Source organism: Epinephelus lanceolatus, chromosome 9 (assembly GCF_041903045.1).
Source record: "Epinephelus lanceolatus isolate andai-2023 chromosome 9, ASM4190304v1, whole genome shotgun sequence".
Taxonomy (NCBI): Eukaryota; Metazoa; Chordata; class Actinopteri; order Perciformes; family Serranidae; genus Epinephelus; species Epinephelus lanceolatus.
Genome location: NC_135742.1, coordinates 5,830,555 through 6,065,513, shown reverse-complemented (window position 1 = coordinate 6,065,513; position 234,959 = coordinate 5,830,555). Strand labels below are relative to the sequence as shown.

The 234,959-nt window shown below is 41.1% G+C and overlaps 3 protein-coding genes across 3 annotated transcripts; 1 reads left to right on the top strand and 2 right to left on the bottom strand.

Annotated features, from left to right (window-relative positions):
- Positions 1-22,307: 22,307 nt before the first annotated feature.
- On the top strand, positions 22,308-73,403 carry prkg2 (protein kinase cGMP-dependent 2). The gene is made up of 19 exons (XM_033620170.2): positions 22,308-22,440; positions 23,321-23,840; positions 35,130-35,296; positions 40,819-40,932; positions 43,641-43,746; positions 45,627-45,690; positions 52,002-52,079; positions 55,929-56,023; positions 58,157-58,225; positions 58,744-58,842; positions 59,017-59,167; positions 60,885-61,021; positions 65,059-65,148; positions 65,446-65,587; positions 65,868-66,031; positions 66,222-66,344; positions 66,561-66,623; positions 68,531-68,597; positions 69,159-73,403. The coding sequence occupies exons 2-19, from the start codon at positions 23,329-23,331 to the stop codon at positions 69,252-69,254; spliced, it is 2,337 nt and encodes a 778-aa protein (XP_033476061.1). The 5' UTR covers positions 22,308-22,440; positions 23,321-23,328; the 3' UTR covers positions 69,255-73,403.
- A 3,575-nt stretch (positions 73,404-76,978) lies between these two features.
- On the bottom strand, positions 76,979-89,613 carry bmp3 (bone morphogenetic protein 3). The gene is made up of 3 exons (XM_033620611.2): positions 88,889-89,613; positions 86,634-87,559; positions 76,979-80,875 (listed from the first exon to the last, which is right to left on the bottom strand). Exons 1-3 carry the CDS (start codon positions 89,163-89,165, stop codon positions 80,684-80,686), a joined length of 1,395 nt encoding a protein of 464 aa, XP_033476502.2. The 5' UTR covers positions 89,166-89,613; the 3' UTR covers positions 76,979-80,683.
- A 3,690-nt stretch (positions 89,614-93,303) lies between these two features.
- cfap299 (cilia and flagella associated protein 299) lies at positions 93,304-224,032 on the bottom strand. Its single transcript, XM_033620613.2, has 6 exons — positions 223,888-224,032; positions 216,516-216,658; positions 194,738-194,828; positions 128,796-128,938; positions 102,292-102,421; positions 93,304-97,773 (listed from the first exon to the last, which is right to left on the bottom strand). Exons 1-6 carry the CDS (start codon positions 223,993-223,995, stop codon positions 97,681-97,683), a joined length of 708 nt encoding a protein of 235 aa, XP_033476504.1. The 5' UTR covers positions 223,996-224,032; the 3' UTR covers positions 93,304-97,680.
- Positions 224,033-234,959: the final 10,927 nt, after the last annotated feature.

The window sequence follows — 234,959 nt, the reverse complement described above, 5'->3', positions numbered from 1 at the left end:
CTATGACTTTTTTTCATGGTTTTGGACGACATGCTATACTATGACTTCTTTTCATGGTTTTGGACGACATGCTATACTATGACTTTTTTTCATGGTTTTGGAAGACATACTATACTATGACTTTTTTTCATCATATTGGACGACATACTATACTATGACTTTTTTTTCATCATATTGGACGACATGCTATACTATGACTTTTTTTCATGGTTTTTGACGACATGCTATACTATGACTTTTTTTCATGGTTTTTGACGACATACTATACTATGACTTTTTTTCATGGTTTTTGACAACATACTATACTATGACTTTTTTTCATGGTTTTGGACGGCATGCTATACTATGACTTCTTTTCATGGTTTTGGACGACATGCTATATACTATGACTTTTTTTTCATGGTTTTGGACGACACACTATACTATGACTTTTCTTTCATCGTTTTGGATGACATGCTATACTATGACTTTTTTTTCATCATATTGGACGACATGCTATACTATGACTTTTTTTCATGGTTTTGGACGACATGCTATACTATGACTTTTTTTCATGGTTTTGGACGACATGCTATACTATGACCTTTTTTTCATGGTTTTGGACGACATGCTATACTGTGACTTTTTTTTCATTGTTTTGGACGACATACTATACTATCACTTTTATTCATGATATTGGACAGCATACTGTACTATGACTTTTTTTCCATTATATTGGACGACATGCTATACTATGACTTTTTTTCATTGTTTTGGACGACATACTATACTATCACTTTTATTCATGATATTGGACAGCATACTATACTGTGACTTTTTTTCATTGGTTTGGGCGACATGCTATACTATGACTTTTTATCAAAATTGTGGACGACATGCTATACTATGACTTTTTTCAAGATTTTGGACGACATACTATACTATGACTTTTTTTCAAGATTTTGGACGACATGCTATACTATGACTTTTTTTCCATTACTTTGGATGACATGCTATACTATGACTTTTTTCCATTATTTTGTGATTTTGTTAGTATGTCATCCAAAATCATGAAAAAAGTCATAGTATAGTAGGTCGTCCAAAATAATGGAAAAATGTCATAGTATAGCATGTCGTCCAAAATAATGGAAAAATGACATAGTATAGTATGTCGTCCATTACAATGGAAAAATGTCAAAGTATAGTATGTCGTCCAAAACCATGAAAAAAGTCATAGTATAGTATGTCGTCCATTATAATGGAAAAATGTCAAAGTATAGTATGTAATCCAAAACCATGAAAAAAAAGTCATAGTATAGTATGTCGTCCAAAACCATGAAAAAAAGTCATAGTATAGTATGTCGTCCAAAACCATGAAAAAAGTCATAATATAGCATGTTGTTCAAAAACATGAAAAAAAGTCATAGTATAGTATGTTGTCCAAAACCATGAAAAAAAGTCATAGTATAGTATGTCGTCCAAAACCATGAAAAAAGTCATAGTATAGTATGTCGTCCAAAACCATGAAAAAAAGTCATAGTATAGTATGTCGTCCAAAATCTTGAAAAAACAGTCATAGTATAGCATGTCGTCCAAAACCATGAAAAAATGTCATAGTATAGCATGTCATCCAAAACCATGAAAAAATGACATAGTATAGTATGTCGTCCATTACAATGGAAAAATGTCAAAGTATAGTATGTCGTCCAAAACCATGAAAAAAGTCATAGTATAGTATGTCGTCCATTATAATGGAAAAATGTCAAAGTATACTATGTAATCCAAAACCATGAAAAAAAAGTCATAGTATAGTATGTCGTCCAAAATAATGGAAAAATGTCAAATTATAGTATGTCATCCAAAGCCATGAAAAAATGTCACAGGAAAGTATGTCGTCCAAAACCATGGAAAAAGTCATAGTATAGTATGTCGTCCAAAATAATGGAAAAATGTCACAGTATAGTATGTCGTCCAAAATCATGAAAAAACAGTCATAGTATAGTATGTCGTCCAAAATCTTGAAAAAAAAGTCATAGTATAGCATGTCGTCAAAAATCTTGAAAAAAAGTCATGGTATAGTATGTCGTCAAAAATCATGGAAAAAGCCATAGTATAGTATGTTGTCCAAAATCTTGACAAAAAGTCATAGTATAGCATGTCGTCCAAAATCATGAAAAAACAGTCATAGTATAGTATGTCGTCCAAAACCATGAAAAAAGTCATAGTATAGCATGTCGTCCAAAACCATGAAAAAAAGTGATAGTATAGCATGTCGTCTAAAATCATGAAAAAAAGTCATAGTATAGCATGTCGTCTAAAATCATGAAAAAAAGTCATAGTATAGCATGTCGTCTAAAATCATGAAAAAACAGTCATAGTATAGTATGTCGTCCAAAACCATGAAAAAAGTCATAGTATAGTATGTCGTCCAAAACCATGAAAAAAAGTCATAGTATAGCATGTCGTCTAAAATCATGAAAAAAAGTCATAGTATAGTATGTCGTCCAAAACCATGAAAAAAAGTCATAGTATAACATGTCGTCTAAAATCATGAAAAAAAGTCATAGTATAGCATGTCGTCCAAAACCATGAAAAAAAAGTCATAGTATAGTATGTCGTCCAAAACCATGAAAAAATGTCATAGTATAGTATGTCTTCCAAAATCATGAAAAAAAGTCATAGTATAGTATGTCGTCCAAAACCATGAAAAAAGTCATAATATAGCATGTCGTTCAAAAACATGAAAAAAAGTCATAGTATAGTATGTCATCCAAAACCATGAAAAAATGTCATAGTATAGCATGTCGTCCAAAACCATGAAAAAAAGTCATAGTATAGTATGTCGTCCAAAACCATGAAAAAAGTCATAATATAGCATGTCGTCCAAAACCATGAAAAAAAGTCATAGTATAGTATGTCGTCCAAAACCATGAAAAAAGTCATAATATAGCATGTCGTCCAAAACCATGAAAAAAAGTCATAGTATAGTATGTCGTCCAAAACCATGAAAAAAAGTCATAGTATAGTATGTCGTCCAAAACCATGAAAAAAGTCATAATATAGCATGTTGTTCAAAAACATGAAAAAAAGTCATAGTATAGTATGTCGTCCAAAACCATGAAAAAATGTCATAGTATAGCATGTCGTCCAAAACCATGAAAAAAAGTCATAGTATAGTATGTCGTCCAAAACCATGAAAAAAGTCATAATATAGCATGTCGTCCAAAACCATGAAAAAAAGTCATAGTATAGTATGTCGTCCAAAACCATGAAAAAAGTCATAATATAGCATGTCGTCCAAAACCATGAAAAAAAGTCATAGTATAGTATGTCGTCCAAAACCATGAAAAAAAGTCATAGTATAGTATGTCGTCCAAAATCTTGAAAAAACAGTCATAGTATAGCATGTCGTCCAAAACCATGAAAAAATGTCATAGTATAGCATGTCATCCAAAACCATGAAAAAAAGTCATAGTATAGTATGTCGTCCAAAATAATGGAAAAATGTCAAAGTATAGTATGTCATCCAAAACCATGAAAAAAAGTCATAGTATAGCGTGTCGTCCAAAATAATGGAAAAATGTCATAGTATAGTATGTCGTCCAAAACCATGGAAAAACGTCATAGTATAGTATGTCGTCCATTATAATGGAAAACTGTCAAAGTATAGTATGTCATCCAAAACCATGAAAAAAAGTCATAGTATAGCATGTCGTCTAAAATCATGAAAAAAAGTCATAGTATAGTATGTCGTCCAAAACCATGAAAAAAAGTCATAGTATAGCATGTCGTCCAAAACCATGAAAAAAAGTCATAGTATAGTATGTCGTCCAAAACCATGAAAAAATGTCATAGTATAGCATGTCTTCCAAAATCATGAAAAAACAGTCATAGTATAGTATGTCGTCTAAAATCATGAAAAAAAGTCATAGTATAGCATGTCGTCCAAAACCATGAAAAAAAGTCATAGTATAGTATGTCGTCCAAAACCATGAAAAAATGTCATAGTATAGCATGTCTTCCAAAATCATGAAAAAACAGTCATAGTATAGTATGTCGTCCAAAACCATGAAAAAAGTCATAATATAGCATGTCGTCCAAAACCATGAAAAAAAGTCATAGTATAGCATGTCGTCCAAAACCATGAAAAAAAGTCATAGTATAACATGTCGTCTAAAATCATGAAAAAAAGTCATAGTATAGCATGTCGTCCAAAACCATGAAAAAAAAGTCATAGTATAGTATGTCGTCCAAAACCATGAAAAAATGTCATAGTATAGTATGTCTTCCAAAATCATGAAAAAAAGTCATAGTATAGTATGTCGTCCAAAACCATGAAAAAAGTCATAATATAGCATGTCGTTCAAAAACATGAAAAAAAGTCATAGTATAGTATGTCATCCAAAACCATGAAAAAATGTCATAGTATAGCATGTCGTCCAAAACCATGAAAAAAAGTCATAGTATAGTATGTCGTCCAAAACCATGAAAAAAGTCATATTATAGCATGTCGTCCAAAACCATGAAAAAAAGTCATAGTATAGTATGTCGTCCAAAACCATGAAAAAAGTCATAATATAGCATGTCGTCCAAAACCATGAAAAAAAGTCATAGTATAGTATGTCGTCCAAAACCATGAAAAAAAGTCATAGTATAGTATGTCGTCCAAAACCATGAAAAAAAGTCATAGTATAGTATGTCGTCCAAAACCATGAAAAAAGTCATAATATAGCATGTTGTTCAAAAACATGAAAAAAAGTCATAGTATAGTATGTCGTCCAAAACCATGAAAAAATGTCATAGTATAGCATGTCGTCCAAAACCATGAAAAAAAGTCATAGTATAGTATGTCGTCCAAAACCATGAAAAAAGTCATAATATAGCATGTCGTCCAAAACCATGAAAAAAAGTCATAGTATAGTATGTCGTCCAAAACCATGAAAAAAGTCATAATATAGCATGTCGTCCAAAACCATGAAAAAAAGTCATAGTATAGTATGTCGTCCAAAATCTTGAAAAAACAGTCATAGTATAGCATGTCGTCCAAAACCATGAAAAAATGTCATAGTATAGCATGTCATCCAAAACCATGAAAAAAAGTCATAGTATAGTATGTCGTCCAAAATAATGGAAAAATGTCAAAGTATAGTATGTCATCCAAAACCATGAAAAAAAGTCATAGTATAGCGTGTCGTCCAAAATAATGGAAAAATGTCATAGTATAGTATGTCGTCCAAAACCATGGAAAAACGTCATAGTATAGTATGTCGTCCATTATAATGGAAAACTGTCAAAGTATAGTATGTCATCCAAAACCATGAAAAAAAGTCATAGTATAGCATGTCGTCTAAAATCATGAAAAAAAGTCATAGTATAGTATGTCGTCCAAAACCATGAAAAAAAGTCATAGTATAGCATGTCGTCCAAAACCATGAAAAAAAGTCATAGTATAGTATGTCGTCCAAAACCATGAAAAAATGTCATAGTATAGCATGTCTTCCAAAATCATGAAAAAATAGTCATAGTATAGTATGTCGTCTAAAATCATGAAAAAAAGTCATAGTATAGCATGTCGTCCAAAACCATGAAAAAAAGTCATAGTATAGTATGTCGTCCAAAACCATGAAAAAATGTCATAGTATAGCATGTCTTCCAAAATCATGAAAAAACAGTCATAGTATAGTATGTCGTCCAAAACCATGAAAAAAGTCATAATATAGCATGTCGTCCAAAACCATGAAAAAAAGTCATAGTATAGCATGTCGTCCAAAACCATGAAAAAAGTCATAATATAGCATGTCGTCCAAAACCATGAAAAAAAGTCATAGTATAGTATGTCGTCCAAAACCATGAAAAAAAGTCATAGTATAGTATGTCGTCCAAAATCTTGAAAAAACAGTCATAGTATAGCATGTCGTCCAAAACCATGAAAAAATGTCATAGTATAGCATGTCATCCAAAACCATGAAAAAAAGTCATAGTATAGTATGTCGTCCAAAATAATGGAAAAATGTCAAAGTATAGTATGTCATCCAAAACCATGAAAAAAAGTCATAGTATAGCGTGTCGTCCAAAATAATGGAAAAATGTCATAGTATAGTATGTCGTCCAAAACCATGGAAAAACGTCATAGTATAGTATGTCGTCCATTATAATGGAAAACTGTCAAAGTATAGTATGTCATCCAAAACCATGAAAAAAAGTCATAGTATAGCATGTCGTCTAAAATCATGAAAAAAAGTCATAGTATAGTATGTCGTCCAAAACCATGAAAAAAAGTCATAGTATAGCATGTCGTCCAAAACCATGAAAAAAAGTCATAGTATAGTATGTCGTCCAAAACCATGAAAAAATGTCATAGTATAGCATGTCTTCCAAAATCATGAAAAAACAGTCATAGTATAGTATGTCGTCTAAAATCATGAAAAAAAGTCATAGTATAGCATGTCGTCCAAAACCATGAAAAAAAGTCATAGTATAGTATGTCGTCCAAAACCATGAAAAAATGTCATAGTATAGCATGTCTTCCAAAATCATGAAAAAACAGTCATAGTATAGTATGTCGTCCAAAACCATGAAAAAAGTCATAATATAGCATGTCGTCCAAAACCATGAAAAAAAGTCATAGTATAGCATGTCGTCCAAAACCATGAAAAAAAGTCATAGTATAACATGTCGTCTAAAATCATGAAAAAAAGTCATAGTATAGCATGTCGTCCAAAACCATGAAAAAAAAGTCATAGTATAGTATGTCGTCCAAAACCATGAAAAAATGTCATAGTATAGTATGTCTTCCAAAATCATGAAAAAAAGTCATAGTATAGTATGTCGTCCAAAACCATGAAAAAAGTCATAATATAGCATGTCGTTCAAAAACATGAAAAAAAGTCATAGTATAGTATGTCATCCAAAACCATGAAAAAATGTCATAGTATAGCATGTCGTCCAAAACCATGAAAAAAAGTCATAGTATAGTATGTCGTCCAAAACCATGAAAAAAGTCATATTATAGCATGTCGTCCAAAACCATGAAAAAAAGTCATAGTATAGTATGTCGTCCAAAACCATGAAAAAAGTCATAATATAGCATGTCGTCCAAAACCATGAAAAAAAGTCATAGTATAGTATGTCGTCCAAAACCATGAAAAAAAGTCATAGTATAGTATGTCGTCCAAAACCATGAAAAAAAGTCATAGTATAGTATGTCGTCCAAAACCATGAAAAAAGTCATAATATAGCATGTTGTTCAAAAACATGAAAAAAAGTCATAGTATAGTATGTCGTCCAAAACCATGAAAAAATGTCATAGTATAGCATGTCGTCCAAAACCATGAAAAAAAGTCATAGTATAGTATGTCGTCCAAAACCATGAAAAAAGTCATAATATAGCATGTCGTCCAAAACCATGAAAAAAAGTCATAGTATAGTATGTCGTCCAAAACCATGAAAAAAGTCATAATATAGCATGTCGTCCAAAACCATGAAAAAAAGTCATAGTATAGTATGTCGTCCAAAATCTTGAAAAAACAGTCATAGTATAGCATGTCGTCCAAAACCATGAAAAAATGTCATAGTATAGCATGTCATCCAAAACCATGAAAAAAAGTCATAGTATAGTATGTCGTCCAAAATAATGGAAAAATGTCAAAGTATAGTATGTCATCCAAAACCATGAAAAAAAGTCATAGTATAGCGTGTCGTCCAAAATAATGGAAAAATGTCATAGTATAGTATGTCGTCCAAAACCATGGAAAAACGTCATAGTATAGTATGTCGTCCATTATAATGGAAAACTGTCAAAGTATAGTATGTCATCCAAAACCATGAAAAAAAGTCATAGTATAGCATGTCGTCTAAAATCATGAAAAAAAGTCATAGTATAGTATGTCGTCCAAAACCATGAAAAAAAGTCATAGTATAGCATGTCGTCCAAAACCATGAAAAAAAGTCATAGTATAGTATGTCGTCCAAAACCATGAAAAAATGTCATAGTATAGCATGTCTTCCAAAATCATGAAAAAATAGTCATAGTATAGTATGTCGTCTAAAATCATGAAAAAAAGTCATAGTATAGCATGTCGTCCAAAACCATGAAAAAAAGTCATAGTATAGTATGTCGTCCAAAACCATGAAAAAATGTCATAGTATAGCATGTCTTCCAAAATCATGAAAAAACAGTCATAGTATAGTATGTCGTCCAAAACCATGAAAAAAGTCATAATATAGCATGTCGTCCAAAACCATGAAAAAAAGTCATAGTATAGCATGTCGTCCAAAACCATGAAAAAAAGTCATAGTATAGTATGTCGTCCAAAATCTTGAAAAAACAGTCATAGTATAGTATGTCGTCCAAAACCATGAAAAAAGTCATAATATAGCATGTCGTCCAAAACCATGAAAAAAAGTCATAGTATAGCATGTCGTCCAAAACCATGAAAAAAAGTCATAGTATAGTATGTCGTCCAAAATCTTGAAAAAAAGTCATAGTATAGTATGTCGTCCAAAATAATGGAAAAATGTCAAAGTATAGTATGTCTTCCAAAACCATGAAAAAAAGTCATAGTATAGCGTGTCGTCCAAAATAATGGAAAAATGTCATAGTATAGTATGTCGTCCAAAACCATGGAAAAACGTCATAGTATAGTATGTCGTCCATTGTAATGGAAAACTGTCAAAGTATAGTATGTCATCCAAAACCATGAAAAAAAGTCATAGTATAGTATGTCGTTCAAAATCATGAAAAAAAGTCATGGTATTGTATGTCGTCAAATATCATGAAAAAACGTCATAGTATAGTATGTCGTCCAAAATCTTGAAAAAAAGTCACAGTATAGTATGTCGTCCAAAATCATGAAAAAAGTCAAAGTACAGTATGTCGTCCAAAACCATGAAAAAACATCATAGTATAGTATGTCGTCCAAAACCATGAAAAAAAGTCATAGTATAGTATGTCTTCCAAAACCATGAAAAAAAGTCATAGTATAGCATGTCATCCAAAATCATGAAAAAAAGTCATAGTACAGTATGTCGTCCAAAACCATGAAAAAAAGTCATAGTATAGCATGTCGTCCAAAACCATGAAAAAAAGTCATAGTATAGTATGTCGTCTAAAATAATGGAAAAAAAGTCATAGTATAGTATGTCGTCTAAAATCATGAAAAAAAGTCATAGTATAGTATGTCGTCAAAAACCATGAAAAAAAGTCATAGTATAGCATGTCATCCAAAATCATGAAAAAAAGTCATAGTACAGTATGTCGTCCAAAACCATGAAAAAAAGTCATAGTATAGTATGTCGTCTAAAATAATGGAAAAAAAGTCATAGTATAGTATGTCGTCTAAAATCATGAAAAAAAGTCATAGTATAGTATGTCGTCAAAAACCATGAATAAAAGTCATAGTATAGTATGTCGTCCAAAATAATGGAAAAAAAGTCAATAGTATAGCATGTCGTCCAAAACCATGAAAAAAAGTCATAGTATAGCATGTCGTCCAAAATAATGGAAAAATGTCATAGTATAGTATGTCATCAAAAATCATGAAAAAACATCATAGTATAGTATGTCGTCCATTATAATGGAAAAATATCAAAGTATAGTATGTCATCCAAAACCATGGAAAAACGTCATAGTATAGTATGTCGTCCATTATAATGGAAAACTGTCAAAGTATAGTATGTCATCCAAAACCATGAAAAAAAGTCATAGTATAGTATGTCGTTCAAAATCATGAAAAAAAGTCATGGTATTGTATGTCGTCAAATATCATGAAAAAACGTCATAGTATAGTATGTCGTCCAAAATCTTGAAAAAAAGTCATAGTATAGTATGTCGTCCAAAATCATGAAAAAAAGTCAAAGTACAGTATGTCGTCCAAAACCATGAAAAAACGTCATAGTATAGTATGTCGTCCAAAACAATGAAAAAAAGTCATAGTACAGCATGTCGTCCAAAACAATGAAAAAAAGTCATAGTATAGCATGTCGTCCAAAACCATGAAAAAAAGTCATAGTATAGTATGTCATCCAAAATCTTGAAAAAAAGTCAAAGTATAGTATGTCATCCAAAATCATGAAAAAAAGTCAAAGTACAGTATGTCGTCCAAAACCATGAAAAAACGTCATAGTATAGTATGTCGTCCAAAACAATGAAAAAAAGTCATAGTATAGCATGTCGTCCAAAATCATGAAAAAAAGTCATAGTATAGTATGTCGTCCAAAATCTTGAAAAAAAAGTCATAGTATAGCATGTCATCCAAAATCATGAAAAAAAGTCAAAGTACAGTATGTTGTCCAAAACCATGAAAAAAAGTCATAGTATAGTATGTCGTCCAAAACAATGAAAAAAAGTCATAGTATAGCATGTCGTCCAAAACCATGAAAAAAAGTCATAGTATAGTATGTCGTCCAAAATCTTGAAAAAAAAGTCATAGTATAGCATGTCATCCAAAACCATGAAAAAAAGTCATAGTATAGTATGTCATCCAAAATCATGAAAAAAAGTCATAGTACAGTATGTCATCCAAAACCATGAAAAAAAGTCATAGTATAGCATGTCGTCCAAAATCATGAAAAAAAGTCATAGTACAGTATGTCATCCAAAACCGTGAAAAAAAGTCATAGTATAGTATGTCGTCCAAAACCATGAAAAAAAGTCATAGTATAGTATGTCGTCCAAAACCATGAAAAAAAGTCATAGTATAGTATGTCGTCTAAAATCATGAAAAAAAGTCATAGTATAGCATGTCGTCCAAAATAATGGAAAAAAAGTCATAGTATAGCATGTCGTCCAAAACCATGAAAAAAAGTCATAGTATAGCATGTCGTCCAAAACCATGAAAAAAAGTCATAGTATAGCATGTCGTCCAAAATAATGGAAAAATGTCATAGTATAGTATGTCATCAAAAATCTTAAAAAAACATCATAGTATAGTATGTCGTCCATTATAATGGAAAAATATCAAAGTATAGTATGTCATCCAAAACCATGAAAAAAAGTCATAGTATAGTATGTCGTCCTAAACCATGAAAAAAAGTCATAGTATAGTATGTCGTCCTAAACCATGAAAAAAAGTCACAGTATAGTATGTCTTCCAAAACCATGAAAAAAAGTTATAGTATAATATGTCGTCCTAAACCATGAAAAAAAGTCATAGTATAGCATGTCATCCAAAACCATGAAAAAAAGTTTAATGAATTCTTTGCATACTACTCTGACTTCTTTATGGCATACCATATAATGATTTTATTTTATTTTTATTTTTTTGATTATTTTTTTTAATGGCATACTATACTGAAAGCAGTGGATTTACCAGTGATGAAATCCTTTGCTTCCCTGGGTCCCTTTGAATCAAGCATCCTCATCACAGTTAACAGTAAAGTGGATTGCGGGTCTCGTTCTGGTGTTGAGATTACCTCAGGCAGACATGAAGCCTCAACTTTCTTCATGTCAGAACACCAAATCTTAAATAACATCAGGATCTGATTTATTGGCTAATTATATGTACACATAAGGAATCTGACTCTGGTAAATTAACCTTAATAAACCACCTTGTAAGTAAAAAAGACTTATTGAAGGTACACAGGTTCTGTCCTCCTTTAACAATAATGGGAAGAATTGGAAGGCACTTTAAGTTTCTCTTAAAATCCTCTACAGAAATCTCTTTCAGGTATGTGAGAAATGTACCGAGGTACAATATTATAAAATGCTGCATAAGACAAAACAAAAATGTTATGGTCCATATTTAATGTCAGTGAAAACAGAATGAAGTAATGTGAACATCTCTTCTGCTGACGCTGACGCTGGGGCTGAGTTTTGGAAAATAAAAATGTGGATTTGGCTCCACCAAGTGGCCAAATTAAATTAATGCAACTGACAGCGTTTGCTGCTGAGTTACACCTCTCCCAACATTACACAAAGATTTGAGGTAATAATAAAATGAGACAAATAGCGTTTAAAAATTATTTTTCATATGATTTTTTTTTCTAGCAGAGCTATGACTCGTGTGCAGTTACAATCACATCAGGTCTACCATCCTGTTAACGACATGCTGGGGTTTGTTACCACGTGTGCTCTAAGTGACGCCTGTGTGAGAAAGACAGCAGTTAACTGTCTTTCATCTGATGAGGTGTGAATCTGGAGACAAGAATGAGAAATCAGTGTCCTACTCTTTGGCATTCAACATTAATATTGACCTGAATTTGGCATCTACTGTTATGCTGAACATAAATCACATAAGATTAAAAATATAGAACATCATGTATGATAGTGTGGAAACACAATAAAATGTAGAACTGATCGTTCTGTTTCATTGTATTCAAAATAAAGTATGCTATCATACTCTATCATACTCACATATTACAGTCATCATCCTAAACTCTATTGGACAAGAACATCATGTGACATGTGAAGGAAGTAGTGCCAACAAACATCTCACTTAATTATGACACATTAAACACTAAACTCTGTGATCTTATTAGTATGAATTAGTATCAAACTGTGATGTCTGGAAATGTGCTGCACTATTGTGTTTCTCAAACGGGGTTATGGGTACACCTAGGGGTGCTTTGGAGTACTGCAGGTGGTACATGACTTTTTTTTTCTTACTATATGGGTCTGTGTGTGTATGTGTTCCACGTTTTTCTCCTCACTGACTTGGTCAATCCATGTGAAATTTGGCACAGTGGTAGAGGGTCATGGGAGGATGCCAATGAAGCAATATTACATCAATTGGCCAAAGGGGGGCGCTATAGCAACCGATTGAAATTGCAAACTTTGAATGGGCATATCTCATGCCCCGTATGTCGTAGAGACATGAAACTTTGCACAGAGATGCCTCTCCTCATGAGGAACACATTTGCCTCAAGAACCCGTAACTTCCGCTTATATAGATTTTCCACCATTTTGAATTTTTTGAAAAACACTTCAAATGGATCTCTTCCTAGGAAGTTTGAGCGATCTGCATGAAACTGGGTGAACATAATCTAGGGACCAATATCTAAAGTTCCCTCTTGGCAAAAGTTGGAAAATGCCTCCAACTAGTCCAGAACGCTGCTGCCAGGCTTCTGTCCAGATCTCATAAGTTCACTCACATCACTCCAGTGCTGGCATCCTTGCACTGGCTCCCTGTTAATTTCAGGATCCAGTACTTCCATCACTTACAGAGCCCTTCATGGTCAAGCACTTGCATACTTGACGGAGGTGTCCTTTCACTGGTGTCCTTTCACTGTCCTGTCAGGTCACTGCGGTCCGCTGAAGGCCATCTACTTACTGTCCCTCACACAAATTTAAAGACCAAAGGTGATAGCCTTTAAGGCTGTTGCACCTAAATGGTGGAATGCACTATGTCATGAGCTGAGAGCAGCCTCTTCCATGGACATTTTTAAAAGGCAGTTAAAAACACATTGGTTTAGGCATGCATTCCAGTAATAGTCCATTGTATCATCTCTGTATTTTGCTGCACTTTACTTTTTTATTTGTTTTTGTGTATTTGCATTGTTTCTGTTATTGTATTTTTTGTATTTTAACTTGTGAAGCACTTTGTGAGTTCTCTCTGTGAGAAGTGCTATATAAATAAATTTACTTACTTACTTACTTACTTACTATAATATCTCAAGTGTTTCACCCATCACCACGCAACTTTGTAGGCATATGACCACACATAATCTGAGGGGACCCCTCCATTATTGACCCCATCAAACAAAATGGGGGCGCTAGAGAGCTCATTTCTTATCTAGGCCTAACCGCCATATGGATTTTTACTAAACTTGGTAGATATGTAGAACAGGACGCCTCAAGGTGACTGGAGAAATTTAACTCTAATTGGCAACTGGGTGGCGCTATAACAACAGAAAAATGCTTCAAAATGGCTAAAATGCGACCGATCGCTGTGGCTCCCCCTGTGGACCAATGTTTTGTTTTTCTTTCTAATTTTTGGTATGACTAAGTCATGGTATGGTATGCTGTACATAATCACGGAAACTGTCAGTGTGTCATTCTGTCAGTCAGTCATTCTGTCTGTCCCACGTTTTTCTACTCACTGACGTGGTCAATCTATGTGAAACTGCACATAGGCATTGAGGATTGGCATAGGTAGAAGGTGACAAAGCTACCAATGGCTATGGACTAGTCTAATGTTAATTTTAAAAATATCGGTCATGCATAATTCCTAAAATAATTTTACTATAAGCTTATATATGATTAAAAAATGTAAATTTAATTTCGATAGAGATTTGTTGACTTTGTGTTTCAATCAAAAATGTTTTGCACTGTTCAAGAGGTTGTTGGTTGAAAAAATATTTCAAAGGGTGAATGGAAAAAACGTTGGAGAACTACTGCGACAATATGACAGAGTTAATGTTTAGAAATACATTACATCAAATTATTTCAAAGAGACCAATAAAGCTATAACTGTTCTGTGGCAAGAAAATATGACACTAAACTTACAGCATGCAGCATGGAATAATAAAAACAAATACACCAGGATTACTTACAGCATAACATATTTAATGATTTAATAAAAACAACCTATATTTAATCAGAATATGACATGGAACATTACAACAAATGATGAAAGCAAAGGGGCATTATAAAAAATGAATATGAGGAAATTGTGTCATTTGAGCGGATGTTCCCATTAAATTTCTCAAAAACAGTACAGGAATATCACATGACCTCTGACATGGACAGAGTCACAGTCATCCTGAACAAGAATCCTCATAAAATGTTATATAACCCATTATGAATTGTTTTTTGACATATTTTATATGAGAAAATTATAAATGTCTTGTAATGACTTCTTTTTCTTCATCTTTATATTTCTCAAAGACTGTATAATAAACTGTTGTATGGTTACAGTTTGGGTTGTCCTGTCAGCTGACCCATGAAGGAAAGGTTTTTACGACAGGGCTATTTGATTATATCTTTAATTTGGATTAAACTTTAAAAAAAAAATCAGAAAATATCTTCAATCTTTTTTAAAAATTGAATTCAATATAATGCAATATAATGCAGTTTTACTTGGTTTATCAAATGTACGGAATTATTGCTGAAATCAGATCTTTCTTTTTGCTTTTTGGACACTCCAAGCACCCATACCCAAAAGACAAGCATCAGAATCCAGGCTGGCTTCACTAAGTGCTCTGAAACTACGGCTTAGTTGACGGCAGTAAGAACCAACAGTCACGACCACTATTAAACTTACGTTGCATAACTGATGCACGACTTGAAGATGATGCTGTGAAATGCTAATGCCTTGACAAAGGGCACTTCAGACATCAAGAGGCAAAGGAGCAGGTGCTCCAGCACCCTCATTCTCCCCCTCTGCACAGGCCTGCTAAAGAACTAAGACACTGTTAAAGCTGCCCTTCAGTTTGTTCGTTTTTTTTAATCATTTTTATGATCAGTGCACTGACAATGTTGATTAGGCACACTGTTCACCAAATAGTTTTTGACAAAGCACTTAATTCAGTCAGGATCTTTTTAGTCAAAGAAAACTTTATTTCCATTTGCAGTATTATATTTGGCTGTATGGCTCTGTTCTGGGGCCTCTCGCCTTTCCACACACCTATGTGGAAAGCCTTTAGGCAGAGAGATCAAACCTCCCTGCCCTTCCATGTGCATACAAGGAAAGCCTAAGGCAGGGAGATCAGCAGCAAAGACCCCTGGGAACAGAACAGAGCAGCATCAATGACAAACAGAAATGACATTGATAAGTCAGATACAACATGAAAAGGAGGAGCTGGGGTGGAGGCAGGTTGCAAAGCAGCTTGCAGAGGAAGTAGCAACAGTAAGCAGGCCTATCAGCTGACTCCCCTCCATCAGTCAGCTGCTCCATCAGTTGACTGGCTGTTTGAGATCAGCTGAGGTAGCTGGGATGTGAACTAATGCTATGCTCAATTTACGTCTGACTATCACAAACACCCCCATTCTCTGTTTAAGAAGGAACGTTAACCGTTAAACAGGAAGTAAAACTGACCGGAGGAGTCTTTAAACACCAACAAATGACCTTAAACCAGCGCTCCCATCCAAGGGGGTGTTACATTGGTCGACCTGGTCATATTCCACAGAGATGATAATGGTTTACAGGACATTGATTTATTTCCAGGGGTCAGAACAGGTCATGAACCACTGCACTATACTATGACCTTTAACTGACGTCATGCTTTTTGGAGACTTTTCAAATATCAACACTGCAGCTACAGCATATTGCTCTACGCTATCCTGTGGAAACTGGAGGTAGAAAGCTATTGAGCAACAGACTGAACAATGTAATACATTTCTTAATGCATAACCTGGCCCTCTCATCACAATCTCACCATAAATCAACACTGACTTTTAGATAAAGTCATGCAGCTAAACTTTCCGTATACTGGAATATCCAGTAAACACATGTGTTGACATGAGGAGAACATGCAAACTGCAAACACAAACCAGTTGCCTGGCGGGTTTAAACCCAGACTTTGTTGTGGCGGGTTAAAAACTGAGCCACCGCGGAGCCAAAACAGTCAATTATTCCAATATGGGCTCTGTCAGAGTGCCCTTGAGCAAGTTACTGCAGCCCTGCTCAGCCACTGGGAGAATGTGTGTTACAGAGTTGGATGCCGTCAGTGTGAACACATTTGCTCATTCAGAATCTGTCCTCAGATCATTTGCCAGCCTCTCAGATTGCTCTCAGGTTCAGGTTGGGAGTCAGTGACCTGGATTATCATTACTTTGTTGTGCTCTGAGAGCTGCAGATGAATCAGCTCTGGACACCTGCCATTATTCTGTGTCTGTCGATAAAACCCGCTGCAGGCCAGGCTGCTCAGACTGGCGTCACAGACAAACGCACTGGGAAAACCAATTAATCATTTGTGGATGTCAAAGACTGCAGCTTTGGGTCTAGACTGCAGCTTGTCTGAAAAAGTTGAATGCGTAATATGAAAACATGGAGACCAAGAGAAGAACATTATCAGATTACAAGACATGAACATTACTGAACATTTACAGCTGCTCTGATGATATTTTGTATATGATTAATGACCCAACAGTAAGTTATGAGTAAACTCTGCACTTCCCCCCAGCTTTATGAAGAGCTTTAAAGCCTTTCAGCTCATTGTTTTGGCTCTCTGGCCTGCAGCTTTACAGTTTGACTCACTCTCACTGCTTTCTTCAACAGTTGTTTCCATCAGCAGCAGTGGGGAGCTGTGTTGAGCAAACAAGCTCAGATAAACGCACTGTACGCTACAAGCTCAGCACCAAACAGCAGACGGACAAAATTAGCAGCTAGCTAGTGAGGAAAGTGGAACATCTAGCAGCTAAGAGCCAAATATGTTGCTTAAGAGTTGATGTGTTACTGTATCATTTATATCAGATGCTGCTTTTTAATTTTGCTCTACTGCCCCTAAGTGGCCAAAAAAAAATCTGGATGCAGTTTTAAGTCAGCCTACGTTAAGACCAATTCATAGTTTCCTTGTCCATGTGTCCACAAGGGTTCCCTTGACATAACAAAATCCACCCATGTCCGTGAGCGACTGCACATGTCCACGTGCAGCTATTTTTTGTGACCACGTACACTGTATGCATAGCAAGCATGCCAACTATGCATACTCCACTCTGTTGTCCCCAACCACAGTCAAGTCCAAAACACTTCACTCTAGCCAGCGTTGGCGTTAGTTTTCAAGTTGGTAATTCAAAAAACATTCGCTCCAGACCCAGCAGTGTCTCCTTAGTTTCCGTTTCACCTGATGTTTGCAGCAGGAGGATGGTAAGCTCACCTCCCAGCCCTCTGGTTTTCTGCTGGGGGCTGACATGGACCCACACTTGCACTATGAATGGAACCATGTGCGTGTCCACGTGACCACAGCTGTCAAAGGACATACGATGTGGAAAGTATGTCTGAGCCTTAAATTTTGCAAGTCAGCAACAATTCCACAAGCTTAAAATAAAGGATAATCCATCCATCCATTTTTATGTGCTTTTCTTAAGCTGGGTAGCAGGGGCAGAAGGCTGAGCAAAGTATCCCAGACGTCCCTCATCCCAGCAACACTTTCCAGCTCCTCCTGGGGGACCCCAAGGCGTTCCTAGGCCATATGAGTTGACCAGTTGGACTGCCCGAAACACCTCTGACAGGAGGCGCCCAGGAGGATCCTGATCAGATGCCAGAACCACCTCAACTGATCCCTTTAAATGCAAAGGAGCAGCGGCTCTACTCCGAGCTCCCTCCGGATGTCTGAGCTCCTCACCCTATCTCTAAGGCTGAGCCCAGACACCCATCTGAAGAAACTCATATCGGCCGCTTGTATCCGCGATCTCATTCTTTCGGTCACTACCCAGAGTTCATGACTATAGGTGAGGGTTGGGACGTAGATGGACCGGTAAATCAAAAGCTTTGCCTTCCGGCTCAGCTCCCTCTTCACCATGACAGTCTGGCACAACGCCCACATCACTGCAGACCACATGCCAAACCGCCGACCCATCTCACGCTCCGTACATAGACACATACATACAGGATCATTGTAGATGTTAAAAAAGAGCCGACATAGTACCACAAGTAAAGAACAGTCATTAAGTTAGTGAACTGACTCAGTGATGTCAGTTACTGAGCAATATCCATCCAAAGTTTAACATTAGCTAACATTAGCCACCATAAGCTAATGGTCAGGCCAGATCAAGTTAAGACGGAGCAGCCAAACTACTGAGTGTGTTGACTTGAACTTATGAATCAAAGAGTCAAGCTTCGTACTGAGGCTGCTCTTTTGGCTGGTTGTTGTTGATGACCACGGTTGTTTCAGATCACTGTATTTGGCTTCCCTCAACTCCCCCCAGTTACTGAGTATTTATATTCCTATGTATTCCCTCCTGTCTTTTTTATGTGTATTTTTACATGCTGTGCAACGTATTGCCCTCTAGGGACAAAATAAAGTTGAAGTTGAATTTAACTTTATTTGTAAGAGGAAGAACGTGTTGTTTCATCTTTTAGAAAGTTACATACCCTCACTTCAAAAGAAAGTTCCCTGATGCAAGACATGCATATTTATTTATCTGTTTATTAAATGCTTCTGCGGATAAAGTTATAGCTGTGAATCCTGCCTCAAGCCTCAAGCCTTTTAAGTATGCTTCCCCCTCTGCCGTCTGCAGGTAAATCTGAGATAGTAAAAGTACTTTGTGAATTCACATCAGTGCTGCTGAAGTTTGATGCTCTTTCTTCTGGCTGGCTCTCTGGGAAAGAAAATTTGCATCAGCCTCACACACACAGACAAAATGCCCATCTTCTCTAAGAAACCAAACACGCATCACATCCAAACATAAATTTCTGCACCTTATTATCCCCGTCTTGCACTTAAGCCTTTCCTGCCTGCTTGTCTTATTGTACGTACATAATGTGTTCAATCACTTCTGGATTGGTTCTTGTTATTTCTATTGTCACTGACAGACATTTGAGTGTTTAAAAAGGTGCCATTTACTGTGGTTCAGTTTTAGGATGAAATGATTTCAATGGGCAGCACGGTGGCACAGTGGTTAGTTTCCTCACAGCAAGAGGGTTCCTGGTTCAAACCCAGGGTGGGGGAGCCCTTCTGTGCAGAGTTTGCATGTGTCAGCTTGGGTTTTCTTCGGGTACTCCGGCTTCCTCCCACAGTCCAAAGATGTGTGAAAGATATGTGTCAGCCCTGTGATAGTCTGGTGACCTGTCCAGGGTGTACCCTACCGCCTCCCACCCAATGTCAGCTGGGATAGGCTCCAGCCCCTCCCCTTTGGCTTAGGGGAGGGGTAGTCTGAGTGGGCGGAAGTTCGCTGCATAGATCAGCCTCTCATTGGGCGGAACGAGCCACCCGCTGAAGTCCTGCCCTACCACCTCCGGTTGTGTAGCAGTTTTCAACCGTTTTCAACACGTCCTTTACTAACTTTTGCAGTGTTGCAGGGATGTAGCCATTTTTCTGCCATGGTTTGCGTCCTGTAGGTGATATTTTTGTGGGCGTTTTACACCAAAACCTGTTTCCCCCCGGCAATATTTTTGCAAGTGCACCGTTGCTGTGGCACCGCCCAGAACGATTGTTGAAAGAAATAAAAAAAAGTCGGGGCGTTTTTTTCTCCATTCTTAAAGCGAGAGTCGGCCCAGCCAGACCTTTCTTTTCTTGAGAAAGGTCTAGTGAGCGAGACTAGGGGAGGGGTTGTATTTTGCATTTATTTTACAGCAGATTTTTAAAGAAAAAAATTCCAAAAATTACACCATCTATCAAAGCAAGAAACTGTAAAAACAGAAATTTGGATTTTCAGTTTTCTGATGCTCCTTGGACACATTGTGTGCCACAAGTGCTCCTATCAGAAAAAAACCCCATAACCAAATCTGAACTTAAAATAGTGATGTTTCCTCAAAATGACTTTTTTCTTTGTCTCGTTTAAAATTTGGCCACCAAAAAAATGGATCGATGCTTGGTCAGTGACTTACGGCATTAGACACCAACATGAAATGCTATCCTTTCACGTCGGCATGATACGCAGTCAGTTGCTATGATTGTTTAAAGCAGCTGTGGGGAACTTTACGTTTTCGTTGATTATAGTGCCCCCTTTGGTCGAAGCGGTATAACACAGCCTGGTGTCGTAAAATTCCGACTGCAGCTGGCATTCGGCTTCATTACCACATGCATTTGTGTTGGAGAGCGAGAGGTAAATCATAAATGTTCTGGTGTAGCTCTGAATTTCTTATAAACTGAGGACAACTGCCTGCTGTGTATTTGTGTTCATGGTCACAGTCACAGATAATTTTGTGGCGTTTGTTGTAACGTTACTAGACAAAAGCGGTTCACATCAGCTAACGTTACATTTAGCTTGCTTATAACTTCCATGTCGTCATATATTGAAGTGAAACAATGTCTAACAAGTTGCCGTATATTCTCTAAATATAAACAAAAATTACCTGTCGATTAGGAAAAGGGCCAACTAGGGATCAGTTTTAAAACCTTTCAAATCTCTCAGCTCTCTCCACTTGGTGAATGCCCGACCGAGGTTTACACGCGTTTGGGCTCGAGCCCTATCACTGTCCCGTTTAGCCTTCTTCTGTTCTTTTTCTTTTAGATGGTGCTCCTTCTTTATCCGCCATGACATTGAAAGTACAACCAAGTCCTTATAGATACATCTGGTAAAACTGTTATGTGTTCAGCAATGCCCGTTGTGTACCGCTTACTTGAAGAACACTCTGTAAACACGGCTCTTCTTCTTCTTCTCTCAATTTATTGGCAGATCACAAACAACTTCCAGGTGCATACCACCACCTACTGTACAAGAGACTACTCCCTACTACATGTCATTTAGCCTGTTTCTTAAATCCTACTCGTAAACACGGCTCCTTCTTCCTCTGTGGTTTAATGGCTGCGGGCAGCTGCGGGCGAGCAGAATCACTTCTGCCTCCGGGTGCCGTATTCTGGTTTGCTGACTTCCACTGTGTCTGACCCGACCGCGGCTACGCTAAATAGCCATATAGAGAAAGGCTTTTTTGTTGCTGTTGGGTTCAAATAAATATGCGGATCTTCAAGGGGGAGTGATATGAACTAGGGACAGTTTTATAAATGGTAATATATATATTATAATTATTATATATAATAAATTCCGCACAGGGGAAATGCGACAGGACAACAACGAAAGTTAAGGCGGCCAAAGTCCAAGCAGGGTGGGCTTGACAGGTGGTGGATGGGTCCAACAACCACTGACGTTCACGCAGGAGGCTGGTGTTCACATTCCATAAGATTATAAAGCCAAACCCTGCTCTTTTTTTTCCTAAACCCAACCGTGTGTGTGTGTTGGCTAAACGTAATCATTTTCCAAACGTCAATTCCCAGTGTTGTACAGGCATCGTGCATTTATTTTGAAAGAGACTTCATGCAAATTGTACATTTCCTGTGAAAACGGAAGTGTAATTTGAAAGAAGACAATACATGTGACAGGCTGAAGAACAACCAACACACCCAGGGTCCAAACACCCATGACCAAAACCCTCAATAACCAAACGTCAGTATGTGACGAGGTCAGAGTGAGAATGTGTCGGCCTACCTTCTCCTCTGATAAATAAAGAACACTCCCTAATGAGGTTTTCCCGGTTAGATAAAATATTATTAAAATAAATTTAAAAATAAATTGAAGTTTATTTACAAGTGATTTCCCAAACATTAAGAGTTGATCTTGCGCTTATTTTAGCCCTACTGTTACAGCGAATATAAAGTATTCGTCACCGTCATAGATAAATACATTATTTCTATGTCTCTCACCTGACTCACCGATCAAAACGGTCGGCGCGCACACGAGAACGCGCACAGCCGGATGAGGACAGAGAGCGCGAGAGAAGCAGAGACAGAGACAGAGGGAGGAGAGGATGCGACCAGTGCTGTTGATGGACCGTCTCTCTGCAGATGCTCGAATGTGCGGACACATTATTTCTTCTGTTAAATCCTCCTCCAGGCTCGATTAAAGGCTGTGAAAACTCAGATCAGGTGAGTGCAGACTGATCCTCTGAACCAAACACCGACTCATCCATCACTGTGTCTGTGGAGAAGAATGACGAGGCATCGGGAAGTTGCAGGTGCACGATCCTGTCTGTGTTAAACTTGACTGGATCAGTTTTTAATCGCTTTTACGGGATTATTCTTATGATACAAATTAATAAAAATTAATTAAATTTGTTGCTGTAATTTTTTGTGTGTGGCACTTATTGAGTTTAAGCTTTATAACAAAATGAAAAAATAAGGTGAAATTAAGTTGTAATCTCTCTGAATAAGTTTTTAAATGATGATAAATGATGATTTCGTCAGGCTGGTGTTTGGGAACAGCCTGATCTGACATGCACTCTCTGTATCCGAGCAGGAATGCGTTGAATGAAGTCGACTGTATGTGTGAGTGGGCGACAGTCCCACACAACAAAACCAGGATTGTTCTGGGACATTTTTCCCAGATACTCTCTCACCATGTGGACAGAAACTTAAAGATCACTCTGAAATCCAGTTATTCTCTTAAAGTTGTATGTTTTGATTGGTTTTCATATTTTATAAGCCTCCTAAAGAGCATCTGGCTCTCTGCTTGTGTCTGAGCAGGGAGTGACTGTTGATGTAATGTAATACTTCCTGCCTTCTGAATAATAAATGGACAAGACACTCACTGACCATTATATACTGATTTGCTGTCTCTCCTCTCTCTTTCTCCGGTTTTCTCTCCGCACAGCGTCAGCTCTTTTGTTTGAAACCTCACTCCCAGCTTCCTCAAACAGACCTTTTCCTGCTAAATGTCACTGCACTGCTGGAAAAACTCACCTCTCCTCCATCTGAACTTTTTAAATCACTCGCAAATATTGATTTTGACTCTCTGGTGTGTCTTCAGGTGACAAGATGGGGAACGGTTCGATGAAATCAAAGCGTTACAAACACGCGGACGGCTCTGCTGGTTCCTCCAACAGCCGAATCTATAAAGATCAGGGGTTCAAAAACTCATCCCTGGACTCTCTGAGGGCCCGAGTGGACGAGCTGGAGCGAGAGGGCAAGAGGAGGGACGAGGAGCTTTGTGCCAAAGAGCAGCAGATCAAGGCTCTTCAGGAGCAGCTGGCCAAACAGACTCGAGCTCTGGCCGAGCTGAGCGAGGAGCTGCAGAACAAGTGCATCCAGCTCAACAAGGTGCAGGATGTGATGAAGAACCAGACCTCGGCAGGTTTGGTGTCAAGGCCTCCTTCAATCAAAGCCAGCGGCAAGAGCAGCCCCAACCTCAGCGTTCGCATCAAGGACACCATTAACAGGAGGAAAGGGGCCAAAGCTGGGGTGTCGGCAGAACCCACGTCCAGGACCTACGATTCCAGCGTCCTGCCCAAATTCTCTTTCGAGAAGGCCCGGGTATCAAAGGATGCAAGGTGAGACGTTTGAGGAAGGTTGAAAACACAAAAGAGAGGAAAATGAAGCCAGACAGACGGCAGCTGAAGGTCCATGATACCCTCAGGCTCAGTCAGTCTCAGCCTGGTGGAGGAGTGTTAAAAATGGAAGCAGCAGCAGTGGGTGGTAGGTGGAGGGTTGGTAAGAGGCAAAGATTTTAGTGTGATGACGTGGAAAACAATATTCAGTTTTAGGTCCAGGATTTTTTTTCAGCTAGGGGTCAGTTACTTAAAGGTCCAGCTTTGTAGGATTTAGGAGGAATCAATGGCAAAAATGGAATATTCATAACTATTTTCATTAGTTTGTAATCAACTGAAAATAAAGGCTCGAACACAACAAACCGACTCCAGAGAAGTAGTGGCGACGGAAGCTGCGACGCCCCACGTTACCTGTGTCTTTGCCAAAAAGTCTCATATGAAGACACCACAAAGACTACAAGTGGTGGCCAAGTAGCACGTATGTTCTGCACCTGCATGAAAGGAAATACTCCTCCATACCAGCAGATGGCAGTAGTCTGTATTTGTCATTCAGGGTGCTTTCACACCTGCCCTGTTTAGTTCAGTTCAACTGAACTCAAGTGCGTTTGCCCACTAAATTCAGTTTGTTTGGGCAGGTGTGAACACAGCAATCACACTCAGGTGTGCACCAAAACAACCAGACTGAGACCTTCTTGAAGAGGTGGTCTTGGTCTGGTTACAAAGGAACTCTGGTGCGGTTTGTTTGTGGTGAGAAGGTGTTCCGACCTGGATGTGAAGCAACTGCAGTCACATGACACATTGTTTGGGTTAAACATGAGCATGTTACAGTCCTGGAGGATTATTAATGTGCACCTCCTCCTGTACTGCCTTAATATGCACATTCAGCACATCCAATGCATCAAAACGTTGTTTTCTAGTTGGAGCCGCGCCTCGTTTTCAAACTGTATGGTTTGACTAAAATGAACAATGACAGCAATGTAGTCCACGATGAGCAGCGCTAAAATCAACCTGCGTAGTTGTCCCTCCATTGTGACATTAGAAAGTGTCACATTTATCTTGCAAGTGTACTCTTCTTCAACGTTTGCTTCACTTCCTGGATTTTTCCCACATGGAAATTCTGACCAATCAAGAGCAGCTTTCTCACACAAGGCATTGATTAGATTTAGAAAAAAACATCATGGTTTTCCTCAAAATAACTTCTTACTAAGTAATGTTACATCATGTGACATATGTTGCATAGTATGCTAAATATATTAGCACACTCCGTTGTTAGTAAAACAACTCAAATGACTTTTGGTTTTGGAAGTCAGTAGTTTGTTTAACCCATTCACTTCACCCCAATGCACCCCTTGCTTTTTATACTACGGTAGTTGCCCTGAGTGTCGACAACTGCCTCTGCCCAGTTCGTTTTATTGTACTGCCAAAGCATGCCTCTGTGTGTTGGTGTCTGAGGCCGACGAGCCGCTGATCAAGCATCAGTATTTGATGAGTTGGGAGTGAAACAAAGTTGTTTCAGTTGGTTGCAATCTGCAACTTCACCACTAGATGCCACTAAACACAACATACTGGATCTTTAAGGCTTGGAGTGATAAAAAACAAACTATTTTTGATATATATTCAACTTTATGTCCACGGTAAATTTATTTCTTTATGATGTTTGACATGCACCACATGGCCAAAAGTGTGTGGACACCCCTGTCTTTATGGTTTGGGTTTTTAAGTTCCAATAAAGGGAAATCTTCAAACACATACAATAATATTTTAAACCTCACTGCGCTTCCAACTTCTTTGCATGAGTTTGTGTCCGTTTTCTGTTTCAACATGACAATACCACTGTGCACAAAGCTCCATAAAGAAATGGTTTTCCCAGATTAGTGTGGAAGAACTCATCTGCACTACCCTCACCTCAGCCCTATCCAACACCTTTAGGATGAACTGGAACACAGTCTGTGAGCCAGACCTCATCACCCAACATCTGTGCTGCACCTCACTGATGCTCTTGTGACTGAATGGGAGCAAATTCCTGCAGCCAGCTTCCAAAATATTGGAAAAGCTTAAATCAGAGGAGTGGAGGCTGTTACAGCAGCACATTACTGCCCATGATTCTATATCATATATTTGGGTGTCCACATACTTTTGGCCATGTAGTAGGTTTGTTACTCTGATGATAAAAAAAGGCCTTTACAATTTAAAAATAAATGTTTCATTAAGTTTTACAACACTATTTTCGGTTAAAGGCAAAAATACACACCCTGCTCTTCCTGTCATTTATTATCTGATAAAACGTATCTAATAAAAGATTATCTCTGTACCAGCAGGTATAAACACGTGTAAATCAACACTTCTTTCCAATAAAACAGGAGCTCCACCTGTCCCATAAAAAACAATCACCTCTCTCCCAGCTGTTATTTCATTGATTTAACAACGTCTGTATTACAGTATGTCCTCCCTGACACAAGTGTATCAAATTAAGGAAGTAAGTTGATCTCAAAATGCTGCCTCCAGGGGACAGTACGGCTTCAGACCTCAAAAAGGGGCATTAAGGATCATTTAGACAAATAATCCCTCCACCTACCAGGTTACAGTTTACATCCATGTCTGTCCACACTCATATGTAGCTATGACAGGAGACAATGCCTCAAATATAGATGTTGCTGCAAAGAAGTTACAAATTCTAGAACATGAATGCATCGCAGACATCTTTAAACTGGTGACAGAGAAGATACAGAAGGTGGTTAACCAAGATTAATGTCACAAACTCAGTATCCGACCAAATGTCTCTCCTTCTGTTCCTGAGTTATCGTGCTGAGTAATGGCCAGAGAAGTGTTTTTGTAGAACTTAATGATGCCATAGTGAAGCTGACCTTTTGGATATAAAATGTCATCACTTCATCATTAAACCCTCTCAGACATTTGTCTGAATAATTAGTGTCTTGAGTTATGGCCAAAAACATGTTTTGTGAAGTCATTGTGACCTTTGACCACCAAATTCGAATGAATTTGTCCTTGAGTCCAATTGGACGTTTGTGCCAAATTTGGGGAAAAATCCTCAAGGCCATCTTGAGATCTTGGGCCCTGTTTAGACGGTCTAAAGCAGACGACGGAGGGCGCATAATCCATGTCGCAAGTGTCATTGCTATTTAGATGCAGGAGCAGTTGTCATTTTCACGCCCTGCGCCCTCGTCGTCTAACTAGCAAATGAACTTGCGCTTCTCTGGGTGTGTTGGTCTAAAAATGAGGAGTGGTCAGGCGCAGTCATGGCGCGTTGCTAGTTAGATGACGTAAAAAGCAAATGCGCCAGTGACCAACAAAAACCCGGTTTAAAGTCAACGGCGCAGTATTTCGCTGTTAAACATGTTAGTAATATGCGTCTCTAGGCGGGTGCACAACGCGCATGCACACTCTGCTCAGACACACATGAAGCAGCCACACATATGCAAAAGATAACAAATAAAAATATGATTACAATGTGAAAGGTTATTATTGTGCACATTAAAATATTTATCAGAAACATGTCTTAATGGTCAGTCATTAATCAGAATGATCTAATCGCAGTAATAATGATCATCATAATTTGTAATAATGACAATTGAAATTGTGAAATTATCTGACCAATCAATCATTTTTTTGATTGAAAACCAAAGCCCACACATTGCATTTATTTTAACATGTTATACTAGGCTACATTATATTATATTATTATATTGTTATCTGAGTGTAGAGAGGACACACATGCAAATAAGAGGCAGAACACAGCTCTAGGAAACATGTGAAAACAATTAACAAACATGGTTGGGGGCGAAAACGCTGAACAGGTCCTAGCTGCAGGATCAGCACCTTGAGGAGCTCTGTGGCAGTCCTGACAGCTGTGCTCTGTTATAGGATGAAAACAGGTTTGAATAATATTCCACAGATATTTAGTAAGATCTTTCTTGTATTAGTAATCCCACGCCCGCACAGTCTAAAAACGCGCTGTCTAACTAGCAAGTGACTGGGACACGCCCATGCGCCGCACGCCTGGTGCTTCACATTTTAGACCATATAAATAGGGCCCATTGCGTTCACCAGAATGAGATGGACAAGGTTACAGTGACTTTGACCTTTGACCACCAAATTCTAAACAGTTCATTGGTGAGTCCAAGTGGACGTTTGTGCCAAATTTAAAGGAATTAGCTTGAGGCATTTTTCAGATATCGCATTCACAAGAATGGGATGGACAGACAGCCGGATGGACGGGTGGACAACCAGGACAACCAACCAGGAAACATAGTGCCTCCAGCCACGGCTATCACTGATGAATATAAGATTGTTTTATATGTCTTCACTGTATGAGGATTTATAAGTCACATGACTAATGGATCTGCTAAATGCAAAGGACTCAGACAAAGCTGCAGAAATCATTTAAGATAGCTGGAAACATTTAGGGGATTAATTACTGTATGGTGGGAAAGAGTTGAGTGACGGGAGTAACACTGAAACTTGCAAAGTTAGAGAACTCTAAAACCAAAATTAGGTGATTGGAATTTGAGACACTCTACACTTGATACCACTCATATCTGTTGATTCAGTAGCATTTCTTCAGCCCATGAATTTAATAATCCAGTCATACTCTAAAACATATTCATTCTTTAATTCATTTTTCTGTGGCTGCTTATCCTGTTAGGGGTGAGAGGCAGGGTTCACCCTGGACAGGTCTCCAGACTATCACAGGGCTGACACATAGAGACAGACAACCATTCACACTCACATTCACACCTACGGACAATTTAGAGTCACCAATTAACCTGCATGTCTTTGGACTGTGGGAGGAAGCTGGAGCACCTGGAGGAAACCCACGCTGACACGGGGAGAACATGCAAACTCCACACAGAAGTATATGTGAGTTTACAGTTTATAACAGTAAGTGTGAGCAGTTGTTGCTCCACTTTTACAAATGTGTTTTTCCTTATTTAATGTATTTTAATGTCACACAAAATTACAGCACATGAAATACAGGTATACTGTAGCATGTGTTTTATCTGTTCAGTATAGATAAACCTCTATTTTTACATTCTCAACCTGACAACAGGCCTAAAGATAGAAATATGCTCCTTCAAGACGAGCTGCACCTCTCCTGTAGAGCAAACGAGAGCAGGCAGCAGCAGCAGGGGGCGGTGAAAGAAAGCTGCAGTCAAGTCGGACAGTTTCCAGGAGCCTTCACAGGATGAACAGGAAGTCACAGATATATTTACATCCTGTTAGATCCATCTGTGGGCTACCTGTAGTCTGCAGACCACATATTACTATCAGCCACACAAGATGAGTGTGTTAACTGATTTAACAGTCATTGCACTACATCAAACTTGTAAATACAATCTAGCACTGAATATTACAACTACACAGAAAATTAAGACTTTGAAACGTTGAAACTAAGAGCCAATCAGCTCTTTGATCAGGTGACAGCCAGGCATTTCCCATCATGCCCTGGGTCTTGTAGATGGTTGAGAGCAGCTGCAGCAAACTGCGACTGCCTCAATCTTGTGAGGTTATTGTTGCTCACGCCCACGTGACGTCAGAGCAAGTTGCAATTGAGTTGGACACAAATCTAACCAGCATGCTTTGTGCGGCAATCGCAGATAATCGATTCTGCACGTTCTCATCCTAACTCGTCAAATACCGGCGCTTTGTCAGTGACGCCACGTGTCAAAATATGATGCTCATATCATATCAAGCTCAGGGACAGAGTGTCAATTAACGCTTGTTACATACATTATATCTTTTCAAAATACACCTCTGTTTTCACAGGAAATGTACAGTTTCTGCTTGTCACATGCACACAGTCTCTTTCAGTATAAACTTACAACACAGGTAAAATACTTTCGTAGGTTTATTGTACTTAAGTTTATACATACTAGCGCACACTGTTAATATTGAATTAACTCCACTGACTTGATTTCACACGGGAAACGAACAGCAGCCTCCCAGGTAAAAGTCCAGAGTTTGTTTGAAACCATTTACCACCCTTGCCACCCACCCCATATGGACTTTTTCGCTCTTATGGTAGTTACTGGTGGTGCATTTTATACTGCAGCAAAGGGTGCTTCTGTATCTGACGACGATGTCACTGGCAAAGTGGTGGTACTTGACAAGTTGGGAGTGAGAACAGGTTGGCTCATCACGAACGAGCCTAATGTGATTCCATGCATCTTTAGGTCAGGCCTGGGTGTCCGAGGCTTTAGCCCTGAATGTTTTACAAATAGCCCCGGATCTAAAAAGGGTAGGTGTATAAAAAAAGAAGTGCCTGATCCAATAATGTGTCATTTTGTTTGTGCATTATAGCTAGGGTTGGGACTCGTTAGGATTTTAAAGATTCCGACTCCTTACCGATTCCTCTTATCGATTCCTACATTATATTCATTATAGGCTACTTGCTATACTTAAACAAGTTTATAATAAACACAGATGCAATCATACAAATACAAAAACTTTATTCTAACTGTTGCACAGTACAATTAGATGAAATTACACATTTGTGTGTGGTGTGTATTTTAGATTTAGAGCTTGTATCATCTCCCTGAGAATATATAACAACAAAAAGTGATTCTCTGATTTCTACAGTAACACTATTACCTCAAATTAACCACGACAATGTAATAAAAAATACTTACATGCATTCATGCTTGGGCACTGTTATTTACGTGACAACACCTGAACAGAACACACACACACATTGGCTGTTTGTTTATACCGCTCCCCTCGCTGGAAGCCTCGGACATTCCGCCGCCAGCCTCCACCTTGATTAAACGCTGAAAATTAAATAAAAGAGGGAGACAGGTTTTTCCTATTTTATCTTATTTTGTTATATTTCTCCCTCTCCCCTCGCTGGAAGCATCGGACCTCCCACCGCCCGCTCCCGTCTCAAACACGGAGGTCTCCCTCTCCGCTGAGCGCCCACGGCGCACATCCGGCCTGTTAAATAGCCTGTAACCATGACAACTGTGTGACACAAACTCAGTGCTTTAGTCATTAAATAATGTCGGGCTCGGTCTGGTTCGGACAGAAATATGCGGCCCGTGCCGCACTCTAATGGAAATGCACGTGACGTTTTTTTTTACAATCTAGGAACCGTTTGCAGGAACCATTACTCTAAATGTGATGGAACCAGTTCCAAAAAAGAACCGGATCCGGATCCCAACCCTAATTATAGCCCTTGAAAATAACACGATATTGTTGATCAATAAAGCAAATTTTGGGTCCTCTGTGTCATTCAAGTGACACATTTTGTGTGATTGCGTGCACACATAGTCACTTCAGTGTTGCAGCTGGTAGATCTAATTTTAAAAGCTTTATACTGCTGGGTAGTTTAATCTATAATTCTATAATTCATTGATTATATTTTGTATTTATACTCTAAGTTGTCAAAGTAACTAGAGCAGACAAATAAATGTAGTGGAGTAAAAAGTACAATATTTCCCTTTGAGATGTAGAGGAGTAGAAGTAAAGTAACATAAAATAGAAATACATCAAATCAAGTACAAGCAACAAGCGAGCAAGAGGGTTCCTGGTTCAAACCTCAAGTTGGGGGAGCCCTTCTGTGTGGAGTTTGCATGTTCTCCCTGTGTCAGCGTGGGTTTCCTCCAGGTGCTCCAGCTTCCTCCCACAGTCCAAAGACATGCAGGTTAATTGGTGACTCTAAATTGCCTGTAGGTGTGAATGTGAGTGTGAATGGTTGTCTGTCTCTATGTGTCAGCCCTGTGATAGTCTGGTGACCTGTCCAGGGCGAACCCTGCCTCTCACCCAGTGTCAGCTGGGATAGGCTCCACCCCACCGATGCGGCCCTGGAAAATGAATGAATGAAGGACGCCAGAGTGAATAAAAAGCATCAAACTAGAGCCTCTTCATGAAAAAAATTCCCAGGGGAGGATCCACCCCAGACTTCCTCTACAGAGATCTGGGCTAATGGTGTGTTCGTTTTGTACTCGGAAGTCGGAAGTCGGATGAAGGAATGACGTCACCTCCGAGTTGACAACAGCTTTCTGTTCTAGTTGACGACAGTGGACAAGTCGGAAAGAAACATGGACGCCCACAAGAAAGCCTTTGTTGCCCATCATGCACTCCAACTGATGAGCGCTGCAGATGAGGCTGACCGAATGTAAAACAAATAAGACAAAATTGCTATAAACAGTACTTTAGCAGAGTGTTTACTCACTATGTATGTGACCGGCAGCCATCTTGAATTCGTAAATTGGGGTTGATGCAGTTACTCCAAGTTTCGGAGTTGGAAATCTGATCTCAGGGTGTGTTTGAGTTTAAACTTCCGACCTCTGAGTACAAAACGAACGCACCATTAGCTCCTGATGTCCTCAAATCCTCTGACAAGGTTTGGAAATTCTGAACACAATCTTCTAATTGGATCAGCAAAAGCCAATAAAATTTTGTGAAGACTCCAGGCAGGAGGACACGAACACATCGTCATCACGGCTTTTTAATTTACCTGTAACCCATTTTAACCTGGTACAGAAAGTTTTAGATTCATTTTATTAGGATCAAATCCAATTGCAGGATCTTTAATGTGTCACATCTGATCATTTCCTGCGCACACAGCTCGCTCACTGAGACAAGAAACAACACAAAGTTTATTTAATAAGAGCAGGAAGTCTTGTTAAGTTTTCCAACATGAAAGTCAAAAGGCCTTTTGTCACAGTGTGCTTCACGTTGTGCGACATGAACACGGCGCTCTGCAGTGAATAAATGTGAGCATGCAGAGCCTCCTTCTCTCAACCTGATCCTCATGTTTAAAACATGTGTCACTAATAAGCCCAGCATGTATTGTATAACCAAACCTGATGGAAATGAGGCAGTCTGGTCCCCTCATGCACACTGGCCCTTTGAAACTGATTTCTCATCCTCTGTGAATGACAATGTAACACGCTGCAGACTCAGAGTAATGACACAGCGAGGTGGGAGGAGACGATGTGGGTTGAAAAAATAAAGGAGTGCATGTCATCTGCTCGGGTTTTATGAAGCCCAAAGTGATAATTTATTACGCACGATAAGGTGGATAAACAGACCACCCACCTCCTGCGCCGCTCACCTCTCTGAGCAGCGACCGGGTCTCATGATCTATAGTTTGCATCCAACCGTGACTCTTAACCTTTTTGGTTTACAACTCCCCAAAGGAAGTGATGTCTTCTTCTCGCGGCCTCTGGCTGCAGCTGTTAAAATGCACAACGGTGAACTTTGACAGCTCATGATGATTTTATGTTTTTGCTGTTTTACTTGATTCATTGTCGGAAGGAGCCCAGAGGCTGCAAATAGTCATCTTTTCACAGGAGACAAAATATTTATCACTCAGACTAAAAACGTGGTGAGTAATGTGAATGTGGGCGTCCTGGTGGCTCAGGAACGCACAGAAACGCTCAGAAACATAGCTGCAGTCAGCGGTGGAAGAAGCCCTTTAAAGTATCATTTACTTAAAGGGACAGTTCACCCCAAAATCAAAAATACATATGTGTCCTCTCACCTGTGGTGCTATTTATTAGTCTACAGAGTTTCAGTGTGAGCTGCAGGGTGTTGGAGATCTCAAACTTGATGGTACTCAGCTTGTGGTTGTCAGAGCGCCAAAAAAAACCTTCAACATCAATGTCTCTTTCCAGATATCACAACCTGCTTGCTCAAGATAATCCACAGACCTTGTTGTGAGCAGTTTCATGAAGGAACTATTTTCCTGCTACCAAACTAGACCCGCAACCAATCAATGCACAAACAACAACGAGTAGATGCACACTTCCTTCTGCACGGTGATACGTTTGGAGGGTGTAGTTTGGTAGATAGAAAATAGTTCCTACGTGAAACTGCTCACAACAAGGTCTGTGGATTATCTTTAATAAGCAGGTCATACTCAAATATCACAAGTACCAAGCGAAAATACTCATAGTGAAAAAGACTGTTGTGTTGGACACAAATGATAGAGGGAAGGGGAAATAGAAAATTAGGAAGGACAGAGGGTATGAAAGAAAAAAGAAGGAAAGAATTACATAAAGAGGGGAGAAGGAAGGAAAGTTTTTAATAATGAAGGAAGTCCAAAGGAAGAAAATGGAAACAAGGAATAAAAAATGACTGAAAAAGAGAAAGAAAAGTAGGAAGAACTGATTGAAAAGATGAAAGAAAAATGTAAAGACTGACAAAAGACAGAAGAAGGAAAAATGGAGAGGTCAATTTTTGGCATTTTTGCTTTGAAAAGAATTAAATTATTGATTTAGAAATTGTTGCCGTCGATTGATGTTGATTGTGTGTTTTGACTGTAGAGAGAAGTAGGACAAAGAAAGAAGGAAAGACATTTTGACTATTTAGTTTCTGTCATACTGTATGCAAAATCTTAATTTACAAACTAACTGAGGACCGTCTTGCAAACAGATCTTCAGCCATGATACAGCATTCTGCCACCTAAAGGCCCAGACACACCAAACTGACTTCAGAAAACTTGCAGCAATGAAAGCCGACTGCTGCATCACCTCACGTCACCTGTTTCTCGGTACATTCTGTGCCTGTGTGAGAGGAAATAACTCTCTTCATTCAACAAAGGAAACTAGAAGATCGCCCTGATGCAAGTGAGCCAGGTAGCACATTAGCAATCCAATGTTGAAAAACAACAGAGCACATTTAGTGTGTGCCAGTAAACAATAACACAAACCATCACAAGGCATTTCTGCTGAAGAGCTCAGTGACTTAAGAAAAATAATCTTACCTTATGAAACAAGTCTGTTTTGGTCTCACTCCCTTTTGAGTTTAGCTCTTTGTTTACTTTCCTCACCTCCGTTTCTTTCATCATGCCCTGAGCTGAACTGCCCATCAGAGTGATTTCATTCACCATCAGGCTCTGCCCCGACCTCAGGCTTTACTCTCATACTGTCGTTCCATCGCTGACGCCGACAACATGCTGAATTGGCCAACAAGAAAAAAGCAGGTGGGGGCTGACGAGGGGCAAAGGTGTGGGACACCGATTAGGGGGATAGATGGTCATCGACGGCCAAACATGGATTGAAAGCTGACCATCAGCTTTGTGCGTCAGGGCCTTTAAAGCCCCTACTTCCGGCCCCCTTGCTTTGACTATACCTGTCTTCGAACTTAGATTCCAACTGCCTAAAGATAACATATACCAAAAGCACAAAAACTAATCTAAAGTAAAGATTTATGACAGAAAAAATGGCACCACTGTCCGTTATATTCTTAAATACCACCACCAACATTCAAAAAGTCCAGTTATTTCCTCCGCAGAGGTCATATGTCTAACATTTCCTGTGTTGGTGACAGTGTGAAGAAGCTGCTGACAGACTCCCTGAACAAGAACCAGTACCTGAAGAGGCTGGAGCTGCAGCAGATCAAAGACATGGTGGAGTGTATGTATGAGCGCACCTACCAGCAGGGAGAGTACGTCATCAAGCAGGGAGAACCTGGGAACCATCTGTTCGTCCTGGCAGGTACGTCCACTCTTGTTTCATCATCTTTTTCTTCTCAGGCTGGAAATAAATCCAAGAAATCCAACTTTTTTCTGTCCACTGCCTCAAGTGACTGATTCTTTTTAAACTACAAACATCACATGACATGTAACACCTAGCAAGAAGCAGTAGCAACATGTGACGTGATCAGTGAGGAAGTCAGCAGTCTGCAACCTCAGCAGGTGATTTTTCTGAGTGTTAATCAGTGGGTGGAGTCTTTGGCTCTTCATCAGCCAGCCCTGTCATAAAGAGACAAAACAAGTGCATCATGAAGGGAATCCTGGGAAAGGATGAGTGCCTTTAGCCTCTGAGGACATTTTACAGTTTTACAGTCACTTAACTTTTACTGACATCACATAAATACAAGGTTTGCAAACACATCTAACACACGTGCAGAGCGTCCTCACAATATTTTCAACGTTGTTTCCAGTAAGGAGACATCTGCTATTGTCATGTTGGCTCCTTCACTGTCTGAAGACATGCAGATAAGTTTAGGGGGAGACAGCAGGTCAACATTATATGCCACATTGAGGTGGTATACATCATCTGAAAGCTGGCAACCTGCAGATTAATTTCAGCTCAGTACTGTGTGTCACATTTTTGCTGTCATAAATCTATAGTTAACATTGTGTTTTGGTTAGGTGCCCATTCCAATTTGTAAGGCTGTAAACATTGAATTTCCCCTCAGGGGGATTAATAAAGGAAATAAACTTAAACTAAAAAACTTAAGGTTTGGGCTCAGAACATGATGGCCAGCCCCATGTTCAATTATGTCTCATAAGTTGTTACATATTTTTTGGTTGATACCATTTGTTACACAGATTTGGTGCTACATTAAAGCATTTTTTTACCACTCGAAATTTCATAACAATCCCTCCAACACACCACATTAAGACACCAAGACCTTTTGAAACACTGTAGAAAAATCCATGCTGTGATTTATATCAAAAACTCTACCCATTTGGAAATTCCTGTAACAACTGCATTTTTGGCAACTGGATGGCGAGCACCTATGTTCCTCAAAATGGCTGAGAAACCCCCTGATTGTCAATATACCTATGAAAGCCATACACCCTCTGAATGCCTGAGGTCTCTAGTTTGGGGTTATAAAGTTTTACGAGGGTGGGATTATCCTAGAGGTCACAAGAGGTCAATTTATACAGTGAGGTCAAGTTTAAAAAAAAGGTCTCACTACAGTGAAATGGCTGCTTTGGGGACAAACATCATCACACATGAATAAAAGTGGAATCCGCAAGAGTTTCAGCTTTCCATTCAGACCCAATCTAAGACTGTTTAGGGACATGAACTGCTGGTAACATCACATATTCTTAAAACCAGGTCCTTTGTTCCTAACTTAAAAAAACTGTAAATCAGCCGGAGGATTTATATCCCTCCCAAACTGTGTGTTAAATTACATTTGTCTCCATTTTAAGTGACCAGTCATTGAGTTAAAAACTGCTGACTCAGATGGTCAGAGACTTAAATTGACAGAGAAAAATCTGAGTCTGGCAGCAGAGAGCGAGCCACCTGCAGCACTGCTATGTAGCTTTTTAAGATGACTGTTTTGTTCTTTGCATGTTCTCAAACTTTGCCCTCACTGGCTACTGTACAGCCTCTCTGACCACGAGCCAATAAAATCAAAGCGAAACAGCAGCTGTGCATCAGGGAGGCTTTGATTGGTCCCACCGCTCCGCACAGATTAATGCCGGCTAAACTTCTGCGAACTTTTGTGCCAGTTTAAAGGTTAAGTAGACTAATGTTATTGTTTGAGAAATACAGATTGTAATGATTTTGGCCAGAGAAAGGTTTTGTTGGCAGGTGTTAATCCCTCTGGTTTATCAGCTCTTGGCAGGAGAGCAAAAAACTTTTTAATTTTGGACTTTAATGTGTTCATCCAGTCACCCAGGCGCAGTGTATATGAAGTACATTGAACTGAAATGTTCTCCTACTTTTCAAATTCCTCATTTGTCCACTTACTATAACTATAATTTAATTTAATGTTCAGTTTGGGTGTTTTTTTAGTTGATATAGTGAACTCACAGCTGACCTCTTATATCTACAGTAGCCGGTACGTCTGACACTTCACTGGCAGCTCTCTTGAAGTAACCAAGCAACCAAGTGTTTTAGATGACCACATGGTCTCTAAACAACCATTGGTCGTCTGCCAGTGAGCTTGTTGGTGAAATTAGCCATTCACAGACAAAATGTCTGCATATTTGTCCTGCTGTCTGGTGTTACAGCGATTTCTCACCCTGGTCAGAAAAACACAGCAGGTCGGTCGCTGCAGTAATGTCGTCTCTCCAGCATCAGATGTCCAAACATATTCACAGAGAGTCAGAAATGAAATATTACTTGTTTTAAAATGAAGACAAATCTTAACGGTAATGTTTCTCCGAAGACGAATGATGTGACATGTTTCACCACCTACACTGGATCCAGCGCAGCTTCTGTGATGTTACTAAGGTATCAAAACAAATTAGTCACTAATGAAGCTCCTGAAATAATCACACAGACGTCAGGGGCCAGTGATTGTAATCTCATTAATGAAGTCTTTAATTTGAGTCATAATTCATGCAGCAAATGATTTCATTTCAGGGTCACTGATTGACAAGAAGCCTAAAAATACATGTCATGTCTTAAAGGTCCAGTGTGTGAAGGTCCAGACAAAGCAAACTGACTCAAAAGAACCAGTGGCGACAAAGCAGCCTGCTACGAAATAATTCTCCATACCAGCAGATGGTGGTAGTTTGTAATCGTCATTCAAAACGGGAAACCAGAGGACCGTCTTGATGCTAGTTAGCCAGTTAGCACATTAACAATACAATTCAATTCTGAAAGACCAAAGCATATTTATGTGTGCATTACAACATGATGAACTGGGGGCCGATCCTTGGCTTGGTGTGTCAGGGCTTTAACATTTAGGGGATTTAGTGGCATCTAGTGGTGAGGATTGCAGACTGCAACAAGCTGAAACTTCTCCTGGTTATTATTCCTTAAGTGGGGGTTTTTACTGGGAGCTGAATCACCCACAGAAATCTCTTCCTCTCTAAAACAAACAGACCAGGTGATTTAAACTGGTAAAAACACTGAATAAAGCAGTTTCATGCTAAATAAAATCAGTGTTTTCCGGTGGCGCTCATCGTGGACGGGCAGCTAACTACAGTGGCCAGCACCAAAATGTGAATGGCCCTATCTAGAGCCAGTGTTCAGTTTGTAAATGGACTTGCACTTGTGTAGTGCCTTTGTAGTCTTCTGACCACTCAAAGTGCTTTTACACTACGAGTCACATTCACCCATTCATACAGTGGTGGCCGAGGCTACCATACAAAGTGCCACCTGCTACACAACTCCCTATGTAAATGTAAACATAATATGAAATACTAGACCATACCCATTGAGTGCACAGTTGCCCACATACAGTTTCACATGGTGTGTGTTTGGGATACAGGTCATTAAGGCCATTAAGAAGACCAATGTATTCAGACAGAGATTTTATGAATTTATTAGTACGAAAATAAAAGTGGCCGAAAACAACATTGGTCCACAGGGAGAGCCACAGCGATCAGTCGCATTTTAGCCATTTTTCTGTTGTTATAGTGCCACCCAGTTGCCAATTAGAGTTAAATTTCTCCAGTCACCTTGAGGCGTCCTGTTCTACATATCTACCAAGTTTAGTAAAAATCCATATGGCGGTTAGGCCTAGATAAGAAATGAGCTCTCTAGCGCCCCCATTTTGTTTGATGGGGTCAATAATGGAGGGGTCCCCTCAGATTATGTGTGGTCATATGCCTACAAAGTTGCGTGGTGATGGGTGAAACCCTTGAGATGTTATACACCTTTATGTGATGAGCCACGCCCTCCGCAATATTCATTGCCTTATAGAAGCTCAGTTTTAGTAAGTTTTCCAACTTTTGCCAAGAGGGAACTTTAGATATTGGTCCCTAGATTATGTTCACCCAGTTTCATGCAGATCGCTCAAACTTCCTAGGAAGAGATCCATTTGAAGTGTTTTTCAAAAAATTCAAAATGGTGGAAAATCTATATAAGCAGAAGTTATGGGTTCTTGAGGCAAATGTGTTCCTCATGAGGAGAGGCATCTCTGTGCAAAGTTTCATGTCTCTATGACATATGGGGCATGAGATATGCCCATTCAAAGTTTGCAATTTCAATCAGTTGCTATAGCGCCCCCCTTTGGCCACTTGATGTAATATTGCTTCATTCACATCCTCCCATGACCCTCTACCACTGTGCCAAATTTCACATGGATTGACCAAGTCAGTGAGGAGAAAAACGTGGAACAGACACACAGACAGAGTTTTCATCATTATATAGTAAGATGATATACCCTGGAAATCCAGAGTTCTCAGTAGAGCACAATTTGAGTTTGCTCAGCGAGTCACTCTGGCAATCAGTAATGATGCTCATTACCCATGCTGTTGGAGCCGAGCTGCACCAATCACATCGGTGTATCTGATATAGGCGGACCAGAGGGGAGCTAAACAGATGACGACAGCGCTGTGACGACGACGTCGGAATCAGTCAGTAAACATTGCAAGATGGCTACGGATGAACACCAGCTGTTTGAAACGGCTTTGGCTGCTACAATGAACGAGTTAGACTTGGCTTTTTCTCTAAAAGAGGAACAGAAGACGGCGCTCGAATCTTTCCTTTGCAAGAAGGACATTTTTGCTGTTTTGCTGACCCGATATGGCAAGAGTCTAATCTACCAGTTAGCTCCGCTGGTAGCTAAGTGTATACGTCACCCCGTGTATTGTTCTGATTGGTCGCAGTGTTATCCAATTGCGTGCAGTGATATTTACAAATGCATGCTTGGTGCCGCCCCTCGAGTTGGGCCATTTTCATTACTCATAGCCAGACCCTAAATCTTTCTAGATTTGGGTCTGGATTTCCAGGCTAAAGATGATATACAATATTGAAAAAAAACAAAAAACGCAACGTCTCTTATTTTCAGGTGGTTACACGCTAAAGAAGAGAAAAAGAAAAAGAAAACATAATATTCGCCATTTCTACCTGTGTATTCCCCTAAATCCTACACAGTGGACCTTTAAGTTGTGCCAACACTTGGTTGGTAAGGAAGGAGGAGAGGAAGAAGGGACAGGGGTATTTTTGGTTTTCTTGTCTTACATGAAGTATTTAGCAATTTAATGGATTGTGACACGTCTCAGGCTTAAGGCATTAAAGAGGCCCTTAAAACTGTAAAATCACAGGAAATGAAACCTGCATACAGAACGTATGTGCTCATATCTCCTGAGTCTCTGAACAGACTCCATACACCTGCCTGTTTGCAGGTATTCTCTCAGTCCTTTCAGGCTCTATCATCATCTAGCAGCTGGTGAAATGATGAAAAGCACAAACAGAATTTTGGGATGTGAAGTGAATGAAATGTAAATGTCTTTAGATTCTGTCTGCAGCACGTGTCTGTCTCCCGTGTCCTAAATGTGGGTTTAAAAACACTATTGATTGTCCTTGTTTCATATTTACAGATGGGAAGCTGGATGTGTTTCAACACAACAAACTGCTCACATCGATAACAGTGTGGACCACGTTTGGAGAACTAGCCATCCTGTACAACTGCACACGGACCGCATCAGTGCGAGGTAAAGATTTTCTATACAGTAAAAACTAAACTTCTCCGGATCAGTATTTACTTGTGCAGCTCCTGCATCAGGTGGCAGCCATTTTTCAGATGAGCAGTCAGTCAGTGTGTCTGTCATGGTGGATGACGGACAGACTGACAGCTGCAGGAAGTGAATCTGTGACCTTGGGGCAGACACAAGTAAATGTCACGTAACAAAAGTTCAATGCTGTGTCCCATTACTTCCCTTTGCTGCACTCCTTCCCTCTCACACTGTGTGTTCACATGAAGTAAAGCAGCGTCCCAATTCCAAACTTTTCTACATGAAGTTCTGTTTTTAACACATAATCAGCACCAGTATAAGCTGCACACACTGCAGAGTGAGGCACAGAGCAGTTTAGAGGCAAAGTGTAGTGAAGGGTTGTGTCAGGTAGCTGGAACGTGCTGGGGAATATAATACAATACAAATACACACACAAAGACAGACTCATAAGGTGAGGAGAATATTAGCTGTCACGATGTTGCAGTGGTTGGTAACAAATTCAATTTAAAAATTGATCATAGCATTAGTTGAGGCAGGATACAATATCATTGATTGTCATTGATGCCTTCTGTTTTGTTCCCGGGGAGTTTTTGCTGCTGCTCTCCCTGCCTTAGGTTTTCCATGTAGGCGCATGGAAGGGCAGAGAGGTTTGCTCTTTCTGCCTTTGGCTGTCCTCATAGGGACATGGAAGAGGCTTTCTGCATGGAAGAGGCCCCAGAACAGAGCCATACCGCCAAATATAAATATGATACTGCAAATGGTGATAAAGTTTTCTTTGACTAAAGTGCCCCTGGCTGAATTATGATAATTTCATGACAGAGAGGAACAACATGCATCTTCATGGATGGGTTGTTCCTAGTCTCCGATCCTGTTTGTGATATTCATGGACAGGATCTTGAGGCGCAGCCGGGGGGAGCAAGGGGTCCAGTTTGGGGACCTCAGAATTACATCTCAGCTTTTGGCAGATGATGTGGTTCTGTTGGCTTCAACCCACCATGACCTCCAGCAGGCACTGGGGCAGTTTACATCCAAGTGTGAAGCATTCAGGATCTGCCGGAAAAAGGTGGATTGCCCCCTTTGGGTTGGGGGAGAGTTACTGCCTCAAGCGAGGGAGTTCAAGTATCTTGGGGTCTTATTCACGAGTGAGGGTAGACTGGATTGTGAGATGGATTGGTAGTTTGTTGCGGCTTCTGCAGTGATGAGGGCGCTGTGCCAGTCCATCGTGGTGAAGATTTACCGGCCCATCTACGTCCCAACCCTCACCTATGGCCATAAGCTCTGGGTAGTGACCGAAAGAATGACATCGCGGATACAAGCAGTGGAAATGAGTTTCCTCTGAAGGGTGCCTGGACTCAGCCTTAGAGATGGGGTGAGGAGCTCAGACATCTGGAGGGAGCTCGGAGTAGAGCCGCTGCTCCTTTGCGTCGAAAGGGGTCAGTTGAAGTGGTTCGGGCATCTGATCAGGATCCTCCTGGGCGCCTCCTGCTTGAGGTGTTTCGGGCACGTCCCACTGGTAGGAGGCCCGGGGCAGACCCAGAACACCTCAGGGTCCTCCAGGAGGAGCTGGAAAGTGTTGCTGGGGAGAGGGACGTTTGGGGTGCTTTGCTTGGCCTGCTGCCCCCGCGACCTGGCCCTGGATAAGCACATAAAAATGGATGGGTTGATGTGTAGATGTTATGGATTAGTCAGATTTCACATGAGGTTAACAACAAAGCCGCTACCACCTGCAGAACTTTGACTTTCGCATGAGGGTAACAGTACCTCTTTCATGATATCACAGTGATCAATGAAAATGTCTCCTGCTCTGTCCATTACTTTTAACATTATACCCTCTTATATCCCACCAACGCACTCCTGACTCCTGAATGTAACCTAAAACTTCATCTGACCTTCATCTGAGCTGCAGTGACTTCTTGAAGGAATCACCTGACGGCGAGAGCAGGAGAATCAGATAGGTCATTAGACCAAAGTAAACAAGCTTTTGCATCGGATGTGTTGACAAAGGCTTTACATGATACCCACAGCTTTGCATTCTGATTGGTTTTCACCTTCTTGGCATCTGGAAAGCACATACCATGTACTATGTGAGTGCTCTTTGTCAGGGTTTGTATATTTAACCAAGTAATTGACATGTGGCCCTCGGGGGATGGGCACCGAGTTGACCTCAATAATCAGGGTGAACTAGAAAAACCGTGACAGTTTGACAAGCCTCTCTGTGTGGCTTTTACATGATAACAGATGAAGTGGATGAAGGGGGACTCTTTCTTTGCTACCGGTTCACGTCAAACTTTCACTCTGACTTCCTCCTTGTACCAACAGAAGCCTGTCTCAGAGTTTCTGTAGATTGGATGTGATTCACCATCGAGATAGACGACAGATTACTGTGTTTTTCTCGCCTCCTTTGTCCATCTGACAAAATAAAACAATACAGAATTACTATGTGGTGATAGAGGGCTGTGTTTAAACTAGAAAATTGTATGAAAGATAAGGAAGGGGAAAAGAAAATGTTAATTTTTGTCGTTGTCACTCACAGTTTTGTCATGGTTATCAGTGTACAAGTTCCCCTGAACACTCTGCTATTGAAAACAGCTGTGGCTCCTTTAGTATTTACTAATCAAGGGCACAGGTTAACTAGTTTTTCATTTAGAGGTCAGAGCTTTGTGACAGATGTGATGTTGCTTTTACAGCGGTGAACAGAGTGAGGACATGGGCTTTGGACCGGGAGGTGTTTCAGAACATCATGAGGAGGACGGCTGAGACGCGACATGAACAGTACCGCAACTTCCTCCGAAGGTTAGCCTCAAGCTGTAGCCAAAGAGCTATCGACCTACTGTTATAATTCTTGTAAGCAATAACATGCAACAAATTTCCCGCTATAAGAAAGTAACAAGCATAATGGAGTCAAAGAATGATATGTGATGTATGATACATGATTTTAACGGACTCCCGCGGGCTAATTACGAGTGTCAGTCTAGTTCAGACCAAAGATTCGCAACAAGATGAAACTGTTTTAGAACGTTGCAGAGAAAAGTTGCAGCGGTGTGAACTGGCCGGTCTGAGCTTGACTCAACCCGGCTGATGGTGTCACCTGCAACTCAGCTGGTCAAATGTCTGGTTTTAAAGCTTGTCACCTGTTTCTACAGTCGATGGGACTGTGGTGAAGTCTGCTGGTCAAGTCGAAAGCCCTTTTTAAACAGGAATTGTGCAAATTTGCAGGAAAGCCCAGTCAGTCTTTTTTCAGCATTGGCAGTATAAAAACAAAATCGGGGAGTGCAGCAAAATGCCGCCTGCCTACTTTTGTTCATACAGAATGTGCCTTTTTCGGGGCAATGGGGGGCGTGAGCAAGTAACAAAACATGTAGCTCAGCATGTGACGTAAACAGTGACGTGGGAGGGAAGCCGCGGCTGGTCAGTCCTTCGGTGATTCTCTCTTAAGTCGGCCCGTCCTTCACCGTCCCCGTCATTTGACGGCTAATGGCCTCTGTGTTTGCGAGGACAAGGAGGGCGCGCAATTCCTTGTCTCCCCAGTTGCTCATCTTTACAGTGTCTGTCAAATTTGTGTTTCCCTCTTGCTACTAGCTGCTCGCTAATTCCTGCTATCAGCTGTTTCCTGTTTATCCACCGCCAGTGGATCGCACGTGCGGCGTCATCAACAGCTCCTCCCACAAGTCTTCAACAGCCCGTCCCGTTGCGGAAGGCTTCCTCATTCTTTTTAAGGGTTCCGCCAATATGTCTACCCTATGAGGTGGAAAATTGGGCACCTCAGATCAACTCGCCAATCCGGCTCTGTGTGTCTGAACGCTCGCAACTTGCCGGCAAAACGGCCCAACATTTGTGGAAAATCTGGCAGTGTGAAAGGGGGTAAAATGACCGCAGATGGCGTGTTTGCTTGCTGCAGCAGGTGCTCCATCCCCGCTTAGCCCTCTGTTTCCGTCCTCAGAGTGTGCCAGTTTTGGACGGTGGGTTGCTGCTGCTGCTCGCTGTATGAGCTTATGCCCCCCACAAACACACATTCTCATTGACTGATTACTTTGCGCTGCTTACTTATATAATTATGGCGTATTTATAATAATACAGTCCATCTCAGGCTTGTTTTATTTTTTTTCACCGTTTCATCTCTACAACAAATGCAGCTGTAGCCAGTATCTCACTATCACTATCCTCATTCATGTTTTAAGAAGCTACAAATTATATTCAGCCACAAAATAAACCTGAAAAGCTGCAAATCAGAACGGAAGTACAGAGAGTTGTTGCATAGAGATGATACACCATCTCATCTAGTTGCATTGATGTGAACCAGCAGGTTTTTAGAACGTTGCAGAACGACGCATTACAAGTAGTTGCATGTTTCAACTTGTCTCGTCGCGAATCTTTGGTCTGAACTGGGCATTAGGGCCATAAGGGAGGAGAGAGTGACAGCTAACGAACTAGTATGGCATGCCTCTTCTGACCCATCTATGAGGCTTATAAGCACAGATAACGGCCAGTTAATGGGCTGATAACTTCCCGATAGGGTGGTTAATATGAGTACTATCATAGAAAACCTTATGCTCATGCTATATTATTGTATAATTCTACATCAAATGTTCCTAGCATCATGTGCATAGTAATTTGTATAAAAAGGTACATGCAGAAATTAATCTTCATCATGTGTGTTTTGTCTTTTCTGCCAGTGTCTCACTCTTGGCTAATCTACCAGAGGACAAGCTGAGCAAAATAGTGGACTGCCTGGAGGTGGTAAGTTATTCTGTCAAACTATCTATATTCCTACCGAAGGGACAATTTGATTTTTCATTGTGTTGCCTCAGTATTGCACAACCCTCTGGCAGCTCATGGGAGCCCCAGCGTTGCAGATAGCTGCTGTCAAAATATCATTACCATTTGGCCATATACCATTACTGCGTGTCAGCATATTCTCTCTACCTCCAGTCGGCAAGACCTCACAAATTACCTTGTTGATGAACAGAGCCGATATTATTCCTGTCATCGCCGGGCGCTGTATATTGTTACCATAATTATTTGACCAAGGCCCCAGAAAGTGTTTATTCAAATGGGGGACGAGTGATTTCTTAAAGATGTGCGAGTGACAGGCTTTTGGTGTGAGAACATACAAGTGTGCAAAAGTGAATGTGTGTCTAAGTGTGTGTGTTGAAACATGCAGGAGAAGGGCTCGCCCGTGTTCTCCTCCATGAGCATTGTGTTTCAGTGGTGAAGGAGAAAACGGAGCGCAGCTTGTCAGCTTCGGGTCAAAAACAGCTTTTCTCAGCATCTTTTCACAATGAAAACTTCAAGGACGTTCCTTACAATCGGTAGTCGCCGTACTACTTTCCACTACGGGAGAATTTCCTTATTCAGTCATTTCTGATGGAGCTGATTGTGTTGCCTCTCGGGGGGGCGGCTGTAACCTAATAGTGGTGCAGATGTTCGTCGAGAATCCGCCAGATAATATTGAAGCTTCTTGTCAAACAGTGGGGGAATGGAATTTAGTGCGTTATGGGGTGTGTGTGTTTCTGCCTGTATAGAATATCTGTGTGTGTGTGTGTGTGTGTGTGTGTGTGTGTGTGTGAGGGGGGGGTACCTTGCTTTCAGGATTCTCTGTCAGGTTTTCAGTCTGATCTGCTGATTGGATTTTGAACTGGAAAGCCTCAATGGGAAAGATGGAGCTCTGCTGAAAGCAAATTCATAAAATAAAAATGGAAATAGTTTATTGTTTCATTCAGTTATGATGTTGGCGTGAAACATATTGTACCCAGGATGCTGCAGGAATAAGAGGCTCTGCTTCCCATTCATTGTCTATGTAGGCAGCTGTGCAGTATGTTCTGGTAGCACTGTGCATTTTGGGAGACGGGGCATCATGTTGGCCCACTCCTCATTTACATGCCTTTAAGGTCTGAGCTACTTTATGCAAGGCGTCCAGTGTGACTCGCTGCTTCTGGAAGCTTGTGAAAATTTTGTAAACTAACAGTTGTCAATCTAAAATGAAGACGGACTCAGCAACTGCATTAGCCACTGCTGCTGTGTTAGCTTGTGCCAACTGGGCACATGTGGAACTGACCACCGCAAGGAGACTGTCGTTTAGCGCTACGTCTAAACTGTGTCACAAAAACGCTGAATCTTATAAATAACGTTATAAATCTCAACTCTTAAATTTGTTGAAACTAGAAGGCTTATGCTGTTTCTGTGCCTCTGTTTCACAGCTCTTCGTCAGGTGCTGTCTTAGATTCAGAGTGTATTATTATGAGCTATATGTATATCTATAGTTTATCCAGAATAAGAAAAAAATGTCACAGGCTGTTATTATGTCACAAAAACGAAGCTCTGGAGACCAACATATAGTGATTCTGGACAGCCCTACCAGCTCGTTCTCACTCCCAACTTGTCAGTCACAGTGGCCTTTGGAGAGCACCCTCAGCGGTGGTATGATACACATGGGACAACGACTGTTTCTAATGCAGTGGACAACTACCATAGAGAGCAAGAAAGGCCGCATTGGGTGGGTGGGAGTGGGGGGAGATGGGTCAAACCATGGATGTATGAAGAGACCTGGATACAGCCTTAAAGGTGGGACCCCGTTCATTCCTATAAAAGTTGCAGAGTGGTGCACAAAGCCACAGAAAGCTCTGACGCTGTGGTATGAAATTACCCAGATGACTCCCGGCTGTTGAGTTGGCTACTTCATGTTTGTGCTCCACCATCTTTAATGGGGATAAAATGATTTAATCTTGTGGACCAAATAAATTGAATCCTGACGGTGAAATGAGTTTCGTGGGGGTTGTGACGCACATAAAACTGTATTTACTGCTTCACAGAGAGTTTTTTTTAGACAACGTAGTGTGCTAGTGTGTGTAACAAGAGTACTTATTTTAAATCAAACCATGATGGGTTTTTTTAAAAGATTATTTTTTGGGCTTTTTTGCCTTTAATGAACAGGACAGAGTGAAATGGGGTGAGAGAGAGAGAGTAGGGGTTGACACGCGAATGGTTGCAAGCCAGAGTCGAACCTGTGACCGCTGCAGCAAGGCATTGTCTCTATACATGGGGCACCGGCACTATCCACTACGCTACCGACACCCCATGATGGGTTTTTTTTAAACCTAACCGCGGACTTTATTTGCGTAAACTTAAGGAAGGAAACCTGAGACAAAGTGTTTTACCTACGTTGTCAATTTATTTTGAAAGAGATCATACGCATTTAACGAGCAGAAACTGTCCATTTCCTGTTACAGCATGAGTGTATTTTGAAAAGACACAATGCATGTAATGAGCGTAAATTGACATGATGTCTCTGAACTTCCGAAACTGACGCAAGAGGATACCTAGCATGTCACAGATTGACATGAAAGTCCACTGACAAAGAGCTGGTATTTGATGAGTTGGGATGAGCCGCCTAAAATGTTTCCAGAAACACATTTCAGGGAACTATATTCATAATATAACAGAAAGTTTCCAAACAAGTCACAATGTTGGTCCTGTTTAAAATCCCTGAGCAGACAGCCAACGAAACAACGTGGTGCGCCCATTAAGTGTCCAGTACTGGGCAGCAGCACAGCCCCTTGCATCCAGAAACACCTCTGTGGAAATGTACTGTTAGGATGCTTAAAATAACTTGCTGGTTTGTAACAGCTTTAAAATTAATAAAAGAAAATATGTGTAGATAAATGTGGATCATGTTGAGACACAACATAGGCCACACATATATGGGCAATGTGAGGTATACATTATGTATAAAAACCTATTACATTGTGATACACCTCTCTGCAAATTAGGGATGAGTGAAAGTCAGTGTCCCCTTTTTAAATCATTCATGTGTGCACATGTCATGACTGATATTTCAACCGCTCCTTGAAGGCAGCAGGATGCTTTCAAGGAGCTGTACGGGACAACCAGCCCACATGGGGGCTGCTAAAGACTGGACCGGTCCTAAAATAGGTTTAATCCTTCCTCTGGTGTTAGAGTTTCTGTCCCTGAAAACCAGAGAGACACACAGTTGAATATGTGCAGTGACTGGTCGATTGACAGTTGCCAAAAATAGGGCGGCCGCAGCCAAACCCATCGCACACACACAGCTGAGCATAAGTGGCTTCCTCAAACACTGACATGAGCAAACCAAATCAGAGCAGGCTGATGGTGAAGATGAGCATTTTATGGAGGGACGTGCTTTCAAGCTTTCAGGTGAAAATGTCCTGAAAAGGTAAATGTTTGGCTCAGGTTCAGGATTCAGGCCCGGCAGCCTGGTGTAACAAACCCATCGACACAATTCAATTGGTGTCTCTCCCCTGCACAGTCGCTGTATCATCCAGACAGTCTTTATAAACAAAACCTTGGCATGTTGTCTCCGCTGTCACGGACGGGTGTTAAACTAGGCTCTCCTGAAGCGTAAACGTGACGTAAACAAGCTCGGACGCTCAAGGAAAATGCCACTTGTGTCAAGAGTTTTGACAGTAAACACCAGGGAATGTTTACGCGTGGTTGCTCTGATTTGTTTGTTCACTTTTCGCCAAAGTCCTCTGTAGTCAAATGGATTACAGCCGTGCACAGTTGTCTCAGCTGCGGGAATTTGGCGTCGGTCCCAGAGAACATTTCATCCTGGTCACCTTCATTCTCTGCACTTCCCCGTCTTCACCTAAAAGCTTTAACGTGGAAGGTGATCTGGCAGCTCGCTGATTCAGCAGCCTGGTCTTAGTGCTGTGGTTGGGACGGTGTGTTAGGTTTGGTGTGACTGACAGCATGAAATGGAGGAATCTGTGTTTGAATGAGAGCTCAGTGGGCTGAGAGAACGTGCTGTACCTCATTGTTTAATTCAAGAATATTTCACAGTGTCACTCAGCTTTATGATGCTCGTAAGACTGAGCTAAACAAACTTTCTAAGTCAAGTGTGATCTTATTTTTGCACCAACTGGAGTGTGTCAGAGCGAGCAGATGACCGGCCTTTTCACAAGCTCTGAGTCTGTCAGTTTATTCCACGACCACAGGAATGACTTGTTTCTGATTGGCTGACAGGACTCAGTTATAATCAAATCAAGACTCTTGAAGGCTAAAACACGATTCTGGATCAGTGTGAAAGGCATATGTAATCTGCAAGTAACCATAGCAACAATACTGATGCTCCAGGCTCCAGGGAAATGACTACAACCTCCTCGAGGCACGTTTACAGTTCTGCCTGTTACATGCATTGTCTTCTTTCAAAATACACTTCTGTTTTCACAGGAAATTTACCATTTACAGTCTCTTTCAAAATAAATGCACTTTGTCAGTACAACACAAATTGATGTTTTTTTTTTCCTCCAACAACAAACGCACATGGCTAGGTTTAGGAAAAAAGAACAGGGTTTGGCTTTAGAATCTTACAGGACGCGAACACCGCTCTCCCAGGTGAAAGTCAGTGTTTGTTGGACCCATCCACTGACCCTCCTGCCAATTCTACTTGGACTTTCACTGCCCATTAAACTGACATTAAAGGACTGCTTTTTTTTGTCAGCGTGTGACGCCGCAAGTCACTGCCCAAGCACCGGATTACGATGACTTCAGAGTGAGACCAGGTTGGCCCAATGCTAAAATACGTATACACACACAGACAGAGCCTTCTATCTGTACTCTTTTTACTTAAAAATTTGCACTACGGACTGTAAAGGTGCAGACACACCAAACTGACATCAAAGAACTAGCGGCGACGAAAGCCAACTGTTACGTCGTCTACGTCGTCCTGTGTCAGTTACATTTGAACACACTACACGGACAACATCCGACGGCCAAGTGGCACGTACGTTCTGCGCCTGCGTGAGAGAGAGCGGAGTGAGAGAGTGGTACATCCTGTCAGCCGAGGGGTTTCCTATCTGTGCAGCCGAGCACCGCAGCACCTCCACGGACTATTACATCCAGATGGTCCCGGTGTTTCCTCCGCAGGCTCCACTTCACTCAGCTGCCCGATAAACCCGCTGCTTCTTCCCACTTTAACCTGAATAACAAACCAGAGCTCGGTGCGGAGATCCAAATGGAGAGCCGAGGCTAGCTCAGAGACTAGCGGAGGCTAACTGGCTGTGCTTCCCTCTGGTCATGCTGCGGCTAACGCTTCGCTAGCCGCTCCCAGCTAGCTCCAAAAGTGGGAAGAAGCAGCGGGTTTATCGGGCAGCTGAGTGAAGTGGAGCATGAGGAGGAAGCACTGGTTAGCCCTGGTTTCACTACAGGCAGATTCACTCGCTACAGGGGCGAGGAAATAAAACCCTGAACCTCTCTCTCACCGACAAGGTCTGCTGCCAATTCAACATGCTCAATCGGCCAAAAAGCCGCTGTGCCGAAGTGCCAACGGTGCAGGACACACCGCAAAAACTAGGGCAACAGACGCTCACCGACGGCCCGACTTTGGTCAACGGCCGACCGCATAGCGTCAAAGTTCAAGGTGTAATGTTATGATGAAGTAGTATGTCCCAACTGTGTGCGTACTCCATGCAACAGTAAGTACTTTGTAAGGGCAGCTGCAGTATGGACCGAAAGTAAAATGAATTGACTTTTGGTTTCACACAGGACACCAACAATGGTCTTCCATGACCCATCCTCTACCCTATGCAGACATTCTTGCTTTCTATACTACCTATTGCCTGACATCCTCCAGTGGAATTCTGCATCCACCACACAAAGGATCCTGTTGTCATGTTGCCTGACGATGCAAGCAGTACGAAGAGTACTGTACAAACAGCACATTGTATTGTAGGTAATAAATACATTTAAATTAATATTAACATAGGCCATGGTGTCGAATAAATTCCTCCTGTGACCGTGATGATGAAAGGCCTTCACGACAGACATTTAAACATCATAATCAACACAAACTATTGACCTGCACTTCATGTTTCATTAATCCCATGACCCCCAGAATCCCTCTAGGTCATTGGGTTGAGAAGCTCTGAATGACAGAGCATCATTGATGGCTGAACTCCAGCGCTCATCCCGCAGGGGACCGGCTACCAGGAATCAGACCGGCCGGGTCAATGGTTAAATCAATGTAATGCTTCAGCTCTGACCGCTGTCCTCACCTCCCTCTCTCCCATTAGGAATACTATGACAAGGGAGACTACGTTATCCGGGAGGGAGAGGAGGGCAGCACCTTCTACATCATCGCACAGGGGAAGGTAACGTGTGTTTTACACTGTAACAGACAACATGAACAAGCAGGACACACACACACACACACACACACACACACACAGGAGCACATCATGGAACTTGTCATTTATGTCATGACCCTCAAACTGCAGCTCTGTTTGGTTATCTCAGAGGGTCTCCACCATTCAGGGTCTCCACTAAAGCCTCCTCTCAGGTTAGAAGCTCTTTAATCACCTGTTTCATAGCTATGATATATCAGATTATAATTATGCCTAAAAACCCAATTGCAAAAAAAACAAAACCATTTAATCATTGTACATTTATGCAAACCAAAGATACCTTACATTTGTATGTTATGATTCAGCAAACAGCGCTGTGGTAGATATTAGGTCAGGTTTAGGCACAAAAACCACTTGGTTATGGTATGGTATGGTCTTAAAAATTCCCAGATTATAGAGTCAAAATTCGGCCTTAGAACGCATCGATATCTCTGTAAAAAACAACCACTTTTTGTGCCCTAAAAAGCTGCCAAAAAAACTATGATGGGTTGTTAAAACACATCTGTTTTTGTTGGTTTTGAACAGTGGTCTACATCTTGGTAGACGTCTCACCTACATGACATCCACCATGGGCTGGGCAACTGGGCTGTAGCATATAAGACATGGGCCAAACTAAAAAAATCCAAGTACATGTCAATTTTCCCCATACATGGATTCTTTCATTTTTGGTAGTTCGCCTTGGCAACCAAATGGCCAGGAAAAATGTTGGCATCGTACATTTCTGCAAACCACAGATACATTACATTTGCATATTATTGTGTAGCAGATATGTTGAAAGTAGACGTTTCACCAGCACTGTGGTTAACACATGGTTAGGTTAAGGCACAAAAACCACTTGGTTACTGTTAGGAAAAGATCATGCTTTGGCTTGATATACCCAGTTTTGGGGGCACAGTCTCCACTGGAAACACAGCGATGTCTTGGTAAAAAACAATTGCTTTTCGTGGTACTATCCTGACTGGAATCAGAAATGTGTCACTACAAATCACCCACATTGGGTGGCTAAAAAGCCGCTGGACACACTGAAATGACTCGCTCAATCACAGCCGCCAGTGTGGCAGGCATCTCGCATAGGTGATATGCTATCTCCCCACCCCTTCACCTCAAGATGACACAGTCAGCTCATATACTACATCACTTTAGACACATTAATAGGATACGTATGAAACATGCAAATGTAACATATTCATCATTTGCAGAAATGTACAAAGCCAAGATTTTTTTCTGGTGACCGGGCTGGTACCTGGGATATTTTGGCATAATTTTTGTACAGTGGGAGGAATTGGAGACAAGTTGTCCATCTTTTTAAATACAGTCTATGGCAAATGTGAACTTTATGGTGGCGTGAGATGAAAAGTTGGGTTATCACCAGAATCATTGGGATTCATTCTGTGGGAGCCATGAATGTCTATGCAAAACTTCATGTCCATCCATCCATCCAGTAACTGCTGACGTATTTCAGTCTTAAAGTGATGGACAGACTGATATTTCTATCCCTAAAGCCACTCTTCTATCTCTAGTTTTTTTTCCATGGCTAAAAAACATTAAAGGGATAGTGCACCCAAAAATGAAAATTCAGCCATTATCTATTCACCCATATGCCGAGGGAGGCTCAGGTGAAGTTTTAGAGTCCTCACAACACTTGCAGAGATCCAAGGGGAGAGGAGGTAGCAACACAACTCCACCTAATGGAGGCTGACGGCACCCCAGATTCAAACGTCCAAAAACACATAATTGAAACCACAAAGTATCTCCATACTGCTCGTCTGTAGTGATCCAAGTGTCCTGAAGCCCCGACATAAAAAGTTGTTTGGAAAAACGTCATTTGAACTCTGTTTTTAGCCTCATTGTAGCCTGTAGCTCTGACTGCTCACGTGTGCACGCTTGCGCAAGACCGTGAGACATGGGTTCATGTGTGTTCACGTGCTTTCGCTGGTCTCACGTGAGTGCAGTCTACAGAGAGGCAGTTAGAGCTACAGGCTACAATGAGGCTAAAAACAAAGTTCAAGTGATGTTTTTCCAAACAACTTTTTATGTCGGGGCTTCAGGACACTTGGATCACTACGGACGAGCAGTATGGAGATATTTTGTAGTTTCAATTATGTGTTTTTGGATGTTTGAATCTGGGGTGCCGTCAGCCTCCATTAGGTGGAGTTGTGTGGGTACCCACTCCCCCTTGGATCTCTGCAAGGGATGTGAGGACTCTAAAACTTAACCTGAGCCTCCCTCGGCATATGGGTGAGTAGATAATGGCTGAATTTAAATTTTTGGGTGCACTATCCCTTTAATTGCACAACATTATGTGCAAATACAGATACTGGAAAATTCAGCTTTTTTGCCCTTACTCTCACTGGTTATGCTGACATGTTACAGATGGGCTGCACTGCAGAGATTTCTGACACGGTTTCACTCCTCAACAATGACACTCATTAATGGAGACACGAGCCCTAATCCTGTTCTTACAACAATAAAATAAATCCTCCAGTGCTTCGGTCAGACAATACAGTGTGACGTCTCTATACTGCACCGATATGATTGCTGCAAAGGATTTTCTCATCAGTGAGCATGAGCGTTGAATGGCTACAGAAATCCCTCCAGTGTTCCAAAATCTTGCAGGACACTGCTCCTGCTTTCATTTGTCTTCTTCCCCATCAATTTGGTTTCCACGAATGTGAACAAAACTGAATACGACAGTGAATATAGCAGGTGTGTCATCTGCAGTTCAGTGGCAGAGAATCCCTGTGGCAATTTGGAACTCACTGATTAATTGACTCGTGATTTGGAGTTAATTAATCAACTTGTATCAGACCCTAATGGTCACCTAGAATCATCTCTTGAAGGATATCATGACAAATATAAATAAAGGCCACAAGACAAGATAAAAAACACACAAAATGAGGAGATTATCTTTCAGTAACAGACCAGTTTTGCCAGTAGTCCAACAAAACAAAATGCTGGTCAAACTGAATGTAAGACTGGGAGGTGTGGGACCATGACTCACCCGCCCGTCTGTCTGATAAGTCAGCAACCTGACACCAGGGAGCAAGGGGAGATGGAGAGGGGCCAGAGCCGTCCACAGGGGACTTTCAAAATGCCATTATGAGCTGATGTGAGACAGCAGCTCCTCTGCGCTAAGCTAACCAAACCAGAGAGGAACACATGTTGTTTGGGAGAAAGGGGGCTAATACAGGAAATGGCTCTACTAGCCCCCTCCCCTCCATACCCCCTGACCAGGGAGGGAATAAACTCTGAGAGTGCTGCCACCAGGAAAAACAGGGGAAGCGAAGGTCACTGAGGTCAAACAGGACACTTAGCTAAAACACACCACGGCCGTTACTGCTCTGATGTCATTGCGGCATTTCTTTGGCAGAATGGTGCCACGAGTGGGATGTTTGACCTCGACCGGGGTGGGCCACTGGTTTTTAGAGCCTCACAAATTAAGAAGAACTTTCAAAACATCCAGACTGCTGGAGTAACGCTTGTTGAAAGCTGCTGCTCTACAGGAAGCAGAACAACCAGCAGAGCAAACACAGGCAGCTGATTAAAACCCTCTTACAGTGAATGTGTCTATTTTGACAGCACGTCAGGAAAACAGAGTACATTAACGCCACTTAATCCCTCGTAGCCATCGTGTTCCAATTATCATAACTAAATATGTCAATTATTCTAATTTCTTAGGGTTCTCATTTTTTACAATGCATGTAGAAACATTTGGAGAAAACTGAAAGCACCTGTAAAAGCTGCAGCAGTGATCTGGAGATGGCGATGTGAAAAAGTGAAATGTGCTTTAAGGATTCAGCTGTTTGTGTTGTGCAGGTGAAGGTGACCCAAAGCACCGAGGCCCACAAGGTACCACAGATCATCAACACGCTGCAGAGGGGAGACTACTTTGGAGAGAAAGCACTTATCAGGTAAAAACAAACCACCACAGAACAGCTTTTCATTCTGCTCCTGCCGTCAGTTTTTTGGGTGGAAGGAAACAAGTCATGTTTATTTATTTATACTAAACAAAAATCACACATTTATGACCTAAAGAAACCACAGGACACCCTCTGTCCTTAGGCCAGTGCTTCAGATAAGGAAAAACTTAACAATATCAGGCTTGTGCTGTATTTATATACATGTAATCTCATTACATGTAATCTGCTGTAATCCTGACCTGTGATTTATCACTGTTTAATTCTATTTAATGTAGTTTTTTAATACAAAATGTTCTATATATTGATTCTTTTAGAGGAAGCACAGCTGTGACTGTTCTGCACAGTTCGTCCTTGATGCACTTTAAAGCTGGGATAGGCAGAAATCTAGAAAAGATAAATAAAAAAAGAACCTGGCAGAATGTGAAAACACACCCTCCTCCTGCAGCTCTCGCCTCTCTGTCCTAAGCCCCTCCCACCAGACGACCACAGGCATATGCACACGCTTCATACAGTAACTCAGTGTCTCCCATACATTGAGTTACAGAATGTATTCTTACTTAATTAAAGAGTTGGGTGCATCTCATTCAGTGGCTCTGGGAGCTTGAATTCGGCCAGCACAAACTGCCCAGGGATGGGTCAAACTTGTGTAACAGCAGCAACAGAAAGTTTGCTGATCCAGCGAGAATTCAGGGCTATCCCTGCCCCTGGAGGTGGGGTTTGCACTGGCCGAATTCTGGTTGCTGCAGCTGCTGATTGGGGGTCAGTCTCTGGATCTGCTGCCCACTCTCCTCCTGATGAGTTGGTCTGTAGCAGCGCGGAGTGATACAGACGACACACTATAGCCCTTTTTACACAGAGATGGCGCTATATGGACGCTACAAACTCCCTTCTTTATGCTGCCTTTGCATTTTACACAGCCACTCAATAGCCGCAATATTCTGCTCCAGTGTGTAACTTTAAATAGCATGCCAGCATTGCAGAAGAGAAGAGGTGTGACGGGCGTGACGTGTAACACAACAGCGTCAGCTTCAAGTGTGACATATAACGTATGCCTCGGCAGCACTTTATGAATAATAACAATGGCATAACGTGGCAACAAAAATCATTTAACGTCTCTGTTATATGGCCGCTGATCTCGTCCTCTGCTCGGAGGGTAAGGAGCTCCAGGACCTCATTGTTTTCCCAGTTTGTGGACATTTTCAGCAGCTGTTCTTTGTCTTTGAGTTAGCTGCTAACTGCTACAAGCTACTTTTTAAATCTCCAGAGGTGGGTCACACGCAAAACACGTCGTCAAAACATTACACCTGTTTCGCTCATGATCCCGTCCTGCTGGCTTTCTCGTTTATACAGACATCGATTCAGCGCCGTTATTACTTCTGTTCCCCGTTCAGAGGTGAGACATTCTGTCCCCCATTTTGCACCTTTTATACAGAACTGCAAGGCAGAATAACTGCAGGATATTCCCGCCTTGAACAGGCAGTGTAACAAGTTAGCGATATGAGGCTCTCGCTAACGTTAGCTACATAAACTTGAAATTTTGACTACCAGCAGTTGTGAGCCTTTTTCTCTGGTTAGCAGACAGCTAAACTATTAGCATTTTCTCTCCATCTCTGAAACATTTTGCCGGTATTGACACAGGTTTTATTTCATTTATAGTCAGACATTCTTATAGACTTTCTTTTTGATAAGTCCCTCTTCCATTTTTTTGGGCTGCCTTGCAGTTGTTGTCAATGCCTGAATGGCAACTTTCTTTGTAGAATTCACTGTCATTAAATCAGGGTTTTCACCAAAGGGACGTGCACACGCATCTGCATTTGTAGAACAGCCAATGGGAACGCCCTCTCTTTGACTAAACCTGTGATCAGCCAAAGCCTTCTGTTGCAGGCTAGATTCTCTAAAGTCTAAAAACAGAGCCAAGAGGAGGTGCAGAAGTTTAGTTTTCTCTCAGACCACTTGAATTACAATAAAGTTTTTTATGGGATCTCTGCTCAGTGACGCCAAAATAAAACTGCCTATCGCAGCTTTAAAAACAAAATGCCCACCTTATCCTAAAATCATCCAAACAGTGAGAGGAGTCAGAAAAATGTGTGTTTATGTGTGTGATGATTTATCTGTCTCTTTCAGTGATGATGTCAGGTCAGCTAATATCATCGCTGATGAGAACGGGGTGGAGTGCCTCGTCATCGACAGAGAGTGAGTATGCTGACATTTGAAGTGAAGTTTTGTGGACACACACAGAATATTGTTCCCTTAGTAACAGGAGGTTGTTGGAAATATTTGAATTTATGACGAAAAGTCTGAGAAAATTAAAGCTACAAATGTTTTGAGTGGTGACCTGTGACGCCGGGCTGCTTTTCTGAGCTTAGTTATTACTAAACAAAGTTTTGTTGCCTGAATTATCATCATGAAACTCTGAGTTTTCTTCCATAATCAGTTTTGACAAATCTGTGAACGCCATCTGAAAATGCCAGTCCTGATATGTCCACTGATTACCCTGCAGTCTAATGTGATCTACACAACATAATTAGATCTTCCGTAGGAAACATACAAGGGGGTATTTCAGTATCTATCAGCTGCTGTCAGCAGTGTGGGAGAAATCTTTTTCCTCGCTCTGATTTCTTCCACGTCAGTAAAATCAAAGTCGGGGTTATGAAGCCTATCAGCCAACATTCCAGTGGTTGCACGGTTGATGTAGGTTGTTGTTTTTCTAGGACATTTGATCAGACAGTGGGCACCTTCAATGAGCTGCAGAAGTACCTCCAAGGCTACGTGGCAACACTTGATCGTGACGACAAGAAGAGACATGCCAGGTAGGTGCAGCGCCGTGTGCTCAGGATGGAAGAGTGAATGAGAAGCTGATGGAAAAAAAAAAAAGTTTGGTCAGAATGAAACGTGGGTCCAAACAAAACTCATTTTTGAACCATAAACATTTCACTTAGAGTGGAAATATAAACATAACTTGTTCTCCCTCTGTCTCCGTCCAGGAGGTCGGTGTCACGTCACCAGAGCCAGCCGCTGTCCCCAGACGTCATCCAGCTGAAGGAAATGGTGTCAGCGTTTCCTTCATCCAGACCCTTTGACCACCTGGAGGTCATCGCTACTCTCGGGGTCGGCGGGTTTGGACGAGTAGAACTGGTGAGACCCGAAGAAACAAATTATCATTGATTATTCATGTCGTCTACAACTAACAAACTGACAAACTGCCAATCATACAACCATATTAAAGGATTAGTTCAGATCTTTTGAAGTCAGGTTGTATGAGGTACTTATTTATAGTCACATAGTTACCTACAGAGGATGTCAGTTGGTACCACTACAGGAGCTAAGCAATATACTGCTGTGGACAGGGTTAGCAACAAAAAGTATTGTAGCTACATAAAAAAGACCCACCTTAAAAAAAGTCTGTGACAGTATAAGTGTACGCTTTATTTTAGGGCTGGGCGATACGGACAAAAATGAATATGTCAGTATTTTCTAGGAACTGGGCTACATGTTTTCAGTTGCAAAATAAAATGCAGAGACAGGGATTTTATTCCCCTGTTTGAAAATAACAGTTACACCTCCAAAACAGTAGTCATCAGTGGAGTTTCTGTGAAGTGCCGTAAATTTTAGTTGATTAAAAACACACATTAAACATGGCTTAATAGCAGCTTTTTAAACATTAAGTACAGAAATCAGCTACACTATAACTCGCAGCATTCACAGACAAAGCCCTTGTCTTTTGCTGGACACATTTTCCACACAAATACAACATGCTAATGTTATTAGCACAAGTCTATGGCATTTTACATTGTATAAATTAGCCTAGCAACTAGTGGAAATTTCCTCTGCTCATATGAAGCCAGGATAAATCACACACAAGACCTAAAATGCTATTTTTGTGGAAGCTTTACTGTCTTCACAATTTATTGTTTCTTATCTGTGGAAAGTGGAAATAAAAGTTTCCACTGAGGGAAATGGTTTCAGCTGACAGAAACAGACAGGAGGTCTGCGTCACTGTGACATGTAGTTACATTTCTGCGGAGGTGCACATCATGTTACAGCTCTAAAAAGTGCTGCTGGAGAACTTGAGTCAGTGAGAGGGGCGGAGCTGTGTGGAGTGTGACAGAGGAGAGATAAACACTGGTATGTGTCATGTAACGCAACTTGACCCTATATCGATATTAACAGTGTTGTGTAAATTTATATCCTGCTTGAAAATATATCGATATATCGTACATAGTCGTGATAGCACCCAGCCCTAATACATGTAGAATATTTTCACCCCTTTATCGTACTGTCAGACAGTGATTTCTAATAGGGAAATGAAGCCATTATATCGTCTTTAATGCCAGACTCCATTGAGAAAAAGAGTGATTTAACGTTGCTGAAAACAGGAGCTGCCTTACAAAAAATAAATAAATAATTTTTTAAAAAAAATTATATATATATATATATATATATATATATATATATATATATATATATATATATATATATATATATGCCAATATATTATTTTTTTATTTGCCAATATATTATTTTTTTGCTGTAAAATGTTTTGCAATATGCTAAAGTATTGCCATAACTTATATTGCGATATATTGTGATTTATTTCTTTTTTCAACTGCAAATAAAGGAAGAACTTTGTCACTGTCTGTTTCAGCTAATAAGATAAAGTTTTCAGTCTTTTTATCTCACTTAAATAATTTTATTGCAGAAAATTTTATTATTCTAGTAGGCCACCAAAAGTTTAATTTAATTTTGCAATATTAATAATTTATATAATTAAAAAAACAATACTTGCCATGCAGAATATTGCCAAGTCTGTTGTCCATCTTGTGACATCCCACCCTGTTATTTCCACCTGCAGGTGAAGGTGCAGGGCCAGGACATCACCTTTGCCCTTAAAGTCATCAAGAAGAAGCACGTGGTGGACAACAGGCAGGAGGAGCACATCCACTCGGAGAGGAAGATCCTCGCTGAGGCTCGCTCGCCGTTCGTTGTCAAGTCAGTCCTCCTGCTCAGCGTCTGAACCCATTTCCATTTTTTATCCTATGATGAAGCTCTGCTCCATTAGTCTGAGAAAACAGTGCGGTGCTTATTAGTTTTTGATGAGATCACAGTCGAGGCCTCGAGCAGATTACATCTTCTCAATGGGGTAGAATGGCAGGGGATATTAAGATGTCTGTGACCAAAATGTAGTTATTTGTTATGAAACATTGCAGCGGCAGCTTTTCTTTTCGTGAGATTACGATGATCCAATTTCACCGTACGCAGCGGAAGAGACGCAGATATTAAAGCCATTCTTCACCTCCTGAAACACTCCTCCTGTTGACCTCCTCTTCATACACCCCATGTGTTTATTTTACCTTTTTCATATGTTTTTATTATCATCTCTTCATATTTCTAATCTGTTTCCAAGACTGATGTAATGTGATCTAAGATTCAGGAGTATGTTGGGTGACAGTGTGGTGGAGCAGTTAACGTCCGCTCTGCTGTCTCAAGTGTCTCTGAGCGTGATATTGACTCTCTGTATGTCCTCCTGGGCTGCTATTAGCAATTTACTCTGACAGTATTACCACAAGGGTCAATTAAAGTCACATTAGTTCACAAATGAAGCAATAATTTGAGCAGTAATGTCTTTAAATATATTATAGCGCAGTGCAATAATAACCACTGAGGCTGTATTGATTCATTTAAGCGCCCTGGTTACTGGTTATGATCTCTCGCTGCTGCTTTATATATGCAGTTTATCAGTTTACTGTTTAAGAGCAAGAAATCAAGCCAGAGTTAAGCTGTTTTTTTTTAACTAAATAAAACTAATGTGGACTCTTTAGGCAAGTGATTATTAAATGTGACTACTTTCTTAATTTCTACTAATTTTCACTGATAATTAAATTACATAGAAAGAGATTAGTGAAAAAAACTGCACCCTAAATATTTAATAACCAGTGAGACCACTAATTATATAATTGTAACAGGAACATGCTGATCGTAAATGATTAACAGGATCTCCGTGGATCCTTAAAGGTTCAGTGTGTGGGGTTTATTGGCAGAAATGGAATATAACAAGTATGTTTTCTTTAGTTATAATCACCTGAAAGCAAGAATCATTGCGGTTTTGTTACCTTAGAATGAGCCGTTTATATCTACAGTACAGGCCAAAAGTTTGGGCACACCTTCTCATTCAATGCGTTTTCTTTATTTTCATGACTATTTACATTGTAGATTCTCACTGAAGGCATCAAAACTATGAATGAACACATGGGGAGTTATGTACTTAACAAAAAAAGGTGAAATAACTGAAAACATGTTTTATATTCTAGTTTCTTCAAAATAGCCACCCTTTGCTCTGATTACTGCTTTGCACACTCTTGGCATTCTCTCCATGAGCTTCAAGAGGTAGTCACCTGAAATGGTTTCCCAACAGTCTTGAAGGAGTTCCCAGAGGTGTTTAGCACTTGTTGGCCCCTTTGCCTTCACTCTGCGGTCCAGCTCACCCCAAACCATCTCGATTGGGTTCAGGTCCGGTGACTGTGGAGGCCAGGTCATCTGCCACAGCACTCCATCACTCTCCTTCTTGGTCAAATAGCCCTTACACAGCCTGGAGGTGTGTTTGGGGTCATTGTCCTGTTGAAAAATAAATGATCGTCCAACTAAACGCAAACCGGATGGGATGGCATGTCGCTGCAGGATGCTGTGGTAGCCATGCTGGTTCAGTGTGCCTTCAATTTTGAATAAATCCCCAACAGTGTCACCAGCAAAACACACCCACACCATCACACCTCCTCCTCCATGCTTCACAGTGGGAACCAGGCATGTGGAATCCATCCGTTCACCTTTTCTGCGTCTCACAAAGACACGGCGGTTGGAACCAAAGATCTCAAATTTGGACTCATCAGACCAAAGCACAGATTTCCACTGGTCTAATGTCCATTCCTTGTGTTTCTTGGCCCAAACAAATCTCTTCTGCTTGTTGCCTCTCCTTAGCAGTGGTTTCCTAGCAGCTATTTGACCATGAAGGCCTGATTGGCGCAGTCTCCTCTTAACAGTTGTTCTAGAGATGGGTCTGCTGCTAGAACTCTGTGTGGCATTCATCTGGTCTCTGATCTGAGCTGCTGTTAACTTGCGATTTCTGAGGCTGGTGACTCGGATGAACTTATCCTCAGAAGCAGAGGTGACTCTTGGTCTTCCTTTCCTGGGTCGGTCCTCATGTGTGCCAGTTTCGTTGTAGCGCTTGATGGTTTTTGCGACTCCACTTGGGGACACATTTAAAGTTTTTGCAATTTTCCGGGCTGACTGACCTTCATTTCTTAAAGTAATGATGGCCACTCGTTTTTCTTTAGTTAGCTGATTGGTTCTTGCCATAATATGAATTTTAACAGTTGTACAATAGGGCTGTCGGCTGTGTATTAACCTGACTTCTGCACAACACAACTGATGGTCCCAACCCCATTGATAAAGCAAGAAATTCCACTAATTAACCCTGATAAGGCACACCTGTGAAGTGGAAACCATTTCAGGTGACTACCTCTTGAAGCTCATGGAGAGAATGCCAAGAGTGTGCAAAGCAGTAATCAGAGCAAAGGGTGGCTATTTTGAAGAAACTAGAATATAAAACATGTTTTCAGTTATTTCACCTTTTTTTGTTAAGTACATAACTCCACATGTGTTCATTCATAGTTTTGATGCCTTCAGTGAGAATCTACAATGTAAATAGTCATGAAAATAAAGAAAACACATTGAATGAAAAGGTGTGTCCAAACTTTTGGCCTGTACTGTACATAAGGAGCGGGTCCTTGTCCATGGAGTCCACCATGTTACACCACCATGTTTCTACAGTAGCCCAGAATGGACAAACCAAACACTGGCTCTAGACAAGGCCATTCACGTTTTCACGTCAGCCACAGTAGTTAGCAGCCGCTTTGCGACAAGCAGCATTCGTACACACCGTTTTTTTTGTTCATGAAAGTTCATGAAACTGCTTTTTTTGTGTGATTTTTTTTTGTTTGTTTTGTTTTGGAGAGGAAGAGACCTCTGTAGATAATTCAGCTCCCAGTAAAAAGCTCCTTAACATCTGAAGTTATCAGACAAAAAGATAAGCGCACATTAGCAGGTGCTGGGCTAGCGGACGGTCTGCGACATGCAAAACAGCTTGGAGAAGCGCTAACGCTAACATGAAACTGCTTTATTCAGTGTTTCTACCAATTCTAATCACTTGGAGTCTCATTTATAAAACAATGCGTATGATCTATACTAAAAAAGTTTGTACGGACAAAAGCCAAAGATAGCGTGCGCCAAAAAATATACAACAATTTCTATAATCAGGCTTCCACCTCACCATCTGCCTCACCAGTTCCCCATCTCCAAAATGAGCATGAGCCAAACTTTCTCCCATCAAGCCTGTTTTTACAGATCACAACTTTTGTGTAGGAAGTGGCGTACGCCTCTCTCAGGCCTCATTTTGTGCCTGCGCAATGTTTTGGTCTGTTTGTTTTGGAGAGCATGAGACCTCTGTGGATAATTCTACTACCGGTAAGAACCTCCTGAGCACTGAAGGAATTCTAACCAGGAGAAGTTTCAGCTGGTTGCAATCTCCAATCCTCACCTCTATATGACATTAAATGTATGTTTTAGTCCCCCTAAATCGTACACACTGGACTTTTAAAAGCCTTAAAACATCTTCGATTAAGTATTTGATATTCAAGGGCTAAAAAATGTCTCGAAATTTCTGAATTGTTGAAGGGGAGGCATACCACTTGATCTGGGGCAGAGTGAATATAAGCATCTATTGTTTTGGAATTAAAACTTCCATGTCTGTCCAACACATTCTCACTCCGACCTTGTCACATATTGACCTTTGATCATCGACTTTCCACGTCCAGGTAGGATGTGCAAGGTGAGCAACCGACGCACCCAGAGTACCTACCTTGCACGTCGTATCTGGACGTGGAAAGTCCATGATCAATGTTAATGTTTATGTTTACATGAAGGTCAGACCTGTTATTCTGAAGTGCAACCTGCCTGTGCTCCTCTTCCTCCAGACTGTATCGCACGTTTAGGGACAACAAGTACGTGTACATGCTGCTGGAGGCCTGTCTGGGTGGAGAGATCTGGAGTCTGCTCAGAGACAGGTAGGAGTGAATTTTGAAAACCTCACAAAAACATTTAGCTCGCTGTCTCTAAAACACCATCCATTCCCCAGCATTGTCATTTTCTTACTGGCTTGCAGCGTACAGTGACAGTATTACTGTTAGGTTACCATTTAATGAGGGACTCGCAGGTCCAGTTGTCATAAATCACTGCCTGTAACTGTGTTCAGGTGCATCTGTGTAATGAGACCACTTTTTCTGCTTCACCGCCTCCTGAACAGCGTAGGGTTCGACCCCACTTGTCAGCAAAAAGTTTAAATGAAGCTTTCTCATCTTTAGGGGGAGTTTTGATGAGCCCACTGCCAAGTTCTGCGTTGGCTGCGTTACAGAGGCTTTCGATTACCTCCACCGCAAGGGTGTCCTCTACAGAGACCTGAAGCCTGAGAATCTCATGCTGGATGCTGAGGGATACATCAAACTGGTGAGCGACTGAACATACTCTGGTCTGGGAAACAGCTGGCAGATGTTTCTCTTCAAATTCTTCTTAGATCTTTGTTGGTTTTGTCTGTTGTGACTCGGTGGTCTAGTCACAAATTTGCAGTGTACAACTGGTTGATAATCAAGGAAGTAATACAAAAAATAATTGTGAGTGGTCTGTTAGAATATATTAGTTAAAAGTTTTAGCCTATTCACTTGTAGTGTCCACCCTTAGGGTATTTTTTTGGGAAATAAAAGTTAATTGATTGACTCTGCCTTCTCAGGTTGACTTTGGTTTTGCCAAGAAGATCAGATGCGGCCAAAAGACGTGGACCTTCTGCGGGACACCGGAGTACGTGGCCCCTGAGATCATCCTCAACAAAGGCCACAACTTCAGTGTGGACTTCTGGTCTCTGGGCATCCTCGTGTTTGAGCTCCTTACTGGCAGGTCAGTGCGTGTGGTCATGTCTGCTTCCAGTAATGCACCTAATAATCATCCTCCCTCTGGCTATCACTTCAGTCTCCTTCCTGATTGGCAGTAATCATTGATAGCTAACTTGAACGGAGTGCTGCTGAAGAAGCTTCACTCCAACTGACCTCAGCCATAAATATGTGTCTTTTTTTCCTCCACTCCACAGTCCTCCGTTCTCAGGGAGTGACCAGATGATGACGTACACTTTCATCTTGAAAGGCATCGAGAAGATGGACTTCCCCAAGAAGATAACCAAGAGACCCGAGGACCTCATACGCAAGCTGTGCAGGTACACCAGTAGAACGTTAAAAAAAATAGCTTGAAAATCCTCCAATTCACCACTTTTAGCCACATTTCTCAGAACAGAATCTGAACAATCCATCAGAACAACAAAATGGCATTGTACATACTGATTTTCAGTATTCAAACAAAGCAAGCAAAGTTACAGAAGAAGACACTGTCTTTGGGACAAAACAGTAACTTCAAACCTTGATCTGCTTTACAGGAGAAATCCCTCAGAGCGACTGGGCAACCTGAAAAATGGAATAATTGATATCAAGAAGCACAGGTAAGAAGGTCTGATTTATTCTGTAGCTGATCTCAGTGGGGAGATTAACCAAGCTATTAGAGCTGATTGAACATTATGAACGTGGGCCAGCGGTTTATGACCTCAGCAATTAGATAATGACTGAACACACTGTACAAGAGCGGTGGGTGAGCGCACAGCATAGTCAAATGAGAAGGAATGACATGCAGCAAAGGGCCAGTGGTCAGACTTGAACTGTGGTCGCCCCCACTGTGGACTCAGTCTATATGGGGCGTGCACTCTACCAGGTGAGGTAGAGGTCGTCTCCTAAAACAGCCTTTTCAATGCATTTTGGCTTTTCTTCCACTTGAAAACTAGCCTGGAAATCCAGACTCAAATCTAGAAAGATTTTGAGTCCGGCCCTCACCGATACACCCTTCCTACCCAAGGGGTGGCACTAACTGAGGTATTTCAAATGCCGCCGCATGCAATTGGATAGCAAGATAGCCAATCAGAGCAAAAAACAAGGTGACGTATTCATTGCACTAAGCCCCATTTGTTTGCGGACCAGTGGGGCTAACTGATATATTATGCTTTTGCCATATCCCGTCGGCAAAACGGCAAAAATGTAAGATAAGTGTAGTTGGCTTAGCGTTTTTTCCAAAGCTAAATTAAATGGACGCAGTCCTTCGGCAGCTGCCATCTTGGCTGTTTACTTTGCGACTCCTACGGAGCAGCACTGTCCTCTTCATGTTACGCCCGCCAAGATTCAGCCCATGCAGAACAAATTCAAATTTGCTAGGGGCGGGGCATCTGGATTTCCAGGTTACATGAAAACTGCATTTTAGGTCACTGAAAATGGACCCTTTGTAAATCCCCTTTCATAATGAAAAGGATGACAGCATGTTAACTGGAGAGCCAAACACCAGTATGGAAGTTTTACACAGTTTTAGAGGCAAACAACACAATTGTACGAGGGGGTCTGATGCAGCGCTGAGGTACCATCCCCAGAACCACTGCCTTAGTTGCCAATTGTCAGTTGGCCATCTGCCAGTGTAGTTGCCTTCTAGCTCTAGCTAACATCCAACACCAAGCCCATAAAGGTCCCATCAAACCACATCAAAAGCGAAACTGCTCGACTCAGTAAACCCGTCAATGAGCGGTCACCACCGTGTGATGTCAGTAAACTCATTAATACATGAATCCATAGGCTGCGTGCAGCTCTACAATAAAATCTGACTTTACCCATTTTAAATACTAAAAAAAACAAGAATTGGAAAATCTAAATCTTAGAAAGTGCCCAGGAGGCGAACTGGCGCTTCTCCAGCTACCAGTCCGCTTTCCATGCTTGAACCAGGGACCGTCGGGTTCTCAAGCCAAGTCCTTATGGACTAAACTACTGCTACTACTGCTGGGCAAAGGGCCGCGAGCTAGAATCCAACAATTGAAAGGACATTGCCTTCGCAAATGGGACACCCGCTCTACCCATTGAGCTATTGGACGCCCCTTTGGCGGGTCAGTGTTGATATTGTGGCAGGTATTTATAAAAGAAATTAACGTATGGGAAACACAACACCCTTATTATTACAGTTACATAAGTTAAGAACTTCTTTTTAAAATACAAGAATGTGGAATTATCGGTTATCGGTATTGTGCATCTCTACCGATCTCAAAATAGTCTTTAGTTAAATGTGTTGTTGACCTCAGGCCTTTAAACTGATAACGGCTCTTACTCATCATACTGGGCCTCCTTTCAGCCCCAGGAACCAGAGGTCAAGGCAAATGTTCACAAAGGTTCCTCAAACACAGTAACGTTTGAGCGGGACGTTGGTCAGGGACAGTCCTGCTGTCAGGCTTCAATTTTAAATATTTCTCCTATGTGTGTTTGTGCTGGCTGAGTCAGATTTACTTACAGACATGTTTTTATCTGCTCCATAATGTGTCTGAAGGTGGTTTAACGGCTTCAACTGGGAGGGACTGAAGGCGAGGACTTTACCATCTCCACTGAAAAGAGAAGTAAGTGCAGATATTTATTCAAACGTGTAAAACTAGGAGTCTTTACAAGTTCTAATTCAAAGCAAATATAATGACGGAAGAGCACAGAAAGAGATTTGCCCTCATGTCTTGCAAGACATGTTGCAGCTAAAAACACCACGACACAAAGTGTATGTGAATATGAACAATTAAAATACCAGGATTAGATTATTCTATTGAGCTTTGAAGTCTTGCATGAGCGTGTCTTGGTGCAGTCAGCTTTACCCCTTTATCTTTTGTCTCGTTCACATTTTATTGGGTTTACAATAAACACATGTGGAAATGAAGTGGAACAAACATTCATGTTTCTGCTGACTTCTGCTGTGCACATGTCAAAGAGGGCAGCAGATGTATCAGTGAACCCTGGGTGGTTGATTTCTAGTGTTCCTCAAGGTTTCTCAGAGGAGGGTATCAGTTGAACATTAACTACGAGAATGAGCTCCAAAATAAGAACTGACTGACTGACAGCACTGTTAGTAATCGAGGAGGTATCTTAAGAAATCAGTCTCTCACCGTTGCGTTCTTCGTTGTCTTCTCTTCCAGCTCACTGGTCCAACAGATCACAGCTATTTTGACAGCTACCCTCCAGATGAGGACAGTCCTCCTGATGAGCTGTCTGGCTGGGACATGGACTTCTGAGACCTTCTGCTCCATCTTTCCATTGTTGTCCTTCCTTTGTACACCCTAACAACCGAAACTAATGGGAAAAGTGGGTTTCCAGGTGACCTCCCATCACCTCTGGCAGCCGTGGTGGAGGTCGTCACGTTCTGGGCGACTGTAGCTGAAATTCGCTGGTTACTTTATAAGGTTATGATTTGGGCATCTTGACAAAAATGAAGAGTTAAAGGAGAATTCTCCGTTGAGTTTGTTTTGTTAACATCACTGTCATTTTGGATAATAAATCTGATTGGCACTCCAGTGAATGAGGTACAGCTTAGAAGTAAAGCAGCAGTAGCACGTTAGCTTAAAAGCTAAAATCCATAGTACGAAAAGCTACTGAGGTTCTCCACAATCTCCTTCTGAGAAATGCTGCACTTCTGTGTTGCACTTAAATCCACAACAGCCGGCAGGGTGTGTGGGTGGGAAGCCAGTGAGGGATCAAGTCTTTGGATGGCAGGGAAACTTGTGCAAAGCGAGTAAGGCATGTGTTAAAAAAACAAAAACAAAAACAAAAAAGCACATGTATGCGTGACTTTGGAGATCAGTAAAAAGAATCAGCTCAGCTCATAATCGATTCCAAAATAATAACAACTTACAAGTCCTGGAAAAAAACATGTTTTTAAATTCTGCAGTTGGGATTTGGACTTCATGCGCTTCAGGCTAGAGTTCCAGTTAACGACCATGCAAAGTGTTTACAACATGGCGGACCACAACTGGTGCTCCGAACAAATCAAAAGGGGCCAATGTTGTCCAATTTACAACTCAATTTGGAGAAAAAAATGTTGGCATTGTACATTTCTGCAAACCATGGATATGTTACTTTTGTACTTTAGTATGTAGCAGATACACTGAAAGTTGAAACTACTTGTCTTTACGTTTCTACATTGCTGTGGTTAAAATGTACTTAGGTTAAGGCACAAAAACCATTTGGTTACAGTTTGGAAAAGATTGTGTTTGGCTTAAAGTACCCTGTTTTGGTTGCGCTATCCCCGCTGGAAACACAGCAACATCTCTGTGAATAAACAGCCGTTTTATCGTGGCGCTATCCCCAGTAGAGAAACAGTGACGAGATGCTAAATAACACACATTAAGTGGTTAAAAATCCATTGAAACTGCAACGATGATTTGCTAAAAACAACCAGTTTTGTTGTTTGTCAGTTGCAGAAAGTGGTCTGCATCTTGGCAGGCATCTTGCCTAAGTGACATGCCATCCACCCTCCCCTCCACCTCCCAATGACAAAGTCAGCTCATATACTACGTCACTTTAGAAACACTGATATGATAGGGATGAAACATACAAATGAAGCATACCTGTGGTTTGCAGAATAGACCCTTTTACAGTTAGTAAACAGTATGACGCTTTTGGTGGGCGGGGCTTAGCTGGAGACAAAACAGTTCTCCGTAGAAATTAGCTAGTGAATTCTGTTGGCTTGTTTCAGACAATGGAGGAAGATGATGTGAGTGGTGCATTTAGAAATACTCATGCAGAGTAGCAGAGTGCACTCTGGACATTCTGTCTGTGGAGACGGAGCAGCAGAGCGCCAAGTGGAGTGAATGTGTGATTAACTTAACCGTTGGTTCATTCATGTAGAAATATAACGCTCTGTGTCTGTGACCAACAGGGCTCTCATTTTAGTGTAGAGCGTCAGACTGAATTTACCAACGCACCATGTCAGGTCACTCACTCTCTGGGACCGCCAGTGTTACTTGAATAAGTAAACACTGACCAACAGGACCAGACTAGCCCGACCCGTATGCTCTCACCAGCGTTGCCAGGTGTACGATAATTATTGTATTTGTACGATAATTTGGCCCTCTGTACGATGTACGATCAATAATCCCCAAAAAGGCCAAATGTATGATAATTTGACCATTTCATGAATGTGTGGTTGTAATCAGTATGCCGGAGTTTTTTTGTGAGCCCTGAAGGCATCTGTTCCCATGTGACATGTTTCCAGCCAATCACACTTTGCTTAGTTAGCATGCGATACGGGTGACGTTTGTCTTTCAACAATGAGCACAATTGGCTGAATGGTCAGCTGTACAGGCCCCACGAGGCGCTAGACCCGTCAGGAAGTCGAGTGAGAATGAGATTCAAAACAGAAGAAGAAGAAGAGGAAAAACAGAAGCAAGGAAAATGGAAAAAAAGTAAACCAAAAAAGTAAACACTAGAGTGACTATATTTGCCTATAGTGCATCAGTAGGATTGTTATTTTGGTTATGACGGATGTACGATAATTTCCCTCAAAATACGGTCATTTTGAGTCTCTGGTACGATAATCCTACATTTCCCATCTGGCAACGCTGGCTCTCACTCAGTGGATGGATGATGTCACAGGAAGCCAATCTTACAAAGGAGGACCACACTTGTTTGTTTTGCTATGGAAGCTAACGTTAGCTAATGTGCTAAAAAGTTAGCGTTCCAGAGAAATCCAGTCTTCCTCTTAATCCCTCCTCAGTTTCTGATGAGGTGGACATGATAACCCTTAATACACATAACGTTATTCATCCCTACAACAGGAAATACTTTTTCCCTAACCTGATATGAAGTGTGCGCTGCACATGTGAGCGTTTTTGATGATGGCCTCCATCCAGTCCTTTGGTCTTATCACATTTAACCAACTTTGTTTTTGTTGACGGGCAGTGGCGGCTGGTTTTGAGCCATGACTCCTTCTATTCTGGCTCCCAATAACACAACAAGACAAACACATTTTAACACTCCTGTGTGGCTACAGCCCTGTGGTGGAGAGGCAGGTTTTGCCTCCAGCTAATAAAATTACATCATTGTGACATCAGGGTTAAAAGGGTCTATTGTACAATGTCGACATTTTCTTCTGGCCACTGGGCCGCCAATTTAATCATTCAAGTGACAGTGTGGTACACGATGACATTTTCACCACACACTGTGCCACTGACAGAGTGAAGCAACTTAACAAATGCAACATTAGATGCTTTTATCTTTGCTGTAGTTTCAAAATCCATACCGTTATTAATTACAGCTTTAGCTTTGCAAAGCTAGCCTGCAGGCGAATTACTCAGGCTTTTTCTCATACTGCTTTGGAAGGAGTCCTGTGTCACAGTATCATGTTCGCAAATTCCTTAATCAGTCTACGCCCAAGTAATAATCTTTCACAGATACCTCTGAATGATTGTTTTCAGACACTTTTCTATGGGCCCTCATGACGGCTCCAGATGTGGTTGGTGGGGAATATTTGTGATGCAGCTGCAGAGTCTTTATATCTTACAGCTGAGGGGATTTTGTGATGACATGTGCAATTTGTTTACCGCTGTAGAGGAATGGAGGTGTGTGGGGAGGAGATATGTGTGGAGATGACACTGCAAAAATACAGGCAACTCGAGAACAAACAGACTCGGGAGAAGAGACTCTACTTATCTGCTTAGACGGCGTCTAACCACAGCGCACTCCTGTCCCACACATGAAACATTCGTGCTAAGAAGCATCAAGAGTTCCTACATGAAGAGTTCCTTCCCCACTTCAGTTATAGAGTGTGAGCATCCCGCGGCATGGTGCCTGACCTGAAGAAATATTTACCTTTTTGAAGCTGAGTCAACTCTGTGGTTCCCAGCTTCTTAAGTAGAAGGGGTTCTGCTTGGTCTGAGGCGTTGATGATGTGAGGAGGAGCAGCAAAGAGGCCAAACGAGGCTTCGGGTTAAAAAAAACACGTACTTTCCATTTTTAAACACTTGAGGTTTACAGTAAATCGACTGTGTACCATGTGTTTATGTATATACTGTATACTGTAAAGCACAAGCATCAAAAATACACAATTTATACAACCCAAGCTACTTGTTCCTTAATGTAAACCTTAAAAACTGGGTGAGTGAATTTTGTAAATATCGCATATACATTATGTTTGTGTATACATTGACTGGTGAATGTGTGTGTACAGTATGTACAGTGTGTGATAATGTCTGTGTATGGAAGCACCTGATATTCCTGGAGAAGCTGTGGCCTTAAGATAATGACTACTGATTCCAGGATGCAGCTGTGTTTGTTAAATATTTCAGATAGAGTTTGTGTTTTCTCTTAAAATTTGACTTTTTGTAATTGAATCAAATAGTTTTCTTAGATTGGTTGATTAAAATGTTATTTTATGCCACGATAGATATTATTATTTCTTTTATTTTCATACCGACATGTGCAGACCTTTGCCACTGTGGACATTTTGACTTGTCAGACACATCTATAATAGCTGCATTGTGTTCATTATCAGACCTGATAGCTGATCTGAATTGCCACTTCATTCAACTCTATAGTATATTCATCCTGACATCATGTTCATGTTTGCCAATTTCTGTTGGCAGGATGTCATGTTTCGTTTTGCCATTACCAAACAGTAGCAAGTGATTTAACAATTTTCACAAAAAAATAGAGGACAATACTTTTTAAAGTACCCACAACTTTTATAACTGCATCAGTGTCATCCATGCTTTACTTTCGCTGCAAATTTTCATCCATGAAGCTAGCTATATGGCTGGCTGTAAAAAAGAGAACTCATACACTCTGATCAAACTCAGAGGGTATGAGTTCTCTGCACATGGTTCTCAACATTGAGGTGGCTGAACTGGCGGCTAGTAGCTAACGCTGCTAACTCCATAAACAGCACTAAAAACAACACATTCTCACTTCGACCTCGTCACAAGCCATGTTTCCATCAGCCTGTTTAGATGCGCATCTAGAAGTATCGCATCGGAAAATTATGATGGAAACGCCAAAATTTGAATTAAAATCCCCTGAAAAAATCCCTAAAATACGCTCGCTTTAGCTGGGTTTTGGTTGATTCGAAAAAATGTTGATGCGCAAAACAGGGGATGGAAACAGTTATGTTGGAATGAAGTCTGACATAGCGCACCTCTCTCCATGGTGATATCCACACTCCGGTTCGGGAAGGCGGTAATGCATTTACAAGCTGGTTGCCAACCGCCAGAAAACGTAGAAGAAGAAGAATGCGAGACTTGTTTTGTTTCCGGTTCTGCGGAAAACTCACGCATGTTCGTAGTTTTCACCAAAGTCCGATCATTTAATGGAAACACACAGGATTCGTATTTCTTTTAATGCACATTTCCCAATGATTCAAATCACTTTTGGATGGAAACATAGCTACATATTGACATTTGGTCATCGACCTTCCACCTCCAGATACGTTGTGAAGGGAACTGCCCATTAGTTCGACAGCCCATTGTTCCAACCATATTAAACTCATTGTTCCGAAGTCCGTTCCGAAATCATCATGATGCCCTGTGGTTAAGGTCTGGTTAGGTTTAGGCACAAAAACCACTTGGTTAGGGTCAGGAAAAGATCATGGTGTGGGTTAAAATGAAAAAGAAAGTGACAAACACATAAGCCGTGAGCCTGCTTCGCCTCAAGCCGGTCGTGGCGCACCATATGCCCGCCGCGAGCCGTTCAGCACCACGGACAGTCGGACTAATGGGATGTCGAACCAATGACATGGACCCGTTGTGAAAGGTACCCTGGGCTCGTTGTTTTTTGACTAGTAGCGTCAAGTGGGGCTGGAAAGTGTCGCATTTCGATGACTTCAGAGTGAGACCGGTACAGACACACACACACAGGTAGTCTGTCTTTATTCTCTGCTTAGGATGCCATTTCTCCACTATATCTTAGTAGTGATTTGCTGCTATATTAATGCTCTGAATTTTGCATACTGTACAGAACCTATAACCCTGCCTAGAAAGCTTTGCTTGGCTGATAGTTTTTCCAAGGAAAAAACAGCCACCAATGAGCAAACACACCTATTTGAATCACTGAAGAAATCTGTGATTCGGATTACAGAGGACTGCATCAAGGCTAGCCACAATCCAGATATTGAGCATGCTGGCTCACATTATTAATGTCATCATGCTTGTTTTACTGCAGTGACGAGTCAAAATGTCCGCCTCGAGAACTGCTTAATTTGTATGGATTCATGACTGAACTGTACCTCAAAATAAAGTTTTACAAAAACAGAAATGGAGTCACACTGTTCTTACCCTCAAAATGGATTTATACCTTATTGAACATTGTTAGCTCTGCAAGATATCAAATGTCGCTAGGTCTATGTTTTAGCATTGGGAATCAAATCTGAAAAACAGGCATTTACATGACTTAAAAAAGCCTTTGAATTTATGCACACTTTAGGCAGTAACAAAAACATACAGTGCTATGTACAACTGCATATATCAAGTGCAGTCCTGCAAAATGTGTAAATAAAATGCAAATGTTTTAAGCAGTAAGTGGAAGTTGTATATTAGCAATTATACTGTACATAGAAATATGCCTGTATGTTTTGTGGCACTAAGCCCAGTCCCTAGAAAAAAATGTTGGCATTGTACATTTCTGCAAACCACAGATACATTTGTATGTTTCATAGGTATTATATCAACATTTCTAAAGTGATGTAGCTGTGATTACATGTATATGAGCTGACTTTGTCATCCGGAGGGGATGGTGGACGGTGTGACACCTATGCAAGACAACCGCCAAGCAACGCTGCATTTCCAGCGGCATTTGTGGGTGTTTTTCAGCGAGATGTTGCTGCGTTTTGAGCTGTTTGTGCGACTGAACGTGTGTTTTTTTCATCCATCATAGATTTGATTGTTTCCAGCAGCGTTAGTGCCATCAAATGTGGATGTTATTAGTGAGTGGTCACTGCATTTCCGGCAGCGATTGTGCCACCAAACATGGGTGTTATTCAGTCGGTCATCGTTTTGATTGTGTCCAGCAGCATTTGAGCCACAAAATGTGGGCATTTTTAGTGAGTCAATAATTTGACTGTTTCCAACTGTGTTTGTGCCATAGAACCTGGCTGTTTTTTAGTGAGTTGTTGCTGCATTTCCAGCAGCATCTGTACCACCAAACATGTTTTGTCATCATCTTGATTGTGTCAAGCTGCATTTTGTGCCACAAAATGTGAGTCAATAATTTGATTGTTTCTAGCAGCGTTTGTGCCATCAAACGTGTGTTTTTTAGTGAGTTGTCGCTGCATTTCTAGCATTGATTGTGCCACCAAACATGGGTGTTTTTCAGTTGGTCATTGTTTTGATTGTGTCCAGCAGCATTTGAGCCACAAAACGTGGGCATTTTTAGTGAGTCAATAATTTGATTGTTTCCAGCTGTGTTTGTGCCATAGAACCTGGCTGGGTTTTAGTGAGTTGTCACTGCATTTCCAGTGGTGTTTGTGCCACAAAACATGGGTAGTTTTCAGCCAGTTGTCGCTGCATTTCCAGCAGCAACTGTACTACCAAACATGTTTTTTGTTTTAGTTGGTCATCACCTTGATTGTGTCGAGCCGCAAAATGTGGGCATTTTGGTGAGTCAATAATTTGATTGTTTCCAGCAGCGTTTGTGCCATCAAACGTGTGTTTTTTAGTGAGTTGTCGCTGCATTTCTAGCATTGATTGTGCCACCAAATGAGGGTGTTTTTTAGTGAGTCACTGATTTAACTGTTTCCAGCTGCGTTTGCGCCACCAAATATGAGTGTTTTAGGGGGTCATCACCACATTTCCAGTGATGTTTGTGCCACCAAATGTGAGTGTTTTTTTTAGCAAGCTGTCGCTGCATTTCCAGCAGCAATTGTGCCACGGAGTGTTCTGTTGTTGGGTAGGGAGAGATAAAGGTAAAGTATTTTGTGCCACTACCCCTCAAAAGTGTCAGTCTTAGAAACAACAACAAAAAAAATCCTTGATAGATCGAAGTCTTGCATACTTTTATTCATCTCTTTGAATGCTTTGTAAGGATGGTCAGAGCTCAGAGGGGGGAGTCCTTTAAACAGTTCACCACACTTTCACATCAGTAGTGACAAATGTCCATCACAGATATAAAGACCATCAACATATCGAGCTTTGGTCCCCCTTTCCCAGACCACACCTGTACAAGATATGCAACATACAGAAAATAAATAGATGCATGTTAAAGGTCATTTCCATATACAAATATATTTTATGAAGCTTATTGTACAAGCAATTCTTTTTTACCTACAGCATAACATTTACAAGATAGGATTGAAGTAGAGTAAGCTCTTATAAACCAATGATATACTGTACTGTATATAAATGCCTTTGATTGTTGCACTCCAAAAGACATTAGTGAAGTTTAGAAACAGTCGACTCTCAAATGCAGCAAAAGAAAGGCCCCAAAACGACTTGTCCACAGTCGTCATGTCTGCAATGTTGTACTGTCACAACCAGAGGAAGCCACTCTATTCTAAAATCTGTATTGCCACGAGATGAAGAAGCACAAACTGGAAAAAATGTCAGTACAAAATATATAAAGTTAAAAAAATCTGCCCTTAGCTATTGACACAAAATAAATGTCTCTGAAATATCAAAATAGTGAATTATTTGAAATACATTTTAGAGTTAATTCCACTGGCGATCATACTTACTGAAAGAATATGAACTATGTTCACTATTTGTACCATTAAAAAAAACTGTTCTCAGCTGCTTGCTTCGACTTCAGCTTCACTGCAAAGTGAGCTCAGTTTTCTGAACGACTGAGCCCCTCTGAACAGGCGATGAATCAAATCAAACTTTTTGAAAAGCAGAAATCCACCCATTCAAAAGGCACTTCTATCTCAAAGAGACATTAGAATGTCATCGACATATAGTGAGCTATATACAAAAACAATGTACAAGTCTATAGAAAAAAAGGTTTGCTGCTATATTTCAGTCTATTTGCTCTGAATAAATATTTGGTTTTATGAACTCTGACAATAATGCACAACCTAAGGCAACATTACGACATGTTAACTGCTCTTCCTGGTGTGACTGTCCAATGTTGACTCGACGTTAACTACATGTGATCAAATAACACACCCTCGAATGATTTATGGAAAATCTACTCGAAACAGTAATATTAAAGGCATATGCGATCCAGGAAAGCAGTTCAGCTCTTCAATTTATTTTATGTAGTGCTCATCATTTTTTTTTGTTTTTTTTTTTGTTTTTTTTTTTAAATGGCAATTTTAAAAATCTGATGAGAAAATCTGGGTACTCTCATGGACCAGCAGAAACATTTTCTTAGCTGTCCTCGTCAGCGGAGGACCCTGTTCACTGTAATCTAGTAGTTCACAAGTTGTTTTTTTCTCTTGGAGCTAAATAGTAGTTATATTTTAATCCATCTCAACCTTTTAAATCCTAAAAAAACAGATACTTTTCAATGAAAATTGTAAAAAATAAAGTTAAGTTAAAGTTAAGTTTGGTATTTTTCAACCTGGATCCTGTTTTCCCATATTTTTGTGACTATTTTTTTTTTTTTTTTTTTTTTTTTTTGCCAATGGTCCAGTATTGAGCAACAAGGTTGTACTGGCAAAACAAGCTCCAATGTAACCACTCAGGGCATGTACATATTGTCAATTTAAGTCCACTAAAAGTGCTCATTTTTGCCACCGCCAGGCTCAAATTATTATTATTAGTGTCTGACAAGGATCCCTACAGAGACTGATTCTTTGTTAAAAAGTACCATTCTTTTTGTCAAACCAAAAACAGTCCTGAATTTGACATTGCCAAACCCACCAAAGTCTACATAGATAAACAGTAATTTTAGCATGTATGAATTAAGGGTTTATTTCAACCAAACAAAAGTTGGTGATTGTTGGAACAGGATAAAGACAAACCCAAAACATGTTTTGTGAGCTTTATTTTGTGTCTGTCAACTTCAAATAGAGTGTTTTAAGATGATAAAAATTACTTATTTAAATGGAGTCTGGTGGCTTTGGCAATGGCAATTTCGGAGCTGTTTCTGATTAAACACAAAGCATTTTACTCTTTAACAAAAAGGTCCATCTCTTTCTACAAGTTGTCAGACACTTAGAATAACAATCTAAGCCTGTCAGTGACAAAAACAAGCACTTTCAGTGGACGTGAATTGACGGTGTGAACATGCCCCGAATATTTAGACTGCAGCCTGCTTTGCTGCTCGATACTGGACCAATTTTTTTTTTTTAAAAACTATGACTATGGCTCCCTGTAATCACATAAACACAAAAACATGAAAATAGGGTCCAGGTTGAAAAATACCAAACGTATCCTTTCAGGATCTGTAGAGTAAAAGTGATTCCAGACCAGCAGTGTATCTTGACTTGATAGTGACTTTTTTGATGTCTTGGTTGTTAAAAAAATATTTCTAGAAGCATTTTGGCAGTTTATAATATTTTTTCTACATAAATGTCATTCTATGCTGAAAATACAAAACATAATTTTAAACAGAATGAACAGAATGTAATGGCAACATGTCCTGAACTTTAATGCCAAAAGCAAATAGGTTCAGTCTGATATCAGGCTCATTGAAACCACCAGTATTTATCTTTTATGCCTGCCAAGTTCCACGACTTATTTGATTTCTTTCCGAGCTTATCAGGTCCAACAGGGGTTTCAGAATTCCACCCAAGCATCAAGTGGCTTTTAGAGTCCTGTGGTTTTACACTTGTAATAAACACATGATGACAGTTCACTGTATTACTTTCTCCTTTTGATATGTCCCTTTATCTTTCAAAATCAAATCTGAAGTTTACTTGTTAAACATTTTCTTGGCGAAGCAAAGGTATAATGAGGTCTCCTCCAAAACTCCATCTGTCAATGAAGACCACAAATGAAAAGTAGCTTACACTTCCGCATATAATAAACTCTTAAGATGTGGGTTCTGTACAACAATGGAGCAGTGATCTAAACACAAATATGTACGGCTATCTACTGTACCGTCTACGTCACAAGTCTGGCTTTGGAATTTAATATATCTCTCTATAGCAGCCAAGCCAATAATTATACAATAACTTTTCATATAGTGAATAACACAGTGATAGTACAGACATAAATACATACAAATAGTAACAAAAACCATGCAAGTGCGAGCATAGGTGACTTGGTGGTAATGACCAAAGACAACCTCAAGCTGTGGAGGAGAGAAAGATGAGCATGACCCCCCCTCAGAGGCATCAGTTCAAACTGAGATCATTTTTCCTGAAAAGTGATTTTTCCTTCAGTTTCTGTCTCTTAGGCCTCGATCGGTATTTATGTATCTTGCTGGTGAGTTTATGATTCCATCACCGTGCTATCGCCCAACGGATAACTGAGCAGCGATGATAAAGACATGAAGATAAACAGTGGTGCCGGTGGTGAAATTGGAGCATGGAGATTTCCATTCCAGTCATCTTCCACGAGGATAACTCACACGATCCGTTCCTTCCAACGAACAGACCAGTCTCCTCTTCACCTGGAACAACAGGCAGTACTCTCCTCCAGTGCAAAAGGGAAGCTGTGTTCAATGGGTGTTTGAGAGTGAGTGTAAGACTAGACAGGAGGAGAGAGTGTCGTTTGGCTGCATGTGTTGATTTTTTTTTTTCTTTTCTATGTGACATGAGTTTTATGTGAACAGGCGTTGAAGGACAAAAAAACTATCTACAGGCGCAAGAATCTACAGTCATGTTGGGGTAGACTTTCAGCACCACGTTCTTGTCCTCGTCAAAGAAGAGGATGCTGAGGGAGGACATCTTCTCTGGGACGCAGCACGGTTCTGGGATGCCTGGGACGACGCCCACTGCCCGCACTATGCTCTGGATGGTGGCGTGGTTCGAGGGCTTCAGAGCCTAAAGCAAAGGGACAAAGAGGATTAACAGCGATCTCCTTTTAAAAAATATATCCAGAAAAGGATGTGCCACAAAATTTTGTATTGCAAAGTTCCATTATTAAAACCAGTCACTGTGAAAGTTTTCCTTTGATTCAGTGATGCCTTCAATTCCTGATAACTTTGTAGGGTTTTTTGTTTTGCATATTGTTGCTTAACTCACTTTTTAGATCCACTTAAAAAGAATGTTTCTAATGGCTTTGGTTTATTTCTATAGTTTTGTTCCTTTCCGTAATACTCAAGTTAATTGCCAAGCACGGGCATATATATAATTAGACAGTGCAGGCAGTGCAGTTGAACTGGGGCCCAAGGGAACCAACAGTAACCCAGACATGGTACCTAGACCCTCGCATTTCCACCACAAACAGTACTCTTAAATGTGGGCGGGGTTGTTGTCACTCTCTGCTCCGTCCAGCTCTCACTAGGCCCGTTTCCACTGAAGAAGTTCCTGGTACTATTTGGGGGGCAGGAACTACTACAGGAACGTCCTCTCGCTCGGCCCTCTCAACCGCCGTGTCTCCGCTGAGAGAGCGGAGTAGGAGGAAGGTTCCTGTAAAGTTACCGGGCTCTGTATGTGACGTAATCGTTGCGCGACCATTTTGACCAGGGTGACGTAGGGACGTAGTTAGCTGTTAGCCATTAGCCATTAGCAGTGTCTGTAATAACTCGATAACTCAATAAATGGTCCGTGAAAAAAAATATTTTTTCCAGCGGATGTCTTAGTTACAACATGATTGAGCTAACTGGAGTAGTTTCATGTCATATCCGACAATGGGAGGCTTTTAACAGATGACGTCCTGATGTTAGCTTTGCTGCTGCTGTTAGCTGTCCCTGTCAGCTGCAGCCACTGATGCTTGATGATCGTGACTTCCCAAAACTGAATACATACCACACATAGCAACACAAAACTGCTTTGCTAGCTCAATCATGTTGTAACTAAGATATCCGCTGGAAAAAATATTTTTTTCACAGACCGTACATTGAGTTACTGAGTTATTACAGACACTGCTAACGGCTAACAGCTAACAGTTAGCCTAGCTAATCTACGATAACCATAGTAATTATAAAACATCACATCCCGCCTTGAGTATATCCAATCAGCACCAAGTAAACCCCCAAGCCCCAGCCAGGAGTTTTTCGGGGCCGTTCTGAGTACCTACCCCGAGGCAGGGACTTGTTTAGCCCCTGTAAAAGTTGCGGAACTCTGTCCTTCGGGGGTGGTTCCTGCGGTGGAGACATGCACCAACGGCCCTGGCCGAGTAAAATTACCCCGAAGTTCCTGCGGTGGAAACGGGCCTACTGTTTTTCCTCATCAGCGGTGACACAGAGGGAAGTCTGCACCTGGTTTATCGTCCACAGAACGAGGCTGCATGCCGACATTTTCAGAACAAAATAGAACAGGCTGCAGTGAGAATCTCTCTCCATGGGATATTTAAAAATAGCAGCTTTGTGCATTTAGTCCTTCTCAGGCAAGCTCAGGGGTTTAGTGTTGCTGTAGCCCACAGGAACGCCGCTCGTTACTAAAAGTGTGTGTCATATAAAAACTAAAGTGATGGTCAAAGTTGATGGATTCACGTCATCAACTCATGCATTGAGTAACATTACAAGTAAACGTTCCACCTTAAAAGTTACCGGCAGTCGGCCCAGTGAATTATTTTTCTCAGACTCCAGCTGCTGTGAGAGGCAGCAAAACATCCTTTCATTTCATAGTTACAGTTTACTAATAAAACTCTCCACAGTATGAACAGTGGTTACATGAGCCTCAAAACCAGCCACAACTCAGCCCTGAGCAGAGTGACCGTCCTCTACTGACCAATCAGACTGCAGTGTTCACAGCTCCACCTTTTAGTACCAGATCTGTGTGCTAGGTACCCCAACAGAGGGGGGACCAAACATGGGGATGGTACGGAACGGTTCATTGGTACCATCCTCAACTTTTCCACTGTGGGAACGGAAAAAAAGCATACTGAACTGAACTGAACTACATACTATATATGCTCGGTTTAAATGCAACTTTAGATTGCCACCTAAGACATACATCAGTGTTCAAAGATAAAAAAAAGTGGCATTTGTTATATGAAAAAAACGACTGGAAAAATATGTACAAAATAATCACAGGAAAGAAATGGCCACAATATGTAAAGGCCTTCATGGTGCATGTGGGTGCTTTATAAGCAGTAACTAGCGTGCTTTCTGCATCACAGAAAGACGCTGCTAAGAAAAAGTCAGACAGAGATAAATAAAATCTTTTTTACCACGTAAACCAAACTAATTTGGAAGAGAAAAATAAAATATGTAATAAGATTATCAGCAAAAAATGTCCATTATTCACATTTGTCACAGTTTAAAGACCAAGTTCCTGGTCTGATTACGATCTACCGTACTTGCCACAGTTGTGAAATGAGGGATCATTACAGACATTTCAGGTCCAAGTAAAGTGGTTTAGATAATCTTGATAAACTGTTGGCTTGTTTCCAACCTGTCTGATCATCAGACTGCTCACTTTGTGCCCCATCTGACTGCGCTGTAGCGATGCTATCTGAGCAATTAGTTCTGTGAGTACTTTGTTACCTAAACCAACAGAAAGCTGACCAAATCTATGAAAATAAGATCAAGTTATAATATCCCAGAAATTAACGTTAAGAGTCCCAGAGAGCATCTTTCACAGAGCTCTATGCATTTCACTGAAGCATCTATCTTCTGGATCGCACAGCAACCACCAGTCATGGCTCATTTTCCAAGTTAGCATCTCATCTCTATCATATGACGCATCATTAACAAACTATTATTCAGTGCATCCAACAAGCCGCTGCAGGCAGATGCTGAGTGCTGGCTCTATCCGTCACAGTTCACACACACACACACACACACACACACACACACACACACACACACACACACACACACACACACACACACACACCTGCTCAGCTGCTTCATGTCTTTGCAGGCTCCAATAAGTGACAGGGCACCTTTTAATAGTAGCTATTAAGCAGCTTCTAAAGCTTCAGCCTGACAAAGGAGAAACAACATCACAGGATCACAGGCAGCAAACCTACAGGAGAGGGAGGGGGTTGCGTTGGGCCCCAGGCTCTACTTCTGGGACTAATTACGTCCGACTACAAAGGCGGGCGACTCCGAGGTAATGAATTAAGTGGAAGGATCTCGTGCATTCCGGCCATGTTTAAAATACCTGTGATGTTATCTTGTCACCGGGGCCACGAGCTGCGAGGGGAGCTGATGTTTAACATCAGTGTCTCTGTTCATCTCACTTCTTTTTATGTTCTTTCAAATGTGTAAAACCACATATCATGTTTCCTGCAACTGAAATGATACTTTCAAGAATTACGTCCTTCAAGGTTTGTTTGTTTTCCTTGAGCATGCTTATAAAGTTTTATTGATTGTAAGTGTTGAGGTCAGCACCTGCTCCTATTTCTCACTTTTTCTTACATTTAGATGACATCATCTGTAGTTGGACCGCTTTCTCTGCATGTTTAGAGCAGCAAGACTTCACTGTGGACTTACCTTTCTTACTTACATTACATTAATTTAACTCTGATGCATATCTTCAAAGCCCTAATGATCTTAAGATACACTGCAGAAGATAAAAGCATGAGCAGAACTTCCAGCGGTGCTCCCACTGTAACCAGTTTATCCTGCCACTTGAAGATTAAAGCAGATGGCATACGTTTCTGTCAGTTTCTTTGGCATTATCATCTATAATAAAAGACAGAAAGGCTTCAGGGACTTCTGATGTTAACGTTATCCAAGTGAACATAATACAGAGCAGTAACAGCAACAGTAAACGAGGCACTGAAAGCTTAATGGCTAGATGTACCGATAGGTCAACGTAGAATGTTCTATTTCCATAATATATACCATACTGCCTGAAAGAAAAGCTGTGTGAATGTTTAACATGCTGCAGATTCATGTCTCTTGAACTGTATGTGGAGGTCTGGTGTCATATGATGTGTGTTAGTGCGCCAGTTGGTGATAAGCTTCTGAACCAGAGCGTCTCAAACACATTTATATAAATATACGTGGTGATAAAACAGTTTAAGAAGCTGACGTAGACTTTGAAACTGGGCTTTAAATTTAAAGACAGACAAACATGGACTACAATTTGTAATCTATCAGCAGAGAAAGTATGGGGAAGTATGACCTAAAAGAACAGTGGTTGCCAACTCTTTTGGCTTGTGACCCCAAAAAACCAAAGCAATGTCCACTTGAACCCACTGTCACAAGTTGCATATGTCTATTTTTTCTGTTCAAACTCAAATTTAGGTCTGAATTTACGCTCTACTAACATTTTAATGCCTCATGTCCACATAGCTCTGTGGATGAATACGACTCAATCAGAAGTCTATTCAGTCCTCTAAGAACCTCTGTGATCTCCAGTGAAACTCCTTCCATTTTTTCCAGTCCACTTTTTCTTCGAGTACATTGACAAAACTGAACAAACTTGGAAGCCCGTACGGATTGAGGACTAGCAAACTGTGATAACTCAGTAGTTGTTAATTAGAAAGTTATCGAACTCTATGTATTTGCTTGCCAGTGTGGCAGAGATGATATTCAAATGTAATTTTCTACTTACCTACAGTACATGTGTTATTTTTACATGCATGCACTTTATTTTGCATCCTTACAGAGGACAACATTCAATTTCAAGCACAAGGTCACTTGTGGGTATGATGTATCGTGGACACACCATGCCGATGTAAAACAGCCGGTATAATTTGCTCCTCTTCCTCCTCCAAAGTTATCCCACCATTTAAAACGATACACTAGGACAATCACTATTCTACAGGGGACTTTACACCTGCTAACGGCTAGGTTTAGGATTTAAGTTGTAACTTATACCTTTGTTTGAAATATTTTAGCCGGTGCGACCCTTACACCTTGTTTCCACTGTTTTATTTCATGTCTGTATTTCTGTGTATTATATGAAGTCTGCCCCTAGTGTCAACGTAAAGAAATGCATCTCTTTATAGGTGGATAAAAACGCCACAACAGAAATGGCAGACAAGTCAATTCTGAGAGTTCTTCGCCATTGAATTGTGGGGAATATGCACATGGAGCAGTGCAGAGAGAAACACGTGACCAATAATGCACGGTGACAAATAAGTAAGGCTGTCAGCTGTGTCGCCACTTTTGTGAGATAACTGGTCAAAAGAATCCATGTTGCACGCACTCAATATGTTGCACAGCTACAGTAGCATGCTGCCAACATTAGCTAAACATGCCGTTGAACTTTTCACTTAGTATAGAGATTTATCAATCTGTGTTATAGTTGACGGTTTCATAACTCGATGTTACTGTTGTTATTCTGCGCTAGCTGTAGGTTAAGGTCGTATAGTTATCACCTAATCATAATGTCGTCCCAGTTTAAGTATTTTGTTGTTGATGGATTAGCGTTAGCTATTTTTAGCCGTTAAACATACGACTGATTTTCGCTGATTGGCTACAGGAAGTCAAAATGTCATTTTCTGCAACAATATATTGGTTAGTTTGGGCTTTACGTCTGAATAGCTAAGATGAACCTTACGTCTCCGTGATGCAACCAAACTTTGACACAGTTCAACAATGAAACTAGTTCTCAGCGCATCATTTCGTGTGGATGTTACACCCTTAACTTAAGAGAAAGCTTAGCTGGTGCAACAGGCTGCTGAAACTGTAACATATTTGATAGTCCCTGTATTCGTGCACTACAGGAGTCTCACCTTTGGCATGGGGAACTGGCAGGACCCTGAGCAGTAGTAGGCATCAAACGACTTGGGTGATATAATCCATTCACTCCATCCGATGTCAGCAAAGTCCACTTTCAGGTATCTCCGAGCGCAGTTCCTGGGCTCGTTCCACTGCTTCTTTCTTGCCTTTTTAATTGTCTGCTCGTCGAACTGCAGTAGGGGCATCTTGTGCCGCTGGTTCTTGCGTGTCTTTTTACGCGGCCGACGGGCCTGCTTGTTTTCAAAAGGTTCATATGGACTCGTCTCGTCCCACCCGGTTGTCTCGTACGGATACTCTGGCCCGGGAAGTTCATTGTTTTGCAACGGGAGCAGAACGTTCACCGAGCGCTTGTGTCTGGGCTGCGGCTGCTCTTGTTCAGTGTTGTTTCGCTCACGCAGTCCCAGTTTTTGGAAGCTGTGTGAAATGGAGCCCTCCCCTCCCACCGGGTGATGTCTCTGGAGGGTGGCTACCACACTTTCAGGTTCTGAAATGGCAGAGTCGTTGGCGTAGACCAGGATGTAGGGTGAGCGGTCAGACAGGAGCTTCTTCCATGGCTGAGGTCCTTGTGAGGCCACATCGATTCCAATGAGCAGCTCGTCGTGGTGTCTGGCCTGGTTGACCACACGAGTTATGTCCTTCCACTGCCAAGATATGAAGTCCCTGTAGAGGGTGGACACATTGATCCGAAAGTGTCCTAGAGTCCTTATCTTGTTATCCACAGAGGCGAAGCTCCAGATGACCATGTGGATGTGGTTGTGCCTCCTCGGGCCGTGGCGTCCGCAGCTTTTGGACCTGGAGCAGCCCTGGGTGCTGTTCTGAAGGTCTCCAATGTAATAATGAAGAGTGGCTGACAGAACGTCCTCTGACTTGGTGAGGGAGGTGAGGTTGAAAATCTGCAGCTGCTTCTTGTTTATCGTACCTGTGTATATAACGAGTGATATTATTTATACAATGCAACACAGTTGTGCAGGATCTAAAGAACTAAACACATAATAGTGCACAAAAATACATTTTCTCAGCCATGCAGATTCGGTTAGTTTTATTTGCTCAGGTTATGAAATATATCTGTCTCTAAGCTGTCTGCCTTGCACACAATGGAAATTGGTTTGTGGTTCTAAAAGTTCAACAGCGGTATCTCTTTTTCAATATGTCCCAGTTACTCTGGATAATTCACAATAAAATAAAATGAATTAAAATGTACTATTTCTTCGAAGGATTGTAATTTCACTAAAAACTTTCCACAGTGAGGTCTGTGGATCATCTAAAGGAAACAGGACTGTGTTTCTAGAAAGATTTGTTGCCTTGTAATATAATATTTAATAAGCTTTAAGCTACAAATCTGAAATCCCACTCATCTCTGTTGTTGTGTGATGGAAACAGAAACCTCAAGATCTCAAAACCTGGACAAATAAAACCAACATTTTCTGCATGGCTTGACACCACTTGGGGTGACCAAGTAGGTTTGTAATTTGTGTGAACTGACCCTTTATATTTCATGACATACAACTACCAGGCGATAGGAGGCAGTATAATCTAACAAACTTTGACCCGATGTGCAAACTGCTCGTCTTAACTACACACGTCCAAGTGATAATAACACAGCGTGGCCTGTGAGCAATTTAGAGCTTATAAGATTAAAGTCACTATTTCCTGGAGAAAACACTCTTAAAAAAACACCTTTAAAACTCAGAAGCTCGCTGCGGTGAAAACTCTCCAGTTGTGCCGCAGCACAGAGGAGCTGGCCAGCAGCCAGATGCTGGCCCGAGGGAAAATCTATCCAGACTATCTGACAGTAAAATCTGAAGGTGAGAAAACAAATGTGTCGGCAAACGATTTTGCATGCAGAGATCTGATGTGGAATCTCTGATCCTGGCGCAGGGGAAGGAGTAACAGGTTGATCACATTTCCATGACTGGATCAACAGGTGTATCTCAGATTCAGCTCAGTAAACCAGCACGTGAACGGCAACGGGTTTCATGTGGTTTTGTTGTTCTGTCAGTTTTAAAAACTAAATTATTACAGTAAATAGTTTATACTAAAATGCGCATTTAATGTGCCAAAATTGCGCACACATTGTGTGGCCACGGTGCACTTGTAATGTGCGGATAATTCCAACTGAGCAAGGCACAAGACTTAACCAGATAAAGTTTATAGTAACAAGAAAATATACAACAAGACATGTATGTGTGCTCTCTTTAGACAGGCTGAATTCAGTGTAGTTAACATGCGTAAAAGTTTGGATACCTACCCCAGTGCGCTTTGAAACTGCGGACAGTGTTGCCGTCCTTGAAGGGAAACCCAGCCCGGTTGTACTTCGCGTAAAGCATCTGCATGTGTTCCGTCATTGTATCCTGTAAAAGCAGATCCTGCTCGTGTTTCTCTGGGTGCTTTTTATCCTCCGAATGCGTAAAATCCACCTTTCGTCTCTCGGGGAAATTGTCTGTTTTCAGCATCGCGCAGTATCCAACGCACAGATAACTCCATCCGTAAAGCAGCACGACCACAAGCCGAGAGTAGAGAGCCATGCTTGAGCCAAAGCGAAGGTTGCAGCAGAAAAAATAACAGTTGTGGAAAACCTAGCGCGTTTCCAAAAGTGGCCCCTATCTCCAAAAAGACATACCATCACCTGGGGAGTTACAGAATGATACCATCACCTTTGACACCAGTCACAGCAAGAGAGGAAGGTTTGCAGGAAAAAATGAGAGCGTTATCCAAGCTGTGCCTCTGCTTTTGATAAGTTGCAGGTCTAAACGCGCTGCAGTCAGTGAAAGATAAAAGTTCCGGCGCACAGCAGAAGGTGTAGTGGGACAGATGCGGGAGAACTAAGCTGCTAAAAGAGCGACGCTCTTGGTTTTGTATCCGAGCTCTGAGCTGATTTCAGGAGCAGCAGTCAACCGTCCCCCCGTCTCAGCTTTCATTGAAGGTAAAGCATGTTGTGCTTGGTATTATAGGACTTGTGGGACCAGCTGGGTATTCCTCACACACACACACACACACACACACACACACACACACACACACAGATGGAGAGAGAGAGAGAGAGAGGAGAGAGAGAGTTTCCTGTTGAAGAAACTTTTACGCACACTAAGCCCGGGGACAAATTATCTAATGTCACCAGGAGCTGAAGGAGGTTTGTTTTCTCAGTTGATTCGACATTGAAAAATATTTTATTAAAGAACATTCCGCCGATTTATTGAACTGATTTGAATATCTAAACCACTGCCACAGAGCAGCCCCTCCGTGCGTAATTTCTACTCCGCAGAGCTGTGCGTCTGGGCCGCGCTGCTGAATGAAGCGGCTTATTGTCGGCATTAAAGGCTCTCTCTCCTATTTAGTTTAGTTCAATGGAGTTAAGCACACACATCCTGTACCATCACGGTCCGATCCGGATGCTGTACTGTGCTCCCCCCCTCCTCCTCACTCCCCACCGTCCCCCCCAAAACAGCCCATCCAGGCGGGGTTTAAACACCCAGCCGCCCTCCACCCCCCGCCACTGGGTTTCTCTTTCAGGGGCACTCGGGAGGAAATGATTAGGGCATTTCCCCGCCTTTGGACATCTGATGGCAATAATATTAGCATGCCATGTCCTTCATAGCAGTCGACACACTGTACGGGTTTAAGCCTTTCAACTGGGAGGAGATGGGCAGGAGAGAATCGATTTAAACGTGACGTCAGCGAGAACCTGGATCAACTCAGTAAAATCAATCCATCAATGGTGCTGTAAGACTGACATAAAGGAGACAGTAGAAAACATAAATGAGCCATGACCATAACATTGGAAGACACCAACTTGGATTGTTAAGGGACTGTTCTGTAATTATCAGAGGAGGGGGTGGCTGAGGTGTGTCTTCTTTTTTTTGACCCTCCCCAGAGCTACAGATATTTTTCTCTGAGCGACTAGCGGGAAATGCATGACCCTCCCTCCACCATAGTTAGTTATTAGATTTTTAAAACCTACCCTTTGAAGGAGATGAAAGCATTTGTCACATGATGTGTCCAAAGACCGTAGGAAAATTGAAAATCCAATGATAATTTAGGTTTTTGGAGATCCTGGCTATGAAAAATTGTGTAATTTTGGTGATTTTTAAAGGAAACATGCCTTCCAAATTCTGGTAAAACAAATACAAAATTTAACCATTTACATTTTTAAGAACTTCCCCTGAGCCAAAATAAAAAACAGTCCCTCTCCAGTCTTTGAAACAAACAAACTGTCCCTAAGTTGGACTGCTGAAGCCTCTTATTTGCGTCAAATAAAGTTTCACGGTTTTTTTTTTTACACAGAACACATATTGTGGTTTTTGCCCCTCATCACTTACATTCAAATAAATCTCTTAATGAGCAGAATAATCAGGAGGAATGATCACAGCAAGCAACAACTGTTTCCATGTCCATACGCACACCTGAGTATTGTTATGAGACAGACTTGAAAAATGTGAACCTGCCCTTTAACATGGGGCCTGCTGTACATTTTGAGGTGCACACCATTAATTCAAGAGCTCATCTGAAAGACTGGACTGAAAGAGCTCATCAAAACAGCTTCGTCTAAACAGCTATGTTGATATGAAATCTTAAAGGTATAGGCTATACTATGCAAGTACACTCATGCAGATGTATTCCCTCTTAATGATCACTTTTGACCTGCTAGACCTGTGTTGGCTGTGCTTATCTTCTTATTTTGTTGTGGACGTTCCTCGGTACAGGTGAAGTCTGGACTTTACAAAAAGGTAGCGACCAGGTATCAGACCATAAGCAGCATGCACCAAAGATGAAGCTATGAAAATCGCAGATGCAGGGCAAAACAACTCACAAATTTAGCGGTGCCAATCACCAAATGGACAAAGCTGGGGTTGGCTCTCACTTGCGCTGGTGATATTGTTTACAAATAGCCAAAAAGCCAAAAACTTTAAGCAAAACCTTAGAGTACTAAGCACATTGTGAATGGAGCAACTCACAAAAGGAAACTGTGACTAGAAGTAATTAGACCATTTATTGGGTTTAAACTGTAGTGCTACTGTATCCTTTAAAAAGATACACAATTGTGAAAACAAGTGATTCACATCAGACTTGTTTTGCTGCTGCCAGACAATGAAGATTGATGAAACAGTTAGAATGAGGGTGAATTCATTCAGTCAAGTGTACTGATGAATTCCTCAAGTTTTACACACCAGGCCAAAGTCTGTCATTTGATTCAGACTTTATCCTCAAATTGACTGAACAGCATAACTGTTACCAGCCCTCAGATACATGTAGGTGCCTGTTACACCTGTTAGCATGTTCCTAGTGACACTGTCATCATTAGGCTAATAGAATGATCATGACAAATTGATGACGGTGTCATGGTTTGCTTTGAATTTTGGTGGATGCAGAACCTGGCTAGTTTGTTTCAAACCATTTGAGCCTCAACTGTTGCTGCATATGAAATGTCAAACACAGAAAGATGCAACTGTGTTAACAAAAAGGCCGAATTAATTAATGCCGACTATACACCAGAAGACTGGAAAGACATTAAAAACACTGAAATCTGACCCTAGCAAACCTAAAACCTAACCCTGGAAAGTTTTTAGTCACACACTAAAAGATTTTGCAGGCTCACTATTTGCAAGACTACAACTAGATTCCTTTAGAGATTATTTCCCATCCTGCTCCTGGTGGAAAATACTACACCAAACTCCCTTTAAGAAATGCGACATATTAAAGATTCTTTACCTGTCAGCGAATACACATAACTCCAGAAACACAAGATAAAAGGCCTCATGTGTCGACAGTATTCTTGTCAATCCGGCATCAAAATAATCCATAAAGAGGAAAGTGTATTTGCTTACAAACTTTACACTTTGGATTTTGTTGTCTTAACTCGCTATCAGCCTCTGTTGATTAGGAGACTGTGGGAATGAGAGGCGAACTGTTACAAAAATAAAGCTTTCTCGCTAAAACGGTTGCTGGTTGGTGGATCAGATACACTCCAAATTTAAATACCAACTCTTGTTCACTCCAAAACACAAGTTTCTTAACCTTCTCCACAGTCCAAGAGAACAGAAACTTGCTCACGTTCTTGCACCTCTCCGGACTCCCCTCTGTCTAATTTGCAATCTCCTGTTTGGTGTTGGAGAAAGTGAAGCTATGGGTTGACAATGTTCGTGTCATTGAACTTCACTATTTGCATGAGCCAAGACTACAAACATATGATAATATCAAACATGTTTGATTTTCTAGGAATGTCACAACGAGAAAAATACTGACTTATTGAGACAGCTCTGACTGAGTTTTATGAGCACCTTACACCAAACGAACAAGTTCCCAGGAGAGCACCACAACTCCAGGAAAGTGCTTCGGTTTTATTCCAACAATAGAAATTTGTCTGACAGTGAAATTGCTTGAAAAGTTGTTTGGTGTAAGGCCAGCAGAAAGTGAAAGTGAGCTTGTTACATAAAAAAGGCTAAGTAGTCCCTTTACTATCGAAGGCCAAGTTTAGTCTGAATCCACCTCGTTACCTCATGTTGTGTATATTAGGGGCAAGTCAGGCCTCAAACTAATAAAACCATGCTTCAGTGAAAACCCCAACAGCTTAAAAGCCCAATAAAAGAAATGAAGAGGGATATAACCATTTAAATTAGACTTTATTGTGAAATCTTTACTATTTACAGACACATCATCTGTCTGGGTGAGTTCCAGCAACTTGTTTTTTTGAGGTTTGGTCTTCCACAGAGGTGAGGCACATAAAAAGTTGCATTTCATGAGCGGCACTTGCTTGTTTGTCGATCCACCGGCAGCGTAATTGGCTATTTTTTCATGTGCACATCTGCTGTTTTGATTGGTAGGTGTTCAGAGCGACTGATGCCACTTTCAGGGAGGGAGAGCAGAGCAGGATGTTTCATCACCATCACTGAGCCACATGAATGAGCTGCGGTCTGTAAATCTAAACAGCTGCAGATGAGGGTGAGATGTTCATTTGCCACCCAGCCGGTTTGAGTTCTTCCTCCCGACAGATAAAAAACAAAGCAGGGCGGATAGTGAGATAGTGAGACAGTCAGGTGGACAGCCCTCCCCCTGAGGTTAAATCTGGCATTTTAGACAGAGGTCAAAGAGGAAATGACATTCCCAACACAACCCTTGAATTTGCTTCCTTTCCTTGTTAGTCCTGTTGGTGTTGTTGAGACGACAGCAAACACAAACCTGTTTTTTCCAGAGCTGCTTTGACAAAAACAGCCCAAAATAGACATTTAAAAATGTATTTATAGACATACAACAACAAAAACACATTTGGAAGTTGGAGAAGGAGGAAATAAATTAAAAGCCACCTCCTGTCCAGCCTGTTAATCACATTGATTTTTATAGCTTTTGAAGACTTTCACAAACTGTTCATCATCATCCGAAAACAGGCCAGAACTCAGATCTACTTTAAAAAAAACCACTGACTAAGAAAACCCCAAACCAGACCCCCATTCCCCAAACCCCTGCTTTTACAGAACCAGAACCCACATCCCCATGTCACCACACATATTGTTCCAATGAGGCCAAAAAGAGTCCGATTCAGTCAAAACAGACAAACAGATGCAGCCGGTGAAACACTGCTCTGGTGAGCGGGCGGCTGAGGGATATAAGAGCTTTGTGTAAGGATGAACTCATTTGTTTAAACCCTGTAACTCTTATAGATAAATTTTAACTGAATGGATGCAGGGGACATTGGTACAGTGGGAAGCATGGCCGCCACTATGTTGGTTTAAAGGAACAGTTCAACATGTTGGGAAATAAACTGTCTGGCAGAGACTTGGATGACACAATTAAAAAATTCATGTCTAAGCATTAGATATTAAGCTACAGCCAGAAGACAGTTAGCTTAGCTTGATGGTCTGGTACAACCCCCTGAAAAAACACAATTTTGTCTTTTTCATGGTTTAACAACACATTCTCACTCCGACCTCGTCACATATCCACGTTTGGTCATGGACTTAATAAGTCCAGATACGACGTGCAAGGTACCCTGGGTGTGTTGGTTGTTGACGTTCTGGGACACGGTGTCAAGTTCTGCTTGTTACATGCATTGTCTTCTGTCAAAATACACTTCTGTTTTCACAGGAAATTTAACGTTTACATACAGTGTCTTTCAAAATAAATGCACGTGGTTCGGTTCAGGAAGAAGGAACAGGTTTTGGCTTTATAATCTTATGGGACACGAACAGCGCTCTCTCGGGTGAAAGTCGAGGTTTGTTGAACCCATCCACCATCCCTTCCTCCTGCACCACTCGGACTTCTGCTGCCTTAACTTTCGTTCTTGTCCCACTGTGTTTCCCTCTGATGCCAATGGGCGCCATTAAACTATAACAGCAACTGGCAGCTTATCATTTCAACAACTTCACGCAGTGAAACCTGGTTGGGATTAAACAAATATGATATGCCGATCGTTGAGCTTGAGAGGTGCTCATGGGTGGATTTCCCTATTTCCAGTCTTGAAGCTAAGCTAAGCTAACATGGCTTCTGGCTGTAGTGTAATATGTACCATACAGACATCTAAAGGCCTTTACACACCGAGGGCTAGGCTTGGGCAGTATCTATTTTTTCATACCTTCCTTTCTTCCTGAAATTTCACCGGGGTATATGGTATATGACGATATGAGCATGCAGCACTAACCTCCACCTCCCACCTGTGACTTTCCAACATTCTGCAAGTGCTCTTATCTTCTTCGGTCTAATAAACAATAAACTCGAGAAAATGTCAAGGAAGTAATTTTCTTACACACAATTTCCTTCTTAAACAGAAAAATACAATCATACACCCACCGACTAGCTTCATTCAAACATGACAGAAACAAAATTAATCTCACCAAAATCATCTTGGTTAGTCGTTTAGTTATTCAGTGCGCCTGTTCCATAAATAACAAACTCTGGTTTTATCAAAGTAAACCCTTAAATCACAGTTAGATGTGAAAATATGCATTTTTTGCCAGCCTGCTGTTTACAGTCCTGTAGTCTCGCTCACCTGACCTTTCTCAAGAAAAGAAAGGTCTGGCTGGGCCGACTCTCACTTTAAGATTGGAGAAAAAAATGCCCCAGCTGCTTGTATTTCTTTCAACCAATCACAATCATTCTGGGCGGTGCCACAGCAACGGTGCGCTTGCAAAAATATTGCCGGGGGGAAACAGGTTTTGGTGTAACACACCCACAAAAATATCGCCTACAGGACGCAAACCATGGCAGAAAAATGGCTACATCCCCGCAAGATCAAACACCGCAAAAGTTAGTAAAGGACGTGTTGAAAACGGTTGAAAACTGCTACACAACCGGAAGTGGTAGGGCGGAACTTCAGCGGGTGGCTCGTTCCACCCAATGAGAGGCTGATCTATGCAGCGAACTTCCGCCCACTCAGACTAACAGTCCTGTAACGTTATCCCCTGTTACACCACACTGACCTCTGGTGGCGCGTGGTGTGCACTACATACAATACATCCTCAATACAGCCTCTCTAACAACAGATTAATAGAAAGATGAGCGTCTTTATTTTTTACTGTGGTGTACTGTAATATGGTGATACTCCCCAAGCTGACTGCTGGTTATATTTTATCCTTGTGCATTTGATTTGAGATTGATATCATGAACACTTTGACACAGAACACAAGTACGCAGCGAAACACAGCAAAAAAATCAACATAATGTTTTTGGGGGAACAAGGTCGGTTTTCCTGACCTCGAGTTAAGGCATCAACCAATCATGTTGTGCAGAACCTACATCACGTCCTAACGTCACAATAATGACAGACTTGTTGCAACTGTCACAGGAATATACAGTTATTATGCGGGTGAGTATTTTGCATTTTTGTGTTGTGTATCCGTCCAGCCCGCCATGTGTAAGGGCCTTAACTCTCAGAAAGTAAATAAATATATTTCCCTCCAAACATGTCAAACTATTCTTTTTTAAAAAAAACAGTATTTTGGTTGCTCTTTATGCCATTTTTGTGAGTGACAGCTTTATAAGAAACCTGATTTTTTTGTACTTTGTTCCTTTAGTTTACATTTTCATTTGACAGCATTTTAGGAGCAATTAAAGAAATGGAGGAAAATGTTCACTGCTGAGTTAAAAGTTCATGTATGCATAAAGTGGACACAGTATTCTATGGTTGGGGACTGCACATGAATGCCTCCACAGAGCTTGTACATGTGCAGGATGTTTCTTTGTGACCAAATGGAAAAAGTGTCCCCCCCCATATGTGTCTGCAGAGTCTACAAACTAATTTCTAAACAAATAACAAAGACCCTGTAATTTGTTAGCTTATAGACATAGATAATGTTACTTGTGGTGGGGCTGATTCCTACCATGTGTTCAAACAACAAATGCAAAAAAAAGAAAATGTAGTTGAAAGGGACAAACGTTTCTAAAAGTCTTCTGTGCTTCCTAAATAATTCCTAAAGCAGGTTATTTGTAGTGTTGCCTTCCATTAAAAAATGCCATAGTGAATGACTAATATGTAAATGACAGAGCACTTTGATGTCCTGTAAAGTGTGCCTTGCATCTGGGAACATGCGGAATGCTTTAAGCCCATTACCCATTCTTCCAGTCCAATTGGAGCTACCGCAGCCTGGGGGAGGACATAAAAGCAACCCCCATCATCTTTCAAAGCTCTTACGCCTTTAATTTGTTTAGACAAACAGCCCAAAACATGCCAGGCCAAACGACGGGACGAGCCCGGGGTCCCCGAGCAGGTTCCATTCCTCCGGGAAATGCCAAATAAACTGAGCCAAACTGGGTCTTCACTGAGTGGGAGAAAAGAATTCAAAGCCAAGAAACTTCACAGTAAAATTATTCAACAGCTTTATCGGAGGGTAACGTCACAAAATCTGAAGTTGTCACACTAGTCCGTCCGCTTCTTCCTCTGGGAATCCTCCGTTTAAAGCCATTTTGTTCACTGCGGCACCTCCACCCAGATGGCATGCATGATATGAGGGCAAAAGTTTGTAAATGACTGCAGCAACTCAGTCAAATTAGAGGCTTCCAGTGCTCTCCAATATGTGCCATATGTATGAATGTGTCGGCAGCAGCCTCTGAAGCTCAGACTGTCCTGATGTTGTGGTCGTAGATGACGACATGGATGTAGAAGTCCGACGGTAGGAATGTCCTGATGGAGTCCTCACCAGGACCAGACTGGAACCCAACACAGAGTTAGAGCAGTTATTGGACAGTGTATCTACAGTCTCTAAAGGTTCATTCAGTCTACATGCACAGTGAATTTCCACCTTGCTGTGTTCTCATAAACCAGTGTTTTTGCTGTCTGTGTTTATTCACTAAGTATGTCTGAATGTGTGTTTGTGACAGTTCGGACTTATCTCAGAACTTAACAAAATGTCCTCTCTGTTCTGTCTCTTTCCTTTTCTCTTTTAAATGATTTTTTTTTTTTGTTTGAGCTAATGTCTTCAGCTCATGTGGACACATAAATGGTACCTTTCCATTAACTTTATATACATTTGCACTTCCTCTAGAATTTGCTTTACTTGCAGTCTGAACACACCTTGACACGTGAGGTTTTTAAAGCTGCATTAAGCAATCTCTAGAGCAATTACACCCAATATAGTGCAGGCTTTCCAAGCTGTTGGCGATGACCCTACTTAAAGGTTTTGTACACAACATTCAGATCATTAATATAGCAACAAACCACTATTTGCTATGTAAAGATACAGTGGAGGCCTAAGCAGAGAATGAAGTCACACTACCTCTGTGTGTTGTAATCTGAGCTTCCCTGTGTCCCTGTGTGTGAATACCACTGCCTAGCTAATTGACACTGTTCTACACTGAACTTATATGGCATCATGGTTAGTAACAACTTATAATGGCGACCCAATCGGCTGCATATCACACCAACGTTAATGGCCAGCTTTTATCGTCAGTGTCTGATGCTGCAAGTCACTGCCCAAGCGCCAGATTTCGACGACTTTGGAGTGAGATGGGTTTGATAATGCCCACTCTCTGGTTCCCCCACAGGTTAACACAATTAGCACTTTTAACTAGGGGTGACCCCGAATAGTCGATGATTCAATTAGGAGAAGTCTGATTCGACTGCCAGTCTCGCCGTCGAATCGTCGCAAAATGTGGTTATGAAACGAGACCGTACCATTCTGACTATATGGGGGTGCTCACTGCTGCTGAACATCTTGATTTGACATAGAATGTATTTGTTTTCTAGTAATTCATGATATATAGCCTATTTTGATATAAACATCAGCCTAATTTCTGTTAATAAAAAATTGAAAATGACACGTGTTTAATCAGTAGGCATAATCATTACTACGCATGAATAAATCACCCAGTTGCTCGATCCAAATAAGCTGAGGTGAGTGAGTGTGCTGCAGGACCATCAGAGCAGCATCGAGGCCTACGGTGATTTACGGTGGCGGAGCGCATAAACAAACACTTTGGAGGAGGTATGTGCTCTCAAATCAAACTTTTTTGAAGGATTATTCGTTTACCTGAAGTGTCTTGAAATGAATTTCACCGCTGATTGTTTTCTTGATAGACTCTGATTTTTTTATTTGGTTACTTTTTTCCCGACGTGGCCAAACAATTGAGAGCGGTGACGCACGGTCCGTGTGGATGAACTTGTATGAACCTGAGTTGATTAATGAAGTAACTTGAAGTCAGAAAGAAGGAAAACTGTTTCTAAACCTTTTGATGATGTTTTTGGATGTTTATTTGTGAATGAAATGGCAAGTTCTGACGAGTCAGAAAGGACTCCTGTTAAAGACATGGATGAGGCTGCAGCGCGTCTGCGCTCATCTAGAGCATCATACCTTGATGAAGTGAAAGGAATAAAGATAAAGATAAAATGATAAACCTTTTACTTTTATTATCACTATCTTATTATGCCAACTGAAGAATTAAATTTGTTTATTTGGGTGTTATAGCTCTTTTCTCTGGAGCAGAAACTGACGCAAATGAGCTCATTAATCAATGAGGGGGGAAACAACATGATTCGATGATTAGTAATGATTAGTAAGGATAAATCTGTCAAATCAGATTCAACTATGAAAATTCTTAGTTGGGGAAACCCCTACTTTTAACACTGTTGTCGTTTTACAGTTAGCTGCTAGCCACAGGCTCAGACATCTCCATGTTGAGAACCATGTGCAGGCAATCTTGGCTTAGCTTCTGCATCAATGCCGCCCCACTGTGTGATTTTAGATTGTGTGCCGGCATTCTGGGAGCAAAATAGGCATAATGGGTGTGGCGTAACACGTCAGTGTCTGCCTCTAGTGTGGTATACAACAGATGTGTCGAGCAGTCCTTTGTTAACAATAACAATGGCAAAACATGACAATAACAATCATTTACCATCCCTGTTATATGGCGGTTGATCTCGTCCTCTGCTCAAAGGGTAAGGAGCTCCCATACCTCATTGTCTACACAGTTTGTGGACATTTTCAGGAGCTGTTCTTCTTTGAGTTTGCTGCTAACTGCTACTGGCTGCTTTTTAAATCTCTGGCAGTGGGTCGCACGCATAACACTTCGTCAAAATGTCACACCTGTCCCATGTTTGGTCCTGTCCTACCAGCTGTCCCTTTTACACAGACATCAATTCAGCATTGTTGCTACATCGGCTACCAGCTTAAAGGACAACTTCGGCTAACAACTCCGTCCTGTGAACGCACCTTTTCTACAGGTTGAAAAGGCAGAGGAATGGCGCGACATTCCCACCTTGAACAGGCTGTGTAAAAGGGACTCTAGGTACACTCTGAATGCTGTATACAGCTCTTTTAAAAATGAAATATACACGTCACTAAGGGTGGTCCAGAGACATGGCTGCATCATGGCTATTTCTTTTATACTCATATGTGCAAACTGTTTAATGTTTGTAGTGTACAGTGTGTTTACTGAGCTTGTTTACTGTAAACAGCTGCCTATGGTTTTATATGGTTGGTCAATGAGAGACATGACACTCAACTACACCGTGCATGTTTAACTGGAGAACCAGAACTATGAGCTAAAAGAAGCTAAAAGCTACAGAGCTGCAGAGTTGGTGTTGGTTCTCAGTGGGTTTGGAGCTACAAACGACACCTTTGTCATTACAAACAATCATTAGATTCAATGTTAACGTTTAAATTTTAAAAGCTGCCATAGATAAAGTCTGTAAGTTCTTAAACAAAACCTCAGGTGTCCAGAATGCATGTCTTTAAAAGAGGAGGTGTCAGTGACCGTGACAGTGACTGTAATTGTTAATTTTCCAAGATGTTTTGCGTTACTGTGAATATCAAACCTGACACGGCCCCACCGCTAAGATGTGAAGCCGCTACCAGCTGGGAACATTTATTCAAGGCTAAGTGTGTCAAAGGCTTCTAGTGGGAGTGGATCCATAGCCAACCATTACACTCAATTTACACTTTTACCTCAAACACACTTGTGGGTGTCCTAATAAGTGAAGCAGTCTTCCTTTGCAAGTTCAAAAGAGCGTCAATAAAAATAGACCAATAAAAAAATGACGCATTCAAAGAAAATAGGAAACGCTGGGTAAACTCAATGATAAGCAGCTATTTTTACGGTAACCAAAATGTGTCATTAACACTCACGTCATCTGACTTTTACTTTGAATCAAGCTGGTGTCACAGCTAAAATATGACAATCCTCCACCCCCCAACCCACTTTCTGGCTGGGACAGAACAAGCGGTCACAGTATGACAAAGGCAGAAAAACAAATAAGCCACCCAAAATGAGTTGATGTGAGCATTGATTTTGGAAGGTTCCGCTGCGGAGCTGCGGCCACATGAGCAGCTAGTGAGCTCATGGTGGGTTAAAAGCCGGATGGTTCTGCGCTGCTCCGTGTCGAGCCAATCTGGGCTGAGCTGAGCTGAGCTGGGTTCTGGGCACACGGGTGGTTTGCTGTGTCTGGCTTCCTATGCCTTCTCTTGTGTTTTTAATAGACAGCCTGGTCGGGGCGGTGCTCGACCGCAGCTAGAACACTGTGCTGCCATTTTGGCGCTTGGCCTCAAAAACGCAGTCCCCACAGCTCTGTCTGCAATTTCAAAATAGTTCAGCCCCACACCAACTACTTCCCTACCCCCCAGCAAAGAGGGGAACTGGAGAGAAAAAAAACACAGTCTGTCAGTCGTTATTCCTCCAGGACCCCTGTCGGACTGTGAGTGTGGAGGAAGCACCTGTCTCGACCCCTTGATCCTCCATTCTTTGTGCAGGTGGAAAGCAAATATCTTTCCCTCCCACTGATTTCTTTTTCTCTCTTTCTGTCTTTCCAACTGATTCTCTTGTAGTGTGGAGTCTGTAGTGTCGGAAAATCACTGATATCTGACGTTTATTAAGACTTGCTAACAATTAAAGTTGGCAGAGAGGTGAAAAATTACTTTTAATCTCTTCAATTGATGGTTAAAACCGTCAATGAGTATTGAATGCAACAAAAGGCTCATGGCCGTTCTAGACAAACAGGATGTTGTGGGTGCATGGCAAGTTAGTCACCTGAGCCACGAGGCAAACAAGATTAGTTTCTAAAGAAGTCCCTGCATGGTGCAGCGAAAAGGCTTTGAAAAGAGGTTTCAGCCCCATAGCCTTTTAGCTTTCCTGGGACATTTTTACAGCCATGGAACAGGTGAACTGATCTAATTAGCAGCAACATTTGTCTCCCCAGGGCTTAAAAACAAAGGACAACAACAACAACAAACCTACCAAGGGGTCCACATTAAGGATCTTCTTGTCCCTTTTGTTCTTGAAGAGAAGGCCGTTAGGGTCGTCATAAATCACCTCGAAGTTAGGGCTGGAGTTGGACGTGGACACCTGTGTCTTCCAGTTGTAGTAGCTGTGGAGAAAAGGCAACAGTAATTGTTGGAAGACTGAGGTGAGGACATTTTTGAAGCTTAAAAGTGCTTTCAAACAGTGAGGGGTTACTCAATACAAAAGTACAGTGGAGGCCATGCTCCCTCCTTCTTTAAGGAGCACATATTTTTGGGAAGAATCATTTGCAAAGATTGTGTTTTGCTGTTTTTAAAAATGACTGAAAGTTGCCAAGTATAGTAAGGTAAGTACATGGCACACTAGTTTTGTGTTGCACTGGCTGTGCTGCCCGGCCATTTGGTTTGTATTTGTGGGCCCACACACACATATTGCTTAAGAGAACACATTTGAAACCCATGTATTTCAGTGAAACAATGCAGCCCATATTTTTTTGATGTAAGATGAAAATAGTTGAAAACAGGTCAGACTTGGAAGACCTATATGATCCAGGAAAGCCAAATCTGTACTGCTGCTTATGTTGCATTCTGTCTTGCTCTCTGTTGCGATGCATGTAGTGTCTCTTTTTTAAGGTTTCATGGTCTAAACAGAGCTTCACATATATGCATTATGGATGGATGATGAATGACATACACAACAACCCTACTTGCAGAAATTTGTATCTGAAATGCTCCAAACACACAGCAAGTCAAATCCTTAACAGCCACTTAATTTCTTGGAAACAAGCATCAAGACTTTAATTTTAGGTTGGGCTGTGACTGGCTAATAACATGACTGCACCTTAACACAGATCCCCCACCCAAAAAGTTGTTTGTCGATGGTTGAGACTTGGGTCCAATCAGGCTCCCAGGAAGTGAGCCGGGCTTTGAATCCAATTTTCATCCTGGCCAAACAGTGGTACTGGAATTTCCAGGGTCAATCGTGTGATGCCATTAGGCCTAAACAGACTTTTTCCCATAGAATTTCACTGGAAATGAGACGTCTTTAAATCGGTGGATACACTTTTTTGAGCGTCACAACACCCGCAAAATGACTTGTCTCAGTATCAAGATTTACTCCATTTGGTCCAATAACATTTAGAAAAAATGAGGCTGTCTATAATGCATAAATCAGCAATGTTGGTGTAACGTTAGCTAGCTAGTTTAGCTACCGAGACATGAGCATATTACTGGTGATTTTTTTTTGTGCTTGTTATAAAGAAAAGGACCATATTCAATCAATACAGCATTAAACCAAGGTAATATGATAGTAATTGTATTTTTTAATTTTCATAAAGTGCTGCAGGGATGGCTTTTTTTGTATGCCGACATGGAAGTTAGTGTTGCCCTGAATACCTTATCAAAAGGCCTATGGGATTTTTCCACTGGATTAATTATTGCAGACAATAAGCTCCGTGGCAAAGAAATGTTTTTGGTACTTACATTGTTGTTCAGCAAGATAATCTTCACAAATGAACATTTTTGAAGCATAAATGCATTCACCAGAAGTAAAAAGCTAACGTTAGGTTTCAAATGACCTACGCTATGGTCACATCAGTTAACATCACCGCCATGACGAGGCTGCAAAGACACATAAAGTATTCAAAATTCAAACGTAGGGTATGGACTGATGTGTTTTATGTCTTAAAACAAACTTGAAAGTCTCTTAAGCTTGTGTTAACCACAGACCTTATTTCAGGTATCTAACCAAAAAACACTTCAAAAAACCCACTGACTTTGAGATGAGAGAATTTGCAGCGCTAAAATGCTAACTCATTTTCGTGTGTTAGGACTCATTCCAGGGGTTAAAGCAAGAAAAAATTTTGTGCCTGAAATGTGGAGCACGGAAGATTTGTGTGCCTGAAATCTGAAATCTTTTCCAGAGCGGGGGGCTTGGTGTTGCGGTCACAAAATGAAGAAATAGAAATGTATGTGTTGCAAAGGAATGTGTTTATTATCAAAACTAATAAAAAGATTATAGCTTTAGTAGTTACTTTTCAGATTAAACTTTTATAGCATAATGAGTTTATAAATAAAGATTAAACTTTCAGTGGTTACCAGACTTTTTGACTTATAGCTCCTACAGTACATCTCTTTTTTGCCTTGGTGCTATTTATTTTTTAGAAAATTGTATCACACTTGATGCGAATTAAACAGGCAGTTACGTCGAAATTTCGCCTCTGGGCAAGCATGTCATCATTGAAATGGATCATATAATGTTGTGGTGGTGACTTTAAAACTTCAGCATAGACGACTTTTATTGCAACTTACTGGAGCCTCTCCCGCTCTGTCTGTGCTCTGTGTCTCAGTGTGACATGATGTGAAAGCATGCACAGGCATCAGTGCTGATTGGCTATCACGTGCCGTGTAACCAATCAGAGGGGGCTGTAGGCGGGACATTGTCACAGTGTGTTCACACCGGGCGCGAGGCGAATTTTTCACGCGATAAGATCACATACAAAGTCAATGTAAACACGCGAATAGACGCAAATTTGTGCCGGTGATGCGAATGATGCGAATGGCGCGACGCGAATGATGCGAATGATGTGACGCCAATGGAGCAAACACGCGAAATTCGCGTCATTCGCCTCTTCGCGCAAGTTCAAAATATTGAACTCGAGCGAAATATTCGCTTGATGCTGTGTCGGAGCAGCCTATCAGCGTTGAGATTTTCCTGTCGTCACTGACGTGCTGCTGCCGTTGTAGTAAACAACATTCATTCAGGCGACATGTGACTCGCCAGATACAGTGAATATTTATTGATTTTCACACGCAAAAAACTCACCGGAGACAGATGGATATTTATTTTGGTGCTAATATTCAATGCAGGCTCCACTTCACCGACGGCGACTGGGATGCTCGCCCTCACTGCAGGTGTCTGGGTTATGGAGAACACAGGTAGCCTTCACACACTTCTCTGCCATATCTGGATGGACCTCAATGGTCAACAACTGCCCCGTGTTGTTCCGAAAATGGAGGACAAGCTAATAATAGCTGTTTGTGGCCACCCTGAGCTTTATGACGTTACGTCCTCAAATTATAAGCTTCGGACCAAGAAAGACCTGGTGTGGAGGAAAGTGAGTGAGGAGGTCGGTCTGCCTGGTAAGTTTTGAAAATTGATTCCAACTATCGGCTGTACGTTTCTATCAACAAAGTTAGCACTAGCATTAGCCCCAGTTAGCACAACCGATGCAGCTTGCTTTCCGGCCGGCATACTTGTCTGACTTAACTGTTACACTGTTACTCGCGCGAATGACTTGCGTGAATGTCGCGAGTAAAAACAAATATTCCAGCGGTCAAACTCGCGCGAGTAGAGCGAGGCGAATATTTTACTCGTGCCCGGTGTGAACACACCGTTACAAGCCCAGCCCAGGCAGGGAGGGAGATGGCTGTATTAGAGCCAAAGGAGCGAGTTTAAAAATACATTTATTTGATCAGTTATCGATAAAAAAACCATCCGATGCCGATTATGGTAAACAGTAGGTTGTGTTTACTTGCACACTGTGTGCCTAAATCATTTTCCCGGTTCGCACATATATATATATATATTTTTAGGGGCAAATGCGAGTGAAATGCTCGTACTGTAGAGCACTTCTGCTCGTGCCGGACAGAAAATTCGCCACGCCGGAAATCCGGCGCTGTGCCAGAGAACTTTAACTCTATTAACGCGGAAAATACATTTGTGGGTTTGTTTTGTTGCCTGCACAGTCATCTTGCTACTGATTCCTCTCAAGTCGGTTAGCAGCGTGTCTCCAAAAAACCTCCGTTAAGAGAGTCATGTAGCCCTAACACATCTCTCTACCTCTCTATCCCAACAAGAATCGGGGCACCCTACCTTTAGAGGTGAATATGCAAAAGAGTAACGGCTAAGTGGCAGGAGCAAGGGGTGTACAGGCATTGAAACTACTTCATTGCATTTCAATTCCAAATGTTTGCGCATAAGAACAGTGGACAGAATTATTTTGTTCTTCATAAGTTAAAAAGATTTTAAAAAAATAATGTGGTAAGAATACAAATATGTTTCGCATGCACTCTCAAGATGCTCAGTGGTAGTAGCGTGTTCTACCTGACCGTTTGGCGTTCTGCTTTTCCGTAACATTTATAGGCTCACGCAGCACGAAGCTTTAAAACGACACATGAACACCATATTAAGGTCATGACTTTGCATGTTTCATGGAGGACAGGAAAACTTCACGGATTACAGAGCATCAAATGATCATTGTTATCATATCAATATTTAACAGCAGGTTATAAAAGAACAGGAGGAAAAGGAAGGAAAAGAAAGCAACCTGCAGTGCAAAGTATCTTTTGTAAGAAAGGCATAAGGTTAAAATCTGTTTCCAATTTGATCGCGAGGGCGCTGTGTTGGAGTTCGCCAAGCCAGGCATTAAAGTAAAGCTGTGGCTAATAAGCAATTGAAACCAAAGAAAGGGTTGAATTCCAAAATAAATGACCGATTAATTTACAGCATCCGATTGGATCATGCTCTGCTTTTAGGTTTTCTGTTATTTTTGATACAGCAGAGCGATGGTGTGTAACTTTGTGACAGAGTCAAAGGGACAAAAATGGTTTGACCTTCAGGTTACATTAATATATCTAGCATGTGCATCTATTTCAGGATGTGATTGATTAACACTTGATATTACGCAATCAGAAAGTGTTTATCCCTGTCAGTTCAATCTTTAACCCACGACTCCTCAGGCAGTTTGCTGAAGGCAACATGTTTGTTGAGGAAAAGAAAAACATCCACAGCAGCTTGACATTTACTGCGTAAAATTGGCAGATGGTTTCCGTGTTGATGTGAAATATGAGGCTGGTTGGAAGTTGAAGCATCTCATTAAGGTGGTGTTGAATACTGCATTGTTCCCAAGTTAAGTTTGGATTTAGCACAACTTCTCAGCTGAGAGAAGCCAGGCATGGAACCCAAAGATACTAATCATTGGTTTAACTTTGTTAAAGGGACAGTTCACCCCAAAATCAAAAATATATGTTTTTCCTCTTACCTGTAGTGTTCAGTCAGATCAGTCTAGATTTTTATGGTGTAAAGTGTTGAGTGTTGGAGGTATTAGATGTAGACATGTCTGCTTTCTCTAAAATATATGGAACTAGATGGTACTCAGGTTGTGGGGCTCAAAACGTCAAAAAAACAAAAGAAAAAACAAAAACAAAACAAACCTTTCTTTCTTTCGACTGAGCTACACCTGCCAATCGTATAACCACACAGAAGGAAGCGTGCATCTACTCACGGAGAGGCTCATGTTTGTGTCAGCACGAGATGTAAACATTAATGGCGTGCTCCTCGGCTAAGCTGTAACGTTAGCTAGCTCAGTGGTGCTAGGTGTGCTAGTAGTAGATGTATGCTTCCTTCTGTGTGGTGATACAGTTGGCAGGAGTAGTTCAGTTGAAAGAAATATGTTCCTGCATCTACTGGTAGCTCACCTAGCACCACTGAGCTAGCTAACGTTACAGCTCAGCCGAGGAGGATGCCTTAATGTTCACATCTCGTGCTGTCATGAACACAAGCCTCTTGCCATGAGTAGATGCACACTTCCTTCTGCGCAGTGATACAGTTGATGGGTGTAGTGTGGTAGTAAGTCAATAGTTCCGACATGAAACTGCTCACAACAAGGTCTGTGGATTATCTTGAGTAACAGGGTCAGGATTTTTTGAAAGAGACATTGCTGTTGAGTTGTTCAAATGAATTTTTTTGGCGCTTTGAAGACCATTAGCTGAGTGCCATCTACTTCCCCTACATAGGGAAGAAGGCAGACTGATATCTAGATAGATAAACAGCACTACATGAAAGAGAAAATAAAAATGATTGAATGAATAGGTGTACTGTTCCTTTAAAAATGCTAAATTAATATTTAATGTGGCCAAATTGATTAAGTGCTGGTTAGCGTTCCTTAGTGTTCACTTTGTTTCAGGTTGGTTCAGATTTATTTGGAGCATCATCAAACAAATTTGTATTGTACAAATTGTTATTGTTATGCTATGGTTCTTGAATGTGTTCAATTCAATTCAATTTAATAGAAATTTATTTATCTCAAAGGAATTTCTTGTGCCAGAGAATGCTTCAACAGCTACTTAGTAACACTAAGTACAGTAACCACAATTCAACGTTCACAACCAGTCACAACCAGAGCAACCAGTGGGTTCCTCGGGTTAGGGTCACTCAGTGGGCCCAGTTTTAGAAACAACTGACCTATGGCTAAGCCACACCCCCTCCACTCACTCGGACAAACTATCAACATTCAGTGACCGGCGCTATGGCAGGTGTCACAGTACACGGCATTTCACAGGAGGCAATTTATGATTTTTGGGAACATAACGATCAGATGTCATTGAGAAGTAACCAAAAGGGCCTAAACTACGCACTGGAGGGATATATTCATCATTTTATTGTTGAGAAGGTCGATGAAAAGCTTAAATTACAAGCCAAAATTTACAGGTCACAGTGTACGCTTGTGAACCGCATCTCGTTGCCGTCACCATCAAAGACGACAAGTTAAAGTGCCACTGAAGTTAAGGTTTTTGGCTCAGAATAGGAGAAAAGGATAACGGCCTTTTTACCATCTTTACCAAGAGTGTCTCTCCGTTAGTTTGGTGCTACAGTATTTACACTGAATCATTCAGCATAACGTTTGCCAACCTTTGTTATCTCTGCCATTACAGATAAGTTAATGAAGCTAAGCTCCAGAAGTTAACGTTAGCTTAACTAGAGCCCTTTGGACAACAGCTAACAATGATGTACGATCACCAAAGTACAAAACTAGAACAAAATAGGCTAATGAACTCCCAGCAAACAAGGTGACATGATGAACAACGCAGCTGGGAGCTAACGTTAGGCTAACTTTAGCTAACGTTAGCTAGAGATGTTAAAGATAACTTTATATTTCTTTCCAGCAAAGTGACAATATGTTGCCTCAAACACAATGTTGACTTACCTTAGAACAGATGTAGACATCATTGTTAATCTTATTCACGTTGAGTTGATGTTGTGGTCTAACGTTACCACACAACTTTATCCAAAGGAGACACTTTTCTCGGTTGAGATGTGGTTTAAATTGTAAAAAATACACCTGGTCGCCCAGCCTCTCAGGATACCTTGTATCAGAGTTTGACCATTTTTAAACTTCAAATCTCCAAAAAAGCTCATAAAACCGAACAAAACTGACTTTCTGTAATGCATTTCAATGGACGTCCAGGCAGAGAATGTCCGAGTGTATGGGAATGGCTATACGCACTGTGATTGGCTCATCGCATTTGAGGGCGGGACTTAGCCATAGGTCAAATGAATATCAAATATCTGGTGAAATACACAAATATACAAGATAGAAGTGTTTTCAAGTAGCAAAAGCTACTAGTGCCTAATATAGTAATGATAGGAGTAAGAGAGGTAAGAATTGTTTTTGTGTGAAGCACTATGATACTTCTTGTGAAAATTGTTATACAAAAACATATTATTATATTAACCTTTACCCCTATTGATATTTTCAATTTAAATTAAAAGTGCCATATGTAATTCTGGATAAAGATAGTTGATCGTTGAGTTTCATTCTCAGGTCGTCAAATACAGATGCCTTGGGTTGGTGGTTCGTTCTGACAACAAAGCCAAGGTCGTCTGTATTTGACAACCTAAGAATTAAATTCAACACTCTGCTATCTTTCTCCAAAATTGCACACTGGACCTTTAAGGTCTTAGAAAGAGAGGCATGCTAAGTTTTTTTATACATGCAAACTGATAAAAACCAACAAAAGCCTCAATTACCAAACTGTGGTAATGTCTTTATACCAAGTAATAAGTGAAATATAAGCCTTGCTTCTTATAGAGTTGCGCTCTTCAGGCAGCAGTGACCATTTCCAGTGGTTCTCATCATTAACTGTTTACATCATAGTAACACAACTCCACATGTCACACTCTGAGGCACTGAAGGTTGCTCCAGCGAGCCTCGGCTGTTTCCCAGCAGCAGTTTGTGGTCCAAGAACAAAGTTGGACCTCAGGGAGGAGGCTCAGTGTAAATCTAGGAAGAGCTATGTTATGCTGGGGGCCGAGTGGGCCAAAGCTGCAGCAGCAAGTTATAAATATGGGACCGTAACAAAATGGAGAGGTGCCAGCATGCTGCAGGTTATATTTCCCTTGCTGTGATGCTTAACTGGAGCCAATAGATGATGAACAGCAGGTTTAAAGTATTAATGACCCACACTGTGTAAAATACATCTCAAAATGTTTACATTTACATTGTGAGACCTCTGCGATCTTTGAAATATTTTGGCTGTTTGGCTGGTGTCAAGATGTGTTCTGCAGGATCTGTTTCAGAGCTAATCTCTAGTGGCACATAAAACCTGTTTGCAAATACCCGTTTGCATTTGAGCCATAAAAATATTTTCTGACTGCAACATATTAAGCCTGCTTGCTACAGATTACAAGCAAACATATAGTACAAGCAATATAAAACTTACCCATGTGGCCTTTCCAAAACCCACAGACCCCCATGCAATTTTGGGAAATGTAAATACATATTTTTGCAGAATGGTCTGTTTTTGATAGCTATGAAAAGGGAAAGGTATTCTAGCCAATCACAAGAGGGACTGACTTTACTGCTGGTGATGTGGCAATATGGTTATCCTGGATTGGCCACTTGTCATATTGCTAAAGACAGTTATTCAGAACAAGAGGAAAGGAACAATCTCAATGTGAGCCTCTGGAGACTTGCACCAAGACTCTTGACACAGAGACCCAGATCCAACTCCTGACAGAAAAGTGCATTTAGGTTGTGTCCAACTCCTCTTTTGCTAGTTTAACTGCACATAATCTGGGTAAACAATAAGGCACATAGGGCAAAGGGTTGTATTTGGTCCTTTAATTAATCATAGGTGTGTTTTTTCATCTCCAAGCCCAGTGTGTCTGTACCAGGTGCACTGATTACACGGCAGATTCGGCAAAAGAGAAGTGAGCTGTTCTCTGTGGCAGCAAATATAATGGGACATTTAAGCAGCAAAACTAAAAACTATACTTATAAACATGACAGAGGAAACTGAACTTAACTTTTAGCTTCAGAAATAATCAAAGAAGTCACTGCCATTCATGTGTTAATGCGCACAGCATGTCTCTCTTTATGGGGAGATGGACAGCAGCTCTACAGCTCTTCTCTGATCTCTGCTATATTTACATTTTACAGAATGTCGTTAAAATTTTCCTCATTAATGATGTATTATTTCATCCACCCACAACCCATCTGCATGTCCCTGTGTGTGTAACAAGCAGACTGTACGTGCGTTGTGAACCAGCATATGTAGACTCAACTTACTATCATAATAATGCAGCCTTTAAATAGCACAAAAATACTGCGCCATTCTGACTTTAGACCAGGTTTTTGGTGGCGAATGGCGCAATCGCTTTCTGCTGCCTCAAAATAACAACACACCAACAATGTGTCTGACCACACGTCATTCTGAGACCTACATGTCCATGAGCACACACAGAGGCACTCATACATTTGCTTTTTACACAACGTGGCCACTGGCCATGAAATTGACAATTGTCGGTCCAAAACTAGCAATGACAGTTGTGATGCACACTGCTTTGTGCCAAATGTAAGCTTGAGCAGTGGTTCCCAACTGGTGGGTCCCAGTCCAAAAGTGGGTCACAGGTACATTCTGAATGGACTGCAAGTGACTTGCAATCGTGTCAAATTTGTGGAAAAAAAACCAACAACACATACTTTATTTTCAAGTAGAGTAAATTTCCAACAAAGAGCTTTTATTTTGAAGTGCTGTTTCCTGCTGTAGAGTGAGTGACTAATGGACAGCTACTTGACAGAGACAGCAAACTAGCTCAACAACATGCCCAAACGCAAAGCTGACACTGAGGGCCGAATTCACAAAGAATGAACTGCGGCCGCTGATAGCACCTTGAATTGTACTTCACTTGCACCCGCAGTTTGCTCCATCTTAACATCCTATTCACAAAGGATATTGCGCTAATGATATACCAGCGCAAACACGCCCACAAAGTTTGGCAGCTGAGTGCAGTTTGCCCCTGATTGCAATTAGCCACATGGCAAAGTATAAATGCTGGCTTTGTGCCAAGAACATCATGGCAGAACAATGGCAGACTTTGTTTGGCAAAGTACTGAATACTGTATACCCTCATGTAGTCATGTCTGCTGGTGAGTCAGTCTAACAGTGTCAGATGGGTTGAGGCTGTGGATTTGACCAAGTTTGACCACTTTATCACTATTCCCTCTCACGTGTAGCTGTTTTTTCGTTGTCTTTTGAATTTAATATGAATTATGGAACCGTTTTTGTTCACGTTTGTTTCCCCCGTTTCATAAAATAAATTATTGAAAGTTGCTTTTGAAGTGCGTGACAGAAGTGCGTTTTGAGAACGACTGCAGACTGTCACCTGTTCAACGCATCAGTATCTTCGGATGCCATTAAAGTAATAATGATTATAATAATAATGTCAAAATATTATTTACAGACTGATTTAACAGACGGTCACTGCTGCCACGATCACTGGAAAGTCTGGGCGAGAGGCTTCCACAGAGGAGCGCCCAGTTTGCACCAGCTTTCTAAAGACATTATTTACTTCACTCAAACTGCGTGTGGCTATTAGCACTGGTGTTAGTGAATTAGACGTTGTTTATCAATGAGGCGCCAAATATATGCATATTACCTCATTTAAATACGTGCAAATAACACCGGAGCACCGAGACGCAATCTGCCTGGCAGCGCAGTTAGTGGAGCATTTCACCCTTTGCACGTGCTTTGTGAATTAGACGGTATCTGTTTGCTCCATTTTTACCAGTTTAGCGGTAGCAAAAGCCACGCAATCCTTTTGTGAATTCAGCCCTGAATATATTAAACTGTGGGACCTTGAACTAATGACCCAGGAGAAATCTGGACCCTATGGCTGGACCAGTTGGGAACCACTGAGCTATCAAGCACCTAAGACTTGATTCAGTATTATCTAGATTGATTTTGACTTGGGAGATGACTTGTCTTGATGAACTTCAACTTGGGAACTGACTCAGATTTGTCTCCAATGATTAGAGACTTGACTTGGACCAACTCAAACACTAAAATAAATTCTTTGGCTCCAAATTTACTGTATGACAATATGAAATGATAGTATTATAGAGGAACACATGAACTGCATGAGAAGATGATGTCCATATCGTCCACTACTAGTTTGCTCTACTATATCTTGATAGAAGAGGCAATGAGTTTCTGAATATCACACCCTCTGATATCTGTCTCCCATCTCCTGCCAGCTTTCTCAGTAATCTTCCTCTCCAGTAAAGCACATGCACTGGATGCCTCTGTACTGTCCCAACCGTGTGGGGAAATACACTGATGCATAAAATTATAAGGTATGATAGGACCAGAGGTCTGGCATTTTTTTTGGAGTTGCCAGCAGAGCTGAGTAAAGCAGGTTCAGAATAGACTGCTGCAATGCCCCAATTATGAAATACAAATTGAGGTTTTTCCCTTAAAACTGAGAGGAAAATTATATTGTTTGAGACTTGCTCTCAGACACATGCATACTTCTTCTCTTTGTAAATTAGATCTGACAGCGTTTCAGTGACTATTTATACCGAAATGCCATACAACAATTAACATTTTTTTGGTTGACCACTTTTATGCCATGGTGAACCGCTTACTTTTGCAAGAGAAATGGGACAGATGTGAGATATTTTAACACTGAACATGAAAAAGACTGACGAAAGTGTGAAAAAAAAAAAGTTTTGAAGCAATGCCGAGAATTTCGTTCATACGTTACTTGGATGTGTTTATTGGACCCACCTCCCTTAGTGTCCCATATGAACTGTCACCAGGGCAACTAGCTGCACGGTCGGTGCACATTTGGTCACAAAGAAAGCTCCAGCAGCTGGATGGCACCACACCCAGACACATGGACCAGTAAAAGTGTGAGAACCTGGATTTGGTGGAAACAATGACGATGCTCTCAGCACCGGTTCCTGGTTCCCTATGCATTTAGCATGGCTGTTTGACACGTGCACTGTGTCCTTTCACTTTCCATAGTTACCGTGCTTAGCTCTATTGTTATCTCCAGGCGGTCATTTTCCAGGGTAATGTCAACAGTCTCATTATAGGGCTCAGAGGAGCTGGACTCTCTGCGTTGGATGATATATATCATAAAAGAGCAAATATCTAGCATGTGTATTCACTCAGCTGCTTTTCCTGTAGAGGCTGAAGAATACAAGTCCAGTAACTGTTTCTGACATTCATGTTTCAAGAGGAAATCACAAAAGGCCTCTTCAGTGTTGAGAGGAAGAGTGAAACCAGTTGAATTTATTGTTGAGCCTTCTGGGGGTGTCACGGTCTGATTCAACAACCAATCACAGGCGAGCCATGTCCAGTTGACAACCCTATTAGCAAACCCATATTTAACCACCCACCTACACACAGCTTTATTTTACTTTTTGGTGTCATCTGGGAATATTTTAATGTTAATTTTAAATAGTAAAATACAAGCAAAGTGCACCAGTGTTTATGGGTCATGAAAATTGGTTTCTTCTGTGCTTTTGAGCTCATGTTTTTTTATGTTTATGCTGGTGTGCCTTTTGTTGTTTAAGAAAAGTAATGAGATTATAAAATGGGGGTAAAGGGTGAGGGATCAAGTAGAAAATAATATAATAATGTACTCAGTATCATATTAGAATTAATAAATAATTCAAAAATCAGACGGTAAAAGCAACATCTGAACATTTGCAGTGGAAACATTTACAAACATTTACTTTTTTCCTTACAAGACTTGGTGCATAATCAAGAGCTTTAATTTGCCCCTGCAGGATGTTACGATGCCACAATTACACCGATTAATGCAAATTCAACCAGCTCCTGTGAGTTCTGCGCAGCCTTGCAATTTAGTCGAAAAGCGCAACTTTTCCACTAATTTAACCAATCATAGCAGTCCCCTGCAAAACGTCACCAAACTCACTTCTTTGTTTGTGGATATGAAGATGCAGACATACACGATACACAATTGTCTCACATGCACTGCAATTTTTTTGAGAAAAGCTGTTAATGTGTCTTCCCCCTATTTTTTTTTTTAACTTCTGATTCCCAGAAGAATTTTCTAAGCTGTCAAAAGTCACAATAAGATAAAGATCAAACTATCAATTGATCATTGGAAAATTAATCTGCTACACTTCGTATAATCCATTGTTCATTTGTCCTATTTAATCCAACTACAGTTCCATTTTCTTAAATGTAAGGAATTGCTGCTCCTTTATTTAAAATCACTGTAAACTGAATACCTTTGGATTATCAACTGTTGGTCAGACAAGAGGAGACATCTGAGGTTGTCACTTTGGCCTTGTTTTTTTTTTTTTTTTTTTTGATGAAAATGAGTACAAACCAGAAATTACTCTGGGACGCCGTGTCAATTTCTGCCTCTTACATGCATTGTCTTCTTTCAAAATACACTTCGTTTTCACAGGATTTTTACCATTTACATACAGACATCTCTTTCAAAATAAAAGCACTACATCAGTACAAAAATGCGAATTGATGTTTTTTTTTTTTTTCTCCAACAAATAACACACATTAAGGCTGGTTTAAGGCAACAAAAACACATTGTAAGATTTAGGCAACAAAAGCAAGTGGTTAGGTTTAGAAAAAAAACAACAAGGTTTGAATTTATAATCTTATGGGAAGTAGGGCTGCAACGATTAGTCGACTAATCGATAACTAATCGACTATTAAATAATCGGTGACTATTTTAGTAGTCGACTAATCGGTTTGAGTCTTTTTTCATAGAAAAGTACTATAAAAGTACCCCAAAATACTCTTATTGCAGCTTCTTACGTTCAGATATTGGCAGCTTTACACACTCTCCCGTGACGGTGAACTAAAACCCTTTGGCGTGAGTACGAAACAAGACATCAGATGACATCATTTTGGGGTTTGGGAGAGACAGACCGACATTTTTCAACATTTTAACACATTTTTCGATAAAATGATTAGTCAACTAATCGAAGAAATAATCGACAGATTAGTCGACAATGAAATGAATCGTTAGAAGCCAACACCACTCTCCTGGGTGAAGGTCAGTGTTTGTTCGACGAATCCACCACCTCTCCCATCCACCCTATTCAGACTTTTGCTGTGCCGTTAAACTATAACGGTGATTGGCCACGTATTACACCACCGTTAAATGACAGCTTTTCTCGTCAGTGTCTGACGCTGGAAGTCACTGCCCAAGCGCTGTTTTTCGAACACTTCTTAACAATCCTACAATTGACACAAGCTGCTTATTTTGAGTGCATTACACGCTCATATGATATTTTAAGATGTTTCAGTTTGCCATCAGGTCTTCCATCACCTCTACACACACACACACACACACACACACAGGCCAGAGCCATTACATAATGCGGTGACACAACTGGGTGTTATCCCATATTCCATTTGACTGGAGCTCACGAGGCTAATAGCACCTTGACTGCGGGAGGTCAGGGGTCAACCTTTGTTTGTAAAAAGGGCCTAAAATAATACAGGCGACCGGCCCAGTACTTTCACTCATATTCAAAGAATGTTCACTAATGACAACTTATCAGTCTGGTATGATAACACCTTAATGGAAAAGATTAATGCTCACTGATAAGAGTTTGTGTAATTTCACATTCCTATTTAAAATGTGTGACATCCAGTCATCATTTCACACGTTTACTCTTAATCACACAGCCAGCATGGACAGAACAGTGCATCACACTTGGCAGGAGGACTCTGATGATCATAGTGCTGGTGGAACACCGAGTTAATCTATCAAATGCAGTCCAAACAGTATCAGCGCTGAGAACAAGCAGCTCGACTGGATTTAACCCCGAGGATCCAGCCAATGAAGTATGTGTGTGCCATGTGTGAGGATCAACACACATGACACGGAATGTACCAGAAAATATTTATCAAGCTGGCAGACTTTACTACGGTAGAATATCCCCTCCGCCCCCCCATTAAAGCTTGGACACAATGCTTCAGGCAGAGCCGGCGAATCACCTTCGGAGCTGGAACAGTTTCTCTTTTGTATTAAAAGTTAATAAAATAGGACAGCAGTGCAAATATTTTCACAGCGGAAAATGAAGCCAGACACACAGGTGCATTGCAGAGGCTGAGCGTGGAGGCAATATGGTTTTGGCTTCAGAGGAGGCATGCGCTGTATTTCAACCGAGGAGATCCTTCAAGTTCAATCTTTCAGTCTGTCGCCAAATGCACGCAGGGTAGAGCGGGTGTGCAGGAAGGCTTCATATGATCCAGCATCTCAAAAAAAGAATGATTCAGTGAATAATAAATGTACGGTGCTGCTTAATTCAGATGAAAATCAATGTATCTGTATTATGTAGTTGAGAGAATGCAAAAAAATATACGTACTGAACTTGTTTTTTCAGACTTCTACCCAAAACCCACTTTACAAACTTGAAGAGGAAAAGAATTAATTAGGACGACCATATATGTCTGACGCTGCCCAGCCTCTTAAAAGCCCACTACACACGGACCGAGGAGGGAGACAGATACAGAGAGGAAGGAGGGGAGCAGCCAGAGTGCATAAACAGATGGTCACTTTGCTGGGGAACATTAAATAGACATCAGAGATGCTGTAGGCACATCTGGAGTGGCAGGAAGCTGGGTGTACGGAGCTGCAGATCTGTGGGATAATTAGATGAGGGTCAGTGTGTGTATATTATGTGTGTGTGTGTGTGTGTGTGCACGTTGGAAGCTTACAGTAAAAAATAATGGAGACATAATGAAGATTTAGCCTTTAAATTGAGATTGTATATGTTAAACAGCTTTATTTAACCCCGTATGTGCAGGATCAGTGTCAAATGTTGGTTGAATGTACTTACAGGCTTTACGCACAGTTTGCCCTGAAGTTACAGGAAGTTAAACAGACCTGATTCACATGTCTCCGAAAGTCTGTGTCTTACAGAGGCAGTTATAGTCTAATAAAGCTACGTATCTTTGTAGTTTTTGCATTTTTTAAATACATTTGCATCTCATAATATCAGCAATTACAAATAGTTTGCCAAGTAAAGTGATGTTTTATTAATATTTAACCAACACTGCTTCTATTATTTTGTAGTTTTGTGTTAATAACTGCGTCTTAGATGTAAACCGCTGCGCTTGATTTACTTTGCCCAGGTTTCCCAGGAGGTCAGAGGCTTACAACATATGCCTTTACAAATGATGTTTATATGTCCCACCCACCCAGTGTGCCTGCTAAAATAAATCAAGCCCGGCGTTCGACTGATTTTTGCTCCTCGCTGCTCCTATAGAGTCGACGTAAAGATCCTGGAGGTGACTGAGAACACACTGAAAAATATGTATTTCAAAACTGAAAGAGTGAGTGCTGCAGCAGATTAAAATCTCTGAGTCTTTTTTTTTTTAGTTTGAGTACACAGCAGATGAGAAAACACAGAGGGTCCATTAATGACAAAAGTGAAAATTAAAGCGAGCTGTGGTTCCTATTTTTGCAGCTGACTTGAAACAAACTGCATTTTGATGGTTTTGTTTCCATAATTACACCAAATCTAAGTTGGGACTGAAGGTTGAGGGAGGAAATAACGGAGGGAAGATGTTTAAGAAGTTGAAAAATCTTCTGCACATAAGGGACTGTTCATTATTTATGAGTGGGGAGGGGGTGGTGCAAAAAGAGGGAGGCATGTCAAAAAGTTTTAATCGCTGGGGAGGGGCTTCTGTTTTTTACTTTGGGTTAGGGGAGGGGCATGCAAATCTAAATGGTTGAATACTGAATTCATTTTACAGCAGAATTTTTAGGAAAACTTCCACGTTTTCTTTCGAAATTTGCCAAAATTACAGCATTTATCACAGCCAGAAATCATAAAAACAGAAATTATCGTTACATTTTCAAATTTCCGACAGTCCTTGGACACAACATGTGCAACAGACGCTTCCATCAGCATGAAAACATGACCAAATCTGAGCTTAAAATGGTGATGTTTCATCAAAATAACTTTATTCTATGTCTCAATTTAAAGTTTGCCTAAATTAAATTGTTTGCAGGGGCTGACCAGCAGAGAAACTGGGTTCTCACACATTTCATGGACAAAATTTCCAAACTTTTCCATGACTTTTTTTGCTCCATTGCCCGGCATTTTTCAAATATATTAGATTTAAACATAATTTCAGCTGGCCGGTATAGAGGAAGAACGAGACAAATTCATGAAGAAAATGATGAAAAGTATGTGATGGCAAATTAAACGCTGTTACACATCAAGGCATATCAAGGCTACATTACATCGACAGCTAAAGAGAATGTATTTGCCATTATGTGTAAGATTATCCACAGAAGATTATTGCAACAGTTTCATTGTACACAACAAAATTCCATGACTTTTCCAATACTTTCAATGATTTTAACTAATTCCATGACTTCTCCAGGCTCGGAAAATGTGACTGTGAAGTTCCATGACTTTCCCAGGTTTTCCATGACCATGGGAACCCTGGTGAAAAACACAAGCTTATTTTTAACTCCACTCCAAAAGAGATTCTCAGTAATTTACAGCTTGAGAAAATCTGATATACATCGAAAGGCTCTCCCAGGAAATTGAAAAAGATGTGCGGGCCGTTCTTTGCCTATGTGAAGAAAATGACCTTTCCAGTTATCCCTGAAGAATATTCCACTTAATCTTCCATATCTTTACTCTTACCCTGACTTAAAGGGCACATTTTTTATTTACTGTAATAAGTGGAATATGACTGAGCTGAATGTATTTGGGTTTTTTTTGTTATTGTTTGTTGGTTTTCTTTCATACTGCACTACTGTTACATCACACTATCTTACAGTGCAATATAGTGTAAAAAATCAATAAACAAAGTTAATAAAAATTAAAAAGAAAAAATTTAACTTTCAAACATATAAGGGTAAGTCATAAAAATCTAAAAAATATATGTAGCTATGGGAACGGTCAAAATAAAATAAAGTAAAATAAACAAAAAAAATATAATTAAATTATACAAAACAAAATAAAACAAAAAACAAAACAAAATAAAATAAAGTAAAATTAAACAAAACACAAAATTAAATTAAATAAAACAAAACAAAATAAAACAAAATAAATAAACAATAAATAAAAAATAAAATTAAAAAAGAAAGTCACACCCCAGCCTCCCCCCTCCTCTGATAAATAAAGAACAGTCCCTAATCCTATGTTGTAATGAAAGGTGGAACTTAAAGAAATGAATGAAGAGCTTAACACCAAAGAAAAAAGACATTTAAGATTTGTCTTTACACATTAAGCTGCTGGAGCAAAGACATGCTTTACTTTTCACATAATTGATATTGTCCTCTAATCAATTCATTTCTGTTCTTCTGGTCATTTAATTTCACATACTTTGCTGCCGCTCTCTCTCTTTTTTTTTCCTCCTGGAGACACTGCAGACTGCGTACGTGAACCTATCCACCCTTCCTTGCTGGAGGTGGGAGTTGGAGGCCAGAGCTGGCATTGGTGTCGCTGCTCTGTGTTCTTTGTGGCTGTGGAGGAGGAGGAGGGACAGGATTCAGAGTCCTGCGGTGGGAGGTTTAGTGCACTGAGTGGGCAGCAGCTCCAGCATCTGCTCCCTCTTAGCGGCAACCACACTGGGTGTTATTGTTCCCGACAGAGATGAAAAAAAAGAGAGGAGGTGGGGGGTGGGGGGGTGACATAGGAAGGAAGCCGGAGAAGGAGAGAGGTAGCAAAGCACGGGACGCGAGGTTAGAGAAGTGTAAAATAAAGACAGAGAGATGTGTAAATCTGATGGAGTTCTAGCGAGTGAAAAAAGAGACGGAGGGAGGGAGTGTGAAGTCAGATGTAAGATGGAGGGAGGGCAGGGAGACCCGTGTAGGGGGGAAGCCTCATAAAAGCATCATTAGGGAGTAGGCTGTACCTCCAGGCATGCTCGCCCAATGACTCACACCTACAGCCTGTTAGGGCTTCCACTCAGCGGAGAGGAGGCCGAGTTCAAGGCCACGAGCGGGGTTGTGTGTCAGAACACATGGTGAGAAATGGATAAATAAAACAACAAAGCTTCGCATGTCTGACACTTTGGTTTCGAAGAAAGGGAAAACCACTTCCAAAAATAAAACACAGACTGTCATACTTGTCGTCCTTTAACTGCTGCGGCAAAGACAGTTTTCTACAAACCAGATACATCATACTTTTAATATCAATATGATATATGATATTCTCTAACCATTTGATATTATTAGTAAAATATAGATATATGTTTTATTATTTAAGGATATCATATGTAAATGTTCTGCATTAAAACTCAGCTCATGTTATTTATTGTATATTAAATATCATATAAATACAGTTGTGTACTCACATGAACCCAAATGCTTCCAACAATATTCAAACCCACAGAAATCTAATTTTAATCAAGTGTCATTTGGTGGCCATCGCCTGTCAGTGGCCTCATATCCCCTCTGAGCATGTGTCAGGGTTGTGGTTGTCTGCCAGAACCTGTCATAACTTATCCAGCTTTGAGCCACATTTTTATGATATGCTTTTAGATCTTAATCAATTTTAACTATATGTTGTAACCAGATGAAGGATTTTAATTTAAGCTTCTGGATCTTAAATTATCAGATAAACAAGCTGAGCAAACGTTAGCAGCAGCTCATCTCCAGCCCCTGCTGCGCCGACCAACATTGGAGAAACCCTGATTTTTGATGTGAAACTGCTTTATTTGGTGTTTTCAACAGTTTTAATAACCTGATCCATTTGTTGTGGAGAGGTAGAGACCTCTGTGAGTAATTCGGCTCCTGCTAAAAACCTCCTGACCACCTAGATCTTAAGAGAAAATAGGTGAGCGCACATTAGCAGGAGCTAATGTGCCATAGATGGATAATTCAATGCTTGTTGCCGCAGTATTAATTGATTTTAGTGCTGTCGTTGATCTGGTGGATCATGATCTGTTAATTAAGAAGCTTGATCACTATGGTTTTAAAGCATCCGCTCTCATGTGGTGAGTGGTTACTTGTTAAACAAAACACAAAAAGTATTTTTTAATGGCACTTTTTCGGACAGTAGACAACTTGAATGTGGACTTCCACAAGGTAGTTGCCTTGGGCCACTCCTCTTCTCGATATTCACCAATGATCTCCCACTTGTTTTAAATAAGTGTGATTTGACTATGTATGCAGATGATTGCACCATGTACTATGCTTCACCTTCTTGTGATGAACTGAATCATACCCTATCATCAGAACTTAATGTCGTCTTTAATTGGATAGAAACGAACAAACTCAAACTTAACATATCAAAGACAGTCTCTATAACATTTGGATCTAATTATAATATGGCAAAGAATCCAATTCTGAATTTACAAATAGATGGTCAACCCATTCAATGTGTAAGAAAGGCAAAGCTACTGGGTCTCTGGTTTGATAACACTTTGTCTTGGTCTGAACATATAAATAAGATTGTTCTGAAGATGGGTAGAGCAGTTGCAATTGTCAGGAAATGTGCACCTCTTATTCCTTCATCACTGCTCTGTCAAACAGTTCGTTCTCTGGTTTTGTGTCACCTGGATTATTGCTCAGTTATCTGGTCATCCACGTCTAAACAGTTGATAAGAAAATTACAAGTAGCACAAAACAAGGCTGCCAGACTTATTCTCAACTGTCCCCCTTTGACGAGCACAATTGATATGCATTACAATTTGGGTTGGCTCTATGTCAAGAAAAGAATTTTAATGAATTTATTGGTTAATTTTTATAGTGTTGTGAAAAAACGATCTCCACAATTTCTTGCTCAAAAGATAATCTACACCAATGAAATTCATTCACGCTCCACAAGAGCTGGCAGCAATGAGCATATAATTCTGCCACGTCCTAAATCCACTTTCTTGAAGAAATCAGTTTTGTATGCAATCTAATTATTTGAGTTAATTCATTTGTTGTAAGTCTGTCATTTATTTTCTCTGCAATTGTCTTTTCTCTTTTTTAATATACTCCATTTTATTATTTTTCAATTATGTATTCTTGTTTGTATACTTTTTGTATTATGTTATGAGTTTTATGACTATGGACCCCAGGAAGACTAGCTGTTTGTCCAGGCGTAAGCTAATGGGGATCCATAAACAAATAAACAAATAAAGCTGGGATAGCTGGCCTTCTGCAGCGAGCTGAACAGGGCAGGAGAAACACTCACTTGCTACATGAAACTCCTTTATTCAGTGTTTATACTATTTAATCGACTGATCTGTTTGTTTTGGAGAGGAAGAGAACTTTGCGGCGAGTTCAGCACCCAGTCAAAACCGCTGAACAATGAACACCAAGGGAATCTCTAACAATAGAAAGTTACATTTTGTACATGTACATAAAGTGTCGAGTTCCTCTGTCACATCTTAAATTCTGTTTAACAACCTCATGGCAGTAATACACAGGGCACATATGCAACATGTCAGGTAGGTGGAGATGAGCTGGATCTTTTTACCTGCTACACCAACCCAGTCTCGCTCTGAAGTCGTCGAAATCCAGCACTGGGGCACAGACTGCTGGCGTCAGACACTGACTAAAGCTGTCCTTTGATGTCGGCATGGGATGCAGCTAGTCGCTGTGTAAGATTACAACGGCAGCTGGTGGCCGCTGGGGGAAATGCGGCAGGACACGAACAAAAATTAAGGTGGCTAAAGTCGGAGTAGGGGTGGTGGATGGGTCCAACAAACACAGACTTTCAGAGTGTGTTTGTGTCCCTTAAGATTATAAAGCCAAACCCTGTTGTTTTTTTCCTAAACCCAACATGTGCGTTTGTGTATTTTGAAAGAAGACAATGCACGTAACAGGCAGAACTTGACATGCCGTCCCAGACTGTCGACAACCAACGTGAACAGGGTACCTTTTACTCTGTATCTGGACGTGGAAAGTCCATGACCAAACGTTGATATGTGACAAGGTCGAGGGGAGAATGTGTCAGCTACACAGACTGTCTTTGTAGCATGTGGTTGCTGCAGGCTTCACTTTGTGGGTACTGAGTTTTGCCATGTGATAATGCAGTTGGTTATGGAGGGTTTATGGAGGGGAGTGTAGGCTTTATTAACTGGTACTGAATTAATAAACTGGATCGTTTTAACAAGATGATGAATTGTTTTGATTGATTTATTTTAAGGCAAAATGTAAAAACACAAGGTTGTTCTGCTTCTTCACATTTCCTCTGGTACAAGGTATTAATTTTTAGCATCTTTAAACAGATTGTACCCGTTTTTTACACAGTTCTATGTAGTCTTTACCTGTTGGAGGGCTAGGAGTCACACACAGAGAATAAAACTAGACCAGCAGCATAAAAATGATGCTCAACAGTGTGGTGCCCATGTGGGCAACCACAGCTTCTATGGTCAGTCAGTACGTTTACATGGACAGGTTAATTCCACTTTCATTCGGAATGAAAGGCCATTCCTATTAAAAGTGGTCATGTAAACGGTCATTCTGATTGAAAATTAAATCCGATTAAAGGGGGTGGTTTATTCCATTTGTCATTCCGAATGAAAGAATTTTGTGTGCGTGTAAACCCTCATTCCTCTTTATGTTAATGTCTTTCTGTGCATGCTCGTTTCCTTGCCCTTCTGGCGCGATGACGTACAGTATATAGCGCACATAGCAACGGGCACGCTATATACGTCAATGCACCAGAAGTATATAGCGCGCATAGTAATGGGTTGAGATAGAGCAGTCGGACTCATTGCACTCACCGGTTTCCATGCGCCAAAGCACGGTCTTCTATCTCTCTTCTTCGACCTTCTACCTCTCTTCTCCTCCTCAACAGATGAAGCATTAGCAGAACAAGGTTGTTGTCGTACTGCTGCTTCAAGAATATAAGCAAAACACGCCCGAAAAAGGCACTAAGAACGGCGTCATCAAGCATCTTGTTATCCGGAGCGAGGACTACAATGTTTTCTTCTGGTAAATGTAAACACGTAACATCCGCCCCGCCCCCTATCCAATCAGAAACCTTGCCTGCCCCAAACCTTGCGCAGACCCCAATGAAGGCGATTAAACTGATCTCCCGTGTAAACCCTCATTCGAAAATGTCCCATGTAAACTACCTGGAAAAACTTTAATTCCGATTGATTTAATTCAGATTTATTTCATTCTGAATGAGAAGACATAATGTAACCGTAGCCAGTGTAGCAGCTTCAGTTGACTATAATGGACGCACTTTGCTGCGGGTATGCGGCGGCAGATGTGCCGCTCAGCAACTGTGTCCCATATATTTCATTTTGGCTATTGTTCCAACAACACTGAGCCATTCAGTCTGTACATATATCACCAGTTTAACCATGTTACCTAAACCACTAATTTGGACGTGAAAACAAAGCTGACAGAAATGATTGTCAAAACTCTTCATTTGTAAATCCATATGATTGCCAGAGCTTCCTGTGAGCTACTGTACCTCGTGGTCCAGCTGTGACCTATACCTGCACTTACTGTAGTTTCACTGGTGAGCAGTTTTACAACAGCATGAAAAATGATAATGGTCATTTCAGGTATGCTCTGTATCATTTTAGATTCCAAATACTTAGATGTTATGATCAAGCTGGGGATTTGTTTACAGCCTCTGTGATTGTAATGTTTGCCTCTGCTGTAAAATGTAACTCCTGGCCCTGATTTAAGTTTGAGAGGAAAGTCTGACCCAACAGGAGTGATGGTCAAAACTAAGAGTATTAGATCCACGTAGATTAAAATCACAGTTTAGCTTTAGAATGCGTCCACATTAGCACATCAGAGACCATGATCTGCCCAGTGTCAGTGAGGTCACACAGGGTGCATGTCATCTGGCTGAACTCTGAAAATAACCATGTATTACACACTCTCATTACCCCCTTGTCTCCTCGCGTTTGTCCTCATGGGATTCTTCGCACGTACCTGAAATGTTGATAATATGTTACTATGCACGAGCATGAGGAATGTGGGGATGGTTTTGGCTCCGGTAATTTGCTGACAGCTCTCTAAGTACACAGCTCTCCTGATAGGCAACGAATTACAAAGATGTTACCTGCCCAGCTGAGGGACACAGAGGAGGTTTTAGCTCACACCTGTAAGGTCAGCAGTTCACTTGTGGCTTGGCCTGGAATTGTGCGACTGGCACTGATGCATGTAGTTGTTCAGCGTACAGCACATGATGTACAGTATCTTGGCTAAATATGTCAGGTGTACAGCACCTGAAATCTTGGTTTTCAAATTTAAAGCAGCTGTGTGTTGGATTTTTCATGGGATAACAGCATGTTTTAAAATGATTCCAGTAGCACAAGGCTCGTTTTAGACAATGCAACATTCAAGAACTGGCTTTAAGATTCTTTAATCAACATTTTTACATTGTCAGTGGACTTGTAATAAGGTATAAATTGCTTCATCAGAACTGCTAAATACAAGGATCTTTCAGGTAAACCAACCGGCCACTGTCATTCTAAAGGCCTCTGCACACCAAGTCCGTAATTTTGGACCAAAGCTGTTGCAGGTTTAAAGAAAAATACGACCTTGCATTATGTCAATCTTTTACACAACTCTGAAACTCTCATTCCTCATCCGTCTGTGTGTGTTTGTCCCTACTTAAGACATACAGCCCTTCTGCTCTTCAGGATCAACTGACCCTTCGCTAAGTCCCGCTCCCAGATGCAGACTGGCCAATCATAACGTAGCATCAGGCCGGATCAGACCAGGGTCCGACAACAACACAGTTGTGCTCCATCTTTTCAGATTTCCTTGATTTTCAGGCTGGTTTTGTGGATTTGGAGCTAAATGTTGTGCCTGGGGCACGTCGTGTATTAATGATACTCGTTACCTGGAGAGGTTGGAAAAAGATAAACATTTCTTCCCTGTTCCAAAACCAAAATCAAACCCTGAAAAGTGTAGGGTTAGCTAGCTAGCTACTGAAGATATAGCCTACTGAATGTATACACATGCTGCTTTTGCTTTTTAATGATTATAACAGTGAAACAAAGAGCGACCCTGCTGTACAGGAACCAGTGAAGGGAAGCAGGGAAACTTTGCACATATTGAACCAGCTGTGTGTCATCACATTGTGCACATGAACGAGATCCCTGCTCATCCGGCGGCGGAGGTCCCGGTTCATCAGCACACACTGTGATGCCACACAGCTGGTTCAATATCAGCAAAGTTTCCCTTTATATTCATTGTCTTGTGTGGCGATCAGCAGTGATGTGGTGGTTCACTTTTACACTGTGATCTGTAGCCTATAGTTCAGCTTTAGCTTCTAACTATCTTTGTCTTTTTAACCTGTTGTTGCTGCTGAGTCAGTTTGACATCCTGGATATATCCTTCAAACACAGACTGTAGACCGCTCTGTCTGCTTCTCTCTGGAATCACTGTTTCCAAAAATATGATAATATTTCTTCAGGCAGTGCAGTTAGTTACAGTGTGGGCTCCATGATTACTCCGATAGCTTGTCGGACTATCACAAAGGGGCGGGGCTTAGTGAAAAGGAAATTGGTGGTCTCCTTTTCAACGTGTGATTCCAGTATTGCTAGCAGTGTATCAAATTGGGCCACTGACACGACAAACCTGGAAACGATTGGGATAATTCTGCAGCTCCTGTATCAGCTGGTGAAAATCCCCTTGCTCTTGACACCTTCTCAGGATTGGATGGACCCGATACATTTTTTTGTGAGAGGACTACAAAATTATCCTCACGGCTTGACGACTTGATTTTGTCTCTTGATGTGAATTTTTACAACAAATAGAACAATAAAACATACCAGATTCGGTGTGCAAACTTTCTGTGCTCAACAATTCTTTATCGGAAATCAGATAAAAAAACAAAAGCATACAGACTCTGAATGGAAACACATGGAGGCACTTGACTAATGCCGCAATCAACAACAACAACAACAACTGAACTTATAATGACTTAGAAATATCTAATGTAAAATCACAAGTAAGGCACATAATAGTGTGTTCATAAAATACCCCACTTTAGAAGCTGATGAAGTAAATACATCTTTAGGGTCTCTACTCAGTAAATCTATCACTTAGCTGATCTATTTATCCATCAGTGTATTTAATCTTGAGGATTCCCCATGGCCATAAAATCCATTACATTTATCTGTAATGACAAATTTGCTGCACATTAAAAGACGATCATAGTCTCATGGATTAAGCCCGCTTTAATCTTGACTATAATTTATGTCTGTCTTGTCCAGACATGTTCAGCACTTTGGCAGCTCTACTCAGCTTCACTTAAGAAGTGTATATTTATTCCACATCTACGCTGAGGCAACAAGGGCTGGTGCTGTACATACTCACTATACCGGCCCTTTGCACAGCTCCTTCCAAGCCTATATTGGTCTCTCACGTCAACCTGAGTCTTTAATCCTGGTTAATAAGATTTCCTTACCCTTCAAATCTTGTCAAATCACACTGGAGTCAAGGCCTCCCCAACCAACGTGGACATGTTACAATGGAAGGAGACTTACCATAAATCCGAGCGTCCTGGCATGAGTCTCTTCTTTCCGCTGAAATATGGTTCAAAATCTTGGGTCTTGAGTCTGTGGGCGTAGTCTATATAGCCAGATACTTCCTGTCCAAGAGTATTATGATCCCTTATGAAAATGACCGACTGTAAAAAGAGAAAAAAAAAGAAGGAAACCCTCTGTGTAAATAATCATGGCCATCAAGCCTCTCCTGTGTAAAAGCCAGGAAGGCCAGTGTCACTTGTTAAAAGTGGACAGATAGAGAGGATCCGTTACAAATCCTCCCACTTTGAAATACAAAGGTTCATGTTATACGATTCAAATCAGAAAAGACTCAAACTAATGTCGTCCTGTGATGGCCCGAGCTAACTGAGGTGGGCTGTCTACAGAATATCCTGCTCAGATAAGTGCGTGGGACTCGAACTGAATCCTTCGACTTACAGTAACTAGAGTCTCAGTTCCGTTCCAACACTCCTACAGCCCGGGGCAAGAATGTAGCTTGAAATGACATGAAGTGTGGAGTACGTGGTTAAAAGTTATTACTGTAAGGTGTGAATACTTAACAACATTTTGGCTAAGTATAAGGGGGGAAAGACAAGTTAAGGCAAACAGGGGGCCTAAAAAGATGATTCAAGATTTGATATCTGTAAAGTAATTGACTTGTCTTTACTAGTGAATGAACATCAATTCCCACAAGGCTACTACCTAATTAATCATCACTAGTTTGATGGACCAATCAGTCCGCCTGATTCAGAAGTGGCTCGTTTTTCTTCTTTAATAGTAAAACCACACCACAATGTCTGGTGCCTTTTTGTTTGTCTTCGGATCAGTGTTCATTTTGATCATGACAACTAGGACGAAAAATGTTTGTCAAAGACCTTTTTCCATAACTAAAGCCCTATTCGGACGGGATTAGTTTTACATAGGTACGTGGGGTAAAGTAATAATTACCAGAGATTTTAGTCCCGTCCGAATGTGCCAAGTCGGTTATCATTACCGCACGATGTCAGTAAAGATTACCGCGACTTTTACCTTCTGTAAAAGGGTCCCGGACAATTACCTCAGGTAATACTAATCCCGTGCGAATAGACCAGCAGTAAATATGTGTGTAGATATTTCGTCATATCCTGTTTACAAGTGGTTTTTCGCGGATTTTCAAGCATGGAGGCTCTTGAAGAAGCACTCAGTTTTGCACTTCACTGTCGGACAAGTCCGTGTGAAACCTCAGGTACTGTGGGCCTACGACGAACACGATCCAAGTGTGTTCGAGTGTGGTACGCACAGGAAGCAACGTCATACGCACATGACGACAGGAGGGGACGGCGGTGCGTGAATGGATTTACCCCTCCCACTAGTTTTACTGATATTTCTTATCCCGTGCGAATTGGCCATTAATATTACTGACGTCCTGTGGTAAAGTGACATTACCCCACGTGTCCATGTAAAACTAGTCCCGTCCGAATAGTGCTCAAGACAAGACGTTAATGAACTAAAAATAGATATTTGATTATAAAAACTATGACAAGATGTATACTTTGTTTGCGTTGGCGAAATGAGACAGGACTAGAACAAAAGTGGTGTGCTATTGGATTTTGAAAATACATGATATTTTCCCTCAATTGTGCATCTAAGCTTTTGAAATATAAGCAATGCCACTGGTTGAATTGGCTGATAGATGTGTACAGACTCTCAGAATTCCAGCTATAGAGATGATATATGAATCCACACTCTCCAAGCTAACAACTTGATTAACAAAAATGGCAAGTTTTGATGATTTGGATAATGCGATAAGGCATGCCTGCTTTGTTGTTCTGGTGAATTGTTGCCTCAGTGGATTCTAGACACCGACAGTAGCGTCCATGTTGCCCTTGCCTAACAGCGATGCTCTCATGACTCGTATGGTGTACACAGCTTTCCATTTTGTTACTGCAAGATCTCGAGCTCCATTTGAGGCAGCAAATAATATGATAGCTTCAACACAAAAGGGTTTGGTTGGAAAAAAAGTACAGATCAATGGATACACTTCATCTATAATTCAGCAGATGGGAAAAGACACTGTAGTGACGAGAGATGGAGAGACATCCTGCTGCTACAAATTGGGTCCCACCCTGCTTTTTATGCTACGGTATGTTAGCTAACTGTAACGTTAAAAGATGTCCTAATGTCCCAGTGTTAACTTAGCATATACATTAAGCAAAACAACCTGTCACCTTGATTCCAATATCTGATATCCGTATTAGCCTGATTCAATTTGTCTGAGTTAAAAAACTGGACTAAAATGTTTTCAGTTCTCAGCAACTTAACTAGACTCAAACGATGAACGATAAAAATGACAAAAATGTGACTGAAGTCAATAAGAATTCTTGTTTCAAGACTAAGATGAAATATAAAATAGCTGTCAAAATGCACACTGCTTCAGACCACACCTTAAATAGACTTATATCCAAACCCTTCATGCCTAGATTGACTTTTTTAAAGACATCTGTTTTATAAGGAACCAGCAGTCAGCCTGGTAGCCTCGAGGACAGTTAGATCCAATCCAAAATGTTGCTAATATTTAACAGACCCAAACAAAGAGACCACCATCAATGACAGAAGCATGATGCTCAATTAATTACAATAGACAGTTCACAGTAAAAAAAAGTAATTTTTCTGGTGAAATGAAAGGGACTCTGCTTGGGTTTTAGTAATCACTAGTAGTAAGTAGTTAGTAATCAATATCCTGTTTGAATAAAATCAGAATTATGGAATTTATTGTCAAAAATTTAACAAAAAAGCTGTTTCAGAAAGTTGCTACTGAGGAGCCTCGGTTGCTTAGTGTTTAAGACCTAAAAGAAAAGGAACTACTGGATATGAGGGCGACAGGTTGTCTTTCTATAATCCAAACACTGATATCTGATTAGAACTCTATGAGTAAGACGAAAAAAGGTTTGGATTCTCCAACACAAACAAAAGACATAAATCTAAAGACAGTTCTCCGCCTGCTCATCAGAGACCAGGTCTTTGAAGTGAGCCCAAACCAGACACAACCTGGAAAAAAAAAGGATGACAAATGGTTTTGTCACCGTATTCAGACAAAGCAAATGAAAGGCAAGTTGTCCAAATCCCCTCAGGTGACAGCAGAACATGAAATGATCTTTTCATGTCGATTTGATGGTTTAGATAACACATGATGACAATGGGTGGGAAGAACTCCAAACAGAGGACATGCTCAGGTGTGAAGAGGTTGTTTTGTCTGCCGTCACAAAGATAAAAAGAAGCTGTTCTTTCTTTGCTGCTTTGTCTTGAGTAAAGGACTCTTTTTGTCTCCGACTTGTCTTGTTTACTCGGAGCATGAATGAGTCCCACTTGAGGGCCTACAGTAACACAGTAAGAGGATCCAAGCGGAATGCCTCAGCTAGTGATATCACATTTGTATGACTGTCAGGACACGGGCCATCTGTGGATCCCTTTACTAAAAAGGCGTGAGATAACTAGCGCTCCAGAGCTCAGAAGAAAAGAGGGCTCCTTTCTCTCTGTCTCTCAAACGTTTAAAACAGATGCTATCAGGTTCACAGCTGGCTGGAGGCCTGGGCCAGATACCCTATCTACTGGCTTCTGTCCTCCTGCAGCCAGCCTTGAAAAGACATCAGCAGGTAGACCTGGCAAGGGAGGCAAGAAACATTTGGGTAGTGGCGATAAAAATATCAGTTAAAGTGAAAAATGAGTTCTTTGCTTTAACTTATCATTATGGAGAAAATGTTAACGGCACAATCTAATGGCTTTAGAATAACACCATCACCACCAATTTTGTCTGCCACCAGGTACGATCTCCCAGGAAAATGAAGGCTCGATTTACGGCACAAAGCAATCATCGGACAACCAAAAAAGGAAGAAGATAGCGCTACTGTTTTCCAAGGTATTGATGGGTAGCTATCCCCAGTTACCAAACAGTATCAATGTAAGTTTTTTTTAAGTTATTGCCCCCAGTACTGAAAAAGGGGCATGGTGGAACAACCAAAGTAACAGTGGAAACTGATCCTGACATAAGAAAAAGAGCTCCATCGTTCAAAGGAAAATGGAAAGTGATTCAGCTGTTTTTGTGACAGCAGCGCCAACAATAATCCCAAACGCTAACAATGGAATAAAGTTGACAAATTGTCTGTTTCCACGTTAAATTCATCTATGGAACATACTCAAATCAATACGGTCAGCTTGCTGAATGAGCCAGTACAAGGACAACGTCACACTTTGATTTTATAACTGCATCCTCTCCAACTGTGAGCCAATTATATAAAGATAAAACAATGATTTTAATGTCTTCAAACAGAAAAGGCTTCTGATTGGCTGATTATCCCTGCCCACATTTGCTTAAAAAAGTAAGATTATAATTGCAGCAATATGTAGCTGATAAGAACTGTAAAAATACAAGTGAGACCAGTTAAACATTTAAAATCCGCTCACATTTTGTGAGTCCATTACAACTCACAAGGTTCACTGACCGAACAACTGTCTTATACTAAACACATTTCCCAAACAAATATTACATGCTAACATTATTAGCACAAGCCTATGGCATTTTACATTGTATAAATTAGCCTAGCAGCTAGCGGACTTTTCCTCTACTCATGAAACCAGGGACAACAGCAACATTTAACAAAGGTAACGTTACATAATTCAGCTCCATTACAGATCGCAAGGTTCACTGACAAAACAACTGTCTTATACTAAACACGTTTTCCAAACAAATACAACATGCTAACGTTATTAGCACAAGCCTATGGCATTTTACACTGTATAAAGTAGCCTAGCGACGAGCGGAGATCTCCTCTGTTCATATGAAGCCAGGATAAATCACACACAAGACTAAAATGCAATTGTAGTGGAGGCTTTATTGTTTTCACATTTTATTGTTTCTTATCTGTGAAATTAAAGTAAACACAAGCTTTGTTTCCACTGAGGGAAATGGTTTCAGCTGACAGAAACAGACAGGAGGTCTGCACACCACGACACATAGTTACATTTCTGGGGAGGTGCACGTCAGGCTATGGCGTAAGGTATGGTGTAGGTTCTACATTAGTCTCTATATACAAACTCTATATTCAGTCTGTAGGCAAACCCCGGAGATCTTGCCTCCGGAAGAGGAGCGGAAAAGTCCTGGTTTCTGGTTGTAGGCTGTTTGTAGTCTGCATGATATTGACCAATCACGTCTGAGCCGGCTGCAGTTGTTGCCAGGTTAAACGGTCCATGCGGTGAACTAACGAGGCGGAACATAATTGGCGTCACTGCAAACCAATCCATCGCAATGGTTCAGCATATTTACTTATATATATCAACGGAAGTCGGAAACGGAAATTCACCTCCTCCACCCAAATCAAACCAGAAAGCCAAAAAAATCAGGGGTCTGCCCCCAGAGGCTGTATCACCGTCTGCCGAAGGTCAGACACCGAATACAGCCGATGGGTTCCGAGAATGGTTCTATGTCAACACCGAGCCTACGCCGTTGATTCGACATTGAAGTATAAATCCCGCTTTGGACAGTAGCCTAGCTAAAGAAGCGGCAGTGATGTCGCCAGTGCCTTTCTGAAAGTTACATAGATCTTCAGCTAAAAGCACTAAGAACAGCTACACAATAAAAGGCATAATGCTCCGAAAAAACACACTGGGCGCAGCGCTTTGTCTCTAGTCGCCTGCATGTGCCTGCATACACTTGCTTCTCATTGAGAACAACTGAAAAAAAGGACGCCAGTGCTGAGAAACAAACATCATGTGGACACAGGCCCTAAAGCTGTCCAAATTTATATAGTGTCGCTCTCTCTATGGTCATATAACCCTAGTACAGTGTTCTCATAAATGATAACCAAATCACCACCAAACATAAAAGTCAGACTGAAGTTGCATTAAAGCAAAATTATACATTAACCATGATGTTATGTTTTTGCTTAATTTTTCTGTTGAGTTTCTGAAAGGAGTTGAATTGGTCAGGAAACAACGCCAAAGCATAAAATCACGGGGAAAAAGCATCTACCTTAACTTAAAGAAAAAAAGGCATGAATACATTTTGTTTTACTAACTTGCCTTTGACAGGTAAGCCAAAGTTCATTTCATCCTCAGGGAACTGGGGGAAAGAGTCAGACTCGCTTATTTGCTGCAAACAACCAACACGACATTCCAGCCCCGATGCTGGAGGGAGCCTGGGGACCACCACCTTACACCATGGAAAACAAGTGGAGGCCTTACGTCACCTGCCAGCAATTACCAAGAACAGGTGCTGTGACCTCACAGGGCAGTGAGCGAGAGGCCCTGCTTTATGGCAAACATCAGTGTGGTGAGTGCCTGAGAAGCTGAGCGCTGCACAGGTCCCAGGTACAGACTCTGCCTCTTTGTGATACTCAATATTCAGCTTGCTCCTCTTTGAAACTCTTTTTTTTTATATGCGTCCAGAGTTGAAATTTCAGCTGGCTGGAAGGAAAACACCAGTGACCTTAAGATGAAGGTTACATAAACCGGTTAAGAACAGTAGACCAGGAGTTTCCTTTAAATCCATGATCCGTGCAGTTAATAAACACAACAAAGCATCTCAAATCCTTGAGGGTACCCCGCCCTCTAAGAATCCACCATGAACATGTTTATGCGCTCAGGAGCAAACAGTGAAACTCGAACAGTGTTGACAATTGTAATTATTGTGGCCTGTGAAAACTGTGGAGGGATACCCTGCCCCTTGACAATAAGTAAAACCCACACAGATGTGAACTACTCCACAAACCTTTGGCTAATCTTTCAAAGCCCCACGGCTGAAAGAGAGGGATTTACAAATTCAAGTCAAACAGAAGCTGACAGCAGGCTGACACGTACTGTGCCCCTCCTTTGTGCTTTGACAATGTCCTACAGGTGGGGACACAATGGCCGGACCACCTGACATCCTGTGGCATGAGGAGGGGACGTCTGAATGTGTGTGTGACTGTAGGTGTTTGTTTGTGTGGTGAGTATGACACAGTGAGAGCGTGCTTTGATTCTTTGATCCAATAGTTCCTAATTCAACTTTCCGAACATCTCCTTGTCCAGCTGCTCGCCGTTATACAATACTTAACCTTTGAGAACTCCATCTTTTGTTTAAAAAAGGCTATGTAGAAACCCCCAACACACACAAACACACACCACCAACCTGTGTGCCGGCCCCCATAACCCCCTCCTCCCCCTCCATTCTCCAGCCCACCTCTGCCCACACCGACCCCCCCAGTCCCTGGGAACAATCCTGCAGTGTCAGGGAGCTGTGCAGGTGTCTTGCGGTGTCAGCTGCCATACTGTTTATTATTGGTGGGCTGCGCTTTAGGAGGAATCCCGGGCCATCACTAACAACTGTGTAAATTTGTTGGGGTAAGGAAAACATGGCCTGTACTACAGGAATGTTTTTAGGTGGGAGCCCTTTTTCTGTCAGGCTTTACTCCTGTCCCTTTTCTGGGTATACCTAGAGGAGTGTGTGGGTCTGTGTGTGTGTGTGTGTGGTTATTTAGATTCCCATTAGCTCCTGTAAAAACATCAGGGGGTACTCTTTCTGGGATCCACATAATGTATCTACAATACTTCAATTAAATAAAAAAAACTGTCTTGTAAAGCCTGTTTTACTACTTTCCATGGTCAAAAATCCTGGTGACAAATACCAAGTCATCAGTCCTTGGTTATTTTCTCCTCTCTGTATTAAACCAGTCCGATTTGAGGGTATTTAAAAGAAGCCATCAGATGACTGCCTCGTAAAAAAAAAAAAAAAGATGTCTGTCTGAAAAAACGAGCCTGGTCTCACTCTGAAGTCGGCGAAATCCGGCACATGGGCAGTGACTTGAGGCATCAGTATGATACGTGGCCGGTTGCCGTTATAGTTTAACGTCACCTGGCAGCATTGGGGAAATGCGGCAGGACAAGGACTAAAGTTAAGGTGGCGAAAGCCCACCTGGGGCAGTCAGGAGTAAGGACAGACCGATACATCGGCCGGCCGATATATCGGGCCGATATTTGAGTTTTTTACTTGTATCGACATCGGCCGATACGCGTGTGGGTTCGCGGATTTATTTTTCCCTGGCATGATTTACAGACAGGCATCGACGGGCAGCTCTGTGTTGCCGGAAGACCCTGCAGCGCACATGCAGCGAATCCTACTGTGTACAGTAGTTGTTGTTTTATTTATGCTTCAGCTTAAATATTTGTTTATTTTATAAAGACATTACTGGAAGATTTAAGAGCACTGAACTCTTTTTTTTATTTGAATGTATAATAATAATAATAATAATAATATTCTACCTGTTCTACCTCAACTTTCCATCTTGTTTTAGTATTTTTTACGGTTCAATAAATGTTTCTTATTTTAAACTTGAGACCTGTAATATTTGTTATCAATGTGTCATTTTTTTGATGTAAATTGAGGGAGCAAAAGCAGTATCGGCCCCAAATATCGGCTCAAGAAAATCAGCAGTCCATAATCGGTCATCAGCTAAGGGTGATGGAAAAAAATCGATATCGGCATCGGCCCTAAAAAATCCATATTGGTCTATCCCTAGTCAGGAGGGATGGTGGATGGGTCAAAACAAACACAGACTTTCACCTGAGAGAGCGGTGTTTATGTCCTGTATGATAATAAATATACCTGTTCTTATTTCCTAACCCTAACCAAGTGCCTAAACAGAACCATGTGTGTTGTGAGTTTATCTATCTCCGCACTGTTTTGCTCTCCTCTCTCGTGAGGTGACAACACAAACTATACGTCTACATATCGTGTCCAGCAAGAGTGAGGCTCCTATCATCCTCGTTCTTACAACATAACCCGATCATTAAAATATCAGCTTCCTTAACTTGATCGTTATTTTAGCCACATTTCAAACAGGCTTTGCTGGAGTATGGCAGTCCTTATGCTGTGTGCGTGTGTGCGTGTGTGTGTGTGTGTGTGTGTGTGAGAGTGGTGTTTGTCAGAGTTTTGGGAGGGGATCAGGAGTAGGCTGAGGATGATTACTTATTTGACTTGGAGGTGACTTCACACAGCCGGCTTGTGTAATAGGTGCGACGGTAGAAATCATATGTGCTGAGGTGTGTTGCGTCCGTGGGGATCTACCCGAATTACACATCCTGCAGGAAATGTGATCCAGAGCCAGAGCTTACTTACTGAAGAGTGTGTAGGCAACAGACCAGGTCAGCGCAGTCACTAACCTACATTAGCCAGGGCTTACTGCTCTGACTTTATGTTGGTATGATTTTAATGTGAGAACTATGCTATGTTTCAGAAATCATGTCAGAAAGCATAAAATTAAGGGTGTAATCCTGTTAATAATTCCTTAGTCTCTGTTGACATTAAGTCCACTGTAACACACCAATAAAACTGTGAGTAATAAGAGAGGTAATGCATGTCTGGACTCCAGGTTTCATGAAAACGTTGTGAAGTACAAACACACACACACACCAGGGTGTCTACTGCACTGAGGAAACACACAGCAGTATAAAAATGAGGGCTGTTCTATGTAGAAAAAAAGATATCAATCAATATGGCTAACACCAATTAAATATCACTTCTTTCGGTTTTTGAATCAACACTGAAATATTTTACTGATCATAGCTTCCGCACATCTGTAAAACTAGAACGGCACCTTTGTAGCAACAACAGCATAGCAGCGACAGCCTGACTGATACTGGATGTTGCAGGCCAATTACAATATTCATCATTTCAGACATTTGCGTGAAATGCTGTGATAATCAGTGTATGAATTGCAGAGTTACTGCAAAACATAGTTTTTGTGAGGTCACTGTGACCTTGACTCTTAACCTCTGACAACCAAATTCTACTCATTTCAGTTCATTTGTGAGTCCAAGTGGACATCTGTGCCAAATTTGGAAATATTCCAGATGCTACTGCGCCAAATCTAAAGAAATTCCCTCAAGGTGTTCATAAAATATCGTGTTCACAAGAATGAGACGGATGCCAGTCACAGCGACCTTGACGTTTGACCTTTGACCACTAAAATCTACTCAGTTCATCAGTGAGTCCAAGTGGATCAAATTTGAAGCGATTCCTTAAGGTGTTCTTGAGATATCGCGTTCACAAGTGTGAGACAGGTGCAAGGTCACATTAACTTTGACCTTTGACCACTAAAATCCAATCAGGTCATCGTGAAGTCAAAGTGGATGTTAGTGCCAAATTTGGAAAAAATTCTCTCAAGGCGTTCTTGAGATATTGTGGTCAGGAGAATGAGGCGGATGCAAGGTCACATTACCTTTGACCTTTGACAACTGAATGTGAATGTGAAGAAATTGAGACACCTTTTCTAAAAAGATGTGTTTGGTGATTCTGTATGGCATGGTTGATATATTGGTCTATCTTTAGTAGCAACAGCTCCACTTACAGTAGGCGTGTTTAGCACAACATGTTTCATTCCTGTTAAAAAACAGCCCACAATGCAGTGAGTCCATAGAGAGACATTAAGTAGGCTAATGGACTACAAAGATACCACACACAAACACACCTATTGTATGTACTCACTCCATAAATGTGTTGGAGTGTGCCTTTTAGATACAAGCGCAGGATTGTGAGCTGTTTGCAAAGCGCTGTGAGTCACCATAATCTGTTTGAGCACCCTTTAACATACCCTCTCATCACAACCCTCCACATGGGCCGCTGATAGACTGCAGCCACCCTTCCCAGACTTCCCTACACTCACTCCTGGCAAATGCTGCCACTTTTCCATCCACTAAAAAGTCTAAGTCCAAGTTTAATTTTAAAACAAGCCTATATCTACGAAAATAAATAGAGACTGGGGCTTTGATTGTTTCCATCCTGGAACGAGATGAACACATTTCAGCTTTGCCCCACAGATTCAGTGGTCACTACGACTTCAAATATGTTTACAATGCAAACACGGTGTTTTAAACCTCATCATTTCTTTCACCGTCTATGATCCCGCTGCGCCATCATGTTACTGACATACCTCGCCATAGTGTCCAAGAAAAGAGAATTTCTAAAGCCCTTGGTTGTAAGTGCCATAACAGACCTTATTGTGTGTGCACGCAATAAGGATGGAAATAATCAAAAGACATTTCTTTTCCTTTCGTTTATAATTACAGGGTGTGTCACTAGACAGATGTCTTGGCACTGGATACAAAAATGCACAAGTTAACTGTTCAAAAGGACTTCTTGCCCTACATGGTGGTTTAATGTTATATCTGTATTCTCTTAAAGCCCTGCACAAAGGCCGGCTGGGCCACACAAAACGCTGCAAGGGAACCTTTTGCTTTATTCCGTGCAATGCATTATTGCATTAGAGGATTTTCTCTGTGAGTTAAATTATTTTTTCTTGTCAAGCTCACATCTGTTCATTCCTGCTTAAATATTTGAATGTATTCGTTTTAAGTTTGTTAATGATCTATTAACATAAATGTATTTACTGTCAACTTTCTATTTGATTCATGCTGTTTCCCTTCTCTCTTGAGAACTGGGTTGTAACTGTGTGTATGAGTGTGTGGGTTTTGCTCATATAAAATGAAGGGCGTGTTAGTGCATGTACTGTAAGAGGTTTTTTTTTTGTTCATTTGTTTGTCATTCTATGACCACAAGAATTTCCACAATTTGGGAAATTCTGGGAATTGAAGTATGGAAAGGACACAATGGGAAACAGTCTTTGGAGGATGTGTGACCTAAAGCCCAGATTAGGTAATAATAAAACATACAGTATGTTTGACTAAGTTGCTATATTTGGGTTGATGCATCGCAAATACGGATGCTAGAATATGGGGATGTTTGGTTGTTGTTTAGACGTCAGTGTAGCAAAAACGCAGATTTGTGCATTTGTTGACACCAAGTGCTCTCCATCTGCATCCATAAACAGACTGCATGGGTGTTTGTGCAAGAGACGGAGTAAATAAATCCAGAAGCAGGTGTCCTCCTATTGGGCTTTCTAAACACCCAATGGTGGACAGCTACGCCCAGTGAGGTTAGCCATGAAGGCAGAACAACTGTGGCCAGATACCAAAGGGGAAGCGGCTCGGTCAATCAGTAAGGAAGGCAAGGCAGCTAGCTCAACCCTCGGCTGCGTTGGCCTCTGTCTTTTTGGAGAACTCGCCAGTAAAGCCATCACCACAAAATAAGTGGCTTGAACCCACACACTTCAAATTACAGGGCACGCGGAATCAGAAAATGCTATCCTGCTTTTCGCAATTGGTGTTTTAGAAATTCTATTAAAACCTCCTTAGTTTGGCCCACAGTGCAGCTTTGCTGTTTTTCTCCGACTGCATCGCTTCACGTCGGCTGGAGGAATTGTGCTTTGTTTGGAGAATTGTCACTGTCCTCACAAACGATGCATTGCAACAATAGGCGGACTCACTGTACAGCGGACACGGCTGCACGGAAACATTGTAGTTTGACACAAAAAGCAGCAGCATGGATCTGGAAGTTATGGTTGTCTTTGGAAGACATGTTGGATGTGCCTATTAAACTCTAGAGCTCACTGGGAAAGAGCAACATAGTCACACCATGCTCTTACTGTAGTGGTGCCAAATCAACTTCCTGCTGCAGCATAAAGAAGTGATGGGAACATGAAAACAGGACCCGGACCAGTTTCCTAAAAGCAACACTTCAAGTCGCTTAACAGCAACTTAATCTTTGCACATCCAGTTTTAATGTTGATTTTTATCCCAAGGAGTAGAAAAAAGTCGAATTGTGCTTCACATAATTTGTAATTCAACTTTTTTTAGTCAACTTTAGTTAAGTATTACTCAGAAATCAAACATAGAAGACAGAAAAGGAAAAGTGTGCACTAAATACAGACCTGTGACGAGAGAAGCAGCTCAGTGCTTTTGCAAGATCTGCATCGGTGGACCATCTGCTGTGCAGTTCAACACACCGGGACAGGGTTCACTTTTAACATGCACTTTTTCTAGACATGACTGCTTTCACTGCTTTCACACAATACATAAACTCACAATGTCCAAAATGTCACTGCTTAATTAGCAGACAAAAAGACAAAGCGAGCAGCAAACTAATGGGATCACTCTAAAGTATGCAACCTGTTAAAGAAATCCTTGGCAGGTGGCAGACATTTTCCTGCTCCCTACAACTGCAGCTGATAAAGGCCTTCCCCATATGGAGAATAAGCTGTCAGGCTGACAGGTGGCATCACTTACAGAGCTTGGTACAGAGCCCTGTAACACAAAAGGGGTAAAGTTTCTGCTCCCTGGAAGAGAGAGAAAAAAAATCCTGCCCCTACAGTAAATTAGTCGCATGCCTGAATTCAGGGAGGAATTACGGGTTGAGAATAGCAGGCGGGTCCGGCACATGTGGTCAAAACACAAATCAGTCAAACGCCATCTCAGCTACGGATTTCAGACACCAAAGTGACCAAGCAAGGCATATCTTTTCCCTCCCCTTCACTCCTACAATCATTTTCCACATTCCACTGGCTTTTAAATTACCAGTGGGAAGAAGAATACAAGTTTAGCCTAAAATACATGTGAAAGCAGTTCAACAGAGTCACTTGTCCACTGGTGAGTTTGCGAAAGCTTGTCTTCAAGAAAATGAAAAACCGGGATTATGGTGTCATTAACGTTGTGGTCACTTTAATCCTTGCTGTTGCATTTCCTGTCCTGTTCAAGGACTAAAGTCCTTCATTTTAATGTGCAAGTCTGAGGCTGAACTTTGCAGCAGCTGTCCACATGTACGGGCTCTTTGGAAATATCACTAAGATTTACGTCTGTGTCAAATATGATATTGCAGGATAAAGAAATAAAGGAACCTCCTGATGTTTTCTTTTGTCAAATAGCGTGTGTCATAACTTTGTCCTGCATCTTTCTCCAAACTAGCAGATGACACCTCAAGATAAATCTGGATGTCTACAGTCCAGACACAAAGCCCAAACCTACATGAAGAATAACGTTAATGTAGACTGACTTTAAACCCATCATCTTGAACTGCAGCAGTGTGGCTTACAGGAGGTTACAGCCTATGTGTCTGTCAATATCAGCCCGTTTTCATTCCCAGGTTGTCAAATACGGCAGCTTGGTCAGTGGCCATCAACCTTTAGCGTCTGTTGGAGACATACCAGGCTTTCAACTAACTCCGATGAAAATCCATCTGTTGCAGTTATGTAGGTGGTGGCAAATATGGCGGTGGATAGGTGAAACAAACACAGGACTTTAACCCAGGAGACCACTGTTTGTGAAACATTGTAGGTAACATTTGTCACATAACAAAGTTAACTTACTTAAGTTACGTAACAAACACGGATGCACGATAATATCGGCACATCGTTGGTATCGGCCAATATTGACTTTAAAATGAACCATCAGAATCACCCAACAAGCTTTTTCTTAATTTACACAATGAATGAATATCACATAATCATCACATTGAAAAGTATTGTATCTAATGTCTCCATCTGCTGGTGGGCCATCACGATAAGAGTATGCACGTATGATATGATACTAATTCCACTAGAGAAGAGACTTGGTGATCACTAAAACTAGGTGGGGGAAAAAGTGGATATATCGATATCGGTTATCAGTCAAATAAGTTGTTACGTATCGGCATATCGGATATCAGCACAAGAAACAATATCACGCATCCCTAGTAACAAACATATATATATGGTTTTAACCCAAACCATCATCTTTTTTCCTAAACCTAACCAAGTAGTTTTGTTGCCTAAATTTTGAAAAGACACTATGCATGTAACAAGCTTAAATTGCCATGTCATCCCTGAGCACCCAAAACTGATGCTAATGGGGTATCTAGAGTGTCATAGCTTGAAGCGTGGGAACACTGACCAAGCTGCTGTATTTGATGAGTTGGGAGTGAGAACATGTTGTCAGCACTGCATGTAGAGGAGTTCCTTCAGTTTGGCATGTTGGTTCTCTAAGGGAGCGATCACACCGAGATGAAACGCCAGAAACGCGACGCCTGTAAAACCATTGTTTTCCTATGATACGGCGCGTCTGACCGGCGTTCAAGCGTCTTTTCAGATGGCCGTTTTTCTGGCGTCTTTTTAGACGTGCGTTTTTGTAGATGTGCGTTTTTAGATGCGCATAGACACTGAAAAATTAAAATATTTTCAACTTTTTGAGCGTCAGACGCCAGTAGCACCATTCGTCATTGTCGTCATTGGCCCAGACAGCCAATCAAATCCACCTTCCTGTTTTGTTGTGGCAGTTACGGCAGTTTACGGCAGTTACGAGCGACAGACAATACAATGCAATCCGAAGACGAGAAATTTATCCTGACAATATTTGATTTTTAAGAATTATACAACACACACCTCAGCACACCTCAGTACTCGAACAAACACAGGAGGGGACACGCATGGAGCTGTGCGAGCAGCGCAACGAATTTGTCTGGTGAGTACAATGTAACTGACAACGACGATATCGTCGTAGCAGCTAGTTAACTTTCAGACAGTGGGATATGTGAGAGGGCTGCTGACCTTATTTCGTAGTTCACAGTTTTTGTGCTGCATTTCTATGTATGAAAAGTGCTATATAAACAAAGTTGGATTTGATTTGATAGCTCGTGATAGTTTCATGTAAGCTAGTACTGTCTCTACTGTCTTTGAGGGAAACATTATATTCAAGGGGAGACATAGGGAGATGACAGGAGGTGTGTGTGTGTGTGTGTGTGTGTGTGTTGCGCACGCACCCCCACTCCACAGGCGCTCCTTGCTGGGTTTTTTTGTCTAGCGCACATTGAATAAGCGCTTCCAGCTTTGTAGATCGTAAAACAGTGCAGAACAATGCACTTTCAACTAGGGTTGAGTGTCATTTGGAGATTTTTTTTGATACAGGCGCTAAAAATAAAGCACAAATGATGGTCAATGACATAAAGGAATGGCTTTATTTCATTGCAAAGGCAAATTTGAACATAAAATTAACCAATACATTAACTCTTAACAACCTAACCCTATCTATAATCATTTAACACTAAATAACACCTAGAATAATTATAATAAAAGCAAAATAAATTTTGAGTTGGGATCAATTATTGTCTCTGTAAATCAGGAGACACTCAGCAGCCAGACATTTCTTCATTATCTGTTTAGAGGCAGCTGAGATTGTCATTACCATGACAGTAGCTGGTCACCCTTAACAGTCCACCTTAAGTGAGCCTGGTCAGGTTCCAATGGGAGGCTGGTTTAGCTGGCAGATTTTTCTGGCTAACATCAGAGCAACCCCTGGTCCCAAGAAATGCAGCTCAGCCTTACCTCCAAGTTTTTTTCATAGGCCACTTGCAGTATTGCAGGAAAATCTTTTTTTTGAGATTTTGGTACCCAACCCTACTTCTAATGTCATTACAAGAGGAAGCTGCCAATATATTCACAGTGAAAAGAGATATTTGGATTCTATGTATCATCTTGGACTCGTGTCCTCAGCTCAGTTCAGGCCTCGACTTTGACACCACATTCCCTTCATATCAACAGACTTCAGTAACCAAAAGCCATTTTGGGAACTGCAGTTGTTTCTCTTCTCTGGGCTTCTCTGGGACACCAGTATTATTTTTAAGGCCCTTCCCTTATGTCGGACAATTCCACATGACTGTTATCACTCAAAACACAAGTAAGTAAAACATGACAACCAGTCTGTCACCCTTGGCAACCAAAGACACTGACTAATGGCCTCATTAAGACGACAAGGATGTCCAAATTATTGCCTGGTGCTGGCTGTGGTCACTGGCAGAAAAAATCTTCAAGGAAAGTGGAACTGGGATATGAAGCATTAAGTTCAAAATCTTCTCAAACATCCAGGGAAAGGTGAACTCAACACAACAGTGGCGACAAAGTCCTACACCAACATCGACACCTCCACCGTAACATGAACTCTAAATCCATGTTCTCCATGTTTAATTATTTACTCTAAACTGTCTCTTCTGCTGTTTCCTTGCTGAAGAGTTTGATGTGGCAAGTGGAGCTGTGAGCATATGACACGTATTTTCTCGGCTAAAATGACCACTAATCGTCTTTCAAGGTACAAAAGATGAACACATAACTAAACACAGATCTGCTTGTGCAGGTGCGTGAAGCTGGTAACAGTTTGTGTGATTTGTAAAGCAAGCATTTATCAAGCTCTGAATCCCTGAGAATTTCTCGGCGAAAGCCTGACACAAAGGTCTTGAGGTTTTTCTCGTCTTTGTTTTTCAGTGGGGAGCTGCTCAGAATCTAAGCTACTGTGTTTTCTTGGGGGAACAAAGGCGGGACCTTGAGGTAATTGTAGCTGTGTTGAGGATTTTATTTCTCATACATCTGTGTGAAAAGGGGGCATGCAAACAACGTTACCATCTGTGGTGGACGCCGAATCATCTGTGACAACTGATTCAACACCGTGGACGAACACAGTTGTTTTTACTGAAACTGATACGCTACCAAATGAACACAATACAGTTAACACTGTCAATCATCACTTTATTGGGCTGTCTGGAAAAATAATCTACAACACAGGGCTAAGTTTTACGTCTATACGCAAAGGAATATACAAAAGAGCCGTTAAAGTCACCTGTCTCTGTTATGTGCTTAACAATATGATTTTATCTACTGTATTAGTCCTTCATGCATTTGTTCTGCATCTACTCTATCTTTCATTCGTAGTAGTTTTAAACATTCTTCCGAAAACCCCAATCCTTCCCTAACCTTAATCAAGTAACCTTAAGCTAACAACATGTAGGACATGAGATGGGAACCCCAGTTTTTAGTGTCAAAGTCCAGTTCCTCAGTATGTCAGGTCCTTAAACCTCTTTATGCTATGCTGTGCAAGGATGCCAAACATTCTAGACCCCGTCTGCACATATATAAATATCTGACTTCTCGTCAACATGCAAACAGATATTTAAAACACTTTTCAAGGTGCAGATTTTTCAAAAGTCTGGCTACTTTGTATCTGTGTGGACGTGTAAAATGGAGAGTTTGGGAAACAGTCAGTACGTTTACACGGACAGTTTAATTCCACTTTCATTCGGAATGAAAGGCCATTTCAATTTAAAATTAAATCCGATTAAAGGCGGTGGTTTATTCTGCTTGTCATTCCGAATGACAGAATTTTGTGTGCATGTAAACGTTCATTCCTCTTTAAGTTCATTCCAGTCTTTCTGCGCATGCTCGTTTCCTTGCCCTTCTGGCGCGATGACGTATATAGCGCACATAGCAACTGGCTGAGATAAAGCAGTCGGACTCGTTGCACTCACCAGTTTCCATACGCCAAAGCACGGTCTTCTGTCTCTTTTCTTCGACTTTCTACCTCCCTTCTCCTCCTCAACAGATGAAGCATTAGCAGAACAAGGTTGTTGTCGTACTGCTGCTTCAAGAATATAAGCAAAACAAGCCCGAAAAAGGCACTAAGAATGGCGTCATCAAGCATCTTGTTATCCGGAGCGAGGACTACAGTGTTTTCTTCCGGTAAACGTAAACACATAACATCCGCCCCGCCCCCTATCCAATCAGAAACCTTCCCTGCCCCAAACCTTGCGCAGACCCGAATAAAGGTGATTAAACTGATCTCCTGTGTAAACCCTCATTCGGAATGAATATTTCCCATGTAAACTACCTGGAAAGACTTTAATTCTGAATGATTTGATTCAGATTTATTTCATTCTGAATGAGAAGCTATCATGTAACTGTAGCCAGTGTAGCAGCAATGACGTCTTCTACTCAAGTTGTGCATCTCCATTATTGCTTTGCGTAACGAGCATGTGCCAGGAGTAACAAAAACAATGGCAGACAACTGGTTAATTGTTGCTAGCACCACTTGAACTAATTACTAACTTATGCCTAAACTCGGCAGGGTTTACCACACATTCATTTATTTGTGGCAGCAATCCAGGATAACAAGATCCGCCACCACATTTTGATTTTTTATTTTTGGACCTGGACCATATGTGTACACTGTTGGAATATAGATACCATACGGTTATTCATTGCACCACAGTCTCGGAGCACAGAGTGTACTCTGGGCACAGACAGAGCAGCAGAACATCAGGCACAGTAAAAGTGAAACTTAAACTGTCATTGTGCTGGATCTAAAAGTTTGCCTCTGCAGCAGCTGCTCCTCTCATCCATCAATCTGATCTGATCAGCTCTCATAGGATCAACTGATCAATTAGACACCCTGCCAACCAGGTCTCAATCTGAAGTCATTGAAAACCAGCACTTGGTCAGCTGCTTCTAGTGTGTAGACACCAACAAAAAAAGCCATCCTTTCACAACTGTATGATACGCCGTCTGTCGTCATTGTTGTTTAATGGCACCCAGCGGTGTCAGGGGGAAATGCGGCAGGACAGCAATGAAAGTTAAGGCAGTGGAAGTCCGAGTAGGGTGGGTGGGAGGGGTAGTGGATGGGTCCAACAACCGTCAACTTTCACCCAGGAGGCCGTTGTCCGCTTCCCATTTGATTGTAAAGCCAGCCCTGTTCTTTTTTCCTAAACCCAAGGATGTGTGTTTGTTGTTGAAGGAAAAAAACGTCAGCTCATGGTGTTGCCCCAATGTAGTGCTTTTATTTTGAAAGAGACTTATGCAAATGGTAAATTTCCTGTGAAAACAGAAGTGTATTTTGAAGGAAGACAATGCATGTAACAGGCAGAACTTGACATGGCGTCCCAGAACGTCAACAACCAACGCTCACCTCGAATGTCATATCGACGTGGAAAGTCCATGACCAAGCGTCGATATGTGATGAGGTCGGAGTGAGAATGTGTTGACCCTGCTACTCAAAACTCACTACACAAACTGCTGCTGAGGAAAAAAAGAACTCATAAAGAGTTTTGCCTGTGCTGCGTTCACAGACCCAAAAAACCTCCAAATGGACATGTTATTTTTGTGTTCTGGTATGGACGAAGATATTTTGTAAAAAAAAAAAAAGGTTTAAAGATTTTTTTAAACTGAGGTGGAAAATATATATATTTTTTAAAGATCTGTATATGTGTAGACAGAGACCTTGATGGGAGAGAAAAGTTTCTTCAGAATGTGGATATTTTTTCTAAAACATATGTGCAGAAGCAAATTCAAACATGTTTTAGGTGACAGGTTTGCTTTTACAACTAAAAAGAGAAAATTAACTACAAGTTTGGAATGCCGCTGTCATTAAAACATAACAGGAAATACTTTTTAAAATATTATTTGGGGAGTTCCTGGAGCTGTGTCACCATCATCCACAATATACAGTAATGCACTGAGGGACAGTAGTGTCAGTCAATAGCAAATTAAAAAATCAAGTGAATTAAGTGTGCGTGTTGACCTGAAGATACTTAATTTAGTCACTTTTTCAGTGTAAATACCACATACTCAAAGTCAGGTTAGAATCAGTGTGAGTGTGAGTGTGTCACAGCTACAGTGTGTGTTTAGTACGGCTGCGTCTCTACAACTGATTTAACACAGAGATAAACTGAACATCTGATGCTGAACTGCAAATTACAAACATCCTGCAAGTCATTCGACTGGAAATAGAAACAAATTCATCTTGGTGGGTCCGAATACTCGTCATTGTCACCTTGGAGACAAATCATTATAAAGTGGCTCAAATCATTGTAGAGAATTACCCTCAGTGCAGCTATGCAAAAATTACACAGTACCCTTAGTTCTAAAGTGGGCACGAACAAGGCTGCCACAAACAACTTTATTTTTGAGTGCACTCCCTTCCTGTTATTTGAGGCGGATGTTTTAACAGATTTTTGAGTGGAGGCATACATGTTACATTGGTCAGCACCATCTGCAGCTCAACAGATACAGCAGCGCCCTGGGCTCACAAAGTTACTACTTTAGGCCCAGATGCTGGCTGCAGTGACCACATGACGATGATCCTGCAGTAGTAAACACATACCAATCTTTCACTCCGACACATACTTGAATTTAAAGAGCGGCCAGCACCTTCTAAGGATACAGAGTTCAGGCCAAGACACACCGCCGCCGAACGGCGTGGGTCAAAACAGCCGTCCCTATTATTTTCTATGTACGACCTCACACCAGTGGCTGGTAGACGTGCGCCGGCACTGTGGACCCCATGAGACTTCACGCAGCTGTCCTATTTCGTGCCTCGCCACCCCTGAAAAAAATGCATTTTTTTTCTCCACTATCCACTAGCTCTTCTTCTCTACTCCCGTGGCAGCTCAGCTCCTCTCCGCACCTCTTGCTGTCGCTGTCTCTCATGTTGGTCAAAGAATGATTGAGATCAGGAAATATCTCATTCTTCACGACCCACAAAGTCATCATTATAAAGACAATGGCAAAAAGGATATTGCCTGGTGGGCCATAGCTGGAGCTTTTCAGATGAGAGGTCAAGTTTAATTATTAGGTGCCCACACTGATTTTAAGCTCATGCAGAGCTGGAGAGAAATACAGATCATTTAGTAAAATTGGTAACAACTGTGTGTGGTGTCCTGTTCACATGCTGCAGTGCGAGGTGCAACAAGGTGCAAACAAGGTGCCTACATAAGCTCACTAGATTGAAAATCTTGTTGGGAAATCTTGGTACAGTTTCTGCTTTGTGATACACCTTCTCACAAACACTCAAAACACCAGACGGTTGGTGCTGCGTTTAAGCAACGAGGCCTCCCAATATTGGCGGTTACCACCGTATTAGCACAGTAAATCCAGCAAACCTTCAACAACAACAAAGAGCAGATAAACTTGGATTACAACACACACAAAGGCAGCTCATGATGCCATTACTCCACTGTAGGGCTGCACCTAATGATTCATTTTTCATCGATTAATCTAGCAATTATTTTTTTGATTAGTCAATTAATATAACCAACAAAATATTGATTATTCTAAAGATATTTTTTTATTACTCAATTAATAACAATAACAATTCATTTACCCAAAACTAAATGTCATAAACTCGTCTCCTTAATATTTAAAAATGATATTCAATCATTTTCACTTAATAATGGTGACATATTTTAAGATTAGTCTAATTTCCACATCGCTGCAGTGTTTGATATAATAATAATAATAATAATAATAATAATAATCCTAATCATAAAATCCTAGACTTAAAATCCAAAAGGCTTGCTGTGACACATAGTTTAATAACTTTATATCAGAGCAACTTTTTCCCTGAACTAGAAAATCGGTATTTTACTGGATTTTATATTTAAAATGATTATGACAAGGATTTATTTAATCACTGCAGTAATACACAGTTGAGATCATCACTGGCAAATGTGTTTTTGCATCAGTGTGGGGCAAGAAAAATAACTGAGACAATTTGCAGACTGTAACAACAAACGTCAGTTTAAGTCATTTTCTGACACGTGTGGTCGTTAAGGTAAACAGAAAACAGGAAACGGCCAAATAACAATGTTAGGTGATGTATGGAGCATTAGCAGCGGTGCCAAACTTGACTACAATTAACAGAAACACATCGCACAAGTTGATAATCCTATTATATCACACCTGGATGGGGAAAACAGTCAATTGGACGGTGTTATCTGCGGCTGTCTTAGAGTGCTCCGAGATGCTTTTGCTTGAAGTGTTGGTGCATAGCAGTTTTACTCCTTTGAGAAGTCGAGATTTTTTAGCTGCAGCCGGTGCTTTGACCGCCCAGGCCAAACTGCCTCCGTATTGTTGACGATGCAGCTGCTTGCACGCCTCCATAAATAAGTAAAGTTTTGAGAAAATACAGTAGTTATATCAGCATGCAGCTCTGAGGCAGCGCCGCAGCAGCAACACTGTCTGTATGAACACTGCAAGCGTGTGAGCTGCATCAGTTCAGCAAGGTAGCAGTCACGCCCTTTTTACAAGTCAAAGTATCTCTGTAACCGACGGCGTTGATTACGCAGAGGAATCGCCCCAGCTCTACTTCACTATATCTTTAGATAGCAAATAGTTTTTGGCTGTTACATTAATGCTCTAATATTGTATAGAGCTCCTTTGAAAGACAAGTTTTGCAAAATCACAGACATAAACTCTGACTTAAAGTTAGAGAGCTGCTAAAGTAACCTGCTCTGACAACATCTGAGAAAGTGAAAACTTAATTAACCCCGTCACAGAGCATGTAAACACATGCAGGGTGCAGTGGTTTATTTGCATTAGTGATCCATTGATTGACATTTTCAAATACACCCTAACAACATTTCCAAGAAGTGTACAGGTGTCAGACCTGTCCAACATCCCGTTCCTGGTCCTGTACTCTGTACCTCAAATCTTCTCAAGCTTCACAAATTAAAAGCAAAGACTCGCTAATGTAAAACAAACATGAATGTGTCTTTGATCTGTTGCTCTGAAACCACAGAGATGCTCTGCCAGGTTTGCCAGTTTGCCTGATCCTGTCAGTGCGGGAGGTAATGTCCACTCACAGTTTGTAACTGCTGACGTCATTACGAAGGGATGTGGAGAGTAAAAAGCTTGTCAAAGGGGGGGTTTATATAAGAAGCATCCAAATGTTTCGATAGGAAATCCAAGTGAGTTTGGTGTGCTCGGGAGCCAATGCAGGTGTAATCCTTCACTTCAGCTCAGGTGTGGAAACCAGAAGGCAGCGAGGAGAAAAAAAAAAACTAGTATGTTGAGAGGGAGTTGTCCTCTGAATTACCTCTGTGAAAACACACTCACCAGAAAGCCCCTGAGACGTTATTATTTTCCTTCCTTCTTTGTCTTGGACAAAGTTTGGTTGAGTTTGTGTCAGATGAAGTGAGACTAAGGGATTTAGTGTCTATATTTCCCACGTTTTTTACTGACTACATGTCTGTGGTGGGATCCAACTGTGGCGTCGATAGTTGTTCACTAAAAAGAACTGCCTCTCTGTGCTCGAAGTTGGGAGTGCAAGTGCAGAGTTTGGTTGCGGTATAAGACATTTGTGGAGACGTATAACACTTATCTGTTTAATATTCTGAAAGTATGTAGCCACCTGGCTGCTCCTGGTGCTGCCTGAGGCACCCTGGCTCACTGTGTCACAGTGAAAAGATTCTCAGTATTGTGAGCTATATTAACAAGATAAATCAAATTAACAGCCATAATGTGCGTAAAAAAAAGAAGAAATACCAAAGAATTGGAGTGTGTTCAATTCTGCCAGACTTCGTGCCCTTTTGTCTGAGCGCTGCTGTTGCAGGATGTCCAAAGGCCACATTACTAAAGTCCATGACCAACCACATAAAGCTGTAAAAATGACTGAATCTCAGAGTCATTTCCTCAACATCTTGCATCCACTGATACAGGAAGCCACATAGTAAATGCTTAGAAAGGTTCACTGTGATACTGTTTACCACAATCCAAACACCATGCTTTAATTCTGAATGATGTGTGATTTCTTGGAGAAAATCTGATATCTGAAGGAAAAAGAGAACATGGGTTCATGGGAGGACTGTGGTACAGAAAACTGGACTTTCCAAACTGGGAGAAAAAGGGAAAAATGTAGAAGATCTATATACTAATATGTTAAAGAACACAGGACCAGGTTTTGTGCTAACTAGGGTTGTGTATCGTTTGGGTTTTTTCCGATACCAGTGCCGGTACCTTTTAAAATGGTACCGGAGCGGTGCCTAACCCGATACCTCAAAATATGAGTTTTTATGGAGGTTTAAAAGTGGCACAAATGGGCCACCTTTCAGAAGTGTGTGAGTATTTTGTATAACAGTTTTAAATTATAATAAAAACAATGCTTTTATTTATTTATTGCTGAGGCAAATTAGAAATACCTAGAAATAAATAGGTATATGAACTCTATTAACAGTTTTAAAATATAATAAAAGACACTTAACAAATTAACATTACAATAATACTAACTCTATTAAAGTCCGGTCTCTGTAGGAGGCAAGGCTCCGCAAATGGCGACAAAAACATTTGGGTCCAGGCTGTACCAACCAGCCAGCGCAAGACCCACAGGCAGAGCTACAGGCTACAATGAGGCTAAAAACAGAGTTCAAATGACGTTTTTCCAAACAACTTTTTGGTGCTTAGTGTGCCTTTAAATAATAATATACACTCAACAAATGAACGATGAATGAATGATTCTGTTACATGTAACGTCCAATAGAGGGAGACATAGCATTTAAAAAAAAGCACCGAAAGGAGGCACCATAATGTGCGGGTTTTTTTTTGGTTTTTTGTTTTTTTCGGTCCGGTAGGTACCGGTTCCATATAAGCACTGACTTTTGGTACCCAACCCTAGTGCTAACATGTTGCAGTGCTTTACTATAATTAGAACACAACAGTTCTCATGTGTGAGCTTTACCTTTATTTGCTTCTAATGTTATCACGTGTAAACATTTAAATTCCTACTGTGTGGGATTTAGTGGCATCTAGTGGTGATGTTGCAGAATGCAACCAACTGAAATGTCTCCTGTGTGCCAAGCAGGTCCACAGGAAGAGCACCAGACTTTGAAGCCTATTTGACATAGTGGCCAAACCATGTAACTTCAACCTCTGGGTCTGTCTCGATGCCATTAGGACTAAGAATACTGCTTTCCATAGACTTACACTGGAAAAGAGTTATCTGTTAACCAGTTGGACCATTTTTTTATAAGCTTTACAGTCCTCGCAGAAAGACTCATTTCACTTTGACTTTGATGCAGTTGGTGCATTAATACAGTGGTTTTCAAGGTTTTTGTTCCCAAGGCACACCTGTGTCTATATCTGTGCACAACAGCCTCTATATCATATATGTTATCACTCTTATCACAACATACTGTAGATGTTTTCATTCATTCAAATGACAAATGACAACTACTACTATATTTATCAACAAAATGATTCAAGAATTTATTTTAAACTTTTTGAAATTATATCAAAGCACAAATAACACATAGATTTAAACGGGAAATAATGTGATGTGTCACACACTTACTGTATAATAATTCCCTCATGTGAAGGACGATAAACAGGTTCCCTATGAAGGTTTTTTTTAATTAAACTAAAAAATTAAATTACATTTTTTAGCATTTTTTGCCTCTTTATTAGGAAATGGGTGCACACAACATACCGATACAGTCAATTAAAAATTCAATCATAACTTGTTTGTATAGGCCCAGTTAAATATTGCAGTAATAATGTGTGGTTATCACAGAATCCCACGGCACACCTGGATTTGCATCATGGCACACCATTTGAGAACCACTGCATTAACATATATCGAAGGTCTCGAGAAGTCACACAATGAAATCATTTTATCCCCATTCAAGTCCGCGGAAGGTTAAAGTGAAAGTTAGTCGCTGTATGTCTCAAGTGAAGTCTGTGCTGTGTTTGCTCTATGGACCAATGATGCAGAAGATCTGGGTGATTCTAAGTGATTATAAACTAATGAAAACATAGTTATGAATACTGTATTTAATTTCTGTCAATATGGGATATATTGACAGAAATGGAATACACACTGGACCTTAACATGAAGTGTCTGCACACCATCAAGTTCTACATGTGTTGGATCAAAAATTATTGAGAGAGAAGAATCCCATAAACATGTTCATGTACTCTGATTTTTAGAATATCATAAATATTAAGGAAGTATATATCTTCTATGCCAGCTCATTTTTAATTTTTAATACTAGACTCCTCAGTAAGGAGTGTCACCTAAAAGCCTGAAATGTGAAACACACACGCGTACAAAAAAAATCTTATTTTTGGATGCAGAATAAAAGGCAGAAGAAACAAAGTTTGCAAAATAAATAACAACTTCATGTGGAAATAAATAATTCAGATTTAGATGTGCATTTGAGTTCCTTGTGTGTCACCATGTGTTGCAAGCTCCACATTTCCTTAACGCCCTCATCTAAAAGCAAAGGTAGCAAATACAGCATACTTTACAACATGCACTCTTTGTTTTATAACCTACACTATGCACAAATATATATGCCAAAAAAAAATCCCTGTAACTGGCATTTTAGGTCTCATCCATTTGTAAGACCTGGCTCAGATGTAGATTACCAAAACTATAAGCAATCATTTAGTGCATGTGCAAAGGTTACAGCCTCTGTGCACCAAAATCTTGGATCTACCAAAATATTACATGACTTTAAAAAGATCATGATTCCACTTCAGAGGGCGAAGACAACTTTACTCCAGCACTCACATTCTCCCTCCGTGAACTCTTTGCTCCTTGTTCCCACTTTTCATGTTTGAACCTAAACTGTCAATCCTCTGACAGAAAACAGACTTCAAAGTCACTGGGTGGGGCACAATTTCCTCCTAAAATGTTTGGAGATTAGTCTGATCTTAGCAAATCTACCAAAACGCAATTTGCCGACATAATGCAATTACCTTCCTGTTCAAAGCAAGTATGCCATGCATTATTACAGATCGTCTTCTGAGACATTTCAACGTTTTACGTCTCCGGGATTCCAATTTGAAATGTTAACATTTGTGGTGTGTATCTGTCACAGCGGGCTTCTCTTTGAGGGTTTGAAGTGAACAAGCACTTTTCTAATTGTCAGCTCTTGCTCCCACTGCACATTAATCTGGGCAGCGCAGCCAGGGATTAGCTCCAAACAGAGGGGAAGTCCCTGCCCGTTGATCTCACATCAACCACAAATACACACAAATGCACGACTGAATGTGCCTGTGCATGTGCATGCAAACGACAAGGCATATATGCATGTGCGCGCGCACACACACACACACACACACACAATATTGATTCCAGTCCATGAGCTAATGAGAACCAGCCTCTCTAACCACTCACTGCATGTGACATGATGGAGTTCCACTGTATTAAGTCTGTTAACATTTAAGAATATAACTGAGTCAAGCCAGGAACCACCAGTGTGCTGAAGGCGGCAGGGTGGCCTCATGGTTACAGCAACCACCTTGTAACTAAAAGGTCACAGGCGTGATCCCTGCAATGGCCCATATGTCCATCAAATTAAATTGAAGCCAAACCCTTTCATTCACTGTAACAGGCTCTAAATGTCAGCTGAACGCCAAATGTGCAAATGATATGCTTCAGGACGGAGCTGCAGCCTTTAGAATACACATGAAGCTTTAGAATTCAGCGATCAGCACTTCTGTTCTTCACTCAACTTCATATGAAACTGATTGTGAGCGAAGCTACTTTTACTTTACAACTATCCCTGTTAGACGTCTGTAAGATATTACTGCATGGTCAGGTCAGGTTTGGGGTCTAATTTTACAACTTTACATTGAAGCTGCTATATTCAATATTTCCATATTTATGATGGAACACGTGGGTACTCATATGTGAAACCCATTGCTCATAATTGAGCCCACAGAGAAGTATCACCTGACTGCATCTCCATCAGGTCCATGGAACTTCACAGCATCTATCAACTCACTGTTTTGGTATTCAGGCCTGCAGCTTCACTGTCTGGTTTAGTTCAACTGATTAACTAATTGCATCAAAGCCAAGCAGCAACCTCCTTGGCTTAAAAAAAAAGAAGCCAACGCCAAGTGCCAAACACTGCAGTTCCTTGAATGGCCACTTGAGGCTGGCTCCAAAAGCAAGTCAATCCTCATAGACCATCCATCCATTTCCATTCGCTTATCCGGGGCCAGGTCGCGGGGGCAGCAGGCCAAGCAAAGCACCCCAGACATCCCTCTCCCCAGCAACACTTTCCAGCTCCTCCTGGGGGACCCCAAGGTGTTCCCAGGCCAGATGAGATATGTAATCCCTCCAGTGTGTTCTGGGTCTGCCCCGGGGCCTCCTAGTGCCTGGAACACCTCTGACGGTAGGCGCCCAGGAGGATCGTGATCAGATGCACAAACCACCTCATCTGACCCCTTGACGAAGGAGCAGCGGTTCTACTCCGAGCTCCCTCTGGATGTCACCCTATCTCGAAGGCTGAGCCCAGACACCCCACGGAGGAAACTCATTTTGGCTGCTTCTATCCATCATCTTTTCAGTCACTACCCAGAGCTCATGACCACAGGTGAGGGTTGGGACGTAGATGGACCAGTAAATCAAAAGCTTCCCCATAGACGTCCATGTTAAGATGCCTGACTTTACAGCAGGAAAAAACATGTTTACAGTCTGGCACAAAAAATGGTTTTGGTTTCTTTCGCTAATTTCCTTGTTCGTGACACCTGTACGGGGGGTGAATTTCTCTCTAATTTACCAATTTAAATTGAATTATGACTTAAAGTTTTGTATAATTAAGGGTAGAGCTGCTTTCAATGACAGGCTGTCTGTAAGGGGTCACCTCAGTTTAGGAGACAGATCTACACAGCTCCACCCTCTTGTCCAAATATGGTCATATCCTGTTCCGATAAACAAAGATGGTGACAGCCAAAATGCTAATCTCAAGGCTTCAAAAAGTCCACAAACCAACTGCTGACGTCACAGTGGCTGCATCCGTTATATTTAAGTCTTTGGGAGAAGCTTGAAAACCCCACTGTCGAGCCCCAAACAACAGGCATTTAAAGTAAGTGAGTAGTTGGTAAACATAATGAGACACTGAGAAGCTAAAGAGCTGCAAGTGTGAGAGTTTTGATGTTAAAATTTTGGCTTCAGACCTGCTTTGAATAACTTGTTTTCACACTCTGGTCAGAACGAAGCAGGCTGGCTTAGGCTCAGCTTGAGCTGGTTTTGGTTTGAATGAATACGGGTCGCTAACTGCGTCAAGCTGGAATCAACTGAGCTAGGTCTGGCACGAACAAGAATAAATATGGCTAAGGCAAAAACATTGTACTGCTCATGGATCATGGATAAGACGTGGATTATGGCTGATGCATAGTTAGAGCAAGTACCTCTGAAGCTGAAACCATTTCCCTCAGTGGAAACAAAGCTTTAATTTACTTTAATTTCACTGATAACAAACAATAAATTGTGAAGACAGTAAAGCCTCCACAAAAATAGGATTTTATGTCTTATGTGTGTGATTTCCTGGCTTCATATGAGCAGAGGAAATTGTCGCTAGGCTAATTTATACAATGTAAAATGCCATAGGCTTGTGCTAATAACGTTAGCATGTTGACAGTTGAGACAGTTGTTTTGTTGGTGAACCTTGTGAGTTGTAATGGAGCTGAATTTTGTAACGGTAACAAAACCGCTGGTTTCATATGAGAAGAGAAAAAGTCCACTAGCCACTAGGCTAATTATACAATGTTAAATGCCATAGGCTTGTGCTAATAACATTAGCATGTTGTATTTGTGGAGAAAATGTGTCCAGATAAAGACAAATATTTTGTCTGTGAATGATTTGAGTTATAGTGAAGCTGATTTGTGTACTTGTGTTCGAAATTGTCGCTATTAAGCCATGTTTAATGTGTGTTTAATGTGTGTTGTGAATCAACTTTGCAGTAGGCTACTTCACAGAAACCCCGCTTCCGACTTGTGTTTTGGAGGTGTAACTGCAGAGTGACACAGACACACCACCGCACCAGTATAAATGCTCACAACAGCGTAGGGCACTTGCGTATGCTACTGTGTAGACTCTGTATAGAGCTGACGTACAAGTGACCAGAAAAAAAAAATTCAAAACACGCAGCGCTCAACGCATAATAGACGCTTAGTGTCTCATCACGCTGCTGGCACTCGTAGCATAGCGTAAATACATGATGCTCCCTTTGCAAAGAATTAATAAAATATGCTAGCCTCAGAAAATAACACTTTTCTTTTTGATGAGTCGAGGTGGCGCTATCGCCGCAGCTGCACTTGTCGCCATCTTCCACTTGTTGTTATTGTTCGTCCCTGCTGGTAGGTGTTCATGTTCTTCTCTTGGCATTTAATGGCAGACTACGACACTTATAGGTGTTTATGCTGTCCTGTCAGGTCCACAAGAGTTGTACCCCAGTACATACAGTACTGGAAAAAAATGAGTACCATCGCCTTTTTTTTAGAACTTTGGCATGGACTTGGTCTTTAAGTATCAGTTCTCGTGACAACCCTAAAACTACTACCTAGATTTCCCCGAAAGGAGCACCCCCTGATGTTTGAGACATGTTTTTTTATTTTTCCCTCATAAATTTTAATTTATCACTTTTCCAGGTGGGGAAGTGTAGATATCAACACCAGACGTACATTTGGGAAACAGGCTGAATCTATTGCACCTCAGTTAGTGGGAATGGGACTGTTGGAGCCCTGAGCTATGATTTAGCATGATTACACAGGTGTATTTTAACATAAAAATGCACCGAGGAAGGTTGATTGAGACCAAACTGTCTGAACTTTGCACTCTGCCCCCTTGTAAGAGATCACTATAATTTTTGTCTGTTTTGAAAAGCCATTCGAAGGCTTTTCACTGCTACATTCATTAATATGAAAAAACTTCAAATAGCAACTTTGTTTTTCGAGCTTTTGCAGCTGTATAAAGAATTATGTGCCTTTGAACCGAAACTAACGCACACATAAGCGCTCTAATAGCCCCGCTCATGGCATAATGATGAGTTGTTCCGTGATTATTGTTTACCCTGCTTAAAATAACTTATTAAACAGGTGCAGCGTTATCAGAGCCGTATATTTGTGGACGCATTCCCAGGCAGACAAAGCCACAGGTGTAAGGCTTTGAAAGGGAAAGTGTACACAGCACAATCAGTTCTTAAGACAGACAAATGACTGCTGGGGCAACGGCTGGGGCACGGGCTGGGCACAGCCTAGGGGAAATGTTTGCACTGAATTCAATTACTTTTGTTCATGCAGTCAGTATTGGACGTGTTTGTTAAAGGCAGATTCCTATAGAGCATTATGAGAGCAATGCACAAGGTGATTCAGTGCATAGCAACACATGAAGGATGGGGCCACTTTTCTTACGGCTCAGCAACATTTGCAAACTTCAAATAGGAAGATTTGCAGACATGCCTTATAATTAACTCTTAGTTCTTTTTAGACAAACTATTTGAAGAAGCAAATGAGGTGACAGTACGACCAGACTCGCTGCAGACATTAATATGCTCCTATATTACCACTTTCTGTCAGAGGGACAGTGGAGACAGCTCAGTCTCCCAATTATATCTACATCCATGTTCCCTCTGAAAAATGTGGTGAGATTTTATTGGTGGCTAGCTGCAGATAATAATTTAGGTGGTCAAACACTAACAAATGAAAGACCTGCGAGAGATTGATTTCCAGTTTGGTAATTAAAGGTTGAGCGGACAGAAATAAACACAGCAGAGGAAGGTTATGATTAGCTCTTTGAAGATGCAGATAGGCTTCAGGATAAAGAAAACTATGTTTGCAAAACTGCATGTGGTAATAGAGGAGATATGCCTATAGAGCACTGGAAAACTGTACATCAAAGTTCAGACCTCTGTACAGTTTGAGTGGCTGAGCTGCACACTAAGTGCTCTCAAGTGCTGTAATTGTTTAAGGATGTTGGGATTATATGTCAGAATGGTATGGCAGATGCAAAGCAAAGACCAAATGGTTACACTATAGGCCACAAGTCCTCCAAATTGTTTTTGATTGCCTTCCAAAATAACCCGAATTAGCATTTTCTGATCAAGACCTTCGCAAATGAGTTCGCAAAAAGATTTATGTGACCACTTCCTGATTTGTGCGTAGGGTAAGGTTAGGTCAAGGTCATGGAAGGATCATGGTTAGGGTTACAGAAAGTGCTTGGTAATGGTTAGGGAACCATCTTGATCTTAAAAGAAGAGTGTGTTGATCAAGGACAGGGAGATAACCCTGTCATGGTCAAAAGAAACCAACACTGGTAGGAGATGGAACGCGAACAACCCATCAATCCACCTCAAGCTCCTCCCCAAGAGGTTTTGTGGTTCTATAGCAATGTCATGCTACTTCCGTCTTTGCTTCTGACAGATGACAGTCATAATTCACAAGGTCAATAAAGGTCCTTGTTGGGTAGCATAAACCTAAGTATTTAATGTTGTTTTTTCACTGTGCTGTATTTACTTTTGATGTAAGAGACTGTCCTCACTTTAGCCACTGACATTCCAATCGGTTCTATCAATATATCAAATATACTCTTTGTATTGTGGTGTGTTCCTTGTAGGATATATAAAACGACTATATTGCAAACATCAAGTAAAAAATGTTTTGTTCAAGCCACTGGCATGGGACTCACTTTGTCGCTTTGGCTCTCTTCCTCATAGACACACATGTTAAGAAAGACTCACAAACAATGATACGTCACACACATTCCTCCACCCATCCAGATCACTTTCTCTCGAGCAATTGTGTATGAACAGGATTTGTATCTGTATGGCTCCAGATCGCCACTATATTTATTAGTCACATTTTGCAACCATGGAGCACCACTGCGACTTGCAAATATTATCAGTGTGCATACGAACTAGAAAGCTGTTAGGACGTTTCCAGCATACACTGAATAAATCATCATGTTTAATGGCACCGCAGTAACAGTGTAACTTAACGAGATTGATGATAGTGTTAGCAGACAAATTGTGTATCATTGTACCTGTATGGCTCCAGACCGCAAATATTTCGTCACGTTTTGCGACCATGGAGCACCAGTGCAACTTGCAAATACTATTAATAAATGAACTGGAGAGGTGTGAGTGTGTTGTCAGCTCACAGTGAATACATTTTCATGTTTACAGGTGCAGAGGCAACAGTTTAACTTCATGCTAACTGCTAACACCCCACTGTTAACCAGAGGCTTCAAGTTCACAGCAATAATATGAACACAAGGCCCAAGACAAGCCAGGTACTTCAAAATAAAAGCACCAGTGTCTCTGCTTTGATTTATTCAATTGTAACAATAGTTAATTCAGCTTTACTTTACTACTTTATTGAACTTTATTAATAATTAATAAATAATATTAATATTTATATTAATAATTAATAAATAATATTTTAATTAACTTAATTATGACAGTAGCTACTTTTTTTAACTTCAGTGTACCTGTAGTTCATTTAATAATTCTGTTCTTTGGTTGTCTACTTCAGAGGAGATTTCAAGATATTGCAATGTTCATTATATTGTGATACACGACAGCCTTGTCTCTGTAACTGGCGTACAGTAAGTAGTGTGACATTGTTTCACTGGCACAAAGCGTCTGACAATGTGTGCAGATATTTACAACTGAAACAGAGGCCAGCCATTTGGGCCATTTGGAATTAGGGATAGAATAAAAAAACTTTCAAAACTGGGTCCTTCATCAACATCCACTTCAGCATCGCCGCCATCCACCGACCTTTAGCTTTAATAGCAACACAGGCAATTTGAAAACTCTTGGCCATTAGCCTTGCAGTGACAGAGTTGGAGTCTCTAACAACTATTTCCAAGTCCAGTGTTACAGACACATCCAGGCCATGTTCTGCTGGAAAAAGGTCAAGTCAGTTTTTTCAAAACTTTTAAGAATGTTCTTTTAAACAGACTTTGACAGTTATACTCCTTCTTTTTACTTTAAAACAAAGCAAGGAGAGAAACAGCGGCATGTAATTAACTAGATTTTATTTTCTAATCACTGGACAGCCCTTATACCAATACATTTATTTATCATGTACACACATATAACTTGTACTGTCTCTGATTTAAGTCAGTAAGTAAATTCTTGTACTTGATCCCATTTAAGGGCCAACTTTAGACCACTGCATGAGCCCCCATCGACATCAACCATCACAGACTGTCCTTTCATATAATTAAATAAAGGGTCATGTTTGCAGCTCAGCTTTGCCACAAATGTCTGCATGTAGGATTAGGAAGAAAGTTGGGGTGGATGGTACAAACCGTGCAACTGTCCTTTTCTTTTTTCTTCGTTTTTTTTTTACCATGACCACAATCTTTTCCTAAGCTTGAAAAAGTGGTTTTAGTTGCCTAAACTTAATCAAACCTAAACCACAGAGGTGGCAGATCAGACACATGAGTCATTTTTAAATGGGTCATTTTGGAAGGCACTGACAAACAACTTGTTTCTAGGTCTGAGGACCCACGACTTCTCACCCTCTCTTGAGGTAAAACATTTCCAATTTATTTTATCACAGGATGAACTTCTTTGAGCACTTGTGTTGCACTGTTTCCCCAATCAAAAATAAAACTGATAACACAATCAAAACCAAACATGTATTAGGAATACACTATACATGTCCCAAGACATGAGTTCATGCCTCTGAAACATCCCAAAGGCATTTCAGTGGTCTGTCCTTTTAAAATAGCAATGTTAAGCCACCGAGTAACATCACTAAGCTTAGAAGGCAAACGTGTCCTGGTAGTAAAGCCACAATACCCCAAACCCTCGGTTTCAGCTAATCTGAAAGTATGCTGAGTGTCCTTATGTGGGGAACAATGAGGGTGTGTGGTGGGAAGAGGAGGAAATCTTACACATACCAAGCAGGCCGCGCAAAATTAACTGAAGTGTGTTTTTAAGAGTGGGAGTGACCTAAAATAAATCTTGAAAGACCTGACTATCATGCTCCTTGTCTGACTCTTATCCAAGTTTAGCCACGCACACAACTAGAGGTTAATTCTTTTGACCTGAAACAAACTCTTTCCACATTATTAGGCATTTCTGCCGCTGACAGAAGCTTTCAAAGCCTGTTCGTTACGGACCAAACATGTCAGAGAAAGTACCAAGAATGCCAACCATCTCAATGAGGCAGCAGCCTCCTGTTTGGTGGTCGAGATGAGTGAAATGTTCACAGGACTGTGAGGAACAATCAGAGGCAATAGCTCAGTTTCTTGGGCTCTATAGAGTTACAATCATCCAACCATGGTACCACAATTCTAACACAAAACATATATATTAAAATTTGTTATTGACATTTTTACATCAATATTTAATAGCCGACTATTTCCAAAACACACTGATATTTTATTTTCTTCCAGTAAACTCTTTGCTTCACGCTGGAAAGTCAAAACTTAGGATTTTTTTTTTTTTTTACTATAATTTGACCATATATTTCAATATACATGAACAGTATGTCCAGTGTTTCTAATGCATAGCAATAGTTTGGACAGCCAACAAAATTTGGCCCACACCTCAAATGTTTGTTTGTGTTTCTGTCATTCTTTCTGGCATGTTTGTGTTGTTTGTTACTCTAAAAAAGTCAAAGACAAAATCAGTGAAATGCCTAACCAAAGGGACATACTGGCTAACCGGCCTTTGATCTGTTTATCTGAAGTCCCCATACTATGGAAGTAAATATGGAGGTAAATTTCTAGTTGCAAAATAAAAAAAAGAAAAAACACGTCTTTCTATTGGAATCTGTGAACCCTACAAAGTATGTATACTGGAAATAACTGCTTTGAAATTGCACAACTTGACAGGGAGTATTGAAATTTTCAAAGAGGGGAATTTAAACTAGATAAATTCAGAGAGATGGTTATCAGAGTAGAATATCTCACTGCTGTAAATTCAGCTGTATTAACCTTTCAAACATTAAGTATTCTGTTGTGATTCAATTTCAACAGTGGGTATTCAGTAGCTTACAAAGCCTTGTTTCCACTAAGCAGTCGGTTCAGTTCAGATCAGTTCATCACACATTAAGACAATTGTTTCCAGGGTGGCCACTGGCTCACCTGGTAGAGCAGGTACAAAGGCTATGTCCTTGCTGCAGCGGCCTTAGGTTCAATTACGGCCTGCAGCCCTTTGCTGCATGTCATCCCCTCTCTCTCTGACCTCTTAACTCAGGATCTGTCCTGTCTGACAAAAGCTAAAAGCCAAAAAAATAACCTTAAAGAAAAAAAACGATTTTTTTCCATTGTCAAAAGTTGCGGATGCTACCAAAACAACTGTTCAATGACTCCTGTTCTACCCTCTGTTGAAGTACCTAGAACACTGATCTGATACTAAAAGATAGAACTTGACTGATCAAGAGAGAATCGTCACTCTTGCTCTGAAAGGACTCGGTGCACAAACTAGCCATTTTAAAATATACCATCAATTGCAACAAAGGCTGTTAACACTCAGCCTTTTCTTTTTGTTCCAAAAATGTTGACGTGCAACTCTATTCCATGGTCGAGCAACAAAAATCCAACATTCTTCTGCATTACCCATGAAGACAAAGTACAGCAAGAGCTAGATGGAGCAATGAGTAACAACAACCCCACATTCAAGAGTATCGTCTGCAGTGGAAACACTTAAAAGATCTACAGCTTATGCGTCAATAGGGGTTATGTGCTGGTTCTAAAGGTACCATATCAAAAGTGTTTGGTGACAACGCTGCTCAAGATGCACATTTAAGGCCATTATTTGCTTCCATACCTTCCATAGATCTACCTTTTTGACCAAGAATGACCTTTTCCATTTTTCACTCGAGGAAAACACTGATATAATGTAACAATGTTTTGGGAGTGACTGAGACCAAAAAATAAAGGCAAACAGTTCCATGACACTAACCTAACCCTAAGAACATTACACAGGATGACAAAACATCAAACATCTTTCAGCATGACTTCTTCTCCATTGAGTTACATTCCTTCTTAAAATCATCCGGTGTCAACCACTGAAAGCTGCCCAGTCCTCCACTGCTGGACACTGGGATCCACTGGAGCAGCTGGGGTTAAGCACCTTGCTCAAGGGCACCTCAGTATTAATTAAAAGGTGCCCTTGAGCACCGGCCTTTCACTTCCCCTCACAGATCTTTTTCAGCCTTTTGCAGGATTTCAAACCACTGACCTCACACAGCTAACCTTTAGGCTGCAGTTATTCCTCAGCACCTTTTTATGCAAGGCTCTGTGTTTATTTAGAGAAGCGGTTATTAGTTGTGTTTACTCTGGGCGAAGGTTAAAACGTTACATGCCTGGATGAACTCACTCTTAACACAGGCTTAAGTTCCAGCGAAAACATTTCCGCAACATTGTCAGGATCTCAGAACTTAAACCAATCAGTGTTTAGAAATTCAGATGACTTGTTTATCTTATGGATGGTAAACACCGAGGTGAAAGCTGTACATATAAACAGTCAATGCACATGATACCTAACAGCTGAGGCTTTAACACGGGGTCAAACACGTCCACAAATATGTTTCGATTTAAAGAGAATAGAGGAGGAAGAAAATCTAAGTGTCTGCTGAATGGAACAAAAACATCACACAAACATCTGCTGGAAAACAAACATCACAAAGAGATTAAGAAGCAATTACAGGTGAAATTCGTCCAGATTTGAGTGACAAATTGCAACGAGCAGCAGTCGTAAATAAATAAAGTGCGGTGGAGTGTGTTGAGCTAGCACAGCTAATGTTTGGTGATAATGGGGTCAAGTGCCACAGAGCTCTTTACCAAACAGCTCCCACCTGTGTATCTTAAAGAATGGCTGTACTGCAGTGACCACAACACCGTGACACAAAACAGAACACCTCCAGTCCTTGTAATTTGAAAGTTATTTCACAAACCATTATCGTAAATTTCTCTTTGCGAGGTCTTTCTTTAGTATCAGTTTATGGTCCGTCAGTTGGCCCTGAGGGGGGAAGGAAAAAGGTGGGCTGAACTTGCTCCATGTGGGCTAAGTGGCAGCTCAATGTGTCATGGGAAAGAAAACATGCCCCCTGTGGCTGGCCTGTTTAGGGTATCCTTTCAAAGGTTATCGTCTCTCTTTAATGCCAACATCACAGGCTGGTCTGGGCCCCGAGCTAGTCGCAAACAGGAAGTCTCTGCTAATCCTGGTCTTCCCTAATGACGCAGAGGAATTCTCAATATTCCCATTGTCTTCCTGGCTGCACTTCCTCCAAGTCTTCAACTGCATTGTTTGGCCCTGATTCTTTTCAAGAACTAATGACCTGAGACAGTTGGGATTTCTTTAATTCATATTCAAGTGTGAATGAATATGAAGCCATAGTAATGATAAAGTCATCCAATTTCGTTAGTTTGCTCCAATTGTTGACTGAAGGTGTTCATTGTTGTGGTGTTTTTGCACGTCAGCAAAGATTACCGAGCAATTAAATAGTGTGGGCAGCACTTTGTTGCATTTTTCTTTGGATTTTCCACTAATAAAGTTGTATTTTCTGTGAACATAGGGCTCTTTATTCAGCTGTTCAACCACTGTGGCTTTAGTTTCTCATGCTAAGTCACCAGTTCTTCTGTTTATGTCAAACAAACCGCTTCTGCTGTCACTATAATATAGGTTTCAGTACATTAGAGGTTTTTTTTTTAATCTTACACTGAAAGTTCAGAGCAGCATCTGAAGCAGCCCAGTCACGAATACATTACATTTGCAGGTTTCGTATCTTTCATATTAATGTTTCTAAAGTGACGTATTTATGATTACATATATGAGCCAGCTTTGTCACTGGGAGGCGGAGGGGATGGTGGATAGTGTGACACCTAAGTAACACGCCTGCCAAGCCGCAGACCATAAGGCCACTATTTGAGACCAACAAAACAACAAAACTGGCTGTGACTTAGTGAGTCGTTGCTTTGTTTCCAGTGGCTATTCAGGCCCCAAAGGTGGGTGTTTTGTAGCAACCTGTTGCTCTGTTTCCAGCTGACCTTATAACCTGTTGCTCTTTTCAGGCACCAAATCACTCTATTCTCAGTGGCTTTTTAGGCACTACATTTGGATGTTATGTAGCCACCTGTCATTCTTTTTCCAGTGTCTTCTTAGGCACAGAACCTGGGTGTTTTGTAGCAACCTGTGACGAATCATGCAGCATCTTTTAGCCACCAAAGGTAAATGTTTTAGAGTGACCCCTCTAGCTGTTTAAGCACAGAACATGGGTTTAGTGACTCATCATAATTTTTCCAGTTATGGTTTTAAGGCACTGAGCAAGGGTGTTTTGTAGCGACCTGTCACTCTTTTTCCAGCATCTACTCGGGAGCCAAACGTGGGTGGTTTGTGGTGACCTATCGGTCTTTTTTCAGTGGCTTTTTAGACACCAATCATGGATGTTTTGTAGCCATCTGACACGCTTTTTCCAGTGGCTTTTTAGGCAGAACCTGGGTGTTTTGTAGCCACCTGTCACTCATTTTCCAGCATCTTTTAGCCACCAAACATAAATGTTTTATAGTGACCCCTCCAGTTTTTTAAGCACAGAACATGGGTTTAGCGACTCATCACAATTTTTCCAGTTATTGTTTTGAGGCACTGAGCAAGGGTGTTTTGTAGCGATCTGTCACTCTTGTTCCAGCATCTTTTCGGGAGCCAAACGTGGGTGGTTTGTGGTGACCTATCGGTCTTTTTTCAGTGGCTTTTTAGACACCAATCATGGATGTTTTGTAGCCACCTGACCCTCTTTTTCCAGCAGCTTTTTAGGCACTATATATGGATGTTTTGTAGCCACCTGTCGCTCTTTTTCCAGTCTTTTTAGGCGCCGAACCTGGGTGTTTTGCAGCAACCCATCACTCATCATCATGCATCTTTTAGCCACCAAACATAAATGTTTTATAGTGACCCCTCTAGCTCTTTAAGCACAGAACATGGGTTTGGCAACTCATCACAATTTTCGCAGTTATGGTTTTAAGGCACTGAGCAAGGGTGTTTTGTAGCAACCTGTCACTCTTTTTCCAGCATCTTTTCAGGAGCCAAACGTGGGTGGTTTGTGGTGACCTATTGCTCTTTTTCAGTGGCTTTTTAGACACCAATCATGGATCTTGTGTAGCCACCTGACACTCTTTTTCCAGTGGCTTTTTAGGCACTACATTTGGATGTTATGTAGCCACCTGTCATTCTTTTTCCAGCGTCTTTTTAGGCGCTGAACCTGGGTGTTTTGTAGCAACCCGTCACTCATCATCCAGCATCTTTTAGCCGCCAAACGCAGATGTTTTATAGTGACCCCTCTAGCTCTTTAAGCACAGAACATGGGTTTAGCAACTCAAACAATTTTCCCAGTTATGGTTTTAAGGCACTGAGCAAGGGTGTTTTGTAGCAACCTGTCACTCTTTTTCCAGCATCTTTTTGGGAACCAAACGTCAGTGGTTTGTAGTGACCTTTCGCTCTTTTTCAGTGGCTTTGAAGACACCAATCATGGGTGTTGTGTAGCTGCCTATCGCTCTCTTTTCAGCAGCTTTTTAGTCATTGAATGTGGGTGTTTTGTGGTGTCACTCTTTTTTCTAGCGTCTTTTAGGTGCCAAACATGAGTGTTTTGTAGTGACCCATTACTCTTTTTTTCAGTGGCTTTTAAGACACTACAGGGGACAGTTTGTTTTTACTGAGATATCTCTGCTTTTCCAGTGGGGATTGTGCCCTCAAAATCCTAAATTTTCCTCTTTAACTGACCATAACCACATGGATAGTGTGTCTACGACACATTATGTCCATATTTCTGAGATGATTGGGTTGACTGATGCTTTCAGCAGATAAGGGTAGCCTGTATTGCTTTCATTTCAAATCAGTCAGTCTGATTATTAATGTAAATGTAACTGTATGCAGAAGTGTTGTGCCACTGTCTAGTGTGCTCTGAATGCTGATGCACAGATTCAAGCCAAGCTTGTCATGGGTATAGTCCAGTCTAGCTTAGCTCCTATCAGCATTATTCCAAAGCACTCAGGCATGACATCTGCCAAGAGGCCTGCTGCAGGGTTTGGCCTCATCACCAGGAACACGTCCAAGTCAAATATTGTTGCCCTCGCACATTGTGGGGCAGCACCCTGTCACAGCTCCTCTTTAACCAGGAGGTGATGTTTATGACAGCGCTTGGAAAATTAATGGCACCATTTCCATACAGGATGAAAAAAAAGAAAAGAAAAAAAAAAAACGTGGGAGGTACAACATACCACACACACTCATGCACTTCGGATGTGGTGGTGAGGGGGGGAGGTGGGGTCAGAGCTTTGGGTTTTTTCTACATCACAACTTGACCAGTGTGTTATCGGCAGCAGAGATATGTCCGACACCATGCTCCAAAAAAGTAGGATCAAAGTGGATGACATAAGCCAGCGCAGCCTTCAGAGGAACAAGATAAATGTACAGAGCGCAGTCTTTATCAAAGGCTCGCCTGTTTTAAGATCCTGATTAAAGCTTGCGGAGCTCCCCCTCCCCCCTTCCCAGTGGAAATAGGTGTTCAAACATGATTCTGTTTTAGTTGGCCTGCAGCTCTGCTGAGAAGCTCCCCCTTTGGGCTTGCCATGAGACTCCTGCAATCGCCGGCTGTCACACTGCAGCACAAGGAATTCACAGTGTTTTTACTGTGTTTTTCAAACCATGAAATGCACTTCAGTTCAGCCCTGCAAGAGGAAAAGAATAATAGAGACTGTGACTCCGTTTGATCTCCGCTTTCTGTGGCTCTGAAATAACTAAAAAGGGGGCTTGTGGTTTAAGACAACACTAACATTGTCCAAAGCAATAAGAGCAACGCTACACGTCTGGTAGTGCAAACATGTTTTCTTTTTCACCCTTTTCCTGGCCTCTGCTGGCTGATATCAGACTATTTTCTGCTAAGACAAGATGAGCAGATTTTGTTTTGTTTTTTTGTCATACGGGATAAGATAAATGAGGGGGATATCCATATTAAAACCAGGCCACCACTGTGATATCAGCTGAGCCAGATGGTGACTGGAAATACGTAGCTGATAAATAAAGTCGAGCTGGAAGTACTGTAAGGGCACACAACTTAGGAGACCGAGAGGACAGGATGGAAAGTAAAAACCAGCCCTGAACTAAATACTGGGAAAATCTGGCTGTGGTTTGGAGGTTTATCTACTGTACCAGCCACTTTGGTAGGTAACTAAAGAAAATAGTTAAAGCAGCAGGTGAGTTCTGGCCAGCCGCTGTGGTAACTGTGGCCAAATGTTAGTTGGATATGTGTGTGTGTGATTTGGAGTGGAGACAAAAAATGTGCTGTAGTAAGCTCCTGTAATAAACAGCATCATTTAGTCATCTGTGAGAGCAGTGGTTTCTGCGCTGGACTTAAAAAGAGATTTCAAAATCAAAAGGAGAGCCGTGGTGATGCATTCTTTATTGGATTTTCTGATGATAAGTGTGAGTTTCTTTAGGCAGATGTTCTTTTTTTATTTGTTCAGATTAGGTACTCATGCTAACGTCCAAGTTCCTCCTCTATTTATTCCGGCCAAACCAATGTTAGCGCAGCAGGAAAATGTAGCACTTCCTGTTTGAGGATTCTTCCCAGGAAGGATCTTTTTCATAGAGTGTTTAGATAAACATGTAAACAAAATGTAAAAGCATCTGGCCACATGTTATTGACACAGCTTACTAAAATAATGGCAGTGCAAAGTGGAGATAAATTAGACTACAGTTTGGAAGTTCTCCACAGGACCCGAACCCAGTCTGTACCCTCGTCTTAAAAAATGATCAGGCTGAACGTACTGCCAAATTTGAGATCAGACCCCAGGTTTTATTTGATCCATTTCTGATCATTAGCACACCAGAAAAAATGGATGTTACATTTGCACATTATTATGTGGCAGATATGCTGAAACTTTACATTCCAACAATACTGTTGACGAGGTGTGGTTAGGTTTAGGCACAAAAACCACTTGGTTATGGTGAGGAAAAGCTCATGTTTTGGTGTTTGATATGCAGGGCACAATCTCTGCTGGAAATGCTGCAATGTCTCAGTAAAAAACAATCACTTCTCATGCCACTATCCTCAGTAGAAATATAGTAATCAGGACCCTACATTTGATGGCTCAAAGGAAAATGAAAGAACAATGACGGGCTGTTTTTAAAACACCCATGTTTGGAGGCCAAAGATCTGCAGGAAACACAGCAATGACTTGCTAAAAATGACCCAGTCTCACTCTGAAGTTGTCAAAATCCGGCACTTGGGCAGTGACTTGCAGCGTCAGACAGTAACGAAAAAGCTGTCCTTTAACATCGGCATGATACGCGGCCAGTCGCCATTATTGTTTAATGGCACTCGGCAGCTTCAGGGGTAAACGTGGCAGGACATGAAGGAAAGTTAAAGCAGCGAAAGTCCAAGTAGGGTGGGCAGGAGGGTTGGTGGATGCGTCCAACAAACACAGACTTTCAACTGGGAGAGCGGTGTTCGTGTCCCGTGAGAATATAAAGCCAAACCCTGTTCTTTTTTCCTAAATCTAACCACGTGCATTAATTGTTGAAGGGAAAAAGGATAAACTTCCTGTGAAAATAGAAATGTATTCTGAAAGAAGACAACGCATGTAACAGGCAGAAGTTGACACAGCATCCCAGAAAGTCAACAACCAACATACCCAGGGTACCTTTTGTGTCGTATTTGGACGTGGAAGGTCCATGACGAAACGTCGATATGTGACGCGGTCGGAGTGAGAATGTGTTGCTAAAACACAACCTGTTCTGTTGTTTGTTGGACTTGAACAGTGGTCTGCAGCTTGGCAGGTGTCTTGCCTTGGGAACACACCATCCACCGCCCTCCAATTATTAATCAGCTCAAAAACTATGTCACTTTAGAAATGTCATTATGATACATGTGAAACGTGCAAGTGGAACAATTTAATGGTTTGCAGAAACGGACTATGCCAACATTTTCTTCTGGTGACTGGGCTGAAATCAGAGGACATACTGTTGGTAAATTGAAGAATAGCAGCCAAGACTGTAAAAACTAAAATGTTAAAATCTCATAACAATGTATGTAAGAGGATCTGTGCCTCAATATAAGACTGCCTGACCAGTAACCATATATAGGCACCCTGAAGCATTCAAAATACATCACAAACAAGTCTTCAGAGCTCACTATCTGACATAAGATAAATAGGTTACATATTGCTTTTCCAACAAATATGGGCGTGCACATTTCACTCTTGTTTGCCCTCCAACAAAGCTCATTAAAGCTAAATCCTCTATCAGCTTCAACACATGTATGAGGAATACATCAGCCTTCAGTGTCAGATAAATTCTCAATATGAGCTGCACATAGTTTGTGTTTATTCTTTCTCATTTGGCCACATGTCTCTGGGTAAGGCTCTATGTAAATAATGTGTGTGGTTTTTAGCTATTTTTCTTCCTCCTCATTAAATTATTAAAACAAAATTACATCAGCTTTTTTTGTACTTTCTGCATTTTTAAGAACTCATATTGACACTTTTTGCCTATTTTTGGTCCCCACAAGGTTTTCATTGTGTAATAAAATGTGTTTATACCACTAGCACTGCGATGATTAATCAATTAGTTGATTAGCTGTCAACTATTAAATTAATTGCTCAGTAATTTGATAGTCAAATTATGGGTTTGACTATTTCTTTTAAAGAAAAAGAAGTTAAAAAACTTATGATTTCAGCATCTTAAATGTGAATACTTTCTAGTTTCTTTACTTCTGTGACAGTAAACTGAATATTTTTGAGTTGTGGACAAAAAAAGACATTTTAGGACACTTTCCATCATTTACTGACATTTTATAGACTTAACTAATTGGTTAATCGAGAAAATAATCAACAGATTAATTGACAATGGAAATAATGTTTAGTTAGGTAGTTTGGTACAGTGCTTAGATGACATACATATAAGTTAAAAAGACTCCAAATGTAATGGATGTTTAGCAACAGGTAGCTCAAACATAACTGATTTTAAATCCCTCGTATCTGTTAATGGACTCAAACCATCTGCGATTCTCTCTGGCAAGAACCTCATACTCATGTTAATATGCATTACAATGACATGAAAATATGCTGAGAATTTCGCCTGTCTAAATTTTAGAGGCTTGAAAGTTAAACCATGAGCTCAAATCTTTGGCATTTCAGTGGGACTGTGTATAGGAAACAGAGAGACACACTGACATTGACCTGATGAGAAACTGTCCATCAACAGCAGCTGGTCTCTCAGGATACAAATCAAAAACACAAAGTCCTGGACTTGCTCTTGAGGCAGGGAGGGACTGGGCCGAAGACAAGGAGAGAAGGTACAGGGGCTGAAACCTGGACGCCTCAGGAAGACATGTGCACTGCTCTAAGTAGGAGAGATGCCGTCCAGTATTTACTCAGGTGGAATAATACACAGCCAAAGCAGTCCAGTGTGTAGTGATAAAACAAAGAAGATTCTGAAGAATGTGCTCCATATGTTGCTAAGAGCGGATAAGCAATAGCTGAATTCCCAGATTGGGTATCGATGTTTTGACCATAAATGGATTCCTTCATCACTCATGGGGCTACTTTGTTAGCCAAAATGATTACCTACTGAACCCTGGTAGTGCTTACAGAATATACCATAGCCTCTGCATGGCTCAGTGTAAAGGAGTCTGCACACTTAGGCTCTATTTTTCACCCTTGAGGAGAAAGGAAGGAAACAGGTCACAGGCTGATAACTGGAGCTGCAGAACAGCTTCAAGATCTACTTTAAGAGGCTGGAAGCTCAGTTTGATACATTCCTACAGGCTGTAAGCTCACATTACTTTGATCCAGCAGACAGTACGCTGCACGTCGCCTAATGGAATCACCATCTTTAAAATACCCATGTCTCTCCTTAAACCTAAAGTTCATTCAGAAATAAACTTAGAGCAGTTTTGGAACTGGTGTGTGAGCATACTGGAGATAATACCAGGTTCAAATTCGCTGTCTGCGAAAGGCCTTAAGATGCAGCTCAGCCAGGTGTTTGAGAGGAGGCTTTTAGGCTTCTGTGTCAACGCTATGGCATACTAGTTACAATCAAAAAATGTGGTATATCAGAGTCTTAGAGGATGCGATAAAGAAATTAGTTGCCATGTGACTCTTTACAGTGATGTTAACCAGAAGCTGGATTTAGATTTGTAAAATGATGGAGTCAGCATTCACTGCCACAAAATGATTTTCTATTTTTCGAACTGCGCCTCTCTCCCATGGCCACAGCACCTGGGCACGGATGGAGCGTCTGAGCGCTGGGTGCTGTTTGTTAATTCATAAGCATAACGCACTATTTGTTTAAATAACAGGGCTCTCATTTTAGTATCATCTATCATTTTTCCAGCCTACTTTAGATAAAACAGGCTGCATGCCCATGGCCATAAACCACACCCCCTGTGGTCAAGCACTGGATGTAACCTATGTAACGGCAGCAACAGAAAGAGTGTGTCTCAAATCGCATACTTCTGTTAGTACACTTCAATGAAGTACACTATGTGCTTTTTGCGGGGTGCACAAATTTCAACAGGGTGGTGTTGTCTCAAATCACACACTGCCTTTTTGCACTAAGAAGTGCAGAAGTTTCGGCTGTTGCCGCAGTGGCCCGGGTTCGACTCCAGCCTGTGGCCCTTTGCTGCATGTCATTACCCCTCTCTCTCTCTCTCTCCCCCCTTCACGCTTAACTGTCCTATCTATAAAGGCGGAAATGCCCAAAAAATATCTTTAGAAAAAAAAAAAAAGAAGTGAAGACGTTTCTTTTAACTGCCTCTTCTTCATTGTCTTGTCTCGCTATTCCACACTTAACTTTTAGACCATTTTGAGTGTGCCAGTAGCACACAGCATTTCCTTGCACTATGCAGTGTAAATGCACTTAGCACGCTTCTGCACTCAAAATATTAAGTGTACAGAGGTATGCGATTTGAGACACACTGAAAGTTTGACTTTCACTCACCTCTGCAGCAGCTCCTCTAATACTTAAATCTGATCTGATCAGCTGGAAGAAAGTCTTGTTGATTTTGCCTAAATTCTCTACCCCACTGCCACTGAGGCAAAAAAAGAATTCCGCTTGTGCTGTGTTCACGGACCGGCAAAACCTCCGAATTCAGTGAGGTGACACAGATTGGTCACAAAGACACATGGGGAAAAACAAACAAACAAACAATGTTTGCTGATCTGGTGTAAAAGTAGTCCACGGATCTATCAAGATGAAATGACAACCCGTCATCAAATACCAAAGCTCTGTCACGCCCAGTGGGGCTCCCTTTAGCATCTGTATGAAAAGCACAACTGTCTCCTGGGTAACACACATTTTTAACAAGTATTTAACGTCATGAAAAGGTCATCGTTAGGTTTAGGCAACAAAACTTCCTTGTTAGGTTTAGAAAAAACATAAATATTTCACGTTATGTAATGAATGTAACGTTACATAACGTTATGTAAGATACATGTAACTTTAGGTTAAAATAACTCAACACTGTATTTTGGTTTCACACGGGAGACAAACAGCAATCTCCTGGATGAAAGTCCTGAGTTTGTCTGACCCATCCATCCAACCACAACCTCTTCCTTTTGCAGCCCGGTGCGACTCATACAGACCCTAAAGGTACCCTTGTGCGTCGGTATCAGACGCTGAGGGGTGTGACAAGACATCTGCATTTGACAACCTGGGAGCAACCCAGGCTGTGGACAACACCAAGACCTTTTTTTTTTTAAGTTCGCTTCTATTTCAAAATAATCACGACTTTATTAGAACTTGCCGGCATTAGCTGATGTGGTAAAACATACCTCTTCTTAATTATCTGTATAGTTTAATTTTTTGATATTTAAATTTAGATTTCCCCATTAGGCACTCTAGATCAGTTGATTTTATTATTCTCTTCTTCAAAATTGATACGCTAGTTACAGTTGTTGCTTAAAAAGATCAATCTCACACACACCGCCCCTGCTGCTTCACTGACCAGATGTGTCTCACAAGTTGAGTTCAGACTGTTGAGTAACCCTTGGCTTCCCTACCCGACAGGAGGCCAGAAAGAAGATGAGTCCAGACACAAACTGGAACAGTCTAATCACTGTTTTGGAGGGAAATCCAAAGGGATGATGTAAGAACGATGGGAAGCAGAATGTAAACAAAGGCAGAAACGTATGGCTGCATTAATAAAACTTATATCTTTTGTTTTTTTAGAGTGTGAGGCTGTAAATTAATTTGAAGAGTAAATTAAAGTCCAACATTTTTATTCAAGATGTTTTTTGTGCACTTTCATCCATTACTGTTGATTTAAAGGTATTTTAGTGGCTATATTTCAGAGTGTAGCAGGTTTATTATAGGACCTGCTACACAAAGTGTTGACTTTGAGCCTAAGGAGTCTGAAAAACACCGCCTGCACATGGCAGGTGCACATTCCTCCAGGGACAAGCCAGAAACCTTTAGGTAGTATTTAACACAGATGTTCAGTCCTCCCTAACATATAACAAGCACATGCACCCTGTGTCTTCCAAGTGCATGGATGGGAGGAGGAGTGAAAACATGCTAAGGTTCACAAGTCCATGAAAAGTGCAAATCAAAGGAATGCAAAAGATAATATGGCTGTAAATAATGATTGATTAGAGAAATGCTTGATTTTAACCTCACGGTATATTTTAAATCTCTGCCAGGGAGAAGCCTGTGACCTTGATGTGTCAAAGGAAAATATTCAGGCCACAATATGTCCAATCTAAAACTCTGCAAAGTAGTTTTGACAAGGGACTGCATATTACAGGCCTTCTGCTACACTCAAGATTTTAAAAGGGAGCAAACCTGTATTATCGGACTTTTACTGTGAGCCTCCTGTGTTTGTCATTTATCTACTGGTTTCACAGCCTCACACTGAAAGACAGAACAGTCTAAATAGCAAAGTTAAAATCTGCTCTAAGATCACAGGAGTGACACTGTGACCTGTTTTTGCAATCAACAAATCCTCCAGAAAGTCACAAATATTTTATCTTCTCCTGGCCATGTCCAGGTCGGCAAATTCTCTCTGTTGCTGTTCATGTTTAATAGCTTACACCCATAGAAGCCGCTGGTGTTCCAGCTTAATGAGGGACCCTGTTAACTGATGACTTGTGTGTGTCTGTGGTTGCTCGTTTAACTTACATAAATGGTCTGTGTAGATGTTAACACAGGTGAGTGTGCATTCAAAATTAATTAAAGCAAAATTGAAGGGTTTTCCAAGGACACCTACATTAACTATTCGCGTTTTCAACAGGTACCGTCACTTTGCATTCCCACTTCACATGTGGCTGAGTCACCACTTCATATGGTCGCTCATTAAACTAAAACACCTGTTGCTCTCAAACAGCCCAATCAACTGATGGAGCAGCTGACTGATGAAGGGAGTCAGCTGATAGATCACATGATTCCTTTTTATGCAATCAATTGGTGAATCTCATTCAGGGCGCCCTTATTTAAACTGCTCTGGCCTGCCTACTGTTGCTGCTTCTTCTGCAAGCTGCTTTGCAACCTGCCTCCACCCCAGCTCCTCCTTTTCATGTTGTGTCTGACTTATCAATGTCATTTCTGTTTGTCAGTGATGCTGTTCTGTTCTGTTCCCAGGAGGTCTTTGCTGCTGCTCTCCCTGCCTTAGACTTTCCATGTAGGCGCATGGAAGGGCAGGGAGGTTTGCTCTCTCTCTGCCTAAGGCTTTCCTCATTTGCACATGGAAGGGCAGGGAGGTGTGCTCTCTCTGCCTATGGCTTTCTTCGGTTGCACGTGGAAGGGCAGACAGGTGTGCTCTCTTTGCCTTAGGCTTTTCACGTAGGTGTGTGGAAGAGGCTTTCTGCGTAGGCCTAGGAAAGACAGAGAGTCCCCAGAACAGAGCCATAATGCTAAATATAATACTGCAAATCAAAATAATGTCTTCTTTGAGTTAAGTGTTCCTGACTGAACATAGAGAAGCCCCAAGTTACAGATTATTAAATTGTTGCAGTGGAAAAGGACAACAAGGAAGTGAGTTCCTGTGGATCTACAGTCTTTGTTGTCTGTGATTTAGGATATATTCATCCACGATAAAACACAAGAGGCTGCCTTAATACCAAAAGAAAATAAAGTAATCCCTTCAATAATCTCCTTCCCTGTAAATCTGCAACTGTGTCCAAAATGAGAGCTCTTTAAGGACCGGTGACAAAGAGCAACCGTAGTTTATCCAGACTCCCAGATGGCCTCTACTTAATGCAAGACTTCCTTTGATACCAAGGGGACAGCTTAGTATGATTCCCCATCTTCCCAGTAGCAAATCAAGCTGATGGGTGTTTTAGTGGTGACGGTCCACAGCCCAAATGTGTTCCCAATGTAGTTGAAAAAAAAAAAAAAAAAACACTAATGCATTGAGTGTAAAAAAAATCCTGAGAGATTAGATTAAGTGTATCCGTTTTCATTTGCTCTGAAAATGGTCCAGGGGCCACATTTTTGGGGCGATGTCTCTGGACAATAGCAGCTGTTCACAGGAGGGAGGGGCACACAAGAAATCATTACAGTGGGGCTCATCCAGGCTTTCAGTGGCAAAACAGTGAGCAGAGTAGTGCCACTTGCATTCTGGGATATGTGATGTTTGATTTCATGGGTAAACAAACCTTTCATCCGCCCTGAAACGGCTTCCAAATGGCCCTCGGCATGTTCTCACTGGATTTGGCTTTTGTAACTTAACCAACTAATTACTCTTTCATTCAAGAAAATATTGCATGTCAGAGCTCAGCTGCGTCTCTCCGAGGAAACCCTGTCGAGATAATTCAAATACGTATGAATCAGATTAATCTCAGTCTATTATTATCTTTCAATTGCCATTTATTAAGAGCTCTGGAAGACAATTGTATACAACATGAGGGTGGCTTAATCTTTCTTTTCCTCATTCCTTTCCAAATCCCTCAGTGGCAGATATGGTGCATTGAGAGACAGGGCACAGCTGCCATGTTGGCTGTGTGCACTAACATAACACACAATGCTTTGGCTATCCATTTTCTTTTTATAGACCAAGACACTAGCCATGAAATCCACGTCTTGTAATCAGCCAACAGTAATACTTCACAGTTAAATGTTATGGTTTTCCTCAAGACCTGCAACTGTGAGAAAGTGCAGCCAAAGTATTACAGTTCAAAGCTCAGACACAAAGTGGTCGCATGAATCATGAGCCAAAACAACAGTTTCTGAGTCTATCATGTAAGTTTTTCTGTGCCTTTATCAGGTGAAGTCAAGTCTTAGAGCTAAAATAGGAAATAGATGCTGATCAGGTAATCTCAAATATCACAATGGTCGCTTCTCCAGACAAAAAGTCCTTTTTTGTCCACTTGATAGATGGTTCCAAACTGTTGGGGCCTTATACCCACCTCTCCACAACTCTGTGACACCATTCAAGTCAAGGTCATATGATAGCCCTGCAGGACTCTTTCCTTTCTAAAGGCTGTCCACCTTGGTCCTGCTGCTTTGAAATCAAACTTGCCATTGTTATTTTTACTGCCCATGACAAGGACAAAGGGACTGGGCAGCGGGGACACACACACGGCTTGTAATGCAATAGGGCTGGGAATTCCTCTTTAATTTCAATGCTATACTTGATCTCTGGGCTGCATGACTGACCACCTTATTATCTATAGCGACAGGAGCTTATCAATACAGAACTCGCTGGGTCCACAGACCAAAGACAAACACTTCCTTTATGCAGGATGTCCCCTCTGGGCATGAGACACGCAGCACAGGCCAACCAGCTAAATTCCACAACTGAATGGCTGGGAGACTGAAAATCATTTTTAAACAGTCAAATTAAAGGAGGACAAATAACACCTCTTCTGGAAAGCTTTCCTCAGTGTCTCGCAAATTGACAATTCAGTATTAACTACAAGCAAGTTAGAGATCTCTAATAATGAATTGTTGTCAACAGCTCCAGAATAATATGTAAGGTAAGTTGAAAATGTTCACATTTGTTAGTTAACTGTCGGCTGTCACAAATCAGAACTACAAAGCATGTCCCTACATGTGTTGTAGAATATATCTGAATTATTATGCACAAGTGTAATGCTGATGTTTCATTTTGGCATCACTGGGCAAAATAAACTTTGATCATATTGTAATACAAGTGGACTGCAAGACTTCTGCACCTCATCTTGGTTGCTTTCAGGCTTTAGAAAATCTAGGCCTTGACGGGAGACTCTGATTTATGACAGGTAATTTCAGAGACAGGGCGTTTCCATTGGCTGTTCTACAAACGCAGAGGTGCGCACACATCCCGTCAGTGAAAGCTGGTGAAGAACTGTGGAGAAAGTTGCTATCCCAGCACTGGCAACAACTACCAACATCACAAAGCAACCCCAAAAAGGAAGATGGACTTATCAAAAGTCTAAAAGAGAGTCTGACCATAAACAAAACAAAATGTGTCACTATCAGCAAAGCGTCTCAGAGACAGAGAGAACATTTTGCTAATAGTTTAACCTTCTGCTAAAATGAGCTAAAGGCTCACAGCTGCAACCTCAAGCTCCCCTTTATGTAGCTAACGTTAACTAGAGTCTTGGATCACAGTGTTGTCCCCACCTCACTCCCTGCCACTACAGACCACCTCACTGGGAGGTGAGCAGACAGCAGCTCTTGAGACGGACCACCAGTCAGCGGTCGCAGCAACCTGAATTCAGCCAGGGCAAACCCCACAGCAGGGGACCAGACAGCTCCAACTCCTTGTTGGATCAACAAACTGTTGCTGCCATTACATAGCTTAGACGTAGCGCAACCAACCCGCTGTGACCCCAAGCAGCAGGAGGTTTGTGCTGGCCAAATTCGAGCCACTACAGCCACTGACCTGTCTCTTGAGCTTCTGCCTACTCTCCTCCCTGAGAGGCAGTCCACAGTGGCGGAAAGCATGGTGGAGAGACCAAAGGGTGGCTAGCTAGCTAATTCTTGAAAAGATTTCTGTGTAGCCCTGCTTTAAAAGTGAGACATATTCAGGACCTTTGGAAACAAGATGAGATCCAAGAACTGTGGTCAGTTGTCAAATGACATTTACTTGTATTTATGATTGATAAACTTAAGACAAGAGAAGTTCCTGCAGACAAAGCCTACGCAATTATTTTTGTTGTTTTGAGTTTTGATGATTCCCAACATACACTGTTTTCTAATACTGTAAAATTTCTCACATTACATTCTTGAGACAATTTTTTAACATGCAATTGACTGACTTCACAGAGCTCATGAAGTGAGCACCAAATCTTTCATGTGAAAAAAATCTTCTGATCTGATGTTAGTAATTAATTCTCGTTCACAAAGTTTGACAGGTCCAGTGCGACTCCCCTCGGTTTGTTCTTTATTACTGACACAACAAACTGACTTCTGTGATAGTCCAGGTGCTCGGGAATGAGCTGAGAGCAAACATACTCATTCACTCTAAATGGGAAGGCACTGTGCCAGGTGCATTGTTTTAATGAAGTCCCTGTTGTTGCTGAGTGACTGATGGCTTCACCAGTACAATAAGAAACAAATTTATTTGCTTCTGAAGGGCAGTGAATATTTACTTTCAGGGTAGTCAATTGAAAAATCATTCAACATTAAACAACATCTGACAAAGATGAAAAACATAATCATGTCTGTCATGTAATTTCTTTGTAATGCACCATGAGTAACCATGTTATTCACTGTTTATGAAATAATACCATATCATACTATCAGTCAAATGTTACTAATCATACCTGTTAAATGAATGTGGTTTGGTTGATAGGATACATCTTCAAATGATTAGAAAAATAACTTTAAACTTGGGTCATTCTTTGGCAGTTCTAGTCTAGGGATGTCAGTTTTGGTAGATTGGAGCAGCATTTCGAAGCACTATCCATTTAGAGATGGCGACATTTTAATGTTTTGTGATGTAAATCTCTTGGCCTTTATTTCTTTTTCTGTTGGCTTTGCGGACCGACAGCTGGCCTGACCCATGGTAGCAGGATGGCATTGCCACAGAAAGATAATGGCCACCCTCCGGTCTACCACCCTGTAGCCCCAGTAATTGAGCAGCTTCATTTTTTTTTACCAGGACTATGTAAGGAGAGCACAATGTTTCCATGGGTCAGGTGCCACTTGCTAGCTGCCACCCAGCCAAGGTGGTGGTGCACAGTGCACTTAACTAAGGAGTAGCAAAATTAACATATGGACCGACATGTGTAACCTGTCAAAAACATTCTCAGTGGTTAACTGATTAACGGTTAACTGTTAGAGATATTGGAAACTACCAGACACATCTTCAACTTCAAATTGGGAATAAATCTGAGGGCAATAGTCCAAAGTTATCACCCAAAATTTCCACTATCATGATTCATTACGTTGCAGCGCTACATGCTGTGCCAAACCATGTCCAAGTGTCCAAATTCTCCTCAATGAAGTAATTTACTACAATTTAACACGCTGAACAAAACCTGTATTTTCCTGTAAAGGCCCAGACACAGCAACGAAGGCCCCCTTCTGCGTCGCCTCATATCGCCACGTCCCGCCCAAAAGTTGAGCTGTACATGGACACACCACAAAGACTGCAGGTGATGTCAACTGGCAGTTCCATTCTGCACCTACATAAGAGGAAATAACTCTCTACACCAGAAGCAGTCTGTAATCGTCATTCAAAACGTAAACTGGAAGATCATCTTAGCCAGTTAGCACATTAACAAAACAATCCAGTGTTGAAAGTACAAAACATATGTTTCTGCTAATGAGCTTGATGGAAAAATAAAAATAATTGTACCTAATGTAGCAACTCCCTCTTGCCTTTAGCTCTTTGTTTACTTTCCTCACTTCGGTTTCTCAAAAAAACAGACACAAACAACACATCGACAAGGGCGGCAGACGCTCACCGACAGCCTAACTTTGACCGTTACTTGACAGTCACCTTGGTGTATCACGGCCTTATAGAAAATGATCTCACAGTAGTACATTAACTGGACAGATTTATCTTGCATTCAAATAATTTTAAAACTAATCAAACTAAATTCAACTGTGAGATTAAGTTGTTTTTTTTAATTACAAAGCATTCTGATGTCTTTGCCTTTTACATCCACCAGTTTCTTAGTAAGTTATGTCAAACACGGGCTCACAGATTTAAGTGGAATTTGGTAGAAGATTATGACATTTGTGCAGATTTGGTAACAAGTGTGGATGGAAGAATTTCTAAAATTATATCTTAACATTGCAATAAAGAACATATCTGAACATAGCTATTTTGTAAAGACATTCTACACTTACTCTGATTAAAAAAAAAGTTTGGCAGATGCTTTTATTCATCTTATTTATTTCAATGCTTTTTAGTTTATGTCATAGGTGCAGTCTCTCTGTTTATCACAACCTTACAAATGTCGGTATATTACTGCTTCATGCACAACTGCCTTTAACTGTGCCCATTCATTAGTTTAACATTAGTTTGATACGCTGCACATTGATACCATCAGAGCCTCTCCACAAACAGCTGAAAACAAACAGGGAGCAGAGTGGGTGGTGGCAGCACACCTTCAGTTTCAGATGTGAACCTTCCAACAATGGACACCCTCAGGCATCCTGTGCAGGTGTGACCTGGATTTGATAAAAAACTTAACTTCTTACCCAGTGCAAATAAAGCCAAAGCTGCCCAGGTGCAGCTTTTGTTTGTGTGTGACTTTTGGCAGGGAAGCAGCTTTCGCAACAGGGCCAGGGAAGTAACACACAAAGAAGGCAAGGCACTGAAAGCTTTACGAGTTCAGCTGATCAGAAAGATAGTGGAGGGCTCCTTCTACAGGCCAACAACTGAGTGCTTATGAGAAAACTACAGGAAAAAAAATGTATCGTCAATAATTTAAATGCAAAACAGGCTTTCTAGTGTTTCTTTGCCTTAATCCTAAAGAGAGGGGAGCGGGTGGGGGGCAGGGACCGCACACAAAGGGAAGATGAGCTCTGTTCATCAAGAGTCATGTCCGCTATCAATCTTTTGTCATGCCGTTTGGGGCCAGACAGAGGAGGCACAATAAGCTGACAAGTGTATTAAATGACAGGTGTAATTTCAACCTGACTTGAAAGGCTGAGCGTGACATGAAAGGAGGACAAAGGAGTGACCCCTCTGATGAATGGGACAGAAGATGACAATGAATATGTCATCCATTTAAAGGACGGCCAATAACTCAGCTTTAAGTATTTTCTTTATCTCGTCCATTATGCGCCTAAAATGGATGATTTTCAGTGTCCTAACAGTCTCTCACCACAATGATGAAACCCTTTATGATTAATCAAGTAGGTGATACTTGAGACAGTGATCCAATCCCATGTCTTAGTTTAACGCCTAACCATTGTTTTCAAATGCCTCTTTGCCCCCCAGAACAGAGTTACAATGGGTAGCAGCTGAAATCCTTTACTGTTTAATGGGACAACACTTTATGACCCTGATAAGTCATCTGTATCGTCATTATCATTAATGGCATTTGTAATCAGACGCGACTATAGCAATATTGTTATTATCACATTTGCTCTTTATCTGATGGAGACAGGAAAGTAATTTGCTCACATCTTACATAAAAAATTCAATAAAAAAAGAACAATGCTTCATCTCCAGGCCACTAGCAGTGCTCTGTGCACTAATGATAGCAACCCATGCTCCTACCCTGCCAGTATGCATTGATATTGGAGAAGCAATAGCAAGTGCAGCAACTTGGCTGGTGGGTATTTGGGCGTCATATGCCATCTAAGGGGGAGAATGCAAGATGGAAATATGTCAAAATGTGGGACTATCATGCACAAATCAGCAACAACAATGTAACTTCTGCCTGATATCTCCTTAAGTTGAGAGAAGGTTCATTTTTATAAGCCTGTGACTTATTGATCTCCCCTGACACATTTCTTAATCATTCTACTAAATGGATTTTATACCGTTTCATGTGTGCAACATAAATAGATAAATAAATAAATTTATAAATAAATAAATAAAATTAATTAGGTAGCTAGTTAGCCACCAAAACATTGGCATACTAACATTTTTTTGTTGTTGTTATGGACCACAATACATTTAAATAACATTAAACTAAGACAGTACAGTTATTTCTCATAACACTCAATTTGGAGTTTGCCTCTCATAAACGTCCATTTAGAGGGCCATGTAACCCTAACATTTCCCCTCTATCCCACTCTACCACTAGATATGAACGTGCAAAATGGAGGAGTAAAGGCTAAGGGATAAATGGTAAGAGGTGCATTGGGATTGAGCCAGTGTCAACCAACACTGGTTGAGTTTACAACAAAGACAGTAAAAGTTTCAAGAGGAACACCACCTAAATTAATAAGTCCAATATGTTATTTCCATGGCTTTCCACCTCCTCTCTCAAAGCCAGAGACCAGAGAACTCTGAAACTTGTGATGTCATTGGGTGTAAAGTTTGGATCTGCTCCATAGACAATGAATGGGAGACTGATTTTGTGGATCCACAATTTTTTTTTTTTTTTTTACCTGGCTTCACTCTATTCTAATGTTCTCAGATCTGAAACTGAAAATGTACCCATATACTCAGAACACAGCTCCAGACTTTATACCATGTAACATCGCAAATTTAAGTTTTTGCACTCTAGTTTCTGGACTTGGGAAAGAGTTGTTCATGTTTACCTATGTTTTTAGACTGTCTTAGACCATAGAAATAACAAACCCGGTCTCACTCCAGCATCGGACCCCAACGAAAAAAGCCAACCTTTCATGTCGTCATGATATGCATCCAGTCGGCATTATAGTTTAACGGTGCCCGGTGGCATCAGGGGAGAATGCAGTGGGACAATAAGGAAAGTTAAGGTAGCGGAAGGTCAAGAAGGGCCGGGTGGAGGGGTGGTGGATGGGTCCAACAACCACAACCTTCAACCGGGAGGCCAGTGTTTGCTTGTCTTAAGGTTGTAAAGTGAAACCCTGATCCTTTTTTTTTTTTTTTTAAATGTAGCCACGTGCTTTTGTTGCGTACACCCAACCATGTGCATGTGTTGGCTAACGTAACCAAGTGCGTTTGTTGTTGAAGGAAAAAAACGTCAATTTGCGGTGTTGTACCAACATAGTGCATTTATTTTGAAAGAGACTGTATGCAAACTACATTTCCTGTGAAAACAGAAGTGTATTTTGAAAATAGACGATGCATGTAAAAGGTAAAAGTTGATTTGGCGTTCCAGAACATCAACAACCAATGCATCCAGGGTACCTTCTCGATATGGAAAGTTCATGACCAAACGTCGATATGTGATGAGGTCAGAGGGAGAATGTGTTGGAGTAACATGTATGAATTTGGCCATAGTTCCCCTTTAAAGCCAAAAAAGGGCATTTGGGTTTGATTTGGATTTTAATTAAGTTCAAAGAAAACCTACTTATGTAATTTCCACATGAAGGAAGACTGGCTGTTTTTGACAAAGTTAGTGGCTCTCCTAAAGCACGGGCGATACAATGACTTAAATGCTACTTAAAATAACAATAATGTACAAACATAAAAAATAATGGGGGAAAAGGTGAAAAACACGTGTAGGACAAGGACTGCTTTGCATTAGAGTGCAGTAAAAACAAGTAGATGTGAGGACCTGGAATGCGTTAGTGGGACTGATCCTCAGGTTTGAGGAGCCTGGCAGATAGGAGCTCAAGTCATGTGTTTCAATAGGCCCTTAGAAAGCCCACGGTGAACAGTGTGAAAGATACCTCACGACACTGGGTGGTCTTATTATTGAACCTTATCGAAGATTAACGTGGGTAATTTGACACTTTCATAAAGAGGATTTTAGGAGCAACAGAGAGCGGCGGGAAGAAATCCAAACCATGTCCAATTTCTTTATGACGCATAATTGTTTGAAATTTCTGGCAGATGTTAGAATGAAAATACAGCATATGCAACATATGTATAAATACCACATGGATACCAGCAAATTACAATATTAATGATAAAAAACATACACACAGTACAATATGAATGAGTGTGCATGAAACCAGGTACAACACATGTTTTACTGTATGTCCGCACATGTGCAAATGTTGTCTGGAATGCATCTGTGTAATGTAAATATACCAATGAGGTCAAGCCTCGTCAAACTGTATAAAGATTACCTGTTACTTAAACAGTTTCAAAGAGAAGAGGTATTAAGCGCACAAATGTGGGTTCAATTTTAAACAGAGCGGGGCCTCAAAGGAAAATAAACATCTTCCTGATCCAATTTTTCAGCAGAGGAAGCTCTTAAGAGATGAAAAAGAAGAAGAGGTGGGAAAATATCTTGACAGCAAAACAACGCTGGTAATCCACAACATGATATTTTGCTTGTTTTATTCTGTCGCTCTTCTCTTTATACAGGAAGGGGTACTTTAAAACACTTAATTTTTCACTGGAGGTTTCTTTGGAAGGAAAAAGCTGTATCTCTCAAATGGTTTAAGTTATGAAGAGCTGACAGAAAGAAGAGGGGGGCTTTTGCGTGGTAGTGTTTACACAACGAACATCCAGCGGGAGAACTTCTGGTGTTACTACCTCTGCTCCCCTTCGTGCACTTCATGTGATCTCATAATTGCAAAGCCCACAGGGGCAGGTAAATGGAGGTCAAACAAAACTCCTTTTTTGTACTCCAGCATCTTAGAAGTGAATCACTTGAAGTCAATCAACGCGAACACTCCCTGCAGAACAATGCCGAATACGACCCCCAAATGGTCCACATTCCATTCATCATATACCGTCAGAGGAGACAGAGAATTGTGTTAAAAGCAAGTGTTTGTAGTAAAAACAGTCAGCTTCATGGTCACAGGTTAAAATCGCTCCCTGGTGCATCAAAGTTTAATTAAGCATGCAGGCTTTGTCCATGAATCAAGAGCTCCTAACTGAAGGGCTCACGCAACAGCTAAGCTTGACTTCAGAGAGGACAGATCTGTGAGGCAAACGTCCAGATCAGATGCCCAAAGCACCTCGAATAAAAGAGCACACTTCTACTCCCACTCCCAAGGTCCCACCAGGTGTCTGAGCACCTCTCCCACTTCAACTTATGAGGAATACGATTCTGACCAATTGTATGCCTAATTATAACCACAGCTGAGGGTTGGAGCAGAGATTGACCGCTAATTTGAGAGGTGAGCCCAAAGGCAAAGTTCCACCTTCACCTTTGCCTGCATCACTGCTTATGCCACACCTGTGCGTCTTTTGATCTTGTGTTTCATCTTGCAGTCACACTTGAACGACACCTAAAGTAGAGCTGGGTATCTCAATATAATTGAGATTTGATATAATTACACAGGGCTGTGCCTGAGTCAGAATTATGTTGGTCAAATCTGATTTGGCTGTTCAAAACAATTTTTTTCATGGAAGGTTTTAGAGTTTAAACTCAGCAGGACGTTCAATGTAACAGCGGCATTCACATAATACAGAAAACAAGGTAATGGCGCAACCGACAGATTGGAAATGTGCAACAACATTTCTTTCTGACGCTAGATATCAGACAAAAGCCTGAGACTGCGTCGCATTAAATTGCTGGGAGCTGTAAATTCACCACTTTTAAGCAGAGGAAAGAAGATGTTATCTTGGAGCAAAGTTTCTCCTCCTCAGCTGTCTGTACCAAAGAGTAGTGTGAAAGTCAAGAGCGCTCACTCCGCAGCAAAATACGGGGACCAAAACTTCTCCAGAAGTACACTGCACAGCAAACTGACTACAAAAAAAAAAAATAAAAAAACTTCCTCAACTTGAAGCAATCTCTGTCAAGTGAGGGCCACTGCTGTTAACCAGAAGAAGTGGAAGAAGAAGTAGTAGCAGAAGAAGGACATGAGACCAGCCACCAGGCTAATGCTCAACGTTATAACGTTACAGCAACTTCTAAAAGTTAATTTTAGTATGACTGTTTTGACCACAGATAACAGCGCAGTGCTATCTCAAGACTGACTTTGCCACATAACGTTAGCGACAATAGCTGTACAGTCAACTCATCTAATGCTAATGGTAACTTTGCAAGTTAACGTAATTGACTTGCAGCTATTTCATTAGAATGATATGTAACAACATGACTAACACGTTAACTTGTCTCTGAATATGATTTTTGTCCAAGGTGCTTTCAGACCGACAGTTTAAGGGACTCATTTTGTTCCAAAGTTGTATAATTTTACAGGGATTTACAAGAGGACCAGATCAAATGCCTTGTGTGAGAAAGCTGCTCTTGATTGGTCAGAATCTCCATGTTGGAAAAATCCAGGAAGTAAAGCAAACACTGAAGAAGAGTACACTTGCAAGATAAATGTGACACTTTCTAATGTCACAATGGAGGGACAACTACGCAGGTTGATTTTAGCGCTGCTCATCGTGGACTATATTGCTGTCATTGTTCATTTTAGTCAAACCATACAGTTTGAAAACGAGGCGCAGCTCCAACTAGAAAACAATGTTTTGATGCATTGGATGTGCTGAATGTGCATATTAAGGCAGTACAGGAGGAGGTGCACATTAATAATCCTCCAGGACTGTAACATGCTCATGTTTAACCCAAACAATGTGTCATGTGACTGCAGTTGGTTCAGATCCAGGTCGGAACACCTTCTCACCACAAACGATCCGCACCAGAGTTCGTTTGTAACCGGACTGAGACCACCTCTTCAGGAAGGTCTCGAATATTCCAAACATCCAAAACTTGTACAGAGAACACTGAGGACAGTTGGATTTTTTCTTTTTCTTGGTTACATTGTCGGCTAAAACACTTACAAAATATTTTTAAAACCGCCTATGCAAAAGGTTTGACATGCTGACTGGAGTTAACAATTCTTTGTCCATTTATCGTTAATTGATATTATTTGATTATAACTGTTTTGTATCCACCTCAGACCTGTGAAATGTTCCGCTGTTTGGCAAGAGTTTGTCATGTTCTGACAATAAATAATTGTTCAAGCCACAGAGGGATGTCGTATGCTGTAAAGCCCTCTGAAAAATCAGCCTTTAAACATGAAAGAAATTGATTTGACATTTATCATGATAATCATCGATACTGACTGCTACAAGAACTTTTTCGTGGTAACATTTTTAGCCATAGCACCCATCCCTAAGTCCTAAAACTATTTGAGCTCCAACCCAAAGGAGGCATTTTCTGACCATTTCCTGGCAGAGCACCTCGGCGGTGTGGACTTTCATTCCAACCGCTTCACACTCTGTTGTAAGCCGCCCCAGTGTGTGCTGGAGGTCACGGTCTGATGCAGCCAACCAGACTCTCTCTACTACTCATCAGCTGCACCTGGAGATTCTGTCCATGAAAATCACAAACAGAACCTGTGACCAGGCCTTTGCAGAGCTCAGCTGCTACTGGCCAACTGTGGAGAATATGGATACAGCTCGCTCTGCAGATAAACAAAAAACGGACTCAGACAACAAGTCATAATGGTCCTGCCACTCTATTTTGTACCCACCACAAGAAACTCCTGCCACATTACCATTGCAAAGCTTTTAGACTACCTCAGTGATCTTTGCCAGAAATCTCTGCCAGAGAAATCTGAAAGGGAATCCTTATCTCTCAGCACTCAGCCAGGCATCTTCTTGGCACCTCCCGTACTTGGCAGCTCTGAAAAATGCTGCACAGACGCTGTGAAGACATGAGCTCAACTATATCTAGTTAGTACCACTTTACCACCCGCACCAACTCATGACTCTGTTCTCAATCTCAAAAGATGCCATTTCTCATCTTGGACTTTACCAAGGCCCCCATGCTTGCCATTTGACTGACAATATACTTGACCTTTACACCTCTTGCAGATGATGAAATAAAAGCATAACAGCTCAGATATAGTCCATAAGCAGCTTGGTTTATACTACACTGAGTGTCATTGATTATAACCGGATCAGGCCTCGCAGGTCAGCAGGCACAGGGTTTCTAGCTGTACCTAGAATTAGATCCAGTTCTGGTGAGGATGCCTTTCATTGCTGTGGTCCTGCTGAGTCCAGCACAACTCTGATCCACATTTAAAAGCAAACTCAAGACGTTTAATTCTCCCAGGCATATGGTTAATTAGTGTGTGTGTATACTCACTTGACCGCACTTGATCATGTTGATGTTTGTGTGTTCTCCATATTGTTATATCAATATTGATGACTATTGCTCATACTTATATATGTTTATGCAAACTATGTTCTCGTATTTAATTTTATCTGTTGTCTTTCATTGTAAAACACTTTCACTTCACATGTAAAGAAATGTACTACATAAATAAAATTGCCATTACATTGACAGATGAAGAAATGAACATGACATTGACCCTATCATATCGTATAATATTGCCCGTTGTGTGTACATGTGTGTTTGTTAACATAAGAATGCCACTAACATTTTGGCTAACCTGAAATAATACCTGAATAAACAGCAGGGTGTTCCTGATGGGGATGTGATGAGACACTTTTTGTTTAACACATATATGCTGAGGCACATTTTGCTGACATTTTTGGTTATTTGTTTTATTAATCTTTATATGTTTTAATGTTTTCCACATTCCAATTCCAACTGTGTGCATGCCCTCAGGGATTCAAAGTCCATTGTTGTTTGAAAGCGTACACTTGCACTATTATTCTATTGTATCAGTGGCATAAAATGGTCTTAAAATGACAATAATATTGTTTATCGCAATTATTTCTGGAGCAGTATACTGTCTACTTTTAAAAAGCAAAAAAGGAATAGAGGCAAGACAACAATGGAACATAAGGAGCTACACTGAGATTACAAGTAGAAGTCTTATGTAGAGTGAGCATGGTGGTATATGTGATTTGAATCGGCGGTTGCAGGTATGTCCTCAAATCAAATTTACAATATGTGTGTTTGTATACAGAATATGTTTGAAATGTGTAATTGAGATTGACTGAGAGATTATTGCTTTAATATAGTATGTATGGCAGTACAGGAATAAGTGTAAGTGCAATTGATCTAGTCACGCATTGTCGTCTTGTGTTGCGTCTTAAAGCCACAGTGTGTAAGAATTTCTCCCGTCTAACGTTAAAATCATATATTGCATTCAAACGGATAGTGCACTCTAGCGCCTCACTGTTTCAAACGCCTATTGCAACAACGGTAGTCGCTGTGTACCAAAAAGCTATGATAACGTTGATGAAACCATGTCATCCGATACTACATGGAGTATTCATTCAGGCTGCTACACAGACACGCGCGACACAAGTTGACAAACCCCCTCCTCACCATGCTGGCTGTGTTTACAACGTAGGACTGTTGGGGCGGGTGTAAATGGAAACAAACCAATCACGTCTTGTCCTTTGACAACTGACAAGTGGCTCAACCTCACACACCTCATCCCTCTCCTCGCAACACTGCGCCGCTAACAGCTGTTAGCCGCTGTTAGCGGCCAGCGCCGCTACTACCCCGGCATTACTGCAGCATAACAAAGTCCCACTCTTTGAGCATAATGCAGTATCATGTATTATACAGCATCACGGGAGACGGAATCCTCGTCGCCAAGAAGGCGCAAAAGGGAGTCAAAAAGGCAACGTGACCGGCGATTGCATTACCATTCTCCTTCAGCAGCTCTCTCCACCTGGGAAAGGCTACCCCAATGTGGACCCTCGTTTTTTTAATTCACCAGTCACGTTGCCTTTTCTATTCCCATTTGTGCTTTCTTGGCGACGAGGATTCCGTCTCCCATGATGCTGCATATACATGATCCTGCATTATGCTCAAAGAGTGGGACTTTGTTTCAAATTTGCCGGGGTAGTAGCGAAGCGCCTCTTGCTCCTCTCCTTCAGCTCCTCAGTCACGCAGCGCTGGCCTGGCTCACAACGAAAACGCCGAAGGTGGGGCTGTATGTCCCTTGCTGGCGGATGTATTCTCAAGATGGCGAAACATTATGGAACCCCACAGACAACTTACCCGCACAATGTACAAGCAAATCCGAAATTCTCCTTTTACGAGAATAAGTCAGATTATTGGTGGAGGTAATAGTACACCAGTGATGACATATTTATGAATGCAGACATCAATTTTTGCCAATAAACAACTGAAAATGTTACACAATGTCCCTAGAGTAGAGCAAGTAGAGCAATAAGTGTCCAACTGGAGAAGATTTAATGGCTAGATTATTTCTGTAGTCCTGAAAAGTCAGGGTGTTATGATTGAGGGAGAGTGAAGTGCAGTGATGAGTCAAAGGGAAAAGGTTCCCATGGATGTTGTAAGTTCTGTTGTATAGTTTTGCTATTGGTTCGATGATTTCCTTTCTGTTGAGGGACCAAATTGGGAGTCAGTAGCGTATTGTTGAGAGAATGATTGCATAAAAATATGCGTCCACAACAGAAGGGTCGAGGTATGGTGTGATGTTGCTGTGGGCATGCAATGTCTCTGAGAAGAAGGAAGACAAATGTTGAAAAGAATAACAAGCTCTAGTTCTTAATACACCATAAGACTAATATTGATACCAATACTAATTGTACAGTTTATGCTGTGAAAATACATAATTTTGTTTCGAAGATTGTGAATACTCCTCCAGGCCTGTACCCCGGCTCTTCAGGTGAGACCCCTACAGAAATGATCAGTTCTATCTAAAAGAACACCTTGGAAAAGGTAGCTAGAGTTTGGTAAACGGGGTTTTATGGAGGGGAGAGGGGCGGGCAGCTGGCTCTCATGGTATTTGGGGAGGAATGGTGGGTGGAGGGGCTGAGGGGATGGGGGGAGCATTTCCACTCAACTTGACACAGTATGGATTTTGTTCCCATCCTAATGGAATTGCAGAAATATTTGAGGGGAATCCCATTACGTAGCAATTGGAGTGCTGTAATAATGTACTCACAGTCATTTTCCCACTGCGGTTGGCCTCCTCTCGCTCTGCCAGGGCTTTCAGGAAGTTATCTTTGAGTTCTTTTCCTGCACTTGCCAGTGTCCTGGAAAAGACAACACTCAAACGGTTTGAAATGTTTCTCTTAACCTGAAAAAAAAAAGTCACATGAAGCCTTAAAGGTTCTTTATGGAAGCTTTCCACCCTTTCACATGTCGTAGCTGCGGGGTACTCTGGCCTATCTCTGCTCTAACATTAACAATCAACTAAACAGTCATCCTTATTGAAATGGATTGAGTAAAATGTTTTTCTAATCTGATCTGACACTGCAGAGGAGGGATATTTCCTTTTCCATGTCTCCATGACTTTCCTTAGTAAGTACAATACAACATTTAACAGGGCTTAATTAAAATGTATGATGAAAACAAAATGTAGATTTAAGTAGATGCAACAGAAATGCAGTCAAAGTCATGAGGTGGATTCCAGACAGCATCTAATGTGTCAGCACACAACACTTCACCAAAGCTGCCAAACTCCCAGGACACTCCCAAATACTCTACATACCATTTCTAAACAGAAATTATAAAAAATGTTGATAAGTCAGTGTCTTTACTCTGAAAGAAACCTGAAAACTACAGCGATCATGCAGAATGTCACAGTGTCACAGCTGTCCTTCCTAATTTCAGTATGCAGAGTAACATCATATCAGAGTATAATGACTTTATATGTGATACTATGGCAGCTTTTTACACTTAGGCTGGCCTGTTTCCATGGAAACATGGTTTTGGCGCGCTGTGATGTATCCACACCTGAAAAAACATTGGCACTAATATTTGAACAGTTAACACTGCAGTACGAGCAACAGAACGCTGGCTCGCGTCCAGGATTGACTGTGCAAAACATTCATCAGATCCGCAGCGAGTTAACGTCTTAAAGGCAGTAAACAGGTCATTGGGAGCCTCTCAGTTGTGGTTGAGAATGTTCAAGAAGAAAGACGGTAAAAAAAATGTAGAAAGGCCATTCACTAAATCAAAGTTACAACACCACTGTTTCTATGGACTTTAACCATGTGAAACAATAACCTGCACTGAATAGTTTTAATTTTCTTCCATTTTTTCATGTGTTTGCAACAAATTTGCGTCTTTTCTTTCTCATTTTTTATATCTGGTGAAACACTGGTGTGTTTGGTGTTATATCATGCAAGCCCTTTTCCTTACACTTACAGGTGCACTGTGGGAACAACTTACCTACTTGCTTCAGATAGACATTGGCAGTGTTGGGGAGCAGTGAACTACATGTAATTTAACCGGTAGTTTCTGCAGTAGCTTGCTGATAGTTAAACTACATTCATATTTGCAAAGTGATTCAAGTAGTTAAAATATTTTTTGCCATTTTGATGCGGTTAATAACTGAACAAATTTTGGGCAATAAAAGAAATGGAATTATTTTTTATTTCTCCACTATAATTGAACCCCTTTGACCACAATTCGTTGCAAGTATTAATTAGCCATATTTATTGACAAATGTTCAGAGAAATTGTTGCTATATTACAAGTTACCTCCATATCTGAGTAATCCTGCTCAGTCCAGTACCCCCACCTGGACTCTAGTTTCCACTGATGGACTCAGGGGATGGGGCCCCCCCTGGTGCCACCTCGGTTGAAAAGGCCGCAATAAAGCGCCCTCTTGAGTGGCGAAAATGAGAGGATTTGCCCTATTAGCTGCCCTCTTGAATGATGACAACAAGCGGATGTGCCCTTTTGGCTGCCCTCTTGAGTAATCAAAACAAGACGATGTGCCCTATTGGATGAAAACGAGCAGATGTGCCCTTTTGGCTGCCCTCTTGAGTGGTGAAAATGAGAGGATGGCCTCTTTTGGCTGCCCTCTTGAGTGGCGAAAATGAGAGGATTTGCCCTATCAGCTGCCCTCTTGAATGATGAAAATGAGCAGACGTGCCCTTTTGGCTGCCCTCTTGAGTGTTCAAAACAAGACGATGTGCCCTATTGGATGAAAATGAGCAGATGTGCCCTTTTGGCTGCCCTCTTGAGTGATGACAACCAGAGGATGCGCCTTTTTGGCTGCCCTCTTGAGTGATGACAACCAGAGGATGCACCTTTTTGGCTGCCCTCTTGAGTAATGACAACGAGACATTGTGCCCTATTGGATAAAAACGAGCAGATGTGCCTTTTTGGCTGCCCTCTTGAGTGGTGAAAACAAGAGGATTTGCCCTATCAGCTGCCCTCTTGAATGATGAAAATGAGCAGATGTGCCCTTTTGGCTGCCCTCTTGTCCCCATGTCATGCAGTAGGCGCCCTTTTTTCCTTTTTGCCCCTACCCTTCAAACATCCTGAGTCCGTCACTGCTAGTTTCTAAAGGCAGCTGTCTGACTGATGGACACTATACAAGACCTAAAATGCCACTGCACTTTCTTATGAATAGTGGGGTATTTCAATGTTTTGGTTTATGACCTGTGAACAAGTAGGCTCTTAATTGACATTTTTGCTGGCATGTGACTTTTTTGTGTTATATTTTGTTATAATTTTGTATTAGTTTTTACAAAGTAGTTCGAACTACTATTTTTTTTTATGTTTAGTTACACAGACTATATTTCCCCCTCGGACAGCTTTGGTGTAGCTCACCTTCTTCAGTAAGAAGTCATTGGTAGCTTGCAAAGCTATGCTTTAAAAGTAAGTTCCCCAACACTGGGCACTGATGAGTGTTAAGTGCCTGTTTTATCTGCCTTGCTCTCTAGCCTGCTGCAAACTGTGCAATACATATTTGGAGTTTTGCCCATATCCCCTAACACCACCCAGCTAAACTCTTGTTTCCAGGAGAATCAAAAAGCTCACTTGTGCTTCAACTCATAAACTTTGTCTTTACCTGCCAGTCGCCTTTTTCAAGCATGTCCAATCAATATGGCACATGTGCAACTCTTAACAGAGATGAGAGTGGGGCAAGATGGCTCACTCCTTAGCTACGTCCATCATCAGCTTCGGGAAGAAAATCATAAAACCCACTTGCCCAATCCGGCAAGTTGCTAAATTTACTAGCCAAATGTGGTATTTTATTTGCTGCAGGCAATTGGGTAATCCTAATTGCTATGCCCTGAGACATAAACATGAAAAAACAGTCTAAAATTTTCAAATTTATGATTTGTGTCAGGATATATTCGAGCGGCTGTGGCTAAGGAGGTGGAGTGGGTCATGCACTAATTGGAAGATTGATTCCTGGCTCCTCCTGTCTACTTGTCGAAGTGTCCTTGGCCAAGATACTGAACCTGGAATCGCTCCCGATGGCTGTTCCATCTCTGTGTTAGTGCATTTTAAACTGAGTAGCAGGTGGCACCTTGTACAGTAGCCTCAGCCACTAGTGTGTGAATGAATGTGTGAATGTGACTGTTGTGTCAAAAGCGCTTTGAGTGGTTGGAAGACTAGAAAGACGCTATACATGTGAAGTCCATTTAGCATTTTTTCAAATGTCCAATACATGCTGCTATGAATACATCTGCTCTGTACCAAAATAGTATTGAGGTTCAATATTTAGTCCTGCACACAGTTGTGAGACGAAGTAATAACCCTAGATTTCCATGAAAAACACCTGTTAGTTGGAGCCAGAAATCCCCCAGTCATAAATCTGTTTCTTTCATGCTGAATATTCAAAACTACTGAATCCAGTTCCGTCTGCCTCCAGAAAAGAAGACAAGTTCAGTTATTCTACATTAATGGCTCCTCAAATCCACTTTCCATACCCAAAGCACTTTAAAAAGCCTCAACAGCCACAACAAGCGCGGACAAGCGCCAAAGCCAATGTCTGCTCTTAGCCTAACTTAACATTAGAGTAAAAGAGAACAGGATCTGAATGTTTAAATTTACTAGAATTTGGAAGAGGATTGTAATTTATACTAGTCGTTTGGCTCATGCCCCATAATGAAAGTCTTAGAGAAATCACACAGTGGTAAAAGTGCACGAACAGCACATATTTGGAGGCTGGAACCTCACTCCATCTTCTGAGTGAGTGAAGGATTGCTGCTGGGTCATGGGGGCCGAGGCCCCAAAGTAAACACAGGTGTTGAGGAGGCAAGTGACTGGGGTTACCCCATCCAGTAGCTAAAGCAACACACACAGTCACGGAGAGTGAATAATACTTCAGCAAAACACATGGACCGCTGCAAGTTTGAGTTTCCCGTCAATTAACAAATTTCTTATCAAGCCTCATTTAGGAGGGATAACAAGGAATTCACTATTAAATGATGGTTATTAGCGGCTAATGACTAGGTATTAAGCTAACGGTGATCGAGCCATGTGTTTTAAGTGTCTTGTTTTTGGATTGTGGTCAAGGCAGGTGGGCCCTGGCATTAGTAAAGAAGAAATGAAAGAGGGAAGTGAACAGTCATCTGGCTCATTGAAAAAAAGTACATCTTTCTAAGACCATCTGTCCTACGGATATAAAATTACTTTTACAAGGTATATGTGTGGCTGCGCCAGTTTAAAAAGGGGAAACACTACAAGACAACATAAATCGAGATCTGCTTCTTGGATACTTAAGCTTTCCAAACTGTGGAAGAATTTCTGAGACCATCCTCACCAAAAAAGCAACTACTATTTGTTTGTACAAATGCTTTAGACAATCTATGCTTCCATTTTCTTCACAAGCAACCTCTCACCATTATACAATCAGATACATCATGTTGGGTCTTTTTTATTAAAAGGTACAGATTTTTACATAAGCAGCAAACAATAGTAGGAAAGGCAGAAGTAGCATGACTGCCACAAAAATATTTAATGGGAATTCAGACCACAAAGACCTGCATTAAAGCAGTACAGGTGGCTGCGATGGTGGCGGTGAGTTGTTTAAGGTACCAGTGAGACAACGAAATACAATCCAGGAAGTTGTTTTTTCACGCAGGGCTAAAGTTGGTCTAATCATGTCTTTAGGGAGGAGGCTAGCATGGAGTATAAATCGTGTGACTTTAGAGGCTACATTCAAGTCCAGTTAAGGATGTTGGTTTCTTTTAAATTTAACCACAATCATTTCTTAAAATAACACAAACTTTAACAATAATTGCATACATGTATGAGTAAATGTTAACAGGTCAATTTTGGAAATATACTGTACACTATAGTACTATTTTTGTCATTTAGGTTTGGGGAGTTGTTAGATTTTTTCCTCCAACTGCAGCCCAGTCACCAGAAGAAAATGTTGGCATTGCACATTTGTACGAACCAATAATATGTGACGTTTTTATGTCTCATTTGTATCATACTAACATTTCTGAAGTGAAGTAGTTCAGACTACATGTATATGCTCTGTGCCAGGGGAAGATTGTGAAAGTCCGCCTACTTACCCACAGTGACAGGGCTAACTGTTAGCATCACACAGCTAACATCACGTAATAGTTATTCATGAGTTTAATGACAGAGTGCCAACCACCAATATGGTGTTGGTGTGAGCGTGCTGGGAGCGTTTAACAGCTTAGTGTTGAATGTTAGCCACTGCTGCTATGTTAGCTTGTGCTAACCCGGCATACGTTGAACTGAGCGTTTGATGGGAGGGGAGTGGCTCTGGAAAGGGGCAGCAGCAGAAACTTCGCTAACCAGGCAGTGATTTGGTTTGATCCAGGATCGGACCCTGACACAAAAAAGGATTGACAGTGGATATCATTTGACTGAAGACATTTACTTCAGACACATTCTGGATTTCTTGTTTTTGCATTTCTAATATCTTTTAGCTTTGATGATTATATTGTGCAGATTTAGGTGTACAAAAATAAGCAAAGAAGTGACAGTTTTTGGAATCTAATATACAAGGTAATGCGACAAAGTCTAAGTTGCTCCGTAAGTCACTGCTTCACTTGAAATTTTGAAATAAGACTCGTGAGCTGTAAATTCAACAAGCAAACTGCTAAAAAAAAATTAAATATTGCCTCTCCTTCATTTGAACAGTTTCTATATAGACTATTACATAATACAGAGTTTAGAGGCTGATCAAAACAAGATATGCAGCATTCAGTCAACAGAATCTTGTTTGATTTGATTTTGCAGCGATCTTTGTGAAAACTGCAATGTGAGATGTAACCTTTGTTGTTTTATTTTGTAAAATACTGTGTCAATAGTTTACAATTACCAGTCAGAAGGTGGAATACTGTGTTGTTTCAAACATGAACGGAAAGGTAGGGGGCAAACTGTGACATTGCAGGTTCAAAGTTCGCTTTCAGGAATAATAAGCAGAACCAAAATGCTAGTTTCTAAATGACTGCTGAATTTATTTGGAAGCAACAAACCTTTTCATGTGATATGTAGAAGTGGTATTTCCATGTCACGGTTTTCACTCATGATGTACTCCAATTTAAGGCATTGTCACATGATGCTTTGTTGACGACAGTATGAAATATTTACATCCTATAGTTTGCTTCTACGACTTAAAATCTAAATTTGAGTGTGCGAATTAGACAGAAATTACACAACAGTGTAAAATGGGGTCTGTATGTTCCCTCTTGCTTACACTTTGACTTGTTTGTAGGTGCCTGCTGTTTGTGTGTTTTTGACTGCTTCACATCTGTCGCTTTCAAATTTGTGTTAACCTAAGTGTCATTGACCTGCACCAATGATTCATCTCTTTGCTGGACTCAAAGACTCATTATCTGTTTGCACAGCTGAAAGGACAAGCTGAAAGGAGGACCGACACTTACTGCAGGGACTGGTTAAGAAATTCAATATACTGCAGCCCCGAGCGCCAACTTTTCTGCAATTTCATCACCCTTGCCAAACAAATTTGATCTGTATCAGGTTGTGTCCTCTTTCAAACGTGCGAAACGTTGCTACAGCAAATAATTCCCGGCATAATTAATGGAATGTCATTAAAAAGTTCTTTGAGGAATGAGGGGGGGCGAGCATTCCTTCTTAATTCGTAGCCTTCGTTTTGCAAATAAATATTCAGCAACTAGATAAATGGTGTTTTCTGAGAGATTTTAATTTCATGACGCGTAACAGATGTTGTGCTTTGAAATAATTTCGTCCTTTATTCTCGGGACAGATTAACAGATTGAAGCCTTCATTAGCCTGCAGCTTTCGGCAGCATGGCAGATGGGAACTTTCAATAATACAATGATTTCTTAAGAAACAACACATACTGTACCAGAATATTTTTCCTCAGAGTGCTTGGGAAAATGAATCTTATGGAAAATATTATTTTGGGCTGGTGGACGTCAAGGGAAATTCCACACAGCATGACAATTTACTTTATTTTGGGATTTTTCTAAAATCCTCTGTCACCTCTGATTACAATGAGCTGAATGTATCAGTTACACATGTGCTACGCATGATATCCTACCTGAGCTTTCTTTGTGTAATGTGGCCACCTTGGCTTTTGGGGGTTGAGGAGGTTGCACATTGTGCATAGCCTGCCTGAAAGGTGCATGTTTTGAAGGCTGATCAAAGGAATCATTGTCATATTTTTCATACCAAGGCAAAATTGGATGTATTCTATTTGGGGACATGCAGCGTTGGTGGTAAGACTGCTTTGAAGTGAAATCTGATGTGTAGATTTGGACAGAGCAAAAGGAAACTTGAAAGTTTTGGAAAAGAATATTCACCGCAGTGTAAGTCCTAAAATGAGAGAACAAGCTCACATCTATGAATGGCTGTCTGTCCTGCACATGTTAACAGTGTGGTTTCTTTCTCATCAGTTTATTAGCTTACATTGTAATGCAAAGAAACACATATGAAATCATTTAAAAAGTATTTTTCAACTCATTAGTTAAGAATTTCCTCAGAAACAAAATTGTAACAGATTTATTTCTTATTTCTGGTTACATACCGCTGGGACTAGTCAAAAGTTGGAACTCAACTTTTTTGTCCAAAACTGTGGAGTCATGCTCCAAAATCAATTATAAACAATCTGGCAATAATGAAACTACATATTACAGTCATTGTCCTCTAGACCCTGCCTCACAGGAGAGCCACAGACCACTTAATCCATCATAGACATCCTCCATCTACAGCACTTGAAAGTACAAAGGAGAGGACGACAGCTTGGCCTGGTAGCCTGATGGGAAGAGCTATATGATGTGGAAACCACTTCCTGCCCTTCATTAGGGGCACTAAGCTATAGTTTAGTGGGTGTAGGTAACAGCAAGACAGCTTCTATCACATATGATCAAATATCAGAGACCACCTGAGTGCAGGGGTGCAGGATGTGTGAGGTACAAGTGAAAACATCCACAGTAAGTCACTGTGGCAGAAGGTCATTATGAATGACAGTCATTGGGTCTATAGGAGGTGAAGAAGAGGAAATGACTCCAGGACCAGTTGGCTGTAAAGATGGCATGGTGGCCAGAGTCAACATTATATAACATAGTCCTGAGTGGATGTATTATTTAGGTCTACCTCAGCTTTTGCTGCACATTGTCGGAAAACAAGATGCAAACTGGGTTACAACAAACAGGGTTCAGAGTCACCATTTCTCTTCATGTGTACCTGTTGCATCAGTGGGTCATAACACAACTGGCAATTGGAAAATTGGAAACATTAGGTCCTTCTCGAGGATGGAAATGAGTATTTGAGTACTTGATCTGAACGTCAGTATTCATTCATGTTTAAACGTGTATTGACCCTCCATCAATCCATCCACCCATTTTCATCCACCTATCTGGGGCTGGGTCTTGGGGGCAGCAGGGTGAGCAAAGTACTTCAGACGTCCCTCCCACCAGCAACACTTTCCAGCTATTTCTGGGGATCCAAAGGTGTTCCCAGGCCAGATGAGATATGTAATCCCTACAGCTCTTTCTAGTTCTGCCCCAGGGGCCTTCTACCAGTTGGACGTGTCTGGAACACCTCCAACAGGAGATGTACAGGAGGCATCAGATGCCCAAATCACCTCAAGTGGCCCCTTTCAACACAAAGGAGCAGCAGCTCTACTCCGAGCTCCCTCTGGATGTCTGAGCTCTTTACCCTATCTCTAAGGCTGAGCCCAGTCGTGCTACGGAGGAAACTTATTACAGCTGCTTGTATCCGCTATGTCATTCTTTCAGTCACTAGCCAAAGTCCATGACCAAAGGTGAGGGTTGGGGCGTCGACGATCCAGTAAATTGAAAGCTTTGCCTTCCGGCTCAGCTCCCTCTCTACCACAATGGTCTGGCGAAGTGCCTGCATCACTGTTTGGACCCTGTTCTATAATGAGAATTTAAATTTCTGGACAAGACGCAGATGACATTCAACGTTCTCAGTCAGACATCACTCAATCTGACATTATGGACAGAATGGCGACCAGGCATAAGAGTGATGTTTAGAAGTATTTCGACAAAATAGATGAAATGAATGGTAGCTATGCAATCTCTGCAGTTTGTGCCACAATGAAACTCTACCTGCATTTTCATTTGGGTGTCCATTTTGGATCCTTTTCTTCTTTGCCAGTAGTCGGTAATAATTTAATGCAAGTACTAAAATATGGAAATGGCTTACAGTGCTCATCTGTTATAATTTTTACTCTGATTAAGAAAGCTGCAAAAATAAATATGAGGAAAAATAACTGAAGGATAACAAACCACAAATACATACATTTTACGTTTCATTCAAATGATATTAACGTTTCTAAAGTGATGTAGTATACGAGCTGACTTTATCATGCTGAAGTGAAGACGATGGTGGAGGCATGATGCCTGGGCAAAATGCCAGCCAAGCTGTGGGCCACTGTAGACCAGTGTTCGAGACCAACAATTAACAAGACAGACTGAGTTTAAGTGAGTCATAGCTGTGTTTCCTGCACCTTCTTAGCCCCCAGTTGTGGGTGTTTTTTAGTGACCTGTCGCTGTTTTTCCAGCAGGGATAGTGCCATGAAAAGCAGCTGTTATTTGACTCAGCCATCACTGCATTACCAGCAGGGACTGTGCCATCAAAACGTGATGTTCTCGAAACCATAACCAAGTGATTTTTGTGTCCTAACTTAACTAAGCATTGACCAAAGCGGTGTTGAAATGTAAAGAAAAGTGAAATTTCAACATATCCACTACAAAAAAAGTGTCCATGGTTTGCAGAAATGTACAGTGGTAATATTTTTTCTGGCAATTGGGTTGACCTGTAAATTGCCCTGTCCTGAGATAAATGATCATTTTATATCAACTGATTCAAATTTGTAACCAGTTTTTGATATCTATCGTTGCAACTGGCTTAGTGAAATCTGTGTTTTCCTTGAACATATCAGAAACAACGGGTTAGGGTTAGTTGGTTAAGAATTCAAGTAGGGCTGCACAGTATATGCGATAGACGGTAGAAATGATATAAATTTGGCCCACGGTAGAGATTTGCGCTCTACCGTCCTATCGTCGATGACGTCATCGCACCTGCCTCAGTGTGAAAATGGCTGCAAGCACAGAGACAACGGAGCAAGAGGAGCTGGTTCACGTCCGTGATTTAGCATAGCACGTGCAACATGTGTTGCTGGAGAACTTGTGAGTGAGTTAATGTCTTATGAACAGCCCCGGACTTCTCAGACTCTTTTAGCGACTTACCGCTCAGAGGGAACTCATTCAGTGTCTCCTCTGGCAGCAGCACAGCGTCTCTCCCTCTCCTCTCTCGCCGTGCGCACACGGGAGTTGGTTTTCAGCAAGAAAGTTTGTCATAAACCTTTGGTAATGTAAACCTATGTGACGCTAGGGGCTCCACAATAAACTCCATATGTGAATATGTGATAGTTGTGGTATCATAGCAGCCTGTCACAGGTTACAGCGTGATGATTAGAGGAGAAATGGCTGAGCATAAAGGTCCAGGTGGAAAAAACACAACTCAGTCATTTAGGATTTTGCTAAAAGAAGGAAATTACCTTTTGATATAGATCCCAGGGGACATTTTGCACCATAGAGTACTGGGTTTTAATTTTGAGTTTTGAGATCTGCATTCTGCACAATAAATGCTAAAAAATACATTATATCTTTGCTTTTGTTGTTGTTGTTTTTTTTTATCAATTTAGCTTTGCTAAGGGACTACAAAACCCATTCAGAAACACTTCTATTATAACTTTTACACTTAAATTTATACCGCGATATATACCGTTACCGTGAAGGGATTCGATTTATACCGTGATATAAATTTTAGGTCACACCGCCCAGCCCTAAATTCAAGTATGACTTGTAGAAAACTCTTTAATGTGTAAAAAAGTGGGAACATCCAAACGACAGCTTGTTATTCATTAACTGCTGCACCAGCTGGTCCTAAACTGGTGTACATGTTGACCTATGTGCTGCATGGTGGGATGTGGTGGTGGCGTGCTGAAGCCTGGCAGGATGTGTGTCTCTGGACAGAGCTTGCAGGGGAGAGCTCCAAAGTTACACACCCGTCCAAAATCACAAAGAGCAAGGAAGGCAATTGGCTTGACAGCACATGTAATAGAGACTGCAAAACCTCGTCGCCCGAGGGCCCTCGCCAGAATAGCAGTCGTGGAGAGTGGCGGGGCTTTGGCTCGCTAAAAATGAGCCTGGGATCAGCTTTGTGAGGCTTCTCATGTCAGTCACATCCACAATCTTATTTTCGCTAAGCATCTGGAGGTTGGATCCGCAGTGAAATATATTCACTGTGCGTGTTCGTGGCGCTGGTTTTACTTGGCACAGCAAGTGATAGCTCACTTTTAATATAGAGTAGAGAGTTAGAGAGCGGAGAATTCTTGAGGTGGACTGTAAAAACGCAGCAGCACAATGGACAATGAGCATGGCTGTGGTTTGGACTGTGGGGAGATCGCGGGGAGCCTGATGGAAACCTCGCAGGGCTGCCGTGAGCACGCGAGGTCAGGACATATGCTGACATGGACTTCTGGGCCCGAGCCAGAGCCGGAGCAGAGAGGAAACGGAGGCCTCACGTCTGCTCAGCAGTGCTCCCCTTGTTTGCCTCTGACTTTATATCAAATGTTATTCTTGTCTGAGATAAAACGCAGTCCTATCAAGACTTCCAATATGGATGTCTTTTGTTTGCATTGAACAGAACACAATTCTCAACATCTGGCAGGTTGAGAAGTTTAGGTGGTTTGGAATATCTAATAAAAGAACAAGACATTTATGTCCTGCTAAAAACAAAGTCCTGATGTCCTGATGTACTTGTGATACAGCCCTGTCTCCTAGAAATTACATTTGTATGTTACTAAATTGCTTTGTTAATTAAAGTGTTGTGGTAACAAAGCTGCTGCCTGGATTATAATTTAGAAATGTCTGACGTACAAAGTGCAGGACCAGAACCCTGGGTTCGCATCCAGACTCCTGTCATACATTTAGGTTACAAGAGTACTTTGGTTAAGGTTAGGGAAAGATCTTCGGTTACATTTTGATGAAAAATGTATGATTTGCATATGATTCATAAATGTTCTGGTCTCGCCAATCACAAAAAAAGCAATTGTCATTTTAATATCCCGCCTCAATACCTCAATATATTCTGAGTTTAGAAGCCTCATCCCGAGAGTTTACAACACAGAGAGGTGACATACAGCCAAGACAAGAATCTTCTCTGAGCCAGAAATGGAAACGCTGACGCCCCAGGTTGAATTCAACCACCTGGTTCTAACTGGCATCCTGAAAAGTGGCATCAAAGGAATTCAGAAAAAGGCAGTATGGAAAGAAATCAAAAAAAATTAAAAAATCTATTTGTCTGACATTTGTACAAAAAAGATCTCTGACAGCCTCCGGCCAGCTGGCTCCGGCACATCAAAACACGGAGAAGGAGGTCAAGTTAAGGGTCCTGATGTGAGGCCGAGCAGACAGCCTGTCAGTCAAAGTGGCCACACCCTTAATTGACCTATTGTTAAGCCCCGCCCTCAAACGCGATGAGCCAATCACAGTGTGTATAGCCATTCCCATATACTTGGACATTCTCTGCCTGGACGTCCATTGAAATGCATTACAGAAAGTCAGTTTTGTTCGGTTTTATGAGCTTTTTTGGAGATTTGAAGTTTAAAAATGGTCAAACGGTGTGCATGGGGTACATGCAACTCTGACACAAGGTATCCTGAGAGGCTGGGCGACGAGGTGTATTTTTTACACTTTAAACCACATCTCAACCGAGAAAAGTGTCTCCTTTGGATAAAGTTGTGTGGTAACGTTAGACCACAACATCAACTCAACGTGAATAAGATTAACAATGATGTCTACATCTGTTCTAAGGTAAGTCAACATTGTGTTTGAGGCAACATATTGTCACTTTGCTGGAAAGAAATATAAAGTTATCTTTAACATCTCTAGCTAACGTTAACTAAAGTTAGCCTAACGTTAGCTCCTAGCTGCGTTGTTCATCATGTCACCTTGTTTGCTGGGAGTTCATTAGCCTATTTTGTTCTAGTTTTGTACTTTGGTGATCGTACATCATTGTTAGCTGTTGTCCAAAGGGCTCTAGTTAAGCTAACGTTAACTTCTGGAGCTTAGCTTCATTAACTTATCTGTAATGGCAGAGATAACAAAGGTTGGCAAACGTTATGCTGAATGATTCAGTGTAAATACTGTAGCACCAAACTAACGGAGAGACACTCTTGGTAAAGATGGTAAAAAGGCCGTTATCCTTTTCTCATATTCTGAGCCAAAAACCTTAACTTCAGTGGCACTTTAACTTGTTGTCTTTGATGGTGATGGCAACGAGATGCGGTTCACAAGCGTACACTGTGACCTGTAAATTTTGGCTTGTAATTTAAGCTTTTCATCGACCTTCTCAACAATAAAATGATGAATATATCCCTCCAATGCATAGTTTAGGCCCTTTTGGTTACTTCTCAATGACATCTGATCATTATATCCCCAAAAATCATCAATTGCCTCCTGCGAAATGCCATGTACTGTGACACCTGCCATAGCGCCAGTCACTGAATGTTGACAGATTGTCCGAGTGAGTGGAGGGGGGCGTGGCTTAGCCATAGGTCAACTACGCAGAACTTTAAGCCTTAAATGGGATCGTTCTAAAAAGAATTCACCCCCGTACAGTTATCATGAATGATGAAATAAAACCAGGCCACAAACATGTTTATTTTAGCTGTAAAGTTGGGCATTTTAACACAGGAGCCTGCAGGGATTGCTCTGTTTTGCAGCCAGCCTCAAGTGGCCGGTCGATGAATTGCAGTTTTTGGCACTTACACATTGGCCGCACTTGTCCGCCCTGGACGTTGCTGCTTGATTGTCACTGAATACAACTTAAATAGGTTGTAAGTAAACATTTTGATGATACGTTCAATATCAATAGTTTTGCGACTTGCCAAGTACATTAAAAAGCAACATTTCCTCATTATGTTACTCAAAAGCAGAAGTTGCTTGGCGTTATGTTTCCCTCAAAACGTAACGTATATTGTTGTATATAAACGTTATGTATGGGGGAGAGGTCTGTGTGATACGACACTAGTCTACAACTCCAAATTTCTGCTGTCTTACTTTTGGAGGACAAGAATAAACAAAACATTAATTTTCTTTTGTAGCGCTGATTACTGAAAGCATTTTATCAAATCTGAATCCAATATAAAATCCACTCGCCAGATACAAATCCTGTTGGATCAGTTTACGTTCATCTTGGCATTTTGAGAAACAAAACTTACCAAATAATCAAAACTTTTATGCTAAAAATCAAAGACTGATGATCAAAAAAGTAAGAACTGCATATTTGTTCATTAACCAAATGTTTTATGGATCACTTTTTGCTAAAAACAAAGAAGATACAAGACTGGATAAGACTCAGCTTAACAAATCCAGGTATTTTACCAACTTGAAATTGAAGCCAGCCATCAGAACCCAACTCTTCTTCTACTATTTGTTGATTCTGACTACCCGTTCAGCTTCCCCCTAACCAAACAACCGCACAACTGGCTAAGCATCCCATTCATTCAAGTATTGTATTTCACTTATGTCTGATGAGAGCACCAGGTCTTTTGTTTGGTCTTTTTGTGATGTGCTGGCAGAGCCCCCCCTCTTTCACAGCCAAGCTGTCAGGAGGAGCGTGTTGTCCTCAAGAATGAGGCAGGGCAACAACAGGGCAACATCTGATTAGCATTCACGGCACTATCTCCACTCCCTTGGTATTTTATTACCACAGGTGCAGGGGCATTCATTGATCAGATGCACGCTACAGGCGAGGTTAGCCCTTAATTGAAAACAGCTCTATTTATACACCTGCAGGCACTAAAGGTCTCCAAGAGAGCACGGGGAGGTTGAAAAGAAGAGAAAGGAAGGGGGGGGACACAGAGCAGTGACAGAGCAGTGAAAAAAGACATGCCTTGGGAGACATAGGTTAAGGCCTACAGGGGAGGCAAAATGCATTCCCAAAACAGTATGGCTACACAGTGCCATGAGAGGATAAGAATACAGGTGCAAAGGTCTATAGGGAAGTACATGTTTCTGTAACAAAGATTACCATTTGCTGAAAGGACGCGCAAATAAATGCAAATCCCAATACATGATTATTCCAAACTTTTTTTAGTTTGGACGGATGGATGGATTTTTTTCTTCGCTAGCCGAAGGACAGCTACGTCGAGTTTGTTTACCGTGCAGCTGTCAGGTTCTGTGGCCACACTCGTCTTTCAGAACACTGTACTGATTGTGCTCAGTCACTTTGCAGGTGGTACATTGCATCCCCTGGCTCGTGTTTTCACAATGTGACCATAACAGGAGGTCAGGGGGTCAGCTTGGTGGAAGTCCAATCAGAAAAACCACAGAGGAAAGAGCAATCTGCATTTAGACAGCGAGGGGGGACATGGCTCTAACTTGCCACTTGTGATGGAAAAAGTCTGTGAATGCTGTCCAGTTTTTTTTTCTGTCTTGTCAAGGTCTTTTGCAGGATGTCAAATGTCCAAGTGTGGGAACACAATGAAAGCTGTTAATTAGTTGAAAAGTCATATATTAAAGAAAGATATGCCAGTTTATAGTCGCCTACAGGTTGTTTGCATTGAAGCAATAATCCAAACAGCAGGTGAAAATGTACTAAAATCATTTACCCATACTGCACTATCAGCTCACATTATTACTGACAAAAAAACAGAAGCATCATTTAAGGGATGCAATTAATATTTTTTAAAAAAAAAATCACATTAATTTTCTATAATCTATCATTCACCTACAACAGGATCACACTGAACGTAAAGTGTTTTCCTTTTGAAATAACACAAACCCTGCTGGTTAATGACCTTGGAGAGGAGTCAAAAACCACTGAGCTGCTGTCCAGCCAGCTCCAAACAACAGACTGTAAAATTGTTATGAGTGATGTGTTTCCCAGCAATGTCCCATTATTAACGCAGCATTTTCATCTGTCTGCTGCTGCTGATGAAAAACAAGCTACGCTATAATCGATAATGGCAAATATCCCGTACAAGTGAGCCAGGAGGGGCTATTTGCATTTGAATTAAGTATTTCATTTAGTCTCTCTGTGTCATTTTAATGACTTGGGCAGATGGAAAACAGTTAGTGTTTTAAACCGGGCACAAAACATCTCTTCTCGTTGTTTCAAAGTAATGTTTTTTGGACATGGTTCCCGTCAAATCCAATCCAAAGAGGCCAAAGTTCTCTATTTCATGAAATGCTGTTTAATCTCAAGCAGCAGCAAAAGGCAAATACAATATTTTAGGAATGTTTTTATGGACGTTTAGATTCTTTATTTTGCTTTGACTCTGGCTCAACCTACGCCATAGCTTGACGTGCACCTCCCCAGAAATGTTACTACACATTGTGGCGACACAGACCTCCTGTCTATTTCTGTAAGCTGAGCCCATTTCCCTCAGTGGAAACAAAGCTTTTATTTAATTTCACAGATAAGAAACAATAAATCGTGAAGACAATAAAGCCTCCACAAAAATAGCATTTTAAATCTTGTGTGTGATTTAGCCTGGCTCCATAAGCGTAGAGGAAATCTCTCCTAGTTGCTAGGCTAATTCATACAATGTAAAATCCTATAGGTTTGTGCTAATAACGTTAGCATATTATATTTGTTTGGAAATTGTGTTTAGTATAAGACAGTTGTTTTGTCAGTGAACCTTGTGAGTTGTAATGGAGTCGAATTTTCTAACGTTTCCTTTGTTAAATGTTGTTGACTTCATATGAGTAGAGGAAATGTCCGCCAGTTGCTAGGCTAATTTATACAATGTAAAATGCCATAGGCTTGTGCTAATAACGTTAGCATGATGTATTTGTGTGGGAAACATGTTTAGTATAAGACAGTTGTTTTGTCAGTGAGCCTTATGAGTTGTAATGGAGTTGAATTTTGTAACGTTACCTTTGTTAAATGTTGCTGTTGTCCCTGGCTTCATTTGAGTAGAAGAAAAGTCCGCTAGCTGCTAAGCTAATTTCTACAATGTAAAATGCCAAAGGCTTGTGCTAATAATGTTAGCATGTTATATTTTTTGGGGAAAATGTGTCTGTGAATGCTGCGAGTTATAGTGAAGCTGATTTGTGTACGTGTGTTTGAAATTGTCTCTATTTAGCCATGTTTAATGTGTGTTTAATGTGTGTTTTGAATCAATGAAACTTTCCAGTATTTCACAGAAACCCTGCCACGGACTAGTGTTGTGGAGGTGTAACTGCAGAGTTACACAGACACACCATCACACAAGTATAAATGCTCACAACGGCATGTGCTACATGTGTAGGCTCTGTATAGAGCTGATGCACAAGTCAGTACTTGATACTCAAAAGAGTGATTTTGAGTGGAGTATTCCTTTAAAATCAATTTTCCTGGATGTTGTCTGTGTGGAGTCTCCAAATTCTGTACTCTAAACATAGTTAGTAACCTTACAAACAGCCTTTGGAACAGTCTCTACATGGATGTAGATCTTGGAGACGGAACAGACTACTGTGTATATAACATCCCAATGTTCCCGTACAACATTTCCCTGGGTCCTGTTGGGACAAGATAAAAGGCTTTGTGGCCTAATATCACTGTAACTGCAGGTGTGGAGGCTCCCATTTCACCAGTGTCACTGATGTTCACAGACGTTTGGAGGAGGGAGGAGGGACAACAGCGAGACATCTGCACGTTTGGATAAGCATCTGAGGGTTCAATCAAATTCAACACCTAGCAGGTAAATGTTTGGATACATCCAAAACCCTGTGTGTGTGCGTGTGTGTGTGGAGTCTGTTCTGGCTTGTCATCAAAGGAGATACCACAACCACATGGCTTTATCAAGAATGAGAACAATATCTGTGTGATCATTTTCCTCAGGGGGAAGGGGGGGAGTTTATAGAGGACTCGGGTTTGTAGTTTTCTCCTTCAGCTTGTTTATGTTAACCATTTTTATTTGAATTTAGACAGATGGGCAGGCCTTGTTCAAATAAAAGTCTTGTTCATGTAGGACACGGACTTGATGAATTACCCCCATTTATCCCGTCTTTTGTAAAAATGCAATCATAAAGGATTAAACAAGCAGCTCAAACCGCTACCGCACCGGATACAGCTATAAAGGATTCAGATTTTATGACCTGTCATGCCTTGATTAGTAGAGCAGAACTTCAGCCAGAAATGCATTTGACATTTTCCTCTAGATACTACTGCTGCCACTCATGACAGGAAGACAGAAACCCTGTCTAAAAATCACAGGAAGAATGAAAAAGATAATGTATACTACATTGTGTAAATTAATTTAGCTCACACTTCCATTTAGCAAGACTTCGTGAGCTGGTTCATTGTGTTGCTTAAGCTGCTTTAAAACCACCGTGCGGTAACCGCCCTGACAACCGCCGACCTCCAAGAGTCTTCCCCCCAAAAGGGTTTTTAAAAGCAGCTGTTGCCACAGTGGTCCAATGACAGGCAGCTGCTTCGATGAACACTGGCAGAAGTGCAAGCTAGCATGCAGCTACATACTGTAGCTAGACATCGGAAACCACTGAAATCACCAAAGATTTCGACATATTTGGACAATTTACCAGTCACTATGTTTGGTGGAGATCTTATCCTAGGCTCAGTTTTTCTGTCTGCACATGGGCGGCAACGGCTTCATAGTCCTACTGCCGTGTTGGAAACAACTTCCTCTCTGACGCCTAATCCTCGTTCAAATGACTGGAGGCGGCGAGTTACCGTGCAGCGGCGTGAAAGCACTTTTAGGGTTACAAGGATGCTGACGATCAAATACAGGCTACTGTAGGACTTCAACAATGTCAACAATTAGTCAGTTATTCCATTAGCAGTCTTAAAAGCCATTGGCTATCGGTCTGACAATGATTCAGCCTCTGGGGTCAATGGCCAATACATCAGGGTTTTCCTCTCTTCTGTGCACCGGTTGCAAATTTGCGAATCCAAGGATAGTGAAGGACTGACCCGCCCTACGCTTGGCTAGTACTCATTGCCTTTGTTGTTTGGATTGGTTAGGTATCGGCAAGAGGAGTGGAACTGGTTATGGTTAAAGTAAGAATGTCAGGGTAAGCCAATCGGAGGGAGAGAAAGGCAGGCCATTCCTTCGCTATCCTAGGATTCGCAAATAGGCGCACCAATCATTGTTTACAAATTCAGCTTTTTATTTGCTTTTTAAAATAATTTATCTACATTAATTTGCAGATATCTGTTTATGGAGGTTATTAAAAAGCTATATCAACGTCAGACAATAGCCAATAGGTTCCAAGACTGCATTCCCTCCTCTTTCGTTCTCCACACAAAACATCTACCTGCATGCAACCAAAGCCTTCTCAAATGTGACTGTCAAAACTACTCGGTCTACAAACGGAAACCAGGCTGCTTACAGATTCTGCATTCATGTGCAGATATCTCTTTACAGACATGAATCATTTAGTTCAACAACAAATCAACCAAAAATTAATTGCCAACTTTCCTGATAATTGATTAATCATTTCAGTCAGTTTTGAAGCTAAATGCGAAACATTTTGGGGTTCCAGCTTCTCAGATGTGATGATTTGCTGTTTTCTTTGTCACATATGATATGAAATTTAATATCTTTACACTTTGGTCTGCTGGTTGGGGGTCCCTTATAGGGCTCTCTCAAATGAGGTGCTGGCATGCGTCTGCCTGTTGGTATTACTGTACATGTGGAGTTAGATGCATGCTTCTGTGTGTTTGCATGCGATAGCTTATTAGCGCAAACAGCTTACAGCGTGAACAGCTTCCAAACACTGCTTGATTCTTGACTGCTGTAAGATTCCTTGAGTTACTTTTGTGTAAAAGCTGACCTGTTATCTGAGCCTATTTCTGGAGGTATGACAAAATGTAGAATGACTTACATATCAAGAATTTGACAACTGTTTAAGAGGCGAGATCTTCTGACAGTGTTGTTTCAACCCAATGGCTGAAAGGTCAATTACCACAAGGATTTTATCATGTCAACATAGTCTATGACTAAATGTTTGAGGCTTGAACTTAAAGGCATTACAGTGGACTCTAAGAAACACTGAATGGCATTTAATTTTTTCTTTAACATTTCATAGATTGATTCATTTCATTTAATGGATTCATCAAGTAATCAGTCAATAATGAAAATAATTACTAGTTGCAGCCTTTAACTCCAGACATTAGCTGTAAACTTCTAACCAGAAACTCCACTTCTTGTTGTCATTTCCCTACAGTCTCTCTCCTTTTTATCATTATTCCTCACTTCTCTGTACATTTATAAAGCAGTTTTTAAAGCCTCAGAATAAGAGCACATTTTTTTGCTCAAGTTGAAATCAGTTGCATTACATTGGTGCAAAAATTTGCATTTAATCTACACCGTCAGGAGGCAATCAAATGCACGCAAATGCATATATCTGGTAGAATACCTCAAAACAGGACTGCCATCTACCCCACAGTTGTCAATTGTGTCTGTGATATTTTTACCAGCACCTGAAGCAACACACCCACATCGCTTGAGAAAAACACTTCTATTTTTGGTCTGTTTTTGTCAAACGTGAGTACACACACACACACACACACACACAACTATTGACTGTGCATAGCCTTACAATAACAACAATGACCCAATACTGACTAACGCAGGAAAGTCAAAGGTCAGAGGTTCAGATCAGCTACCAACCCAATCCCCAAACTAAATCCTGGCATTGTTACATCTCTGCAAACCACAGCTATGTCACATTTGCATGTCTTACATGTAGCCGATAGGTTGAAACTTTACGTTTCAATTTTCAATTTTATGGTACGTTGTAATGTGTGGTTAGGTTTAGGCACAAAAACCACCTAGTTATGGTTAGGAAAAGATCGTGTTTTGGCTTAAAATACCCGGATTTGTTGCCACAACCGCGGCTGAGCATGTCCCAGACGTCTCCTTAAAAAAATACCTGCTTTTGTCGCCACAAACACCGCTGGTCTGCTGCTTGGCAGCCATCTCGCCCAGGTCTCAGTACTTTTTCTGACATTTTGCAAATTTGAAACCACGAAAAACACCTTGATGTTAAAGAAAAAATATTAGGTCAGGTATGCATTTTCTTTGTCATATCCTTTGACATTAATATGGCCTGAGATATAAGATCTGGTTTGGAACTGAAAGTATCACAGAAACTCGAGCACAGGGAGCTCCCAGCTTCCACCACAACAAACTGATTCTAGGGAGAAGACAGGAGATCACTCACCTAAAATATTATTCTTTCACACTGAATGAGAAGTCAATACAATGAACCACAGAACACTAACAGAGAGGCAGACACCAGGAGAGTAAACTTCTTCTCCCAGCCACAGTGACTGAATTATTCCAAAATCTGCTGACCACATTCAGACTTCAAAACAGCCAAATGTGATTTTCAGAACATAACAAAACCTCCTGATATTCTAGCATTTGACTGGTGGTTGGTGTGAATTCGTCTCCCCTGTTAGTCATATGGACAACATCTCAGTGAGCATGGTGGGTTGGGTGAGAATTTAACTCACATTGGCCGGCTCCTGCTGTAGAGAGTGTTGCTCTTTGCAGCCTCTGCAGCCTGTGCAGCTGCTTTCTTCTCCTCAAATTCCTCCCTGCTCAGGACTGTGCCCTTGTGGCTGTGCTCCACCAGCTTACGGGCCAACTCCCTGCTCTGCGAGAGAAAAGAAGAGGAGAGGAGTCAGGCAGGGAGAGGGGAAACGGCCTGCAGTCAGGGCTGGAGATTGTCAGATCTTGTCAGTCTTGAATTTTGGCAGGGTGAGCTGTGAATGCTGTGATCTATTTTTTCACTGCTCTTCTTGGACACCACTTCAGGACTGCTATTTTTTATTACTATTAAATGTCAGAAAGTAGTGAAAAATGCCTATTACAATTTCCCCAAGCTCAAGGTGACGTCCTTTTGCTTGTTCTGTCTGCCAAACAGTCCAAAACCTACCGATATTCAATTTACAATGATATAAAACAGAGAACAGCAGCATGTCCTCACATTTTAGAGGCTGGAAGCAGAGAATATTTGGCACATTTGCTTTGATTTAAACGATTAATTTTGTACTGATCTACTAGCCGATAAATCAGTAGTTATTTTAGGAGAAGCATATATCCAGTTAATGCAACATCCTGGATTTCAGCCCGGATCAGCAGTCGCTGCTGAGTACTGCAGCCCAGTCTCCAGAAGAAAATGATGGCACTGTACATTTCTGGAGCCTACTGAAACATTACATTTGTACATTTCATACATATCATATCAAAGTTTCTGAGGTTACGTAGCTCTGATTACATGTATATGAGCAGACTTTGTCATTGGGAGGTGTAGATGATGGTGGATGGTGTGACAAGCTACCAAGCTGCTGACCACCGTTCGAGACCAACAAACAACAAAATGTTTTCAAGCGAGACATCAGCTGTGTTTTCAGCGATGATTGTGTCACCAAAATCAGTTTTTCTTTTTTTTTTTGACATGACATCAACTGCATTTCTAGCAGTGATTAAGCCACCAAAACCAGTTATTTTTTTCATAGGACATCGGTAGCATTTGCAGCAGCAATTACGCAACCAAAAGCAGGTGTTTTTTTAGTGAGACATCTGCAACACCTCAGGCCAAGATTGTGCCACCGAGCCAGGTATTTTTAGGGAGACATTTGTGGCATTTCCAGCAGCAACTTTGCCACCAAAACTGGGCGTTTTTTAGTACGACATCGGCCACATTTCTAGCTGTGATTGTGCCACCAAAACTGGCTATGTTTTAGCCAGACATCAGCAGCATTTCCAGCCATGATCTTGCCACCAAGCTGAGTATTTTCTAATTGAAACAACAGCAGCATTTCCAGTGGTGACTGTGTGACCAAAACTGGTGTTTGTTTAGCGAGCCATTGGCAGTATTTCCAGCTATGACTGTACAACCAAAACCTGGTGTTTCCTAGCAAGACAACTAGGTATTTCCAGCAACAATTACGTGACCAAAAGCTGGTGTTTTCAGTGAGACATGGGCAACATTTCTAGTCAATACTGCGCCACCAAGCCAGGCATTTTTTTCAGCGAGACCTTGGTGGAATTTCCAGCAGCAACTTTGCCACCAAAACTGTGTGTTTTTTAGTGCGACATCTGCCGTATTTCCAGCTGTGACTGTGTGACCAAAACCGGATATTCTTAGCGACACATCAGCAGCATTTCCAGCCATGATTGTGCAGGGTATTTAATTTTGTTTTAGCAAGAATTTGGCAGCATTTCCAGCAGCAATTGTGCCACAAAACGGAATTATTTACTTCATTTCCAGCAGTGATTTTGCAAACAAAACCAGGGTTTTTTTAGCGAGACATCTAGGCATGTCCAGCAGTGATTGTGTGACCAAAACCGGCTGTTTTTTAGCAAGACATCTACAGCATTTCCAGCCATGATTGTACCACCTAGCCAGGTAATTTTTAGTGAGACACTGGTGGCCTTTCCAGCAGTGACTGTGCTGCTAAAACCCTGTGTCTTTTTAGTGTGACATTGGCAACATATTCAGCCTGATTGTGCCGCCAAAATAGAGTGTTTTTTAGTCAGACATTGGCAACATTTCTAGCCAAGATTGTGCCACCAAGCCAGGTATTTTTGTAGCGAGACATTGATGGCATTTCCACCAGCAATTTTGCCACCAAAACTAGGTGTTTTTTAGTGCGACATCTGCCGCATTTCCAGCTGTGACTGTGTGACTAAAACTGGATATATTTAGTGAGACATCGGGCGCATTTCCAGCCATGACTGCACCATCAAGCCGAGTATTTTTTAGCAACAATTTGGCAGAATTTCCAGCAGCAATTGTGCCACAAAACAGCCTGACATCGGTTTCGATTTCAAGTAGTGATTTTGCAAACAAAACCAGGGATTTTCTAGTGAGACATCTAGGCATTTCCAGCAGTGATTGTGCTGCCAAAACCCTGTGTTTTTTTTAGTGTGACATTGGCAGCATTTTCAGCCCGATTGTGCCGCCAAAACAGAGTGTTTTTTAGTAAGACATTGGCAACATTTCCAGCAGCTATTGTGTCACCAAGCCAGGTATTTTTAGCGACACTTGCATTTCTAGCAGTGACTGTGCCACCAAAACTGGGTGTTTTTTAGTACGACATCTGCCGCATTTCCAGCTGGAACTGTGTGACCAAAATCGGATATTTTTAGGGACACATCGGGCGCATCTCCAGCCTTGATTGTAGCCGAGTATTTTTTAGCAACAATTTGGCAGCATTTCCAGCAGCAACTGTGCCACAAAACAGATTTTTTTTTCAGCCTGACATCAGTTTCAATTTCCAGCAGTGATTTTGCAAACAAACCCAGGGATTTTCTAGTGAGACATCTAGGCATTTCCAGCAGTGATTGTACCACCAAGCCAGGTAATTTTTAGTGAGACACTGGTGGCCTTTCCAGCAGTGACTGTGCTGCCAAAACCCTGTGTTTATTTAGTGTGATATTGGCAACATATTCAGCCTGATTGTGACGCCAAATTTTTGTTTTTTAGTAAGACATCGGCTGCATTTCCAGCAGCGACTGTGCCACCAAAACTGACTATTTTTAGTGAGACATTAAGACATTAGCAGCATCTTCAGCAAAACTGAGTGTTTTTTATTGAGACATCAGATGTATTTCCAGCAGCAACTATGCCATTAAAACTAGGTGACTTTTAGTAAGACATCGGTGGCATGTAAACGTGCTACCAAAACTGGCTACTTTTTAGCGAGACATTGGCAGAATTTTCAGCCTGACTGTGCCACCAAAACCGGGTGTTGTTTTGTAAGAAATCAGCAGCATTTCCAGCAGCAATTCCAATGCCGAACGTGCCACCAAAACTGGGTACTTTAAGCCAAAGCATGATCTTTTCCTACCCATAACCACGTAGTTGTGCCAAAACATTACCACACCTTAACCACAACACTGTGGTAATGTAAAGAAAAGTAGAGTTTACATACCCACTACATCACGACACACAAAATGTTATATATCTGTGGTTTGCATAAATGTACAATGCCAACATTTACTCTGGCCATTGGGTTGAGTTTTGATAAATGAAACTCACCCCTCTGGCCTCTACTTAAAATAACTTTCCCAGAATATGGAGGTGGTATCATTAAATTTTGAGAGTTTAGATTTAATGACTGAAAACAGGTCCATTCCTTTTCTAAGTGGGTGTGCGCGTGCATGTGTCAGTGCCTCTGTAGGGATTGTTAGCTTCACTATTCCAATCACCGTTTGCAGACCCGCCGTCATTAAAGCCAAGCCATAAAGTCATCATCTAAAAACCAAATCTTGCTGTCAAATCCTGTGGCTTGTCAGATCAAAGCGTCGGCCACATGTCCTCCTACCCAAAATCCCAGCAGCCAGGCCTGCGTCCGCACCCGAGAGGAAAAGTTATATTTTCCTTCAACTTTGATGTGGCTCACCAGAAATGAGTCTCAGACATTTGCCGGTCCTAAAATTGGCCCGAAAATCATTGTCTTCATTTTCAGGGCTCATTGAATAAGTCTATTTGAATGAGCTGCTTCTCAGAGTCGACACAGCAGGACCTGGACTAATACACAGCAACATCTATCCTGGCAGAGGCCGCACTGACCTTCTAATGAAACCTCTTTAACTGCTTCTCTTTTCTGACTTCACATGCATGGTGTGACAAATCCTAAGTAACAGGAAAATTACGTTTATAATTAGCTGATTTATCAGAACCTGGGTCTTATCAGCGGGACTGCACAGGTTAGATAACCTGGGCCGACTGTGGTGTGTCACAACACTGGGGTGAGCGAGTTTGATAGTGATTGACTGCAGCTGATTATCAGGTCAGATATGAGTTGTTCTCTTCTCTGTGTGGACACAGGTGTTCAAACAAAGCAGCCCACTGCAGCAGCTACGCTTAGCATTAGCAAGTGTGCCATCTGCTGGACAAGAGCAGGACTGTCAATTTGTGATGAGCAGGTTCAATTCAAGTGTATCCAGGACTATTTGTGTACTAGTCAGAGTAAGTTTAAGACCAAAAACCTGAGAAGATTTACATCGGAGAATATTTTAGTATAAATTTTAATAAATTGGTACTAAGGACAAAATAAGGCCAATAAGTTTGCTTTAACCTCATTAAAACGTGAGACACTGTGTCTTTGATTAAATGCAGCAGCTAGTTGACGAGCAGGTGTGAGAAGATTATGGAGCAATAAACCTGTTTTACACTTCCACTTACTATGAATTTATTTATTTTAATTCTCTCTATACTCAAAACGACACATTTAGTGGCAGCCTAGTTTAAATGAAGTCATTTTACAGTATTTTTTTTTTTTTTTAATTTCACTTGTCTCGACGGTTTTTTATTACCACACATTAACTTTTGCTGTATTAAAGCACTAAGTCCCATACATGCTGGCATTGCCGTGGGAATAAGTGTTGTTGGTGTGGTGTTTCTCCAGTTAAGCCTCTCTTCAATTTAATGAATCGAAATCGAAGATACAGCGTCCCATGTTTTAAAACGTTGAACTGAAGCACTCTGTGGTACAAATTAATGTTGAAGTGTCTTTAACGTTATGTCAAATGTCAGTATCTTTGTTTCTTGTCTAAAGCCTAGTTCACATTACACGATTTTGACGTCGCAGAGGATCTTGAGAGCCACTTTGGGTCGGAGGTGAGTCAGCAGATAGTCTGCCACGACGAGTCCTCATGTGTGAACAAGCCTAGGAGCAAGTCGCCCCCTCGTCTGTGACTGGGACTGGATATCTGGCATGCTAGAAAACTGGAGAAGTCTGACACGACTGACAAAGAGCATCAGCCAATGAGAGGCGGGATACGTCCCACGTCAGCACGCAGGAGGACAGAAGAAATGTGAGGAGGACAAGTTGCAGGGTTGCCAGGTCCACTTATTAGCCGCGACTTTGGGCTTGTTTTTTTGTAAAGTCACTTACAAAAATTGGTAGTCGCGGGTTGTGTTTTTTTTGGGCTTGTTTCTAAAATGGAGTTGCTTATTTGGGCTTGCTCTCTAAACGTCGCCTTTCTCTCTATATATATCCGTCGCTTCTTTTGGGCTCGTTTCCATAGCCCTGGTTGCTTGTTTCTCTCCCAAGATCTGGCAACACAGACAAGCCGACAAGCAACAACAACAATGGCGGCATTCACAGGATCACGGGGAGCATGTTGTGTTTAGACCCAGGCCCTGGAGGCAGATCTGATTCAACACAGGGGAGAATATCCATGCCTTTACCATGTGTCGTCTCCAAGTTAAAAAACGTAGTTTGATGACGTCACTGTGTTATCTGGGGCTCTGTCTCTGAAATCTTGTGGTGTGCACACACAGGTCGTTACACAGTTGGCGAGACTCCCGATGACAGAAACATACGTCGCCAGGTATGAACACTTAAAAGGTTACGATAGTCTCCGCGACGCAAAATCAGGGTGAAAATCGTGTAATGTGAACTAGGCTTGAATTGCACTAAAAAAACTGAAGAATTAAAAAAAAATACTCCAACTCGTAACACACGAATGGATTTAGTTTTTTAGACTCAGTTCCAAAGCAATTCAATGTCAACTGAACTTGTTAATTCGATTTTTAAAAATAAACTTAATTCATTTGTGTGTTACCAGTTGAAGTCATTATTTTAATTTGGTTAACAATGTTATTTTCTCAGTGTGGTGTGGCAAATGGAGCTGCTGTGAGGCACAACACTTTTCAGACCTAATGAGACCTAACAATAAAGTATCATCATTGTCATTATTATTATCAGCATCATCACAATGGTGGATGCATTTCAGGTCATTTCAGCATTTGCAAAAGTGAAGATTAAAACTTTTGACTCCTTGAAATTAGACATTATAAGTCACTTTAAAGCTTTTTCAGGACTTGTAGTTCCAATATGGCATACATCTGTGATTTTTAATCCTAATAGTCTTACCACAATAACAGTTGTTAGCAGTAAACACAACATTGTCGTAGTGGGCCTCAGAAGAATTTGCTAAATACTTTCCAAAAGAGAAAAATATAACAATCTAATAGCATTTTGTTGCCTCAGCTGCTTTGAAATTGTTTGACTGGGTGAGAAATTATATAAATGTTTAATTCCATTCATTTATATCCCCCCAATGAGACAATTGTTAGATGAGGACTGGCAGCAGCTGCTTGAAAAGGCCGCAGTTTAAACTATTTTTTACCCAACCAGTGTGTGACTGCCACCTAGCGCGCGCCTACACGCACTACACCAACAAAACTTATTCCCATGGCACTGCAGCATGAATGTGACTCCACGGTGCTTTGATACGGCAAAAGTTAATGTGTGCTGATCAACACTGTCAAGAAAACAATTGGAGAAACTTTAAAATTACTACATTTAAGCTTAGCTGCTACTTAATGCGTCGTTTTGAGTATAGAGAGGAGCATAAGCCAGATTCCATTCAGTTTTTCGGCAAGTGTGTTACCTTCCTAACTAGCAAGAGAGGCTTAACTTGAAAAACATCCCTTAAGTCACCTGAACAATCTCAGGAATACAATGTTCAATTCGGCTGATGCTTGGCTTAGGAAACGGTAGATAAATTCGTAATAAGCTAAAGTGTAAAACTGGGTTTCTTGCTTCATAGCCTTCTCACGCCAGAACGTCAACTAGCTGCTGCTGCGGTCTTGAGAGCAAAAAAGCGATGCTGTATTATTAAAAGAATGTGTTATGAGATTTGGTACATGCCGAATTAAAGAAAGGAACATGTTTATTTTTAAAAGTCAAAAATTATGTGTTTCTAACGTCAACTGTTGCTTAATTGCTAAGATTACCTTAAATTGACAGTTTAGTGAAAGCGGTTCTGACGTGATGTCCAAGTACGTAACCGCGGTTACGTAGCAAAGATAGTTAACGTTACAGGGACACTAAAGTTAAACTTTGTAGCAGAGTGACTCACTTTTAAGTAAAATAAATCCGTTGGCGTCACTTTGGAGTCCAGGTAATCTTCGTAGGTTTTAAACTGTGTCACAGAGTCGTGGAAACGGGCGGCTGCACTGGGCTCCATCTTCACGCGCTCTGTGTTGTTACAGGCTGCTATAGTAACCGCGTCACCTGTCACTCATTAAGGCTCATCACAGGAAGCGGAAGTCATGGAAGTCGTAGGGGGAAACAAACAAACAAACAAAAAAACAATATTAAAATATCAATATTGTTAAATGGTACAAATAGATTCAGTAATAATTCATACAGTTTTTTGAATTTTATTTTATTTTATATAATTTTATTTGGGCCCGACAATTCAAATCCTGGTGCCAAAAGTAAAATCATAAGTTAAAGATACATAAAGTACATATCAGTCTGTACATATCTTAACTTCCACAGACCACCCCATGTGTCTATGTACAGATACAGATGCCTTTACCTGTTCTAGAAATGGGTTTGTTTCCCTGACGTGTCCCAGCTCTCCCAACTGCAGCAGGGGTCAGATGTGCAGAACACACGTTATTATCATCATGTGGACCTCAAGATTGAATTTGGTGGATGAAGCAAACATTTATTTGATCACTCGTGATTTGATCTTATGATCTGATAATTTGCAGCAATGTCTGGCTCTGTGTGTAGAGCGGGCAACCCAAGTACAGATGCTGTGTCCCTGCTGCAGCAGCTGGGGGCTTGATTCCGGCCCCCCGTGTCAGAGGCAGGAGAGTGAACAATAAAAAAATCTTGAGAGTTCAAATTATGTATCAGTTTGGAAAAGTTACAAAAATTTACCTTTTGCCTTTGTGATAGTCCAACAAGCTGCTGGGAGTAAGCATGGAGCCCACACTGTAACTAACTGCACTGCCTGAAGAAATGTTATCATATCATTGGACAAATGAAAGAGTGATTCCAGAGAGAAGCAAACTTTAATGATATTGAACCAGCTGTGTGGCATCGCAGTGTGCACAGATGAATGGTGTTCGGCTTCCCTTCTATGCTGACGCTAGTGCCCTTCTGTTTGAAGCCAAACAAAGTTCATCTGCACACACTGTGATGACACACAGCTGGTTCAATATCAGCAAAGTTTTCCTGCTTCCCTTCACTGGTTCCTGTACAGCAGGGTCGCTCTTTGTTTCACTGTTATAATCATTACAAAGCAAAAGCAGCATGTGTGTACATTCAGTAGGCTATATCTTCAGTAGCTAGCTAGCTAACCCTACACTTTTCAGGGTTTGATTTTGGTTTTGGAACAGGGAAGAAATGTATATCTTTTTCCAACCTCTCCAGATAACGAGTATCATTAAAGCCCCTACAAGGAACTTTCATTCTGAGTTGATTTTGGCGACCCTGTGGACCAAAGCGGTAGTGTTTTGCCGGAATGAAGCCTACATTTCCCATGAGCTCTAGTGCGTATTGTCGTAAAGACGCTTACCTGGCTCGCGCATGTGTTTGTTTTGGGGATGAATGAAACAACAAGACGGGAAAACTTTGCCCCCGCTCCTATCGGGGATCCCAGCTCATCTCTGCCGCGCCCCAGCTCCACCTCTCTGGCGTAAGCGCCACCGCACTGTGGACCCTGTCGACGCCTGGCTGGTATCTGTCGTCGGCCCGGATGAGGTGTTCCAGCCCCGCGGCCCCTGCTCTCCTTGTCCCCGCTGGCGCGGGGTGAATCTGCACAACCTGCGGCCTCTGTGTGTGGCTCCCCGGACAGCTAACGCCGTGGACCCGCCGGCTCCTGCCAGGATTGGGCTGGTAAATGCTAGATCGCTAGCGAACAAAACGTTTATCCTGAAGGATTTCCTGACTTCCCGAGGATTGGATTTTCTCTGTGTGACTGAGACGTGGCTGACTGTTGGTGAGTCCAGTGCTTTCACGGAACTTTTACCCGATGATTGCTGCTATTTTAACTCCCCGCAGACGTCGGGTCGAGGAGGAGGAACAGCGACTATTTATAAGAGTCACTATAAATGTAAGCAGCTAGGTAAGATGACGAGTGCCGTCTGAGTGCCGTAAATCGTTTTGTCCTGGAAGCGACCTGAGGCGGACCCGGAGACAGTTTCCTAAAGGTATGGATATACACTATATAGAAATAGCTTATCTTCACACCGATGGTCTCATTTGCTGTTGTAGGTCACGCACAGACATCAGCAGAAACCAGAGACTTTTGCATATCCAGTTAAAAGTTCTTTGTAGCGGCTTTAATACACGACGTGCCCCAGGCACAACACTTAGCTCCAAATCCACAAAACCAGCCTGAAAATGAAGGAAATCGGAAACGATGGCGCACAGCTGTGTTGTTGTTGTCGGACCCTGGTCTGAGCCGACCCGATGCTACGTTACGATTGGTAAGTCTACATCTGGGGGCGGGACTTAGCGAAGGGTCAAAAGCTGAGAGCCTATTTGAAATTGCTGGTATTAAATTGGGTCGTGGTGGTGCTGAAGTGGGTGAGGGGCCCAGCTTGGAAAACTGTATCCCCCTGTCCAGAAGTCCTAAAAGGTGCCTGTTTGTATTACTGTATTATTGTGTGATGACAAAGTGGACTCTGAAGGCTTACTGAATTCAATATACACTTCATCTTGAGCCTAAACCTGGAGTAATGTATGTGATGACAAAGTTATTCAGTCCCATGATGTCAGTCCCTAAATCCTGGCAAATCGACTATTTGGCAACTTCACTGACTGTAAAACACAGAATAAAATGTTCAGTGGGAATGTGCTCGGCTCCATTTACAGAAACACTGTGACTCTTGGCTGTCATTATCATCTTTAACTATCATTTTGTTTAATTTTCTCATCCAGCTTGACTTTAACGGCTCGGCAATGACGTCCACGGAAAGTGAGGTAATGATTTAAAATTTTGTTATGAGCATGCCTTCATGCGACAGCCATGTAAGTTATGGCCAATATGAGCACACGCAGACAGACAAGTAAGACAAAGGGAAGTGGAGGCAGCTGGCAGGGAGGGTTGGTGGGCAGAGCAGAGCGGTGGAGACGACGAGGGAGCCTGCTCCTTCAGGATCAGCTTCAAATCAGGACTATCACGCAAGCTTCGTCTCATCTCTGAGGTCACCAAGTGTTTTCTTACCTAGAAATAAAGACCTGCTTCATTATTTAACAGCATTATGAATAATTAATGCAAAACTACTGTTCTTGTTCTGTGTTGAGAAATCTTTTTCACAGAGACAACTATGGTTAAATGTGATAAGACCAAAGGACTGGATGGAGACCATCATCAAAAATGCTCACATGTGCAGCGCACACTTCATATCAGGTTAGGGAGAAAGTATTTCCTGTTGTAGGGATGAATAACGTTATGTGTATTAAGGGTTATCATGTCCACCTCATCAGAAACTGGGGAGAGATTAAGAGGAAGACTGGATTTCTCTGGAATGCTAACTTTTTAGCGCATTAGCTAACGTTAGCTTCCATAGCAAAACAAACAAGTGTGGTCCTCCTTTGTAAGATTGGCTTCCTGTGACATCATCCATCCACTGAGTGAGAGCCAGCGTTGCCAGATGGGAAATGTGAGAGACTCAAAATTATCGTATTTTGAGGGAAATTATCGTACATCAAAATAGTACATCACATAACCAAAATAACAATCCTACTGATGCGCTATAGGCAAATATAGTCACTCTAGTGTTTACTTTTTTCCATTTTCCTTGCTTCTGTTTTTCCTCTTCTTCTTCTTCTGTTTTGAATCTCATTCTCGCTCGACTTCCTGATGGGTCCTAGCACTTCGGGGTCCATGTCATTGGTTCGACATCCCATTAGTCCGACTGTCCGCGGTGATGAGCGGCTTGCAGCGGGCGTATGGTGCACCGCGACCGGCTTGAGACAGAGCAGGCTCACGGCTTATGTGTTTGTCACTTTCTTTTTCATTTTAACCCACACCATGATCTTTTCCTGACCCTAACCAAGTGGTTTTTGTGCCTAAACCTAACCAGACCTTAACCACAGGGCATCATGATGATTTCGGAATGGACTTCGGAACAATGAGTTTAATATGGTCGGAACACTGGGATGTCGAACCAATGGGCTGTCAAACCAATGGGCAGTTCCTGCGCTTCATGGGGCGGGTACAGCTGATCATTCAGCCAATCTGGAAACATGTCACATGGGAACAGATGCCTTCAGGGCTCACAAAAAAAACTCCGGCATACTGGTTACAACCACACATTCATGAAATGGTCAAATTATCGTACATTTGGCCTTTTTTTTGGGATTATTGATAGTACATCGTACAGAGGGCCAAATTATCGTACAAATACAATAATTATCGTACACCTGGCAACGCTGATACGGGTCAGCCAGTCTGGTGCCATTGGTCAGTGTTTACTTATTCAAGTAAAGCAGGTTGGGCTTCGTAAAAAGTGTGTTTTATACACATAAATATCCACTGATATATTTATTTTTTAATAGTCATATTACATAAAAACTCTCCTTTATACATACGCTTTTGTAAAAAAAAAAAAGAAAAAGAAAGAAAGAAAGAAAGAAAGAAAGAAATCTGGTAAAAAAAAAATATTTCTTTGGGTTGTGTATGAGGACCACACGACATGATGACATCACAGAAGATCATTAAAAAACAAACAGTTAATAAGAGCATAGAGCTTTTCACTTTGCCTGGACAAAGACAGAAACACTGGGTAACACTTGGCTGCAGTATATTAATGCTGTTCCTCTGTATTAACCTGTGTATTAACCCTATAATAGAAGCATTTGACACCCTTTATTTGCTCTTTCCCGACATGATGGTGGTCTTGGTGCTGATCTAGAAAGGTTCCCTGTATCTCACAATGTTGACAAGAGTGAAAAATAAGTTGTGTATCTGCCCTGTGTTTCAGATGCCCTTCAAAATTCAAAGGGTTCTTCCTTGGTCCATGCCACACCCTGCTGCCAAATTTCATGATGATAGGACCAGTAGTTTTTCCATAATCATGTCGACAGATAAACAACCACTTTGGGATGTTGTGTTAGCACATTTGGATTACAATGCACTCTTGAAAGATGACTATGCACAAAGTAGAGTTCTGCACTGGCTAAAACTGAGAGCCAAACCTGGGCCACCTGCATCTTGAAGACCCGACACAAATGACAATAACTGCAATGCAGAATTTGAAACCAGAACCCAACCTGAGACCCAGAGCTGTAGTTTTGCTTTATATCATCGATCTCTGACAGTTAGCTCATCAGGCTAATGTGGCGCACTGGATACACAAGAGCATTGCATAGTTACTTGCAACACACATCACACAGGGGAGCAGTCAGACAGAAAAGACAAAAATACTGTGATGAATATATTTGAAGCTGACCAGACCTGAATCCAGTCCAAGCACGTAGCTTTCAAGCAACAGAACCTGAGCCGTAGGTTTGGGGTACGTGACCTCTGAGTGCTGTCTGGCTGCTTGTTTTTTCATGACCTTGCACCAGTCTTAACCACCTCGGTAAATCACTTTGGGTTAGACTGTTGGATAAAAAGTTTGAATTTAAAGGAGCAGTGTGCAGGATTCATAGGCTTAAGTGGCACCTTATGGCATGGATGACAGATTGCAACCAGCTGAAACTTCCCCCAGCGTGAACTCCTGCTTAAGATTCCTTCAGTGTTCATTGTTTAGGAGGTTTTTACAGGGAGCCGAATTTGGCTGATTATCCGTCTCATCCTCTTCAATACTAACAGACCAGGTGGTTAAAGCCCTGACACACCAAGCCCACAGCCGGCCGTCAACCAAAGTCAGGCCGTTGGTGAGCGTCTGTCGCCCTAGTTTTTGCGGTGTGTCCCACACCGTCGGCACTTCGGCATCGGTGTCTGCGGCTTTTCGGCCGATTGAGCATGCTGAATCGACGGTGGAGCTTGTCGGTGAGAGAACTCACTCTGATCGACTGTTCAGGTTTTATTTCCTCGCCCCTGTAGCGAGTGAATCTGCCTGTAGTGAAACCGGGGCTAACCAGTGCTTCCTCCTCAGGCTCCACTTCACTCAGCTGCCTGACAGATTCGCTGCTTCTTCCCACTTTAACTTGAATAACAAACTGGAGCTAGCTGGGAGCGGCTAGCAGAGTGTTAGCCGCAGCATGACCGGAGGGAAGCACAGCCAGTTAGCCTCCGCTAGTCTCTGAGCTAGCCCCGGCTCTCTGTTTGAATCCAACCAGAGCACCGAGCCCTGGTTTGTTATTCAGGTTAAAGTGGGAAGAAGCAGCGGGTTTATCGGGCAGCTGAGTGAAGTGAAGCCTGCGGAGGAAACACCGGGACCGTCTGGATGTAATAGTCCGTGGAGGTGCTGCGGTGCTCAGCTGCACAGATAGGAAACCCCTCGGCTGACAGGACTCCACTACTTTGTTTATCTCATGCATTCCTCGGACCTCCGGTTTCCCTTTTTGCGTTATTTCCTCTCACGCAGGCGCAGAATGTACGTGCTACTTGGCTGTTGAATGTAGTCTTTGTAGTGTGTTCAAATGCAACTGACACAGGGCGATGTGAGGCGACGCAGACGACGCAACAGTTGGCTTTCGTCGCCGCTAGTTCTTTGATGTCGGTTTGGTGTGTCTGCACTTTTAAACCAGTAAAAACTCTGATGTTGTTCAGCTAATTGCAGACGGGCCGCTAGCCCAGCACCTGCTAACGTGTGCTCACCTTTTTCCCCTGATCATTTAAGATCCAGATGTTCAGGGGGGCCGAATTATCCACAGAGGTTTCTTCCTCTCCAAAACAAACCAGGCAATTTAAGCCAGTAGAAACACTGAAAACAGCAGTTTAAAAAAATGTTTTTCAAACGCTGCTTGTCACTGAGGGGCTGCTAGAAACCTCCCAGCTCATCGTAAGGGAACAAAAACATGACAATAATAAGTTTCAGGTGATTATACAATAAAGAAAGCATACTTATAATATGGGCTGCCCCCTAATAGTCGACCAAATGTTAGTCAACCAGAAAGGTCACTAGTCGGCAGGATTTCATTGGACGCTTAGTCGCTTGGGTTAATTTCCAGGGCTGGTACCTGCGGTTATTCCACAGGCTAGTTAATAACATGTCGGGCAGGAAATCCAAAGTGTGGGATCATTTTGAGAAGGTGAAGGACGAACCCAAGGTGATATGTAAACTCATCTTCATTGGTCGACTACAAACATGACGTATCATCTGAAACATGGAAGTAGCTACATGCCCATTAGCCCACAGCGTCATTAACAGGCGGCTCGCTCAGTGTGTGACGTGCACTTGGAGATAAAATATAGGCCTATATTAATGAAGGTTCATTAGTACGGTTTTGTATTTCTCTGTAATGTAGCACAGTGTTAACAATGTTACTTATACTATTCTTTCTCACACCTTCAACTCAAACCACCAAAATATATCATTTAATCATTACATTCATATCAGAAACATGCAGGAGACTAGTCGACTAATGGCCCTAACTGATGACTATTGGTCAGTGAGGGAACTTCTTAGTCTGGGGCAACCCTACTTATTATATTATATACCTTTTTTTGGCAATATATCCCCCTGAATCCTTCACACTGGACCTTTAAAAATGCACTAAAATACTGTGTAAAGATATGAGAATATCTAACATAACACCAATTGACTTTGTTAACTCACAATTCTTATCATTGCAAATGTTAATACATGTTTAATGCTTTCACTCTGTTGTTGGTCTTATTAGAAATGATGCACATGTTTGAGCTTTTTATACTTGGAACATTTTCCCACAGGTTAACGCACAGGTTCAGACAGTGGACTATAGTCAGTTTGACAGATTGTCTATTTGAATTTCTTTGACTGCTTCTGCAAAATGAACCCCATGCTCAAGTAATACAAATAATTAAATTAAAAGACAGCATTTAATTTATAGTTCAGGCTCTGGGGGAGACCAAACCCTTCATTACTCCCCAGAGATGTCCGTGTGTTCCTACATGGCCATTCCACGGCTGTTTGCCATCCGATACACCTACAGCTTGAACCTTCCCCAAAACAAGTGACCACTCTTCCTCGGCATCTTTATCCCTGCGGTGGCGGCGGTGCGCGCTCCTCCTGGGGGGAATGCCGTGAGGTCATGACTCTGGATTTTTCAGGGGACAGCCGGTTGCTAAAATGATAGTTTTGATGGACAGTTTTCTCCTTGATCCCTCACAGCTGTCCAGGAGGAGGGGGGAGTCTCCAGAGAGCCAGTCCTCATTTTCATGTTGATTATCACAAATCTGGTGTGAGGAGAGGGACAGTTGGTCGGTGTGTGTGTTTAGGCAGGAGACATGTTTGAAGCACTTTCCAAGCCAGGTTTGAGAGAGCTTTACGTGTCTCAATATAATTATTCTTCAGTGTTTAATGCTGAAATCCATAACCTATTTCTTTGTTTAACTATCATATTTTCGTCATCTGCGTGGTGGAGTGTTGTCAGATGTTACAACATGGTGGGACTTTCTGTCTGTGTGCTGCTAATTAAAACTGTGCAGTTCTACAACGACGGTTTTTAGTTCCCTCCTCATTTAAGATGCATCTAAAAATTTAAATTGTCTTCTTTGTCATGTAGCAGATTGAGCTGGATTTCCTGTACTATGTGACAAAAAAAGTCAATAAGTCTGTTCATCACACACCAAATAACTCAGAACTCTAAAATAACTTTAATTTTACAAAATCTGTCATCCTGTTCCAGTTTGGTGCATCATTTCAGGGATAGTATAAAAAAAAATTCACTTTTTAAAAATGCAAACGACCCCCAGGAATTGTCCTTTTGAATTAGAGAAGAAATTGCATCTGTATTAGAGGCGGACATCTTTTCAGGAATGCTGTGGGTCATGTGATTTCACTATTCATCACATGACTGGGACAGGAAGCTTATAACAAGCTAGCAATATGAGGTCAGTCAGCAGCCATTCATTCGTGTCCTCAGACTTTAGGAAATATATGTGAGAGCACATGTCATTTCATGTTAAGCATGTGAAGTAAAATGGATCGTTTGTTAAGATAATATTAGCGTGATCACATCGCTAATTCACAATAGCTTGTCAATAGGGATTCCAATTATGTATTGGCATCGAGCTAACAGACTCAGCGCTAGTTAGTTGCCACATGGCTCTATCACAGGGGTGGGCAACCTGTTGCTCTAGAGTCATGCGGCTCTTTTGCCCCTCTCCAGTGGCTCCCTGTGGCTTTGACCAAGAATTAGATAGAAATTAATAACAGCTAATTTTTTTTAATTCTAATTTTTATTTATCATTGTCGTAGGTCTTGACTGATTCTTACATTCTCAATTGTAAAAATGTGTAGCCTCTACACAAAATATTTCATCAACTAAATGCTACCTCAATAGCAGTGGCTTGTTTTGTATCTCCCCAGCTGAGCTAGCTATAGATTCCAGATCAGAAAAAAAGTGTTGGAGAACAATAGAGACTTTAACAGTGCATGGACATACTTATTTGCTTTTACTGCCAACTCTGCAAAGTTAAAGTACCAAACAATCATAAACAGCCCACTGCAGAGTCGCCATCTTGTTGTAAAACATATTAATAAATGCTCATTTAGACCTTTTAGTAATATTGATGGGCAAATTTAGACTTACTGTTACTGTTACCTTAAAATATGTTTTGCAGCTCCAGGCAGATTATTTGAGAGCTTTTCTGGCCAAAAATGGTCAATTACCAAGTAGGTTCTCACTTACAAGGAATTTGCCTCGGTGTTTGGTACAAACTACTAAACACAAAATCAACATATTAAGGGGAAATTAAATTAAATGCAAAGTAGTACAGCAGTTGAGAATAAAATACAGGCTAGAATAGAAAAATTACAATAAAAATATGAAAAGAAGACTATAAAAATATTGGAAAATAAATATGTACAATATAGCTGTTATTTCAGCATTATGCTTTGCTGTACAGTTGATTGAATATGCATAGTTTTTACCTACTGTATATAAATGTGCAGTGTATCAATAAATGCTATTTTATTTTCAAAAACTCAACAGAGGAACGGGATGGGACAGAATTGGCAGGATAAGGATGGGACAGGAATTCTGTTTTAACCCAGTCATGGGATTGAGACAGACAGGAGTTCTTTTGGGGAGCAAGGTGGGACAGGAATGTAAATCCTGTGTTACTCTCTAGTCTGTTTTAACTACTCATTGATTATGATAAGGAAAATAAGTAATTGTCCACCTCATCCAAAGGTACAATGTTTGTCTTCTGCTTAGGGAAAAGCGTACATTTAGCATTATTATTATAGCATTATTATTACTTTGTCACGGGTGGCATGGTGGCGTAGGTGTTAGCATTGCTGCCTCACAGCAAGAGGGAATTGGGGTGGGGGGGGCTTGAACCCCGGGGTAGGGGACCCTCCAGTGTGGGGTTTGCATGTTCTCCCCATGTAAGCATGGGTTTCCTCGGGTACTCCAGCTTCCTCCCACAGTCCAAAGACATGCAGGTTAAGGCCCTGTTTAGATGACAACGGTTCCTCTAAATACGGAAAAGTCTGTCCTTTGCGTTTTAAAAAACTTCTGCGTTTATATGACGACGTTATTGAAACGATCCTCGTTCACACGGAGCCGCAAAATCTACTGGAAACGCTGTAGTATTACACGCCAGGCCAATGGGTGGCAGTGTAAATTTGCAAAGCAACACCACGGCATGACGCCATGTGCCTGCGCTGAAACGCCTTCCTCTACAACATGGTGATTACAAACCAAAACAAAGAAGACACAATGGCGAAAGCATGCACAGATAACTTTGTCTGGATGGACGATGAGGTGGAGTTGCTACAGTAACAGATCTACACTTCACTTCAAATCAACAGGGTGAGCAGCACAAACAGAGCTCGGCATTGTTGTTGTGATGGTCGGCATGCCTAGTGACTGTAACCGTAATGCGCATGTGCGAAAAGTCTCCGTTTTCAGAGGAACTGCATATTGCAAGTTTACATGACAACGGAGACGCTACCATTTCCAAAAAGTTGCACTCTGGAACCCGTTTTCGAAAAGTTGCGTTTTCAGGCACCCAAAACACTGCCGTCGTGTAAACGATCGGCCAAAACGCAACTAAAGTTTACCGTTTTCAGTTGAAATCGTTGT

Excerpts from the sequence above, each read along its gene's own strand:
- prkg2 (XM_033620170.2), top strand. The coding sequence starts at position 23,329 with ATGGGGAACGGTTCGATGAAATCAAAGCGTTACAAACACGCGGACGGC. Across the intron at positions 52,080-55,928 it reads ACATCATCGCACAGGGGAAG|GTGAAGGTGACCCAAAGCAC; the intron begins GTAACGTGTGTT and ends TGTGTTGTGCAG. Across the intron at positions 68,598-69,158 it reads CATCTCCACTGAAAAGAGAA|CTCACTGGTCCAACAGATCA; the intron begins GTAAGTGCAGAT and ends CTTCTCTTCCAG.
- bmp3 (XM_033620611.2), bottom strand. The coding sequence starts at position 89,165 with ATGGCTCTCTACTCTCGGCTTGTGGTCGTGCTGCTTTACGGATGGAGT. Across the intron at positions 87,560-88,888 it reads CAGTTTCAAAGCGCACTGGG|GTACGATAAACAAGAAGCAG; the intron begins GTAGGTATCCAA and ends TTATATACACAG. Across the intron at positions 80,876-86,633 it reads GCCAGTTCCCCATGCCAAAG|GCTCTGAAGCCCTCGAACCA; the intron begins GTGAGACTCCTG and ends CCTTTGCTTTAG.
- cfap299 (XM_033620613.2), bottom strand. The coding sequence starts at position 223,995 with ATGGAGCCCAGTGCAGCCGCCCGTTTCCACGACTCTGTGACACAGTTT. Across the intron at positions 216,659-223,887 it reads CGGATTTATTTTACTTAAAA|AGCAGGGAGTTGGCCCGTAA; the intron begins GTGAGTCACTCT and ends TTTCTCTCGCAG. Across the intron at positions 128,939-194,737 it reads ACCGCAGTGGGAAAATGACT|TCGGTCATTTTCATAAGGGA; the intron begins GTGAGTACATTA and ends CTCTTTTTACAG.